This window comes from Archocentrus centrarchus, chromosome 6, assembly GCF_007364275.1.
Source record: "Archocentrus centrarchus isolate MPI-CPG fArcCen1 chromosome 6, fArcCen1, whole genome shotgun sequence".
Lineage (NCBI taxonomy): Eukaryota > Metazoa > Chordata > Actinopteri > Cichliformes > Cichlidae > Archocentrus > Archocentrus centrarchus.
This window is the reverse complement of record NC_044351.1, coordinates 832,198-1,118,482: the sequence shown is the minus strand read 5'-3', so window position 1 is coordinate 1,118,482 and position 286,285 is coordinate 832,198. Positions and strand designations below refer to the sequence as shown.

The window sequence follows — 286,285 nt, the reverse complement described above, 5'->3', positions numbered from 1 at the left end:
ACCAAATGAGATTTTAAACAAGTTTAAAGAGTGTATACATTACACAACCTCATCATTATTTAAACATAGTTAAAGATCACTGAGGATCAGCAGACCTCAGTGATCTGTGCGTCTTGGCCTCAAAGGCTCAGTCACTGCTCGTCTTCAGACGGATTCACTGAACCAAACACGATTCCCTCCTCCCAGGAGGTGGAGGAGGTTCATTCGGTCTGTAAACAGGATAGCTCGGAAAGTCTGAATGAACTGTGATCACACGTTGCAGGGCTGCAGGCTGGGGTCAGGTTTACAGTCCATTCAAATGTGTCTCACATCCACCAAGGATTTATCGGTCCAAACGCCAAACTATGATTCTTACAAGTGTGCTGTGCATGACCAATGAAAGCAGCATCTAAAGATGTAAAACATCAGGTCACATTTGACCTCTGACCTCTTCTTCAAGGTCAGTAGACTGACCTGAAGGTCAAAGTGTGAATAATTCTCAAGAATTAGTTAGAAATATCTTATCTGTGACCGGCTCCTATATGTTTGTGTAATCAGAGTAAACGTGCTGCCCTGGTCTGAGTTTTACTGCACTACAAACTTCTTAAAGTATGTTTAAAAGAACAAAATACAATATTGTTCCCTTAAAGGGAATACTGCACTCTCAGAGTGCTTCCTGTTTCACATTGTTTGACCTGAGTGAGCGGCACAAAGAGGGGCTGTGCCTGAGCACAAAATGCTCTGTATTTCATCATCCATCCATCCATCCATCCATCCATCATCCATCCATCCATCATCCATCCATCATCCCCATATTAAAATAAACAAACAGGTGACCTGGTAAAAACATGGCTTTGTCTCATAGTTTCCTCAAAGTTACTTTATGACCTCCTGAAGTTTTCTGGTTCTCAGATCATGACAGGTTGGCAGGTCTGCCAACAGTCCTACACTGCCACCTGGAGTTCAACCTCAGATCTGCACATGCAGTGAAATCAATACACCAGCAGATCTTATTATTTGTAATCATTTCACAGTAAGAGATGACTCAAAGTGCTTTCCAGTCAAAGCAAACAGATTCTAAATATACAATAATAAAATCTATAAAAATGTACAGAAACATGATAGGACCATATTTTTAAAAATGATTAAAATGGAGTAACAGCAGTTGCAATAGTAATAATTTAATATCAAACTGAAACACCAGGGTAAGAATATAACAGGAGAATAAAGAATAAAGTCTGCACATGGAAAAGAGCCAGAACAATGAAAATATAAACACACAGCATTAGGATGCACAAAGAGACGTCTGTAGTGTGGACAGTAGCACCGTGTTGCACCTTTTACACATGTGTTTATCGTTTCTATCTGTGGATACTTCCAATAATCCCACTTTGTGTCCGACCTTCTCCTCCCCTCAGCTCTTCACCACCAAGGCTCAGAGTCTGCTGCTCATGACCTCAGTGGCCATGCCGGTGTTCAGCAAGAAGAAGGAGACGGTCAGTGTCAGCTGTAATGATGAAGAACAGCATGCCTGTGCAGTAAATGAATAGATACATGAAGGATTCCTCAGTCAAGCTCAGGAGCAGGAATTTATCAGTAACTGTTGTTTTATTGAAGCACGTTGGCTGGTTATTAATAAGTGTAGTGAACCTCCCAGGACTCATCTGGGCAGTTTAGAAGCATTGTCTAAATAATAACTGAGCTGCACACCCTGACATACTTTGTGCTGAGAGGATGAAAACCTGTGATGCTTTGATTCTTTTTGTAACCTCCTGTAACTCAGAGCAGTTTAAAGCTTTAACAAAGCATTGTGGGAAACAGGGAAACATGCGTTTGTTCCAAAGCAGAAGAAGCCGATGGCCCTGATGCTGCTTTGCACACATAAGGCTCTCTTCCACAGTGTGTCTTCTGTCCTGTCTGTCTCTCCCCCCCCTCAGCAGATGACCCCCCCTCCCTGAGCCTGGTTCTGATGGAGGTTTCTTCCTGTTAAAAGGAGTTTTTCCTTCCCACTGTCACCAAGTGCTGCTCATAGGGGGTCGTTTTGACTGTTGGGTTTTCTCTGTATTATTGTAGGGTCTTTACCCACAATACAAAGCGCCTTGAGGTGACTGTTGTGATTTGGTGCTACATAAATCAAATTGAATTGAATTGAATAAGAATGTGGGTGTCTTGAAGTTTAGGCGTGGCCTTCGGACAGCCTCGGAGACAGAATATTTATAAACTACCACATGAGACCAGTAGGGGGCGTCAGGTCTGTCAGTTTTCTTCCAAGAACCATTTTGAACAGCGACCACTTTACGCTCTGAAAGAAGCAGGACACAAACCACAGTGGCTGGTATAGTTTAATAACTCTGAGGTTTGACCCTGTCTCCAGCTGTCCCATGGGATCCTGCTGGGTGTGGTTGGCTCTGACATCCCACTGATGGAGGTGATGAAGCTGGCACCCCGTTACATGGTGAGCTTCAGCTCCGTCTGTTTGTTTCTGCTTTATTTTAATGTCAAAATGAGGTTTCACAATAAAAGCTTTGAATGTTTCCTCTCAGCTGGGAGCTCACGGCTACGCCTTCCTCCTCAACAACAACGGCTACATCCTGGCTCACCCTGACCTTCGACCTCTGGTGAGTTCTGTTTCCACAGGTTTCAGGAACTACAGAAGACAAATTTAGTCCAAGGGCCCCGTGGCAGCAGCTCTGATTTACCTGAGCTATATTTAAAGTAATAAAAGTTTAGCAAATCTCCTGAAGGGTGCAGTAAGAGGGAAAGGTATTAAATATTTATGAGCAGGTCTGTACAGTATTTCACACACACGCTCAGTAACAGTGCCTCTTTGGTCCTACAGTACAAAGACGGAAAGAAACTGAAGCCAAAGCCCAACTACAACAGTGTGGATCTGTCTGAGGTGGAGTGGGAGGACACGGACGAGCTGGTAAACACAAACAGATGATTTCAGGACCGAATGTTTTTATTCAGAGATCATGTCAGTGTCAAAGTTCCAGAAGCAGCGAAGGGAAACCGAAGCTGTCGCATTCATGGTGCAGAGAGGATCCAGGTTCAGCAGAAACACGTGAAAAGTAACTTAGAGCTTCTTTTCACTGTACTTTCAGCTGAGGACAGCCATGGTGAAAGGAGAAACGGGCACCCTCAGCTTGAATGTCAGAGCATCGGTGGATAAAGGGGTAAGACTGATACAACCCGTCATACACTTTGTTTTAATCTTGAGTTTAAAGGGGCCTGTTTTTAATTTGGACTCTCCTCCTGTTCATTCGACAGAAAAGGCCTCTGTTCCTCACCAACCAATATTACTACACCAACATCGATGACACACCTTTCAGGTAAATCTGCAGGTATCTTTTGGTTCAACAGTAACTCAGCGTTCCTAAAAAGATCCATCAGGGTTCATAACTCTTTATTCTTGGTTGACGTGACCTCGTGACCCGCTGAATCTTCAGTCCCGTTTCAGTCGATTCTGCATTTAATTTACAGGATAACATTTATCAAATGCATCAGACCACCGGCCACGAAACCAAGAAAACAGGAATCGTTAGGAAATCTGTCAGAAACATGTCTAAAGATAAAAATCATATTGTTATTTATGACAAACTGGACTCACGTTTTTATACCCAAATGATCAGAAATGAAACAAATCCAACATTCAGCCTGTTCAGGAACACAAGTACACGACTTCTTAATAAATCACATTTACTATTCTTTCAGTAGATTAGAAGATTTATGGATAACAGCCACTATTTTAGCTTTAAAGCCATCGTGTTGATGAAAGAGCTCGTGCATGCTGGTGGATTAACCATTACAGAAACATGAAACATGATTTTGGTAATTGATAAATAAAACTAATACTCATTTACCTTAAACCTTACATTGGGTGCTGGTCTAATACATTTATTAAGCAGTTAAATGAAAGGATTTCACATTAAACTCAGTTGAATTCAGTTTTATTTATACGGCACCAAATCACAACAACTGTTTCCTCCAGAGGCCGAGGTAACGCCATCCAGAGCAAGTATGTGGTTAGACAGCATGTTTGTAAGGTTTGAGGGCCGAGCACAAGAACTTCAGTTAATCTGAATCTAATCTCATGTTGATGGGAGCAGTGACTGAAACACCAGGGAAATCGTGGGATTCGGTGGCTGCTTTTCTGTGATGCTCTGTAAAAAGTAACTGGACTCCTGTTTTAGTTTGATGAAGATGTTTGAGCTCTGACCTCGGGCCGCCTGCTGGGGAAAGACTTCTAACGGTGAACGGTTTCAATAATGGAGACATCCTGTCACTTTTTCTGTGGGACACTCGGCTGTTCGGGCAGGTCCTCGGTCATGAAAGTCAAACTTTCTAAAATATAATTTAGAACTTCTAAAAATATACAGAAAATAAAAAGTATAAAAATATAAAAATACATACGTTGTAAAAGATAAAACAAGTGTATACATATAATAATGAAGATGTGAGTATTGCAGTTGTTGAATGAATATTGGATATTATATAGGAGTGATAGATATTGTTCAGTATGAATGATATAATATTGCACAGTTAGAGTGTGTGAGTTCAGGAAATAGTGTGTGTGTGCAGATGGTCTGTAAAAGGAAAGAAAACAAAAAATACCAAGGCATGGATCAAAATGTTTCTTTACTGTACATTCGCACGTTGACCTCTAGAGGGCAGCACGACATACGGTACAGTCCAGAAGTGAAACCGGTGTCCACAGAGTCCTTCACCGTCTCCTCTTTTGTGTCTCTGCAGCTTCGGCATGGTGCTGACGAAGGGTCACGGGAAGCTCATGTTTACGGGAAATGTATCTGTGGAAGAAGGTGAGGTTTTCCACGGTCCCCCTCAGCACAGACTTCACGCTGGGAGCTGTGTGGAGACTGTGAACTGCATGCTGTGCATCACTGAAGCAAAGTAAAGTAGACTTCTGTGTTTTCATGTGAACTCACTAAACGTTTTATACATTCCTTGTCAGGGCTGCACGACCTGACCTCGCCGGATCTCACCATCGCCTCTGAGTGGTACGTCTGAATCTTCAAAAACAGAACCTGATGATTTAGGACAGAAGGTTTCAGTCAGTTCATCCTTTCATTCCTAACACCACCCAGTCCATGTCAGTGCAGATACACAGCAGGATGTTTTTCCCACTGAGATTTGATGTGTTTTCAAAGAGTTCTTTAAATTTTTTGAGCTGTGTATATTTGTGTTATTGTCCTGTGGAATATTTTACTTTGACCTCTGCATCTAGAATCAAACTCCCATCTGTTTCCCTCAGGACTTACTGTGAGACGGACATCGACCCCGCTCACCGAAAGTACTCCCAACTGCAGGCCGCCATCCGCTACCTGCTGGGGAAGGAGCCTGACCTCGAGTGTAGGGGAACTCATTTTGTTTGTTCCCTTTTTCTGTTTTCATTTCAAAATGAAATCAAATTTGGTCCATTGTGACCTTGAATGTAGTTTTATTCAAGTGACACTTTCTGTTAACCAGGTGATGAGGTGCTGCTCTCACAGACACTGTTTGACGCCGTGGTCACGGCTCCACTCGAGGCGTACTGGAACGCCCTGATGCTCAACGACAGGTGAGGCGCGTTAAATGATTGGTTACCACACACACACACACACACACACACACACACACACACACACACACACACCTCTTCAGACTGTTTCTGTCTGGGCACCTTTCAGAGATGATGGAGAAAGTGAGGATGTTTCACTGGTGCTGTAAAATCTTTTGGGGCGTTTCTTTGAACGTGTGATGTTTCAGGGTCATTAATCTGCAGCTTGTTGTGCTGTGGGGTGTTGTCGTCATCCAGGAGGCCAATTTTCAACTTCATGAGCAGATAACTCCAGAACCGCGTGACCTAGGATGCTCACATCGATGCATCTACTCAAAATGTGTCCGTTCTTACCATGATGATGCTGTCACAGACAGTGTTTTTATGAACAGCTGATTTCACTGATAAACTTCAAACAGGAAGTAGAAACTGTTGTTCTTTACGTTGTGTTCGTGTTGTCCGTCTGCAGGGTGGAGCCGGGGGTTGAGACGGCTTTCCTCGGTACTCGTTCGGGCCTGATGAGGGTTGTGAGATACACAGGAGTGGAGACCAGAGTGGCAAAGTAAGACTGCAACGAAGTGCAAAACACAACAAAGCTGAAAAAATGACAACAATTCACTTTTTTAATGGCTGAAACTCGAGTGTTATGTTCTGAAGCGTTTGCCTACAATAACGTGACGTCCAACATTTTTGTAGCAGATTGTTCACTGCAGAGATGAGCCTTGCCCGAAACAATCAACAGAAGCTTCCTACCAAAAAGCAAAATAACTGAGAGGTATCCAACCAAAAACACAGGAAAAAGGTGTTTATCAAAAAGGGCTTCTGGCTCCTGCTAACCTGCCACAAAGTGCTCTTATTTACTGTCTACGATCATCAGGTATTTACAGGTATTCACAGCTACAGCACAGATACCTGAGTCAACAAACTTCTAATATCTACACAAACCTCTCAGTTTAGTCGGGCTCAGGCTCATTGATGGGTGGTGGTGGGGGGGGGGGGGGGGGGGGGGGGGGGGGCTGGAGCTACTCCCCAGTTAGTGAACCAGTCCAAAGACAGCAACTTCATCAGTCTCACCATCAAACACTGTGCTAGGAGGAGCCACAAATGTACAGCAACTTTTTCTTCAATCACATTTTTACAGCAGTTTGTTACAGTTTACTGTTACAGAGTTTTTAATTGATTAATATACAGGAAATCCTCTCTCAGCTGATGAGCTCTTCGGCCTGATATTAAATAAGCAGTCTGCAGCTCAGTGCTCTGGCAGGACCTGAGCGTCATCAAACTGATTCTTACTGCAGTGCTGCAGTCAGATGTTCCCGTGCAGGGTAACAGGAACATTTCTCTCCTCGCCATGAAAGCAATAACCCCGGCTGAACAACCACATTATCAGCACCCTGAGGCCACTGTGTGGACTCTTTCCTTCTGTCTGTGTGCCTCTGTTACTGCAGACCTTCCAGTGTTTGTCCTGTTTTCAGCAGCTGTGTTTTTAATATAGTTCAAACTCATATTGCATTTGCATTTTTACAACTGAATGCATCCTTATGGTTGTTCAGATGCTTTATGGCTGTGCTCAAACATGCCTCTAACCTTGTGTGCCATCACTCATTTTAAACTGTCAGTGTAGCTGATCTCAGCTGCTGTCATTACCCTGCATGTTCAATCAGTTTTATCTGCAGTGACTGGAACGATAATGACTGTAATATTGATCAGAGCCTTTTTAAAAGCTGTGATCAGATGTAATGCTTCTAGTTAGCCCTGACAAGAGAAACAAAATGTATAAATAAATCAAAGATCAACACTCTGAAGTGCTGCAGAGGTGATGCCTCTTTGCTGCTGGTGCAGAGCCAGTATTTAGTGCAGCAAAGCAGTGCATGCAGAGATGCAGTCAGTTCATTTCAATAATTACCTGCCAATAGCAGCACAGATTAGCGACTCAGAAACGAGCGCACTGATGAGGGGGTAAGGTTGATGAAGGCGCGACTGATGTCAGAAACAATCCAGCGTAAGCAGGTTTTACATGTGTTTCATCTTCTATAAGAGTGAACTCACCTGAGAAAAACTGTGTGAGGTCCTGAGGACGGAGATTCAGGTGGAGTGCAGGATTTATCAGACGAGAGCTGCGTTATTAACACCAACATCAGCTGCTGTCAGATCCTGAGTTAATGAAGGTGCTGTCACTGTGCCATGTGCATAGATTTTCTGCACTGTTTGAGGCTGTGTGTACTTACTGAAGTCTGACACACTAACACTGTCTGTCTGCACGCTGCTGACACATGCAGAGATGTTTTCATTGTGTGCCGATCTTCATGCAGAAAATCGACTAAAAGCCTGAAACACAGCTTAGTTCAGTTCTGCTCAGATTCAGTAACGTCCTGCTGTTATTACTGAAGAGCAGAAACACTCGGCCTGAGGACTGAGTGCCAAAGTTTCAGCTCTGCGCTCACAGCTGAGAGCCACCCGCCTGTCACGGTTTTTTCCTGCTCTGGTGCTGTGGACGCAGTTATTTTTGCAGCTGCATCATTAAATCTGTATTTGTAGGAGTTTCCCTTTCAGCGTCTGCAGCCACAACGTAAGGCACATGCAGGCAATCCAGATATTTTTACAGTGAGCCAATAGATTTGCAGTGTTGAAGATTTTTTATTCAGTCCATGAACACAAGTGCAGTCATCCAGGTATCCAACACCACAGATCACGGTCTCCCTCTCTCAGATCTGTATTAACACTGAATTATCTGTCAAAATGCTGCAATTAATGTGACTCAGAACGATCAGCAGGATCTTAGATTAAAGTCTGAATCCCATGAAGACTCATGCAGGGAGCAGAGCGCTGTGAGCAGCATGTAAATTGATGAAGATGGTCAGACTTTATGTTCTTAAATTCAGTCAGAATAATGTATGTTAATGTGCGCTCTGCTGCTGAAGTGTCTCCTCTGGGTTTATCCAGTGTTACAGAGCAAACTTCATGCTAAGAAAATCATGGCAGACATGATGATAGAGGTTCAGCTTTCAGACCAGCATTTTTTGGTGCCCTCCCAGCTGCAGCTTTTTAGCACTTTTATTTGATATTTGATAACTAGATAATTCAGCTGCTGTGGACGGGTGAGAGCACTAAGGGCAGAGCCATATCTTCTCCCACCCTCCTATTTTGAATTTCACACTTCAGGGCCGGTTAAAGTCTCGTTGCTGCAGCTGCTTCCTGCTGTGGGCCTCAGAGTTTGTAAGCTCTGAGTTCTGTGAAGTGACTGAGGTCAAAAAATATTCATCAGTAGCATAAAAACAGTTTGGATCCCACCTTTGGCCATTTTTGTGATTTAATAAAAGCTTGGCACAAGGGTACACCATGAAATAATAAAGCATCCAGCTGCCCACTCATCAGTTCAGCCTCTCAGTGGATTCCACAGTAAAATCTTATCTGCTTGTTCACTTTGCAGGAAGTTCCTGACTCCAGCCGATAAAGACAATCTGTTCACCATCGATCACTTCCCTCTGTGGTACCGCCTGGCTGCAGAAAACACTCCTGGAAAATTCTTCTACTACCCGGTCAATGACAAAGGTTTGTCTGTGACCTCTCCTTAACCCTTAACATGCTTTTCTAGGTTATTGAGTCGGCACAACAAAAAGTAGCTCAATGGCGCCACATTCAGGTGATCTTTAGTTAATGCTGCGCTAAATGTTTTGCCCATCAGGAGTGAAGTACATCATAGCGACGACATCAGTGACCGTGTCCTCTGAAGGACAGACGGCCATGGCTGGAGGTGAGTTTCACTGCTGGTGATGTTCACCTCCTTCATCTCCTTCATCGCCTTCATCGCAAACATGCACGGCACACGCTGTCATCATCGAGTTTTCCTCCTGCTCACTGTTTCCGTAATTAACCCAAGATCACAACCAGTAGAGCTTTCTATAGTAAAAATACTTTTTCTTTTGAATAATGTGACAACCAAAGCTGGAGCCACAGCAGCACGCGTAGCATGAACTAAAAGAGGAGAAGATTTGAATAAAGTAAAAATATTTCCACTGAGTTTTTTAGATAATTAAATTTGAGCTTATGTTTTAATTTGTTATTGTCACAGGGTGTGAAGTCAGGTGACTGCATCACGCTTTAACCATGCTGAGCCATAGAGTGTATATGAAGGATGGACATGCTGCAGCTACAGTGACCCACTGGTCTGTGGTCAGATCCAGTTCAGGGACTCCAGTTAGCTGAGGTGAAGCCTAGCAGGCAGCTAGCAGCTACAGCCACCTGTCAGTCAAAGAGGCCACACCCCTAATGTTTTAATTTAATTCTGTTTTATTTATATAGCGCCAAATCACAACAGTCTCCTCAAGGTGCTTTACACTGTAAAGTAAAGACTTGTCAGTAATTACAGAGAAAACCCAGCAGTCAAAACGACCCCCTATGAGGAAGTGCTTGGTGACAGTGGGACAGAAAAACTCTGAGTTACAGAGACTGTTTTTTTTTTGTAGCGGACTGTAAACGTGTTCATTTCTGCTGTAAGGTTTTACATTTTCACATGGGCGTCTGTGGGGACTGAGTCGCTTTTGGAGCCAGCCTCAGTTTGAGACAGTGCAGCGACCAAAGGCTTTTCAGTGGATCGGTTCCAGTTGCTCTAATTTTGGTTTTCAGGTGTAAATAGTGGCCTTTTTTTATGCTTACTTTTCAAGAAAGTTAGGCAAGTACCAAAAGGTGATGTGTCAAACACTGCAGGTCACACAGCGGTCACTAAAATCCCTGTGTGGTATGTGACATGAAGCGTGTCAAAAAGCAACAGCAGCGGGAAAACTCTAATTAACCTGCAGTGGAAACTCGGCTCAAGGGAACGTCTCCTCCTTTGGTCTGAGGAAAAGAGACGGCTTGGAGAAGACTCTGTGAAGAAGTGATCCTCTCACTGGTGTTTGGGAGCAATTATTTGGAGGTTGTGAAATGGACCGAAATCAATCTGGGGCATGCACGAGTAATGCAAGGTTAAACATCATTAGGATGCTTGCCTTAAAGACATACATCATTTTTGTCAGTAGAACCTACACTAGATGGTAAATTTTTAAACCTTTTTAGATGAAACAATTAAGAAAACTGACAGGTAGAAAACATCCAAAGATGCTGATGCTGAGCTGTTTAATAATGAATCTGATGAATGAGAGACGTCCTGACTGATGCTGGTGTTTGTCACTGGCTGAATTGTGGCTGTGATGCATCTAAGAAGGAAAAAAATATCCAGTTTAGATAAATAAATAGTTTATTACCTCCAGCATGATTAACAGTCCTTGAGTTTAATTAGGGTTCAGGTTTTTTTTCATGTGCTTAACCCAGAAAATGAATCCAAACACACACCTTCGTACGTCAGAGCACACGTGAGCTGATATCCTCACACTTCCTTTACTCGACAGTGTTGGAGATAGTAGTAGTCATAGCTGTTACTTGTTGAGCGTTTCTTTGTGCTGGATTAGAAGCTGTTGCAGCTCTAAGCTTGCCCTCTAGGCGGCAGTACAGCTCTAGTATTGTTTGAATGCAGTTAACCTGTGATGAAGCTTAAAGCAGCATTTGCCTGACAGCAGCGGGACTCTGGTGTGGTTTAAAGTGTCTGAGGGGATGCAGCAGGGCCTCCACCGAACAGGCAAGAATCATTCTGCAGAACGGGGAACGTAAAACACGTACAGCTGATCGGGAGAAAAATCATTTTTGCAGCAAACATCAGGAGAAATGTCACACATTCACAGACATTTGTACTTTTTGACTTTGTGCTTCTTGGGCTCAGATGCAAAGACAGAACCTAAATGTTATTTCATGTTTCTAAAAAACAAGAGAAATAAAAACACACATGAAGGGAAGTCAAGGTGCAGAAGTGCCAAACAGCAGCTTGAGAGAAGTTTCAGAGCTGGCTGAGGGATGCAGCGCAGGGAATAACAATTCACAGAGCATCCATACATTAAAAGGCGTGCTGCAGGATCAGACCAGATTTCGTCTGCTCCATTAAGCTGTACAGTCAGTCCCCACCCGGAGAGTTTCACCCTGTGAGCTCTCTGCAGACCTGAGAGCTGAAGAGCAAAAACAGCCATCGGTGTATCAGAAACTGCTGATTCGATAACTGTGCACGAAGCCGCAGGCCTCTTTGGGCGGCGTCTCCTCCAGTGAGGTCGGGGATGACGTCTGCCCGTCCTCCAGGTCGGTGTCGGCTCCAGACTCGGCCATCAGCGGCTGCCCGCGGCTCTTCATCTCTTTCTGGTAGCGAGCTACCAGGGAGGCGTACACGCAGCCGTAAGTCGCTGCCACCACCATCATGACGCACACTGTGCCGCACACCACAGCCGCGACTATCTGCGTGCCCTGTGCCCGGCGAACACTCACGGGTCTGTAGCGTTGGCGGACGCAGTCATCAGCGCTGCCAACCCGGCCGGGCATGCAAAGAGGCCGGGGGGCACCCTCCTTGTTTGGACTCTGGAGGCAGTAGCTGAACATCTCGGCTGGCACGCTGCGGATGTCCCTGCCCTTCAGATCCCCTGGGAGGCTGCACTGCATCGCATCTACCTGCCCATCTATAAGACAGATGGAGAAGGAACACACAAAAGGGGCGAAAGGAGGAGGAAGGGAAAGAAGAAGGGAACCAGGAGAGACAGGGAAGGATTGAAAGACAATGGCAGAGGTCATTATACTCTTAGATGTCTTTGCTCAGCATACATCCATCCTGCAGAATGGAGATTAATTGCTTAGATTATACACCCCAGACGGTCTTAGAGTATTGAGATACGGAGAGGCCTGCTAGCAGCCCTGCTCACCCCTGTAAATCAACCACTCCATCCAGTGCTTGAAGTCTCTCAGCTTGCAATCACACTTCCAGGGGTTTCCCACCAGCAGGAGGTGCTGCAGCCCCACCAGGGGCTCAAATGTGACTCTGTCCAGGGTCACAAGCAGGTTGCTGGCCAGAGACAGCCAGGTGAGTCTCTGAAGCCCATCCAGCAGGCCCTTGGGCAGCCACATGAGACCGTTGGAGGATAGATCAAGCTCCCGCAGCTGCCAGAGCCCCTTGAAAACCTCCTTGCTCAGTCCAACACTCCCCTGACTTCCATTCAAGCCCTGGACTGTCACTGTGCTGCTGTTGAGTTCAAAGCCTGCCAGATGTTTACCGAGGTAGTTGGAGGACAGATTTAACCAGTGCAGGCTGCTCAGGCCTGAGAACGCTCCAGGCTGCAGGGTGGAAAAGTGGTTCTGGGAAAGATCCAGCACCTCCAGGCTGCTGAAATTGGACAGCTCAGCTTTGCTCAGGAAAGAGAGGTTGTTCTGGGGTAGGCGGAGGGCCAGAGAGTCCTGGGCGAGCAGCCCGACGATGGGCGTCAGAGAGAGGAGTCCGACAGCAGTGCAGTCAGTCGTGTTACCATAGCAGGAGCAGACACCGGGACAGCCAGTGACGGAGCCCAGAAGTCCCAGCAGAACCAACACCAGAGTGAACAGAGCCGCGTACACTGAAAGACACGACAAACAGAAGAGCATCCTTTAAAACGAAACACCACACATTTAAGAGACATTTAAGCTGAACTCATTTTAATGTTGTGGACTTTTAAGCCTCAGTTTCAGATTTTTCTCTGATATAAGCAGATCACTCAAAGTGAGCCATGTGGAGAACATCTGTCCGTAAGGACAGGAGCATGAACGAAGGCATCAGGCTGGTGTTATTAAAGTTTTCTGTTTTAATATTAGTTATTTATTATTCTTTTTTCCAGTTTTGACATTCAGCTTTATTTAGTTTCAGTAAGTTTCCAGAGGAGTGTTATAATATAAACACATGAAACTGAGTCACGTTGGTCTCAGTCTCCAGTGCTGCAGCCTCTCAGGCTTTTCATTATATAGGTTATATATATGGACTCACCCAGTCTCTCCAGATGACTTCGTCCATACTGGTACTGGGTCTTCATGTCTGCCACATCAACTCCACTGAGCCCTCAGGCTGCCATCCAGCTGTTTCTTTTCTCTCTGCTGGGTCACGCTAACATCCAGCTGTGAACGTCCTGAAAGATACAAAAATGCACATGCACAGGTCAATATTAATACACTATAGTGCCAAAAGCATTCACTCACCTATCACTTCCACGGCCACAGGTGTATAAACCCAGCACCTAGGCATGCAGACCACTTCTGCAAACATCAGTCAAAGAATGGGGGTGTTTTTCAGGAGTTGGGCTCGGCCCCTTAGTTCCACTGAAAGGAACTCTGAATGCTTCAGCAGACCAAGACATTTGGGACAATTTGATGCTCCAACTGTGTGGGAACAGTTTGGGGATGGCCCCTTCCTGTTCCAACATGACTGCACACCAGTGCACAAAGCAGCTCCATAAAGACATGGATGAGCCAGTTTGGTGTGGAAGAACTTGACTGGCCTGCACAGAGTCCTGACCTCAGCCTGATAGAACACCTTTGGGATGGATTAGAGTGGAGACTGTGAGCCAGGCCTTCTCTCCAACATCAGTGTCTGACCTCACAGATGTGCTTCTGGAAGAATGGTCAGAAATTCCCATAAACACTCCTAAACCTGTGGAAAGACTTCCCAGAAGAGCTGAAGCTGTTATAGCTGCAGAGGGTGGGCCCACATCATATTAAAGCCTCTGGATTAATGATGGATGTTGCTCAGGTTCATGTAAAGCAGATGAGTGAATACTGTTGGCGGTGGGGTGTAGGTTAAGTGGGACTGTGGAGTTTCAAAGTGAAAATGAAACAAATTTTACCCTCTCAGTTACTATTGACATAAAAATAGTTCCAAATATTAGTAATCAGCCTCACATCAGCTGCATAATTAGTTTGATGAAGAATTGTCAGCTCTAAGGTTGCAAAACTCAAACAAGCAAAACTCCACCTTTTAATTTAACAGGTCATCTTTGTGATCCTTTATTCAGAATGATGTTGCTCACTTTGAGCTCCACGTGCACTGACACTGGTTCATCTGGTTCAACACTGAAGCAAATGAAAGATTTCCTCACTCCCTGCATGCTTTGTCCTTCTGGCCTTCAACAAGTCTGTTTTCATTTCAGTGTAACCATAAAGAGCACAGCTCAGTATGTGAGATTAAGTGGAGTATGGTGAGGTTAGAAGATTGCGCTGTAGCGGGCAGCTCTTTGCATGCCCTCAATCCTCTTCATCCTTCCTCTGTACTGCTCAGAGAAAACACACAGCGTGCTTCATGGTGAAGTGGAATAATCCTCCGTGTTTTCATCCACCAACATCAGAGGAAAGTCATTGCCAACTTTTGTCTTCTGAACGCCCACGCGCAGCTCCCGTGCGCTGCAGTTACAGTACAGCATTGTTTCACTCATGCAATCAAGAAAAACGTTTCAATTTTTTGATGATTCTCTCAATCATTCGCTTTCCTTCTTTTGATGTCTCTGGATGTTTGAGGCACTTCGGATATGCAGAGCGAAGTGTGCAGGGGAGATAAAGCTGCAGTGGAAAAATGAAGGTGCTGTCACTCCATCATCCATCTTTAACTGCTATAAAGAGAAATGCTGCCTCAAGGTCTTTCTTTTGTTGCAGGTCTTTCTTTTGTTAAGTTGGCACAAAGACGTCCGTCACTCTGCTGTGGACTGTGTGAGGCAGAAAGGTGCCTTCAGGGCACAACTGACATTAAAAAACAGGAGAAATTACAATGCAGGTATAGAAGGGAGATAATGGCTCACAGAGAGAGGCTGCTGACACTCTCAAAGAGTATTTGACGTCACTTTGCATCATCAAGAGAGCAGAAACTGTAAGTGCAAAGTCAGGACTTTAATCCTGGGATGATATTGACAGGCAGATCCCCTGTGTATGAACAGAGGATAATGTACAGTAAGTACCGGTGCTCAGAGTGTCTGCAGAATTAGACTGTCCTCATCAGAAGCTGTCACCTCAGAGAAACCAAAGCAGAGGAACCCACTATACTGGCTGCACTGTGCTAACACACTGAAGGGGACTGAAGTAAGACTTAGAGGGACAGCTGGCATTTGCATTTAATCTACAGCTGTAGCTGCCTTTAGGAGGATGAGCACGCAGAGGAAATGACCTTCCTGCTTCCTGATGTTGGTAACAACAGACAAAGATGAAACAACAGGAAGTATTTATGAAAAGAACAAAGTCTCACCTTCCATAAATCCTGCAGACAGAGATGAACAATGGAAGTACAAAGTCCATCGTGACGTCTTTATTGTGATCTCTTTACTTTGGGATTAACGTGCACCAGTGTGCACCATCAGCACTCTGCACTCACCCACCGCTGCACACTCACCAGCGTGCGCAGCTGTGAGCCGAGGACCAGAAACAAACGTAGGGGCTGGTCTGTCATCTTCTGTTTATCAGAATGTGAAGTTGCTCCTGGCTGCTTTTCTGCTGGTTCTCTCCTCAGTCGCTCCTTCCTTGTAGCTTGCCCTCCTCTCTGCCCTACTTGGCGTCTCCTTCTTTGGACTTTTAAGGACACCCCCGAGAGCGCCGAGGCTGCTGGGTGTAGGTCGAGGACGTCAGGTCCAAACTCAGATCTTCCCAGCAGGTTTATTCATTAAAAATACAGCCTGTGAGCCGCTCTAAGGAAAGACTCTGATGATTTTTTTTTTGGGGGGGGGGGGGGGGGGGGGGGGGGAGTTGCATTGCAGGTGATGTGATGCTTTTATTTAAGTAGACTTTTGATGCTGGCTCTAGTAAAGGCCTGAGTTAGTCTATTGCATGAATCAACATTTCTGTTTAAAGGGACATAAGCCACTCTTTTTATTGAGGCAGATATTTTAAATATGAATACAATAAAGCTTTAGTTACATGTTATTTAACTAAATGTAAATTATAAATAATACTAACCAGCAGTATATAAAGAGTCATAGTTTTATATATAGCTGTTAAAGCGATGTACACATTAATGAATCAATAATTATGTTCCAGTAAGTCCACCCTCACTGCTTCAACAGCAGGTGCTGCTAATCCAATCCTGATCACCTGATCATCAGCAGGTGTGAGCACCTCTGTGAAAGCTGAACGTTTTGGCAGGTTGCTGCTCTGGAGCGTTCAGGTGTGTATTAACATGATCTTCCAGGAGTGGACGTCCCAGCAAATTCAGCCTGAGCCCAGACCATGCAACGCTCAGAGACACTGCAAAAAACCCCAAGGGCTCCATCTCAGGCTCTGCAGGCCTCAGTTAGTAAGGTAAAGGTTAAAGGTCATGACAGCACAGTTAGAAAGAGACTGAACAGGTCTGGCTGTTTGGAAGGGCTGCAGCAGAAAGCCTCTTCTCTCTGAAAGAACATGGCAGCACAGCTCAGGTCTGCAAAGCTGCATCTGAACAAACACAAAGACTTCTGGAGCAAACAGACCAAAGTGCAGATGTTTGTCCAGAATGCACAGCAGCACGTTTGGAGGAAACATCAGCACCAACACCTCAGAGCAGCTGTCAGCACGGTGGAGGAGGATCTGGGCTCCCTGCAGTCACTGAGTGGACCGTGAACTCCTCTGTAGACCAAAGTATTGTAGAGGCTCACGTGAGGCCGTCTGTCCCACAGCTGAAGCTGGGACCAAACTGGGTCACCAACAGGACGATGATCCAAGAATGAAGGTGCAGCAACGGCCCAGTCAGAGTCCAGACCTCAGCCTGCTGAATGCTGTGGGGGGGCCTCCAGAGAGCTGAGCATGAATGAATGCTGCAAACCTCACTGAGCTGAAGCTACGCTGTGAAGGAGAGTGGACCAAACTCCTCCACAGTGATGAGACAGACTGATGAAGCCACACAGGAAACATCACTGCAGCTTATTGCTGCTGATGGAGGTTCTACAGCTGCTGCAGAGTCCTGTGAAAACTTTCTTTTTCACAGGACTGAATGTGATTATATTACTTTAGGCACTTGAAGTATATCTGGATGCTAAAACTTAATTAATATGACTTTTACTCAAGTAAAGAGTAAATATTTCTTTACCCACTTTGTCAAACGTGCAGTGAGTATCAAACAAAGATTAATCTTGTGTGTAGTGCTACTTTGACACCAGTTTTCTGCACCGTATTTCTACCCGAATATTCAGATCTCCTGTGGGACCTCTCTGCCTTCTCCTTGGTTGTGTTCTCTGTTCCACACCATTTAAAAAATGGTGGAGAAGCCCCTGAGACTGAGACTTGCAGTACCAGGATGGTCTCTGAGGATCTGCAGAGAGAGGATTTGTTCTAGCTTGTGTTTTCCTGTGTTCTGACAGGTTAGAAGTGTGAAAGTGTGCTGTGCATGCTCTCCTGTATGGAGCCTGGAGAAACAAGGTTCACTACAAAGTGGACAGTTTTTGATATGTAGTGTCAGAGATGTATTTTTGGGTGCCATAAAATACTGAAGTTTAATATCCAGCTCTACTAATCACACAACATTGGATTGTAAAATTCTTTGAAATCATTGCTTTCCTGTGGTTTGGGCTCCTCTGCTGTAATTTTCTCTGTGGATTTTGTGCCTCTTCAACGTTCAAACATTTTCCACTTCAGAAGCCCCCATTGCTCCTTATTCTGCAGGAAACAGCAGGGCTCCTCCTGCAGTAGCGTCTCAGTAAAAGCTGTCAAAGTGAAGAGGAATTCCCCTCGGATCCTTCGGTGCTTGAACTTTCCGGAGGTTTTGGGAGCAAACGGCTGTTGAGCTGAAGCAGCTTGTCAAATGCACCATCAACCAGATTAGACGCCACCCACACAGCAGCGAGGGGTCGCAGATTAAAACTCTAGTTTCAATCCCTGAGTGGGACAGATGCCTGCTCAGGAGTCCAGATGTTGTTTGAACGACTGATCCCAGAGAACACCTCCTCCACCACCCGAGCCCCCGCCCGTCCAGCCTCTGACCCGCTCACTCTGTGTTTTACCATCATCACACATCTGCTGTTTTGTTTGGGCTGACAGTTAAGTCGCTTTCACAGGACCAGTGGTAAATAATATACATCCTTCATATGTTAGCCCATAACCTCATAACCACTGAGCTGCTGCGGTCGAGTAACAGATGGCACGATCCAGCCGTCCTGCTGCCTTTATTGGAGGTTAAACAGCAGCTCTGCTTTCAGGCTCACATCTGATGTTCTGTGTGGAGAGTGTCACCTTGTTAACAGTTTCTCCCACATTACCCACACTAAATCAAACTGAATGGATTCAGATCTGTTGGTAAAGTCTGAGTGTCTGTACCTGGTGCTCTTTGGTTTATACACGTTGATGCACAAGCTCAGTTTGATCAAAATCAAGTGGCTCCTGTTTAGTTGGCTTAGTTTGCTCAGAACTAAATCTGATTGATGGCTCTAACACTCCAGTTTGATACCCATGTATTTCAATGAAATTGCTTGCTGTGACCCCAAAATAACAGTTTATTGTCTGATTGTACTTCCTGTTTAACCCACAAACTGTGCAGGAAACCATCCAAAGCTAATGCAAAAAGGCCTCATTTGCAGGTTCCACATATTTAATAGTTTGTGTGAGGCTTGGACAGGTTTTGTTTTCAGTACCTTGGTTAGCTCCTAGCACTGGTGTTTTGTTGTGAATTGCTCTAACATTCAAATAAGTTTGGATTGTTTTCCCTGGTTTGGAAAAACCTGAAAAACAGTGACTGAAAAAGTTCTGCAGGGGCCTAAAACTGACACGAGACTGGCCTACAGGCTTTAACTGGCCAGCATACCTGAACCTGAGTGGTGCTGCTGGCTGAACCTGGTGTTTTATTGCAGTAATTTCATCTTGGCTGTAGCTCAGGAGGTAGAGCAGGTCACCTACTGATCGGAAGGTCAGCGGTTTGATTCCAGGCTACTGCATGCCACTGTATCCTTGGGCAAGATCCCAAGTTGCTCTCCAACGCAAGCGTTGGAGTGTGAATGTGTGAATGTTAGATAATAAAAGCACTTAGCTTAGTTAATCATGGAAGTGCTTGTATGAATGGGTAAATCCATCCATCCATTCACTTCTGCTTATCCTGTTCAGGGTCGTGGGGGGGCTGGAGCCTATCCCAGCTGCCATAGGGCGAGAGGCAGGGTACACCCTGAACAGGTCGCCAGCCTGTCGCAGGGCCAACACAGAGAGACAGACAACATCCACACTCACACCTATGGGCAACTTAGAGTTTCCAGTTAACCTAACCCCAGTTAGTGCATGTGTGCTTGAACTGTGGGAGGAAACCAGAGTACCCAGAGAAAACCCACACAGACACGGGAAGAACATGCACACTCCACACACACAGAGAGAGAGAGGTGGAAAGGTGGAATCGAACCCAGGCCTTCCAGATGGTATGCTAACTGTGAGGCAGCAGTGCTAATCACCGCGGCACCTTGCTGGGTAAATATAAATAAGCGCTTTGAGTGCTCAAACAGAGTAGAAAAGGACTATATTTAATACTAGTCCATTTGCCATCTTCACACAGTTTGTATTTATACACTAACTCTGGAAAGACTCTCTCTGATAGTCCAGTAGCACCGAATCTAAGCTTGTATCAGTTTAATTACACTCAGCTACCAGCATGTCACACTTTAGGGTGTCAAAATAAATATTTCCTCATCATTTGCATTTATTTTTATGTTAGATTCCTTGAATAGCCCCAGTATGTTGTATGGTTGCTGTATACGGTTGTTTTATAAGATATATATATATTTTTGGTTCTCAGCCCCCCAGCCTGGGGAACCTTGTTCTGGCTTGTGGCCGTCAGCCTGTTGGTCTAACAGAGCTGAAAGCCTGCAGCTCTCGGGGTCCTCAAAGCACCCAAACCCTCCCATGATGGAAAGTGACATCTGAACCAGTCTGCTGTCCTCTGACGTTAAATGCATACGTGCATTCATCACTGAACAAAGGAAATGGTGGGCACACTGAAGTGCTGGTTGTGGCCTTGGAACTATGTTTCTATGTTTTGCCATGTCTGAATCAGGCTGATAATTAAACTTTTAGCTATTTATTTATTAGACTTTGACTCTCACCTACAGATTTATGTGTGTGTGCTAAATTACATGTTTCAGTTTTCCTTCATGACATCTGCTGAAGGTCAAAGGCTACAGGACTCTGTAACCATTGTTCATTTATCCCCAGCTAACACCACAGCTCCTCTTATGGACAGTCAGTGCTCCAGAAATCTGTTGTTGAATTGAAGTGAAGTCCCCCCCCCCAGCACCACCTCTCTTTGATCGGATTCGGGTTTTGTCCCCCGTAGCTGCCAGCAGTGGTTCTGATCATCAAATCAGACCTTGAGGCATCAAAACATTTCCTCAGAAACTACTTAACCACTAATGCTGCTCTTATTATTCTAGTCTCATTTTTACTGACTGTGCAGTGATTCAACAGCAGCATTCTCACTTAAAGTTCTCTCTTTAAGCCTTACAGTATCTGCTTAGGCTGAACTAGTGTTGGAGGAATCAGCAAACAGCTTTCCATTTATGTGCAAAAGTGGAGGGTTATTATCTCGATTTAAAACTCCACTGTTCACATTTTGTCATTGAAGTCCTGCCATGTGACGTTCCCGCTTCATCTGCAGAGCATCGCCATGCTTTTCTGGGCTCTAACTTGGCATCCCGCTAGCTGCTTAATGGCCTCTGACAGCCAGCCCCCCCCCCCCCCCCCCCATGGCTGCACTTTTCCTCCAAACAGCCTGAGAACCAGGCAGCCGAGCATTGGGACCAAAAGGCCGAGAGCACAAACACACTGCAGCATCCACACTGAGGCGAGCAGAGAGACAACAGGGAGCAAGCAAAAACACACAGACACGCTGAATATATGCCAAAAGCACACACACACAAGCTCACTCCCACATGCTTTTAGACTCTCTTTCTATTAAAAGCATCAGCTTGTACTTTGCATGGCCTAATGTTTGTGGACAGCCAAAGATTTCAGCCCTGCGTGTTTGCTGGTGACTCCAAACTCTGGGCATTAATGGGCTTCTGTAACAGCCTCAACTCTTCTGGTTTTCCATCAGGCTCATAAAAATGAGTGAAGTCAAACACTGATGCAGGGTGATGAGGTCTGGCTCATCACAGGATTCTGCACAGAGCAATAAAACTGGGAAAATCATTCTTTTATGGCAGTTTCTCTGTACATGTGGGGAGCTGCAGAGCTGCAACAGTTAGTCAGTAGTGTTAAACTGTCTTCAAGATGTGATTTTAATCTCTATGAAACAGGTTTCATAACTGATTAAAATGAGAAATAATCATGATCAGAAATGAAAAGTTGCAGGTCTGGTCAGCTGCAGCTTTAACAAACAAACAGGCTGAAACAAGCACTAAATTAAAGTTACATAAAGTGGGCAGGAGAGTCCACTTATTTCTGCTCACATGTGCACACACACACTTTCAAAGGCATGTTAACATACACACACACACACACACACCCGTGAGCCGCTCACCATCTGCTGCAGTTTCAGCCTCCAAAGCGAGACAGAAGAGAGGACCTGTTCTGCTTCTCCTTCATCTGCAGCATTTGGAGGGAAGCGGCTCTAAAAGCAGCGATTTCGGGGTTTTGGATGAACCAGCTTTCTGTCTTCAAGGGCACAAAGTGGTTTCAGGCTGAAATAACAGAGGCTTGAGTCTTTGTTCAAACTAGGATCTGGAGGCTGGACTGGAGTTTTATTCCAGATCAAACACTGCTCATATTCGTTCTCCTTCTCTTTGTCCACATCTCTCGCTCGCTTCGCCTCCTCTGATGGTTCAGCGCTCTGTCCAGCACACACCCAGCCCTCCGACTGAGGACGGGCGAGCCTCTGCACGTAAAAAAGAGAGAGAGCACGCTAGGGAAGCCAACGCTGCGTGTGTGTATGTGTGTGTGCTGGAGCACCCGTCCTCTCTGTGTTGCATTGAGTGTGTAATGTGCATTAAAGCTGTTTGACAGAAATAGTAACAGCAGAGTGCGTTGCAGCTGCAGGCTGAGCGCTGAATGAAGAGGGGAAGAACCTAATCTGTAGTATTTCTGTGCAGTTCCTGCTGCACGGAGCAGGGCAGCAAATTTACAGCATGCAGAAGAGACTGAAAAAAAACAGTTGTTAAGGAATTAGAGTTTATACATGCATAAGCTGCTAGTGGAGGATCGGTACCCCCTCAGTGAGAGCTACCACTGCAGCTTCCAAAAATATTAACATGCATCCAAATCATAAAACTTAATGACTTCTCTTGTTTGCTGAGGATGCTGTACAAATTAAGGGCTTTTGCTTACAAGAAGAACATAATTAGGGATGCACCGATTCATCTTCACACAGAGCACTGATCCCACACCAGCCTTAAATGAAGAAGTCATAATCCTCAGGAAACGACTGGGAATTATTCTAATTGTTCCTAACTTAGTGATTCAATGTGACAAATAAATACATCCAAGAATATAAATGCACTGAATTGCTGTTTGTTAGTAAGATAAAAAAATGACAAGACAAAAAAGAATTAAGGATGAAACAGTCGCACACAGAGTGGAGCAGACAGAGACGTAATGATGCTTCCACCCACAGACTGTCAAACATGCTGAGACGGAGAGAGAAGCCAACAGGAAACGCATCATATCAAAGCATTTAAGTCGTGTCAAGTCACTTTTACCACAGTTGTGTTTAAGTTTTGCAAACATACAACCTTTGCAGTTAGCATGCTCCCTGTTAGCTCTCCCAGAAGCATTTCATTGATGTCCGGTCCAGCTTCTTGAGTCAGGGTCAGTCTCACGTCTAATCCAGATGTTGAAATTTGCACCCCTAATAATATGACAGATATAAATCTTTTTGGTCAGAGGTACTGTATGCAAACATGGTTGTAATGGGGTGTGATGTCACCCACTCAGCAGCTGAAGTTTCCTGTTTTGAGTGGCACCATTTAAGCTGCTTTAGGCCTCAGTCACACAGGCGTGAAACCAGCAACCTCCAGGCGGCAGGGAAAAATGTGTATGACGCGAGCGGACGGTGAGTGGCAGCTGGCTGTCGCTGGGTGAAATCGGACACAAGGAGGTGCTGCACTCGTTGTGACTGATTTGGTGGCTAGCAGACTGCATGGAGGACTCACACTCACTAACTGACCTCTGAGAATGTTCACCTTCAAAGTAAAAGTTGCTGAAACAAATGCATTTTAAAAGGCAAAACCTTTACTTTAAAGGTGAAAATTCTCCCTTTCCTGTTTCTTCACCTCTGCTCAGTGAGTAGTGAAGAGCGTTTGCAGACAAGTTTTCCAAGCAAACTACAGGTGACCACGGCAACCTGCTACCGACCAAAGAGATCACATGACGTTTTGGTGCAGTGCTGTAACCTCTTTGTAACCAGTTTCACCCAGCAACAGCAAGCAACCTCCCGCAACCACTCATGAGACTACACACTTTTCACCGGTGGCTGGTGGTTCCCAGCAGGTCACCAGTCGGTCTCCATGCCTGCGTGACGGGGCTGTAACCTGCCCACCGTTCCTGGGGCTCCACAACCTGCTTCACAGCCCAGCTCCTCCTCTCTGAGCTGCGTCTGCCTTCATCAGTGGCATATCGGTTGCTATGTGCTGCTTTTCTCCCTGCTTCATGCTTTTCATGGAAGTGCAGGGAGGTCCCAGAACAGACACATGCTGACAAGTATAAATTAGTGAAATGGAAAGCGAAGGAAATAAGCATCCTCTTTTGTACTAAAGCGGTCCTGACTGAACCAAAAATAATGAGTCTTACTGAAGCACTGTGAAAAATGAAGGAGCAGATGCACAGAGACTGAACTGCAGAAGCATCAGCCGGGAAAAAAACATATTTACTAAGTTGTGGTGGCCACATATATGCACATTTCACACCAGAATGCCCCAAGCTCTTATTGCGGAGAGAGAGACCGGAATAGATCGGGAAAAGGCGGGAGAGAGAGGCCTGGGATAAAAGGGCTTGACTCCTCCTTTTGAGGAGTTATATTTTGGAGTTCTAGTTGTTGTGTGTTTTACGAATAAAGCTGAGACTACATACCTGCTCGTGTCTCCTTCCACCGACGCCTACATTGGTGACCCCGACTAAAGAACATGTCTGCTGACGACAGCTCAACGGCCGCGGCCGCTGTTTCCTCACCAGCCGCCGCCGTTTCTCCCGCTATTTTTGCGGCCACGGTCAAGCTCCCGGAGTTCTGGCAGCACGATCCAGAGCCTTGGTTCCAGCATGTGGAGGCCCAGTTTCACCTCCGCGGGATCACCTCAGACGACACCAAGTATTACCATGTCGTCGCGGCGCTGGACTCTGCTTCTACCCGCCGGCTGATGGGACTGCTCCGGGACCCGCCGCCTGCTAACAAGTATGGAGCGCTGAAGGAGAACCTGCTGCGGATTTATCAGCTTTCAGACGAAGAGCGGGCTGATCGCCTGTTGTCCCTGAATGGCTTGGGAGATGGTAAACCCTCCGAGCTGATGGAGCACATGCTGGCTCTGCTCGGCCCGGGCGACGCTTCGTTTCTCTTTACGCATCTGTTCCTGCGCCAGCTCCCCCCTCCCGTGCGCACCGCGCTAGCCAGCTCCGCTCTGATACGGGCCAAGGATTACCGCGGGCTAGCTGAAGAGGCGGACAAGATTTTGCTGGCATCCAGGCATTCCGGTGTGCATGCACTTTTACCGAGTGCGGCTCTACAAGGAGCGGAGACGAGAGAAGCTGGTGCTGTGGCCGCCGTCGCAGAGCGCCGGAGGAAGGAGAGCGTGCTCTGCTTCTATCATCGCCGGTTCGGAGTGAAGGCGAAGCGCTGCATTCCGCCGTGTACCTTCCAGCACCAGGGAAACGAGAGGGCCGGTGCTCACTAGCAGCTGTGTGCGCTGGCAGCTCGGACAAGCTGCTCTTCATTGAGGACACTGCTTCGGGACGCCGTCTGCTTGTGGACTCGGGTGCTCAGCGTAGCATCATGCCGGCTTCAGCTGCGGACGCCTTGGGACAATGTCACGGACCCCTGCTGGACGCGGCGAACGGTACCCCCATTCGCACATATGGAATGAGGTTGGTGACTGTGTGTTTCAAGGGACGTCAGTTTAACTGGGACTTTGTGATAGCGTCTGTGTCAGTACCTATACTCGGCGCTGATTTCTTGTGTGCTTTCAGGTTGTTGGTCGATGTAGCTAATAGGTGCTTGATAGATGCTGTGTCTTTTGATACCTACCCCTGTACACTTCGTAGTCCTGGCCCCCTGCCCCTCGCTAACATGCTTGCCACAGGTGATGAGTACCAGCGTTTGCTTGCCGAGTTTCCCACCCTCACGGTTCCCACCTTCTCTGCAGCCGTAGCTAAACATGGTGTGGAGCATTACATTACCACTGTGGGTCCGCCGGTTTTTGCGCGTGCACGCCGTCTCGATGCCGCGAAGTTAGCGATAGCCAGGGAGGAGTTTGCAAACATGGAGCGCCTTGGTATTGTGCGCCGCTCAAACAGCCCGTGGGCGTCCCCGTTGCACATGGTCCCTAAAGCTGACGGTGGGTGGCGCCCTTGTGGGGATTTTAGGCGCCTTAATAATGCGACGACTAATGACAGGTACCCGGTTCCCCACATTCAAGATTTTTCGGTTCATCTTGCGGGGGCAACTATTTTTTCAAAGGTGGATTTGGTGAGGGGATACCATCAAGTTCCTGTCCATCCGCGTGATGTGCCCAAGACCGCGGTTATCACTCCTTTTGGCCTTTTCGAGTTTTTGCGAATGCCCTTCGGTCTGAAGGGCGCGGCACAGACGTTTCAGCGCCTCATGGACTCCGTTTTGCGTGGTATGCCATTTTTGTTCGTCTATCTGGATGACATACTGGTTGCCAGCCCTTCCGCCGCGGAGCATTCAGTGCACCTCCGCCGGTTGTTTGAGCGTCTCAGTGAGCACGGTTTGATTGTGAATCCAGCTAAATGCCAGTTCGGTCTGCCGGCCATAGAGTTTTTGGGACACCTTGTTTCGCCCCAAGGGGCGTTTCCCCTGCCCGCTAAGGTGGAGGCGGTTTCTGCTTTTCCGCGCCCTTCCTCAGTGAAGCCCCTGCAGGAGTTTTTGGGGATGGTGAACTTTTATAACCGTTTCATCCCCCGGGCTGCTCACCTCATGCACCCTCTGTACAATGCACTTAAGGGCAAGAAAGGCAACCAAGAGATAGAGTGGACACCTGAGCGGGTGCAGGCATTTGACAGTGCCAAAGCTGCTCTTGCCAACGCTGCCCTGCTGGCCCACCCGTCTCCCGAGGCGCCTGTTGCCCTTACTACCGATGCCTCCGATTTTGCAGTCGGGGCCGTGTGCGAACAATGGGTGGGTGGTGCTTGGCAGCCCCTCGCCTTTTTTAGCAGGAAGCTTCGGGATGCGGAGAGAAAGTACAGTACGTTTGACAGGGAGCTCCTTGCCCTTTTTCTCGCGACGCGTCATTTCCGGTTCCTGCTTGAGGGCCGTGACTTTACCGCTTTTGTAGACCACAAACCTCTCACATTTGCCATGGCAAAGGTTTCGGAACCGTGGACTGCGCGGCAGCAACGGCAGCTTTCTGCTATTTCAGAGTTTACCACTGACATTCAGCACGTCGCCGGCAAGTGTAATCGGGTGGCTGACTGTCTGTCCAGGGCGCAGGTTAGTTCTGTGCATTTGGGAGTGGACTACTCTGCCATGGCTGCCGACCAACTTACGGATACGGAGATTCAGGCTTTTAAGGTGGCCGAGTCCAGTTTGCGTTTGGAAGATGTCTCATTTCAGGATAGTGGCGTAACCCTACTTTGCGACGTCTCATTGGGCAGGCCTCGCCCCTTGGTTCCTGCTTGCTGGCGTCGGCGGGTTTTTGAGGCAGTTCATTCTCTTTCGCACCCAGGAGTTAAAGCCTCAGTTAAGTTGGTAGGGGCCAAGTTTGTGTGGCCCGGCCTCCGGAAAGAGGTCAGGGCGTGGGCTTCCTCATGTGTTGCTTGTCAGCGCGCCAAAGTGCAACGACACACCAAATCCCCTCTGGAGCACTTTCCCATACCCCAGAGAAGGTTCGAACATGTCCATGTAGACCTGGTAGGTCCATTTCCCCCTTCCCGGGGTTTCACCCATCTCCTGACAATGGTGGACAGGACGACTCGGTGGCCTGAAGCAGTTCCTTTGGCGTCAACCACCTCAGCAGATGTTGCGCGTGCGTTCGTCTCCTCCTGGGTATCTCGGTTTGGCGTACCGCTTGACTTGACATCTGACAGGGGTCCTCAGTTCACGTCTGAGCTGTGGACTGCTGTGGCGGAGAACCTTGGCGTCAGACTCCATCGCACTACCGCGTACCACCCGCAGGCCAATGGCCTTTGCGAGCGGTTCCACCGTACCATGAAGGCTGCCTTACGGGCTGCGCTGGTGGACAGCAGCTGGGTTGACCGCCTTCCTTGGGTCCTGCTGGGCCTGCGTGCGACACCTAAGGAGGACCTGCAGTCTTCTTCAGCCGAGCTGGTCCTGGGCCAGCCTTTGAGGGTTCCAGGGGAATTCCTTCCTGGTGCATCTGCTTCGGGGGCCGACAAAAGGAGCGGGCCGGTTTTCCCGGGGAATGATAGGTTTTTGGCCCCAGTAGTGGCGCATCACTGCCTTCCACAGTCATATGTGCCAAAGGACCTGATGTCTGCCAAGTACATTTTTATCCGCCATGACGCGCACCGTTCTCCACTTCGACCTCCTTATGATGGTCCATTCCGTGTGCTAGAGGTGGGACCTAAGGATTTTTTGGTTGAGCTGGGAGGTCGTCAGGAGCGGGTTTCGGTGGATCGCCTTAAGCCTGCTCACATGTTTCCGGATGGTCCTATTGAGTTGGCCCAACCTCCGCGCCGCGGTCGTCCTCCCGTTTCTATGCCTCACTCGGAGGACCTGCCCCCAGCTGCTGTTTTTTCCCCTGCGAGGGGGCAGTCTCGCCGTAGTCGGGGCTATGCCCCTCCCTCGTTTTCACCACCTGTGGTCGCCAAGCACAGCCGTGGCGGCCGCCTTGTTAAACCCCCTAGGAGATACTCTTAATGTGGTATTTTATTTTTGCTATGTTGACTTGAAAATGGTTGCTGTTTTTATTATTGTATTGTTTGCCATTCTGTGTGTTCAGGGGGGGCCTGTGTGGTGGCCACATATATGCACATTTCACACCAGAATGCCCCAAGCTCTTATTGCGGAGAGAGAGACCGGAATAGATCGGGAAAAGGCGGGAGAGAGAGGCCTGGGATAAAAGGGCTTGACTCCTCCTTTTGAGGAGTTATATTTTGGAGTTCTAGTTGTTGTGTGTTTTACGAATAAAGCTGAGACTACATACCTGCTCGTGTCTCCTTCCACCGACGCCTACAAAGTAAAGATAAAGAAAGAAAAGAGTGCGGGGCACTCAGGGCCTGCTGCTCTCACTGCACCGTCAGATTTGCATTTCACATTCATAAAAATCGATTTGATAAACACGCATTGATCACCGTAGTGAAGCGGTCTGACTTCAGCAACATTTTAGCAGAATGCAGAAACTACAAATGCAGTTATCAGGAACAAACGAGGAAATTCATCAGATGGCTGCTGCAGATAGAAATTCATACATGAACAAGCCAGTAAAGACACACATGGGGGGATATGGAATATCAAAAGAATGACACAAAAATATAAACAGTACTGGCAGTAAATTGGATTTTTATGCTCAGTGGTGTTCTCACCTTTTCAGCTCGCTCCACATCTGTTAAAATCAAAGCAGAAAGCAGCTACAGATTCGAGGGAAGCATTTGTGAGTTATTTTTACTTCATGACAAGAAGCGTGAATAAATGTGCTGCTTGTTTTGCCCCATTGTGGACTCGTCCTTGCAGACTGCAGCAGAAACAGTTCAGCTGCAGCGCTGAAGGGCGGCGATAAGGACGCCGCTGACAGGAAAGGAGGAAAAACTGAGAAATCAAACAGCAGAGCAAATCCGCAGACCACTGAGTCTGCAGAGAGGCTGTTTTAAAGGAGTGACTGAGACCGATGCCTTAAGAGCTTTAAAGGACCCAGAGGTCAGGACACAAATGCAGTGTCACATTTCCCCCTCCTGCTACAAGCCTGCTACTACACACTGAGCTCAGAGGTGTCCCAGTTCAAAACCCTGAAAGTACAAAGAGAATTTCCCTGCTGTCCTCAGGATCGGGGCCAGCACGGAAGAGCAAGCGTAGAGGTCGTGGCAAAGAGTCAACACACTCACTCTCAGCTTCACACTCTCTACAGAGTCATGAGTTCAAGTCTGCAAAACTGTGCTCTCCTTTAAGTGTTTGACCTTTAAGATGAAGCTCCTCACCAACACATTAATGGGGTAACTGGATGCAGCCAGAAACCTTTGAACTTGTGGTAGCTGATTGTTCTCTGGCACGAGCAGAAACAGATTATGGACACACGCTGATGTGAAATCATCTTTTAATCCCTTAAAATTACAGTTAGGTTTACAGCTGTACATGTGTATTTTTACCTATTTGTCTACCCCAAAGTGAAATCTTAGAAGAACACATGCAAGAAATATGATCTTGTAGTTTCTTCCAGAAACTATGCTTGTTTAGCCTGTGGCTAAATGCGCCCTGACCCGACCCCTATCAGCTCATTATTAGCGCAGGACTTCTTTGAGCTCTGTTTTTGGGCTCCTCCACCTCCTGTGGGGAATATCTAGCCTTTTTTAGCTGCTAAAAACTTTCCTTGTTCCTTTCTGTGTTTCTGTTCTGTCTGCCAGGAGGGTGTGAAGTGACTTTTTCTCTGGAAGCTAATAGCGCAAAAATGAGGGTAAAATGGTGCCTGGACAGCTAATCAATGAGCTGCCTGTGACGTGCCTTAAAACCGAGTGGAGCTATAAAATGAGCTGAAAATCCTTTCAGTGCCACTGCTGACAGAAACAGTTTCCACTTTGGGTTTGCATGGATATTTCTTGGCTTGTCAGGAAGCTCTCAGAGAACTTTATGCTGGGTGTTTGTATCGAACGAGTTGAGAATAGATGAATAAACAATTTCTCCCAGTGAGGGAGGCAAATGCATCTGTTCCAGCGGGATCTCAGGATGGACGAGCATCACTTAAAGACACTGAAAACAGAGTCTCTGCATCACAGACTGCACAGCTCTCACACTGACCAGCAGCACAACAGACCAGGAGCAGCAACGTGGCTCAAAGCAAACAGTTGGAGGTCAGTGTATGAGAGATAATTAATGATGAGCTGCAGTTCTGTTATTAAAGCGCAGCGAGGAGCCTCATTACCTCCACACAGCCAATTAGCACTGAGGACTGTCTGTGGCTGCTCTGTTGTTCATTTAGACTATTACAGGAGGCATGAAGACAAAACGCTCCCAAACTATTGATATTAAAATGATAATCACAGTAACAAAGTGGACATAAGATGAAGAGAAGGCTGCTGCAGCATCAGAGAGGAGTCTGCGTCAGAGAAAGGCTCAATAACTAGAAGCTCAATAACAAGCAATGACCACAAATAAAAGCTTTTACCGCTGCTCTGCTTTTCCAATAACACAGAACACGAGAGGCTCGCCGTGCCTCATCTCTCACCTGTTACTGTGTGTGAGCGACTGCAGACCAGCTGCCTGCATGAACAACAGTTCTCATTATTGAAGTGACAAAAACAGTTGCAGATATTAAGTTTCTCTGAGGTGAAATGACTCCCACCAGTCCCGTAACACAGAGGTTACTGAGTGCCTGGGTCTTCTTATTTTTTGATCTGCATCATAATCCAGTTTTGAATTTGACTGAATTTGAGGTTAATAATAATGATTTGTGTATTGTGACCAAGAAAGTAGGTACTGGATAGCAGCCTAACTGATCCTGATCCAGCCCTAACTATAAGCTTGATCAAAAAGGAAAGTTTTAATCCTAATCTTAAAAATAGAGAGGGTGTCTGTCTCCTGAGTCCAAGCTGGGAGCTGGTTCCACAGAAGAGGGGCCTGAAAGCTGAAGGCACTGCGAGGTGCTCTGTCGGGATGATATGGTACTGATTTGTTCCATAAAGGTTTGCCTCAGTAATACAGGAGCTCCTCCTTCGTTCATCAGCGCTCATTAAAAAAGCGTCGCCTCTCTCTGGCTGGTAACTGCTGATCACCTCTGCTGTGGCACTATCACTGTGTTTGAATTATGTGCACAATAACCTGCCTTCAGTCCACTCAGATCTGTGTAACTCACTTACTGGCTGACAGTAACATGTTGTTACTGCAGTGCATCAGTTATAAAGCACTAAACTGAATATTTGGGGGGGTTGTAGTTAGTTGTTCTGGTCTTTATCAGTTTAATTGTCCTCATTGTCCTTTCTCAGAGCCCTCGCCCCACCTGATGCAGCTGTCGAGCTTTTTGTTCTCACATATTTACCTTTGAAATTGATGGTAGTAATTAAAAACTAGGCGTAGAGTTTGAGACAGTGGGATGGACGACTGTTATAAAACTAAATAACAGCTTTCAGTTAAAGCACTAAAGGAACGAAGGGCAAAACAAGCTGAGATGTCAAGACTCACAAAATAGGACTTTTTTAAAAAGAATGGTTTAAAAGTCCTGGATGTGAACACGGAGAACTTTACGGTGATGCTTGGCGCCTCCTTTGCCTCTTCCACTCATCTTGTTTGAGTCTTCTTTGAACGATCAAAGTCAAACAGCACGGTGGCGCGGTGGTTAGTGCTGTTACCTCACAGCTAGAAGGTCTGGGTTTGAATCCATCTCGGCCCGGGCCTCTGCGTGGCATTTGCATGTTCTCCCTGTGTTTGTGTGGGTTCTCTCTGGGTCCTCGGGTTTCCTCCCACAGTCCAAAGATGTGCAGTTAGTGGGGTTAGGTTAATTGGTGACTCTAAATTGCCCATAGGTGTGAATGGTTGTCTGTCTCTCTGTGTTAGCCCTGTGGCAGGCTGGTCACCTGTACAGGTGTACTCTGCCTCTTGCCCAATGACAGCTGGGATAGGCTCCAGCCCCCCCTTGACTCTGAAAAGGATGGATGGATGGGTTTAAAAACCATTTTAAAGATGGCCCGGTTTGAAGTCCTCATGTCTTCAGGTAGATCACAACAAATCTCAGGATCCACTTCAATCCAGTTTGTCAGTTTGGACATCAAAACAACCAGGAAGGAGTGAACCTGGGGTCTCAGGGAGCTCAGGGCCAGAATTCTCAGAGCCTAATCAGTAATACTTGAAAACAATTGTGAAGGCAACAAACAATGAACAATCAGTGCAGTGACATCAGAAACACATTGATTGCCTGAGAGTTTTAGATCAGCCGGAGGCCTTAGAGCAGGGGTCGGCGACCTGTAATCCGCAAAGAGCCATTTGAACCCGGTTTCCACAGAAAACAAAAGAGAGCCGCAAATACTTACGGAAGCCGGTAGCGGCTACCGCTAAAATAAATAAATAAAATGATTTTATTTTAATATTTCAAGATCACAATAATGTTCCAATTTAAAACTACAACAAAAACCGAACTGACAAAAATAAAATGCACTTCAATTGGATACTTACAATTTACTTCTGCAAGCCGCACAGAGCCGCAGATTAAGCCTGAATGAGACCCCTGCCTTAGAGGGATTTTTTTACTGATGCCAGAGAGCAAGAAATGTCTGTGAGACTAACCTGACAGTTGAGCTGCTTTGCAGACATCAGCCTGGACTCTGCTAAAGTAACACTGAGTCCTGATCGTGAAGGAGTTCATTGAAGAGAGAAGCAAAACAGAACAGTGCAGTGGGCCAGTGGGCAGTGGAGTCTTCACAACCTTGAGCTGTTTTGAAACCATGAGTTGAACATTTTGATCATTAAAATCTTCATGTTGCAGAAAACACTGAGACCAGGGGGCGCTGCACGCTCAGAGCTGTCAATCACAAAGTAAGCCCTACAGCAGGGGTGCCCACACTTTTTCAGCTTGCGAGCTACTTGAAAGATGACCAAGCCAAAAGGATCCACCCACAATAAAAATGCAAAATGCATATTTAGTTAGTATTATTTAAATTATTATTATTGCATATTTTGTGCTTTTAGGATAAAGTATATTTTAATTGAATTTAAATTTCATCTATAACACGTATTAGTTTGTCTTGCATAACTGCATTAACCCACATTGCACAATTCAACTGTGTACATTCATTTTTGTTACCTTAGTCCAATGAGGAAAGTCAATGTCATAGCGTGGTTAAATGCACATGCGTAGGGTGCCATGCGATCTACATTTTTTCCCCAACTTCACTGGGAGCTCCATGCGATCTACCCGCACTCCTCTTGCGATCGAACAGTAGATCACGATCGACCAGTAGATCGCGATCGACCAGTAGATCGCGATCGACCAGTAGATCACGATCGACCAGTAGATCGCGATCGACCAGTAGATCGCGATCGACGTATTGGGCACCCCTGCCCTAAAGGATTCAGCGTGCTTATTGATTCTTAACCATAATTCTCAAAATGATCGTGTTTTTTTCACTGGAGCTTCAAACCGCTGTGACCATCAGGAAAGTGTTTGCAGAGGTCACAGATCACGTCAGCGCTGGTGTTGTTTTCCCATAGAAATCAATACAGTCATGCTTCTGTCACAGCCAGAGGAGTCGCCCCCTGCTGGCTGTTAGTGAGAGTGTAGATTTAAGGCACTTACACATTGGCTGAACTTTTCACACCTGGAAGCTTTTATTTACAGTCTATGGATATAACTGCATTTTTTAAAGAGTAGCAGAGATGACTGCAGCTATCCCGCCATCACACCAAGATCAGTGATTGGCTGTCAGGTTGGCACATTTTAAGCTCGCTCACACTTCTGCTGGGATTCATTCACTGAACACAGTCAATCCCGTATGAGCTAGTGGTGGGCGGAGCAATCCAAATATCGATAATAGCAATACCAATGTTGGTATTGCTATTGATCAATACCAGTAATGAGATCCATACTTTAGCTTCAGTTTCTCTCCTGTACGCAGCGCTATGGTTTCATCAAAGATGTGAGCTGACTGTCTGAGTGTCGCTCCTGTCGCAGCACAGAACAGGCACACTTTGCTCCTCCCCTTCCCGCAGTATTTTGATGTTATACCGTCATGTGACACTAACATATTTTATCTGGGAAAAAAGCTTTAAATGTTTTCTAACGTTGTAGAGTGGTAATTTTGTACAGCTTGTTTATTTAAGAAAAAATCCAGAAAATTAGTGGATGAAGGGATATTTTTTATTACATTTTTGTATTATACTTTCTGAACACTCTACCTGAAAAAACTTGTTCTTGAGTGATCATTTTGTACACTTTATTTAAGAAAAAAAAATCCAGACATCATAATGTATGAGGAAATTGTTTTGTTACTGTTCTAATGTTTCAGAACAAAAACTTTTATTTTGATAAAGTATTTTCTATTTACCTATAAACTTTGCCCAGTTTTTTTCATTTGTATTTTTTTGTTTGTTTTATTTATTTAAAAGGGACAGCGCACATTAATGAACATCACAGTGTAAATATGCCAGAATTAGTCAAAAAGGCTACTTTTCATCTGTAGTTCCTGGTAGGTCAGACAAAAAACATCAAACAGTTAACAACAAATCTAAATATAGACAACAGAAGCATTAACAAAAGCATTAAGTTACACATGGGAAAAAAAGACACATAAAGACCCACAATACAAAAACAGATATAAAACATACACCATTAATTACAGCACATTAAAAGCAAATTAATGATCACAGACCTGATTTCTCTTTAGCCATTGTTTACGATAAGTTTGAAATCTGTCAGAGGTGGTGCATTCTCTTATTACAGCTGGAATATCATTCCAAATCTCACCCCCCCGACTGATAACACCTGTTTGTAAGCCTAAAAGCTATCACACAATCACCTCTAATAGAGGCTCTAGTTAATCTCCCACTAATATTTGATTTTGGCAAGATTAACTCACCCAGTGAAGGTGGAGCAAGCCCATGTAAAATCTTATAAATAGAACAAGCAAACTTGAATTTTTAAAAAATTTCAAAACTTAAAATGTTACATTTCTGAAGTATAGGACAATGATGAAAAGAAAGAGGCTTTCTGTTTAACACTTTTAAAGACTTCTTAAATAAAGATTCTATTGATTTTAAAATCGTACCGCTTGTCAGTGACCAATTAGTAACACAGTATCGCATATGAGAAAAAATCATAGAATAGAGAAACATTTTGGCTGCATTTTCCGGCAGTGATAATCTGATTTGCTTAAAATTGTATAAGTTAAATTTAATGATCTTGGATATATTTTTAACACGATTCTTAAATGATAAAGTAGAATCTATCGTAATAACAAGATATTTGACTTCATTTACAATCTGAAGCTCTTCTTCTTCCAGGAAAACATTTGAAGATATTCTTGATTGTGGTTGTTTTGAGAATTTAATAGTTTTCTTTAAATTAAGCAGTAGACATGGCCTGGTAAGCTACACTTGGATACAATTCATAGCATTTGTCAATTTTTTCAAGACTTCCATATCAGTCCTTGCTTGTGTAAAAATAACAGCATCATCTGCATACAACTGAGTATTGACATCTGAACAAATATTTGGCAAGTCATTAATGTATAGAGAAAATAAAAGTGGTCAAAGTATGGACCCTTGAGGTACTCCAACTTTACAGTCAAGGTACACACTGAATTCTATTTTCCAAATATGACTTCATCCAAAGGATTGCTTGTTCAGAGAAGTTAAATTTGGTTAACCTATGCTGGGTTTTAACTAATTAATGATGCAAAGGAAAAAAATCACAAACACTTAAACGTTATGAAAATTCTTCATACGTATTAAAAAGTATTGTATCAGTATCGGCGATACTGGCCCTGTATTTACTTGGTATCGGATCGATACCAAATCTTGCAGTATCGCACACCACAAGTATGAGCATCATAATCATGAGTGTAATTCCATAAAAATAATAAACTTCCACATTTCCTAATTTCCAGTTGAATACTGTTCCAGTGGAGGATGTTCACATTAACCACGGCCAAAGTTTCAAACTAGGAGGGTCCTCAGCAGAGCGCATACCTCACCCAGCCCAAACGTCCTGTGTGCAGATGTTATGCAGCTAACCAGTGTTGTCATAAATATTATTCTGGATCATTAGATCCTTCGATTATGAACAAGCTTTGCTATGTGACAGAACTTATTGTTGCATCCTGATTCTTTTTAGAGGATTCTGATGCAAATATGTGCAAATATATTTACCTAAATGGTAAATGGACTTATATAGCACCTTTTTACTCAAGCTAAGCACTCAAAGCAGTTTCGACACCTGCTGTTTGTAAGGGGCAACCAATCAGGAAAAAGCTGGCTTAAAGAAATGGTTCTCAGCCTGTGGAAAACTTGAGGAAAATACGTAATAAAACTGAGTTAATAAATCCCCTATGAGCAGCACTTGGTGACAGTGGGAAGGAAAAACTCCCTTTTAACAGGAAGAAACCTCCAGCAGAACCAGGCTCAGGGAGGGGGGGTCATCTGCTGAGGGGGAGAGAGACAGAGATTAATAATAACTAATTACTAAATACAGAGTGAAGTAGAAAGTGGTGAATGAAAAGAAACAGTGCATTATGGGAACCCCCCAGCAGCCTAGGCCTATAGCAGCATAACTAAGGGAGGGTTCAGGGTCACCTGATCCAGCCCTAACTATAAAACTATAAAAACAGAGAGGGTGTCTGTCTCCTGAATCCAAGCTGGGAGCTGGTTCCACAGAAGAGGGGCCTGAAAGCTGAAGGCTCTGCCTCCCATTCTACTCTTCAGTATCCTAGGAACCACAAGTCTTTAAGATAAGATGGGGCCTGATTATTCAAGACCAGCCTGATAATAATCAATTACAATAGTCCAGCCTAGAAGTAATAAATGCATGAATTTTCAGCATCACTCTGAGAAAGAATGTTTCAATTTTAGAAATATTGCACAACTGTAAAAAAGCGGTCCTACATATTTATGCATTGAAAGATCACGAAGGATTATTTTAAACTTTGAGTCATGCAGAGCTTCTCCAGTAGCCTCTAAGATGTAAAAATATGGAGCTGGAAACGAGCAGCTCCAAGTTTCAGTTTCTACGCACTGATTGGAGGAACGTTGTTCAGGAAAAGTTTAGCGAGCGGTCAGCTGGGTTTTAGTAAAGCCTTTAAACACATCAGCCCAGATTTAACTCGACACGGATTTTCAACAGAGTATAAACTGTTCACCGTTCAACTTGCTCCTAAATGCTTGCTGCGTACTACAGTCTGATGCTCGCAGTAATAAAGCTGCTGCAGAGCATTACCAAGAGACGTGTCATTACCCAGCCTGCAGGGAGCACACACACCATCAGGCTCATCAGTGTTTACATCCCTTCATTAGCGTCAGGACACGACAGAGGTGAACTGAGGGTCGAATTGATTTCCTGTCCTCCTCTCTTTCCTCCACAAACACAGCTAAATGTTCAGCGCCGCCTCTGCAGAGTCCATCTCACCGTGCGTCTGTCTTAATGCTGTGTGTCTGTGTGTTTTCTATTTTTAGCTATCGGGCTGCAGATGTCCTTGGATTGGCTGGAAAAGCGGTTCTGGACCATTGCCAAGCAGGTGACTGGAGGACTCTTTCACACAAACACACTTTGGTGTCATTTTGGGGACATTTCATTGACCTGAGTTTATTGTCTAGAGGCTGACACTAAGCTGACCACACAAACACACAAAGCAGTTAAAGGTGTTGATGGAGTTTGTGTTTTTATTCAGAGTGCATCTTTAAGGTCCAACAAATGTGTTGAAGCCATTTGTCTCCTTCTAAAACTCTTGAAATGTGTTTTTTATTTCTTATTTCTGTTGTTCACATGTGCAGATTTCCTGTGGGTTAGTGTATAATCAGGGACTGCCACGTGCATTGGTCACAATAATGAAACATCTGTTCCAATCAGGCTCTTTGAGCCTGTGTTAGAAGCTCGTTTTAAACCACATGAAATGAATCAGTGTTTTCCAGATTTCTGCTCTGTTTAATGTGAGAACTGTGAAAGGCAGACACACTTTTATCCAATCATACAGTCATCAGATACTGTGAGATCATTTTATTTTATCTGGATCACCCCATTTTAAGGGGTCCAAACAAAGTTAAGTTTCTCCTGTTAAGCGCTTTGAGTGCTCAGATAGAGTAGAAAAGTGCTACATAAGAACTAGTCCATTTACAAATATTGTATTTGCCAGTTACTTTGTGACAGATGAATAACTGAGTAATATGTCTCCCATGCTGTGGTTAACTCCAGTGCCACCACATTGAACTGTGCTGCATAACCCAGCTCTCTCTGGTTAGAGAGACCATCCACCATGCAGTGGATCTGCAGAGCCGAACCACAAACTGTTCATGACAGTCTGTGCGTCTGTGGGATGAGACCACAACAGTGACCGTGAGAAGGAAAAGCCAAATACGCCCAAGTTTAGGATTTAGTGTTTAGGAAACACTGAATAAACATCAATTAATTAAACAAAAAAAGTCATTTTTAACATTGGCCATTAGGAACTAAACCAAGAAATCATGAGTTTGGGAGCTTCAGCTACAGCCCCTGCAGATCTTAGTGCCAGTCACACCTTCCACACATCCAACTGGCATATCACATGTCTCCAGAGTTAGGTCACTGCGTTGTTTGTTACACACGTGCAGCCCTCTTTGCAACCCACCTTCTCCATAGTTCTTTTCATGCAGTTTCTGATGCAGCCATGTTGTTGCTGCTCTGAGCTGCTGCACTCACAGCTTATGCTTTCCAGGTATGCCTGTAGAAGAGCACCAAGTTCAGTCTAATGTTGACTTTGCACGAACAGGAACTTCTCTCATCTGTGCAGCTTAATTATTTCTGATGGTGTGGGATTTTAATCGTAGTAGGCTGAAATGTTTAAAGTGGTGCTGTGTCTTTATGTAGCCTGGCTCGTTAGCTGGTGATCTTCGGTGTTTGGAACAGCTTTGCAGGCAGAAAGAGACACCGTTGTTAAAGCTGCAGGAAGTGGGCCTTTAGTTCCTTTATTTAAGGGTCACACTTCATAGTGGGTCCTAGTATGTTCCAATATAACCCGCTTATACACAATAATGCTGTTAGTGAGAATCATCATTAACTTTGTTTTATTTGCAGTCCCAGTTCTGAAAAATTTGAGACACTGCGAAAAAAATGCAAATAAAAGCAAATATTTATTCACAATAGAAAACATGTTTAAACTGAGAAAATGCATCATTGTAAGAAAAATATTCACTCATTTTGAGTTTGATGGCTGCAACACATTGCAAAAAAGTTGTTTCAGGTCCGTGTTTCCAGCTGTGCAGCATCCCCTCTTCCTTTAACATCAGTCCGTAAACATCTGGAACTGAGGAGAGCAGCTGCTGAAGAGGAATGTTGTCCCGTTCTGCCTGATAGAGGATTCCAGCTGCTCTGTCCTGTTTTTGGTTCCTGATGCTCCAGGTGTTCTCAGCTGGTCAAAAGTCTGGACTGCAGGCCGGTCCAGCACCCGGACTCTTCTGCTATGAAGCTGTGATGATTTCTGGAAGTGTTCCTGAGCCCATGCAGTGATTTCAGGACAGAATCGGGCCTGTTTTTACTGCTGCTGGAGGACCTGAAGATCACAGGCATTAGACAGAGATTTCTCCAGATACTTTGATGATATTAATACTGCAGATGATGAGATATTCAAAGTCTTCATAATTTTACGTTGAGGAACATTATTCTGGAATTGTTCTAGAATTTGTAGATTTCCCAGATGGTGAACCTCTGCCCATCTTCACTCTGAGAAGCTCTAAGGCTACATTCACACTGCAGCCTGAAGTGACCCAAATCTGATTTTTTTTTGCCCCTATGTGACCTGTATCTGATCTTTTCATGACAGTCTAAACAACACAGATCCGATTTTTACAAACGCGACCCAGGCCACTTGGATATGTGGTCCTAATTCCGATACGTATCCGATCTTTTCAAATGTGACCTGTGTCTGTACGGCCAGGTCGCGTTCATCCGACCTGCACGTCATCGATACTCGACAAACGTCACGATTCTGCATCCTGATCCATGTTTACTTCCACAAACACTGAGCACGCTCACAACGTGTGACGTTACTGCGTCCTCTACTGCACATGCGGGACACTTTAGGTTGTTTGCAGTTCAAACAGGAGATCACATCGAGGGCTTGGAGCCATAGAGGCGTAACTGACATTTTGGTCAAAATTGAGATATATATATATATATCAAATGAAAGCTCTTGATGTGCTCTATGTACTGTCAAAATTACAGAAGTAATATATTAATAGAAATAGAGTTATTCAACAAAAAACAAGAAGACTTAACTGTGAATGCACACAAGACGTTGGTGCCAAAAGGGTGTAAGTGTATTTATGACAAAGACAAGATTATTGTTCATTAAGCTTTGTGTCATATATTTATAAAAAGAAACATGCTTAAAAAAAACAGTATACAAAGTACGAGCAAACTGTGGTCACTTTTTGTTTTGGCTCTCCTGTAAAGTTGATGAAATATCACTTATGGCTTCAAGCCCTCGACATAAAAGTCGCATATATTTGGAAATGCGAACAACCGCACAGGAAAAAATCGGACTTCGAGCATTAAGGCCTGCAGTGTGAACGTAGCCTAAGATGCTCCTTTTATACTGATCGTGTTCCTGACCTGCTGCCAGTGAACCTCGTTAGCTGCTCCTGCTGCTGTTTCTGTTTAGTGTCACCAACTTTTCAAGCCTTTTGTTGCTCCCTCACAACTTTTTTGAGACGTGTTGCTGCCATCAGTTCAAAATGAGCTCATATTTGTCACGAAATAGTAAAACGTCTCAGTTTAAACATTTGACATTTTCTATTGTGAATAAAATATGGATTCACAAGATTTTCTGTTTTTATTTATGTTTTGCACAGCATCCTCACCTTTTTGCTGTATTTAACTTAATTAACTGTCCCTAATGAGGCTAAAAGAAAGCAACAGTTGGCTGATACTTGCAGTACTCAAGAACAACTTTATTGTCACATACATATGCAGTGAAATGCAGCATTTAACCTATCAAACACACATGCAGTACACACAGCACAACATGCAGAGCAGGGTGCAGCTAGAACGCTGCCTGAGGAGCAGCTGCCCCCCAGTTGCTAAGGGCCTTGCTCAAGGGCCCACAGTGGTGCTAATGAGAGTGGAGACAGGTGGCAGCACTTCACCCCCTCAGTTTTCCATGCCAGCCTGAGGGTTCTCTGAAGCTTTTCCCGGATGGTTTGTCCAGTACATGCCAGTCCAAGGATTCGAACCAGCATCCTCTCAGTCTTAAACCCTCTTCTTCTCCTCGAGAATGAATTGAGGTGTTAGCTGTATAAATCAGTGAAGGTGAAGTACACGTGTTTCCTGCTTTGGTGAAATGAAACGTGCGCAGCGTGTCGCAGAGCTCTCAGTCACGCCCGTATTTCCAGTGCAGGGAGCAGCTGTGATGTCAGAGCGCTCAGACTGACCCTGAACACAGAGACTTCCTCAACATGCACCCGATGGGAGTCTGGCATTGATTGGAGATGGATGTTATAGTGCTGATAACTTCACTGCAGAGGAGAAAAGAAGAATATCTGATCCACCGTTATGTTACTGTTCTGTCCTCTGATACAGGAACTAAAATCCAGCTGAGTGCACAGTACTGGAGGACAGGGGCATGTTTGACTCTGGGCACGACCTGCTGCAGGTCTGAAACCGTGCTGACCTTTGAGGAAACGTAAAGGCAGAGGTGTTAGCATGCACATAAGCTATCATTCCAGCCTGCTCTATACCACCACCCTCTCTGGGATCATAAACTTCTTCATGGTGGAGCTGCAGCTTCTTCTGCAGTTGGACCAGAGTCTTCCAGCGAGTTAACAAGCAGCAGCAAATGTCACCAAGTTTTTAAGGACAAAGATGTGATTTTTGCTCTGTGACTGTTCAGCTGTAATCCTGCAGATTCAGAGGTCATTTCTTCAATTTTCCCTTTGGTTCATTAGGGAGCAGAACCATTAAGTGTAGGCTTTAAGTCTCTCAGACCTTTCATTAAGATTAGAGTGTGCACAGAATAAGAAGCAAGTGGATTTTATCCTTAATAAAGCAAAATAGATATTTATGCTCTGTAGTTTGTCTTCTTGGACTGTTTAGTCTAATAAGGTCCTTTTTTGCTCATTTCCAGCTTCATGTTTGTCTTATTGAACTTCTGAAGGCTGCAAACACAGATGCATGAGATTAAGTTTTAGTGTTGTGAGGCTAGCTGGTGAGCTAACTGGCTTGCTCCTCTCTTACAGATGATTGGAAATCCTGCCACAGAACTCAGTGTTGATTTCTTTCCAAGCATGTCCCTTAATCAAATCATAACAGTGAGATTGATCTGTAATAAATGCTGGTGTGACTGAGCCCTGAGGTAGCTGAACATTAAGCTGAAGGCCCAGTTCCTACACCAAAGCAGCCAGCATTATTCAGTGGAAGTGGGTTAGAAAATCTGCTCCTCCCTAGCCCCGCTCTGAAGCTGCTGCTTTCCTTGATATTGGATCCAATATCACTTCAGTTCTGTGTGATTAGTTCAGGCCTGTCACTGTAACAAGCACTACTTCATGCTACTTTATTATTCCTCTGGCTTCTGTTTTCTTAGAGTTATTCATCCTGTAACTTTGGGAAAATCCCCACAAACATTCCATGAAAGCACCTGGAATGCTTGGGAATTGTGTCTCTGTACTTTCTGCACGGTAACAGGAGCTACATGAGAGAACAGGACCTAACCCCGGGCACGTTAGCGCCCGTTAGCTGCTGTGCGCTCTTGTTAGTGCTGAGCTGGCTCCTGTCACCTTCTTCCCTTCATCACTGCCACACAACAGTTTCTTTGAACTCCTATAACGGGAACTGTGAACCGCTTATTTTCTCCAGAGAGCTGAAAACTGCTAATTAATGACAGCAGGTGAATTGATTCACCTCAGATATCTTCACAAATATTCCAGTTTTAGGGGGAAATGAATGAAGAGGCGTGGGAGCTTTTTAGAAATGTTGCAGGAATGAAAGTGAAACAGAGCAGGCGTGTTTCTAATAGCTCCTGGTTTTGATCCTAATCATCCAGCTGATTAAGAAGATGCTAATTACAAGTTCATGTTTCCATCTGATAAAGGCAAGAGCATCCCAAAGATTGCTGCTGTATTTCGATGTGGAGACACACAGGTGTGACTGCACGTGGAGGTACTGGATTGGAGGGGTGTAGGAGCTGGGTGGGAATCGTGACAGGATATCTTACAGAGCAGCCTTATCATTTGGTAAACAGACCTTTATTTTTCCCCCTGATGTTTAGGATCTAATAAAGCCAAACTCAGCTCTGCACTTTTCTTTCCTGCTGTGTAAGAAGCTGAAAATTGGCTGCAAACATTTGATCCTGCTGAAAAACGTGTCCCCAGAAGACCAGCTGGTTTCCACACTGACTGCAGGTCTTTGACCTTGTGGACGTCCCCCACAGTTCAGTGAGGCAGAGGCAGAGCTGCAGATGTCCCGTGGAGGTTGATGGTGTAGATAATGTTATTAATAGGAGCTGACAGCTGTGGCAGTCTGGATTAATGTATTTACAGGACACTGACTCCACACATTTACATTCTCCTGCAGCTGATTTACACTTTCTGAGCTTCGTGAAGTGTCGTTTCCTTACAGCCTCAGAGGGGTTTAAAGTCTGGGGATTAGAGGTTCTTGCCTTCAAAACAGGAGTAAAAATATGCCGTCTCATATTTTTATAACAGAAAACTGCTGGGCAGAAACTGAAGCTCCTAAAGTCAGTGACTGTGTGGAAGCTGAACTGTAACCACATGCTGTTTGTGACAGTTTAAGATCGTTAGAGGAAGCTCGTCCAGCTTAACTCACCTGTAGACGTCTCTGTTTGTCAGGCACAGCTTCAGTTTTCTGCACGATGCAAAGGCTGTTTTAATGTTTCCTATCATCTATAATTTGCTATAATAATTACTGTTTAATTGTTACACTCGTTATCTCACTCTTTACCTGTTCTGTCTTGCAGCCCAACGACACAGACGTAAGTAAACACCGAGTCTAATAAAGATGTTTCATTCATTTATTATTTTTCATAAAAATGTTTCCTCTCCGCCCGCTCACTTTCTTTCTCTCCCTCCCAGTGCTCGAACATCGAAGGCGTGTGTCCTCTCAGCTGTGAGAGTGTCGTAAGTGCTCATCACCAAAAATCAAGCTTTGTATTAGAAATTCCTGAAGAGACACATTTCTTCCTGCTTCTTCCTGTTCAGGATCTGAACTGTTTCCTGGTCGACAACAACGGCTTCATCCTGCTGTCCAAAGAGAGGAGTGAGGTGAGATGCCGTCACACCTTACCATGATACCTTTGAGCACTTCACCCCAGAATCAAATCTCTGGATTCTTCCTGGGGCCTGCTGGGATATTTATCCATGGAGACATTTTGGTGTGAGCTGCCTGGTTCTGCAGATATCAGCCACAGAGGGCTGATGCATGTGTGAACCTCAGCAGCAGAAACCATGACCCAGACACTCAAACAAATCCACAAACCTTCTTACGGGGAGCTTCGTGTATGGAGCTGTTTTCTGTCTGCATCGTGCACATTTACACAACTGTTGCCATGGATACATGGACGCTTTCTTTCGCACACTGATGCAGTTTGTAGGTTTGCATCAGTACTGCAGATTACTGATAATTGATAGAAATGTATTAACTTTTTTTGCAGTTGCCACAAACATTTGCTTCATCCTGCTCTGCTGGCCTGAGTCTTCATCAGGGGACTGGGACATTTCCCGGTGGCCTAAGAGTGACTTTGGCCCGCTGTGGATTTAAGCAGTGACTTTATAAAAGCAGGAATGAGTTTACAAACCTCTGAGGATGCAGCGGGCGCGACTCTGTCACCCTCTCCTATAGACTGCATGCTTTCACTCAGATGTATGCACCTCTGTCTGTCTCGGGCAGGCCCACAGTCTCAGTGCTACCTGCTTCTCTACACGTAGCATTAGATAAACGGTCTGTAATGAACGGTCAAAGGAAAGGTGGAGAACAGAGAGAGGGGTGCAGCTAAATTCTGAAGTGTCAGTCAGAGACCTGAGGGGTGTTCTACAGAGTGAGATTAATGGTAGTGAGTTTTCAGTGTGGCTCTTTTGTTACCTGGTAGCTCAGCATGGGGCACATAATCTGGCTTGGATCAGTCTGTGTGCCCACTGTCACTGGAATTTATATGTATTCATATTCCTTATAGAACTCTATCATCATTTCCTCTGATAGCGTCTCTGATCGGAGTAGGCGGCACTCACAGGGAGCATTTTGTGCAGACGGAGAGTCATACGGTATAATGCATGAAACGTCCCCTTTTATTTAAGCACACACAGAGCCTGAAGCAGAAAGAAAGTTCATAACCATCATCTTGTAGAGACTGGGACTCTGGGATGGAGTCAAATTCTCAGCCTGAATTATTGTTCCAGTCCCTGCCTGTGCTGCATGAAATACAGAGATGTGCACTAAAGCACATCTCTGCTCTAAAATGACTGTGGCTTCAGAGCATCGCAGACAACATTTCACCCAAGATTTCATTCTCATTTTATCAGGATGTGAAACAAGTACAAACAGCTAATGAATCAAATGCTTTTGCTATAAATCTGTTGTGTGTTTGGTGATGTTATTCTGGCACATTTAAGAGGCTCTGAAATAATTCCCATTAAACGAATTGGATCTTGGCCTGTTTGGTTTAACCTGGTTGGAGTCAGGAAGTTGGGTTTTTTGATAAAAAAAAAAAGTGATGAATTTGGTGCCAGAGTGGTGGCCGTGTCATCCATCTGTCAGACCTGCAGTCAGAGTCAGGAGGTCATTTCTCAGTTTTGTGGCAGCTCTCTGGACCATTTAATATAAACAACATCTGGAAGGCTCGCAGGATTTGAGGACAGTTTGGGTCCTAATCTGTGTGTGTGTGTGTGTGTGTGTGTGTGTGTGTGTGAGAGAGAGAGAGAGAGACGCGCCTGCCTCCTTCGTCTGACCGGCTGTGAAGGAGGATGGATTTGACCCCGACAGGCTGAGTTCACATCAATGTTTGGGTTGTGGCTTTAAGTCAGTCACATGTCCTCTCAGAGAAAAACCCTGCAGGTAGTTTCCCTGCAAGCAAAGATTGCCCTGAGGCATGTTCTTTGCTTTTTCTCCATCCTAAACCTTTAAAACTCAAAGGGGCGCAGACCTCCACCGAGGCCAGTGTTCTTGGATCAAGCCTTTTTGATTGTACCATCAGTGTGGACATGCATCATCAGACTTGCATAATAGGAACAGGAACCCACTGATAACACTTCTTCTTCCACAGGACCAAAAACCTTATAAAAAAGTAGAAAAAATGAGCTTTAAAGCTCACTCTGTAAATGTTCCTCCTCATGAATCACGGGTTGTTACTTGGAAGCAGAACTTTGTGTTTCTCAAATGAGAATGACTGAAATCTTTGGCTTGTGTGATTAATTCAATTCATTTCAATTTTATTTATATAGCACCAAATCACAACAAACAGTTACTTCAAGGTGCTTTATAATGTAACGTAAAGACCCTACAATAATGGTACCCTGATTATGTTGCAGATGTGTGTGTTTTCAGGGTGACCTTAAGGAGAAAGGATTCATTTTTTGAATGTTGACTGTAATCAAAACCCTTCTAGAAGCAAGTCTTGCCAACCATCAAGACGCAGTCATTTTAAAGCCCCTGTCTAAATCAGTGGAGAAAGGCCCTTATGTATGGAATTACCTGTCAAGCCTGATTAAAAAACCTGCTTTAAAGGTTTGGGGACTTTGACCAAAATAAGGTTTAAAAAGCTTTTTTTTAAAAGTTTAAAAGCTTCTTTTGCAGAGAGTTATGGCTTCATTAACGGTACAATCCAGGGTCCTGAATCCAATCAATGTCTCTACTAATCCCACCAGAAAAATTAACAATCACTTTGCTAATTTATGTTCAGCATACAGATCTTAAATATGATCAATCAGTCTTTATTAGTTGGCTATGTACCACAGGCCTTCAAGGTGGCTGTAATTAAACCTCTGCTTAAAAAGCCATCACTTGACCCAGCTGTCTTAGCTAATTATAGGCCAATCTCCAACCTTCCTTTTCTCTCAAAGATTCTTGAAAGAGTAGTTGTAAAACAGCTAACTGATCATCTGCAGAGGAATGGTTTATTTGAAGAGTTTCAGTCAGGTTTCAGAATTCATCACAGTACAGAAACAGCATTAGTGAAGGTTAGAAATGATCTTCTTACAGCCTCTGACAGTGGACTCATCTCTGTTCTTGTCCTGTTGGACCTCAGTGCAGCTTTGTTACTGTTGATCATAACATTTTATTACACAGATTAGAGCATACTATAGGTATTAAAGGTACTGCACTGCAGTGGTTTGAATCATATTTATCTCATAGACTCCAATTTGTTCATGTAAATGGGGAGTCTTCTTCACACACTAAGGTTAATTATGGAGTTCCACAGGGTTCTGTGCTAGGACCAGTTTTATTTACATTATACATGCTTCCCTTAGGCAGTATTATTAGAAAGCACTGCATCAATTTTCATTGTTATGCAGATGATACTCAGCTTTACCTATCAATGAAGCCAGATGACACACATCAATTAGTTAAACTGCAGGAATGTCTTAAAGACATTAAGGCCTGGATGACCTCTAATTTCCTGCTTCTAAATTCAGATCAAACTGAAGTTCTTGTACTCGGCCCCACAAATCTTAGAAACATGGTGTCTAACCAGATACTTACTCTGGATGGCATTACTTTGGCCTCCAGTAACACTGTGAGAAATCTAGGAGTCATTTTTGACCAGGATATGTCCTTCAATGCACATATTAAACAAATATGTAGGACCGCATTTTTGCATTTGTGCAATATTTCTAAAATTAGAAACATCCTTTCTCAGAGTGATGCTGAAAAGCTCATTCATGCATTTATTACTTCTAGGCTGGACTATTGTAATTCATTATTATCAGGCTGTCCTAAAAGCTCCCTGAAAAGCCTTCAGCTGATCCAAAATGCTGCAACTAGAGTACTGACAGGGACTAGAAAGAGAGAGCATATTTCTCCCATATTGGCTTCTCTTCATTGGCTCCCTGTTAAATCTAGAATAGAATTTAAAATTCTTCTCCTCACATACAAGGTCTTGAATAATCAGGCCTCATCTTATCTCAAAGACCTCATAGTACCATATCACCCCAACAGAGCACTTCGCTCTCAGACTGCTGGCTTACTTGTGGTTCCTAGGATACTTAAGAGTAGAATGGGAGGCAGAGCCTTCAGCTTTCAGGCCCCTCTTCTGTGGAACCAGCTCCCAGCTTGGATTCAGGAGACAGACACCCTCTCTATTTTTAAGATTAGGCTTAAAACTTTCCTTTATGATAAAGCTTATAGTTAGGGCTGGATCAGGTGACCCTGAACCATCCCTTAGTTATGCTGCTATAGGCCTAGGCTGCTGGGGGGTTCACATGATGCACTGTTTCATTTCATTCACCTTATTTACTTTGTTTATACTCCACTCTGTATTTAATCATTAGTTATTATTAATCTCTGTCTCTCCCCCCTCAGCAGATGACCCCCCCTCCCTGAGCCTGGTTCTGCTGGAGGTTTCTTCCTGTTAAAGGGAGTTTTTCCTTCCCACTGTCACCAAGTGCTGCTCATAGGGGGTCGTTTGGACTGTTGGGTTTTCTCTGTATTATTGTAGGGTCTTTACCCACAATACAAAGCGCCTTGAGGCGACTGTTCTGATTTGGCGCTATATAAATAAGGTTGAACTGAATTGAATTATCACAAATAAATTGCATCTAACTGTCAGAGTCTGAGCTGATAGCAGACTAATCCCCATTCAATTGTTTAAATACTCTCAGTTCATTTCTGTAAATGTTTCTTTCTGCATAAAACAGTGGGTTCCATTTATTTTCTACTTATGTGGTTTAATTTAAAACTTGTTTGGAACATGAATATAGAATTATTTTTCATAAATATCTATTGGTGGGTTTTTCCCATCAGTGTTTTGTCTTGGTACTGATGGGCTTCCATCCCGCTCATATGTCACTGTAAAATGATGCGTCATCCTGTGAAGAAATGTGAGGACTGTGAGTCTGCTGTCCATCTGACAGCTGCTTGTTAACTCTGGATTAACCCAGCCTGTTAAGAGCCACATTACTGAGGATTAATCCTGAGCCCACCGAGCCTCCGTACATACACACACTCAATGTATACCATCACCCCGAGCTAAGCAGCCGCACCCACATCTGCCCCTCTGCTTAAATGTTAATTTGTGTTTCAGCTTTTTAACCTGTCTTTAATGCAGCTATACGTTAGCAGGCCTGATGTTTGTGTTAGTTGTCTCTGATGTTGTCTTAGTGACCTCAGACCAGCTCTGCAGAGTCCGGATGAACCTTGTTATGTATGCTGACCTTCTAGCTGCCAAAAGGACCTTGAGTTTGAGTTAGAGCTGCCTAAACCTTCTCTGTATGTGCAGTAAGAGGAACACTTTAGGGTTAGCCTTAATGCCATGGCTTGGAGGAAAAAAAAGATCTGTATTTTTGTCTGTACTCCAAACTAGACTCAGCCACCGGAGACCTGCCTTTAGAAACACCACTGCTCAGATTAGTCAGGTTCAATAATTTAAACTGAACTTGCTCAGAAATTCAAGTCATAAATTTCACTAAATATTTCTACATTAAAAGAAAAAGGTTAATCAGCATATAAACTGAAAGGTTACACTTGAAGTACCTGCAAATCTCTGCTGCAAGAAATGGCCAAATTCAGTGTGACGGATAATCTGTGCGTGCTGAAATCTGCACAGATTTAACAAATGTTAAGATGGCGCCGGTGAGGTCAGCAGCCGTCGTACCTGCTCCTACGCTTTGTTTGTATATATTAGGTTTAGCTCTAATTTTGGACTTTATAATTCCGCCTGCTCTGTGTCATATCACGTATGACAGACAGACTCTTTTTAATATCAGAATACAGCACTCTGGCTGTATTCTGCAGAATACAGCACTCTGGCTGTATTCTGACACCTTTTTCTCCCGACCCGACTTGGCCTCGGGAGATACTGCGTTTCCAGTGGGCCAGCTCAAACAAAGGACGGACCAGGTCATGGAAAAGGCCCCGAGGGAAAAGAGCCGGCGTAAGAGAGAGGCTGAGGCGCAGAGCGCACCAAACGCCACTGCCGAGCATCCTGTTGGCTAATGTCCAGTCACTGGATAACAAGCTGGACGAACTCAGGGCCAGGATACAGTTTCAGAGGGACATAAGGGACTGCAACATCATCTGTCTCACGGAGACATGGCTGACTCCCCTCATACCGGACCACGCCGTACAGCCGTCGGAGTTCTTCAGTGTTCATCGCACGGACAGAACGAGTGAGTCTGGAAAATCAAGAGGAGGAGGTGTGTGCCTAATGATTAATAACAACTGGTGTGACAGTAGGAATGTTGTCCTTCTGAAACAATCATGTTCGCCTAACCTGGAGCTCCTAACCCTGAAATGCCGTCCCCACTACCTGCCCCGCGAGTTCACTTCGGTCATCTTCAGCGCCGTCTATATTCCACCTCAGGCGGACACAAACACTGCACTATCCGAGCTACATGAGGCTATTTCCACCTATCAGGCTAACCAGCGTGATGCGGCTCTCATCGTAGCCGGGGACTTTAACAGTGCAAACTTGAAAAAGCTGATACCGGAGTTGATTCAACACATCGACTGCCCCACCAGAGGAGAGAGGACCCTAGACCACTGCTACTCTGCATTCAAAGATGGCTACAAAGCAAAGCCTCTTCCGCCTTTTGGGAAGTCTGACCACACCTCTGTACTTCTCATGCCGAAATACAAACAACGGCTCAGGCAGGAACCCCCTGCTGTGAGAGAAGTGACACGGTGGTCTGATCAAACAGAGGCCGCTCTGCAGGGTGCGTTGGATTCAACCGACTGGGACATGTTTCGCAGCAGCGCGGGCGGAGACATCGAGGAGTTTACGGAAACTGTTGTGGGATTTATTGGGAAAGTTGTTGAAGACACTTCACTTAGGAGGACCATCAGGACTTTTCCCAACCAGAAGCCGTGGGTGGATAAATCTGTCCGCGACGCCCTGAGGTCCCGCACCGTTGCCTACAACTCCGGCCTCGCCTCTGGGAACATGGAGGACTACAAGGTTGCATCATACAACGTCCGCAGAGCGGTGAAAGAGGCTAAACATCGCTACGGCCGCAGACTGGAACAGCAACTACAACAGTCTGACTCCAGGGGACTGTGGCAGGGACTACGCACCATCACGGACTACAAAGCACCACACACACACCCGGTGAGTGCCGACGCTTCTCTGGCTGATGAACTCAACATCTTCTTTGCGCGCTTTGAGTCGGGAAGCCGACAGCCCGCTGCGCTCCCGGCCGGAGGGGCGGAGACACTCACTGTGACGGAGCGCGACGTGAGGAGGGCGTTTAGACGTGTAAACACCAGGAAAGCGGCTGGACCAGACGGTATTAGTGGACGTGTCCTTAAGACCTGCGCTGACCAGCTGGCACCTGTGTTTACACTGATATTCAACCTCTCACTGAAACTGTGTGTGATTCCCACCTGCTTTAAAAAGTCCATCATAGTCCCTGTCCCAAAGAAACCACACCCCAGCAGCCCCAATGACTTCAGGCCCATAGCGCTCACCTCTGTGGTGATGAAGTGTTTTGAGAGACTCATCAAGACATTCATCACCTCCTCACTGCCCACCACCCTCGACCCACTACAGTTTGCATACCGGCCAGACAGATCCACAGATGATGCCATATCCTTCCTCCTCCACAAGACCCTTTCACACATAGACACTGGTAAGGGGAACTATGTGAGAGTGCTGTTTGTAGATTACAGCTCAGCATTCAACACCATAGTTCCCTCCAGGCTGGTCTCTAAGCTGCTGGACCTGGGCCTGGGCCCATCCCTGTGCAGGTGGGTTCACAGCTTCCTGACCAGCAGACCACAGGTGGTACGAGTGGGTCACCTCACCTCATCCTCCCTCACCCTCAACACTGGATCCCCCCAAGGCTGTGTGCTCAGCCCTCTGCTGTACTCACTGTACACCCATGACTGCGAGGCCACGTCAGAGTCCAACGTCATCATCAAGTTTGCTGACGACACTGCTGTTGTGGGACTAATCTCTCACAATGAGGAGACAGCCTACAGGAGAGAGGTCTCCCGCCTGGAGAACTGGTGCCAGGAGAACCACCTCCTGCTCAACGTCAGCAAAACGAAGGAACTGATTGTGGACTTCAGCAGGAAGCAGCAGAGGGACTACCATCCACTTGTCATCAGTGGTGCTGAGGTGGAAAGAGTGGACACTTTCAAATACCTGGGAGTGACCATCTCACAGGACCTGTCCTGGACTCATCACATAAACATCACTGTGAAGAAGGCCAGACAGCGTCTCTACCTCCTCAGGCGGCTGAGAGACTTCAAGCTCCCACTCAAGGTGCTCAGGAACTTTTACACCTGCACCATCGAGAGCATCATGCGTGGGAGCATCACCACCTGGATGGGAAACTGCACCAAGCAGGACTTCATGGCCCTAAAAAGGGTGGTTCGTTCAGCTGAACGGACCATCAGAACCACCCTCCCCAACCTGCAGGACATTTACACCAAGCAGTGCAGGCTGAGGGCCATGAAGATCCTAAAACAGCCCAGCCACCCCGGACACTCTCTCTTCTCCCTGCTCCCATCAGGCCGGCGTTACCGCTGCCTGAGGACTAAGACTGAAAGGTTGAAGAAGAGTTTTTACCCACAAGCCATCCATCTGCTCAACTCTGAGCCCTAACTGGACCATTATTGCACAGTGTAAATATTATAATTTATAAAAGTGTGTATAGTGTATAGTATATAGAGTATAGTGTATAGTGTGAATTACTTTTTTTTATTTTTATTCTTCTTATTTATATGTGTGTGTATATATGGTTGCAGGTACAAAATACATTTCACTGTGCATTGTACTGTGTATAACTGTGCATGTGACAAATAAACACTATCTTAATCTTAATCTTAATCTTAATCTTAATCATTCTGTAGGTGAGGGTTTGCTAGCTGGAAGCTTCTGGTTTCTACTTGAGTTCTAATGACCAATCATGTTTGAGCAGTCTTTAGTTGCATATCTGGGCATTTTTTTAGTTGCTTTATATGTATTTATTATATTTATCTGCATACATAAATGATCTCCGGGGGGACGAGAAACCGGAAGTCTTGACCCGTATACCTGCTGCCTGGGGTGGATGTACCACCGAGAGACCACATTGGTTACTGAAGCCTCGTAATGAAGCCTCGAGCTGATTTGTCTTTGTGATCTTGGTGTTTTGTCCACAGATAGAGGCGGAGAGCTGAAGCCTGTTATCTTATAGCCTTTCTGCAGCCAGAGAAGTCGCCCCCTGCTGGTCATTACAGAGAACGTACATTTAAGGCACTTCCTCCTTGGCTGCACTTTCCACAGCTATAAAACTACGTTCCTCCTTTATGCTATCTTTATAAAGCCAGTATGAAGGAGGTTTGACTCCAACAAATACATTAAAACACCAAAGTCACACAAAGTTAGTGATTCTTTCTCAGCTTTTTGTTTATAGAAGAAAGCTTCGACTGTTGCCACACATGCATTTTTAAAATGCAGTAAAGTATACCTTCAAAGTTGAAGTTATTGATGGTTATTGATGCTTCATGCTGCAGGAGAACTTTGAGAGCAAAATGAAGGTGCAAAGTGAGTGTGAGGGTGGAGGACTGCAGTCAGCCAAGCTTTACTGTCTAGTTCTGTGGAAATGGATATATATGACGTTTATATTCATGGCCCAGCCCTCAGACTGAATGATGGAGAAACTGTCTTATGATATATATTAATTTGTGGGTGTGGCTAGGCTATTAGGCCATTTATGTATGCATAATTACATCATCCTATTTGTATCTAGTACCCTGTGTATGTATTTGTATTATAGAGTACATTTACTGTATACCTGTCCAGGGAGTGCAGATGGAAACTGGGTAGCAGCTGAATCTGGTAAAGCATCTGTTCTCTTATGAGACTGATAATGAGATCAGAAGCTTTCAGGTGTAACTGTGGTAAATCCAGCGCTCTCGATGTTTTGGTTCAACTGGTGAAATATCTGAGGAGTAGCAGTGAGACATTTGCTCCTCAGTTAAAACTAGTTGTTCTCGTGTGGCTTTGTTCAACTCTGATTAACAGGAGATACATCATCTACATGCAGCAGCAAAATATTGTGTAACCCTAAAGCCAGAATCAGCTCATTCTTCATTATTTGCATGCCTCCTGCATTCCCAGTGGTCTTACTAAGCAGATATTATGATGAAGCACTTCCTCGATGTTTTGCTGAGCTCTGGGATTTGCAGGAAGTTTGTGGAAACGCCCTGAATCCTCCCCGATGCTGAAGCCGTGGTGGTGTGAAGGTGCAGCCTGTAGTGCGTTGCAGGGCATGGTAAATATTTAATCAGCAGAAAAATTAAGTCAGTGCTGACTATAAGAAATGGGTCAGCGAGAGAAGGTGTAGCGAGCAGGGTGACAAAGCAAAACAGAAGGCTTGTTTTGGGCGGTGCTGGCTGTGTGCAGACGTGCGAGTGATCAATGATCCTGTCTGAGAACCTGCTGTGAGGCCAGTGTTCAACCTCAGGGCAGGTTAGACTGAAAAATCCAACCCATGAAATTAACTGCAGCCTGCTAGCAACCCTGGAAGCCTCATTACTGGAATCTACTTACAATTAAAACAGTAGAAATAGTTTTTTGTTTTGACTGAATGAAACCATTACACTGTACATACTTTGATACAGAGTTAAACTTTAATGCTCTGCCAAAGACTTCAGGACTCCAAAACAGGTCCTGGATATTTGCAGACTAGCATTAGGTCCTTGAACTCCAGAAAGGGATGAGGCGGTGCTTCCCTGGAATAGTCCTGTTTTTACAGGCCTTCACAGTCTGGATTAGACTGAAATCCAGGATTTTATATCAACGCCTGTTGTTACACTGTGGCAGCTTTTGGCTGGTTCCTGAGTTTCCTCCCTTGGACCATGTTTGGAAGCTTTTCATCCATCCATTTTCTTCCAAATATCCCCATCACAGTGTTGTTGTGTTGTTAAACTTTGTTGCTCTGAGACTGAGCAGACTGGAGACTACACTGCCTCGCTGCACCACCTTTGGTTAAAGTGACGTTAACACAAGAGTACAGTTCAGCCCTGTTTCAACAAAATTCACCTGGAAAACATGAAAAAGAAAAACGTTTCCCCATGCAGTTGCTATGAAAAGACAGCTATCCACAGAGTCCTAAACTGTGGTGTAATGCTGTAAAGTGAGACATTGTATCATGGGAGTCTGTGGGGACTGACTCAGCCTCCAGTGGACATTAGAGGAACTGCAGGTTCCTGTAGGTCTCTGCTTGGTTTTGCTCAGCTGTTTGTTTAGTTTTGTGTTTCTTGACATACTTCCTGCTACTGCAAAATGACCCCCTTGGTTCACATACAGCCGTCCACCATGAAGCATTTCCCTCACATCCTTGATGTTCCATTAGCTGCTAATGATAATTTGATCATTTGTTTTTGGTTCTTCTGGTTTGGCTTCATTCTTCAGCCCCAGAGGTTTCCTTTTGGCATCCATAATCAGCGTTAACCTTTTAGAAGTGGGAGCTTCTGGAGGAAACCACTGCAAGCATGCAGGGAACATGCAGACTTCTCACAGGGTTCACACTGAGGACCCCCTGGCTGTGAGTGGTAACCACTGAGCAGTCGAGCTATTGCTCGTATTATGAAACTTGCTTCGTGTTAATGCCATATTTGCAGCTTTTTTTGCACACGTGGAGGAGGACTGAAGAACTCACAGATTTGCAGTCTTTGTGGTTGGACAACTCTAAAATCTGACAAACATTTCACTTTGCTGTGAATTGAAGTTCCTGCTTGTTTTGTTGAGACGATGAGTTCTGCTGATCAGACTGTTAATGTTAAATGTAAAAAGCCTGTTTGGGTTGAAGCCTTTCAGAGACAGTAAGGAGACTTGAACCTGCCTGGCTGCCTTTGCTGCTGTGTGCCAGCCCAGCCCCTGGCACTCATATTGCTTTTATGTTTATTTCAATGTGTTTACCCTCTGCTATAACTGCTGCTGTTAGGAAAACAGAGGGTCAAGTTTCATGTGTAAGCAGATCCAACTGCTAACACTCAGCAAGCCGTGAATCCTCCGAGGCTGCTGGGAGAATCCGTCCAGACAGAGATGAAGTGTGGGCAGAGAGCAGCTTGTAAACGTGAACAGAGCCGCTGAGACAAAACGCTCTGAATAATTCAGACACTCTGGTCCTGCTGCTGAGGCCGGAGAGAGCCGACTCACTGCAGACTCTCAGCCTGAACACAGCAATGATTTTAAATCTCTCTGAAACCATCCGTGACTTTATCCAAACCTGCTGACTGATCGTGTTGTATTAACATATCTTAGAATAGAGGAGAATTCCAGCAGACAGTATTTCTCCACAGACTGAGTAAAGTGAGTAAAGTAAATTACCGTCATGGTAATTTACTTTGAGCCTTTGGGTGCATTTTTAAGGAGGTGCATGCAGCAACCCTAGATTAGCAGGTAAATGGTTACTGGTCTGCATTTATGTGGAGCACATGATTATGACCCATAATTTTGTTTTATTGCAGTAGCACCCTCTTGTGACCATAGTAATCATAACAGGGATAAATGAGGAGGTTGGGGTGGATGGATGAGTCTGCATGATATTACTTCAAGACAAGGCTGTTATTTCCTCACTTCCTGTTTCAAACCAATGCAGCTCTTTGAGATTCATGATCATTAATCATAATGGAATACTATTTTTCACACAAAAATGAGAGTTTCATTCTGTGAAATACAAATTAAAAAATTACAAAATAATCAAAACAGCATTTTGACAAAGTGTGAAGGATGATTCAGTCGTCTCATGGCCCGAGGAAAGAACCAGCTCTGAAGTCTGGTGATAAAGCAGGAGGCTGCCGCATGGCAGCAGCATGAGCTGTAGTGGACGTTATCTTTTAGCATCCTCTGGGCTCTGCAGACACCTCACCTCACAGGTAACACTGATGCTCAGCAGAGGAGCCGGTTTAATCACCTGCTCCAGGGCCATCCAGTTTTACCCATCCATCCATCCATCCATCAGTCAGTCCATCCATCCATCCATCCATCAGTCAGTCCATCCATCCATCCATCCATCCATCAGTCAGTCCATCCACCCATCCATCCACCCATCCGTCAGTCCATCCATCCACCCATCCGTCAGTCCATCCATCCATCCATCAGTCAGTCCATCCCATCCATCCACCCATCTATCCGTCAGTCAGTCAGTCAGTCCATCCATCCATCAGTCAGTCCATCTCATCCATCCATCCATCCGTCAGTCAGTCCATCCATCCATCCATCAGTCCATCCATCCATCCATCCATCAGTCAGTCCATCTCATCCATCCATCCATCCGTCAGTCAGTCCATCCATCCATCCGTCAGTCCATCCATCCATCCATCCATCCATCAGTCAGTCCATCTCATCCATCCATCCATCCATCAGTCAGTCCATCCATCCATCCATCAGTCCATCCATCCATCCATCCATCAGTCAGTCCATCCATCCATCCATCCATCCATCCATCCATCAGTCAGTCCATCCCATCCATCCATGTATCCAATTCAGGGTTGTGGGGGGGCTGGAGCCTATCCCAGTTTGTTCTTACAACTCTGTAAAAGTTATCAAGTACTCAGCACTGTGACGTTTATGTTGTTAAATTCTAATAACAGAAAGCCTGCTGGCTTTATGTTGTCTTTCACAGATCGGTCGCTTCTTTGGCGAGATAGACGGGTCCATCATGGCGTCGCTGATCAAGATGGGAATGTTTAAAAAGTACGACTAACATTTTCCACTAATTTCTTTTGATTGTAAAACAATATTTTGATAACTATGAAGAACAGAAGCAGCTCTCTTCCTGTCAGAGTTTAACCTGAGCATTTGTCTTCAGAGTGTCACTGTTCGACTACCAGGCGATGTGTAAGACCGGCCACCATCACGCCAGCAGCGCTCGACCTCTGCTCAGCGTGAGTCTCATCATTGTTCTTCACCACATTTAGCTTCTGATGACAGCAGAGGTTTACCTCTTATGTAGATTACCTATTAAATATTTCTTAAATACCAAGGCACAGGTAACATCCAAAGATTAAAGTAATCTCATGACGACTTTTATGATTTATTCTTCATAAAGTATTAATTCCATGTTTTCCCGTTTCCCCTCGTGCAGCCGTTCTACGGCATCGTGGCTTTGATAAGATGGTTCTTCTCCAACGCTCTGATGTAAGTATTAAAAAGAGTAACATGATTAAAACATCCTGCAGTGAAGAGATCTCCCAAATAAAAGTAAAAATATTTTAGTTATATATCAAAAGTATTAAAAAAAGAAAATACACTATAATATATTTATACACTATATTACTGGCTCATTACTGAATGCAGTTTCAGACGGGCTGCATCAGGGCTCAGGATAATGAAGGATTATTGATCACGCAGAGTCCAGGGATAAAATATGGAGCTGGAAATGGGCAGAACATGTACAGTGAATATGCAGGGTTACTTAATCTGTCACAAGAAAGAAGACCATATATTTTGTATATGTAAAATATAACTAATGTAATGTAAATGGATTGGAATTAAATAATACACACTAGTTCCCACTTGAATGTGGTGGTGCAGAGGTATAAAGTAGAATCAAGTAAACACTCAAGTAAAGTGCAAATACTTCAGCTTTCCATCACTTAAAGGTACAGAGGAAAGCTGTATTCCCCTAGGACAGTAAAATATAGAAGTAGTTGCATCAGTGATTATTAATATTGTTCTTTGTTCATTGAACCAACAAACACACTGCAGGCTCAGGTCTGCAGGTCTGCCTTAATGTGCAGTGAGACTTCTGTCTGTTTCATCCCTTAAGGGTGTGAAATCCAACCTGTGGATAATGAGTCAGTGTGCTGTGGGTCATATTTTTAATATGCATAAATCATATGAACAGCACCCCCCCGGCTGGACTAGATCACTGAACCAAAAGACTTTTACTGACTGAAACATGCAGAGTTCATTTTTGCTTTGTGACTCCATCACTTCAGTGTTTCCCCATCGCTGCTGCTGTCAGGAGCTTTTATTGCCTTTAACCAGGTGTCTTTGTGTGTCTGTCAGGTTCCTGCTGGACTTTAACCTCTGTGGTCTCTGGCACTCTGATTATTTTGTGGATGGTAAGATGATCATCGCACTGACCTCTGTTCTGTGTTTCACTGCAAAATCAAATAGAGGTTGATGTGCAGTCACAAAGTTCTCTGAGGTGCACTTCATCGCCTTCACATTTGGCCAGTTTTAGTTTCCCAGGAAGTAAAATCTGATGAGGAGAGCAGGCGGAGGACTCTAGAGGCCATTAGTGAAACTGCACTCTTTAGCATTTCCACAGTGGCTTCATCTTCAGCTCCACAGGTTGATGCTTGCTCAGAATAGTTCAGTAGAGATCTGCATAGAGTGTCTGAGTCTGGTGGAATTAACAAGGCACAATGGCAGTCCATCGGGCTGAGACACTGTGGGTCATGGTGATGATCCTCCACTGAACAAGCTGGGTCATACTGACACGGTCCACTGTGAGATCCAAATAGACATGAACAGGACTTCCGGGAGCAATCTGAAAAAAGCTCCTTCCAGGGAGACTGTCAGTGAGGGGAGCTCAGCCAAAGATCAGCCTCAGTCTTAGAGACAGGGTGAAGAACCCACTCATTCAGGAGGAGCTCAGAGTAGAGCCACTGCTCCTGCACATCCAAAGGAGTCAGTTCAGATGGTTCAGCTGTGACCAGGATTTTCCTCCTAGATTATTTCTCTTGGCTGACTCGGGAACAGCTTAGCATCCACATGGAGGAGCTAGAGAAGGTGGCCGGGGAGAGTGAGGCAAAAACAGTAGAAATTGGATGGATTGATAAGTTTTTGATCATTTTTATAGGCTGAATTGTGTAACTTGCATCTCATATTAGTTAATGGAGAAGTGTTTGTATTTGGCAGCATGCTGCAGCTGTCTGCACTCAGTCTGCTCATTACCGGGATCGAGTTAAATATGTTGATGTCAATTAAAGAACTTCAAGCTCCTCCCAGGATGAACCCTCAAAACTCTGGAGATCCTTTTAACTTTCCATTATTATATCAGTGTTAATGAGCGCAGACCTGTGGAGGTGTCGTCTCTGCAGAAGCTCAAACATCAGCACATCTAAATTATGAATGGACGATTAGAAAAATTATTTCTGTCAGTGAATAAACACTTTTTTTTTATTGCTTCTTTATTAACACATTACACACATCATCATCATCATCTCTCCATCGCCATCCTCACCTTCATCACCTCGGTGTGTTGTCTGTGTCGTCCCCGTGATCCATCTTCATCACTTCAGCCAAAGCTGGCTATCACACATGTGAGTACAGCGTGCCTGCGGACATCATCACAGGCCGTCTCAGGTGCAGTGATGTTGTGTAACGTGTGGGTTTTTTCTCAGCTCATAAGCAGAAGAAGGTGGAGGCGCTGCAGCCCTGTGACACGGCTTACCCCGGCTTCATGTACGACCCGTCTGTCAGAGAGGCCAACAGCCTCATCAAGTGTGGACGCTGCCAGAAGTATGACACACACACACACACACACACACACACTTTAAAAACCAAAGTTACTGTGGTCTTAATTAAAACTATTAGTCACACATGTTAAAACTGAGGAAGGTCTGATGAGAAAGTTGATTACAGTTGAATTAGTCTGATATCAGTTTAATGTGAAGCTTCAGAGATCAGTGTGGTCGGTGTAAATCTGATACTCAGCAGTTACTCTGATGTGAACTCATTTGTGTTTCAGGATGTTTGTGGTGCAGCAGATTCCTGACAGTAACTTGGTTCTGGTGGTCACTCAGGCCTACTGTGACTGCTCCCGTCAGTATGGAGCCATCCTGCTGGAGCCCAAAGAGATTAAATATATCCTTCGTGTTCTCAGCAGCAAAAGGCTGCCCCCTGCTGGATGCACACAGCCACAGTTACTGCAGGGAGACTGTTCAGCCTGGAAAAATCACATTTGTGCTGTAATCTTATTTGCCTCAGATCAGCGATGCATTCAAATGACATTAAACAGCCGGTGATGAGAACGTTAATGGGTTATGTGAGCACTCTGGTAGCATCTGTTTGCTCTGAGCTGGGGCTTCAGATTTATATTTTTATTGCCAGGTCAGGAAATGTCAATCCGCAGTTATTCACAGCAAGCATCCTGTTTCCCTTAACGTCTGTGAACATAACGCCACAGTGAAGTGCAACAGGATGAAGTCCCAGAAGGTGCGGCGGCGCCCACAGTCCTGCCACTCCTACCACCCAAAGGTCAGTGCTGAGCCCCACCAGAGCCAAAAAACACAAACACGAATGTGGTGATTTTACAGGACATCTGCTCAAAGTGTCACATACAGACATACAGCACCAACACACCAACAAGGGGTGTGTGTGTGAGTGACAGTAAAATAAAGAGAGGCTGAGCAGGGCTCAGGGTCAATCGATTATCAAAGTCTTGGGAGACTGATGCGACTCTGCAGATCAGCTCCTTTGTTAAGATTCAAATGGTTCATTTGTAAATAGTTCCACTAATCAATTAACTGAGTAACTGTCGCAGCTTATTTTTATTCTTGAACTCTACTAGAGTAGCTCTGCATGATGGTTGGTAAATGGTAAATGGACTAGCTCTTATATAGCGCTTTTCTACTCAGTCAGAGCACTCAAAGCGCTTATACAACATGTTTACATTCACCCATGCACTCCCATTCATACAAGCACTTCCATGTTTGCTAAGCTAAGTGCTTTTTAGTTACCTATCATTCACACACATTCATACTCCGACGGGACGGTCGGAGAGCAACTTGGGGTTAAGTATCTTGCCCAAGGATATATTGGCATGTAGCCTGGAGTAGCCAGGAATCAAACCGCTGACCTTCTGATCAGTAGGTGACCTGCTCTATCTACTGAGCTACAGCCACCCCAAGCTTATAATGCAGCTTATAATGATCCACATTTTTCTTACACTGGGCCTCGGTGCTTCCTCTGTCTGAAACAAGCTCCGGGCCCTCAGGACCCCCCACCACCACCACCGGGGGTTAAATTCCTGGGACCTTCCATCAGTTGGTTCAGGACTGAAGAAGCCTCTTGGATGAGAAGCCAAAAGTCCTCACAAACCAAAAAATAAGCTGCCTTATTTTCTGGCACTCGAGTCTGAATCAAGATGTGTTTAGCTCCTCCTCCTTTAAGCCACCTGTCTTTTGATTGGCTGCCCTGTGTTAACAGAAAGTTTGGCTCTGAGTGCAGGAGCTGTGCATCTGAGAAAAACTGAAACTGAATGTTACTCACAGGGATCACCTGCACACACACCGAGCTTATTATATGTTATAACTACAGAGGGATAAAGCTGTGAGCTTGAAGCCACAGGAGAGAGCTGCTGAAGCCTGATGAAAGAGAAAGGTGGTGATCAGTGAGCAGAGAAAGCACTACAGATGTGGTGTTTGCTTTGGGTGTGTTGATGAGGGTTGATGGTCTTTGTGCAGACGATCTGCTATCTGTAGTGAGAGTAGAGAGCAAGTGGAAAAGAGGAGAGGTGGAGGAATGATCGAGAGGAAGGAGGGATGAAAGTAGAGGGAAGACATAATACACGTATGTGAGCAGAGGGAGTGAAGGTGGAGGAGTTTAAATACCTGGGGGCAACCATCCAAAGAGAGGTGAAGAAGAGGGTGCAGCATGGTGGAGCGGGTGGAGACGAGTGTCAGGGTCAGATCTGAGACAGAAGGAGTGCGGCCAGAGTGAAAGGGAAGGTTTCCAGGATGGCAGTGAGACCTGCTGGATAGTTTGGAGACGGAGGCTCTGACACACAGACAGAGATGGAGATGCTCAGATCTTCACTGGGAGTGAGCAGGATGGATCAGAAATGAGTCCATCAGAGGGACGGCTCAGAGTCAGAGAGGCTGAGATGGTTTGGAGATACTGGAGAAGGAGCTGGAGGCAGGAGGAACAGAGGAAGACCTCAGAGGAGGTTCATGGATGTAGTGGAGGAGGATAAGCAGAGGGTTGGAGTGACAGGAGGATGCTGGGATAGCGGGAGATGGAGGCAGATGATCCCCTAAAGGAAGCAGCTGAACAGGAGTCCATGTTTAAATGAGCATCCACTAGTTAAACAGGGCATATAGCATGGCAGAGAACACACGAGGCTCACAGAGATTCAGTGTGCAGTTTCATTGTTCTAAGCTCAGTTTTCTGCAGTTGTGCAGCATCTCTTACATGATGAATTTCTAACATTTATTTTAGGATATTTAAGAGTGAGCCTGTGAGAGTGCAGCGCATGCTAACATCTGTCTGTGTCAGCCATCTGTCCAGGATATGAGCTCAGGATAAGGTTCATCAATCTGATGACCATCGAGGGGAGAAAAAAAAAATCGTACATTCATAATCTGTTTTTAAGACTAATTACAGATTAACTTGTTAAATGCTGATGTCCTCAGAGACGCGGATATGAGACGAACGATGTGATGTTCCTGTTTCGCCCTACAGGAGAACGCCAAGGACTGCGGCGGGGCGGCGGCAATCTCCCTCTCACTGTCTCTCTTCTCTGCCTCTCTGCTTGTCTCATTGGTCCTCGAGCGCTAAACCAGGATGATCCCACCAATCAGGATGAACGAGACAGTCAGGCGGGGACTTAAACATCCAGCAGGTAGCCAAAGGATCTTTTTTTTTCTTCTTGAATGAGAGCCAAACTTGGACGGAGAGCATGCTGGGTCAGCTCGGCCTCGCTCTGCAGCAGAAACAAAGGGCTACACACATTTTTGCAAACCTATTATGGACTCTAAACCAGATCAGAGCTTTGCACTGGCTCATCAGCTGCAGGAGAAACAGTAAGACTCTGGGGGGGGTGAGCAGGCACCCCCTGCTGGACAGGTACGAACAGTGCAGCCTGTGCGTGGAGACACATTGCCATTACACTCGAACAAGAATGTAGCACCTTTGTAGCTTTTTGATACAGAACTGATGTGTAATCGTAGAGTTTTACAGCCATGATTTACCAAAACTGACAAATTAGGACAAAAAAAAAAAACAACCAAGGCTGAGCTTTAAACACTGACTTTCTCAGCAGCTTTAGGGGTCAAAGGTCAACAGAAGATACAGCGACTGTATGTGAGGAAACAGGTTCACTGACGCCTGCCTGTTTAAGGTGAAGAGAGGAAACATGAGGTCTTGGCTGAGACAGAAGTGGCGCAGCAGCTTTAGGTGGAAATGAAGCTACAGTATTCAGGGATTAGTTTTTATAGGCTAAAGATGTACTGGAACTGTTCTACACCTGAACACAATAAAACATTTTTCACTTCATACGGCTGAAAGTTTGGATTTCTTTCAGACACACAAAGCAGAAGCAGGGGTCAAGGGTCGACCGAGCCCAAAACGCTGCAGCGACAGATCATCTTATTCTCATGTAATGGACTAGTTCTTATATAGCGCTTTTCTACTCAGATATGAGCACTCAAAGCACTTATACAACACGTTTTACATTTACCCATGCACACGCATTCATACAAGCACTTCCATGATTAATTAATTAAGCTAAGTGCTTTAATTATCTAACATTCACTCACATTCATACTCCGACGGAACGGTCGGAGAGCAGCTTGGGGTTAAGTATCTTGCCCAAGGATACATTGGCATGCAGCCCGCAGTAGCCAGGAATTGAACCACTGACCTTCCGATCAGTAGGTGACCTGCTCTACCTACTGAGCTACAGCCACCCATCATGTAGCATCTCTTCAGTGGCTTCCTGTTAAATTTAGAAAAGTCCTGAATGATCAGACCCCCGTCACCCTGAACTGGCTTCCAGTCTCCTATTAAACCCTCCTCACCTGCCCTGATGTCCTTGTTCTCTGGTGCTTACTGGACACCCCCCACCCCCACACACTGGACTCTGTGCTCCTTAGTTAAAGGCTTACACCAGACCATGGTCCTTCAGGGACAGGGCCTTCACTGCTGCCCCCCCACTCTGGAACAGGCTCCCCACTGAGACCCAGCCTGTGACCTTTGGGGTAAAGTGACCTTGGGTCCCTTGAAATGTACTGTATAAATTTAAGTTATTGTTATAATTATTGCAATAGACTTTCCATGATATACTGAATATTTATGTTCCACTCCCCACGTTTCAATCCAATTTTTTTAATATAGCACCAAATCACAACAGTCGCCTCAAGGTGCTTTATATTATAAAGACCCTAAAATAATACAGAGAAAACCCAACAGTCCAAATGACCCCCTATGAGCAGCACTTGGTGACAGTGGGAAGGAAAAACTCCCTTTAACAGGAAGAAACCTCCATCAGAACCAGGCTCAGGGAGGGGGGGGGTCATCTGCTGGGACCTGGTGGGGGTGAAGGAGGGACAGGGCTGCCCTTCCCTTGGATCTGCCGGAGGTCCCTTCCTCTTAAAAGGGGGTTCTTCCCCCCCCGGTGGCGTTTGATGTCTGGGGTCCTCTATCAGGGGCGTTACCTTCCAATATAAAAACTGGTGCTATACAAACAAAACTGACTTGAAGATCCAGCTTAAATCCAAAATCAGTTTACACAAACCAGGACACGTTGAAGTATCGACCTCCTGCAGTGGGAGACCTTCAGGGGGCACTCAGCACTGCGCCTCTTTTGGATGTTAACAGGCTTCGTTAGTGAGATAAGTTTAATTAGTTTGAGTCCCTTCAGGGATGCTGCTGATGAAAAATTAAAACAGAGTAAGACGAGTGTTTGACTCTGAGGGGAACGGCCTGTGTTAGGGCTGAAATGTGAAGCCTGCAGCTGATGCCCTGTGTTTCAGTATTTTAGGGGGAGTTGCTCCTTTAAATCAGTGAACTGACATGAAATGTTTATTTCTTTTTTTTTATTTTCTATTAATATCTCACAAAATCAATTTAATCAAAGTGTATACAAAATGAATCCAAAGTGGCGGGCGTTGCTGAGGCGATTCAGCCTGAAGAGTAACAAAAACTCTTCAGACCGCTTCTGTTTAAAAATGAGACGATGTTTCAGTCTGTAGCAGAGGAAAAAATCTTCCTCATTATCAGGAAGGCAGACATCAGTCAGCGAGGCGGCCTCCCGAACAATTAAGGGGAGAGTCCGTCTGGAAATGTGCATCATGTACATTCAGGTCAGGAACAGCTGGTCTCCTGCTGGAGTCTTAAAGGCCAAGGATGGGAAAAGCCTCTGGATAAACCCTACAGACAGGATGATCAGAGCCTGGTGGATCTGAGTTCAGCATCTGTAGGTGCTCCTAACGCGTCCTGTTTGCAAACGTCCTCAATTTGGTTCATCTGGAAAACCAAACCTTCTGGAAGATGAAGTCAGATTTTAGCCCCAAATTTAAATCAAATCCACCTGAATGGTGCTTCGTTATTTTGGTTAAACCTGAACATGTTATAACAGTGATTTACTGGATACAATTTTTTTTTCTGAATATGGAGGAAATTACCATATTCCTGTTATTTGTCTTCACACTGGCTACACAGGTTAGCAGCCATTTACATCTCAAAGGGACCGCTCCAAAGGGTGGAGCAGCTGTCTCAGACTGTACAGTAGAGACTGTGCAGGAGGACTGAATATAACTGAGGACTATAGATCTGGCACGTTTACATCTTAGATTGTTAGTCCATGAACATGCACAGTCCCTGATCATTTCCCAAATATGGAATAAAGGACGCCTCATCTCAAACAAGTTGCCGAGCGCCTTCGTACGTCCTCTTGCTGTTAAATTGATTTGGTGTTTGAATAAAACTGAATCTGTGAGGCTCAGACTGGACTCTGAATGTAAGTAAAGGTGAGTGTCTGTATGTAGACGGTAACATTCAGGCAACTGCCGTATTATCTCAAGCTGCATGTGGTTACCAGCTCGACCCCAAACTGATTCTGCCGGGCACAAAGCAACTGAACCCTGTCCATTTAGATAGAGAGACACTTCCCCCAGACCTCCCACACTCTGTCAGGCTGGTTTTTTGCAGCTGGGATGTGGCCGGTCCTTTCGGACTCTACACGGCCTGCTGTTTGTCCTGATTCGGGCTCGCCTCCTCGGCCTCCCCTCCTCTCTCCTGGTTCCAGTCTCGGAGGCCCTCCGGTAGGCTCGTGTCCTCCTCGAAGCTCCCGGTGCCCTCCACAAACTCCTCGTACGTCGACTTCTCCTCAAATGGCCGCGGGCCCAGCAGCTCCAACATGTCAGCCTTGTTCAGCACCTCCCGCTCCAGCAGGCGCTTCCCCACCTGAGGATTCAGCAGGGTTCAACATTTAAATATTTACTAAAAAACTAAAATCAGAAGAAAGTCGACTTAAAGCTGGAGGAATTTCACTGGCTTGTTTCAGACAGAGGATGAATTATTATTATAAATCATTAATACTTTTCTTTCAACAGTCTGAAGTAATGCAGTATTTTTGTATCCAGTTCCCATGATGCATTAGAGAGTCTCACCAGCTCCACCAGGTCCTTCTTTTCCTCGATGAGCTGCAGGGTGCGCTCGTACGCTCGATTTACCAGCCCTCTGACCTCATCGTCGATGAGCTCAGCCGTCGCCTCGCTGTATGGCTTCTCCATGACCACCTCTCCCTGTCGGGGGAGGTCAAAGGACACCTGCCCCACCTTCTCGCTCATCCCAAACTGCACCACCTGCCAGTTCGGATGCAGAACGAGGCGTCACGGCACAAATAACACTCCTCTGTAGGCGCTCGTGTGCGTGCGTGTGCGTACCTGAGCGTAGGCAGACTGCGTGACCTTCTTTAGGTCGTCCTGAGCTCCGGTGGTGATCCGGCTGAAAAACACCTGCTCAGCCACACGGCCTCCCAGCATCATGCACATCCTGTCGAACAGCTGCTCTCTGGTGTACAGGTATTGCTCTCTGGGCAGGTACTGAGCGTAACCAAGACCCTTCCCCCGTGGAATGATTGACACCTGGATACAAACCATGTATGCTTAACCCACAGGTTCCCTTTGCACCTGTCACTGGTGCAGATTTACAATATAAATGACATCACCTGGGCACAGCTGGATTTCCTACCTTGAGCAGAGGATCGGCGTGCTGCAGGAACCAGCCGACGACGGCGTGACCGGCCTCGTGATAGGCGACAGTCTTCTTCTCTGTGGGCTGCAGGACCTGAGTCTTCTTCTCCAGACCTGAAAACCAACAGACTCAGACTGTAAGGAAGCTGAGGTGAGAGGCAAAGGGTGTAAAACACAAAGAAAGTAACAGCAGTTCTATACTGAGCCAGCAGGCGGCACACTGACCTCCAATGACCCGGTCGATCGCCTGCTCGAAGTGTTTGGCGTTGATGGACGGGTTCAGGTGCCTGGCGGCGATCAGAGCAGCCTCGTTGCAGACGTTAGCGATGTCGGCTCCTGATTCATTCACAGGGAGGAAAAACAGAGAATTATTTTTAGATATTTTCTCTTTCTGGGTGGTATCTCTAAAATAAACGCTTAATTAAACCAAATGCATAAACTTCATATATCAAATATATTAAAACAGAGCCACCAATACGAGAAAGCAAGGGACACCTCACACTCATTAGTGGCAACTCGCACTTCGCTCTCAGACTGCTGCCTTACTTGTGGTTCCTAGGATGGGAGGCTGAACCCTCCCTTAGTTATGCTGCAAAAGGCCTAGGCTGCTGGGAGGGTTCCCATGATGCACTCTGTTTATACTCCACTCTGCATTTAATCAGTTATTATTAATCTCTGGCTCTCTTCCACAGTGTGTCTTTTTTCTCCCCCCTCAGCAGATGACCCCCCCCTCCCTGAGCCTGGTTCTGATGGAGGTTTCTTCCTGTTAAAGGGAGTTTTTCCTTCTCACTGTCACCAAGTGCTGCTCATAGGGGGTCGTTTGGACTGTTGGGTTTCCTCTGTAATAGTGCAGGTGCCTTAAAGGAGACTGCTGTTAAGCAGAGCTACATAAAATAGAAATGAATAGTTAAAGGTAGGCCCACCCTAAACTCTATCCTGCTTTATTGCCTCTTTTGGTCAAAATGTGACTGTAAAGGCCCTTTCACACCGGATGCGTTGCGTAAAAACGACACGAAATTCCGAATCTTTCGGATGCGAACCTGTCGTGTAACCTATATACACACCGGACGCGTTGCGTTTTTGCGACTAAATCCTCCTCATATAACGCACGGTGGAAAAAAAAATGCAGTCGACATCAAGTGATGATGTAATGGTCCTGATGTTTCTAAACAAGAGAAGGAAGAAACAGAGTTTATGGTTCATCCAACTCATAAAGCAGCAGCAGGGAGAGGTTCATGGTTTGATCCCGGAGCTGAAGCTGCATCACGGATGCTTTCACTCAAATTTCTGGATGTCAGTGGGACAGTTTGAGCTCTTGTTGGCAGAGTTGGGATCACATGTGAGGAGGCAGAGGATAATATCAGAGAGCCGACTGACCCGGAGCAGCGTGTAGCTGTGTGTGTGAGGAAAAAATATTATGATTTTATTGTTCCCACATCACTGTATATTCAGTACATTGGTGCGTGTTTTGAGCTGTGACCTCACATGCTGCTAAATGCAGCACTCTGATTGGTCAGTCCTGTTTGTTCGCTTGCGAAAGTCAGAAAAATCGAACTTGATCCGAAAAAATAAATGCCGCAAATTCGTCCTGTGAAATGACGCAGTCGGTGTGAACGGCTGCATTAAGAACAGGAGAGTCCGAAATATATTTTTAACGCACGAAACATTCGCACGGAATTTACGCGTCCGGTGTGAAACGGCCTTAACTTACAAAAAGAACTTTGAGGAACGAATGACTGAGACCAGAAGCACTTACTGAGCTCAGATCATGTGAGCAGACTTCAATATAATCTCACTTGTTTTTACAACCACGAAGCTTTGGAAGAATTCAGGTTTAAGAAACTAAACTTGATTTCTTTTACTTGGTTTAAAACAAAGGATTTCCAGTAAGATCAGTAAGGTTTAGTTCTCATTTGGGTCGTGACGTACACTCAGTACCTGTCAACTCATCTAGACTGCTCTAAATGTACTGAACGCTTCAATCGATCAATTAAATTGATCGAGCCGTTTACAAACCAGTGAATCCCGGCGTGGCAGCTGCCATCTTCCTGGCGAGGGCGTCTTTGTCCAGATCAGGGTCCAGTTTGATGGGCTGCAGGTGAACTTTAAAGATGGAGGCTCTACCTTTGATGTCTGGAGGGCCTGAAAGAGGACAGGAGACAATCATTCCTCCACATCCCAGCTGTCAAAGTCATCCTGTGGAGCTTCAGATCACCATTAGCAGTTTGACCCTTAGTTCTCACACAGACAGACACACCAACACAAAAACAAAGATATGCACCAGTTAACAATGCAGACAAAGATATTTGCTAGAACAGACACAGAGCCTGCACACAGTGTTTACAATGACTTTAGTAACTATGTAACAGGGTACAGTTAGCCTTCTCCAGCAGGCCGATCAAAAGAGGAAACCTGGGTATCAAAATCAACAGAGAGAATTAGGGAAGCCCGATTTCCCCAGTAGGTACATTTCACTGCTAAATGAGGTTAATGAGGTTTCACCCTTACTGCTGCCATAGGAATTAAGAGGGTAAGCAGACAAACATGACACCAAAGTGCAGATGTTTGTCCAGAATGCACAGCAGCACGTTTGGAGGAAACATCAGCACCAACACCTCAGAGCAGCTGTCAGCACGGTGGAGGAGGATCTGGGCTCCCTGCAGTCACTGAGTGGACCGTGAACTCCTCTGTAGACCAAAGTATTCTAGAGGCTCACGTGAGGCCGTCTGTCCCACAGCTGAAGCTGGGACCAAACTGGGTCACCAACAGGACGATGATCCAAGAATGAAGGTGCAGCAACGGCCCAGTCAGAGTCCAGACCTCAGCCTGCTGAATGCTGTGGGGGGGCCTTCAGAGAGCTGAGCAGGAATGAATGCTGCAAACCTCAGTGAGCTGAAGCTACACTGTGAAGGAGAGTGGACCAAACTCCTCCACAGTGATGAGACAGACTGATGAAGCCACACAGGAAACATCACTGCAGCTTATTGCTGCTGATGGAGGTTCTATAAGATACTGAATCAGGGGGTTTTCACAGGACTGAGCCTGGAGAAGCTTCTTAAATGTACCTGTGGCAGGAGAAGCCCTGAAGGTTACAGTCACGAACGTGGTGCGAATGCTGTTATTTACATTTCTGATCACTACAGCAGCGATCTGAAAGCGAATCATCAGCAGTTACAATAAAGAGCCGGGGTCATCAGCATCCTGTGATGTTCAACTGCAGGCTCATCATGTGAGGGGTCGGGGGGGGTTCAGTGGGTGGGGGGGGATAGGTGTGGGTGTGTGTGTGCAAAAGAAAGCACACGTGTATTTTCTTCAATTATTAAATAATATCATTTATAAAAGTGCCATTAATAAATATATAGTGAGGAGGGCCACAGTTAGCTGGTTAGCAGCAACTAAACTGTCACGCGAGAGTTGAATGAGCTGAGAAACAAAGCTGGACAGCCCATCACAATAAAGTGTTAGAAACACTGGAATACTCAGCTTCCTGTTAAAGTGCAGATCATAAACTAATATTTTTAACACTTCAGGATGTGGAGACTCCGCCCACCTATGTAGATCTGCCTGTCGAAGCGTCCCGGTCTCAGCAGCGCGGGATCCAGGATGTCAGGTCTGTTGGTCCCGGCCAGGACCACCACGTTAGTAGCCGTGTTAAAACCTGTTGGAAAACACAAAGACCATCAAAACAGAAAAACCACATTTCACTTCCAAAACTCAGACTACGTCTTCTCCGCCTACCATCCATCTCCACCAGCAGCTGGTTCAGGGTGTTCTCCTGCTCACTCTGACCCCCGAAGTTCCCCCCCCCCCTCTTCCTCCCCACAGCGTCGATCTCATCAATGAAGAGGATGCAGGGGGAGTTCTTCCTCGCCATGGCGAACATGTCCCTCACCTTCACGAGGAGAGAGGACAGTCAAACGCTCAGTGTCTGAATAGAGTTCTCTCAGATGGTCCAGGACCTGCCTGGGGTTCACTCACCCGGGCCGGACCGACGCCCACAAACATCTCGAGGAACTCGGAGCCGTTGACGGTGATGAAGGGCACGTTGGCCTCTCCAGCTGTAGCTTTGGCCAGCAGAGTCTTTCCGGTGCCAGGAGGTCCGGACAGCATGGCACCCTGGGATAAAAGCAGCATCAGGTAAAAACCGGTTCACAGCTTCTGGATTAGACACCCAATGCAGTCCAGCACCAACCCTGCCTCAAACATGGCTCTGATTTATCAGTGACTCTTCTTTGAGCCTGTATCTTTCATGAATAACGATGCATTGTGTTGCAGTTTTTTTAACACATTACATTCTGTATCTGAGCCCATCGACATTTAAAAACAGGAATCATATGTCAGCATTTTGGGATCCGACTACAGAATTAAAAGACAGAAACATTTAAAAATCAGCGTGTGGAGAAGTGCTGTTAGATTCCAGCACAGGAAATAACCCCTCTGTTACTCTGTTACAGTAATAATGTGCTGTAAAATGTACTTCATCTGAATAAAAATGGACCGACAGTAAAGGCTTTATGATGCAGCACAGATAAAAATCTTCTGAAGTGTTTCTTCTCAGCTCTGAGCTACAGTATGAAGCAGTGCAGACAGGAAACGAGGCTGAAACAGGAATAAAAGCAGACGAATGAACTAATTCAGCATTTCCTGCATCTGCCACCACAGCAGCTCATCTGCCTCCATCTCCCCCTATCCCAGCATCCTCCTGTCACTCCAAGCCTCCTTCATGTCCTCCTTCACTACATCCATGAACCTCCTCTGAGGTCTTCCTCTGTTCCTCCTGCCTGGCAACTCCATCTTCATCCTCCTTTATCCAGGATCTCCACCCTCCCTCCTCTGCACATGTCCAAACCATCTCAGCCTCTCTGACTCTGAGCTGTCCCTCTGATGGACTCATTTCTAATCCTGTCCCTCCTGCTCACTCCCAGTGAAGATCTCAGCATCCTCAGCTCGGCCTCCTGTCTTTGTGTCAGAGCCTCCGTCTCCAAACCATCCATCAGGTCTCACTGCCATCCTGGAAACCTTCCTTTTCACTCTCGCTGCTCTCTTTCTGCCACAGATCACCCCTGACACTCGTCTCCACCCTGCTGCACCCTCTTCTTTAGCTCTCTTTGGATGGTTGCCCCCAGGTATTTAAACTCCTCCACCTTCACTCCCTCTGCTCCTTGCATACCCACCTTCCCACCTGTCTCCCTCTCATTCACACACATGGATTCTGTCTTGCTTCTACTGACTTTCATACATCCACCTCTGCAGGCTCTCGTCCACCTGCTCCCTACTCTCACTGCAGATCACAGTGTCCTCTGCAAACACTACAGTACAGCGCAATACAGATTTTAATTCATCAAATTGTGAGAAATATCATTAAAAACTCTGAAAATAATGTGATGCAGACTTATTACCTTAACGATGTGAGAAATGATCACGTGAACCATCATGCTGCACCCTAAACAGCCCATTCTGGGCCACTGCACATAAATATACTGTATAAATGTCCACTGGAAAAAAGAAGCTTGATTTCAGTCTGTTCTGAAACTACATATTTAAAGATACTCCAATAAAAGCCAGACTAAAAACATGCAGCAACAGGACCAGTCTTATTCTCTGACTGGTTCCCTCCTGGTATCATCTACAGCAGCTTTAATGCGGGGGGTTCTTTTAAACCTTGGGGATCTTGGCTCCGAGGTCCTGGTACTGCTGCGGGTTCTTCAGGAAGTTTACGAACTCCATTATCTCCAGCTTGGCCTCCTCGCAGCCCGCCACGTCCTTGAACTTCACTTCAATGTTGTCCCTCATCATCTTGGCTGTTGACTCGCTCATGCTGAAGGGGTTCCTCCCGCCGCCCGCGCCTCCTCCCATTGGTCCCCGCCGCAGCGTGAAGAGCAGAAAGCCAATCAGCAGCAGGGTAGGGATCATGCTCATCAGGAAGGAACTAGAGGAAGCAAAAGGAGGATTAGGAAAGCTACTTTTTTGCATCTCAGATGTCATTTATGATTAAAATTGGGCCTTTTCAGTGAGGATTTTATCCCTGATTAAAGTCTCTGGCTGACATAAAGCATGCTGTATGTGTGCGTTAACCTCACCCATCGCTCTCAGAGCTGTAGATGACGGCAGGTCGGCGCGCCGACTCCATTCCAAGCTCCATAACTGCCGTCTCAAGGTTCCTCTCAAACGTGTCCACGCTGCCGATGTTGAACCAGACGTAACTCTGAGGGTCAAAAAACATCACTCAACTTGAGAAAAGCAGCACGATTAAAAGAACTGTAAACCCGACTGGCCACAGCTCAGCCTGCACCTGTGTGAGGGGTCACCCTCTGCAGGAGGTCAAAGCTCTGGTCTGAGGCCGTTTTTTGTTTTAACCTACAGCAAAATGAAGATAGCAACTTTCATGATTTTTAATTAGTAAAAATTCTCATAGTGCAATAATCTAAATATTCAGTTGTATATACCTGCGCCTCACTGACACTGCTCACATCTGACTAGTTTATGTCTGTTTATATTAAGTTTTGTGATGAAGCTGTAGAACATGATTTGTGTCATATCTGGTGTTCCAGTGGTGGATGTTCACACGGAGGTCAGTGAACCCTGTGACTCAGCAGTTTGTAGCTCCACCTTCAGACTGTTCGACCTCAGTCTCTCACATCACTGGGGAGGAATTCTGGCGCACTCGTCTTCACGGGGTTGCTTCAGTTCATCGGTCCGTGTGCATTTATGTATGCGCAGCTCTCTGAAGGTCCCGCCACAGCATTTGGTGCCCAGATCCTCCACCGTGCTGACAGCTGCTCTGAGGTGTTGGTGCTGAGTTTGGTTTCCTCCAAACGTGCTGCTGTGCATTCTGGACAAACATCTGCACTTTGGTCTGTTTGTTACACAAGTCTTTGTGCAGCTTTGCAGACCTGAGCTGTGCTGCCATGTTCTTTCAGAGAGAAGAGGCTTTCTGCTGCAGCCCTTCCAACCCAACCACATTTGTTCTGTGCTGTCATGACCTTTAACCTCTAACATGCTGACTGAGGCCTGCAGAATCTGAGATGGAGCTCTGGGGTTTTGCTGTTTCTCTGAGTGAATTTGCTGGGACGTCCACTCCTGGGAAGACTGTGACTGTCTGATGATCGAGCGTGTTTGATTAGCAGCACCTGCAGCTAACACAGCAGTGAGGCTGTGTTAGCTGCAGGTGCTAACACAGCAGTGAGGCTGCACTTCGTTTCCACAGGACTGCACTTAATCCTGTGGAAACTGCTTCACATGACTGTAAGAGGTAGATGGTGTTAACCTTTTAAGCTATTTTAAAACTATTTTAAAGTTTCCTTTTTCAGGTGAACATTTCAAATAAATTACACAATTAAATATTGCGGGTTTTTTCTCACTGACCACATGCAATCCTTCGACTTTGGGGGGTTTGGCCCACATTTTGGGAATGACTGCATTTGATATTCTGGATGTTTGGAAGGCAGAAAATCACGTTTTTATTTTTTAAGGCTGAATGTTTTTGTTTGTTGACTTGAGATTAAAACATGTTCTGCACCTTTTTATAGTTTATTGACTTTGCGTGTAAATTAAATGTATTTGGCAGAATGTTGACAAAAACAAAAATATGATGCGAAGCTTTCATCTCTGAGACACACTCACCGCATCAGCGTCGGCTCCCGGCACCAGAACCACTCGGACATACTGTTTGTTCACCACTTCCAAGCGATCCACCTGGACAGAGCATGGAAGCGTTAACCTGGAGAAACATTTCTAAGAAAAAATGAGTGTTCTGGCCTGCAGCAGCCAATCCTGCATGCTTCAACCTGGAAGGTCAGCCGCAGCTTTACTTCATCACAGACAGCAACACTTGGAGGTAACGTTTAACTCTCAAAGGCTCGACCCACTGAGAACTGTTAGCCTGAATATGGAGATTAAGACACTGGCTCTGGGGCTTTGGGTTGAAACGTTTTATTAAATTTAATTTCAGAGTTCTGAGTGTTTTCTTGCTGTTTTGGGGATTTGCAAGCATTGTGTGAACAGATGGTTAAAGGGATTTCCTTCCTTCCTTGCCTGGTTATATCTTGTCACACTCTGACTGACGTCCCGGCCCCTGCCAGCGACCACCACAGACTAAATGTCCCTGCGGTCTGGGTGGGAGCATCCTCACCTTGCCTCTGCCCAGGTAGCGGTGGACAAAGTCCTTCCAGCTGATCTCCTTGCCGCTGTCTCTGAAGTAGAAATAAAGCAGAGCCGAGCTCACTCCGGCCACGGTGATCGCCACGTAACGGAAATCCTTCTCATCCCAGGGGAAGTCGCCCTGCAGACCAACACAGGTACAGGTGCAACGTCACCTGCAGCTCATTAGTCGTTAATGTGATGACAGGGGAAACGATGAATGAAGGTGCACAAATGAAGGGTTACACCACATCCTGTCATGTGTCATACCTGATATAACTACATACAGCTGACAGAGGAAGAACCTGATGCTTCCACACAGGTGCTACAACTCAACAGCTGATAGCCAAAGATGCTCTGTATGTTAAACTGCTGAGCCGACACACACACACACACACACACACACACACACACACACACACACACACACACACAGACACAGACACACGCCTGGTTTAACGAGTGGACTCCAGACCTTGGGCTTCCCTGATGAGCATCATTAATAAATACAGATTCTTAGAAACAACTTTACTCCTCGATTCTTTTTTCTGTTGCCAGAAAACAATTTTATTTGTTCTGTGTTGAAACAGGATCCTAAAACAGGACACCGACGCTGTGTATGCAGACTGAGCCTGTGTTTGAACTCTGAAACCCTCAAACAGCAGCAAGTCTGCAGCTGAGAGGATGAAAACGAAAGCTGTCGGGCTGCGTTCAGAGTTCCATCAGCTGCCACGTTCTCACTGAGTCTTTGGTTTACAGCATGTTTTAAAAGCGTTACAGATCCTCTGCTGGAGAATCTGCTTTATGTGCTCAGCTGGTTAAGCCGTAATTTACTGAAACCACCGAACTGTGCGTCTCACTGTCGCTGAGTGTGCGTGTATTCATGTGCTGATGCAGGAAATGTCTAAATGTTGTTCTGCTTGATTCTGACCTGCTGCTCAGCCTCTGCTGGAAACAAACACACACCAACATCACCTGTTCATACCTGTTCAGTCACATTAAGCTCACTGTGATGTGCGACAGACTGAAGTCTCCACATGAGCTGTGAAACCATGTGAACTAAGTTGATAACCAGCTCCATGTGTCCAGTGTTGGGGGAAGAGAGCCCAGATGACAGATACCCGGGGTATGAACTCACTTTGTAGAACAGGGCCCTGAAAGCTTTGCATCCCTCTGCAGTAATCGTGAGTTTTAGAGCACGCCAAATGTGCCACTTTTCCTCCCCACTGAATTCAGATGTATGCATGAGTTATATCTTAATTAATAAAAAGTTGTGGTTTCCATGTTCACGGCATACCTTCTGCATTCGACTCCACCAGTCTTTTCCTCCTCTCTTCCCTCCTCCTCCTCCTGCAGGTCCTTTTTTTCCATCTGAAATTCAGACATTTATTTTATTACTAGTTTTATTATTATTGCAGTTCCTCTCTAGTTTCTCAGTTTTTATCTCAGAAATATCAGGAGTGTTTTCTGCTCTGGATTAATCTAGCAAATTGTAAGCTACTACTATATTCTTATGAACATGATGCCTCCAGATTACTCTTATTTCAGTTTGATGTGTATTTGTGAGGATATGATTCCAGATCAATTCCAAATGTTAGATCCAGCTCCTTCTGCTAAAACTTTCCCCTCATAGCTTCTGAAGTAATCCTGCTCACAGGCTCACCGTGAGCCGGACGCCCATTTCTTTATATATATTTTCAGGATTTTTCCTGCATATAAAAAAATTTGATGGTGACCAAAGAGGTTTAAGCCTTCCAAAGGAAAATGACCAGGAGGGGGCGCTGGAGTCTACCCTAACTATCACAGAGTGAGAGACAGGCTACACCCTGAACGGGTCACCAACCTGTTGCAGCGCTATGGCCAATCACCAATTAGCCCTGACGGAAGCCTCCCACAGGGATTAATAATCTAATCCAATCTAATCTAATGCGTGTGTTTGCACTGTGGGAGGAAGCAGACACTCAGACATGCACACACAGGGAGAACATGCAAATTCAGACTGGATTTGAACTCAGCACCTTCTTGTGTGGAAACAGCGCTCACCACCACACCTGTGCACCAAGACTTCTACAGAACTGTTCTCCTCTGGCTGAGCATTCAAAGCACTTGTTATAGTAAACCACATTCACACTGGACTTCATTCTTTAAGCCCTTTTTCTGTCACACACACTCTGATGGATTGAACCACCGACCTAATTAACAGATGACCTTTCATTACAACCTGAGCTACAGATACTACAACCTAATCTAATCTCATTCTGTGGGAACCAACTCAATCACATCTTTGTAGAGGCAGCTGAAAATCAAGAGTGCAACAACTCTAAAGACATCAACTTTTCATTATACTCATGGAAAAGTTTGCACATCCATTAAAGCTCAGCATCAGTGTTTAACCATTTTTATACCTCCAGTGTCTTTAGCCCTTTAGTTTTCTTACCTCTGTGAATAACTGTTCATCAGTAACCATGTTTTAATAGTTACTGAGGTCTGAGAGATGAAAACCATCTCATCATCACCAACCCCAGCAGCTCTCACCTTTGGGCTCAGACGAGTAGAGTCGTCGCTGAGCTACCTGGAATCTGCGCCGGGACAGGAAGTTCGCTGGAGTCCGAGCGAAGTTCTGGAAAAGGCCACAAAGTCGCCGTTGGTACGCTGAACACCTACAGCAGCAGCCTGACAAACTGCTCACAGGATCCGTGGGGTCACATTTATTTAACTAAAGTCACTAAACAACACTTACATAACTGAAATGAATCCCTACTTCCTGTCATTTATAGTACTGACCACTTCATTGGGTACACCTGCTCACTGATGCAATATTCCAACCAGCCAATCACACGGCAGCAACTCACTGCATTTACAAATGCAGACGACCTGCTGCATTTCAAACCAGAGAAGAAAGGTGATCTGAGTGCTTCAACATAAAGTCAGGCTGGTACTGAGTCACTCTGTGGTTGGGTTAAATCTTTTTAAAAATGCAGCTGACAGCAGAAAACAGCAGCACTCTTCACCACTGTGCATGCCTGCATTTTCCACTGAGTCGTGGGCTCTCATGTAGAGTCTTCCACACTTTGTTTCAAGGTCTCCCCGTCACAGTGGAGTCTGATGCAGCATCTCACCTGTTGCCTGATGGTTTGTAATCTCATGTTACTGCGGTATGTATCTCAGCATGCTGTAGATCAAGCAGCGTACCAGCAGGATGTCCGTGAATCAGCAGCTAAACATCCACCGCCCTGCTTCTGTGCAACAATTCACTGTAAAATTTACCTTTAATATGACGCAAACTTTGGTTCTGGTTTTTACTGTTTAAACTCCCATCTGCACCTGTGTGCACACCTTAATAATAATCATCCACTCCGCAATTACAAACATTTCCATATAACATTTTTTTGCTTAATCAAATTTATGCCAAATTAAAAAGCAGATTAAAATCTGGCAATCTAGCCCTTGCCTTCCGATCGCAGCGTATACTATTTTTGTTTTTAAGCCAACAACCCTTTAACTGAACAATTTCTCAGTTGGGTTTGGCGCAGGGATCCCAGCTAGCAGCTACTTATGTGCCACCTTTACTAACTTTTAAAACGCACAGAGGGGGAACCTGGGATGACTCCGTTTCCGGTGGATTCACATGTTTCTGTAAAAAAATAAAAACTGTTTTTAAAAAAATGTTTTCGCAGACAGCCGCTGTCACTTACCGGGCCAGCGCAGCTCCTGTACCCGGTTCGGAGGAGCTGTCCCGCGGTCACAGCTGAGAGCCGAGCCCGGGCTGCTCCAGCACGACAGAGAGGCAGAGCGGCCGCCGAGAAAAGCCTCAGCAGCTGAGACATCCTCCCTGTGCCGCCTGCCCTCACTTCCAGGCTCCAAACACAACTTTTTATTCAGTTAGCCTTCCTCGTTTCCCTGAGCGACTTCATGCAGCACCTGAAACTGTTATTGAGTAACAGCGTGAAATGTCACCGGGAGGATGATGTAAAGGCCCGTGAGGCTGTCCGTGAATATGCCCGTCAGAAATTGTCGGTGAAGGAAATATATTTATTAACAGCAAAACACATATAGATCATGACTTCCTATTAAATTAAGAAAAATTACTAGTTTAAATGTAATAAACAGAACAACATTTATTTAGCTTAGATATGACTTTATTACACTCAGGCATCACACAGGTCCTCATAGCGCAGGCTGTCTCTTATTGGCTGAGACAGAAAGGCTGCCTCAGGTACTGTTACCAAAACATGCGGTGACTTCGCTTTTTTTCAATGACACTCAGGAAACATTTATAACGCTCAATAATACATGTTTATATTTAATTTTAAATACACTGTTACACCACTTAAAGCAAACGTTATTATTCAATTAAACGGAAATTATTTGTGGGAAAAAAGTTTAAAGTTTCAGCTGAAACTAAGTATTAATTATTCTTATTATGTGTTACCATTTGGTGTACTAAACCTTAGAAAAGGGGACAAATACTTCCGGTGCTGACTGCTAGCTGCTGGTTCTAAGAAAAGCAGCAAATACAGAAAAGAAGCTGAAACCAAATGTTTTGGATCCCTTCTTAGAAAATGACTTAAAATTAATTATTCAATTATAGAAATGGATTTATTTTAGACTACACTAAAGAGCTACACTAAAGAGCTACACTAAAGAGCTACACTAAAGGCAGATTAAAGGAAACGTATCAGTAGCCATGAGAAATAAATAAATCAGGTGTTTGCATGTATGCACTGTTGATTTAAACATTATTAGAGATTTTAAAAGTTTAATGATGAGACCTAATGATGATTAAGATATTTATGCATACATTTATGCACTGATCAACCACAACATTAAAACCACTGACAGCTGAAGTGAATAATACTGATCTTCATGTGACAACACAAAGTGTTGGTTACACAAACTTGTATTACCCACCTAAAAATTGGCCTTCCCACCTCACCACACCACAAAGTGGTGCTTCAAAACTCCCAGGTTCCCTGCCTTCAGTTAGATCCACAGAGGCCTCCACCTGCTCCATGGGGGGCTCAAAATCCTGGTGCCAAACTGCACAGGACACCTGCAGAAGTCCTGAGCTATTCATACTGCCCAGCAAGGAGAACTACAGAGTATAATTGAGGCTATAATGCAGGTTTTAATGTTCTGGTTAATTGGTGTAAATATACTCATGAAGTGGAACTCAACAGTCAACAAACGCAGCACAAAATAACACCTGAGTCAAAGACGAAAGAAGAGAAACCTGACTGGTCTCAGTCTGCATGAGATCAAGCCATAAATCTGTGAAACCGCAGAAATCCGAGCTTTCAGCTTCCTCTGTAGGTGCTGTAGGAGAAGCGGCTCATCAGCAGAGGGAGGTGAAACCTCTGCTCCGGCTCACTGATGGTGAACACAACCTGGAAACACACACACACACACACACACACACACGTCAGTGACACAAACACAAACCTGCTGACATGAACAAAGTTGCCCAATGTTGCCTTTAGTTTTGCCTCTGAGTATGACTCTGTAGGCTCCATTGTCTTTGATGTCACGGTGTATTACTGGTCACAGTGATGTGATTAATGCTGTGATATTATCATAAACCCTTACCTAACGCCATGAGTGAGAATATTTCATTTTCCAGCTCAGAGATGCTTCAGTGTCTGGCTACCAGTGGAGGAGGCCTCATGCGGCTCTGCTTCTTTGCATTCTCTCTCATGTCTTCCTCCAGCAATATCTCCTCTATCTCATACTAACAACATAATTGTCAAGAATTGCCTTAGAATATGGGCTCAAATTATAAAACATGTCGGGAGCCAGAGAATACCTCTCTTGTCACCTCTTGATTCTAACCCCTCATTTCCACCTTCACTCATTGATCAGACGTTTGCAGTGTGGAAAAAGCCATGGACTACTGTCTGTGAAGGATCTATACTTAGATTTAACTTTTGCCTCATTCGCTCAACTGTCTTTAAAATTCAACCTGCCGAGTGCCCATTTTTTTAGATTTCTGCAAGTTAGAGACTTTATTCGTCACCGTCTCTCTGGTTTCCCGATAATCCCCACCTCCACTATGGTTGACAGACTGTTAGAAATTAATCCAACTCCAAAGGGTACAATATCAAAAATATACAATATTTTGATTTCCAACTTGACCCCTGGGTTTAACCATTTTCACACTACCTGGTCTGACGATCTGAACATAGAAATAGAAGACGAAGTGTGGCAAACCGTTCTAATTCACTCTTCATCAGCACGACATAGAAGCATACAGTGTAAAGTAGTCCACAGAGTACACTGGTCCAAAAGTAAGTTAGCTCGAATCTTTCCTGACGTGGATCCAAGCTGTGTGAAGTGTGGTTTGAGTCCAGCCACTCTTGCTCATGTGTTTTGGACCTGTTCCTCTCTATCCTCATTTTGGGAATCTGTCTTTAATTCGCTTTCTGGAATCACCTTAACAACAATACAGCCCTCTCCACTCACTGCTTTATTCGGAGTCCTCCCCAAAAATCAATTACTGTCACCATCTTGCTGACTTTGTGGCCTTCCTCACATTGTTAGCTAGACGTGTTATTCTGATGCACTGGAAAAATCCTCTCCCACCTACACATTCTCACTGGATAAAAGATGCCCTCTTCTTCATGAAACTGGAAAAAATTAGGTACTCTCTTAAAGGCTCTGGAACCACACTCTCAAAAATCTGGTCACTGCTCTTGAATCATGTTATGTCTTTGACACTGGATGTGACTCCATGAGTGGTGCTATCTCCACTCATCCCAGCTGTAGCTGCGCATACCTGGTACATAACTCTTATCAATTATAGTAGCACAGAATACATTAAGCCCTGTATCTGTTTTCTTTTTAGTGTACCCCCCCCCCTTTTTTTTTCTTTTTGTTTCCACTTTTTATTATTTATGAAACTTATGAAATGTTTGTTTATTTACTTCCCTTTTAGTTTTTTTTTGTTTTTTTTCCTCACCTACCAATTTTGGTATGGATATATGTATGTGTATGTATATGTATATATATATATGTATATATGTGTGTATGTATGTATGTGTATTATATATACACATATATATATATATATATATATATATACACATATATATATATATATATATATATATATATATATATATATATATATATATATATATATATATATATATATATATATATATATATATATATATATATATACACATATATATATATATATATATATATATGTGTGTATGTATATATATATATATATATATATATATGTGTATATATATATATATATACACATATATATATATATACACACATATATATATATATATATATATATATATATATATATATTTTTTTTTTTTTTTTTTAATACATATGTTTATTGAATATTTCCATGTATTAACACAAACAAACATAAAAAGTAAAGTACAACGACAACAGCATTAACATCGACATTAACCTTACCCTGGCTCAAAAAAAAAAATTATCACATTATGTAAAGCTCTGTGAAAAAATAACTGAAATATCAAAACCAATATACACCATAAAAGGGTCCCAAATATTGTAAAAAATATTGTGTTTTGTCTATTGTGCAGTTTACTTGTTAGAAAGTCCAACGACACATATTCAAGGACAGTCCGTTCCCATTTATTTTTTGTTTAGTTTTGTTTTTGTGTCATTTACTGGTTCACTGGTTATTGGTTATTATTCCAATTAATGTCTTATGTTATAACTGGAATGTTTGTCTGTTCTGATGTTCACTATTGTGTAAAATCAGAAATAAATCACATTAAAAAAAAGAGATGCTTCAGTGTCGATTCTGACGTTTGTGTGTTTTGTCAGATTTGGTGACCTCTTGTGGTGATCAAACTAACTGCACATTTACTTCAGTTCCTAAACACGTGTCGAACCGTGCACCGACTCACCTCTACATAAGGGTAGAAGGAGGTCTGACCCAGGCTGTCCCAGTAGGCCCCGGTCTCAAAGCGGAGCTTGTACATGCCGGGAGTGAACGTTTCTCTGCTGATGAGTCCGGGGCAGCGGCCATCTTTATTTGTTGTCCTGAAAATCATCAATAAAATGCTGAGTGAAGAAGTTCGTCTTCCCTGTTAACAAAGACAAACTCTTCCCTGGTTTCTTTTAGTTGTTTTTATCCTCCTGCAGCTTTGCACTAATTTCCCATTGATGTGAAATCATTTTTGATCTACAGTGCAGTGGAGTAACTGTTTATCAGGAGGTGCCCTGATGTGACCTGTGGGGTCAGAACTCGTTTACAAAACTGAATTAAAGTGAATGAAAACAACCCAAACTGGACATTAAGCTGAAAACCTACCCAACACTCAGCATGGTCCAGATCATCAGCCTGGAGTCCAGCCGGTGCAGGCTGAGGGCCATCCTGGCGGCCGGGACGCCGTCGGCAGTGTTCAGCACGTGGGTGGTCAGGGGGCCGGACTCTGCTGCAGCCATCATCTGACGGGAGGGAGGGGACGGCTCAGGTTTAAACCTGGGACCTTTGACCACAGCCTGAATGGACATTATGACACCACCGTATGGAAGATTACGCACTCACTGACCACTTCATTAGGTACACCTGCTCATTCACCCAAATATCTAATCGGCCAATCACATGGCAGCAACTAAATGCATTGATTCATATAGACATGATCGAGAGGATCTGCTGAAGGTTGTTTGAAGCAGAGCAGCAGAATAAGGAAGAAAGACATGACTGAATGTGTAACTCAAATAACCACTCGATACAACCGAGGTCTGCAGAAGGGCATCTCTGAGCACTGAAGCTGATGGGCCACAGCAGCAGAAGACCACACCTGCTGCTCCTGTCAGCTGAGAACAGGAAACTGAGCCTACACTCCACACAGACTCACCCAAACTGGACAACAGGAGACTGGAGAAAGGTTGCCTGCTCTGATGAATCTCGATTCCTGCTGCCACATTCAGATGGTACAGTCAGACTTGGTGCATGAAAGCATGGAGCCATCCTGCCCCCACACCATCACACCACCACCAGGCTGCTGGTGGTGGTGTGATGGTGTGGGGGAGGTTTTCTTGGCACACTTTGGGCCCTTTAGTACCAGCTGAGCATCGTTTAAAGACCACAGCCTACCTGAGCGCTGTTGGTTCCCATCATGGATGCAGCTGAGAAATCTGCACCAACTGTGTGATGCTGTCATGTTAATATGGACGGAAATCTCTGAGCACTTTATTGAATCTGTCCAATGAAGAATTAAAGCAGCTCTGCAGGCAAAATGGGGTTGAACCCAGTACCAGCAAGGTGTACCTAATAAAGTGTCTGGTGAGTGCACAGAGACAATGATTTCCCTCTCAGTGACGGTCTATGATGGTCACCTGTTTCTTCACACATGTATGTACAGCCATCACAGCCTCCTTGGGACCACACAGCTAAAGCAGCAATGACCTTAATTTTTTTAACAGTGTCCAAAATGTATTATCAGCAATACAGCAGAAAGAAAAGGGAGAAACCAAAAGGAAACTAACAGGAAATCCTCCTGTGTGACATCCAGTAATCCAGATCCAAAAAGCTTATCTGGGTTTTTGTTCTTTGAAGATTAAAAAAAAGTGCAAGTATAGAAAAAATATTGTGTGTGCATTTAGAAATTATTGCAATTATTTGCAAACCTTTGCCGATCTGTTGGACTGTGACTGTTTTTGAGACGGGTTGCCTCTCACCAGGTAACCTGCACAATCACCCTGCGACTGAAAGCTGTGGCCCACAGGCTGAAGGTGCTGCAGGGTCAGCCTCTGCTTCTGCAGCGATTACACAATTCAGTGCAGTCGCTCAACAACCAGCAGGCTGCCTGTCACGTGACTGAGGCTTCTACTGCAGAGATGCTTTGGCTTCACCTTTGGGAAGCTATGTGACATTGTCCATCTTTGTTTACAGGCAGTGATTCAAAGGCTGTGAGAACATCTGAATCTAGATGATAAAAATCTTTTAACAGTCCAGAGTTTAAATGTTCTTCATGGGGTGAAAATAGGTTTCCCCACATCTTATAAACTTATCAAAATGATCAATGTGCTTCGAAACGCTAAACAAGGATCATGATGAAACGAGCTCTCAGTCATGTGACCCTGTATCTCAGGTTTATTTGCCTCAGGGAACCGCTACTTCACTGTGAATACAAATTACTGATATATAAGTCCATGAAATGTCCTATGACTCCTTCTGTACGTTAAGACAATGAGTCTACACTAACAGGTCTCAACACAAACTATTAATGGAAACTGTCTTCAATGATCAATATGCTATCACTTAGGAATAAAGATCATCATAAACCAGTTCACAGAGCTTAATATCAGTATGAGACAGAGACCCCAGCTGTGAGGAACGACTGAAGGAGACAATGAGAGACGTTCATGAGCAGGTGAAGCAGGAGCACATCACTGCAGTTGGTAATAGGAGAAGCCTTACCTGTGTGTACCTGTGTGAGAACGCTCCCCTCGGTTTGTGCAGTTCTCCAAACTCATCCAACCAGCTGTGGTGTCCCTGCACACACCCACCTACACCTACCCAGCATGCACTGCAACCAGAGCGGGTCTCAAAGGTTGTCCTTATTCTAATAAATCATTAAAACCAGAGAGAGAGAGTCAACAACATGTGATTCACTCAGGCTCTGTGATTGCTTGTAAGGCTAATTTAAATAAAATATAGTGTAATGTCAGACATCCCCTCCTCTGCATTTCTACCTGCTCACTGGAACAGATTGGATCAACCTGCAGAGAAACTCCGACTGACAGCCAGTGTTTCAGTGGCAACACTGCAGAGTAACGCAGGCATGCTGCACACAGTACAGTGGTTCCCAAAGTGTGGGTCACGGTACTGCAGGGGGCCCACGGTACTGCGGGGGGGCTGTGGTAGTAACAGAAATTCAGTCTGAAATTACTCAGACATATGAACAGTTACATATTTATATAAACAGTTTATTTTTTTAATCAAATTTTTAAGGAAATCATCACTTTCTGATATTTGAAGTCAGGCAGTTTTCACAAGCCGGTGCTATCGGAGGACCGCTGGGGGGGGGGCTGCAGCACTCTTGACTTTGGGAATGGCTGCACTGGTACAAATGCTGGCTGCTGTGTCGACCACTTCGCAGGCTCTACACAGATTCAGCACAGAAGCTTTAGGCGCTGTTTTCACTGTGTAGGAACTGCTACCAGGTGAGATATGGGTAAGGTCACAGTTTTGAACGCAGCGTTCACCCACAGGCAGCACGGCTCTGGCTTCTCGGTGTCTTAAACCAGTGAACATAACCTGGATAATTCTCCTTTTTGAGTCTTGGAATGACCCAGATTTACAAAATGAACTTCAACCCTGAACAGGATAAGCAGAGGAGAATGGATGGATGATTTATTCTGTATGAACTGAAACTGGCGACTGAGACCTCAAACAGGGAAGTCTTTACTGAAGTTTTCTTTTGCTAACACCACCACCAGAGTCTCCCCCTGCAGGCCATTAAAAAGAATGCAGGTTTAAATTCTGCTTCCATGTTGGCGTTACCTTTCAGAGCTGGAAGCTTTGCCCACCTTCGTGTTTTATGAAAGCTCCATTTCCTGCGCTGCCTCAGCAACATGTCCCGTATGTCTCGTGGTAAAGACCCTTTCATCCAGCTCTGAATCTTCCTTATGAATAACTGCGAGCTGCTTCCTTTTGATTCTAGTTATTTTTTAATTAGATGCACTTCAAAATGATTGTCTTCTGCTGGAGTTCCTGCAGCTGGCACTTCAGCTTCCTGCCTCTATTTATGCAATTACCCCAATTTTTCCTGAAATTTTCCATCAAGCCCATTTTTAACTTTGACCTCGACACGCTGGCTGTTCATTAGCAGCGTCAGACTCCAAAGCAGCAAAGTCCAACTAAACCTGAGCCCTCGGGGAGACGAGGGAAATATTACCATTTAGGAAGGTTAAAAACGAGAGAACATTCAGCATATCAAATGATACATTTTTTCAGTTACTGCAGATTAAAAATCAAACTCATAAAAAAATCACATTAGGTGCAGCCGTACCTCTTTTATGAAAAAACCTTTAATACACTAATACAGTCACAGTTACAGGATACATTCAGCACTGAACACACACAGAAGCACCAACAGGAGAAACTACAGTGAAGACAAATCAAGTGTTTCCAAAACGAGTCTCTGGCCTCACTTTACAGGATTTCTTATTGAAATAATGTTTCAGTATAAAGAGCCACCACTGTACACTTAACTGTGTTCAAATATCACTTTTTAAACCAACAAATATTTTACATAAATGCTCAGAACATATTTACACTAACAGCCGCTCTTTCTGAAAAATCTTCATAGTTTGGCAACAGTTTGGTGGCTTTTCTCTCCACAAAACCGACAAACCGAACACGATGGAAACAACGAAAACCAGCGATGCTGCGGTGGGAACCACGGTAACACCTTAAATATCCAATTTAGGTGCAGCAGCGTGACTGCAGTAAATCACACTGTTAGAACGGACCATCAGATGCAGCATGTGACACACACATACCCACACGCACACATTGTTATTAGCCAACAATAACACAACATATTACACTGTGCCATTATTTTACAATAACTAAGCAAAAATGCAGAAGCAGTGTGAGAAAAACTAAGTACACACACACACACACACACACACACACACACACACACACACACACACACACACACACACAAAGACACACCTGGATCCACTTTTAGAAGCAATCGTCTCCTGTGTGACTTCATCAGTCTGTCACATCAGTTTGGTCCCAGCTTCAGCTGTGGGACAGACGGCCTCACGTGAGCCTCTACAATACTTTGGTCTACAGAGGAGTTCACGGTCCACTCAGTGACTGCAGAGAGCCCAGATCCTCCTCCACCGTGCTGACAGCTGCTCTGAGGTGTTGGTGCTGATGTTTCCTCCAAACGTGCTGCTGTGCATTCTGGACAAACATCTGCACTTTGGTCTGTTTGTTCCAGAAGTCTTTGTGTTTGTTCAGATGCAGCTTTGCAGACCTGAGCTGTGCTGCCATGTTCTTTCAGAGAGAAGAGGCTTTCTGCTGCAGCCCTTCCAACCAGCCAGACCTGTTCAGTCTCTTTCTAACTGTGCTGTCATGACCTTTAACCTTTAACATGCTGACTGAGGCCTGTAGAGTGATGGAGCTCTTGGTTTGTTCCCTTGTCTGAGCTTAGGGTGAATTTACTGAGACAGTCTTCAGTGTTTCCCACTCGTGAATAATCTTTTTCACTGCAGAATGATGGACTTCAAATGGCCTTGTGACCCTCCCAGACTGATGGGCACCAAAGATCACTGCTGATGTCTTTCCCCATCGGCGCTGTGCTCGCACACCTGAACGCTCCAGAGCAGCAAACTGCAGAAACATCTGCTTTCACAGAGGTGCTCACCCCTGCTGATGGCCACTCCATCAAGCTGCTGCTTAAAGGTGTACTTAGTTTTTCAGACACTGCTTCTGGATTTAATTTCTTAGTTAAATAAATAATGACACTCTGTAATCTGCAGGGCTGACGTATTTCTCTGCTGGGGACCAGATTTGTTTTAATTATGTTCTGATATGTAACACCTTAGAACTGAGAGGGAGTACCTTCTTATTAATATGACTGCAGACTGAACCTTTTTATTCAGCCAGATATCTGAGCAGCAGCCACCTGTACCTGCAGACTGATCCATTAACCTAAACTGAAACAATCTCATGAAACCAGCAATCAGTCATAATGTTAGAAAAATTTAATTTTCCTCTTCATATCTACTACATGCAGTTATTACTCAGAGCTAATGCTCATTTCAGGAAATTGTCCGGGCCCGTATGTGACTTTATAACTGATTTCCTGACTGGACTGAACAATGTGATTTACCCAGAAAGTCATAAAAGTGTGCTCACTGAGCCTCTACCACAGACGCATAATGTGGTCACACAGCTGGTTACACATAATGAAAACAGGCCTGACGAAAATAAACTGTGTGATAAGAGCCGCCAGCTGCTGCGCACAGACTTTAATAACAGTGATGAGTCCAACATGGAGGTAAGATCAGGGCGATGAAGCAGCCCCAAAAGTTCAGGACCAAACCCGATAGGCTCATGACTGTAACCATGCAGCCCAAAAATACTGTGCTTTTTGGTGAGCACTGATATCAAAGCAAAATAATATGCTCACTGTGATGAGGTATTTAGTTAAGTTTTACTGCATAATGAACTGTAGTATACTGTAGTACCATGCAAAACCATCAGTATGTTTTTTTTCTGTGATGTTCAGATAAAGTGTGGAGATGTGAACGTGGTGCACTGGAGTCAGGAGACTGTCGGGAATGTGTCGGAGATTTTATCATCACTGTGTGCTGCAAACCATGAGTGCTGATAGTGAAACATAATTAAAAAAAAAACTGAGACAAAATAGGAAAATTCAGGCATGCAGCGGTCAGTCCAGGTGCAGGTCATGGTGCCAGCATCATCGTGAAGCATCGTCCATCCCAGCTGTTCCAGGTCCGAGCGTCTGTTTCTGAAGGACATGAAAGGGGAACATGAGAGGAATCTGAACATTTAAGGATCTCTTCAGGACACACACAGACACACAAACATGCAACAACTCCCAAACCGGCAGCAAACACACTTTTTTTTTTTTTTTTTAAACTTTATTTTTAAACAGTTTTATAGTCTTACAAAGGTGAACACAACATAAGAATTGAATAACATATAGAACATTGAACAAATGGGTCACCGAGGGAGAGAGACAGTGGTGTATCACAAAAAAAGAAGAAAAAGGGGCAAATAATGTTCCAAATAGCACCGGGTTACAGTAAAACTTATTGAGGTCTCAAGGGGAATGAATGGGGTTGTAGGTTGGACGCACCTGCTAAGAACGTGGAGACCCCTGTGTGAAAATTTCAGTAATGTCTTATTATCTGATATCAAGTCACCTTTATCACAAAGTATAGCAGAGGGAAAATAGAGCGAGAGAGAGAGAGGTGAGAGAAAAAAAAAAAAAAAAAAAAAAAACAAAAAAAACGAAAAATAAATAATTACTTCACAGTATTTTTACATTTGCATATATTAACCATTTTGACCAGTATTTTTCGGCCTTGTTGCTTTGAAGTCTCAGGGAGTAGGTGAGCATCTCCATATCACATATTTCTTTTACAGTGGCAGACCATTCTTTCAGTGTTGGTGGGCTCCCACTAAGCCATTTCCTTGTTATTGCTTTTTTCCCTGCTATCAGTAGTATTTTCAGAAGGTATTTATCTGGAGAGTTGAGTTCAGTTGATAAATTACATAAATATATAGTTTGAAAGTTAAAGTCAATTCCAAATCCAAGAATTATTCTTATCTCTTTGGCTATCTTTGACCAGTAGGAGTGAATCAGTGGGCATCCCCAGAAAACATGAAAATGGTCTGCCATCACATTGTTACATTGTCTCCAACAATGCCCAGAATCAGTTCTGCCAGTCTGAGAGTATGTTATTTTGGGGGTTATAAAAAACCTAATGATATTTTTCCATGAATATTCCCTCCATAGCCCTGAGCTGGTGGTGGTGGAATTAATTTGGCATATGTTTAGCCACTCATTGTCTGTCAATGTTATTTTGGCCTCCTTCTCCCACTTATTTTTAATATGTAGTGTTGATGTTTTATTGTATGCTTCTAGGCATGCATATATTCTGGATAGTCTCTTCTTATTGGATTTACCCTTATAAGCGTCAATAAAAATATTAGCTAAATCCTGATCGTTTCTTTCTAGTATTTTAACATTTTTATTAAAGTGATGCCTGAGCTGTAAGTATCTGAAAAAGTCACACTTGTCAAGGTCAAATTTTTCTTGTAAATGTTGGAAGCTTTCCAAGTCGGTTCCAGAAGAGATCACACAGTATGACGTAATACCTTTTCTGGTCAATTCCTTGAATCTGGAATCAAGCTGTGCGGGTCTAAAGTCCTTATCATATTCAATCCATCTAAATAGCCATGTTCCCCTCTCTGTGAGGGGGTTGCGGAATTCTCTAAACCAGGTGTTGAGAGGGGCTTTTGTAAAAACACACAACTTTTCTGAATATGTATTCTTGAGGTGCTTATCTCCCAGCAGGGCTTGAAGGGGGATGTCTGTTTGATTTACTTCTAGTTCTTTCCATTTTGCATCATACCCCTCTTCACACCAATAAGCAGCATACTGCAGTTGTGCTGCTTTGTAGTAATTTTCCAGACATGGGAGTGACATTCCTCCTTTATCTTTTGGTAACTGTAAAGTTTTGTAGCGTACCCTCGGTTTCTTGTTCTGCCATATAAACCTAGAGATGGATCAGTTCCACTTATTAAACTGCTTGGTAGGGATTTCCACTGATAAGGATTGAAAAAGAAATAATAGTTGGGGTAATACAATCATCTTTATTATTTCTATGCGGTTATATAAGTCAAGTGTCAAAGGGGCCCACCTGTCCAGATCATTTTTAATTTTATTAGTCATGGTACCATAATTTGTTTTATATATTTTGTTTAGATTTTTGGTAATGTTAATGCCTAGGTATTTCAGGATCTTTGTTTTCCATTTAAATTTGAGCATTTTACTTATATCTTCTTGGGGTGAGTAGTTAAAAGAGAGGGTCTGGGTTTTTTCTATATTCAGCTTATAGCCCGAGTGGAGTCCAAATTGGTGGAGGCAGGACATGAGGTTGGGTAAACTAAAATCTGGGTCAGATAAGGTCACCAGAATATCATCGGCATATAGACATGTTTTGTATTCTCTTCCCTTAAATAGGATTCCCTTGATTTCTGGGTCTTCCCTAATTTTTTGAGCAAGTGGTTCTATAAAAAGTGCGAAGAGAATGGGGCTCAGTGGGCATCCCTGCCGGCAGCCTCGTTCCAGAGGGATTGTATTTGTAAGGCTGCCATTTATTTTAATCCGGGCCACCGGCAGATTGTATATTGACTTCAGACAACTTATGATTGTATTACTGAAGCCAAAACGTAGTAAGACCAGATATAAGTATTCCCAGCGTACAGAATCAAAGGCTTTTTCTGCATCGAAACTAATTGCCAGGGATTTCATATTATTCTTATTCACAATGTCAATAAGGTGTAGTGCCCGCCTCACATTGTCCTGTGTACGTCTATTTTTGATGAAGCCTGTCTGGTCTGTATCGATCAGATCAGGGATAATATTTTCCAGTCTGTTAACAATTATTAAAGTGAATATTTTATAATCGGTGTTCAAGACAGAGATGGGCCGATATGAATTACACTCCGTTTTATCTTTTCCCGGTTTTGGTATTATAGAAATTATTGCTTGTTTCCAGGATGGTGGGGTCTCGCCCCCTTTAAGCACGTGGTTAAAAGATTTTAACAGCAAAGGTGTTATAGACTTCCTAAAGGTCTTATACCATTCAGCTGGTAGTCCATCTCCGCCTGGTGTCTTGTTTGCCTTCAGTTTTGAGATGGCTTTATCAATATCCGTTTGTGTTATTTCTGCAGTTATCCCTTTATTTTGATCTAGGCCGATTGAGGGCAGGTCCAAAGAATCTAGATATTGCTTTACCGATGAAAGCTCGGTTAGTTCGGGTTGACTATATAAATTCTTATAATATATTTCAAAAGACTTATTAATTTCATCCGGTGTGAAGCACATCTGATTGGTAACCGGGTTTTTAATTTTATAAATGGATCTGTCTAATTGTTGCTTTTTGAGTCGCCAGGCCAATGTTTTTTTTGCTCTCGGTCCATTTTCGTAGTAGGTTTGTTTAATATATTTGAGTTTAAGTTCCACTTTGTCATCAAGTTTCTTATTTAATTCCTCTTTTATGGTTGCAATTTGCTCTAGTAAGGTAGGGTCTTTGGTCTCAATATGCTTCTGCTCTAATGTGTCTAGTTGTTTAGTCAGGTAATTGAATTGCTCGGATTTTTCCTTTTTCTTCCTTGATGCCCACATTATGCTTTTTCCTCGCAGTACTGCTTTTGCAGCGTCCCATAGGATACTCGGAGACACTTCTGTGTTATCATTAAATTCTACATATTCTGCGAGTTCTTTGTTAATGAATTCCTTAAATTTATTGTCATTTAACAGAGCTGTGTTAAGTCTCCATATTGTTGTCTTAGGTTGAACTTGTAAATGTAGTTTCAGGTATACTCCAGAATGGTCGGATACATCCCTAGTGCCAATATTACAATCTAGGATTCTGTGTCTGTCTGCTCGGAATAAGAAGAAATAGTCGATTCGTGAGTAGACGGCGTGGGGGTGAGAAAAAAAGGTGAACTCCTTGGTTGATGGGTGGCATTCCCTCCATACATCAATTAGGCCTATCTTTTGGATCATTTTTTTAATATACAATGATTCAGAGTTAATTTTTTTAATTGGGTTTGAGGAGTCCAGGGAGGGATGCAGTTGTACGTTCCAATCCCCTCCGCATATCAAAACACCTGAGGTTTCTGCCACTATGAGATCAAATAATCTGTCAATTAGTGTTTTGTCGTGACCTGGTGGCCTGTATACGTTGAGTAGAGTTACTTCCTTTGAGTCTAATGTCCCCCTCACCAAAACAAAACGCCCTTCCTTGTCCGTGATCTGTTTAGATAACCTAAAGTCTATCCTATTTGCAATTAGTATTGCAACACCCCTCGTGTGTCCATTTGTATGAAAAGAGTAAAATGTCTTTTTAAACCCCATTTTTTTAAATTTCTCATGGTCTTCTTTTCTTAGGTGGGTTTCTTGCCAGAAGATAATGTGTTGCTGTTCTCTCTTCATCTTAGCTATGAGCTTTCCTCTTTTGATTGGGTTTTGTAACCCATGCACATTAAGAGTTATTATTTTATATTGTTGGTGAAACATAAATCTTTAAATGAAATAGTTCCCTCTATCTTACACATCCAGGGTGACCTTAACATTTGAACATGGATAAAAAATAAAACCAATGAACTTGTAACTTGTGAATGTCCAAATAAAGATAGTGAAAAAGCGACTTCCAAGACAAAATGACTCATATGAGAGTCTTGGTTGGAGAGAAAAGTCCCCGGAAAATGGGGGGTCTCTCCAGTGCAAACTGGCATTGCTCGGTAATGAGTATAAGCTCAGTGCACAATCAGAGCCTTTAAACAAGCACCCAAAACAACGGTCTAATCTTGTAATCTGTGTGTAACGGTAACTGGCGTCTATCTTGTTAACATTAGCAAAGACAGGGTGAGAGATGGTTAAGGTGAAATCTGACAGTGTCTCTTTATGCAAATATTCCGTTTTTAGTCCATACGCTGGATTAAGGCACTATGATTGCAAATCTTACCACAAGGAAGTTACATGAATGAGTTTATCTTGGCGGAGGGGCTGTGTCCCCGGCATCATGACGAGATCCGCTGAGTTTTTTCCGTGCTCTTTCTCCGTGCGTATCTGGGTTCGGTCGTTTGGCCTCCACCCTCTCCCAGGACAGTCTGCCCAGTCTCTCCATCGGTGGTGTCGTGGGGGGATTGTCATTACTGTTGTAGTCAAGTGTGAGACCCCTCTTCTTTAGATCCTTTATGGCCTCATCTGCGCTGTTATATGTAACCGAACCACTGTCAAAAAACACACGGAGCTTTGCCGGCGGTGGGGTTTGAAAGCGGAGACCTTTTTCTTTCAGAAATTTTCTGATGGGGGCATAAGCTTTCCGCTTCTTTTGGGTCTCTGCCGGGTAGTCATGGTCAAAGTATACACGTTGCTGATTGAGGCGAATCTCTCCTTTCTTCCATGCAGAGCGGAGCACTAAATCCTTAGTTCTGTATGCCAAAAAATAAATCACGACGGAGCGGGGGTTGGCATTCTGCGGTGGTTTCGGGCCCAAAGCACGGTGGCAACGTTGTATAGCCAGATCGTTATCCTGAAGTGACAGCTCAGCCTTGATAAAACTTTCAATAAACTCCAATAAATTCTCACCCTCTGTGTCTTCAGGAATCCCGTATATACGGATGTTATTTCTTCGTGAGCGTGCTTCTAACTCAGTCAGCTTGGCTTGAATTTTATCTTGATTGCTTGTGGTTTGGGACAGCACCTCTTTCGCCACCGCAGTCCATTCCTCCATTTCTGCAACTCGTTTTAACGACTCCTCCGCTTTGTCTCTGGTCTCCTTCATGTCGGTCGCAATTGCGTTTAGCTTTTCGTTAACCTCCTCTTTGAAAATGGTTAGATCTCTCTTCATGTCGCCGGAGAGGTTGTCACGAAAGCAGCTTAGTTCTTCTTTCACGTCTGTGCGAATGGCTACAATCTCTTTGTGGATGGCTTCGATGCTAGCTTGGAGGCCTGCCATAGCCATGTGTTGGTCGTTTACGTCTTCGTCGGCTTTCCCTTTAGAGTCTCTCTCGCCTGTTTCTTGTATCTGGTTTGATTTACAGTTACCTTTTAGTGTCTTTCCCCTTCTCATCATAAATTTATGAATTCAAAAATGTCAATACAGCTTTGGCGTAGGGGAGCTAATCAGCCGTGTTGGGAGCGCTCGTTCAGTGCGTCTGTTCACCTCGGCGCCATCTTGGGAAGTCCAGCAAACACACTTTAAGATCAGCTGCAAAATGCTAATTGGGCCTGATGATTTATAATTCGTTTTATGCGTCCTTCCTATCAGCCAAAAGGACTTTAATCATTATGTACTGATACATGAAGAAATTATGGGCGTGGCTCCCAGGTCTGAAAGTAAAAACAATGCCTTACATCTAAACAGCCAGCAGGTGGCGACTCCTCTGGCTGTAAAAAAAAAAGTCTGCTGCATGGAAGTAAATGAAAAACTGGAAATCTGTTCTCCCAGCTTGTACCTCCATTAAACCCTTTGCTGATCAGTTCACAGCCTCCATATTTTGTTTGAAGTCTTATTGAAAACAAAATGATATTAATTTTGTGAACTATGGTCCCCACTGGAGCCAAAAAAGACCATAAAAGGACACATGCTTTCCCTTAATTTCTCAGCTCTGCCCATCACCTGTGACATCTTGTTTCAAAAAATGAAGATGGTGAGAAAGCTTCTCAAACTGATGGGTGACGTTATGGTGTCTTCATCCATCTTTTATAGTCCATTAACTATGTGCTGTAGGCAGTAATTAAAGGAAAGACCTCAGTGAGAGAGCAGATCTTTCTTACTTCATGGGCAAAAGTCCAGCTGTGCAAACAGGACTTCCCATCACTGCTGACCACTTTCCAGTGTGTTTCCAATGTGTTTCCAGTGTGTTTCCAATGTGTTTCCAGTGTGTTTCCAGTGTGTTTCCAGTGTGTTTCCAATGTGTTTCCAGTGTGTTTACAGTGTGTTTCCAGTGTGTTTCCAATGTGTTTCCAATGTGTTTCCAGTGTGTTTCCAGTGTGTCTCCAATGTGTCAGTGTTCCAGTGTGTTTCCAGTGTGTTTCCACTGTGTTTCCAATGTGTTTCCAGTGTGTTTCCAATGTGTTTCCAATGTGTTTCCAATGTGTTTCCAGTGTGTTTCCAATGTGTTTCCAGTGTGTTTCCAATGTGTTTCCAGTGTGTTTCCAGTGTGTCTCCAATGTGTTTCCAGTGTGTTTCCAGTGTGTTTCCAATGTGTTTCCAATGTGTTTCCAGTGTGTTTCCAATGTGTTTCCAGTGTGTTTCCAGTGTGTTTCCAGTGTGTTTCCAATGTGTTTCCAATGTGTTTCCAATGCTTTGTATTGGTTTCAGTTTGTTTCACTGCTCTGTGAGGAGGAACTTAGAGACGCTCAGAAACACACAGGAAACAGGTCTTTGCATTCTTCGTCGCTTTTAGCAAAGACAGAGTTAGCACGTTAGCATTTGGGATTGAAGTCGGGTGTTGAACAGCAGCCTTTACTGCTTTCACCAGGAGAGTTTTGGAAATGGTCTTAACTACAAAATCAAATGACAATCTGTGGATGGAAGAGGATTTCAAAGTGTACTGAAGGCCAGTGAAACTGGGAGCACTGGAAATGAAGTCTAAAACTAGCAGAGTATGTTCTGTCTTAGAGGAAAGGACACATCCGGATATATGGTTCTCAGTGTCACTAAAGGCCATAAAAGGAAACTGACGTTAGATTCTTTATGTGAAACTTTAGCCCTGCTTAATACAAAGACTGTAAATGAAAGGTGGCAACAATCACCATTGCTTCTGGGCTGAGCACAGTAGTGTAGAGTAGTAGTAGTAGAGCTAGAAGAGGTGGGGCTATATCAGCTAAGGTTAGCAAGCTGCACTGATAAACTGTAACGCACAGACACAGATACCCGTAAACTCTGGATAGGCCACCTGTCTATCACAGGGCTATCAGTACCTCAATAAATGCTCCAAGTGGCACAGATAGCACAGTTATGACTACAGCTGTCAATCAAAGTTGCCACACCCCCTAAACCAAACACTATACAGACAGATGAGTTATGAAAATATGTTACAGTGGTTATGAAGAAGGAAACTATCCAGAGAGGCTGAAAGGCTTTTTGTAGCAGGCTGTAAAGTCTACAGGGACCAACTCACTACTGAAGCCAGGCTCAAGTGGACATTAGAGGAAGTTTCAGCTGTTTCTGACACTTCAGTATTTGGCTTCAGCTTTGTTTAGTGTAAGTATCCCCCTTTAAGAACATATATGAAAGAAAACTGCCACAAACCGAGCAGCACGGCCACGACAAAAAGAGAAATGCACACACAAAAGCCAATTAAAGAGACGATTCTAGATAAAAGCAACAAGGACAGGACTTAGACTGCCTGAGGTGTGTAGTCAGTAGTGTCAGTGAGGGCCTGAGTGAAGAAATGGTGTGTGCGATGTTGTGCAGAAACCAAACAGGAGAGCCACTGAGCTCTGAGCTTACCCCCTTCATACCTGAGCTGCAGCCTCACAGGTCGTCCTCCTGATCAGACTGCTTTATCTGGAACAAGGACAGAAGTAACTGTCAGCAGGACAGAGGCTTCATCAAAACACACTGCAGTTAGCCTTCATTAGGACACCTCCTGAGCCACTGCAGCCCTTCATCCTCACACTCCACACAAATGCTTGTTTCCTGTTCACAGTAACTCACACACACACAGAGACAAATGGTAATTAGCCTGCTAAAACACTCTTTTGTTCGTGTACACTCAGCTTCTTGTTGTCGGAGGAACAATGCGGCAGATTAAGGGCCGGTCTGTTCTCTGCCTCCTCTCAGATTAATGAGGCGGCCTCGCTCTGTCAGGCAGGTATAGGAAGCCTGCAGGCTAATTCTATGTCATTATGTTTCCCTGTAAAGAAACAGAAACACTGAAAGCATCGCTCCTCTGCTCGGCCCATCCGCTCCACGCTGCTGAGATTCTGAATCAAAAAGAGCTGCAAGGCGACCGGTAAACACATCGTCCGCCTGCAGTTCTGCAGCTTGTCTCTGGGCCCATCTCTGCAGTGTGGAGTAAGATTCACTGCTGTCTCTGTGACTGAGTGATTTATGAGGATGGACTGGGGCAGAACTCCAACTGGATATCTAGAAATTATAACAAGCATTTTTTTTTCTACTACTTTATTTCTTTTTTGGCCAAAAATTTCTTGATTGATTATCAAAATAACTTCCTGATTAACTCAGAGTGAAAGTCATTTTTGGAGTTTTGATCTGCAGTGAAGACATCAGTCAGAGTTAATAGATTATCCATAAGAGGGCAGCATTGCTTTAGCTTCTATTGCAGAGCTGAGTGCAGAGGGGGGAGTTATGGAGGTTACCCTGTGGGAGGTTCTTAGCTGGAGGAATTTAATGGAAAGTCTTGTTTGACTAGTTGAAACTGTAGTAAAGATAGTTATGTATTGTGTGGGTGGTAGTAGTAAAACATCTGTACTACCCTGTGATGGTAGTATGACTGTATACTTAACCCATGGGGTAGGTACATTTATCCTGTAACGTAGCTGATGAGGGAAAGGGGATATATGTTTACCCTGTGAGGGTCACAGCATCATGTATTTATCCTGTGTAGTTGAATGGGTCAGGAGGAGCCTGTATATTTAAGTCAGGATCACTGTTTACATTTATAATTGGTGCATGGCTGTGCTGGATAACACAGCATCCATAACAACAGGTACAATAATGATTGACAGCATGAAAGGAGGATCTGGGCTGGAGGCGGGTTGCAAAGCGGCTTGCAGATTTGCCTGAAACAGGAAGAACTGATGGATGTTAAGAGGTTAAATAGTGATGTGGTGAAGGGCATCAGCAGAGCCATCAGCTGGTGTGTGCTGGTGCAGGATCGTTCCATTTGCCAGGATTGTGGCTGAGTTTGACTTTGTGGACAGTCTACACTGAAACTGTGCTCGATATGCTGTATATTTATACTGCAGTGGGAGTAGTAGTGTGTTTAGTGAGTAGAATATGTTTACTCGGCAGTGCTGTGGGAAAGGCCTTAATTTTGTGACAAGCGAGATTCTCCACTGAGACAGGACTGCAGACAGGAAACAGGAAGTTAGGGAACCACTGAGCTAATGTATTACTGTAATTATTTTTGAATAGGCTGACCATCTGTTGTCTTAGTTTTGTTTACTTAAGTGATTATATAAGTTCAATAAATGCAAAGTCACATCATTACTGCAAATATTAGTGAAGAACAATCTCTGTGTGTAAAATAAACACGGCAGAAAAGTGTTAAGCTTGGCTCTGTGTCATCACCATAACTGCTGCCATAACACCTGCTTAAACTGTGATGCCACAGCTGTTTAATATCATTAGAAAAGAAGGCAGCAAACAAATATCTGTTCAGCATGAGGCTGTGTCTGAAAACTGGTTTGGAGAAATCTGGCTGGGTGCGATTTGGACATCAGGAGGCAAAGCTTCATTCAGCTGGATGTGGAATGAATAAGAACAGTTTCAGTGCTATTTGACATTGATTGTAGAAGTCTGTGGAAGCACGGGTGTAGCTGTGGGGGTGGCAGTGGTGTATAGTTACCCTGTGGGTGTAGCTGTGGGGGTGGCAGTGGTGTATAGTTACCGTGTGGGTGTAGCTGTGGGGGTGGCAGTGGTGTATAGTTACCCTGTGGGTGTAGCTGTGGGGGTGGCAGTGGTGTATAGTTACCCTGTGGGTGTAGCTGTGGGGGTGGCAGTGGTGTATAGTTACCCTGTGGGTGTAGCTGTGGGGGTGGCAGTGGTGTATAGTTACCCTGTGGGTGTAGCTGTGGGGGTGGTAGTGCTGGTAGTGCAGCGGCTCGTCCTCACTGGCCTCCCCTGGCTCTGGGCTCTCTCTCTCCAGACTGCTGACTGAACCTCGGCGAGAAGAGTCTGACACACTGGGCTCCCTGCTCTGAGGACACTCTGAGACACACACACACACACACACACACACACACACACACACACACACACACACACACACACACACACACACACACGTGCACGTTCTTATGGTGTGTTCAGTGTTAACCCTTAATAAGCCGTTTCCACCTGTGGGGTTTGAGCTGTTGGTGCCTTTTGGAGCTTTTCTAATGGAACCACATGGACAAACGCATTGTGCCACCTACATGTTACACCCACAGCAGCTTCTGCGACATTCCATAATTCCATGGGCATTCATATAGAGCTGGTCACCCTTTGCAGCTATACCAGCTCCCACTCTTCTGGGAAGGCTTTCTACAAGATTTGAGTGTCTGTGGAATTTTTGTCCGCTCATCCAAAACAGCATTTGTGAGGTCGGCCACTGATGCTCCAGTTCATCCCAACAGTGTTCGACAGGGCTGAAGTCAGGACTCCGTGTGGGCCAGTCAAGTTTTTCCATACCAAACTCATCCAGCCTTTATGGACCTTATGGATCCAGCCTCTCTTTGTGGACAGTCATGCTGGAACAGAAACTGCCTTCCCCAGACTGTTCCCACAAAGCTGGAAGCAGAGGGTTTTCCACACTGTCTGGGTATGCTGAAGCATTAAGATTTCCCTTCAGTGGAACTAAGAGACCCGGGCCAACCCCAGAAAAACAGCCCCACTGCATGATCGCTTCCTCCACCAAACTGTACAGTGGGCACAATGCAGTCAGACAGGTCACACTCTCCATTCACCCAAACCTGGCTTGTCCATCAAACAGTCAGATGGAGAAGTGTTCATCACTCCACAGAAAACGTTTCCACTGCTCCAGAGTTCAGTGTACTTTGCACCAATCACCCGACACTCAGCATTGTGCTTGGTGATGTAAGACCTGCGTGTAGCTGCTCAGCCATGGAAACCCATGCTATCATCTCTGCAAGTACTGAGTCAGCAGAGCGTTGGTGGCTTTTACTCACTATGTGCCTCCACACTCGGAGACCCTGTACTGTAACTTTGTGGCCGAGCTGCTGTGGTTCCAGTGGTACCAGCAGGTAGGAGGGAAGAAATATCACTATTTCACAAGTTTTCGCAATGGTGGCATCCTATGATGATGATGATGATGATGATACTTTATTGATCCCACAATGGGAAATTACAATTAACAGAACACCCATCCAAGAAGACAGACAAACAAACATGGGGAGATAGGTGAACTGTGGCCATGCTGCCCCCCTGGAGCTGCTGCCATTAAAAAGACAGAAACAATAGTGAAAAACATATAGGGATGAGTGCACCATACTCACATTCAGAGATCTCTTCAGAACAGCCCATTCCTTCACAAATGTTTGTAAAGGCAGACTGCGTGGCTATAAGTGCCTGATTTTATACACCTGACTGGAAACACCTGAATTCAAAGACTGAGAGGTGTGGCCAAATACTTTTGTCCATATAGTGTATCTGACAGCTGCTGCTCTTCAGTTATGGTGAGAGAAATTACAGTATTTTATTAAACTATTAAATCAGCAGGTACCTGAGGCTGTGGGTTGCTAACTAAGCTTACTATCATTAGTGGATAACTAAGCACTCCGCCCTCCATTTAATATTGTCACTTAGACCTAAAAAAAACAATGTTGTGGAAGCCAACAGTTTGGGGATGGCCCCTTCCTGTTCCAACATGACTGCACACCAGTGCACAAAGCAGCTCCATAAAGACATGGATGAGCCAGTTTGGTGTGGAAGAACTTGACTGGCCTGCACAGAGTCCTGACCTCAGCCTGATAGAACACCTTTGGGATGGATTAGAGTGGAGACTGTGAGCCAGGCCTTCTCTCCAACATCAGTGTCTGACCTCACAGATGTGCTTCTGGAAGAATGGTCAGAAATTCCCATAAACACTCCTAAACCTGTGGAAAGCCTTCCCAGAAGAGCTGAAGCTGTTATAGCTGCAGAGGGTGGGCCCATATGAGACCCTCTAGATTAATGATGGATGTTGCTCAGGTTCATGTGTGTGTGAAGGCAGATGAGTGAACACTGTTGGCGGTGTGGTGTAAGTGTATTTTGAGGCATGCAGTAATACCTGCCTCTACAACAACTCGCTGCATCTGAGTGAGAGAAGTTCTCATCTGAACATTTTAAAAAATAATCTGAAAAACTGAAGACCATCAACATGTCACATCGGATAATTTCCTCATCTATTTATCAACACCAGGAGATAAAACCAAAACACACACACACACACACACACACACACACACACACACACACACACACACACACACACACACACACACACACACACACACACACATACACACACACACGGGGCTGACGAGATAACTCCTGAGCGTTGAAGGGGAGCTTATGAAAGGTTATGAGGACCGTGTTTATCGCTGTTTACCTCACTGTCATAATCCACGCTCCACTGGTGGCAGTTTTGTCATTGAACCATTACTCACAGATGCAGTATGATAGCCGGCTCACATCTGATGGTAAACACAGCGACTCTCTCTGCATCACCGAATACTCTGACGGATCATTTGCAATAATAAACTCGATTTAGAGTTCAGGAAGGATTAAACCTGTATCCGACTGATGTTTGAGGTTGATATAGGCATTTAATAAAAATGTGTCAGACCTCTAAAGTAATGACTACGACTAAATAGATTAGATGTTCCTCATCGGTTTGTAAATAGAAACGTAGCCCTGAATCATATTACATCCACACTAACAGACCTTTTCATTTAGAGCCAAAGACACAACAAAATCAAGTCAGGACTCGACACTCAGCTAACAACTTTGTGCATGAATGTAAACAGTTTTACCGATGCCACCTTTATTTGGTTATGGTCTGTAATAAACACGTTGTTTAAATTAGGTCACTGACTGCAGACAGCCCGACTTCTTAAAGCTACAGTCTGACCTTGGGGTGAATTTGCTGTGACGTCCACTCTTGGGAAGATTGAGGCATTGCGTTAACACACACCTGAATCCTGCAGACCGGCAAACTGCCAAAGAGGTGCTCACACTTACTGCTGTTCAGTTAATCAAATGCATTTGAGGAGCAGCACTGGGCTGCTGCTTACCCTCTTAAATCCTATGGAAGCAGTCAGGGTGGACCTGTGAAAACATTCTTTCACATGTGACTCTTCACAGATCTATGGAAGTCACGTGCTGCTGAACTCATCACTATATCCAGCCTACAGCTGCTGTGCATCAGTCCTCCAGGGAAACAGAAATGTTCTCACAGCTGCAGGACCTGGACTCATTTTATCGGTCATCTGCACTTTGGATGCCGGTTGATGCATTTCAAAATGAAAGCAATATATGTTGCACTTATGGACAGTCCTGAGTGAAAAGTAAAGGCCTTCACCAGCAGATGACCCGTGCAGAAGGTGAGGAAAGGTTTGGGCTAAAACTAATTAGCCCTGCAATTATATTGCAGTATTACAAGACTATCATATGACACAGAGAACATGTAAATATAGCAGCTATAATTTAAAACAGGGAAATTACTCTCAAAAGAGCCAAACTCTGAAATTAAGGCACCATAATATTACTTATCAAATCATAAAATAAAGGATAAATGCGTGTGTGTGTGTGTGGTCTACCTGAGCAGTCCTTCCTCTGTCTGTCCATCTTGTCTACGCAGTCCAACAGCCCATCGATCTGAACCTTGATCACCGTCAGCTCCCTTTTGATGGCCAGAAGCTCCGCCATTCTCACTGCAGAGAGGGGTGGGGGGGTGAGTCCAGCTCATGTGCTATAACAGGAAACGGAGACTGGCACATGGAACTGTAACTACTGACATGAACACATATTCTTTGTTAAAATCCAGGATAACGTTTACATGAACACGATGAGCAGCAGGACCCTTCAAGCCGGTTCATGCATGGCTATATTTCCATGTTGTCATGTGTGGACAGTGAGAAGTTAAGGCCATGCACCACATAAAGACGTCCGCACTGGTAATACAAGACGAGTGAGTCATCCCTCAGAAGGGTTCCTCCAGGAGCCCAAAGTAAATGAAGACAAAGAGTCTAAATGTTCTGGGAGCGTTAAACCCGGGAGGCTGGGATCAGATCACGACACGATCAAAAAAATAAACAAAAATAGTCTGCAGAACATTGTTGCATGATCCATGTGCTGCATGTAGCCATACATACATGAACATGACAAATCACTGATTGAAAAAATATTGAGTTAAAAAAGGTTAAAACATCTCTGATTGTGCAGCTGTTGAAGCAGTTTCTGTTAAACTGAAGGAACCTGGTTGATAAACTGAATCCACAAATCTGGACCCAGAAACTCCATCCCTGAACTACAGGGGTAAGAACACTAATCTAACAAATAAAGCCATGAAAAATCAGACTACCAGGGCCTTCATGCCAAAAGGAAAGAATATAAATCCCCACAAAGAAGCAGGGATCGATCCGAGGATGCTGAAGAGCTGCTCGGTCTGGGAGAGAGACACAGATCCCTTTCCCAGACATCTGTAAATTGAGGCAGGCCCATTTATCAATTACTCCACCCAGGGCACCTCAGAAGGAAGCTGGAGATCTGTGAGAGGAGGCAGATGAGGAAATAAAGAAGGAAACAAACACAAGAAGAGGACGCAGCTTTTTATTATGTTCATGAAAATCTGCAGCCTACAGATATGGATCGGTGGGTTTGGCTCCTGGCGTTTGAGGTCTGGGACCCAAATCTGGCTCCCTCACATGAAGCTCATGTGACTCTTTTCAGGTCTGAATCCATTCTCAGTATAACACAAGCAGATGTGCGCATAAATCCAGCTGCATAGAGAAATATTTCTTTGCAGCTGGATGCAGAAGAAAATCTGAAATCCCATCACACAGCGGCATTGATGAACCTCGGTAACCCACCTCCCTGCAGCAGGAATCAGCATCTGTTCGATGGTCTGAACCCACGAACAACCGCGTGAGTCAACATGTAGTGTAAAATCACCGTGAGCAGCTCGTTCCTCTCTTTGCTGTGTTGATGTGTTTCAGAGTAATTTTCCTTTCATAAGTCGTTGAAACAAACTTGAAAGTCAGCGCTGACCTCAGTAGGGTTTTACAGCTCCATGCAGATTCGAGTGTCATTCAGTGACCCGTGCAGTCGTCAAGACCGCACTCCTGCACCATCAGTTACTCTGCCGCCTCCTTCGACTGCACGAGCCGGCGCCCTCGCTGTGCTCCGTAATGGACTGACGCCGCCGCACACAGCTCTCCAAATGACCCTGAAAACTACTTCAATCCCCAAAGCTTTTCGACCTCTGAAGCTTGCAAAGGCAATCTAATTTCCTTGTGATGGGGTGCAGTAAAAACTATTAAGGCTTGTAATAAACTAGTATAAACAATTCTTATTTTCCATGCACTATTAACTCAGTCTAATTGTGAGCGCTGATAGGCTCGGATGGGTTATAGCAGGAGAGGAGAGCCCTGCGGTACAGAAGCTTTTAATGAAGAGACCATCTGGAGCACCCCCCCCCACCCGCCTTCTCTCCAGCACCCTGGGGCCATACCACCGAGATGAGCTGTCACACAGGAGGGAGATAACATGAAACAGGGTGTTGGAGAGGAAATATCCTCAGAGTGCAGCAGGTTTCCACAGGAGCCGCACAGTTAAAGGGAAGAAGGCCAAACATCACAGTCACAACTGTGCACAAATGTGAACATCAAGGCCGAGGCGCATGTGTGGGTTTGAAATGTAAAAGCCGTTAATTGGTGAGGGATGTGCTGTTAAACACCCCTGCGTATCAGCGTCTGCCAGCAGCAGGGAGCTGGTGTCTCTGCCCTTTTTCCATAAAAGCTTTTTAACAGCCAAACTTCCTGAACTCAATATTTCCCGTCCTCTACCCTCAGCAGAGCTACGACCGTGACACCACTTTTAATGTTTACTCGTGTTTTCATCAGACTCAACAGGTTCATGGATCTCAGCGGATGGATAAAGTGCACATCTCTCTGGGTCATAAACAGTTTGCAGAAAAATGGAGGAGAACACGATTCAGTGAAGACAGTTCTTGGAAGCTTGGCACAAACATGTGCAGTTAACATGTGTGCTGAACCAACACTGGTGCCTCCTTTTTCATTCATCCAAACGATGAATGAAATCATTAAATTTTCTGCTCATTGAGTTATTTCACCTCTTTGTCCCGTGGACTGGATGTTTCTTATGTTCTGAAAGTGACTGATGGAGGCTGATGTGAGTCTGTCTGTGGTAACTGCAGCCTACAGTGGAAGTGACTTATAAAGCTGATGATTGTCCCTCAGCTCACTGTGTGAAGGTGCAGCACCTGTATAAGCCCAGGATGGAGGAAACTCCACATGTCATCATTTCAGGAGTGTCTCAATACTAATCAAATCAAAAAGGCTTTGTTTGTACGTGATCATTTCAGCTCTAAATGTTAGACGAACTAAAGATAAGCGTGATGGAAATACGTGGGCAGGCATCACAAAAACTATGATGCAAACCAGAAACGGAGACGGTGCTGTTCAGAGTGCAAACTGTGCCCTACCACAGACACAGCACGCTTCAGAAGGAGCAGTGATCTCTGTGTCACACTCCTCACACCCTCTGCTGCTGTGAGTGTTTGCAGACGTCCATGCAAACCACGGGCGACCGCAGCAATCTGCCAGCAAACAAAGCAATTTAAGGAGGCTTTTAGTGCAGCACTGTATTTCACCCACTGACACCAAGCAACCTCCAGCAACCACTCGCCAACCAGTCAGGGAACACTGGTTTTCCCCTGGTGACCGGTGGTTGCCAGGCAGTTGCAGATAGCGTGAGCGGGGCCTGAAAAGAACCTTCTGCTAACATCTGCCCTACTCCCCAGATCTGGCTCCTGAATGAAATCCAAGGTGAAAGATACTGCAGAAGAAATACAGCTTATAACCCAACTGCACATGTGCAAAAATAACACACAGTGCACGACTGCTCAAAAATACACATTCAGACTGGATGCGGTTTTTGTGCTGTTAAACACTAACAAGGAAGTTAAACAGACCTCATGTGACCACAGCTGTCTCTGAGCTGGTGGAGACACGATCACAGATCCTTCAGTTGATCAGGTCATTACTTTGCTCTGTTTTTGCAGGATGTGGAAATGTGCATACATATCTGTACGACTCAGCGATGATGTAAAATGTCGGCGTGTTGTTTAAAGTTTGTTTTACTGCCTGCGAGTGCACAAAAAGTGAAATAAAACTGCTTCATAGAGAAAATTCAGCCTGTCCATTGGCAGGATGGTGTCATCATATGGAGTACAGCTACATCAAGTACGCACATTTAGCACTACATTCACATTTGTGTAACTTTAATATGAACCTTGTAATGTTGGTTATAGAAAACAAAAAGTCCAAAGTCATTTCTCCAGCTCCCTCTTACATTTGCTGCTGCTGCTGGAGGTGGAGGTGTGTGAGTTGTCGCTCCTTCTGGACGGCCTGCTGCTCCTCATTCTCAGAGCGGCTGTGGATGATGAGGAGGAGGAGGAGGAGGAGGATGAAGGACGGGGCTGTTTTACAGGACTGGGATCCGCTGAGACTGATGAGGGGACTCGCTGGTTGTCAAACACGCTGAAAACAAACACACACGTGCGAGCTTTAAATACACACACCCTCACAGACAGAGTCCCATGATGCACCACTGCCCGAGGCAGTAGCAACACGCTGCTCGCTTCCATCCCGACTGCTTTAGTGTTAGAATGAAATGGAGGCAAATCTTCATGAAGAGCAGCATGTTTGAAGTCATCTTTATACACAGAAATCAGAGTTTTTCAAACAGAGCGGAGCCAAGAAGAAACAAAGACTTGATTTCTTTTCTCAGCACTCATTACACTTTTAAAATGCTGAAGCTCTCTGACCTCCCCGACATGTCTCTGGCCTGCAGCTCTAAACACAAATCCTTACCTCATGAACACCTTTATTTAGAAAAAAGCCAGAATAACTATTTTACTTCATCTGGAGGAGTCAGTGGCTTTAAGCAGCAGATTAATCCACGTTTGGTGCTTTAGTGTTGCCTCAGCAGGGCGTCAGAGTGATTTCTGAAGATAGCATCCAAACGCAGGAGGCAGAGGTCAAACACAAGAGCTGAACTTTAAATAACACAACAGAGCAAAGTAACCCAAGACACAGGAACACAGCAGGAGCGCGCGCGCTCACACACACACACACACACACACACACACACACACACACACACACACACACACACACACACAGGCTAATTAGTGCTCGAGTCGAAGGCACCTGGCCTTCTTTCAGGCTTTTGAAGATGTTTCTCGTGCTGCTGATGGGCAGTCACAGGTATTTAACCTGTGAAGTTATTCACTGTGGGCGGGGTCCTGATATGCCAGAGCATGTCAGGGGCACCATTTCAAATAGTTCCCCCACCCTACATTACATGAGTTGATGAGGTCACACAGGTTGAATGGTGGTTAAATAATAAATAAATTGTATGTGGCTGATGGTTCAGTGATGGTTGCTCCAGGTAAACATACCTGGCCTCCTTCACTCCTCTCTCAACCCATTTGTCCAAAATGTGAACATCTCAGTGCTCTAAAGCGTGTCCCTCAGAGGTCCAGCGGAGTCCTGCCCTGAACAGCTCGTTCTCCTATGGTGTACCATCCATCTGTGGAGGGTCATTTGGGCTCTCCTGCATACAAGTCTGAGAACTCTCTCCAAGAAGAATGTGCTCCAGTTTTGGTGAGTGAAAGTCTAGGATTTTATTATCACATCCATAACCAACACTAACAATAACCTCTGGCTCCAAAAACCCAAAACGTTGGCAGCCAGACTGCTGCGCCGAGGCTTCAAAAACCAGTGGCTTATAGTCTACATCCATCTTATATATACTGTCTGGGAGTGTGAGAGGCAAACATAAGGAAAACATAGGAGAAACATGCCAAATAGGTGGACAGAAAGCTGTCTGATGTACCTATGGCTAAGATTTAGCTCTAATAACCATCGTCTTCCTCAATTCAAAGGTTGACTGTGCCAATCAAACTAATGGAGACAGAGGTTTAATATGAGGATGACATGGAACTCGTGGAGCAGCAATATGGATGAGATCCAATTATTGTCGACCCAAAAGGCTGAATACTAAAGAGCAGAGACGACGGGACAGCCTGTGTGAGCGAACAGGTCATCACTCATCCTTCAGGTCCTCTCATTCATCTTCCTGCAAGAATGCTTCACTCCTCATATCTGCAATACATTCATCACACTGTGGGACACTAATCTGCTCTATTAATCTGCATTAGACGCTGTACCAACGGCTTCTTCTTAAACTATTTGTAGAGATTTTTTTTTCATAATTTTGTGAACTTTGAGATTTAAAACAACTAAAAACCAAATTTTCTTGTGATGCTTTCAGACGCAAACAAATCTAAAATGTCAAAGTAGTTCAAGTTCAATCAGGGATAAATACAGTTATTTAACACATGAGGTTGTATAAAAAAAGATTTTTAAAGGTTAACAGTCTTTATTTCTCAGGTGCAAAAGCAAAGCAATCCTGAGTGTATCCGAGTACTGTTTGAGTACATGTCACTGCTCTGTGCCAAAGAGCTAAATAATGGCTCCAAACCATTAAAACCCCATTAATGAGGCATGTTCCATGTTGCTTGATCACCATAAGCACTCACACTGTACTCACACTGTATGCTCATTGTATATAGTGTTATTATTAGTAGTATTAAGGTTAATATTGTTTGTTGATTTTATATATATTTATATTCTTTTCTTAGTGTGAATTATTATATTTTTACTTATATTTATAATAACTGCGGCTGCTGTTACACCCAAATTTCCCCTCTGTGGGACAATAAAGGCTGTTTCTTCTTCTTCTTCTTCTTATTTTAAAGCAGTCCCATCCTGCTTCTCTCATACACTCAGAGGACCAAAATCGGATTAACGTCCTGCTAAAAACAGTCCCTGCACTGTTTCCTGCTGCTTGCTAAAAGCAACGCTGTCCATACGGGACGGCTGTATTTTATAAAACTCACATATTTTCTGATGTGTTCTTCATGCACGTTCAGAAATGCAACAGTGGATCCGACATTAAAGCACCACATCGCAGCTTTTATTGAACTGTATATGAAATACAACTGGAGACCTGACACTGGAGGACTGCTGCCCACTCTGCACAGGGAGCCTTTCACAACAAAAGCCCTGAAAATGAACCCCTGTGACCTGAGCTCTTTGGGTAGCAAAGGGAACTCAGTCTTTTTCTAATGTATAGTTTGTTATTATCTGCCAAGGTCACACTAACTGTGGTGGTGCTGAGTGTTGGACCCAGGGTTTTGAGTTTGGGATTTTTAAAGTGTTCCCTGTTTGGGTCTTAGTTTGGTCTTTGTCTACATCTGGATTTTCATGAACTTCCTTAGTTACAGTTTCTGAGTTTATTCAGGGTTTCTTGTCTCTTCCTCCTGTAACTTTCCCCCCATCTCAAGTGGATTTGTGTGTTTCCCTGTTGTTGTTTCTCACTTCCTGCTTTAGTTTGGTAGTTATTTGGCTCCCCTGTCTCGTGTTTAGTTTACTTCCTCATCTTTCTTGTCTCGTTGTCTTGACTGTCCACAGCTGTGTCTTGTTACCCTCCTATTCCTGCTTTATTGATTACCTCCATGTGTATAAATAGTCCTGTCCTTCACACAATCAAGTGTGTTTATTGTGTTCACATCTGCACAAATGAACTGCACCAAGCAGTGACAGGAAGTTGGCGGTTATGTTCACGTGTAGAACATACACATACATCTACAGAGCAGCACGAAAAGCACTTTTACACAGCAACAAATTGTTGTGTATAATGAAGAAAGCACCACTGATGTCCCACAGTGTGAGTGTGAAGTTATTAAATATTGTTTTCTGATAAATGTGACCCCCCCCAATCATGAGAGAGTCTTTTTTTAATTTCAGAACTGAATTTTAAAATTTGCAGCTCCATATTTTTACTCCTGGACTCTACTTGAGTAGCTTTGCACGATTCACACAAAATGATCCATATTTAGGTCTTGGTGCAACTTTCTCCTGATTGGCTGTCCCTCAGAAACAATTGGTTTGAACAACAGGTGGGTGGGGCTTATGTGCATGTGATGACCATATCAGGGATATCCCTGTGTGAATCAGAGGGTTTGGAGTGTTCAGCTGAGCTTTCGGCTCACAGAGATTACTTGTACACATGCTGACCTCATTATTTGAAACTTTAGATGTATTTGATGTGAACATCAACCACTGGAACAGGATATATATGATAGAAAATGAAGAAAAGCAGAATAGGAGCACTTTAGAGACACAGCAGCATGACAGAGGTGTTTAAAACCTCCTCCTGATGGAAGTTTTCATACAGCCTACTTCTTTCTCCTTACTTGTAATGAAAGTATCAAATTGATTTATAAGGAAATTAAATGAGAATGAAAGCTCTGCCATTTGTATGTAGCTGCAGTTGAAAGTCAATTGAAAGTGAATTTGGTCTTAAATCAGCTGCAGCTGCTCCCTCTGTCGGGCTGAGTTACCTGCTGGAGGTCAGATGAAACTTTCTAAAGGACAGAATGATTTATCTTCTATAAGCGGATAACCAGCACTGATTTCATTTCATCAAATAATCCCAGATGCCCTCCTTTCAGCACTGCACCTTCTCCCTTTTGGTGTTATGTCGCTGCTCGCTGATGCCGTGTTTTTTCCCGCGGTTGTTGCGGTCTGATAGAGTGTGCTGTGCTGCGGGAGAGAGCTGACTGACAGCTCCAATTTGATGCAGGGAGCGATAGAGGAGGCGACGGGGGAGGACGAGGAGCAGCCTTTCCTCTCGCTGCCAACCTCTGCTGCCTATCACAGCAGACATCTACAGCTGGAGGAGCAATGACTGCAGGGGGAACATGAATACACTTCATCTCTTTCACTGTCACACAAATAGAAATGCATAAGCACACACACACACACACACACACACACACACACACACACACACACACACACACACACACACACACACACATCTACTCAGTTCATTTTAAAAAGGCTCTTCTATGACATGGAAAAATTCATTTACACTTTAAAGGCCACAGAGAAAATCTGTGTGCACCTACAGCCATGCAGAAATATTCAGAGGAGCCTCAGAGTGTAACTTCATCTCTCACAGGGCTCTGCCAGTTTTGAGGATTGTGTGCCAGCATATGACTGAGGCCACCGACATCAGCACATTTAGTGTTTGTAACGTGTCTGCTCAGACGATGGTGCTGGTGTTGGGACTGTTGTTGTACTAGTGTTTTAACAGTTAGTGAGGTGGCATTTCTTGGCACCGACTTCAGAAAGGATAGTCTGATGGCTAGAACAGAAGAGCTTAAACTGAAGAGGCATGTCCCTTTGGTCTTTGTCTATGCAGCGCTACCAGAAATGGACTGGAACCAGCCGGCAATGTGGCCCGGAAGTCAAACAGAAGCAGCATCAAGCTGGGGAATCATGATGAAGTGTACTGATGAATAACAGGACAGGTTTGAACTTTTAATGTAATTGATATTTCAGCTGTAACCTCCTGTCACCATGTTCAGTTATCAGTGTGTTGCTGACTGCATCGTGGCAGCTACGACAGGCTCCAGGCCCTGCTTCCTTTTTTTCTTGTTGTGTGACAAATGTTTTAATAGAGGCAAAAATGGGTCTATTATATATACCTACGACCTAACCTCCAACCTAACCTCTGACCTAACCTCCGACCTAACCTACGACCTAACCCGACCTGCACTTTTGGAGAAATGTGACTAAAACAACTGCTCACCACTGCCTAGTCCTCTCGTGCATTTCCGGCTACTTTTCGGTGCAGTTTTTGAATTTATCAGTGAGAGAATATCAGGAATAATAATCAAAGCATCAATATAAGTACTCACAAATTTCATCAAATTCCTGGAGGGAGACTGCTGAAATTATCAGAATGGATGTGAGGGAATGAAGAAAGTGAAAAAAACAGACCGAGGAGGGGAAAGGTCCCAGCAGTTTTTGTTTCTGTCGACCCGCACCGCAGATATAACAACAGCACACGGCCACAAAGTCATTAACACACATAATGCAGCTGCACAATGATAAATACTGGTAGGCTGCGTACCTAGGCCCTGCAAAGACCCAACGCAGAAGTCTAATCAGTGAGTATCTAACCAAGCTAGTGTCTCTGAGCAGCTCTGACAGAGAACCAGCATCACAGCCGTGCAGAAAGGTCACGACCGTAATCGATCGTTTTCACCAGAAAAATAGCTGCTAGCTAGTTAATACACAGGAAGCAGGAGGAGGCACAGATACATTCGTTGTTTCTTGAATCTTGCAACTGACAAAGTACGAAAAACTAAAACTAACAAAAACCATGCATTAAACAAAAAATAAAAATGAGCAAAACCAATCTAAAAACTAATTAAAACTAACTAAAACTAACTGAATTACAAAATAAAACTAAACTATAATGTGAAATCCAAAACTGTTATAGCCTTGGCCAGTATCTGCCAACACTGAGTCCTGATCCGATACCGGTGCTGTTATCCTATCTGTGAGTAACAGACTGAGGGAGCTCTGCTGCTGTCACATACCACAGTAATGAATCAGCTGAACAGATCAACTGCAGGCTGATATCCACAGGTATCAGATCAGTATACGGACCTACAGGAGTCGCTCAGCCATGGAAACCCTGCAACGAAGCTCCTGGTGCACAGTTTAGTGCTGATGTTAATGCCAGAGGAGGTCTGGAGCTCTGCAGTCACTGAGTCAGCAGACTGCATGGCTACGAGCTTGGTTTTATACACCTGTGCCAATGGGGCTGTAAACACCTGAGTTCACAGATTAAGAGGCGTGGCCCATGTAGAGCATTTTCTTTGATCAGCTGAAACAAAGTGCTTCTTTTTTACTCTGATTGGTACATCGAACAGTATTCTAGCTTCATGCTTTAAAATAAAGGTTAATAAATAATAAGATGAATTAAAATGAGCATGTAGATGGTGTTTGTCATTTAAATAGCAGTGGAGTTTGATGACATATGCTGTTTTATTCCTGTGTTTTATGCTCGTGTCTATGTGCAGCCACCTGAGCGTTTGAATTTATTAGAGTTTATTAGAGTTTTGAGAAAAAAGAAAGACAGCAGAGAAGGTAAAAGAAGTGCTCCAAGTATCAAACCCCCCCTCACACAAAGAGGACGGGAGCACCGTCTCGTTAGACACAAACTTTGCTGCCTGCAGGTCTGACAGCACCTGACACACCTGACATCCCCTCACAGACTTTATTTTTATCTCCAAATAAAAGCTCAGCATTTGTTTTTATGTCTGTGTGTCATTCACACAGTTTAGTGTGGTGAAAGAAAAATTCAGGAGCACAGCAGATGTTTCACGCATTATCAGCACCTTTTTGATTTGTGGGTTTGTATGATTGGCACGCACACAGAAACACACTCAGACATCCCGCTGTGTTTGTCCCCGCTGTCGCAACACATCAGGATAGCAGGTGAACGTGTGTGTTTGTGTTGGTTGGGGGGCTACTGTACCTCACTAAGCTGATAATCCACAGGCCAGCAGATAAATGCCTATAAATATTTACAGGGCGGCAGTGTTGACACAGCTTTACATGCTGCCTTGCTTCTTACAGAGTGAGGCGGGTAAACCAGCGCTCACAAACTGAAGTCATTCTTCAGGAGCTGAACATCTGAATAAATGGCTCCTGGTCAGCGTGGGGGATCTTCAGAGACGGCAGCAGGGGTGAAATGTTGATCTTCCACTGACTGAAACAGTCAAACATCCAGATGCTGGATAAACAATCTTATAGAGTTTTGTACAAAATAACATCTGATCCATGGGTTAAGCACAAACACAGGAAAGCTCTGACAACCAGAAACTGCCACTCCATGACATTCATGTGCTTCTTCTTTAGCCCCTGTTGGCTTGATGAGCTATAGTCGTGCTGGAAGACCCATCCACGACCCATCTTCAGTGTTCTGGCTGAAGGACGGAGGTTCTCCTCTGAGATTTTACGGTACACGGCCCCGTCCACTGTTCCCTCAATGCAGTGAAGTCTTCTGCACCCTCAGCAGAGAAACCCAAAGCATCATCTTTCACCTCCTTGACTGTGGGGATGCTGTTCTTTGGGTCATACTCAGCATTTCTCTTCCTCCAAACACGGCGGGTCGAGCTCGATTTTGGTTTCCTCTGACCGCAGCACTTCCTCCCAAACCTTCTCTGAGTCGTTTAGATGTTCACTGGCAAACTTAAGACGGGCCTGTACCTGTGCCTTCTTGAGTGGGGGGACGTTGTGGGTCCTGCAGGTTTTCAGTCCACTTTGGTACAGTGTGTTACCAACTGTGGTCCCAACTGCCTTCAGATCATTAACAAGCTCCTCCCGTGTAGTTCTGGGCTGATCCACCACCTTCCTCGTCCTCACTCCATGAGGCAGGATCTTGCGTGGAGCTCCAGACTGAGGCCGACTGATGGACATTTTATATCTCTTCCATCTCCAAATAATCCCACCAACAGTTCTCACCGAGCTTCTTGCTGATGGTCTCGTCGCCCAGTCCAGCCTCGTGCAGGTCTACAGTCTTGTCCCTGATGTCCTTTGACAGCTCTTTGGTCTTTGCCCGTGGAGGTGGAGAGGAGGAACTGGAAGAAACTGATTCTGTGGACAGGTGTGCTTTATACACATAACGAGCTGAGATCAGGAGGATCAATAATTATTTGATTGATTGAGTATAATCTGTAATCAGCCGTCTGTGGGTGTCAGAATTCTGACTGGTTGTAATGAAATACTTACACTCAGTGACATGAAAATCAATCTATAACTTTTATGTGATGTCTTTTTCTGGATTTTTGGTTGATAGTCTGTCTCCATTCAAATTAAACTACCATAAAAACTAACTGTTCATTTCTTTGTAAGTGAGCAAACTTAGAAGTTCAGGAGAAGATAAAATCATTGTTTCCCCAGTGTATCAAAGTTCTCAGTGGGTCTTCACAGCTCCTCTTCTGATCCTGAAATTGGAGCTGAAAAGACTACAGCACAGATCAAACCTCTGAGAGCTGTAAGTAACTGCGTGAATGAAGCACAAACAGAGCCGCCCCACTCAAACAAATCATGTGACAATGGGGCCGTGAGTGAGGAAAAGACAAAAGGATGATGCAAACTATTGAGCAGCGATAGGATAAGGCGGGGGGGGGGGGTGGATGAGTGGCTGCCAACACATTTGTTTTTCGTGCCACCGGCCTCTCTCCGTCCTCTGCTCCTCCCTCTCATCTCTTATTCTACAGCCTCCATGCTGTTATTCTCCTCCTCCTCCACCTGTCCTTGGCTGCCTGCAGTGATCTGTGTTTTCAGCCCGTGGTGAGGAGGTCAGGTGCTGTCAGTCCACTCCTGCTCAGGGTTTATTTTTTATTTCATTTTTTTATTTTAGTCTTTATTTAACCTTTAACTGGGGAAAGTCAAGACAGGAAAGGAGGCTGCTGTGTTTCACCAAAGAGGAGAAAACAGCATCAGAACAAATGCAATTTATGAAGCTCTTAATGTAATGCTACTGTATATGCTAACAGGTAAACACAACCTGAGCTTCAATTCAAGTCAATTTTATTTATATCGCACCAAATCACAAGAACAGTAGCCTCAAGGAGCTTCATGTTGTAAGGTAAAGTGCATACAACAACAGATGAACAACAACATGTGACATATCACACTGTGTCACTATTTTTGAACAAAAACAAAGCCAAAATGCAGAAGCAGTGTTTGAAAAACTAAGTGCACCGTGTGATGTGGTAGCTTGTGGAAGCACCCACAGCGGTGTAACTGCCATTGCAGCACACGGGTTCATTTCTGTGTTGCTGCTGTGAGTGGGATCCCTGTCCTGCTGCAGGACCCAGTCTGAACCCAGCTTCAGCTGCAGACAGATGGCCTCCAGAATAGTCTGTTACACAGAGGAGTTCATGTATTGGCCTTGAAGAGGCAAACACACATTCAAACAGCTGATTCCTTAAGCAGAGGCCATTCATGCTTCCTGCCTCCTTCGCTTTTGTTCAGGTTGCATTGATTTCCTCGTATGAAGTATCGGTGAGGAAATCTAGTGTTTGAGCTGCACTGCCTCTCGCTGTGTGATCTGGGTTATTTGTACCCTTGTGTTGATTTGAGCTGCACATAGCCGGCAGCTCAGGTGAGTTCACAGCAGGTGATGGAGGGAGGATGAATAACAGGCTGAGTGAGGGGAGATGATTTATAAGCAGCCCGACTGCTGCTTTGCACTAAATTGTTGACTCTGTCATGCTGAATTGCTGTAGTTGCATTTTTTCCACCAAACACAGATACAGTATTTGTTAGTTTCTCTCTGTTGTCCAGAATTTGCTGTGCACACACAAATAAGTCACCTTCAGCACTGCCAGGCTTTAACAGGCTGCAGATATCCTGTAAAATGTATTTGGAGCAAAGCAAATTAACTTGTGTCACTCCTGTGTTTGCCGATTTGTGAGCTGCTGGTACTGAGAATAACACAATGAACTGTGGCATAAACTGAGCCTGACAAAGAAGCACCTTAATAAAGAGAGGTACAACTCAGAATTTAATTTTCTGCAGGCAAAGCACCACTTGAGCTTGTCTGTTCTGCACTTTGTACTGAATAAATAACATCATTTCTTTTAAATTGAATTTTCTACAGTCAGTCTGACAATAACAAGAGCTCAGACATCTCATTTGTTTTAGGATCAATTTTGTTCTTGAAGAGCTAAAAACAAAAAAGTCAGTGGAGTAGGCTGGTGTCCAAGCAGCAACGTCCAGGGCTAGAAAATGAAGTCAGCATTTTGATTTAGCCTTAAACTCAGTGAGGAGGAAGTGCTCTGCATCTTTAATGTCGATGTAAACATGCGGTGATCAGCCACAGCATTAAAACCTCATGCCTGTTGTGGTATCCAGGCCCGGATTAAGGTGGGTCTGGGCCCCGGGGCAAGGAGATTGCAAGGGCCCCCCCTCCCCCCCTCCCGCTCCGAGCCCATACCAACCCACCCCCCCCCCCCGACACACACTCCCCTACAAAAGTCTCTTTCTGCTCTTCCTTCGTGCAAAATCATCTACCAACTCATCAAAGTTCAGCTGTTGCACAAACTGTGATTCAATTGCAAGAAGTGAGAGGGAGTTCAGACGATTTTGGGTCATTTTCATCCTGAGCTCATTTTTTATTCGAGCCATTCTGGAGAATCACCGTTCCCCTTCACAGTTCGTAATTGGCAGAGTCAAGAACAGTCGAAGTTGCCATATCCTGTAGCCCAGGGGCCCTTTGATTGCTGTCCCCCTAGGCGCTCTAGTCGCTGTACCGCATAGCCCAGGGGCCCTTTGATTGCCGTTTCCTGTGGCACAGGGGCCCTATGGTTGCCATATCCCGTGGCTCAGGGGCCCTTTGATAGCCGTCCCCCGTGGCCCAGGGGCCCTCTGATTGCCGTCCCCCGTGGCCCAGGGGCCCTCTGGTTGCCATATCCCGTGGTTCAGGGGCCCTTTGCCATCCCCCGTGGCCCAGGGGCCCTCTGATTGCCATCCTCCGTGGCCTAGGGGCCCTCTGGTTGCTGTACGACATGGCCCAGGGGCCCTCTGGTTCCTATGTCCTGTGGCCGAGGGCCCTCTGACTGCTGTCACTCCCCCCAGCCCATTTCAGTTAACCCTTATAGTCTAAAGAAGTACAACTAAAGAAGATCCTAGAATAGAGGGCTCTATCGCAATCAGCATCGACATCGGTATCTGGATTGTTGTTGGGCCCCCCCCTGGGCCCCCTGGATCCATGGGCCCCGGGGCGCCAGCCCCACTCGCCCGGTCGGTAATACGGCCCTGGTGGTATCCCCCTCTCTGAAGGGAGATCCTCCTGTGGTGACTGCAAACAAAGATCCTCGGGATCCTGTGGGTTTGTTCATGGCTCAGTCACACCAGAGCAAAATTAGAATAGTGGCCTTCTTGCAACTCGTAAAGATTTGCGGTTTCCTCGTGCTTTCATCGATTTTTGTTGTTGTTGTTTTTTTTAATGCTGTTGAGTGAGCAACACTCTCAACCTCTGAGCACAACTTTCATTCACAAGGGAACTGTCTCCAAACAATCACTGTCCAACTCAGACCGACTTCAACCACTCAGAGTCAGTCACTCAGAGTCAGTCGGCCGAAAAACAGGTTCAACTCAGGCCTGCAAGCTAGCTGGGCTCGAACCAAGAACGCGTGACAAAAGCGGCAGAAGGGCGTGACTCTGAATGTAAAGGTTTCTACCACTATTTCACTGCATGGTGTGTATTACAGGAGAAAAGCGAAGCGATTTTCACGGCTGTGAATTAGGTTGGGCTCTAAGGCTGAACTTGCTGCTTTGTATCAGTTCATATCGCAGATAAAAGGACACAAAGTGCGTACTTGCTGCCTTGCTCTAATCGCTGTCTGTGTTTCCCTCTGTGCTGCACACAGATGCTGCAGTAGTTTGGTTTGGACCCTAAAACGTGTTCACAGCACAGAAAGGGGAGCGTGTTCTCCCACGTTTGTGCGCTTCGACTTCCCTGTCCAGACGAGGCCCCGCCCACACTCATACGTAAAGGAGCAGTTCACAGAACGCGGTGGGAACGCGGGCCCGTTCTTAATCGTTTCACCGGTTCATTGGGAACAGCACGAGCACTGGTACGAGCACCGGCACCTCTGCGGTGGAAACGCAGGATGAGTCATTCACTCTGAGTCACTCAATTAGTCACTCCCATCCATAAATATAACAGCTTCTTGCCACAGAAATGCACTTCATGATATTGCAAATACATAAATATTTGAATACCAGCAGGCTAAATGTTACATTGGTAAATGAGCTGACTAACATTTCTTTAAATGAATATCTACAAGCTAACCACTTTAAGATGGCCTTACCACCTTAACTCAGCCTTATCCGAGTCTTAAAACCACGTCTGCACCATCACATTTAATCATGGATGTTCTGGAGATAGTTGACTCCCAAAAGGAGGTTGGTCCCAAATGACTATAACATAGATTATTATCCCCATAGTGTATTTTTACAAGCACACACACACACGCACACACACACACACACACACACACACACACACACACAAAAAAAAAATAAAAAACTTGTTTGCAAATTCTATTATGTGACGTCTTCCCATCATCCTCAGCTGTAAAGTGTCAGGATGCAGTCCTGAACTTACCTTTTTTAACCTTTTTTTCATCCATTCATTCTTCATTTAATATAAACTACTCAAACAAATTAACGGAACACTTTGAAAACACATCAGATCTCAACGGGAAAAAAAATCCTGCTGGATATCTGCAGTGATGTGGACTGGGTAATGTGTTTGATGGAAGTGAAAATGATCAGCTCACAGAGGCTGAATTCAAAGAAAGTGAAAGTGATGCAGCAGCTGGAACATTTAGCTGAAATTTCATTGCAGGTCCTCAGTGCCGTTGCCTAACCTGTAGAGGTCTTTGTGTCCCTCCATGGATACACCTCCCAGACCATCACTGACCCCCCACCAAACCGGTCATGCTGAACGATGTTACAGGCAGCATCGCGTTCTCCACGGCTTCTCCAGACCCTTTTACATCTGTCACATGTGCTCAGGGTGAACCTGCTCTCATCGCAGGGCTCCAGTGGTGGACCTGCCAGTTCTGGCATTCTGTGGCAAATGCCAATCAGGCTCCACGGTGCCAGGCAGTGAGCACAGCGCCCACTAGAGGATGTTGGGCCCTCAGGCACACAGGAGCAGATCCCGGTCCTGCTGATGGGTTAAGGACCTTCTCCGGCCCTGTCCAGCTCTCCTAGAGTAACTGTCTGTCTCCTGGAATCTCCTCCATGCTCTGAGACTGTGCTGGGATTACAAAGTGTTCCTTTCATTTTCTGGAGCAGTGTACTTCTCCTACCATGTTTTTCTCCCCCCTCTCATTTTTCTTTCTCTGCCTCAGTTTTCTGTCATTGTTAATCGCTCTTTCACCTCTTTCCTTGTTTCTGCTGCCGGGCCAGAGTAAAGAAAACTCTTTAATCCTCTTCTTTTACCCTGCCTTTGTCTTAATACCAAACCATCTTTCTTTCATTGGTCTCCTTTTTTCTTTAAAATCACATCACCTGCTTTTTGTTAAATCACTCCATCACAGCAAAGCCAGTGGGATCTATAATCTCAGTGTTATGAAAAGAATAAATGAAGACTGAATGAAGTTAAATAAAAAGAAAAAAGTAAGTACAGATGAATTGAAGGAGAAACACGCACTTATAGGAAGACGCCTTCATTTTCCCATTTTCTGCATCGCTGCCATTTTAATTGAATATAATTTCATGGGAAAGAAAGGCTTAGCTGTGAATTTATTTTCTGCTTCAGAGTAAAGCAGATCCAATTTAAAGAGTTTTCTTCTTTATTTAAACAGATCCTTTTATTTCCTGGTTTCCTTCACCCAAAGAGAGGTACCTGAATATTAGTGCTAAATATCAGACTAAGAATATACTCATTAAAGCTGTAGTGTACTGGAGTACTTCTTACTAAACAAGTATTATAATCTCAATTACTCACATATTCACATATTTAATTTCAATATGTTTTATACTTGAATGTTATGCATGATTGTGCTTTCATAGTTTGAGAAGTGTGTATGCATGGAGGTGTGGACATCTGGGTCCTTATTAGAGACACGAGATGGTTAAGAGTCATCAGTGGTAATTATGAGACTTTTCAAGGACAGAAGAAAGTGGACATAATCAGGACAACAAACACACTAAACAGCACCGAGTCGATGGGATCTCCTTTTAGGAGCCTGCCTCATGTGGACATTAGAGGAACTGCAGATATGGCACATCAGTCAGCACATACCCTTAGCACGCTGAATCCTGTAGCAAAGCAAAGTTCAGGAAAAATCATTTAATATCTCAAATTTTCACATCTTTCTGAGCTTTGCTTCTGATTGCCTTTGTATTCATTAATAATTCTGTTTCTGTTTTTATTCTCTTTGTTTTCTCCTTTTTTGATATTGACTCGTGTCTGTCTGTCTCGGATTTTTGTCTCTTTTTCTTCACCATCTCCTTCTCACCTTCCTCTGTTTCAATAATCCTGTTTGATTTTAATCTTCCCAGCTTAGCTCTGTCATTTCCCTCCTCTCTGTCTGTTTGGAGCCTGTATTTGGTTCTATCTTCTGTATTTTGTCTCTGCGTGTGCACTCCTTTCTGTTTTTATCACCGTGCAAAACATTGTGAGCTGAGGATGGAGGGTGGACAGGAGGCCAACAGCTGCACTCCTCCTCACAAAACACCTCTTCAACTGGCTGAAATCTGAACACAACAAGGTCAGACTCAGAGTTTTGATCTTTTCCTGGAGCCGTGAAACAGCTTTCTGAAACAGGCTCATCGTCTCCTAACTTCACAGTCTTACATTTGCTGCCAACAACAGGAAATCACTTTGCCACTTTGTGAGAGTCGAGACAATTCATGTGCTCGGTGGGTGACCAATTTTCGCCTCTCAGCTGTAAATGTGCAGTCTGAGTCACTCTGAAAAGAACTTGTAGATGATGCTGAAACTCTGAGAACTTGAGATTTGAGGTGGTTCAGAGCTGATGAGTGAATTTTTTGGGGGGAATCAAAAACAATATGTGCTGAACTGTTGTGTGGAGCATGTCACTTAAGCCTGTTTCCATTCTCAGATAGTGCTGGTCAGAAGCTGCTGGGCTGTCAGACAAAACCCAGTTAGCATTGGCATTGGTGCCTTCATGCACTGGCCACAGCGATACTACACAGAGAGCAAAATAAACTCTTGTTCTGTTGTTGCTTTTTTGGTTCATTCAACAAAAAAAAAGAAAAGAAAAGAAAACAGTGACGAGAGACGTTCTCGTCGGGGCACCAGAGAATGTGTTTGCAGACTATGCAATCGCCGATGAAGGATCTTGGACTGTGTAAGCAATCAAAATAAAGGGAGTGCCACGTACAGACAGTGTCCGCCTGATCTCTGGTTGCAACACAAACATGCAGAAAGAACCCAGACCGGATTCAAACCCAGGACCTTCTTGCTATGAGGCAACAGTGCTAACCACTGTGCCATTGTGTTGCCCAGAAAGGGTTATGTTGGCTTGAATACCCTGCCAGCACTCCTAGGTGGGCCCCATAAGGTTTTGTCCGCGCTTTCCATGGTGGCCCTACATGGGTTTGCCCAGATAGATTTTAACTGGCCCTGAATATGTGTTCATTGGGACCGAGGGCTATGCATGGACCCATGCAGGGTCCGTGCATAGCCCATGCATGCATGGACCGTATGGGTCCGAATGAACACATATTCAGGGCCGGTTAAAATCTATCTGGGCAAACCCATGTAGGGCCACCATGGAACCCGCGGACAAAACCTTATGGGGCCCATAACGTTTGCCCTTGCTTATCCCATATGGGGCCCACCTAGGAATGCTGGCAGGGTAGTAAGACTGCTGACAGCAGACCATGAACTTCTAGTACACTCAAGAACTTCCAGTCTCTGGACTTACTGGTTAATGGGGGCACTCGCACTACAATCCAGAATAAATACGGGTTGTACAGAGCTGTAGGTCACAAATATAAGTTTTGTGGGGTAAGCATGTTGTCAGATGACTATCTCACAAGTGCCCTCTGCTGCACTGCTGAGGGTGACAGGAACCGGTCTCTCAGACGGATTGGTGAAGCTTTGTAAGGTTTGCAACTTTCATCCACCTTTCTATTGATTTTCAGCCATTTAAACGTTACGAATATTGTTTAACAACAAAAGATGACATGATAGGAGTATGGAGGCCAAATTTATATATGTAAATAATAATATCACACCCTGATGGTACTGCAAGTTACTGCAAATTCAGCACGCATGTACATGTCACACCTATGAGAGGCGAAGCTTGAAATAAACACAGTGGATAGGCGGCTGTATGACACGCTTCGCCGTGTTAGGGTTACTCACCATCAATGATGTTTAAAACCTCACTGGGTTAACCTTGAGCAATCATTACTAACACAGCTACCAGGAGCCACACAGAATTTTATTGCAGTAAAGAAAACGATGGAGGTCAGTAAACTAATGCTTCCCTATAAATCATATTACTCAGCTGCAGTACTGCCACATCTCCTCTTTGGATTTGCCCCCATTTAAGAAGCAATTCTGCAAATCATTAACGGCCTTACCGGTTGTAGTGGTCACCAGGGTATCTGTCATACTCCATGTCATAATCAGATCTGAGGAGAGAGCGAGAAAAAGAGGTTAGAAATGACAGCAGGTGCTGTTCTTCCATCCTGATGTTGGCAAACACTATCACACTGTTTGTATAAAATATTAGATACACGAGGACATGTGCAGTCTTCTCAGGACAAACTGCACCATCTGTTGATGTTTTCATTATTCTGATCACAATAAAAGAGAAAGTCAGGTTTGGGTGGAAGGGTCAACAAAACACCAGAAGAAGAAGATTTGTTTCCTGCTTCCAATCACTGAAGGCTTTCTTTGAACCAGAGATCACGTTTACAGTGTCGTCACCACGCAGACCTGTTTTTCAACCTGACAGAGAAATGTACGGTGCTGCTCACGGTGGCATCAGAGCAGAAAACGCTACACACACACACACACACACACACACACACACACACACACACACACACACACACACACACACACACACACACACACACACACACACACCTCACTTGTTTGAGCTTGCAGGTGTCCTAACACTGATTCTGTTAAAGTGTACACACTGTTTAAGACACACAGTCCTTCTCCACTCTGAGCTTCATGAAGCTGCTCAACAGGCTGAGCAGACCAGATGGCATCCAGACCTACTTATCCCAGAGAGCCTCTGGGCAGGGCTGCACAAGGTTCATTACATCAACAAAGCCACAGGCTGCCTGTACACGTTCTCATTTTCATACTTCTACGACACACTTCGGCCCACATAGCATTATGTGGGCCGAAGCCCCCTAACTTACTCTACATGAAGCTGTGTCACATGGAGCAGCTCAGATTTTGGCAGAACATTTCTACAAACAAAGGGCAAATGTTCGCTCACCCTGCCTCATCCTGAAAGTCAGTGCATGCTGTTGCTTTCATAACATTAAACATATGTTCCTGAATCCTCCATCACGATCTTGGATCATCTGTGATCATTACCAGGCCAGAGGTGTAGGTGCTCCTGGGTGCAGGAGTGCATATCACACTGGGAGTCCTCTGATCACAGTCTGAAATAATGCTGCTACCTTCAGTGTCCAGTGCGCAGAGCGGGGTCCACTGTCAGAATACAGACAGGTACCTGTCTGCAGAAAAACAGAAGTATCTGTCACCTCTGCAACAACCACCCTTGATGCATCTGATTGCCCTCAAAGACCTGTTTTAAGTCCATTCAGTTCATATTTGCCTCTTTGGCAGCAGTGACTGCACAGTTGCTCAGTTTGTCATGGTTTAGACAAACGTGATGCACGTCTGTGGTTTTTACCTCATTAATGCGCACTTATCCTCACTGTGATCAAGCTGTTTTTGAAACTGTAGCACTGAACGTACTGACAGTGAGCACGTCTCACTGTCAGTACGTTCAAATAACTGATAGAACTCCATTATGTTGGGGTCCACAAAGTCTAATGCAACTTCTGGTCCATTTGGATTATGAACACTTTGCTTTTGTAATCATTAGTTTGAATAAATACTTTTTTTGTCAACCGCTCAAAATATGTATACATTTTGGGTACAGTAGTTCGTCCCTGGTGTAACTTAGGTGGGCCTTAGGTACCCCTGGTAAGTGTACAGAAAAGAAAATCTCCCACCTGCACCTGCAGCCATTTTAAAGTCACCGTGTAACCCAACACTGGGAGGAAACCAGAGCACCCAGAGTAAACCCACCAGGCACCACTGTGTCACCAATATACTCAGAATCATGTAATGAGCAGTGAGGCGACGACACTGAGACAGCCTTTCCCAGAAAAACCAAAAGTCCAGATATACAAAAATCCTAGAACATAAGCAGAAACTCCAGCATCAATATATGAAGTGATAATACTCAGAGATACATCAGGATGAGACAAAGGGAGAGCGGGGGCTATACTGCGTTTAGTAACTAAGCCCTTCCAGGTTACAGTAAGATTATGTGAAGAAACCTGTTTTAATGCATAAACTTCAGACTAGCCTACCCTAGTGCCACAACTGGACCCTTGACAGCAACCGTAAGAAGGACCCCAGATTGTAGAACTATTCATCCATCCAGCCGAAGGATCAATGACCATCTAACAGAGAGAGAAACAGCAGAGGTGAACGTCTGTAACCGAGGACCGAGTGTAATGAAGACGGGACAGGAGCAGACGGAGCGAGGTGGCCGGAGCACCACACAGGGACGAGCAGATGAAGTCAGACAGACAGAAAGGGGAAGGCTAAAAGGAAAAGCTTTGGAGCAACGTTCATGTCCTTCCACCCTTCTGTTAGCATGGCTGCTGCCATCATTCATCTTCATCAGCAGCGATGGGTATTAATCAGTGTTTAACAGCTGTATCGATCAGGCGCCACCTTAAAGCTCCGGCTCAGTCATGTGTCTCCTATTGAGCTATGTAAGAGCAAAGCTTTAAACATGAGTATTGATCTGCGGGCAGCTCCGCTCCTCTGAGCCGGGATCACACTAAACAACTCTTTTATGGTGCACGCTGCTGCTTTATCTGTGCAATTAGGTTTGATATTACGGCACCTCCTCAGAGGACGCCCTCTGCTTTGATTATGAGCACATAACAGGCCAAATAACTAGCTACAAACTCCTCTTAATCCTGTAAAAAATATCCTTCAGGCTGTTCTGCGTTTTATATGTGCTCAGGACAACTGGTGCACGTTTGCAAAAATGAATGCAGCTTTATTCTTTTTTTTTTTTAGTCCTGAAGGTGCCAGAGCACTTTTCACCCGACTGATTTCACAGCAGCTTCATGAGCATTTAAACAGCTCCTGTAAAAGGATTCCAGGGAAGATGTTGTTTAACTGGGATCTACTTTGAGTGGGCACATTTAAACTTAATGTGTTTCCAAAACCCATTTCTACTGGCACTTCTGATGGAGTTCACTTGTTTTATGATTATCTGGTATAATATTTACCATCAATTCCCAGTTGAAGTCATTCAAAATTCTACCTTCAAACTATGAACATCTCAGGCCCTCCAAGCACGTAGGAGTGGGTCAGGATTCAGGTTCTTATTCACTTTATTTTTTAAACATTAGTTTGACACATCATAACTTCATAAGCATGAAAATATCCAAACAGTTTCCAGGCTGAGAAACACATTTGAGCACTCCAGTGTTACTGAGGCCCATAAGAGACATGATGATGATGATGACGATGATGACGATGATGACTCAGGTTATCACACTGCTTCTGCATTTCTGTAAAATAAATACTGATGTGGTGGAATATGTCACCTCAGGTTGTATTTACCTCATTTTAAGACCTCCTAATTGTTTTATTGTGTCCTGATATTTAAAGCTATTTCACATTTAAATGCGCACACACCTTCTCACAGGAATTAAAGGTCACTTTGTTCACCTCTTAAATGCTCATAATTAGCATGTGGACAGACTGTGTTAAAAATGAAAGCGTATCCACAGTACAGCGATGCCCTTCTCGATGACAGAAGACTCGATGAGTGTTTCAGTGTGCACACTCTTCAAAAATACTTCTTAAATCAAACTGCTCACAAGACTCTGACTAACCAGGTCATAAATTCTCCCAGAAATGGCTGCTGAGTTTTCAGATGTATTTTTTGAGCCATTTAGCTAAATTATATTCAAGGGGAGACAGACATCGACATATAGCCAATATATTCCAAACTGTGCAACACACACCAAAATAACCGAGATGGATAAACAACACTGTGAGCCACAGAAACAATTTAAATTCAGACTCTGCGCTCGTACAGCACATTCGAACCTCAGTGGTTCTGCAGTGCAGAACACACATGCACACCTGATGTGCAGCAGGGGAAGGCGAGGATGCTTCATCACAACATTTATAAATGTGTGTGCACTGTGATCATCAGCACTCGTATTTTAATTCAATATTTGATGCTCTAATCGAGATCAACAGGAATTCATAGACTGAAGACTGGAATTTGGTTCGTTCTGGACTTTTTGCAGTTCATGGCAGATTAAGACAACCTCTGCAGGAGGCTCCGAGGAAATCCCACACTCCACGACAAACATCACAGCTGGCCGTGGTCCTGAATCCACCTCATCAGTGTGCAGTATTTAAACAATGAAAGCCTTTATTCAGCAGTTTTACCACTTATATTCTGGAGGATTTCGCTCCTTTCGGGGGCATTTCATCACCTCTGCCACAGAGGGTTAAGCTGCAGTCTGTCCGTCAGCAGCTTTCATTGAGGTTCAGCCTCAGGCTACGATGAGCTAATTAGATCGGGAAGATCCAGATTTTGGTCCTGAGGGGGTAAATGTGGGGTCAGGCGCTGAATTCAAATTAATTTAAAAGTGCCAAAACACTTTCCAGAGCCCCCCAGGCTCAACCATAAAATATTCATTCCCCACTCTCCACAAATAAAAGCATCTAATTTGAGGAACTAATTACTTTTTTAAACCAGGAAGCTCAGGAGTGCAGCACTCACACGTGACTCCATGAATTCATAAACATAATGATCAAATCAGTATATGCTTAAAATGTCCTTTCCTATTAAATCATATAATTAACTGGCTGTTTCCAGTGGGAACAACTTTATCCACAGTTTTCGGTAATTAAATCATGGTTGAGTCACACCACATACATCCATACATACACACATGGGTGAATCCAAGATCCTTCATGTTTGCCACTGTCAGAGAGGACAAAGTTAAACTCATTTGTGTCACAGCTTGACTGAAACTAGGATACATTACTCTGACGTTCTCAGAAAAAGTGATGTAGATCCAGCTGCCACCACATGCTATCAAATGAACAGGCTGCCGGTAACCTGTGAGCTGTGGTGTAACGACACGCAGCAGGAAAATGGGAACTTCTTCACTGCTGCTTTATTCTGCTGTACCAGTGCCAGGTCTTCACCACATTCCCGGCAGCGTCGCTCCAAATACAACGAGATCAGCCTGAAAACAGTCCCACCTGACCCTTAGGATATTAATCACCTACTGTAATATCATAAAGATTTGTGGAGGAACAAAAACCTGCTTTCTCATAATCCTCCAGAGAAAGCTTCAAAAAGTGCATTATGGGTAAACTTTAATGTGTCGTATCACCATGCAGGATAGATGGCTACTCAAACAAGCATATGAAGGGTCTCCTCCTCCTGGGTCAACATCATTTTTTAATATAGTCCTTTTTTAAACACTGAATACTTGTTCCTGTTCCTCTGCATCATAGACATGAAGTTGGTGCAGTTTTGCTACTGATGCTCAAAGTCGGTTTTAGAAACAGAAGATTTTGGCTTGAGATTGTTTGGAGTTGCTGCAAAATTGATTTGTTTGCAGGTTTTAACAGCGTGTAAATTTGAATTTCTGCTGCATTTGTGAAATTATGAAGGCTTGAAAATGCTGTGTTAAAAAAAACAAGGTGGCTTGAAAAATGTGCCACTCCTGTGATGACACTGAACGCTTTCATAGTTTGAAGATAGAAGTTTCCGTAGCTTCATTACTTATGCTAAAGTTATTGTACAAAAGAAACCAGCTGTCACTCAGAGGGTCAGGGGGGAGGCGGGAATCACTGATTCAGCATCATGTCTGTAAACCTCTGCACTCCAGCACAGCACAACTAAAAGCAATTTTAGTTGTGTAACTTTCTCTTTCTACAAGTTAATTCATTCAATTCAATTTAATTCAATTTTATCACAAGAGTCGCCTCAAGGTGACCCTACAATAACACAGAGAAATCCCAGCAGTCAGAACGACCCCCTATGAGCAGCACTTGGTGACAGTGGGAAGGAAAAACTCCCTTTAACAGGAAGAAACCAACTTATTAACTTATTCTCCAGGAGGCAGACCACTAGGTTAGCAAAATAAACCAAAACCACACCCATCACTGGCTCAGCCTGCTCAGCGCTGCAGGACCGAGTCAGGAAACCTGAAATGAGTCAGCATTTTGTACCGTTGGTTTCGTGGTCAGTGGGTGATGTGAATAGATTTATGGTTAGATGCCTGAGACGTGACTGAGAGGAGCTTTAAACATAACAGAGTTTATCTTCTGCAAAAATCAAGCCTGTGGAAATCCCACATGTTGAGGGCCAGCTTCCCGGTTTACCTTTTCCCAGCTCTCTGACTGATGGCCGATGGATTCCCTGAATATCCCGTCCCAGGTTATCGTTTCCCACCAGCTGACACAAGAAGCTCAAACACTTTCAGATGTGATAATATTTAACTGTCAGTGGTAAATTATTATTTAACAAAACTCTCTTTATTTCATCTCATTTTAATTTGTGTGTAAATGTTTCCTTGATAGTGCGTCAGCACACGTGTTGGTGCTGTTGCATAAAATCCTTTGAAAGTGTAGTGCGGAGCTCCTAATCGCAGAGAAAAAGTCCTTTCAGGTGTTAATAAGGGCTTTAATTTGCTCTGCGCTGCACTGCTGTAGACCCTAATGGTGTTATTATCGAGCTCTGCGGCTTTTCTCCTGATGGGAATAATTACACAGCAGCGAGGAACGTCGATGAACATCGTGGACAAACACAGCGAGAGAGCGCGGGAGAAATCAATGATGTGTTCAAACATCCTTCCCGCTCTCTGCAGAGGAAGGTGAGACTCTGCTCGCTGGTCTGCACAGAAGGAAAACGCATTTGTGTGTTTACAAAGTGAGCAAACATGGCAGGACTAAAGTGAACAGTGCGAGGTGACGCGCTAAGGAAACGCTGACAAATTTGCATTTATACAACCACCACTTAATGCTAACCCTCCTCCAACACTAATGATAGCATTCAGCATCAGTGACCCTCCGCCGCCTGCACCCTCACACGCTAAGCATCAAATCAGTGCATGTGTGTGCACGCTCATAAATATTCATGTGCTCCTGGGTGAGCGTCAGACGGCAGGTGAGACCATGCTGTGCACTTCCAACGCTTCCATTTATTCTGATTTACCGCTCACCGCTCAGCAGCCCGCTGCAGTGTCATCAATCAGGCGGCGTACCATAGCGTGGCGAGGAGGAGGTTAATGGGCCATTCAGACGTGCTCGGTCCGAGCAGAAAGCCGGGGCAGGGTGAGACGAGGCTCGGCCGGTAACTGCTGTGAGCTCTGAGGTCATCGTGAGGCACAGTCAGTGTGGTGGTGTTGCCCTCTTAAAAAGACAGGATTCCATCTTCAGTTCAGCAACTTTTTTTTATTCCCGATTCTCTGAATGACTCCACAAAGCAGGCACAAACATGAGCACAGATGAACGAGAGAAAGTAACAAAAAAAAAACATTCACCAGAGGTCGCACCGCTCACCAACCTCGCGATAGTTGATGACATCACATCCTGAACTCTGACCCCATAGTAGCAACATTAATCACAGTAATATTTGGCATAACATCAAAATAAAATAGAAACGTAAAATATTTACCTATTGTTTAAATCTGTTACTGCCAACTAAATAATTGAAAATACAAATAAGATTAAAAGGGATATTTCAAGGTCGCAACACCCTCCCCCACTAAAAAAAATGTTGCAGAACATTTTCTTAATTTCTTAACTGAACATTTGATGCAAAGGTACATAAACAGGTGAGTATCATACACATCACATTTTTCTCTTTTACAGGATGATGAGGCTGTGCTATCTTAACAGTCCATTCTTCATTTTTTTTTCTTTCTAATGGTCTCTCATGGCCACAATACAGGATCAAATGTCTACAGTCCGTAAGTATTGTAAGGTGCATAGTCCACAGAAACATTGGTGGGCCCCCCAAATCTTCACAAATGGGACAAGGAAATTACCATTTACACCCAGAACTGTGTATTCACACATTTCATAGCCATGTGTTCTGCATGCCTATCAGTAAGTGTACACATTACTAGTTCTCACTTTACAGTATGTACCACACTACTGCCTTAACTCCAACATGTTAGCTTAGTTCCCCATTTTCTGTACTTATTATTGAAATAAATGTTCAGAAAACCTGTTTTTATATTCTGTGATGCATTTGAATTACCACATCCCCGTGAACTATAACTGTATAACAAATCACAAATAAACTAACTTGTAGTTGTCTTGTATATGTGTGTGTGAGCCTCTATTCAATGTAAAAAGGATACATGGATTATGGACTGGTTAGCAGGCCATGGCTGGTTCTGGAGGACTCCCTCATACTAACAGGGCAGGTTTCCAGCGGCTGAAAGGTCGGCTGCCCCAGCTGGTCATAGGTGTAGACACGCCTGGGCTGTCGGACTCTTTTAGGCCTTTCTCTCCCTGTTTCAGCATCACTCTGTTCATCCTCAAGTTCCATAGATGGCACTTCATGTTGTTCCTCCTCATGTTCCTCTTCAGAGTGCTCCTCAGGTATGAACACCTCCTCAGGTTCACCTCTGAGCATTTCACTCCGGGGGCAAAACTCTTTTGCTTCTATATTGAGGGGTGGATTTGCCCGCCTCACTGCTGCCCACATGTGATTTTCCTCATCACTGGAACTGCTTGCATCAGTGGGGTAAGTGTGCTTGGCTTTATGCCGTCTCCTTGTTCTCTGCTTTGTTTTGTCTCCATTGCTTTTCTCTTTCAGGCTGGGCTCCTCTTGCACCTCAACCAGGTAAGGACACGGCAGGAGTAGGTTTCGGTGTAACACCCGTTGTCTCCCTGTTCCTTGCAATGGCTCAACTACATACACAGGGCTATCAGGTCCTTTCCTTCCCTTGACAACATAAATCAGATCTTCCCAGTAGCTGCGTAATTTTCCAGTGCCACCTCTAGGCGTCAGGTTTCTCACCAGGACATGGTCACCTGACCCCAGGGTAGAACTCCATGCGTTCTGATTGTAGGTTTTCTGTCCTTTTCGTGCATTTTTTTTCATATTCTGCATCGCAATCGCATAGGCCTCCTGCATGGCTTCTCTCCACTTCTCTGCATAGCCAGTCTGTGACTGGTTTCTTTCCCTTCCCTTCCTGGGGAACATCAGGTCCACTGGTAGTGTTGGTTCACGACCAAAGAGAAGAAAGAATGGAGAAAACCCTGTTGCCTCATGCACAGTTGAGTTATAAGCATGAACCACTTTGTTCAGGTGCTCCTTCCACCTTCCCTTCTGAGGCTCTTCCAGTGTGCGCAGCATTCCTAGCAGCGTCCTATTGAAGCGCTCTGCAGGATTAGCCTGGGGGTGATATGGAGAAGTGCGGGAGTGGCGGATACCACAGTAGCTTTGGAGTTTGTGAAAGAGAGTGTTTTCAAACTCTTTTCCCTGGTCGTGGTGTATCTTGGATGGGAAACCAAAACGCATGATAAAGTCATCAAAAAGCTTTTTGGCTGCAGTCTTCCCAGACTTGTCTCTCGTTGCATATGCCTGTGCATATTTTGTAAAATGATCAACAACGACCAGTATGTATTCTTCACCTCCCTTACACCTGTCCAGATGTAAGTAGTCAATGCAGATCATCTCAAACGGTGCGGAGGTCTCTATACTCTGTATAGCTGTTCTGGTTATTCTGTGAGGCTTCTTTCTCTTTATGCAGCAACACACATTTGTGACATAGTGCTCCATCTCCTGTCTCATCTTAGGCCAGAAGAAGCGTTCTCTTGCCAGTGCTACCATTTTATCTGCACCTAAGTGTCCCATCTCCTCATGCAGGAGTTTGTACACAACTGGCTTCAGACAATCAGGAACAACTAGCTGTTTTCGTGTCGCCGTCTCCCTTCTGAGGATACCATCACCATCCATGTGTAGGCGGGGCCACTCTCTGAGAAGCTGTCTGACACCTTCATTCTCTGCCAGTTTGTCTTTATGTTTCATGTGGGCATGTGTCCTTTTTAAGGCCACCACTCTGTTTATGATGAGGTCTGTGTTTTGAGCTGTCCTCATGTCCTCTGCTGCAAGAGGCTGAAGTGGCTCAGTGATGCTGCACCCTTCTGACAGCACATCTTCGTTACAGGTAACAGCTGATATCCAATTCACCTCACCTATTTTGTCCAGGTGCGGAGCTTTCGTGATGCATTCAGCAGCTTCCTGTGGGCATTCCTCCGTACATTCTTGGATGAGCTCCTCGATGGGCTTTGGTCTGCGTGACAAGAAGTCTGCATCTCTATTTGCTGTTCCAGGCCTGTATTTCAATGTGAACCTATAGTCTGCCAACTCTGCAACCCAGCGATGTCCTGCTGCATTGAGTTTTGCTGACTTGGTGACATAGGTCAGAGGGTTATTGTCACTGTAGACTGTAAAGTGAGGTGCGTGGAAGAGGTAGTCACGGAACCGTTCTGTGATAGCCCATTTCAGCGCGAGGAATTCCAGTTTACCAGAATGTAGCTTGTAATTTCTTTCTGCTGCTGTTAAGGTTCTTGATCCATATGCTATCACTCTGAGTACCCCCTCTTGCCGTTGGTACAAAACCGCACCTAAGCCATCTTCAGAAGCATCTACGTGAAGCACAAAGGGCTTCTCCAAATCTGGGTATGCCATAACAGGTGGGTTGGTCAGCTGATCCACAATTTGGTTCAGTATCTCTTTGTGGGAGGAGGTCCACTGAACTGGATGGGAAGGTGGTAACTGGGCTGATTTGCAGCTACACCCCTTTTTCTTTTGGTTTTGCTTCACCTCAGATTTTGGCTTGGCTAACAGTTCATAAAGGGGCTTGGCTGTCCTGGAGAAATCTGGGATCTAGGATCTATAATAGCTAAGGAAACCCATTAGTTTTCTCACCTCTCGCACAGTGGTTGGTGTCTCGTGCTTCAGTGCTTGAACTGCTTCTGTTTCTTTAGGATTCATCCTGTATCCCTCTGCAGAAATCACACGACCCACATAACAGACCTCACTTTTGAAAAAGTCACATTTTTTTGGTCTCAGCTTTATGCCACACTCTCGCTGCCTCCTGAGCACCTGTCTTACATTTTGGATGTGTTGATCGAAGTCAGGACTAAAGACCAATACATCATCCAAATACGGGACACACACTTCATCTCTGAGGTCTCCCAAGCATCCTTCCATATAGCGTTGGAAACAGGCAGGGGCATTCGTAAGCCCGAATGGGATCCTCACCCACTCGTAGAGTCCCCATGGCGTTATGAATGCAGTGCAGGGTCTGCTTTTCTCACTCATGAAGCCCTGATGGTATGCTTTTCCCTGGTCCAGCACCGTGAACCAGGAGTTGCCTCCCAGGTTTTCCAGAATCTCTTGTATCCTCGGGATGGGATGACGGTCAGGCAGTGTTTTCCCATTCAGTAGCCTGTAGTCTATACATAGCCGCAGACTCCCATCCTTCTTCCTGACACATACCACAGGTGAAGAGTATGAAGAACAGGATTTCTGGATCCAGCCTCGGTGGAGTAGGTCCTGTATGTGCGCTTTAACTTCCTGATAGAGATGTCTGGGGATCGCATTATATGTTCTTTGAACAGGCACATTGTCTTTTAGCTGTATCTCCATCTCCAAATCTTTAATGCACCCTGTATCCCAGTCATCCTTAGCAAAAACATCACACTCTTCCCTGAGCATCTGCTGTACCTGCTGTCGTTGGTCCTCAGATAGATGGCTCAGGTCCACGGGTGGGTCCCATGGCTCACCTCGTAGCTCTCCACTTGACTGCTGTGTGGGTGGAGCAGCACAGCTGTGTGGTGTCTGCGAAGTCTGTTCGTCAGCCAGTTTTGTCTGCAATGGGTAGATGGCATCCACACTGTACAACAGCCCAAGTGTGGTGCGACTGTGTAGCACAATGTCATTATCAGTCACATTCTCAACAGTCACTTCAATGTTTTCATGATCTCCTGGAGGGAGCTTAATCAGCTGTGCTCTAATGGCAAGACCAGATGGCCAGGGTGCTTCAAGGTTTGGCTCTAGCACTACGTGTGATGCACCCACCATACTCTTGTTTAGTCGGCCACACTGCACCCCCATCGCTTTGTTACGGGGGATGGTCACTGGTTGTCTACCCACTCTGGCTACATGGGGCTGATTTTCAAGCTTTGGCTTTTTCAAAACAGATAAAACAGCCTTTGCAGTTCTGTGACCTACCTCCAGTGCTGAGCAAAGTCTCTTAACCATATGACCGGATCGCATGCAGTCTTCATGTGTGTCATTGGTCAGGGCTAATTCCTCAATCACATTAAAGCCGATTATTGGGCGTTCCATATCGTGGCTTGCCACCAGGATGGGGACCAGGACAGGTTTGTCGCTCATTCCAGCTACAGCATCTTTAGCTAAAGTCACTTCAATCCCCATCCATCCCTGATATGGGATGTTAGTTCCATTTGCCGCTGAAAGCTCTAACGATCCATCTTCAAGCAGTTCAGTCACCGGTCTGACTTCCACATCTGGCAAATGTTTTCTTTTCCAGCCCATTCCCACTACTGATACCTGTGAGCCCGTGTCCCACAATATTGTAGTGTCCACTCCTCCTAGGGAGGCTCGAACTAGACACCTCCTCCCCACCAGTTTTGCAGTTTGCAATTGTTTACCAGTGAGAGGTGCTCCTAGACTGAGAAGATCTGCTTTCTCTGCGCTTGCAGTGGGACAGTGCAGGATTTCAATTTTGCTTGTGCTGGCTCTTACGTTTTTCATTCGGCAACCTGCTGCCCAGTGCTCAGTACTGCCGCACTTGTAGCAATGAGCACACCTTCCATCAGGATTGGACTCTTGACATTTTTGACATTTTCGGCTGTTCCCAGTCTTAGGTTGGGTTCTGTATTTTCCGTTTGGCTCTCCATTCGCTCTTTGTTGAGACTGCGGGCTCTGCTGAAGGGTTGTAATGTGTGTTGTGAGGTTCTGAATAGCTTCACATATGGCTCTGTTACCTTGATCCACTTTGTCCATGAGTGTATCACGTCTATTTGCTTCCCCACCTTTGTTCTTGTTGGGTTTAGACACATGTTCGCATTCAGCTCCTTCATTTTCCTCATTAATTGCTGCCACACTGATCATTTTGGTTTTCGGTGTGGTTAACAGCTTGTTTCTCCTTTCCATTTCCAGACTGTATGCAGCAGTCATTTTCTCCAGAAGAGCTTCATCAGTCACTTTGGGGGTTTGTAAGTGTGGTTTCATGTCTGTTCGAATGGTGTCATCACGAAGACCAGTCATCACTGTTTGAAGGAACTGGTTTTGAATTAGTTCTGCACTGTACTTCAGACCAGACTTGACTCTTTCTGAGGCAAGGACAGTTTGTTGTCTCATGTCCATGGCTCGCATCAGAAACTGTATGGGCGTCTCTTTAGGTTCCTGAACTGCACGTGTGAGAGAATGATACAGCTCAGTGGAATCTTTTTCAATGTAGTGGGTCCGCAGGATTTGTCTGAGGGCTTGCAGCGTCACGTCTATCCTACTCTCTAAATAACTTTTTAGTTTTGTTCCAGGAGCTATTGCTTGAATAACAGCTTCGACAACTTCTCCCTCATCATATCCTTTTTTCAGTGCCTTTTGAATCTGTCTTTCCAGACTTGAGTATGTTAATTTGTCCCTTTGATTTGGTTCCCCAATCTGTCCAGTTATTTTTAACTCTCTTCTATACAGCGGGTGGACAAAGGAGACATTTTGGCTAGCTATAGCAGCTGTTGCATTCATGGTCAAGTCACTCTCCCTTTGTCCCTCTACATCACTGGGTGCAATTTCATTTTCGGCCACAGGGTGGCGCTTCTGGATGACATTTTGAGGCAAGGGTACTTCACTGTACTCACATTTCTCTTTTAATTCGTCGATTTGGTCATTGAGTTTCAGCAAAACAGACATTCCTTCATCTTCTCTTGAGGTAATATCTTCTCCCTCTATATACTGAAGAATACACCTTCTCAACTTACGTGCTACGTCGCTGTCACGTTCATCTACAGTTAGGCTGAGGGCTGTACACACATCCTTCAGGTCCTGTGCTTTCAGACTCAACAACTTTTCTTCTATCTCAGCCACCAGGCTTTCCCAGTCAGATGACATCTGTTGCACTTCGGCCATGATCAAAACGTTTTACCTTCTTCCTCGGGGCTCTTGGAGTCTGTAGCCTTGGTTAGCAGCTAGTGCTAGCTCGCACCGAGTCCGCATCTGTCGCTCTCTCTCGTCTTGCTTCGCGGTGAAGAAAACACTTCAACCGGGCGGAAACACCAAGTTTATGTTGCCCTCTTAAAAAGACAGGATTCCATCTTCAGTTCAGCAACTTTTTTTTATTCCCGATTCTCTGAATGACTCCACAAAGCAGGCACAAACATGAGCACAGATGAACGAGAGAAAGTAACAAAAAAAAAACATTCACCAGAGGTCGCACCGCTCACCAACCTCGCGATAGTTGATGACATCACATCCTGAACTCTGACCCCATAGTAGCAACATTAATCACAGTAATATTTGGCATAACATCAAAATAAAATAGAAACGTAAAATATTTACCTATTGTTTAAATCTGTTACTGCCAACTAAATAATTGAAAATACAAATAAGATTAAAAGGGATATTTCAAGGTCGCAACAGTGGCAGCGGCTGCACTAATGCCGCTTTATAAATACTGCTAATGTCAACATCCAAGTTACTGCTGAGAACTTGGATGTTGTACACACAACTTAAAAAGAAATACCTCAAAAAGTAAAACACATCAGCTGTGAAATGGGAGAAGCTCTCCTGAAAGGAAAAACTCTGAGTCCCTGGATTTCTATGGAGCTCTAACCCAGTGCTAACCCAGAGCTAACGCTAACCCAGAGCTAGAGGCAAACCTGACCTTTGGGCCAAATCTGCCTCTCCAACACAAATATTTGGTCACATAATGAACAGTTTACACTTTAACAATTGCAGGATTTCTATGAAAGTGTGAAACTCTGATCTTTTCCAGCTCCATATTCTTATTATTGGTCACTAATAGAGCTCCTTTGAACGGTTCACATCTTACACTGGGTGGGGGTGCAGCCCCTTCAGTTCATCCAAACACTGGTTGGACCAGCATGGGCGGTGCCTCTGGTCCCACCACCACAGTTAGGTGTCTGTAATGATCATATTAGTGACATCCACCCTCTGTGACCTCTGAAGCCTGTAGATACACCGACCTCATTACTGACCTCCACTCTGGCCATTTTTAATATGAACATCCACCCTCTGACAGGAAAAAAGGAAACGAATAATCCATTATAGATAACAATAATGCTTTAAGTAGATTCCAGTAAGAGTGGAATGACTGCACATCTAATTACATACAATAATGTGCACCGCACCTCTAAACCTACGTTCATCACATGAGCTGTGAAAACCCAAAATCTGCTCTGAAGGGACAAAATGAAGCTCTCTGGTTTCTATTGGTAGGCTGACTTCTACTGACCAATCACATCTGAGCAGGCTTTGACTGACGCAGGTAAACAGGAACACAGCAAACTGCTGATGATGTAGGCCGGCACAGAGACGGAGGCTCTGCTGTGACACCCTTTTACATGTTCTGCAATGACTGCTTTTTACACAAGACAGTGTGGTAAAACGGATCCATCATTTAAACGTCATGCTGAACCATCCTCACTCTGCTGTGTGTAACCTGTGTGTGTCGGTATCCTGATTACTGTAAACTACAAACACACTGCGCAGCTCGATGCTGTTTGGACACTGACACAAGTTTCCTGACTGCCCCTGAACGAGCACCACAGTGCAGATCAGTGAAGATGTGACTGAGGGTCATACTGTATGAGGTTTAACAAAGGTGCTGCATTGACTGTTGTTTGTGTATATGTGGTTGCTGTTCACTGGACCTCTCAGTGGGGGTGCCAGTGAAGGAGGCCATGATTAGGCTGAAAAACCTAAATAAACTTATCAGAGAGACGATCTGATGCAGTCCTAAAAAGAACGAACGCACCAACCAAAAGGCCTGAAAGACAAATAAGCAGGTGGTCAGCGAGTTATTTCCACTCAGGAGGCCGGTGTATCTGTCAGTGTCTGCAGTACAGATGGTTTACAACAACATGAACATCACAGCTCTGAAAAAACATCTTTGCACTGATGAAAAGTATGGAGGAGGAGAGAAAGGTGGTGGGGCGGTGTTATGGTGTGGGCATGTAAGGCTGACACTGGTGTTCATGATGGTGTGACTGCTGATGGAAGCAGCAGGATGAACTGTGGATCAGTCACCTGATGGCAGCAGAGCAGCTTCTCTCTGAAGGCAGAGAGCCACAAACCAGCAGGAACCTGAAGGTGCTGAAAGCCTCAATCTGGACTTCATTCAAGGAATCAAAACAGTTCTTATATTTGAAACTGTTAAATAGTCCAGTTACTTTGACAACAATAGCACAGAGGCTCAGCAGGCTCACAGTCCATCACAATTTACAGCTTATTGCCCAAATGTGATCTTTAGCACGATTTGGCTGAAGAGCAGATAGCTGATCATTGTGTGTAAGTTTGAATAAATAATCAATACTTGGTCCTTCAGCTAATGATGTTTAAATCCTCAGTTAATAAAAGTGAATTAGAGCTGAAAGCCCTTCGGTCACATCCTGATCTAAAACCAGACTACAAAAAATCTCTCATGGTCCAAAATCTTATGGATCTGTCTGCATATTAACACTCAGCTGCCTGATGCTCAGCCCAGTGTTTGCACCAGAACCAGACAACCACTCACACTCACACCTATCACCATTTAAGCTAACCTCACTGACCGCATGTCTTTGGACTGTGGGAGGAACCCGGAGAACCCACGCAGACATGGGGAGAACGTCAGACTCCACACAGAAAGGCCCGATGATCCGAGCTCGCTGCTCAGTGGGGAACGTGTGCTCGGAGGTGAGAGAAAGGAAAGACACCAAAACACTAGTGAAAGGCTCAAGAAATTAGAAATGAGTTTGAGGCAACCTGAGGTAACACAGGACGATGGAAGAGCCGCACTTAAACCCTGGAGGTGCAGATCCCACCTTTGGGAAATCTTTAAGGTGGGAATTCCTGCTGTAATTCTGAAATGTGACATATAGGACTGCACTGTGTTTTCTTTGGCTGCTTCACAATGGCAGACACCCTGCAGCGCGTCAGGGAAATGATTTCATATCAAAGGAATGAAAACATTTTTTAGAGTGAGAAATAAATTGTTTCACTGCACAGAAATGACCGCAGTAGGGATTATCATTTTAAAGACATTTTCTCCCATTTGATCAAAGATAGTAAACAGGTTGAGTCGGTCCCACCTGTGTCCACAGTCTTATCTTAATTATATTTAAACTGCGTGTCTTGTTTGCATGTAAACACACTCGGCCATTTCAGAGCTGATGAGGTGAAACCAGCAGCCGGCAGCACCGCTCCATCAAAGGAGACATTTAAATTTAAACAAGGAGGCTGTTTAGTTTCCTCTCTTTATCTTCCTGTGTGTGTGTGTGTGTGTGTGTGTGTGTGTGTGTGTGTGTGTGTGTGTGTGTGTGTGTGTGTGTGTGTGTGTGTGTGTGTGTGTGTGTGTGTTAAATGGTTTTTGTTTTCTGGGGAGTTTTTCGTGCCGCCTCTTTATCGAGCTGTTATTTTTCTGCTCAAAGGAAATGCTGATTCATCTCTTTACGCTAAACGCTCATCTCAGCAGGGCGATGGAGGGACAAGAAGACATAATTACAGAGTTCTGCTCGGTGCCCTCGCTCTCTGTCTCTCCCATCATCGCCATCTCTCTCTCCATCTCACCCTCACCCTCCGTCTCTCCTCTCATTTCTTTTTTCCCCACTCGGTTGATGTGACGTTAATCAGGAGGTAGGAAAACAGTCTTTGTGCCGTGTGCAGGTCTGCCTCGAACAGAAACGCAGATCAATGCGAGGACTGTACACACCCCGGCCTGCTGGGAGCCTGAGAAGCCTCCCAAATGGTTAATTAAACACTGATTCACATGGATTCAGAGGGCAGCGACCCGCGGGCGTCCCAGCACGCCCATGTGGGGGGGTTCCACTGAAGTCAAAAGTTTCTGAGACTGTTGCAGCTGATAGAAACACAGACACTAAATAAGATCATGATAAGAATATGAGACAAACAATTATGGAGCTGAAATGGCAGCTGGGATGCACAGAACTCCCTGCACACGTCAGGGACACACTCAGAAACTGCTCGTAGTTTGTTTTCAGTAACAAACACTAAACATTTGAGCTTATTTATGAAAGTTGGACACGTTATAAAATGGGCCTACTATGTAGATCATATTTATTCTTGGACTGTAACAGAGCAGCTTTGCATCATTCACAGTTCAACACATACGTGCAGTAGTATGTGCAGTGCAGTAGTGTTTGCAGTATAAAATACTCTTCTGTGAGTATTAAGGAGCCATTTTGTGTCATGCACCATTTTGATTTGAGGCAGCAGCCGGAGCTGAGTCCAACAACCGACTGCTTCTTCTGGAAGTTTCTGCTGGGATTTCTTCACATTTCCAGGTAAGAGGGCACCATCGAGGGCTCTGATGTGTAAACTGGCTCCTCTGAGCTCAGACACAGTCATGAAGCACTGAGTCCATCCTGGTGCAGCAGCTGTCTGTCACATCACTGTGGGGGAGCAGCCCTTCCTGTCCTGACCTTTAACCTTTGCCATGCTGAGGCCTGCAGAGGCTGAGATGGAGCTCTCGGGCTTGTTGCAGTTTCTCTGAGTGTTGCACCGTCTGAGCTCCGCCTGAATTTGCTGGGAAGAAGATTGTGGCACACCTGAAGCTCCAGACCAGCAAAGGTCCAAAACTTCTGCCTTTATGGAAGTGCTCACACCTGCTGGTGGTTAGCAGCACCTGGCTGCACCTTACCCTCTTAATTCTTATGGAAGCAGTAAGGGTGGACTCAGGGCAGAGGGCCAAACATGATACCTAGCATTTTTTTACACTGTATTAATTTCTGATCAAATATTCTTATTTCCTGTGGGCCGTCCTCCCCTCAGGAGAGAGCTCATGGAAATCATGGAAACAGCACTGAGCTGATTTGGCACGTCGCACGAGTGTGAGTCCCTCGTTGTGCGTTTGGATCCTGAGCGGTCGACTGGACGCAGCCTCGGAGACTAAAACGCTCATATTGCTCCATCGCTGAGGAGCTTTTTGGGATTTGCACCATAACAGATGATGCTTTTAGAAAGCGACGCCTTCTGTGGGACTTGAAACCTTTTGGGAGGGGTGGTTTGAGAAAAATGAGTTTTAGCATTTCACCAAAGTTTGAACGGACAGAACAGAAAAATCAAACTGAGAAAAGAGAGAACTTTAAAAAGATCAGCTCCCAACGTTTTCAGAACTGAAGAGCAGCGCTGAGAGCGCACTCAGCATTAAAATAACTAACATGGATTTAAAGGTTTATTTTACTACATCCAGAAACAGTGGAACATTTTACTGTTTTATTTTTCATGCTCTTTGTAGGTTTGTGTCATCATTTTATCATCATCATCTAACATGTCTGACTGGAGTGCGCAGCATTGATGTGTGGAAGAAGAGTCACATGACATGTGAACCGCCCCTTTTTTCAGCTTAATGGAAACAGCTGATAGCCCCCATCATGCCCGTCATCTCAGAGTGGGGTTTTAGGTTTTATGGAACCACATGATGGCCGGCTGTGCTGAACGTGCTCAGGAGCACTCGCCCCGGGCACTGAACCACAGAGCAAGCTCGGCTCAGTTATTTAGAAAAACGTGAAAACAAGAGTGATTTAAAGTGTTCCTGACCCCAAACCTGACCGCCTCACCCCCTGAAAATTTCTTCTTAACAATTCAGGGATGAATAAAATAAAGTGGCACACATAACAAATTAATATATTTTGTCCCAAAAATCCTTGTATTTATCTGACGAGAATAGGATTAGGGATGCTGCTCATCACTGCAGAGTTTAAAAAAATAAAAAGTATCTTTGAGTTTGAATCAAATCTCTGCTCATTGTTTTCTGGGTGTGTAGGGACGGTACACAGAGTGATTAAGTTACAATTCCAATATCACCTATTAGAGAGAAATGCACGAGTTCTCCAGGAGACATCAGCTCTGGTTTATATCACATGTAACAGCTGTGCTTCCTGGAGAAAAGTTACAAAAGCTGGAATTTAGAAAAACAGTCCGAGTCCTCGGACAGACGCACAAATGTGTTTGTGTGTCTGCATGAGTAACAAACACAGCCATCAATCATACCAAGAGATTCAGTGAAGCCTCTGTGAGAAGCTGCATGATCGCACAACAATCACTCTGTGTGTGTGTGTGTGTGTGTGTGTGTGTGTGTGTGTGTGTGTGTGTGTGTGTGTGTGTGTGTGTGTGTGTGTGTGTGTGTGTGTGTGTGTGTGTAGTCATTAGGTCATGTAAGCCAGCAGCTGCTGGACTTTGTGGCACAGTTGGTCCATCTGATGACAAACAGAGGCCCCTCACTGCACACTGACATGAGCTCAAAATAAACAGACCAGGAGCAACAATAAAAAAATAGAGTCATTAAAGTGAATTAGAGTTTTTCTACTGCTGAGGTAGTTCATTTTAATTTCTAGTTTCTCTGCTGCTTTTATCCAAAAATCCAGAAGTGCAACAGAAACAGACTTAGTGAAGAAAAAGATGACAGAGGAGGAGCAGAGAGGAGGAGCAGAGAGGAGGAGCAAAGAGGAGGAGCAGAGTGGAGGAGCAGAGTGGAGGAGCAGAGAGGAGGAGCAGAGTGGAGGAGCAAAGAGGAGGAGCAGAGAGGAGGAGCAGAGTGGAGGAGCAAAGAGGAGGAGCAGAGAGGAGGAGCAGAGTGGAGGAGCAGAGTGGAGGAGCAGAGTGGAGGAGCAAAGAGGAGGAGCAGAGTGGAGGAGCAGAGAGGAGGAGCAGAGAGGAGGAGCAAAGAGGAGGAGCAGAGAGGAGGAGCAGAGTGGAGGAGCAGAGAGGAGGAGCAGAGGAGAGAAGCAGAGAGGAGGAGCAGAGTGGAGGAGAGGAGTGAAGGAGCAGAGGAGAGTAGAAGAATGGAGGAGAGGAGTGGGGTGGAGGAGCAGAGGGGAAGAGGAGCAGAGTGGAGGAGCAGAGGAGAGGAGCAGCGAGGAGGAGCAAAGAGGAAGAGCAGAGTGGAGGAGTGGGGTGGGGTGGAGGAGCAGAGTGGAGGAGCAGAGGAGAGAAGCAGAGAGGAGGAGCAGAGAGGAGGAGCAGAGAGGTGGAGCAGATTGGAGGAGCAAAGAGGAGGAGAGGAGTGAAGGAGCAGAGGAGAGTAGAAGAATGGAGGAGAGGAGTGGGGTGGAGGAGCAGAGTGGAGGAGCAGAGGAGAGGAGCAGCGAGGAGGAGCAAAGAGGAAGAGCAGAGTGGAGGAGTGGGGTGGAGGAGCAGAGGGGAAGAGGAGCAGAGTGGAGGAGCAGAGGAGAGAAGCACAGTGGAGGAGCAGAGAGGAGGAGCAGAGAGGAGGAGCAAAGAGGAGGCAGTCAATCAAACACATCAGCACATTTTCCACCTGTTTTCCAATCAGACGCCTTCAGTTACAGAAACTTTCTGGTTCTTCTTCTTCCAGCATGGAAGAGCCAAAAACTGCAGTTCCTCTCCTGTCCACTGGAGGGTTCACCACAACAATTGCAGCAGAAATAAACATGCTCACAGCCTGATACAGAAACGCTTGTGACTAATTTTGCTATCAAAGACAGCCTCACACTTTTATTTAAGTCATGCATTTAAAGTGTATTAATGCTGCGATAGGAAACAAAAAAACACTTTCAGGTCGTTAGCACCTGCATCTTAAGCCTGCTCCCACTTACAGTCGCAGTGAATTAGGGACTCACCTTCTTAACCCAGCCAATCAGCTCCAGTGCTACAATTAGCTGATGACTCTCCAGCTGAGCCTGCACTAAGCCTACCAGTCCGGCCCTCCACTCCACACCCTGCCTCACCCCGCCATCCTCTCAGCCTCGTTTTCCACCCCCATCAACAGTTACAGCTTTTTTCCAGCCAGTCATCTCAACACTCTCCAACCATTCACCTACACCAGCCAATTTCCACAAGCCTGGATCCAAACAGCAGCCAGCTGTGGCAGAATCGCAGTAACCCGTGTTTGCTGCAGCCAAAGCAGTCAGTGCACCTCTCATGTAAAATGATCAAGTTAGGATACAACAGAACAAAGCATTTAACTTCATATTTCGAAGCTAAATCTTTGGTTCTTTTACTTAACCATGACGCTGACTGCAAACTACTGTATTTGTTAGTTACTGTATGTAACAGTCTTTTTACAGTGCAGTAAAATATTGGATCAGCTGTTCGATACTAATCCAGCTTCAAGTTCTTCTGCAGCTTTTCATTTAATACCACCTTCACCAAGTCAGAACGCACAGCATTAACATTTAAGTTTCTGATTTCACATGCTGGCTAATCTGATAAAATATACAGCAGAAGGTCATCTTACTAACAAAGCTTTACTAGGAAACTACAGTAACATTAGTAACTGAGTCCGTGCTGCTGCTGCTGCGCCTGCACAGGAGACCTCATTTGTTCCAAGCACGTTAACATGAGCCTTTTTCTGGCCTCTGTCAAACTAAAATGACCGTCACCTGTCACCTGTCTGCTGCACTGTGACACAGAAATGTTCAAACTAAATGAGTGAAGACTTCCGTCACTCAGGAGGGACTCAGAGTGGACCCACATTTGAATAAATGAAGAAATTCATGTTTTCTTGTTTTAGTAAAGAATGTATGTTATGGCACAAATTAAACAGAAAAATAATTTTTTATCAAATGAAGTGTTTTTGTTTATGAAGCTCATTTTGAGGCTCATGAACAAAAACATGTTAAAAAATGGCCTAATCTGTATAATCGTAATAAAATGAACCAAATCTGTGTAATTATTCCTTAAATGTGAAAAACACCTTTATTATTATTTCAGAGGTACAGTTTTATCCAGGCCAAAAGAGGCAAACAATTATTATTCAAACTTTCATTTATAAATTTCTGCATTTAAGAAAAACAGCAGAGAGAAGAGTGTTCATGCAGAAGAAAAACTTTAACAGATGATGAAGGAGGGAGGGTGGAAGAAGATGGAGCTGCAGGCAGGAGGAGAAGAGGAGGACCTCAGAGGAGGTTCATGGATGGAGGACATGCAGAGGGACAGAGGAGGATGATGCTGGGATGGGGGTGATGGAGGCAGATGATCTGCTGTGACCTCATGGTAGGAACAAGCAAGAATACATACAGTGGCGTACACTTCATGAAACACTGATATTAAACATAATGTAGAGAACAGTTGGATAATTTTAATCCAGCAAGCATTAACAGGAGGTTCATGAACACAAATCAAGAAATAACAGCCTGTTCCCCCCAGCAGACGCCCCAGCGCAGAGCGAACAGTGAGTTTTGTCGTCCCACAGTTGGGCGATCAGGAAAACTTTGACCACCACTTGGCAAAATCAGGATGTGCTCTGTGCTACAGCGAGCTTTCTGATGCAGGTCAAAGAAGAGCTGCATTTGGATCAATGACCTGTTATTGATATGAGAGCAAACTGTGTTTCACTGTACAGTAGAGCCATGTGAGCAGCTGATTAAAATCATTAAAAACAATGAACAGCACAGTGCTCAGCTGTCAGAGCCCCAGAGAGAGCAGAGCTTTTCTCTGCGCTGTTTAACATCAGCGGTGCAGTGAAGTATCGATAATGTAAAGTCACGCCACACAGCCCTGCTTCCTTCACCTCAGACTGCAGCTCACAGCCTTCCCCCAGAGTCTCAGTCTCTGAAGCTCAGAGATGCATAGGCTGCTTTTAAAAAGTCTTTCTTGCTAACATGAAAGGACGTCTGCAGGGAGGGAAGAGATTTAAAATGCAGGACGGGGCAACCAGGACCTCTCTGTCAGCTTCACACTGGGAGACAAACCTTTAGAGGATCAGGGACAGAGAATCAAAGGGGAAATAATCATTCAATCCCACTCAGATATGTAACAGTGATTGGAAGGATTTTCTGATGTATGTGATCTTCATCATCACGTTTGAGTTGGAATGTTTGTCAAAGGGAAAACCACAAAGCAACGAAAAGCTTTGTGAAAAGGATCGTGATTGATTGAGCCAAACGGGACCAAAGCGTTCAGACTTTACCTCACAGCCAGACCGACCACAGGAACTGTGGGCCAAACTGAAACATCTCTGCACGCGCTCAGTACGGGTCTCCTGCTGTCTGAGAAAGATTTCCAGGTATAAAAGTTACATCTGAAGTGCAGAAAGTTGAAGTCACTTCAGCTTTTGAGTGAAAATCAGCATTTCTGCCACAGCTAAAGCAGAAATGTGATTTTGACTTTCTGCACACTCACACACTTTCCTGTGTAAAACAGGAGCATTTCTCAGGGTTTTTACCTTTTCTTACTTACAGCCTGAAGGCTGCATGTTTTATTTTGAATCTAACTCAGCATTGTAAGCTTTTTTAAACACATGCAGGACCTGCATTACTTTAGTCTTACAGGTCTGCATTTTTACAGAGCATCACTGAACTCTGTGCTAACACTGACCCAGTTTCACTCTGAAACAACCTGAGCAACTTCACAACTAAACACGGATTAACTCAACATGAAATATGCTCTAATATCTAATAAGCCAATCACATGGCAGCAACTCATGGTGACGACGACCTGCTGAAGTTCAAACTGAGCGTCAGGATGAAGAAAGATGATTTAAGTGACTTTGAACGCAGCGTGGTTGCCGGTGCCGGCCGGGCTGGGCCGAGTGTTTCAGAATCTGTTGATCTGCTGGGATTTTCCCACATTCAAGAAGAGATTCAAGAGATTTTAATGTCATTATACGTCAAGACGTACAATGAAATTACGTTCCAGAACACCCATCCAAGAACACAGAGACAAACACAAACAGGGGAGACAGGCGTCTGAGGTCATGCAGCCGTTTTACCGGCGCTACCTTTGGCAGGAAAACAGAAAGAGATACACTGGGATAGGTAGGTTCAAAAAAATCATCTGGTACTGTGTTCATTATGAACACCTTACGAGGTTCCAAAAAACACCTCAGCAAAGCAGCAGCACATTTAACAGCATGGGAGCACTAGGGTGGGGAGGGATGGAAAGGGGAGCCAGCGGAGGCTAACAGCTCTGATAAGATGTAGAGTTCATCAGCAGCTAGGTCAGGGAGATCAGTCCAGCACAGGTCAGAAGAAGACAGGACAGCGGGGGGGTAGAGCATCTGTTTACAAACAAGACAATTTGATAAGCAGCAGTCCAAGAACGCCAGGGAGCCAAATTCCTGATTCTAGGACTTGTTTTGGTACAGACTGTACTGATTAAATTGTTGACAGCCTTCAGTCTTTCTGGCACCTCTCTGTGGAGAAAAAAATCCAATTCATCCGAATCTTCTTGGTTCGTTCCTTCTCCGTGCAGAAACAGATACATACATCTCCAAGATCTTACCCCTCAGAATCAGCTCCAGATACACAGAGTCTGAGTTTGAGTCTGTACCTTCCCACGTTCCCGTCATAAGCAGCCTTACCAAGGCCAGACAGCTGCCCAGACTTCCTGAATTGCAACGACAAGCCAGGTATCTCCAGGTCCAATTCAGAGAAATCCCAGTGTCAATAAGCCAAATGTGTGTGTCCTCCATTGACAATATGGCCAGGCACGTCATCTTCCACACCACACAGGAATCCATAACGTAGCCAGCTGGAATGTCAATAAGAGGGAATAGGGTTCTCCTTCCCCCAATCTCCTCATGGTGAAAATTTGATCAAAACAATGGCGTTGAGAGACCAGCTGACCAGATCCATAATTATAAATTCCAGTTCAGAAGTTGTGTGAAGAGAGGCTGTAAATCAGCAAGCAGGGGGAAAAGGAAGAGCTGGGAGAGAAGAAAAGTGCGACCGTCTCCGCTGAGAGCTGAAGAGAAAAAAAAAAAACGACCATCTCCAGGGTTTACAGACAAATATGCAGTGAGCAGCAGCTCTCAGAGAAAATGACAGAGGTCAGAGGTCAGAGGAGAATGACCAGACTGCTTCACGCTGATAGGAAGGCAACAGTAACTCCAATAATCACTTGTTACAACCGAGGTGTGCAGCAGAGCATCTCTGAGCAGACGGCCTGCAGCAGCAGAAGAGCTGAGAACAGGAAGCTGAGGCTACACTTCCCACAGGCTCTCCAAAGATGGGCGGGGGGGGGGGGGGGGGGATCATTTGGTGTAAACAGCATGGATCCATCCTGCCACATTCAGGCTGCTGGTGTGATGCTGTGGGGGACATTTCCATGGCACACTCTGGGCCCCTTAGTACCAGCTGATCATTCGAACCCCACAGCCTACCTGAGTGTTGTTGCTGACCACGTCCATCCCTGTATGACCTCAGTGTACCATCATCTGATGTCTGCTTCCAGCAGGATAACTCACCGTGTCACAGAGCTCTGGTTTCTGGAACATGATGATGAGGTCACTGTACTCAGCAGAGCACCTCTGTGATGTGATGGAACGGGAGTAAAGCAGACTGTGGGGCACGTGTGGAGGTGAGGACCACCTCCACACGTGCCAAAACCAGGCAGGTTACTAAACTAAAGAAAACCTAAACTGGGAAAACTAACTCGGGAATGTGAGGAGCACAGGGAACACAGGCCCGAGACAGTAAGTCACAATAATCAGGGATAATCAGGGAGCAGGTGGGACGCACAGCTGAAGGTAATCAGAGAACGAGACACAGACACAGACTGACAAAGTAAAACAGGAAACCACTGAACACGGAGACGCAGACCTGACAGCACTGGGAGGCAGGCGCATGAATAAACTTACAGAAGGAGAACACGTGAAACAATACGAGTGAACACAAAGGCAAACTGACTCAAAGTCCATTAACACAAAAACAGCAGCCGTGTGTTAGCGTGGACCAGAATCTGTGCAGCTCCTTCATGAATCTCAGCAAGCAGCTACTAGCAAGGTGTACCTAATAAAGTGTCCAGGGAGTGTACATGTTCTTTAAAAAAAGATTTGTGTATTTTCAGTAGTCTGTGAAGGAGAGTGTTGCAGGTGGTCTCCCTGCAGCACACTTTTTTAGGCACTGCAAACTAATGAGACAGCTGTGCGCGTGGCTCAGTGAAGACTTCCTGTGAAGGTTCTCGAGCCCCTGAAATTACACTCCATTTTGATTTTGGTGTCACATCGATGATTCTCAGGCTCCCGCAGCAGCCAAACCTCTTACTCTGCTGAGTAAACATTATTGAACCGGGGTCGACGCGCTGCTGGCTTTTGCCTCGTCACCTGAAGTTTCTTGGCGTGCTACCTGTGAACACTTCTGTCAGTGATGAATGTTGTAGCCGCAGCGAGCTGCTGTGTGTTTGTACCTCAGGCGGAGGCTCTGCTGCTCAAAGCAGGTTTGGTGTCGTTAGTTTTGATTAGGACACGGAGAAGGAGGCCGAACCCATCTGGAAGACAAGCTGGGCTGTTCAGATGGAGAATGCTGCAGAAAACACGGTGATGAAAAGTGTGTGTGCAGGGAAAGGAAATGCCTCTGACTCACAGCAGGCTCACTGTGGGGCCAAAGGGCTGAAACAATATCAACATTTTGCACGTTGAACAAAAATCAAACTAAATTTCTGAGGTGACAGAAAAGCTGAAATAACAGAGCAGACGTGGGCCGAGCTCTCTCCACCGTCTCTAACCTCTGAGCTAACGTTCCCAGGTCACACGCTGAACTCGTCCCCTCACTTCCTCCTGATGGAGGTGACTCGAGACGTAAAGCTTATTAAAGCCCGCCGTCTTTCGCAGCTGTGGTAAGTGACTGATGTGAAATCCTGAGCAGTGAGGGTTCACACACAGTGAACTGTTCCCACTGGCTCCCCCCACAGATCCTCGCAGCCTCTCTGGGGGTTGGCTGTGCGGCTGCCTGGCTGTAAATCCCAGCTCTGGCTGGCGCTGAGTCGTGTTCGTCCCAGCTTTAATCCGTGCAGCGGCGTGCGGCGGTGGGATTTGGAGGACAGTTTGGCTTTAGCTTCCATGTAAACAGAAAATGAGGTTAAAGCTGGGGACAGCTGGACCATCACTCACTGTCAGCGTCACACAGAGTGCCAACAGCAGAACCAACAAGCACTAAAAACTGCTGTGGACAGAGCCGCTGTTCTGGTGGCACTACGGCCAGTTCAGCGTGCAGTTGGTGTCAGCAACATCACTGCAAAGCATTTCAGGGAGGGATCGTAAACGCCTGCAGCGCCAAATACAGGCCATGTGACGGATGCTGTCTCTGCACATGCAGCTCTTTTCCTTCACATGGATCTGCTGTGATTGCTGCTGAAGTCATGTGGTTACAGTGAGGGTTCAATTTAAACAGCCCTGAACAAAAACTCCTCCAAAAAATAAAATAAAAACTGTCTTTAATCCGACTTTGAGAAATTAATTTATGATCTCACATCAGCAGAATGACTGGATCTGATGATCACGTGACAGTCCTGTGGCTCAAATTTGGATCCATTCAGGTGTCACAGGTGTTATGACTGAATTAAAGAATAACACTTATAAAAGGGCCTCTGCAAAGACTCAAACACAACATAAGACACCGTTACTGGCAGAGGAGGTACTGAACAGAAATCTGCATTTGTACTGAGACCTTAGGTTTTCATCCAAATAGACTTTTCAGGTGTCATGTTTCAGCAGCCAGGTGTGCAGCGTGTGTGAGCATCGCTCTGATTTCTCATGCTTTCTCTGTCAAACGTGGCTGACATCTCCCAGCTCAAACTGATGGTGGCGTGATGGTAAAAATGCAGACAGGCAGATGTTGATGTTTCCATGTATGATAAAGGTTCAGTCACACAAAGTAATCAATATCCATCAGATTACTGCAATCAAGGGATTGAGAAAGGAAGTAAAGTGCATTTATTTAGCACCTTCCTAAATAAGGATCTTGAAGAGCAAATAAAATACAAATAAAGATCGACGCTGGAAAGATCGACCAAGAATGATTGAAGAGATGATAACGAGCCAAGATTGTTGATCACAGTGGGAACAAAACTGTCAGCGGCACCACTTCAGTTTTCCCAGTGTTGAGTAAAAAAACCTGAAAATTATCAGCCATCCAGTTCTTTATGGCATCAATAAAGTCCTGAAGGATAGTTACTTTAGGACATTCTGTGGAGAAAAAGTACAATTCAATATCGTTTTGGTAACAATGATATGAAGGTATCCAAGATGTGTCCAAGTGGCAGTAAATACAGTGCAAACAGAACAGGTCCCAGAACAGATCCTTGGGGCACTCAGCAGGACAAAGTGTTGAGTGTTTCAGATGATGAAACCCAGAAACATTTAATGTCATTTAATTCCTGTCACTTAGTTACTAAACTGCTGTGAATGAAGCAGTATTATCAGAGCTTGTTATTTTCTAATCTAAAAGTTTTAAGTCACTTACATTTATCTACAAGTGGCAAATTTAACGAGCCTTTACTGTCACAGTCATCGCTTCTCTGCTGCCTGATGACATCATTATAAATCTGTGACGCAAGCTAACCTTTCTGTGGTCAGCTAAGACGAGAAAACGGTCCCAAACAGGGAGGTCTGGTGTTCAGGTTACCATTGGGGCGCAGCATTTTGGACATTTTTCTCCTCTCTCAATTAAGAATATTTAGTTTCTTAAAATTTTGATCTAACCATTAAAAGGAAAATATGATGCCGTTCTTGAACATGAGCTTCCTTTGGCCGAGAAGTCGAAGGAGGACATCGAGGTGATGTTGAAGAAGCACACAGAGTCAACGATAAGCTCAGCACAGCCTTCCTCTTCAGCAGACATTAAGAAAAGACCGCCAGCCGACGGTTATTCAACATCAAAATATTTGCTGGGTTATTCTTTTTCAGGCATTTTCAACATTTCCAAAATGCTCCCACTAATTCATTTCTTCTTTCCTGTTCTTTAAGATTGGCATTTGCAGCAATAAAAATATTAAAATAGATACAAAGTAACCTAAAACTGATGCTGCCTTTGTTCTGCCTTGATGATGTACTTTGATCACTTCCACCTGCGCTGAGATGAAGCTCCTGCTTCTCTCCATGCTCATGTCTCTGAGGCAGAGGGCACACCGCTCCAAATCATCATCACTGCACAGTGACGACGGCAGAGCTGCTTTCCAAGCAATCCCCAAACTTCATGCTGGAAGTTTCCTCCAACACAGCAACACAGCCATAAAACAATTCCCAGCACAGCGTAGAGAACAAAATTCCCCTTTAGGGAACTTCATGGTCAAATTTCTATTATTTCAGGCTTATTTAAATTACATTTTATGGTGCTGCAATTCTGCAAATCATTACCTTTTTCTTTTAAATTCAGGTTTCTACACCCGACAGCTCAGGTGGGTTTGAATGAGCAGCAGGTATGCAGACTCACCTGTCAATGGCACCGTTTCCTCTCTTGGTTGTGGCGGCACGACCAGCTCTCAGCTCACCGTTCATCCTGGTGTCTGAAAAACAAACCATCAAATTAGGTTCAGCACTGAGGCCCAAAGGCCTACACACACACACACACACACACACACACACACACACACACACACACAAATTCCTGCACTGTCCGTCACTTTACTTGACATCACACTCACATTCATTTCCTCTAGACTCCGTCTCATCTTAGCCTCAAAGCAAGTCTATAAATAAACACACACTAAAAATATGTACAACACAACACTCACACAGCTCTTTCACAACTCACAGAACTAAATGAAGCTGCACACACACACACACACACACACACACACACACACACACACACACACAGCCCCGGCGGGCTCAGCCGGCCACCTTAACGAGTGGCCAGAGAGTCTAATTGGCTTCCATCTGTCAGACTGGAGTTAATTTTCTCTCACGCTCTCCTATCAACAACAAACATATCTGTCAGCCAGAGCGAGCAAAAATAGGGTCTGTCCTAACTCAAAGGAAAAGGAAACCATTGGAAACTCTTGTGCTGGACTGTGACTTCATGCTGCTGTAATAAAGTTAAAGAAACTGAGCTGCAGAAAAACTCTGAACAAGTCCATAAAACTGAAAGTCCTCTGCTGGCCCACAACTTCATGATGTCATGTCATGATGATGTCATGTGTGCTTAGTAGAAATAAATGTGCAAGGGAAAACAATAGCCTTTTAAAACCTTATCCTGGGGCAAAGTCATCAAACTTTTTAGGTGTTTTTAGATTTGACTGGCAGCTCTATCTGCTTCATACAGGACACCGTTTTATGTCCCAGTGAAGTTAGGTAGGAGCTGCCCAAATAACCACCCAGACTCATCACCAAGATGGCCAGAAGGAAAGTTAGAAAGTTGCATCCTTATCTTCTCAACATCCAACAGGTCACCTGTAACCTGTTTGGAGGGAAGGTGGGGTTTACATCCACCTCTTTATATATTTTCACCTATTTAACAGAAAAACCATCAGCTGACTGTCTTTTCTCGATGTCTAACCTTGGTGCAAAAAACATTCTTAAATGAAAGTTGTACTGAAGTCGGCGATGCAGCCATCCTCTAGACACTCCTTCCTGGGAGCCTTCATAAATGTGCTAGTAAAGTTTTGTTGTATCCTTTTTTGGATTAGACAGAGATTAATAATAACTGATGATTAAATACAGAGTGGGGTATAAACAGAGTAAAAAGAGGTGAATGAAAAGAAACAGTGCATTATAGGAACCCCCCCCCAGGAGCCTAGGCAAATAGCAGCATAACTAAGGGATGGTTTAGGGTCACCTGATCCAGCCCTAACTATAAGCTTGATCATAAAGGAAAGTTTTAAGCCTAATCTTAAAAATAGAGAGGGTGTCTGTCTCCTGAATCCAAGCTGGGAGCTGGTTCCACAGAAGAGGGGCCTGAAAGCTGAAGGCTCTGCCTCCCATTCTACTCTTAAGTATCCGAGGAACCACAAGTCTTTAAGATAAGATGGGGCCTGATTATTCAAGACCGGCCTGATAATAATGAATTACAATAGTCCAGCCTAGAAGTAATAAATGCATGAATTAGCTTTTCAGCATCACTCTGAGAAAGGATGTTTCTAATTTTAGAAATACTGAGCAAATGCAAAAAAGCGGTCCTACATATTTGTTTAATATGTGCATTGAAGGACATATCCTGGTCAAAAATGACTCCTAGATTTCTCACAGTGTTACTGGAGGCCAAAGTAATGCCATCCAGAGTAAGTATCTGGTTAGACACCATGTTTCTAAGATTTGTGGGGCCGAGAACAAGAATTTCAGTTTGATCTGAATTTAGAAGCAGGAAATTAGAGGTCATCCAGGCCTTTAGGTCTTTAAGACATTCCTGCAGTTTAACTAATTGATGTGTGTCATCTGGCTTCATTGATAGGTAAAGCTGAGTATCATCTGCATAACAATGAAAATGTATGCAATGCTTTCATATAATACTGCCTAAGGGAAGCATGTATAATGTAAATAACCCAGCACAGAACCCTGTGGAACTCCATAATTAACTTTAGAAGACTCCCCATTTAATTGTTTGCAGACAAACAATGGGCAACTACAGCAATTTGCTAGTGACCAAAGCAATCACAAGGAGGTTTTTAGTGCAGCACCCTCTCTGCAATCGGTGTGACCCAGCAGCAATCATCACCCTCTGTCAAGGACTCACTAGCTGGTTAGGCAATACACATTTTGCCTAGCAACCAGAGGTTACTGTGGGTCACTGACCAGTCTCTAGGCCTGTGTGACTGAGGCTTTCTTGCTTTTTAAGAGATGGTTTGACTGGACCTCTGTTGTCCACAGGGCTAACCCTAAACCTGAGGTAGGACTCACATGGAGACCTTTCAGGATTCAGTGCTCTCATTAACTCTGACGTCAGAATTTGTTAGAACGTGGAATCCTGGAGCTGTTGCTTCGTGCTGCTTATGCCGAAAAGTTGAGAGTAGTTCAGTTTTTAATGCGAGTGCAGGTGTCAGCCAATCCCATCCCATTCATGCTGAAGCTTCAGAGTGACTGCTAGCCTCATGTTATGTGCCAGTAGAGTGAGGTGATTGCTGGTAAATGCAGGAGAAGCTGTGTTAAGTAATCCGACTGTTGAACAAAGTCAGCAACACGCAGGCAGCTCGGCTCGTGCTAATGGTTGATCGAAGCTGGGTTTTCTTTCCATGTGAGCGATTGGTTGCTGTTGCTGTGACAGCTGCACCAGTATAAATATCCTCCTGTACACTATTAAAAGTTAGAAGCAACATTTAAGTGTGAATCCTGCCTAAGTGGTTGGTGGATGCTGAGTTGGTCCTTGAGATTTTTCCGACTAAACTGAAGTGGTGACTCGCTCGACCAACATTAGCATACATGGAGCTTCAGAAAAAGTGTCTGTGTAGATTCTCAGTTATCCAGGTCATAGTAGTCTCTGGAGCTTGAAAAAAGGCGACTGGACTTCTTTTTTGTTTCTTGAAGACGTTTCACCTCTCATCCGAAAGGCTTCTTCAGTTCTCAACCAAATGGTGGAGAGACCCAGGTATTTAAACCCCTGTGGGCGTAGTCCCCTGGAGGTGGTTATGACCCTCTATTGATCATGTGCTTGAACACATGTGCCCAGGTGTGAAGGGGGCGTGGGTCATATTTAATCAGTGGTTTCAGTTGAAACCAACTTAGGACTCCGCTCCATTGTTTCCTGTGGCCTATTGAGGTCACTGGAACAAAGGTGTGAATGGGGGTTGAGACGTCTGGGAAGGGAGCTCAGGACAGCCCTGTAAGCGGGGGAAAGTTGGTGACGTAATCCACCTCCTCTGTTCAATGATGGTTGTTCACAGTGGACATAGATGGCTTCTTTCACTCCTCTTTCAAACCATCTGTTTTCCCTGTCCAAAATGTGGACATTGGCATCCTCAAAAGAGTGCCCTTTTTCCTTCAGATGCAGATGTACTGCTGAATCTTGTCCTGTCGAAGTGGCTCTTCTATGTTGTGCCATTCGTTTGTGAAGAGGCTGTTTGGTTTCACCAATGTAGAGGTCCGAGCACTCTTCACTGCACTGAACAGCATACACTACATCGCTGATCTTGTGTTTGGCGGGTTTGTCCTTGGGATGAACCAGTTTTTGTCTTAGGGTGTGACTTGGTTTGAAGTATACTGAGATGTCATGCTTGGAGAAAATTCTTCTGAGTTTCTCTGACAAGCCTGCCACATATGGGATGACAATGTTGTTCCTCTTGTCCTTCCCATTCTCTGTAGTTTGTGTTTGGCCTTCATTCCTGTGCATCTTAGCTGATTTGATGAAGGCCCAGTTGGGGTAACCGCATGTTTTGAGGGCTTTCTTAATGTGTGTGTGTTCCTTATGCTTCCCTTCTGCCTTAGAGGGAACACTTTCCGCACGGTGTTGTAGGGTCCTGATCACCCCAAGTTTGTGTTCCAGAGGGTGGTGGGAGTCAAAGAGGAGATACTGGTCTGTGTGTGTGGGCTTCCGGTAAACTTCAATGTTGAGGCTTCCATCTTCCTCGATAAGCACCGCACAGTCCAGGAATGGTAACTTGTTATCTCTGGTGTCCTCCCTGGTAAAACGTATGTATTTATCCACTGAGTTAATGTGACGAGTGAAGGCTTCTACTTCTCGGGTTTTGATTTTGACCCAGGTGTCATCTACATATCTGTACCAGTGGCTAGGTGCCGTCCCTTTGAAAGAACCAAGAGCTTTACTTTCCACTTCCTCCATGTAAAGGTTGGCTACAATGGGAGACACTGGGGAGCCCATGGCACATCCATGCTTCTGTCTGTAGAATCCATCATTGTATTTAAAATATGTTGTGGTAAGGCAGAGATCTAAAAGTGCACAAATCTGATCTGGGGTGAAGCTGGTTCTGTTCAGTAAGGAATCGTCTTCCTGTAGTCGTCTTCTGACGGTCTCCACTGCCTCAGTTGTAGGTATGCAAGTGAAAAGTGAAACCACATCAAAGGACACCATGGTTTCATCTGGATCCAGTACAAGATTCTGGACCTTGTTAGTAAAATCTGTAGAGTTTTCAATGTGGTGGGGTGTGATGCCAACAAGCGGTGATAAGATGGTGGCGAGGTGTTTGGAAATGTTGTAGGTGACCGAGTTTATACTGCTGATAATGGGTCGAAGTGGGACTCCTTCTTTGTGGATCTTTGGGAGTCCATAAATGCATGGAGTGGCTTCTCCAGGGTACAGGCGGTAGTAAGTGGGGCGGTCAATGGCTTTTTCCTTTTCAAGTTGTTGCAGGCAGCAAACAACTTTTTTCTTGTAGTTGCTTGTGGGATCACGTCTCAAGACCTCATAAGTATTGTTGTCACTGAGGAGTGTAGTAATTTTGTTGTGGTAATCCGATGAATTCAGCACAACCGTGCACCTCCCCTTGTCGGCTGGCAGTATGGTGATGTTTTGATCCTTGCTTAGGGCTGTGATGGCCTTCTTCTCCTGAATGGTGAGGTTGGATGGAGGAAGTCTTGCACTGGCGAGAGTGGCTGAAACTTTCATCCTGATCTGTTCTGCTACAGGATGAGAAAGTTTGTTATTTCTTATAGCGGTTTCTGTTGCTGTGATGAGGTCTACTATAGGAAGCTGTTGTGGGGCTATGGCAAAGTTGAGTCCTTTGGCTAGCACATTTTCCTCTGGTTTGGTGAGGACCCTGTCTGATAGGTTCTTCACCCACTTTCCTTGGTTTCCATTGCTTATCGTGTCGTCCTGTTTGTTAACAGATGAATGGTATGCCTTGGTTTGCAGCGTTTGAAATTTACGTAGTTGTCTTTCCTTACCTTTGATGTGTTGTGCGAGCTGGGCTTTGTCCACAAATGTAGAAACTTCTTCTGCGATGGTGTGAGTAAAAGTGTTCCAGTGACCTCAATAGGCCACAGGAAACAATGGAGCGGAGTCCTAAGTTGGTTTCAACTGAAACCACTGATTAAATATGACCCACGCCCCCTTCACACCTGGGCACATGTGTTCAAGCACATGATCAATAGAGGGTCATAACCACCTCCAGGGGACTACGCCCACAGGGGTTTAAATACCTGGGTCTCTCCACCATTTGGTTGAGAACTGAAGAAGCCTTTCGGATGAGAGGTGAAACGTCTTCAAGAAACAAAAAAGAAGTCCAGTCGCCTTTTTCAAGCTTCAGAAAAAGTGTTTTCATGCCATTACAAAACTGCTGTTTTTATTTCTATATGTTTGTAAAGTATTTTCCTTCCACAGCAGCATCCTCTCTGGGTTTCTTTCTGTCTCCTCTTTCCTTCAGATTTGAACCATTCAGGCACCATTTGGGTTTTATAATTGAAAGCTGAGAGCAGGCTGTCTCCCCACGACCTCCATCAGCGCTCCATACTCTGCTCCGAGGACCCCCCGCATGTCAAACCATGTTCGGTGAGACAGCAGGTGGCCCGTCGCCTCCCATCATCCCTCTCTCCCCGCTCGTAGCGCTGACAGTCTGTGGCAGGGTTGTTTATTGCTGGCACGCAGGATGCAGCTTGTAGGACATTAGTCTTTTAGTGCGAGGTTTATGAGTGCCGTCACTCACCATCTGTTAACTGCCGGGGTGCCTTTAATCGTTCCCGCCACCAGAGATCGATAAGGCTGCCAGGTCGCCACAGTGCCTGCAGCACGCTGAGCGGGAGACTGAGTGATTACAGCTATTTCATAGCTTATATTGCTTTGCATTGTTTGGCCGACACATGAGCTTTATAGGGAGGAGATGGAGAAAGAGAGGAGAAATGAGAGAGGAGGGAAAGAAGAGAGTGATGACAGGATAATTTCACACCCTCGTGGTTATTGGTTTTCAGAGTTTGGCAGGAACGCCGGAGCAGAGCAGAGGGCGCTGCTGGGATTCGATGAGGCCAGGACGAATACTTCTGTCTAAGTTTGATTTTAAAGAACTGAGCGGGATGATGATGGTGTGTCCACCTCCATCAGATTTATGAAGAAAAAAACAGCAAAACTGTCAAAAATGTAACCAAGGCTTTCTGTAGATTTCAGACTGGATCAGCAGGTCAAACCATTCCTGATTCTTCATCAGTGGAATATATTCATCAGAATACTGACCCTGAATCAGCTGGCTGATGGGATTGTACTCAACATTAATAAGAAGCACATGAGTGACATTTAAAACATTTGATTTATCATTTTACACAGACTTTTATACCAAAGTTAATAATAAGTGGCTTTGGTAAAATTACAGTCATAAATTTATAAGAAAGAAATCAAAGAAAGAAATTCACATAATTAAACTCCCAGAATCAGAAACTCAGAAACGTTATTAGAACACATTAAGTTTAACTTACTTTTAACTGGTAACAATTTTGTCTATTATGACTTTAGCCATAATTTTACCTCAAATATTTATCATTATCTATATTCTTTTAATCATTTATGCATTTGTTTGATCATCTGTTTCTGCTTAGCCATAACTTTACTCATCAGGTCCATTCAGATCTTTAAAGGCGACCTACTCTGCTTCTGGTTATTTCCTGTCACATATCTCCTCTTCCAGTGGTCCTCTTCTCCTTCTTCATCTTCTCCTTCTTCATCATCTTCTTCTTCTCCTTCTTCCAGCTGCTCCCTTTAGGGGGCGCCACAGCAGATCATCTTCCTCCATCTCCCCCTATCCCAGCATCCTCCTGTCACTCCAACCCTCCTTCATGTCCTCCTTCACTACATCCATGAATCTTCTCTGAGGTCTCCTTCTGTTCCTCTTGCCTGGCAGCTCCATCTTCTCTCCCTCCTCTTCACATGTCCAAACCATCTCAGCCTCTCTGACTCTGAGCTGTCCCTCTGATGGACTTATTTCTAGTCCTGTCCATCCAGCTCACTCCCAGTGAAGATCTGAGCATCTCCAGCTCAGCCTCCTATCTTTGTGTCAGTGCCGCCTTCTCCAAACCATCCATCAGGTCTCACTGCCATCCTGGAAACCTGTTCCTGTTCCAGTGGCTGATTTTCATATCAAATATTACCAGAGCTTTCAACAGTAGGGTCAGTGTATGTACAGTAATCCATGTGAGCCAAATACAGTCTGTGTGATGTCATAGAGGGTGGATGTCCCTAATATGGTCATCTCAGGCACACAGCTCTGGCTGTGAGCAGATAAATCACTACCACTAACTGTCCTAGCCTTCTGTTTGCAAGGGTCAGCCAATCAGAGGAAAGCTGGATTAAAGAGGGGGTGGTACCCAGGATACAAAGGCTGCAGATCTTTTTTCTTTAACTCACACCAGGAGCTTCAGAAGTGGAGCGTTACATGGGGTCTTTTATTTTGAAAACTGACTTCCTGCTCTATGTAACCAGAAGGAAGACGAAGTGTGAATCAAGCAGAGCAGCTCGCGCTCTGGAATCCAAAAACTGAGCAGAGCAGCTCCATTAAATTCAGGTTAGCTGACCTCATCTTCCCACATCCCCTTAGCTACTGTGAAAGTATCACTCGGGGGATCCGTACCAGTGGGTGGAAATATCTGCTTGACAAACTTCAGATGTTTTTATGTTTTTGAGTATCTGCACAACTTTCAGGCCACTAGAAAAAGATATGCTGGTTTTAAATGGAAGTAAATCAATTTATGCACCATAATCCTTAAAAAATAATCTGTATCCTTCATAAAGGTGGAAATTTATGAGAGATTTGGGGTGGGAGAAACTGACAAATTTCAAGCTGCCTTTGCTGTTTAGTGTAATCTGTGTGATCATATATGGTGTTGAATTGCTGACTGTATATGCTGTATATTGCTATCATAGTGCCACGTAAGTTATCTTAAAGTGACAATCTGCATACATTACTGTCTACATACATCAGTAAAGCTTCTTCATTCTGCACATGACAGACAGACGCAGCCCATCAGCAGCCATCTGTCTGCTCCTTAATGTCTTACAGGAAGAAATAAAGCAGGAGCTTCTCATCCAGGGCGTCAGTCTGGATGATCGGTGTGCAGATTACTGAACCATTCAGTTTCCTGTTGCAGCGCTCTCCTCATCTCCTCCTCGTCCTGCTTTCATCAGTTTCTGACTTTGTCATCAAACTGAGCATCGGCTCAGGGTTTCGGGGGGTGGCAGACTTCTTAAATTCATTTATTAAAACCAAAAAAGTCACAGCGCCATTCTGTTTTCCACCGTGTGTTAACCGTACAAGCTTTACAGAAAAAAGGTTACTTGGTCTTCCCTAATGCTGCAGAGCTTCATGGTCACTTCTTCCTTCCAAGATGCTTCTTCAGCCACTTTTACAAAGTGTAACGCTGATGCTGAGAGTGTGGGTGGTTTTTCAGGGATGAATAAACACAGCCGTGAACTTAGCTCACAGTAATGAGCTTCGAGTCCTAAAAGAAGGCAGCCTGATCGGCTCGATTATGATTAGACCTCAGAGTCGTCGTCCCTGCACAGCTGCATCAAGATCTCCGTTCAAAAATCACTGCAAAGGGGCACAAAAGCACCGCCGAGAGGGCGACACAACCAGACTGAGTGTGTGGTTTTAGACCATTCTCGCTCTCAGGGCGTCAGACACCTCTAATGTCAAATAAAACACAGGGTGTTTGGGTGACAGTGTGAAGGTCCAAACCACGACCGTGCCCTGAACCTAACCAGGTAGTCTTCAGTGGCTGAACCTAACCAAAGGTCAGAGTAAGAAGCAAAGTTAAAATCGATCCCAGAGCTCCTTAAAACGAGTCTCTGCGTCAGAGCAGAAACACCAAAGGACAGCTCGGCCGTGACACCAGCGGGATCCGACAGAACGCCTCAGTGTGAGGCCCCGAGAACACAAGGGTCAGATTTAGTTTCTTCATGACTCTTCTCAGGTCTACACTAACAGCATTTCACATATTTTACACTCACACACACACACTCTGAGCCACCATCAGGAGGAATTCAGGTTCATTTTCTTGCTTCAGGACACTTTGACACATGGAAATAAAGAGACTCAGACGACCCCTCCGTCCCCGCCGTCCACCACCTTCAGTCCTCAAAGATTATGAAGCTTACATGAAAAATGAGAAATCCTGTTATTAATTTCCATGTACGTGTTATTTTAGCATGATGAATAAGTTCACATGGGCACAAACATCACATGACTTTAGAAACCTGTACATGACCTAAACCTGTGTGTGCAGGTTTCTGAATGCTGTGTGACACCTGCACACACACCGACTCACACACAAGGCATGACAGCAGCTCATGTTAGGATGAAGAGGCACAGTTTAGTCTTTCAGTGAACAATGAGCTCAAGCACGCGTGTCCACACACACACACACAGCGATAATGAAGCACATGCTGAGACACTTTTCATCAGAGTAAAGGGCAGATCTGCGTCGTTTCAGCCCTGCTCTTACTCCACGAGTTCTCTCCTCACCCGAACCACATCTTTGTTCAGTCTCTCAAACACACTCATGTAACTCTGTGTGTGTGTGTGTGCGTATGTTTATAATACCTTGTGGGGACAATTTTCCTGACATATACTACGTTGTGGGGACCAATTGCTCCTTGTGGGGACTGGAACCTTGTCCCCACAAGGGGAAACCCTGTTTTTGGGTCAGGGGTCAGAGTTAGGGCTAAGGTATGAATTGAGTTTAGGTTAGGGTTAGGGTTAGGTATGTGATGGTTAGGGTTAGGAAAAGGGTAAAGGTAAGGTTTAGGCTGTAGAAATGAATGGAAGTCAATGGAAATTCCCCACAAAGATAGCAAAACACACTTGAGTGTGTGTGTGTGTGTGTGTGTGTGTGTGTGTGTGTGTGTGTGTGTGTGTGTGTGTGTGTGTGTGTGTGTGTGTGTGTGTGTGTTACTCACATCGGTCTTGGTGGCGTCCACTTCTCGAATGGGTCATAACAAGAGGAGAAGAAGAGGAGGAGAGAGGAACACCTGACGACTCGGAGTGTGAGTGACTGAATCCTCCTCAGAGAGAGGGGTGAGTGCTGAGCGTGGCAGCGGGCTGTACCATCTAACAGCAGAGGGATGGAGGAGGCAGGACCAAATTATTTATCTGCAGGAAAGCGGGGAGGAAGAGTGAGTGTGCATGCAAGAGGGAGAGATGTGAAATCACTGCTTCGAGTGCTGTAAAGGAGGACGAGCAGAATCAGGAAGTGCCGTTTAAAGGCACATTTCACTGAACTTACACTGTAAAGTTTGAGATGTATTTCCATCTATTCTGTACCTTTAGGTGTAACGGCAGGAAGGTGATCCTCAGTATTTAGCCTGTGGAGATGCCACGCCACCTAGTGGTGTTGAAGTGTAACTGAAATGTAAGCACATGTTTTTGGCTGATAAAGGCAAACCTTGTGCGTTCTGTGAGAAGCTGATCACAAACAAAAAAGTTATTTTAGTTTTGCAGTTATTCTTCCACATATATGGAGAATAAAGGTTATAGGCAGAGTGGATGTGGTCACACTGGTTACACTGGATTACTCCATACTTTGGGGACCATGGTAACTGCAGTTTAAGCGTAAAGTGACATCAGGGATCTCAGCATCAGCGTTCTGGCTCACATCGTGGTGGGTTTTCTGTTTGTTGTTTTAGCTGAAAGTCACCATTTTAGAATTTGATCAAAATTGGAGCAACAGTCTGTTCAAATAACCGCACACCTGTATTACCTACACACCTGACATTAAAATGCTCCCAAAGGCTCCAACAGCACAAACACAGTCCAGGGGTCCCGTTCAGGGACTCCAGTTACCTGAGGGGGAGCCTAGCAGACAGCTAGCAGCTACAGCCGCCTCTGTCACCATCCACCTGTCAGTCAGAGAGGCCACGCCCCCAATAATGCAAATTTTAACCCTTAACAAATCCAAAGAGGTGAGTTCTGAAACAAATTCACCCCCATGCAGCTGTTATGAAGGAGGAAATGAGCTACAGAGACCAAAGCTGTTCTTTGTATCAGGCTGTAAACGTGTTCATTTCCGCTGTAAATTTGGACGTTTTAACACTGGAGTCTATGAGGACTGACTCACTGCTGGTGCCTCTAGTGGATCATCAGAGGAACTGCATCTTTGGGCATTTCCATGTTCTTCTGGATTCATCTTTCAAACCATAATCCATCTCAGAGCTGGTTCAGTTCAGCACTGTAAACTCCTAACAGCACGATTTTATCAACAGAGAGAAATTTAATTGATGTTTCTCTAATATGTTGATGAAATCCAAGTCTTATAATCAGTGTTTCAGAGGCACTGCTGGCCTAACCCAGCGGTCTCCATCTAACTCAGTAATTACAAAATCCATTAAATGGTTTCATTTTAATTAAAGCTGTCCTTTCCAATTAAGATATGATGATGAGGAGAGCAGGGCCATCTCCTGGGCTGCTTTATTTATCTTGGAGTCAACCTCATGTCAGCAGCTGGCTAACAGCCCCCCCACCACCACCACCACCACCACACACACGCATTTCCATGAGCAATGAGCAATTACCCATCAGACCACAAAAGGTGCGGGCAGCACAGGAGAAGTGTTTACAAGCTAATTTTAAAAATCAATTCACATTTATCTTTATTAATGTTTTCTGTTTGCAGGCATTAGAGAAGCTGCAGATTAAAACACTCAGTCAGAGCAGTTTTGTTCATTTTGCAGGCCGTGGCTGTTGTACAGGACACTGAGATTTGATTTAATCCTGTGTAATAACGGCGTTTACCTCAGTTTACCTCAGCATGGACAGAAAACCCTCATCGCAGGAGCTGAACCATCAGCACTGCTGCAGTGACAGCTATAACGAAGGTCTAATTATTATTTATTTTTTCACTCCAGCCAGAGATGCAGTTCATTTTAATCCAGCTGTCACTCTCCCTGCTGCTAATCTCTGCTGAGTGGAGCCAAATAGGAAATATGCAGAATCATACCTGAAGTAAAGCTTTCTCTCACACAGTCAGTGTACAGGAGGGACGTCTGCAGCACAAGATAACGTATCCATAAAATACTGAATCCATCAATTATGTGATTCTACTTGGAGAGTTTATGGATGTGTTTACAAATCTGAAAGGCTACGTAAAGACAGCCAAACGCATGCAGAGAATCTCTGCAGATCTGAACATGTGAAGGGTGTGAAGGTCCATCAGATCAGAGCAGAGACACGCTGGAGGCACGTTACTCCAGTATTTGTATTTCCTGATACTTTACATGAATACTCCACGAAAACCTTAGCCGGCCTTAGTGTTAGTTTTATTCTAATTTAATACAAGTTTCAGTAAAAACATGAACAGGATGTAGGTGGGGCGTAATGTCTGGTTTAGGGTCGGCTTAACGCCCGACTCTGTTGTGCCAAAGTTGATCTGTGAGATCTGCTCGTGCACAGACTGCAGCTTCCGTTCGGTCTTCATGCAGTGGGGAAAAAAGTGGTGGTGCTGCTTAGAAAGGCTGTGTTTCCTTTCAGAGAACAATCTGTGTGCTTTCAGTGTTTAACTACAAAGATGGCAAAAAGACACTGTGTTTAATTCCTCCCTCAGGCTACAACACAAACACATCTGCAGGTCATTAACTGCTGTCACTGTGACTGTGTGTAGGTCACTGTGTGGCCAACATTTCCTTATCTTATGTGCTAATAAGCAAATTTAGATTTAGATTTTTATGGGTCAAAACATGCTGCCCTCCTCTGTAAATATGGGTTATAATGTACTCGTGTTTGGTGCCATTTCCCCTTCACAAAACCCTGCAAACAGCCCTGTTTGTATCTCCCACGGTTTTCAGAACAGTCTGAATGATTTGGGGCGTCTGAGGAAGAACAGAGAGCAGAGCGGAGTTCACCCTGTGCTGCTCTGGAGCTTCTCACTCATCCAGGTCATGGTAGTCTCATGCACTTGATGGCAACTGGATAATAATAATAATAATACTTCAGACCCACCAACACCCTCAGACAAAAACCCAAAGATGAAACATCCAAACACAAGCTGAACAACAGCAGCTTCACTCCAAACAGCCACTCCACAAACACACGGACCTCAGCAGCACTCCTCTGTTCACCTGCAGCTGACGGAAGCTCTGAGGATGCCAATGTTCACGCTCTTGAAGAAGACAGATGACTGGGGGAGTAAAGGAGGCCATCTACGTCCACTGTGAACGGCCACTGTTGAACACAGGTGATGATCTGGGACGTCAGCCTGCTGTCCTGAGATCCATTCCCAGGTGATTCAACACCCACACACATCCTGACCCACGTATGTAAGACTTCACACCTGTGACCCCAGGCAGACAACCCCCTCCACGCTTGGCAGAGGTGAAATGGCTTCATGAACCAAAAGAAGTCTGAGGTCCTTCAGTTCAAGCACACAAGACGGTCTGCAGCCTAAAAAACAGAGTTACACTTTCTGATGTTTGTCCTGTCATTTCTTTAATGAATGTTATACTGCACATCACTGATGTGTTTCCATTTTGGGTTTTTGTATTTTACACTTTATTTCATGTACATGTGTTAACTTATTTTCATGTAAGCTTCTGTGTGTATTTATGGGTGTATTATCCACCACAAGGAGTTCTCAAAACTCATATAATCCTGGTTAAATAAATATAATTTATTTAAATTTAATTTATTTAAAAATCTTTCCATGGAGCCCCTCAGGCTGAAAAATGCAGAACAAAAAGGGAACGATTATGATATTTCTCCAGGAAACAGCCCCAAACAAACACCAGGAACACGGAAAAGCGTCCGTCTGTAAAGACAAACATCAGTAAATCATGGTTGTTTGCAGAGCTCTCAGTTCTCCTGTGGTTTGAATCAAAGCTTCAAACTGTAATCAACGACTCTGCCAAAGTAAATGATCGTTTTCCAAAGTGTGGTGGAGCCACATGTTTGTGAGCAGACCGGAATTCTCTGGATTTCTGACCCATTTCTATAAAGACTGAAACTCCACCTGCTGGACAATCTTTTATTAATATTCCTGTATTATTTATCACTCATACACAGACACAAGTGTATTAATATTACTGTTTATGGGCTATCTCTAATCCCTTTGTTTGTGATGTACACACAGATATCACATTCATGTTTGTCTCCCTCTTCTGCCAAAGGTGGGTCCTCATAAGAAGATAAAGAAGGATTATTGGGATCGTTGTGAATCACGCTGAGAATAAAAACATGGAGAGCAGGTCCTCGCTGTCATTTCCTGTGGTATCAAAACTCTAATCAAATTTTGAAGGTGTGGTGTGATGGCAGCAGGAGTGTGAGGACTAGTTCCAGTCAGGAACGCTCATCTTTAGTTTTTAATCTTTAAGATTAGAAGGACTTTAATCTGATCTGAAGTCACCACAAAACACACTCCAGGAAACACGTTAAACATGAGAGATATAATAATAATAATAATAATATTAATAATAATACATTTTACTTACAAGCATCTTTCATGACACCCAAGGACACTTCATGAGGTGAAAAAAGACAAACCACAAAAAGCACAAACAAGAAACTAAAATGAGCAAAGGAGCTAAAGTGAGTATGCAGTCTTGAACAGGTAAGTTTTGAGTCCTGATTTGAAGATATGAAGGGAGTCAATATTGTGAATGTCAGCTGGGGAGCAGAGTGGGAGAAAGCTCTGTTCCCTGTGGTGCTGAGGCGGGCAGGGGGAACAGTAAGGCGGATAGAGGAGGAAGAGCGGAGGGTGCGGGAGGAGGAGGTGATGTGAAGAAGATTGGCTGGATAAGGAGGGGCGAGGTTATGGATGGCTTTGAATGCGAACAGGAGGATTTTGAACTGAATTGTGAACTTAACTGGGAGCCGGTGGAGCTGCTGTAAGACTGGGTGATGTGGTCAGTAAGCCAGTGAGGCACCTGTGAGGAGGGGGTGGGCCGGTGATCATGTGGCTTTGGGCCAATCACTGTCCCTGTGGGTGTGGGACCACCCACGCTTTCTACTGGATGCTCCCTTTTGTGGAAACCAGATTCCAATAAAATAAATTTTGTATTTAAAAAAAATCTGTTAAAACCCAGAAGAAAGGTGCAAGTATGAGTTTGACTGCTCAGGGAGAGATTTGCACCTGTCTGACACTCAGAAAGGTTCCTGTAGGTACCTTGATGAAGCCTTAGGTGGTGCATTCTGGTACCCGTAGGAACAGGAGCGGACTTTTCCTGTGCCCCAGTCCTGATGGTGCCATCCAACCGTCTTCCAGGGGGTCCAGGTTATCCTCAGCGATAACTGCCCGACAGGGGAGAGTGGTCAGCTGATGCAGCTCACCTGGGCCTTCCAGGCTGTAAACGCTGGCCCAGGTGAGCTGCTCGGCCAGCATCAACACTCTTTGGTTTTTGTGTTCTGTCAGTTTATTTGTGATCACTTGTCTGTTACTGAAGCAGCCGTGTCCTGTGGCCTCCGTTCCTGAAGCCTTTCATAATCACGGTGAAGGCTGCACATGAAAGAGTGTGTGTGTCCTTCTGCACTAACTGCACATGAAATTCAAGGACATTCAAGGACATTCAAGGCCTTGTTTGATGGAACCTGGTTCAATCATCTTTTTACCCACTTCCAGTTAAACTTTATGCTTCCACATCCAGCACATGTGTGTTTCCTTTTTGGGGATTTTCATGTGTTTCGAGTGCTGCAGCCTTCATATAGGAGATTATAGTGTGTATGCACACTCTGCCATTATCATACTTTATATATGACTCTGAGTTTAAGTTGAAGTTTGGACTTGTCACAGCTGCAGGGTCTTTTCTAACATTTCTTCCAGGATCTCTGCCCCTCTTTTTTTTTTTCCTTCGAGGTGGGGGATAACCGAGGCGGGGGCTTCTGCCTCAGAGATCGCTGCCTTGTCATTTAGGAGCCACATGAACTCCTGCAGCAGAGCACGGTTAGGGTTTCAAAAAAAAAAAAAAGTGGGGCTTTCTAGTCACTGTAATTGTAGCGGGAGCCACATTCCTGAGCCGGGGAGCGAATCTGAAATAGTCCCCAACAACGGGGATGATTAAAAGACGCTGCTGCCAGCTGACTTTCCTTATAATTTAAGAGTCTATTTCAGGATTTGCTGATGGATCAAAAAAGAAAAACAGGGGAAAGCATGTTCCAGATGTGGGCCCTCCTCCTCCTCCTGCTGCTTCCACCTCCAACATGTCTGACAGGGAGGTGGGTGGAGGTGGAGGTGGAGGGAGGGTTGTGAGGGAGCGGAGGAGAAATTTGGCAAGTGCCCTCGAAAAGAAAGAGCAGGAGAGGAGATGGTTCATTTCTGAGGACGCGGCGGAGGAGCTGAGGACGCTTCATCGGGTTTCTGAGGATGAGGATGGAGCTTTTGTCCAGGATGAAGGCTGCTGAGGTCGTTATGATGATGATGATGATGATGATGAGTCTTCATCAGGTTTATTTTTCTTCTGCTCAGGTGAGTACAGCTGTCTGACTTAAACATCTATATTTGGACTCAGTTAATCTAAAGACTGCTGTTTTTGTGGTCACATAAAATAAATAGGAGCAATCCTCATCTTGTTTGCATTTTACTTTTATAAATTTTAGGGTATAATTCTTTAATGTAGCCTACCTTGGAGAGGATATTCCTTAAAAAGACATTTTTAATCCCTTCAAGCTCAAATGACCCATTAGCATCCTGTTTAAGAGGTCAGCTGACCTCTGACTTGTAGGATGTGCTGACAGCAGAATTATTTTATAAAGAAAGGTTAGAATATGATGTGTTATATGACAGCTTCAAACAGCACACATGATGGAGAGGAAGAGTGAAGGACACAAAGGTCCTTCTGTGATGATTTTTAAATATATTTGAGTTTATTTATGGAAACATAATGCAGCACCATATATATGATTTTATATATACCAAACTCTATTTAGCTAGCTCAAAAAAAAAAAAAAACCCTTATATGATTACATTTGGACATCTCGTGTTCACCATCATCTTCTCGGGCAGCTTCAGCACGGCTGATGTTTCAGTGCTGAGAGCAGGTCTCTGGCAGGTTTCAGCCGGTGAACAGTCCTCGGTTTGGAAGCTGACGACAGCGCGTCAGGTGAAGAGCAGCAGGGAGCGCGCTCACCATTTTTGTCAGGTTGATGTTTCTGAACCTGAACTGTGCTGCAGGCCGTCTGACACCAACACAATCCTCTCTGTGTGCGTCGTCTTTGTGACTCACTGCAGGAGTCACTGAATGTGAGATCAGCCAAATGTCAATCAGAGCTTCATGGACCTGTTCCTTTTTATTATAAAATAATCAGCAATAAACTCAGATGAAAACAGAACTCAGCGACTGACACCAGTGCACAAATCTATCTATCATTATTGTCATTGGTAGTGAATTACTGTGAGCTCTGAGGCATAACAGTGTTCCTGATGCCCTGTTACCACAGCAGCCTTATCTGTTTGTGCTCTGATGGAAGTGGCGGTAGCTGCAGCCCGTGGAGCTCCTGCTCACCCTCCTTTCTCTTTGCTGCCTGTGAGAAACCAGAGAAACTCCCCCAAACAGCAGCAGCACAAACCGCAGGTTCTCGGTGTGGCAGCAGCAGCAGTTCAGCTGTGCTTCAGTTACTGTGAGGTCAGCGGCTGCTTCTGGGTCAGTTTTCACCCAGGCGTCACTGCAACCTTGAAAACCCTCACCTCCATGTGCAGACCTCACAGCTGCCAACACAATAAGATGGAAGAGGGATGCTCTGCTACCAGCCAAATAATGATTACAACCTTAGAAAATCTTCAAGTCTTCATGATTATTTTTTAAGCCATCCATCCATTTTTTTCTGCTTATCCTTTCGAGGGTGACAGGAGTCATTTAGATAGTTAAACCCACAGAACTTTGAGCTTCTTTCAGCTCACGGTTTTGGTGTTCTCGAAACATGCTCAGCTTCAGGAAGGGCCCTCTAACCTCCTCCTCCCACCCACAGGAGTGCCCCTCCACTCACGACCTGCTGAACTCGCTGCGGCAGGTGGAGAAGATGCTGGCGGTCCATGAGACGTCCTACCAGCAGGGCCTGCGCTCCCTGAAGAAGAAGATTAGTGCCCTGCACAACAGCACCATGGCAGTCTTTAGAATTGGCAAAAATGGTAAGGGTGGTCAGTTTAACCTGCTGTAGCGCCCCCAACAGGTAAAGATGGAGACTGTCAATAATGGCAATGTTAGAGGAGATTCTGAGGTCCCAGACCATGCAGGGCTTAGACTGGGTTCAGCAGGGGGGGAGATGATCTCACGGTGTACATGTTTTGCCTCCAGCATCCTGCCCCAAACTGGACCCCCCCGATCACGGCCGCAGACTGGGCAGAGTGTTTGGCATCGGACACGAGGTCCACTTCCTGTGCAAGTCCGGCTACGAGCTGATTGGTCCGCGGACCCGCGTGTGTCTGGAGTCCCTGAAGTGGAGCGGCCAGCAGCCCATGTGCAGGCGTGAGTGTGGGGAATAAGCGGAGGACAGTCTGAGCTCTGCTTTGGCATTTTGGGGTTTTTATTCCGCCTTTTTTCTTTTCAGGCCTCAACAGCACCGCCAACTCCCTCCCCTCCTTCTCCCCTGCTTCTCCTTCATCATCATTTCCTGCCTCTGCGGCTCTGTCAGCATCCTCCTCAGCAGCTTCATCTTCTCACCAATCACCCACGCCATCCTCTCCCTCCTCCTCAGTACGACCCTCTCACTGCACACACTTCCTCGGCTCCACCCGCTGCACCTGCGACGTGGGCTTCACCATATCGGGCCGTGACAACATCTGCACAGGTGATTATTCCTGACCAATAACTGGTTTTTACATAATGAAAGCTGAGAAAAAAGAACATTTTTGATATTTTTGCTTGAAAACAGAAATTGTTGCTCATCGGTTCTAATTTTGGTTGCGTCTGTTTCAGACATCGATGAGTGCCACCTGTTTCCTCTCGGTCAGCCCGGCCGCCTCTGCGTCCACGAGTGCGTGAACACGCCCGGCAGCTTCCACTGCGTGTGCCCGTCCGGCTACGACCTGACCAGAGACGGCCGCGGCTGCACAGGTCAGAGGTCATTCTGGGGAATGCTTAAGATGTGTGTTCCCTTGTAGTTGCACCTCTCACCTCTGACCTTTCACATTCAGACATCGACGAGTGTGAAAACCGAATGCACAACTGCACAGCCGAGCAGCTGTGTGTGAACACCTACGGGGGTTTCCAGTGTGTGACGGTGGAGTGTCCACGCGTGGAAAACGCCACGTACATGAAGACATCATCCATGTAAGGGCAGTTACATCCTTTCCCTCCTCTCTGACCTTCTGCCTCCACATGAACTCAGGCTGAAAGGGTTCAAATCTCAGGACTTCAGGGAGTTCCTTGCAAGTCCTGCACAGCTCCACAAAGAGGTCTGCATCCAGATCAGTTTGGGATGTTTCTTAGAGAAAATTAAGACAATGCCTCCCAATTTGTACTTTTTTCAGTCTGATATGTATTTGTGAAGATATGATGTGAAATGTCCAATTTTGTCTCACATCTTTATCTCACAATGACAAGGAATCCTTCCAAAATATTCCAGGATAGAGATCAGGATCAACTCCAAAACTTCTAAGTTAGACGAGGTTTAGACCTGTTTCTGCTAAAAACGTATGGTTTGTTTGTTAGTTTGTCTGAGTGCATGGAGATGGTCCCTTTATGGAATCAGTGAGATGAGATTTGTAATGTTTCAGTTTTCAGCATGCAGGCTTCCTGTGGTGGAGGGGCATGTTTTCCATAACCTGAGCAGTGGGTAAAATCCATGCAAGTGATAAACAGCAACATGGACTCTGTGGGTCTCTAAAGCAGGACTGTTACAGTTACAGGATGTTACAGTTACAGGATGTTACACTTACAGGATGTTAAATGGTAAATGGACTAGTTCTTATATAGCGCTTTTCTACTCAGTCTGGCACACCCATTCATACAAGCACTTCCATGATTAATTAAGCTAAGTGCTTTAATTATCTAACATTCATACACATTCATACTCCAGCGGTTGTGTCAGAGAGCAACTTGGGGTTAAGTATCTTGCCCAAGGATACATTGGCATGTAGCCTGGAGTAGCCAGGAATCGAACCGCTGAACGGTTTCTTGAAAAACACACTACATAAAAGTAATAAACTGTATGTCTCGACAGCCAATACTGACTCATCTGCTGATATTAGTAACCTCCTTATCCTAATTTGATACCTCACTGCTGAGGTTGAGCAAAGTCAGAATGGTTTTTCAGTTGACTGTCTTATTTTATGTGTTACTTTGGGAAATGTAAGGAAACTAGGAACACAGCGATAACCTTCTATGTTGGTACCAAATGTCAAAGCAAACCATCAAACATTTGTAGAGATTTTAAAGTTTAGATGAGACCAGCTGACAGATCGTTGGCACCACTGAGCACAACTGAAATCTACAAACAGCCACATGTAATCAGATCTTTAGTATATTCCAAACACTTTGTCTCCTCCAGGGTCCACAGACTTCATCTCTTTGTCCAACAACTGTGGAGGGATACAAAACTCTGAGTCTGAATTTGAAACACAGACTAGTGAGCAAGCAGTTAAAGAAGCACCGCCGTAAATGACACTAGAACTAAATCACACATCGAGAGAACAATTAAACAGGAACTGAGCAGAAGATCCAAACGAAACCATAAACCTGTCACCTCAGAAGACAAAGACTCAGACATAAAGTCAATGACAGGGACAGTGATAAAAACATATTTGAAAGACAATGACTTTGACCTCAAAGCTAACCACTTTCCTCCTCCACCCATCTTTTAGCTCCAGCAAAAACTGGGCTGAGAGTCGGGCTGAGGTTTGGCCTCAGATGACCTGCTCGAGAACCAAGAAGGCATCGGATGTGTTTACCAAAGCAGATTCTTCAGATAGTTTAAATGTATCTGCAGTCACGGTCGTACATCAGCTCATGCAGGAAAGTCAGTGCTGTGGTGCACAGCAGGGGATCCCAAATGGCGTGCCTCAGGGCAAACCCAGGTGTGCTCTGGGAATTTGTGTCAACCTGGCCTAAAGCACTGAATGTATTATTGCACATGAAAGACCCTGACTGACTGGGAGGAGAATCATATTTATGAGGAGGTTAACCTGATCAATTTATAAAATCAGCCATCAGCTGCCCGTCTTCCATCTTCAGTTTGACAGAGCATGTGAACGGCCTCCAGTCTGAGTGAGCCTTTGGCTGGCCGAGCAGGGACTTGGACGATGCAGCTGATGCAGTGGCTGCTTTCTGCAAATACAAATACAGGTTAGTCCTGAAATTTTGACTTTTGGCCACAAAAAGGTTGAAAACCGCAGGCACACGGGATCCCCGGGTGTTTGCTCAGTTCAAATCAAAGTGTTCAGAGAAGAAACTTCACAACAGAATCATTAAAAAAAATTCAAACTAAGAATCCTTTTTAAGACCTGAACAAACAGCAGCAGGGCAGGAAGAAAGCCTGTGGAGGGAAAGTCTGATACCAATCCTTATAAATATCAACATTTTATACCATTCAAGCTTCACAGTTCAGAATAATCCTGCTTCATCTCACACTGCTGTTGCGTCTCATTCATCCTCTGTCTGAAACAAGCTGTTCTAGCTCCTCCCACTCCAAGCCAACTTTTTTTCTGATTGGCTGCCCCTCATAGCAAAGCTTTGAACTGCATGTATTGGTTCAGAGGGATTTCCTGTCTTGGTGACCTCACACAGAGGAAAAGTCTGCAGCCTGAGCTGTTGGCTCACACAGATTACTTCTATACACACACACACACACACACACACACACACACACACACACACACACACTGGCCTCATTATCAGAAACTTTAATATGACCATCCATCACTGAGACAGGAGCCAGGCTTTAAAAACACTGATGAACATTCAGACAGGAAATGCAGTATTTTCAGCCGTCACCAGTCCGAAAAACAGCATCCCAAACCTGTTTGTTGGGGTGGAGAGCACGTCTGCACACGTGCATCATCTCTGCAGGGTAACACAAACACAATCACGTGCGTGTTTTCAGTGTTTGTGTCAGTTTCTGTACGAGAGCAGGGTATCATTCATGGGATTTTGACAGATCACTCGGGATGACTAAATATAACCGGAGTCTCAGGAGGACTATAAACAGAGGAGACAGGAAGCTGATGAGGACGACGAATACATGAATACATTCCAGACCACAACCGCACTTTGTTGGAGGCTTTGTGACCCCACATTGACCTCAGATGTTGTTTTGCTAACTATGACTGTAGCTTTAAATGGTCAGAGATGCTGAAGCCGACCACATGAAACTGGATTCAACAAAAATCTGTGACAGACTGCAGGATTCATCTAAAAAGATATTCTACAGGTAGTGAAAAGAGTCAACTTTAAACCCAGGAGGCACCACAAAGACAACAATGAGTTTAATAATTAATGTTGTCTAACTAAAAATTTGCTCTTCCTTGCTCTCACTCTTGCACTGCCAAACCTGCCAAACAAACTCAGGACACGTGGTCTGATTCATTTCACATTTACTGACACAATCTGACTAAACTACACACAAATGGCTTTTTCAGGTCATGGTGTAGCATCCAAACTGGGTTTATTTTATATATAATATTTTTATAATTCTACTCTTGCTTTGTGTGTGTGTCATGTTTCTCCTGGGCTCGTGTTATTTATACAGTTTGGAGTTACATCACATCCTGCCCCTCCAGCATGCTTCACAGCCGGGGGGGTGTTTTCATTTTTGGGGAAAATGCTGAGAAACATCATCTTTCCTTTGTTGGATCCAGAGAACATGTGGAGATGTGGTGTAGCAGCAAGAAGCCTAAATAAAGAAATCCTCTTTAAGCTGATCTCCTGCTCAGGATCATCTTCTCGTGCACCTCTGGACATTTTTTCCTGTTTGATGTGTGTGTCTGTCAGAGGTCCTGTTACATCCTATTGTACTTGTATCTTAGCGATGGGCACTCCAGTGTCCCAAAGAGCTGATCTTCTGACTTGATTTTAATTTTCAAAAAGTGGACAAAGTCACAGGGAGGCAAAAGTGGTGCAGGTGGTGAGTGAAAAATCTCCTTCAGAGGCCTCAGTTACAGTAAAACATCATGTTTACATGATGTGTGTTAAAAACTGTGTACTCTGGGAAACTGTGGACTCTTCATCTCTTCAGCCTCATGAACTGCGGTAACCCTGCAGGTCTGTGGTGTCATCACAGGCTGCAGGCAGCTGAGATTTTTTTTATAGCCCTATTCCTGCATCTTTTTCACCACACCTTAGTTTTCCTCTTGTGATTATGTTGGAATCTTCTTTATCCATCCACATGGGGGGGCTGGAGCCTATCCCAGCAGTCATAGGTTGCCAGTCTGTGGAAGGGCTTGCTCTGCTGTTTGAGGACAGAAAGCAGGCCAGGTGCAGCCTAATAATGTTTAAGACCATAATAACGAGTAAAACCAAGTGATCTTTACCCTCTCTGTGTTCCTTCAGGCGCTGTGAGAGGAACCCGTGTATGCTGGAAGACAAAGCATGCAGCCAAGCACCAAACTCCATCTCCTTCCACTTCCTCTCTGTGGTGTCCAACATGTCTGCCCCGCGCATCCTCTTCCGGGTGTCTGCCGCCCGCGTGCTGGGCGACACGCTGCGATTCGGCCTGGCCGGCGGTCGCGGCCGGGATCGCTTCAGCGTGCAGCGCTCGGGCAGACAGACGGGCACCCTCCTCCTGGTGACACCCATCAAGGGCCCGGCCACGCTGGAGGCCGAGGTGGAGATGAGCGAGCTGGAGCGCAACACCCTGCTGGGCCGCTACCTCACCAAGGTCACCCTGTTCGTCTCTGCGTACGAGTTTTAGAGCAGAGGAGTCAAAGCGGGCGGGCGTGCAGGTGCAGTCGGGGTCAGATCAGCTGAACTCTGACTGATGATGAGGGCTGGGGGTGATGGCTGGGAGGGGTGTCGAACCACTGAGCGTTTTTGGCCTCTTTGTAGGTGACTCACTGTATTTCTGAACTGCTTTTTAAAACTATGAATTTTGTATATTCAGTATAACGTAGCCGGCTTCAAGCGGATCAGATATTTAGTGTTTAGGGTGTAAAGTGGAGCTGCTCTAACTGTCCAGGTTCACACAGTTTTTTTCTACTGTTGGATCTATGATGTCATAGGATCTCCCTAATATGGTCATCGTAAGCACAGAAGTTAACCCTAACTAATGCTAAACAGTCTGTCCTCTTCTAGCTACCACAATAAGTATGTCAGTAACACGAGTGATGGGATTGGATGCTGCACTGAGCCCGGTTCTGTTTCAGTCTCTGCAGCACAATAAATGTTGCTTCTTCTCTTTATGGATTAAAGTGCAGCTTAGACTCGTTCATTTTAATTAAAGCTTGTTCCACAAATTCATACAGATGTCCTTCGCACTGTGGCGTTAATGTGATTTTTAGGTTTGAAACGATGGCTTATGTTTTCCAGTTTGTTCACTGGAACTATAAAACCATAAACAGGCATCCATCCCACCATCCAGCCTCCTGCTGCTCGTCCATGTCAGGATCGAACCCAGCTGTGACAGAGCGACAGGCTACTGTTGTAATTCTGGGAAAAATGTTAGCAGCTGATCTGCTGGTAACATTTGATCAAATATAGACGAGTAAACGTGTTGCAGCCTGGGGTGACGCTCTGCATCTGTGACTTCACTCAGAACAGAGCATCTGATCCGTGTGCAGACCAGCTTTTCTCACCATCTGATCCACTTAGATAACATTTGGAAGATGTTACTGTCATTTGGGAACAATGTAATTACTTAGTGGGAGCACACAGTGGACACAAGATAACAACTTTTCCACTCATGAGACTTTTGGGGCTCTGAGATTAGGCTCCAGCCCCTCCACGGCTCTGAAAAGGATGAGTGAAAGAAGGAAGGATGGATGGATGGATGGATGATGAGAATGTGGCCAACATAATCTGAACCTTTCTGTCTGTTTTTCTTCTTTTTAAACAGGAAATAATCACCAGTTTGCAGTTGGAAAAGAAAATAATCTTATGTTTGATTTCAGATTTTTTTCAGTTATTCTAAGAGTGAGAAAAGTATTTAACGATTCTGGAAAAACTTTGTATTATGATTTTATTCCCCAACGTACAGAATAAACGTATTTACCTCGACACGGTGTCAGCGCTGACTTTAATGTGTGATCTGTTGGAAATGATGCTGGAAGTTTCAGAGGGAAACTGGAGCTTTCCTGGGACTGTGACGGGGCTGAAGAATTTAACAGGGCTCTGCGAGACGGCCGAAGCCTCCGCGGGTCAGACAGCACACATGTGTGTTTACCCTGCACGCCTGCAGGGTAAACACACAAGTGCAGGCAGAGAACACACAACAGACATGTCTGAGGAGGTGGATGCGCACTGTGAGATCAGCTCCATTCACAGGAAGAATACAACATTTGCTCTATTGAACCTTTTTTCTCTGTGGTTTCACTGGAATCACCAAATGTTAGTTTGAGCTCAGCGCTCATGTTTTCCTATGTAAATATCTCAGGAACAGGCCGGCGTTGTTAAAGGTCTCAGTTAAAAGCAGCTCATTGTTGCAGTTTTAGCAAATGTGACTCAAAGATGAGGAAGTGCTCGTGCTGGAAATGCAGCCAGCAGTGGACGAACCCACACAGTCAGGAAGTGGTCACATTTTTTGTCCTTTTGGGAATTCTATTTGTCTTTGTGTAAATAAACCCAACACAACACGTCACAGATGTTACACACACCGAGCAGCAGCATCGCACACCTCACATCAGCCGGATATCAGAGATACCAGGCAGTGAAGCCGGTTTGATAAGCTGCAGGTTTATCAGCCCAGAAACTCTTACTCATGTCCCACATGGACCTTCATGCTTTTTGATTCCAGTTTCATCTGCAGTGTGATAGTCCCATATCACCCCAACAGAGCACTTCACTCTCAGACTGCTGGCTTACTTGTGGTTCCTAGGATACTTAAGAGTAGAATGGGAGGCAGAGCCTTCAGCTTTCAGGCCCCTCTTCTGTGGAACCAGCTCCCAGCTTGGATTCAGGAGACAGACACCCTCTCTATTTTTAAGATTAGGCTTAAAACTTTCCTTTATGATAAAGCTTATAGTTAGGGCTGGATCAGGTGACCCTGAACCCTCCCTTAGTTATGCTGCTATAGGTCTAGGCAGGGGGGGGGGGGGGGGGGGGGGGGGGGGGGGGGGGGTTCCCATGATGCACTGTTTCATTTCATTCACCTTATTTACTTTGTTTATACTCCACTCTGCATTTAATCATTAGTTATTATTAATCTCTGGCTCTCTTCCACAGCATGTCTTTAAGCTTTTAACCAAGTCACATCAAAATCCCTGAGCTGCAATATGAAAGTCTCATGTCCATCAAAGCTGATTATGAGTCAGAAATGTTTTTAGTGGAGGTTCAAAGTTCAGCTGTGCGCTGCACACACAGGTGACGTCCTCCAGGTGTTAGCCTCTGGAGCTTGAAAAAGGGCGACTGGACTTGTTTCTTGTAGACCTTTCACCTCTCATCCCAAAGGCTCCTTCAGTTCCCCAGTTATCTCAACCCCCACATTCACACCTTTGTTCAGGTGACCTCAAGAGGTCACATGAAACAATGGAGCAAAGTCCCAAAATAGTTTCACCTGAAACCACTGACTGTAATGACCCACGCCTCCTTTCACACCTTGGCGAATGTGATCATGCACATGATCAATAGAGGGTCACAACCACCTCCAGGGGACTACACCCACTGGGTCTCTCCACCTTTGGGCTGAAGAAGCCTACTATGACCTGGATGACTGAGCACCTACACAGACACATCCAGGGGTTAGCACTCACAAGGATGCTGGATGGGATGGTGGAGCATTTTCCACGGTTTGAAGGGAAAGCAGGCGTATTCATGATGGCCGCCCTCGCGGTCGGGAGCTCCTGCTTCCGTACGCATCGACTCACACCCTGAATTGAGGTCTATTGTTCTGAATAATGCAGCCAGTGCTGTTCACAAATAGAAGCAGGAAAGACATCCACTCATTTTTACAGCAGAGTGGAAATACTGGAGGCTGCAGAGGGGAAGCCAGAGCACAGTGAAAAGCCTGGAACAATGGTGGGCTGTAACGCACATGTGATTTAAACTGCACAACCACACGTGTCCTTTAATTCAGAAGAGGCGGCACTGCATTCACTCACATTTCAGGGTTAAATTTGTGTTGCATTGTGCAGAGAGCGAGGCCGAGTTTCTATAGTCGGAGACGAGAGTGAAGCCACAACAGTGCGACTGTCTGCATGTCGTGTTTTATGGCCTCTGACAAGATGTTCGTGATAATCAAGATCAGCATCACTTGATTTACGTGGAATTTGTCATTTGAAAACTCTTCTTGTAATCTGATGTGGAAGCTGAGAATTTTACTTATAAAATTAAAGCTGTTTTCAGCCTAATTTCTTCCCATTTCTGCCACATAAACAAAACAACCTGTTACCCATGATGCTGATGGGATGTTGCACATTAATCCCTGAGGTGTCTCAATGGTTTAGATGGATTTGAAATAAAGAGACGGCACAGTGGAATAGAAACCTTGCAGACTTTATTATTATTAACAAACTGTCCAATTTTTCATCTGTACAACAACAAAAACAAGAAAAAAAGCAGACAGTGAACAAAATCAACCAATCAGGAGCTCGATGGATTCAGACAGAGAGTTTACAAAAAGATCGTTATCATCACAGCACAGCGAGGAACCGACCGGAGACCGCACGGCTTCCTGCTGAGTCTGAACAAACACAGAGACGCGTCATCCATCACACAGTCAAACACGCCCACGTCACCCTGTGCTGGGTGCAGCACGGGCTTCTGGGATGTTCTGTACAGCGGGATCCCTCGGCGGGACGGTGATTAGGCACGCTTTGATTTAAAAAAAAAAAAACAGATGGAAAAAAGAAAAAAGGCATTTCAATGAAGCAGAACGTCTCATTTACAAGCAGGGAGGGCAGCGTTCACCACGCCAAGCTTCAACGGTTAGAAAGGAGGGGAACGGGACACGCGGTTTACATCACTATCGTACACACGTACATGTGATCGGCTCAACCTGGGAGAGGAGAGGCCCTCCGTTAGGGTTTCACTCAGACAACATCTCAGGAGACCAAACTCGTCCTCTGGCATCAAACCTGCAGGCCGAGCATCACCAGACCAGACTCTGACAGCTCAGAGGGCACACGTCCTGTCTTGACCTATGCCCCCCCTATGAAACCACCACCTGTATACAGCAACACCACAAATGGATGCAGCCACCGTGACATCACCCTTTCTGGCATTTTGAAGCCCGAACATTAGCTTCTTTTTGGAGCCCGAAGTGACCACATTTCCATGAGAGGCAGAGTGCACTGTGTGGGTGCACAAACCTGCGAGTTAAAGGTGCCCTCTGTAATTACCCTACTTCCACCACCAGGGGGCAGCATTTCAGCAGTGGGTGTGTTGAAATGTTTCTGCATTGCCTCAAGAGGCCACGCCTTTTCTCAGGCAGCCATTAGGAATAACGACTCGCTGCACCGCCTCGTGGTAAAAACTGGTATTACACAAAAATACAGCCTTGGGTTTGCTCCTCTTCAGTTAATATTTCTCATTTTAATGCTTTGGAGGTACAGCAATTTACAAAAAGCACTTTAAAGTAACAGGTTAATTAGTGGAACATGTAACAGCAAAATAAAGAAAGAAAATACCACAATTACTGCAGCGTCGTATTCATCAGAAACAGCAGGACAAACACGGTCCAGAGGTCCAGTTCAGTGACTCCAATAAACTGCCAGTGTCCGCACCCCCTCAGTCAAAGCACCCACGTCTAACATGAAGTCAGAACAGGTGAGTTACAACAGATGTGAGTGGGTTATTTAAGACATTTTAACATGGGAGTCTACCAGGACGCACTCACTGCTGGAGCCAGCCTCAAGTGGACATCCGAGGAACTGCAGTCTGCTGCTCATTTACTGTGTCCAAAAACCACCAGACAGAAACCCGACACCAGTGGCCGTCCCCACATCCTAATGCAGTGACTCACATAAGCAAAGCACCTGATCCTGAACAGGTAACCAACAGAAGAGGTTTCACACCTCCTGATGTGAGCCTGTTCACGCTCTGCTCCCCTGGTGGAGGCTCACATTCAACACGCCCAAACTTTCCAAAAGCTCAGGCTTCAGGCTGCTGTCCTCTCAGATCTGAATGATGTCATAGAGAGCAGACATCCTCAATATCGTCATCTCAGGCACAGAAACCCCACCCACCTGCTGTTCACACCTTTAGCTTATGAGAAGCAGCCAGTTGGTAGAAAGTTGTCTCTAAGAGGGCGTGTTTCTTTATTTGGGCTGCTCCCGGATAAGATACCCAACGATCATGCACAGCTACTCTGGTCGAGTCTGAAAACGAGCGTCCAACGTCAAACGCCCACCAGCTCACCTGGAGCTCACCTGGAGGAGTTCCAACCTCAGCTACCCCACCCCACCCCTCCCTCGCCTCTCCTCTCCCTCCTCCCACCCCCACTGCAGGAAGCAGTGTCGCTGAAGAAAAGGCAACCAGAGAACATTCAAATCATAGAAAAAAAAACACATTAGTAAACAAATAAATAAGGCTATGACAAAACAATATATATATATTTATAGATATAAAAAGAACGAAAAATGTGCAATGATTCCAGTATCATCTTTACACAAAAATGTTCACATCTCTATAGTAATCTAGAATTTTTTATGTCTTTATTTTTTTCCTGCATTGATTTTTCGTCCCAACCAGCACAAAACCGACAGCCACTCTGCGAGTTCACGGGGACAGAGATATATATTTATATAAAAACTGTCTGCTCAGGTGGAAAAATAAGCCCACCCAAGATGGGAATGATGGGAGCGCTGACCTGGGAGCAGCAGGTGGACACACGGTGCGTTTATGGCACAGGCTGAGCTGTGGGAAAATAAAACTTCAGACTGCATCAGAGGGAAAAAAGGATTCCTGTTGAAATGAGCGAGACGTGTGTGTGTGTGTGTGTGTGTGTGTGTGTGTGTGTGTGTGTGTGTGTGTGTGTGTGTGTGTGTGTGTGTGTGTCCACCCTTCCCTCTGTATCTGTGGCTCGGTGGAGGGCTGGCTGGCACCGCCCGCCTGGCAGTCTCTTGGCGATAAAATCTAACATGTATCAGCAAAAAAAGAAAAACCGTGTAACAACCCCCAAAAACCTTTTAGCAGAAGGACAAACGAAGAAACTGCGGCAGAAAGACAGTTTGCATTACACTCACTCACACACACACACACACACACACACACACACACACACACACACACACACACACACACACACACACACACACACACACACCTTCACACACTATGATCATTAAAATACTGGAGTCATTAAACTGCTCTATTATACATGAGCATCTCCCCACCCCACTTTCTACACATTTACACCTACACATCTCAATTTTCACACCACCCTGACCCCTAACCTTTAACCTCTGCCCCAAAATCTTCAAAACACTCCCAACCCCACCCACCCAGCCCCCTCCCTATCCTCACCCCTAAACCGACAGCAAAAAGGGAGGGGTGTAAAAAAACTGCATGTACATCACGTGTGAACACGGTAAAATCTCTGAATGAAAGCCCAGGATGAGAAGGAAAACAAAAACGCTCAGGTGGAGGCAATTACTGATCATGCCCAGTTCCACTGTGGGATTGTGGGTAATGTCACTCCCACGTGGACACCCCCCGCAGTGATGTGAGGGAGGATGAACGAGCCCGTAGAGGGGAAGTAAAGACGATCTGGTGGACTTTCAGGGGCATTGGGGGGTAAACAGTGGGGAGGTCCTTCTCACTTGTAGTCGTTTCTCCCGTGGGCATGTCCTGACCCCGGGGGGGCGGAGTCTACCTGTCCTTCAGCTCCTGAGTGACTCGCTTGGTGAACCTGCCGCAGAGCAGCCCCATCATGAAGAGCAGCGCCACGCCGGCGCCGATCACGGTCAGAATGTAGTTCTTGGACGGCGATGTCATCACCTGCATGGCCAAGTCCGAGAAGCCCTCAGCAGGCGCCACCTGGTGGATGGCAGTGACAATAATCATTTGTGCCTTCAAATTAAAAGCTTCTGTTATTTCAGATTCAAAATAAAAGCACAAGCATTTGTGTGAGATATTTGAATAAAAACAAATATTTCTGCGCAGTTCAATCATCCAATTACAAAGTAAAAGCCCATTTGTATTTAAGTACTTAATTTCAAAATAAAAGCCACTTAAAACTGATTGAAATGTTTTTATTTGAAACAAAAAGTGGCAAAGACAGTTTCACAACAACTGAAAGCACCGCCATTCCTTACAGCGAGCTACCTTCAGGTTTAACCCCGTGTTTTCAGCTACTAGTGCCTACACTGGAGATAAGACAGGTACAAAAATCACTGCCAATCAGATCTATGGAAAATAGCGTTCCCACTCCCGGAGGATCCTGCGGACCCTCAAACTGACTCCAGTGTTAGGTTAAGTGAAGCCAGATTATGTCCTGTGTATGCTGAACTCGATTCACAGCAGAGCGCAGGTCTGCATTCACACGTGTCTCATACTGTCCACAGCTCTCACTGGTTGGCGTACCTTGGCGGCGTAGCTCCACATCTCGATGCGATCCTGAAGTCTCTTCTTGCACTCGGGCTGCAGACGGACACGTCTGTCCTGCAGCGCCTCCATCAGGCACGACATCTCTGAGGGAAAACATTAGAAACGAATAAACTGAAAGGTGTTTCCCTCTGTGTGGTTAAAAAACTCCAGTGCAAAGTTTGTTCTGAAGGCTTTTCAATAGCAGCGAATCACAGAAACACAAACAGGGATGTTTTTGTGTCTGAGTCACATGGTTTCTGACTGAGTCTGACTCACGGCGTCCTTTGCCGGGTGGGATGGCAGCACAGTGGTGTTTGATGTCCAGAGCGCAGGCCGTGTGAAGGACGGGGTCGACAAAGATGTCCGCCTTACTCTCCTTCAGCATGTTCAACACCTCCTGCGGGGTCAGCGTGGGAGGGCGAGGAGCAGCAGAGTGGAGGAAGGGTGTGATTAGAAAAGTTTCTCATGAACAGTGAAAGCTGACATTCCCTCCGTTCCTTTATAAACTACTCATGTAAAGGCAGTGACGATGACGAAGAAGACCAACTGCTACTTTTAAAGAGCGGCAGAAGTCCATCACCGTAACACAAAGCAGTGCGCTTGATTTCTAACAACATGACGAGAGTGTGGAAAGCAAAAAAGCAGCTGTTTAACCTGTTAACTGGCAGTGTCCCGCCCGCGGGCCCTCTGTAGCGATTTCCAACTTTGAAGTCTCATAGCGTCACAGTTACGCTGCAGTTCGCCCTTACGATGCTTTTATATGACAGATTAGACCCTCAGAATTGGATTGACACCTCATTTGTCCAATCATGTTATGAAATGGGTTTTCCAGAGCCAATAATAAGCAGACAGCATCATGTGACTTTTCTGGACATGCCCCAAATCTTCTCCAATCGGTGTGATTGGTCGACTCTGACCCAAAATCCAAAACCACAGATGTATAGCCAATAAAATACCTGACACGTGGGTATATGGCGTTATGGGGTAGGTTTTCACATGAATCCATAAACTCCCTGCGTCCTCCGTGCGTGAAACTGAGCAGGAAGTAAGAGTGTGTGTACCGTCGTGCGTAAACAGTGTTTACAATACTTTTTCTCGCCAATGGATTATCAGAATGCATCAAAAACAGACTATATTTATTCAACGAAGTGACTAATTGACTCACGAGAGTGGATTATTGTTTTTAGAGGATTTTGTCGCTAATTCGACCGGTTTTATGGAATCTCACGAACGAACAGCTGTACTCCGACGGCGATTTATGGTACGTGTTACGTTTTATTCTCAGCTCGTCCTCGTATTATATGCCGTTTAGAAGTAAATATGTATGTAATGGTGAGCTTGACATGCACCATTACACAGAAAATATCACCGTACGCTGTTGTTGTGCCACTTATATTGTGTGTGTGCTTTACATATGGAAATTTACAAGAGCAGCGTTGGGGGCAGGGAAGGTTGTTACAGGTCTCGATGAGGCTTTCACGGAGGTCTTTATTATGTTTATTATGGCAGGATGAGGAGGACAAAGGCTCAGAGCTTTTTTTGACCAGTAAGTGTCTAAAGTTTTACAAAAAGCTTTATGCTTTGTGTACGTTGTTTTGTTTGTGGGGGTGCAGGTATTTGTTTGGGAGGGGGCTGTAAGTTGTGTATCAGAGAAGGACTATTGGGAGGATTGTTTTTATTATTTTATGTGTATATGTAGTGTTTACATTTACTGTAACTGTTGATCAATATATAATTTATTTATTGTGTGTGTGAAGGAATCACTGAAAATAGATGGGGGGGGGGGGGGGTTGTGAATGAAGGCCTAACATTTTCCTTCTTTTACAAATTAGGGCAACCTCTGATTTATAATGTCTATAATTATAATTAATTTGTACTATCAGTAACGTTATAGCAGAGGATTCCTCAGGGTCGTATCTTTGATTAGAGCCTCATTGATGACTGTATGTTGAAGCATTGAGGAGTTACAGATATTTGTGAGACCACGCCTGAGATCAACACACAAAAACCTTTACAAAACAGTAGGTTTTTCTGCTATCTTGATAACATTTGAAAGACTTCATTCTACAGCTTCATTATATTTTCCAGTCCATACCTTCTACACTCAGTGTGTAGTTACATGAAAACAAACAGGAAAAATCCAGGCGAGGCAAAAACTGTCTAATTTTTCTACTTAATAGCTACATACTCATTACAGTTACAGCATTTTTGACTGCAGAAATGAAAAATATAGCTTGTCTTCTTCACAAAGAGACCAAGCTTTTGCATTTACTCCAAAGAGCTCAGGAACAGCAGCTGATTTAATGTGGGTATGCTTTTTTTGGTGATTTTGGAGCAGCCAGTTAACAGGTTAATGTGGACTGCTGCGTTTACACATCTGGGAGCAGAAATTAAAAGCTGACTGATTGTTCCTCCTCTCTGAGAGGTCAGTGAAGGCAGCAGCAGCTCGTTTACCTTCTTACATCCTTCCTGTTTGATCTTCAGCAGGTTGACCTTCAGACACTCCTCCACCTGTCCTGTCTGCTCCTGAGCTGCTGCCTCCTCTGGACACAGCCTGGAGATCTACACACACACACACACACACACACACACACACACACACACACACACACGGTCATACAATAAGACCCCCTCATTGTTATCAGTGCACCTCTGAGCTCTCTGCATTCATTTTAGCCAATCCCAGCAGGTGTAACCTAAATTATCACTGATATCTGTGCAGGAGCTGGCGCCTCCTGCTGGACAGAAAACCACATCACAATGAACTCAAAGCGACTCCAGCTGTTCTGTTTCTAAAAACCTGCTGTTCAGAAAGTCCACTGCTGACATAACAGAAACATCACACCTGAGTCAGCGTGAAGAATAATCCAGCCATCAGTGACGCGCGTGCGTGTGTGTGTGTGTGTGTGTGTGTGTGTGTGTGTGTGTGTGTGTCAGAGTGGAGAGTTGCAAACCTCGTCTACACAGTGAATCTGCAGCTGAGGGTCCAGTCTGTAATCCAGCGCCGACTCCTGCAGGATGACCCGGATCTGATCCTCACAGTCTGAAGACAAACGCTGCCACAACACACACACACACACACACACACACACACACACACACACACACACACACACACACACACACACACACACACACACACATCAATAACCTCCTTCACTATCTACAGGCTGACTGTGAGACTTCTTGCATGATTAATGTAAAATTATGTACAGTATACAGAATAATACTCCACAGCTGATGGCTTTTGTCCAGTTTATGTAAATGAAGTTAAAGTGTACTCCTGTCTCAAACACTAGTTATCTGTGTGTTCCAGCAGATCAGAGGATGCTCACATCTACATCCTCATGAAATAACAGCTTAAGCCATTTTTTCAGGTACTGAAAACTGAAGATGATGATTTAGACCATTGGCTTGGCTGCAGATTCAAACAGTAGTAGAGCCCAAGAATAAAAATACAAATGTGGAAATGAGCATAATAATAATAAAGTAATAACAACTACTCTCAGCTGTGAATGACCAACAGCTGACAGGTGATACTGTTTCATGTGTGGAAATAAAATCAGTTTGAATGTTTTTGCTCAGTGAAGCAGCACCCCGACAGCCGGGAGAGAAAGCCGGGGTGAGGCGCGACTCTGGGAACTAATGCGCTGTCATGCAGTCAGCCGTGTTTCTCACCTGGTCGGCGTATTTAAGTTTAAGGCAGGAGATGACCTGACCCTCCAGCTCGGTTTCAGGCGTCGCCTTGTTCAGGATGGACTGACAGAACTTTGGGATGTCGGCTTTGCAGGCTTTCTTCAGCACCGGGTTCAACCTGTAGTCTGAAACAAGCACACACATGTGTTAGATGAAACTGTGAGCTACAGTGCTGGTCTGGCTGTAGAGAGTAAATGAAGAGAATGCAATGAGTTACAATTATATCTTTAAGACTGTGTGAGCTCATTTTGAATTTAAAGCCAGTAACAAGTTTAAAGAGCACTGAGGAGCATCGCTGTAAATGTTCAGGATGTGAGGAGGCCAGCGAGTCCTGTGTGAGTCGGAGCTGCTGCGCCACAGCTCAGGCCTCCGTTTGGCCTGTTGGTTTCAGTGGGTGGACTGCAGGGTTCTGGCCTCTCACTACAGACACACACCGCTGCAGTAGGTGCAGAGTGCCATTTGCTGAAACAGGCAATTCAGCTCATCGACTCAACTCACTCAGATGTGTATTTATCGAGCTGCTTTATTTTACTTTTTAATCTTGTTTGGTCCCGTTTTCCTGAACAGCTCTGCTTTCTCCTGTTCTAAGCTGTGGTTGATGTTTTCACTGCTGTGATGCAGGACTTTCTCCAGCTAACACGATTCTGCCGCCTTCATGTGTGTGTGTGTGTGTGTGCGCGCGTACCTGTGTGTGCGTGTGTGTATATACCTGTGTGATTGTGTGTGTGTACCTGTGTGTGCGTGTGTGTACCTGTGTGATGCGCGTGTGTACCTGTGTGATGTGCGTGTGTACCTGTGTGATGTGCGTGTAAACCTGTGTGTGTGTGTGTGTGTATATACCTGTGTGATTGTGCGTGTGTACCTGTGTGTGCGTACCTGTGTGCGCATGTGTACCTGTGTGATGTGCGTGTACACCTGTGTGCGTGCGTGTACACCTGTGTGTGTGTGTGTGTACACCTGTGTGTGCGTGTGTGTATATACCTGTGTGTGTGTACCTGTGTGATGTGCGTGTGTGTACATACCTGTGTGTGTGTACCTGTGTGATGCGCGTGTGTACGTGTGTTATGCGCGTGTGTACCCATGTGATTGTGTGTACCCGTGTGATTGTGTGTACCCGTGTGATTGTGTGTACCTGTGTTCTGGGTGATCTGTCTCTTGGTGATCATCTGCTTGCATTTGGGATCCATCATCTCGCTGTTCTTGTTCTGTTTCAGACACTGAAGGATGCTCTTCCCCTCTGAGTCAGCACAGAAACGCTGAACACATCAAACAGGCCGTTACATTCAGCTCCATCATAATCACAGACATCACACACTGACAGACCCACAATTAAACACAAACACCCACTCTGAGGGTTTTTCTTGGCTCGGGCCTTTGAGGGGTGACTACACACCAGAGGATAAAGCAATGAGTCTGTGTTAGCTTATTATCAGAAATCTGTTCATTGCTGGTCATCTGATAAAAAAAGTGTTTCATTCGTCAGTAAAGTAGTAAATAGCAGAGGGGAGATGGAGGGTGAGGGTTAAGTTGTTCTTGACAGAAGGTCATATTGAGGCTCCGTGATGGGCAACGCCATCATGTGACAGGAAACAGTCCAAATTTCAGCCAAGAGAACGTCTGAGATGATGCTGAGCCTCATGTCCACACTCCACGATCTCCGTCTCCCTGAGTGATCGTTTTCTGACGCTGAGCTTAAAGATGTGCCACATAAACCATAAACAGGGTCGATCCATCATCTGAGTCAGGAAACTACACGTACCTCTGCAGCACTGCTTCTACTGCAGCTGCTTATGAAAATGTGCTCTCTGCACTCTTAAACACACAAAATCATTAGGTTGGAGGAAGCCCTTCCTGACCACGTGATGCCGTCTGTTACCCACCCTGATCATGTTCTTGCAGACTCTCATCAGCTGGTAGTCCAGTTCAGGATCGACCATCTCCACCTCCTGCAGCTTGAACACCTTCTGGTGGCACCGCTGAGTCAGCCGGCGCTTGTTCTCCTTCAGACACTCAATAACCTGCAGACAAACCCAGAGATCCAGAACAGACGGGTTTTACACTCTGATTCCTCCATGCTGCCAATAACAGCAACATCTTACAGACTTACAGTTCAGACAGTTCTTACACTCCTAAGTTTGATTCATATCCCAAAAGAGAGAACAAAAAAACAAAGATTTATTGGCAGCAGAATTATTTCTGCTATTCAAATTTCTTTGAGTAACAATAATCATGTTTACATTTTCAGTTTCAGAGCTCCTGGCTGTTTCCTCGTTCTGTGAGTGGTAAGGAAACATGATCAGGGGCACTGTGGGGGGTCCTAATGGGGTTCTAATGTGGTCCACAGAGGGGTTTCCAGGTACTGTGAATCTTCACAAGCTTGAGAAGATGTTCAAGTTTCACCTCAGGAGGATCCGAGGTAACAAACAAACAATGGGGGGACTGTGTGTGCGTGTGCGTGCAGGTGTGTGTGTTGACCTGTGCATTTCCAAAGGCCACGTTCTGACACAGCTTGTTGATGTCCTGCTTGCAGGAGTCGTACAGCTCCGGCTCCAGGCGGATGTCCTCCGACTGCAGAGGTTGGAGGTGGATTTAGAGAATTCACATAAAACAACAGACACAACAAGAAGTTTAAAGCCACGAAGGATCTCTGCCCACTGTAACCAGACACGCCAGGAAAGAAGAGCAGAGGCTCTCGGGGAGAAACGATGCTGTTTGCTGCCACTTTTTACTGCAGGTTCATGAAAGTGAAAAATCCCCCAAACTGCTGATGACTGATGTGTATTTGCTTCTCTCACTGAAGCCTCGTTTTGCTCCAAGTTTTTCTATGATTATATTTTGAGGTTTTAGCCCTTTTTTAAGCATTACTTTATATTTCATTATTTTTTAACTGCCCTTCATTTGATTAATAGTGAGCTTACAGGCTATTTTAATTCTGTTTGCATGATATTGGAATTTAACATTATCAGGTTGTCAGTCATGTGTGAAGCTCTGCATTAAAATGTGCTATAAAAATACAGCTGGTGTTCCTGTGAACCAGAAAAATCTGCATATGCATCCTGATAAAGCTTCTTCAGTCGTTTTCAGACAGGAAAACATCGAGATATTTTCCTTGGAGACCTCATCAGTCTGATAACTGAAAGTTTGGTTTTTTTTAGGCAGCCCAGTGATTTTATAAATAAATGTTTTTTGTGAGACAGGTGCTGAAGCCTGAGACTAGAGCAAAGGTTCGACTATCACGCAGAGCTGCAGTGTTCGGGTGTCTCCTTACTGCCTTTTAGCACCATGCTGGCCTGTTTCACATGCTTCTGGGTGGCGTCTCTGACAGCGAAGCTCAAGACACTACACTGTCTGACTGTGACAGAGTGTCAGTGAACGTACCATCTCCACCTCCTCCACCCGCAGCTGTTTACGACACTTGACGGACACGCGCTGCTCCTTGGCGTCCTGCAGGGTGTCGTTCCTCACCGTGGTGCTGAGGCAGATCACGACGTCCACCCTGACAATGACAGGAAGTCACGGGGGTCACTCAGCTAGTCGGATTCAGTGTGAACACAGGATGACGCAGCTTTGTGAGTCCTTTCAGGGGTTTGTGTTTGAAATCAGAGTCAAGAACAAAAACAGTGTTCAGAGCAGTCTGAGGCTTCTGGCTTTCAGGGATTTAACATGTCTGTTTAATATGAACGCCCACCAGCAGGAGATAAGGCAGGACATGAGGAAAGCAGAACAGCAGATCGAGCTTTGTCTTAGAATAAACTGCAGAGTCAAAGAGCTGCTCAATTATGACAAATTACACCAAATACGTTTTGGATTTAAAAAGAAGAGCTGAGATGGAGCGAGCAGACTTTTGTGTCTGACATGAATTTTTTTCAACCCAGAGCTGCGTCTGTGTGTTGTAGCTGTGTACCGTCACCGGGGGGCAGTGTCACAGTAAACAGCGTGCTCCTTTTGTTTGTGCTGTAGCCTTTAGCTCAGCCCTGCTGCTGGAGAGAAGCCAGACTGCATGACACACAAAGAGCTTCAGAGTGAGAAACAATAAAAAGTTTCCACTGCAGCTGCCGTCTGTGGCTTTCACTCTTTCCTGTTCAAGCCCACTTTTCAGCCTTCACTGCCTGTAGACAAAGACCTATGCAACAAACACCAAAGTGGGTCTACAAATCCTACATTAGGCCCAGTGTTTTAAGCCCATCTCACAGATCAGCTGCAGCTCTCTGCTGGCCTCCAGCCTCACTGTGCTGTCTGCAGAGGAGAAGAGGCCCCAGCAGCAGCAGCAGACTGCATGAGAGACCCTCGGTGACCATCCTGTGGGAGGATGTGGAAGGACAGGCTCTCGTTCCATCATTGTGGATTAAGTATGGACTAAACTGCTTGACTCAGAGCGGGTCAAAACAAAGAGCTTTGTTGGGATTAAACCCAGATAACGACCCAGCTCTAACACGCATCGCTTTATCTGTCACACAGACCAATAAAAGTAAAGCTATCAAAGTAACGTTGATGCTCACGGAGACGAGCGTGGACGTGTCATCACTGTGACCTGACCAACATCGCTGACCATCCAGTGTGTGGATGCAGGTTTAAGGAGCTCTGAGCGGTCAGCATCACGGGAAAAATATACAACAGTTTCTACAACATTTCTAAGTTTCTAAGGCTCCACAGTCCACATCATTAAAAACATCCTCCATGCTGCTGACAGCTCACATCAGCATTCAGTCCCACTCTGAGACAGACAGCTGGACACCTCAGCAGGAGCTATGGGACCGACTGGACACCACGAGCACAGCTGGATCACACTGTCACAATAAACCGCTGGACGTGTTGGTGACTGCTTTGGTGTTTGTGACATCTGCTCGTGTGCGTCTTACTTCTTCTTGATGTTGGGACACAGTTTGAGGACGTCCTCCTTGCAGGCCGTCTTGAACTTGTAGGAGAAACGGAAATCTTTAATCTGAATCTGTGGACGGGCAGAAAGGCAGACAGAGCAGATGGTTATTAATAAACTCAGCAGATGGCGACATATTACTGCAAAATGAACACGGATACGTCTCCACAATGATTCTGGATTTGTGTAACAAAGCGTTCGGAGCTGCCGCCAACAGCGCCGACACATTTCCATCAGTCTGCTCACCAGCTGGAAGTGTGTCACTCCCACCGCACACTTCTCATTCATCTCCTTCTGGTGTTTGTTCTGAACCAAACACTCCATCAGATCACCCGAGTCGATCTGGTTATCGGCCACCTCCTGTCAGCCGGACGCAGAGAAGGAAGGTCATTAATAAAGACTGAAAGCCGGGACGTTTCCTGTGAAATCTGTCGAAACTGACAAAAGTAATCAGCATCCAGTATTTGGCTTCATATTTCATAGAGCACACACACACACACACACACACACACACACACACACACACACACACACACACACACACACACACACACACACACACACAGAGGGAAATGTGAGCTGGGAAGGGCCGGTGCCAACTGGTTAACAGAAAGTTTTCAAAATAAGAGCGTCACTGTTTCAAACAAAGATAAAAAATAAATGGATATCCTCCTCGTTCGGTTCTTGAGCATTCGGCCTTTTGTTACCGTTTCTAAGACTGTCTGACCCTCTAAGGGTCAGGGGGTCGGGGTCACAGAGGAACATCAGCCTGCTTCGAGACTGTGCCGCAGATCCTCAACCAAACTTGACATTATAGTCAATCAAAAACCATCATAGAAAAAGTCCAAGAACGGGTCTGATCCAAATACGTCTGAATGAAGCTTTAAGGAGAATTAATGAGAGTCTAAATGAGGCTCATCAGTTGGTACTTACGTGGCAGTGGGCCTGAATGACGGGATCACAAGCTCTCATCAGCAGCGCCTCGATCTGAATATCCTGCAGACAGAAACCACTCGTTAAATACTCAATAAAATGATTTTAGTCAGTTCTGGTCATCCCTTTAACACAGAATGTGTCATCAGTGACAACGTATTTCAAATATGATGCTGTTCACGGCCTGCGGGCAACAATTACCGTACTAACCCTATGTTGGGTGTAGAGCGTAATTTCTCAGCTTTCAGAAACTGAATTTTCCCGACGGGACAAACGGTCGCCTAATTACGGTAATTCAAAGTACGTTTGAGCCAACATCTCAGCGGCTCGGTGCTAACCAGCTGTTCGCAGCAGGTGTTAAAGGGTTACCCTGCTTTGATCTGAGCAGCTCCAAGTGTTACAGTCACTGTTTCAGTCACCATTCCACACCATGGAAGTTTGTACCTTTGTTGTGTTTGTTATTATAGGTCCTTTTATATTTAGTAACATTATAACTGGTTGAGTTCTCCTGTGCATAATCAGGATTTGTTGCCTGTGTGCTGTGAGGCTGCTGACTGAGGCCGACGCCCCCTGCTGTCTGCCAGGCTAAAGTAAGAGGACTTTCAGAGTGTGACGGCTTTAACAACAGAAACCTCACTGGCTACATTTTTGTAATATATTTTTAAGCCTGTACTTCCTTTTAATGAGTCAAAGGAGCCCTGGAAACATCACATCTCATATTTGTGTCTAATCGCTGGGTGTTTAATACTGTTTGTGAGGAACTGCTCAGCGCGCTGAGACGGGCTAACCTCCGACTCCAGCTCGGTCAGGTTTCCCACCACATCCCTGCAGTCGGCAACCAGATCCTCCAGGTGATCCTGCAGGCACTCCAGCTCCTGCCCGGCCTCCGTTTTCTCGCTGCACCACTTCCCCAGGTCGGTCATGCAGCGCCTCTGCAGCTCAGGGTCCAGCTTCACATCCAGGGCCCTCTGGTGGAGAATCCTCTGCACCTCCACCTTACAGTCCCGGGAGAGCTGCGGGAGGACGACGATGACGACATCAAATTAACCACCAAATTAAAGTGTCAGCTTCTATTAGTCACAGATACAGTAAAATGATGTCAGTGAATCTATCCGTCACAGTTCATCCTCAAAGGCTTTTAGATTTCTACGTTTATTCAGATATTTACAGACAGAATCAAAAAGCAGGACATTAAAAGATAACGAGAGATACTTTTCATCTCCAAACTGATAAAGTTTCTGTTCCCACTCTGTGTGCGGTGCTTGTTTTTTGCTGTTTCACAGTAACAAAGAGGACGTGGGCATTATCACCACTTCATTATCGGCCTGCTGTGTGTTGCAGGCTTGTTTTTAAAGATATCGATCGTGTCACGCTGTCCTCCGGTACATCTTTGTAACGCAGCTGCACACACTCTGAATGATTGTTTGGCTGCTGAACTGATAACTCAGACTGACAGATAAATAAAATGTTGTTATATGGAGACAGCCTGGAGCTGAGATATGAGAGTATGAAACACGTGGTTCTACAAACATGGTGGCGACTACTTTACAAGGTGAAGCACTTCAGTCAGCCTGGTTCTGCTGAATGGCTCTTCCTGTTCGAAGGGCATTCTTCCTCCCCCCCGTCGCCAGGTGCTGCTCATAGGGGTCCGATTGGTGAGGTTCTCTCTAATACTGTAGGGTGTTTAACTTCATTTTGACTGTTGGGTTTTCTCTGTATTATTGTAGGGTCTTTACAATATAAAGCACCCTCGGGCGACTGTTTGTGATTTGGTGCTATATAAATAAAACTGAACAGAACGTTGTTTTAGACATATTATAAGCCTCAGAGGGACCAGAACAATAGATTTCAGGTGCAGTATCACTTTAAAGACAGCCAGCGTTTGCTATGACACTTATTTTAATCAAACACTTAATTTTACTGCAGTTGATTCATCAGCATCACCGTGTTTTCAGTAACCGGATCTGCGTATTGATTCTTCACTTCAGGGTTCAGCAGCTCACTGAAGCCATTAAAAGCCAGCCCCACATGCACTGAGAGTAGGTGGGAATTATCAAACACTCCCCTCTCCCCTGCAAACCACCGGCAGTCATCCTAGATGGGATTTCTGTGAGCATCATCCTGACATCAGCAGCATTAAGACAAACTCACCATCGAACTGCGGTTTTCTGTTTCAGACTCACTTCTGAGGAACTGCGAGAGCATTCTGTGGTCAGTGACACAGACTTCCTGTATATTCACCTCTGCACACAGACAGTCGGGCCAGACTCTTAGCTTAGAGCATCGCTTACATTTAATCAGGGTTAAATCACTCCACCTACATTCATCACCACTCCAGTTTGAAGGAGGTGAAGGTCAGCAGACTGAACAATGGTCTGTGGATGAACTTGGGTGACCCTGAAATGCAGTTTTTAGGCTCAGCCTACAGACACGTCCGAACGTTGGGAATAACAGCAAGAACAGCTTAAAGCCAGGAAAATGTCTGCCCCTGAAATGACCTTTTCTTTAAAGGGCCAATGCAAACTGCAGAAAAATGCACTTTCAATCTTTTGCTGTGGGAAACCGCAGTCTGGAAGACCCAAAGTCCAAGCTCAACTTTCAGAGCCACAGAGAACAACCAAACCTCTCCCCTGTGAACCACCCGGCACATAAACTTCCAAATACGTCCAAAAAACTGCTGTGATGATATGAAAACAAAATCAGCACTGTGTTAATTGTAGTGCAGCCACACAGTTATTAAGGCAACACTTCACTCAGTCACAGTGCAGAGCCTATTAATAAAACAGGTCTATTTTACTAATATAACGAGAAGACCTCTGAGAGCACAAACTGCCACCGAGGCAGCTTCCTCTCTGGGCAGCATTTCCTTTAAGGGAATAGTACTGTACTCTGTGAATATTCATTTTGTTTTCTTTGCTCTTTTTAAATGTACTTTAAGAAGTTTGCAGTGCAGTAAAAACAAGTGCAGAGAGCAGGCTTTGGTATTTACCCTGCTGAAACCCATTTTATTACACACTGCTCAGAGATGTTACAGGAACTCTTTGACCTCCGTGGATACGCCTCCCAGACCATCATTGTAGCTCTGCAGGGCTCATCCTGTTCCTCCTGCACAAAGTTGCAGATCCTGGTCCTGCTGATGGGTTAAGGACCTTCTCCTGTCCAGCTCTCCTAGAGTTCCTGTCTGTCTCCTGGAGTCTCCTCCATGCTCTGAGACTGTGCTGGGAGACACAGCAAACCTTCTGGCAATGGCACGTATTGATGTGCCATCCTGGAGGAGCTGGACTACCTGTGCAGCCTCTGTAGAGTCCAGGTATGACCTCGTGCTACCAGCACTGACTCTGACCCTAGCCAAATGCAGAACTAATGAAAACCTGTCAGATGAGGAGGGGAAAATGTGAGTGTCCTCCACCTGTAAACATTCCTGTTTGTGGGGGTGTCTCATTGTTGCCCCTCTAGTGCACCTGATGGTAATTTGATGAACACCAAAGCAGCTGAAACTGATGAACACCCCCCCGATACTGACTGACCTCATCAGTATCTCAGAGGTTCACTGACTGATGCTGAACTCTGATTAAAAAGAGTTACTTTCATTTTTTTTGAGCAGTGGACTTTTTCTTATTATTATTTATGTGGGTTCATTTTATCTACAACGATTTCTTTAAAGAAAACACATTTTGTCAACTTGAAAGAAAAGCAGGTGTGAAATGAAAAAGTGAGGTCAGAGGTCAAATGTGACATGATATTTAGAACGCCCATCTATTAGTATCAAGCCAGTTTTGTCAATTTTCGACCAATAAATCATTAAGCTGACCTTGAAGACCTTGGTGGGTTGTTATCATGACCCCAGTCTACACTCTCACTGTCGTGTTTAGAGACAGGATGACACGCACACACGCACATGCTACCAAAAGCATAACCTCCTCGGTGGAGGTACATACAGGGCTCCTGTGGCTGTACGAATACGCTACAGCCCGGTTCTTGCTGCTTGGCAGTCAGAGAAAAACAAGCCAGAATATCTCCCCCACAACAAAAGGATGCATTTATGACTCTAAAACTGCCTCTGGGGATGTCACATTTATTAGTCAGCGTGAACGGATCCTTTAAAGGTCAGAGAGACTCACCCTCCGACCCTGCTCCACGGAGCGGTATGCGTGGCGATACAAGCAGGAGAAAATGGCGCCAGGCGGCATCAACTCGCTGGTCTCGTTCCAGCCGTGAGTGTGGCAGAGTCGGGATGCGTCGGCCTGACATTTCTTATACAGGATCGGATCCAGCCTGAGCAACGACACAGGGAGTGACATGCAGATTAATACTGTCGCTGCAGGGTGCGACCACAGCTGGTGTAAAACATGGGCAAAGCTTCTAGGTCTGAAATATGAAGCCAACATGGAACTGCTGTAAACCTGCAATCTTTTTAATGGCCACTAGGGGCTGCTACCTGTGGTTGTAAAAGTCTACAGGAAAACTGCTCTGTAAACACGGTTGTGCTCAGTTTATGGGCTCAGTCAGTAGTTTCAGATCACACTGAATACAACAATAAGTCATTAGCCAATAAACTGTGAGTGATCAGCTCGGCCCCTAACAGCCAAAACGCTCACAAATCGCCGTGCCTACATCCACCTTTTACACCATCTGCAGTCACCACAAATATTAAAGGATACAAAGTAACCAGGAATATTTCACATATTTATTCAGCCTTCTTACAAATGTAATGAAAGTCAATAAAGTTGATGGGTTAAACTGAAATAAATTAAACTGAAGATTATCATCTAAACCTCATTAGTGTTAAATGCATGTTTTCTTCATGCTGATAAATCAGCCTGTGAGTAAATGAAGTGTTAGCTGGACCTACTTCCAGTCTCTGGCGATGAAGTACTGCAGCTCCAGCAGTCTGTGCTCACAGCCCTCCACCATCTTCTCAGTGTACAGATGTTCCATGAGACACGACAGGATCCTGCAGGACCAGGAAGACACACACTCACATCTAACCCACTTTGCACGCCATAAAACCTGTAACCCTGTAAGGCCTGAATCATGAGAACTGACAGAATATTATGATTTTTTTTTTTTTTTTTTTTAATGGAGCGGTTATTGAACCTTCTGACAATAAAAAAAATTGAAATTAAATATGAATTTTCATATATGAGTTTTAATATGTATCATTTTTGTTAGAGGTCTCAAACCCTCATATCAAATATGATACAGTTGGCATTACAAGGTTAAAGGTTGGTTCTTCTTTAGACTTGTCACATGTTCACTACAGTCAGCAGGTCATTTTACAGGAAGTTACAGTTTCTTTCAATTTGCCTGCATCAGATTTTATGATTTCATCCGTTTGCTGGATCCCTCTCCCTCCATCAAGGACTCACATAGGGTCCCCGCTGCGGATGTGTTTGCAGGCGGTCTGGATGACGGACTCGCAGGCCTCGTTAAGCGCCCGATCGATGCGATAGTCGGCTCCGGGGTCGGCTTCTTGGATCAATGTTTGCAGCTGTGGGCAGAAAGCGGAATCACTGACAAAAAAATCCAACGGTGCGAGCAAAACGCAACTCCACAGAGGGGCAAGGAATTCTGGGACATGTAGGAGCGTGGCTGAGGGAACGTGTAGCAGCTTTGTAAAAAGAGGTGGTGATCTCTGATATCGTCTCTGTTGTAGTTTTTTTTTTTTTACGGCCTTCTTAAAAACATAGAGGGGATATTATAATTCCCAACTCACCGCCTTCTGACAGATGGGATCGATGGAGCCCATGTCTCCTCGGCCGACCCTCATCAGGCAGTGCAGCGTTCGTCCTTTGCGGTGCAGACCGGAGCAGTGATTCTCAATCTCACTGCGACAGTGCAGCACGATCTCAGGACTCAGAGAGAAGTCCTCCATCAGCATCCGCCTGTAATCCATCATCTCACCCTGACACTCACCGCTGACCACACGCCCTGACACACACACACACACACACACACACACACACACACACACACACACACACACACACACACTAAGCTGTGGCAGCTTGATTGAACATGAAATATTCAAACACACATTTTACAAAAACAACTCTCAGAAGCAAAATTAATTTCCAACCAGCACCACTGGAACTCTGAGCTCCAACATCCGCCTCCAAAGGTGAAAGGAACCCAAACTAGCCTTTTTCAATAAAAAGCCCGTTTCACATTGAATCAAGTCTGCTGAATGAACAGGAGGAGGTTCACAGTGGCCTCTCCTGCCACACAGACACACAGTCATCTGCTCACCTCGATGGACGGCAGACTCCAGACACAGCAGCAGGTAGGACAGGCGAGCTTCCCTCGCCCGGGGCATGCTGGTGTCCGCGCTGCAGCGGTACTTCCTCAGGTCCGACTTGCAGGCTTTGGCCAGCGAGTAGCTGACCTTGTAATCCTGAGCGATCAGCTTCTGCCTGGTGGTGAGCGCCTCGCGGCACTGAGGACACACAGCCAAGTTTATTACATCACTTTGTTTTACAGTCGCACAAACATCTGTGTGTCAGTATAAGATTGCTTCCACCTGTGGGTGGAAAATGTTAGTTTACAGTATTTCTTAGAGCAACCCGGGGAAAATTAAAAGGTCCTTTCTCTGGAAATAACGGACAAAGTGAACGGCACTCACCCTCTCAGACATGGAGTCCTCAAACTTGTGATTGAAGAGGCATTTATAAACCCGTCCCTCCCCGGCCAGAGTCTGAAAATTAAAAAAGTCCAACTTTCAGTTCAACTCAGTCATTTTAAGGTGCTTCATGATGTAAGGGAACAACCCGTTCTCTGCATGCTATGTGAGACAGGAGGCTAAATCTAAGGCAGAGACAGTGCTACAGTACCAGCAGCCTGAGCTCAACTCTTTAGGGCTGAACTAGCAGAACTATAACTGCTCAAAGTCTTTCCTGCTCAGTTCAGACACAGGAAAGTTCGTTTGGTCAGGCTCGTGTTAATGTCACGTAATCCCAGCAAATCTGCAGGTTCTGGAAAACGTTTCACTTCAAATTATAAACTTTAAAAGATAAAGATCACGCCTCTCAATGCAGACAAAAAGTAAAATGAGCAGAGAAAGCAAAAAGACAGCAGGGCTGAACTGTGGGGCAGGGTGGTGCAGTGGGCGGCATCAGGAAAGGCTGGCCGGCAGGTTTTAATTATGTCCTCTCTACAGTGTATATGTGCAGCAGCATGCTGCCTCTTTATTTTATGTCCTCTTTTTAAGAGGACATAAAATAAAACCACATCAGGAAGTATTTCAGGAACGTGACATTCGTGAGTCGGAGCTCTGGTTGAAGATCCCTCACGTTTTCACAGAAGTGTTCTCGGTCGTCTCTGCAGGCGAAGTAAAGGTAGCGGTCCAGGTGGAAGTCGTCAGAGGACAGCTCGGCGATTCTCATGATGGCTTTTTTACAGCTGTCCTTGATGACGTGGGCCCCCAGCTGCTCCTCGGCCTCACGAACCAAACCTTTTTCCAGGCAGGCGATCACCTCGCCCTGCGAGTGGATGTCCTGTGGGGAGGGCAAAGGTAAGTTACTGCTGCCACCTCTTCAGACCACAGCTAAAGAAACACTCCACTCATAATGCTGACTAATACAGGAGACCTTCCACAGTGGGACAGGTGGGATAGGTGACCACTGTGAAAGGTCTCCTACATGTGATACCAGGCTCAGCACGTAGCCTCGATTCCTTCTGTGTCCACATGATTTCCTACTACATCCATTTTGGAGTTTCCTCCGGTGACCAATCAGAGTCTGTCTGCAGGAGCTGTGATGTATCCCAGAAATATCTCAGTGTTGGTTATGATTGTGACACAACAAGGTGAATTAAACAGTTTATTTATTCCGTTTTAAATGGAACAACAAGGAGAACACGCAGTTCTTAATCACACACAGAAACCTCGTCCTCTGTCAGCTCTGCAGACAAGCAAAGAAACGATGTCAGTGAAGTATCGACATGAAGCCGGGCTGTCCGTGTGGTGCACTGAGAACCAAACATCCAGCACCATCACTGAGCACAGTGAGTGCAGCGATGTCACCAAATACAGGCCAGCTCCAAAAACCTTCATTACATCCAGTCTCAGCAGCGATTTATGCTCCAGCTCCTGACAGCGTTTATTCTCTGTGTGGCTCTCAGGAGGCTCAGGCTTCCCCGTCCACACCCACAGAAACACCTCCTCCATAAAACAATAGCTCGCTACCACGTGCCCCCCCCCCTTTCCTTTGCCTTCCCTCTTTGTCCTTTAAGCCTGGGAGATCAGGGCCATGATAAGACTCCACAGAAGCTTTGTCTCTTTATATTTAGGGATCCAGAAGGAAGCAAACAGCTGTTTTATGTCAGGGTCTTATTTCAATAAGAGGTGGAAGCCAAATTTTACCTGAAATTAAGTTTTGATGAATGTCACATCCCTGCAACAATGTCAGGCTTTTTAAAGACTTTTTAGTTTGTTGGCATTTTATGAATTTACAACTGAAGATTAACCGCTGACCTAACGAGCAGAAAGAAATGCTCTTATTTTGAAAATCGCTTCATAAATAATCCTGCCTTGTGTTGTTTCAGTGTGTGAGGAGTTAAATATAGAGTGAACGCGGTCAGTCTGAGCTCCACACTGTGACAAATTCCTGATAATGAAAGCGAGTGTGCTCCCACTGACAGATGAATCATCTGCTCTGAGCTCTAATTGTGCCAAAGCGATAACCCGTAATAACTGTCTGAGGGGCTTATGGAGCTCTGCAGCGGGCGAACACGTTCAGCAGAAGATCGATTCGCTCTGCTCGCTGACAGGCTGCTATAAACTCGTCTCCGAGCTCGGGTCGCTCTATTCTACCCGCTTTCAGACACACTAATAAATAAGCATACGCACTATAAACGGGGTCGGACCTCCGTAAGGACACTGGGTGGGACGACCGCCTCACCTCATCGATCAAACAGCAGCTCAGACCTGGCTGCACCGCCTTTAAATTTGGTTGATCTCACATTCAAGATCATCTCCTCTGGCACGTCCAGACTTCAGAGTGGCTGCTATCTTTAGATTTCTGTATGCCCATCTACACCAGCAGAGTGCTCATCATTTTCCCCACATTCATCATGCTGTCCCCCCCCCAGCTTCAGACTGTCAGCTCAGAAATACATCCTGAGGCATCTGAGAGCTCATTCAGCAGGAACCATCTGAACTGCAGCGTGTGCCAGCAGTCCATTTGGTGCTGGGTGTTTAAGATTCACTCACCCCCCCAGACAACCAGCCAGATTCTCCTCCCCAGGATCCTGTCTACTTCCTGATGCTGAAACTAAAGTTCAGGGGGGGGCCCCCACACATCGCAGAAGCAGAAGGACCTCAGAGATGTGAAACTGGCCCATCTTCAAGTTACATGAACCTGCGAGAGCTGCAAATCTGTCAGGTCAACATAAAGAACCTCAGAAAAAGTCTCCTGTGACCTAAAAAGCAGACTGACCTCTGACCCAATCAAAAGTGTTAACAATAAACACGAGCCAAAAAACATCAAGTTCATCACACTGACGTTTCATCCCCACCAAAAAAAACCCTTCATCCATTTTCCTCGTACTAATCAAACAGGCCCAGCTGCTCTGCGGTCCATCACGTCCCTCACCTTCCCTCCAGTGCTGATGCTGCCACATTTCAGTGTGTTGATGTCATCGTGACACTCGTCCATGAAGCCGCAGATCAGCCGGTAGTCGCTGAAAACGATGGTGGTCATCTTGGTGATGTACTGGTTGCACTGGTAGTCGGTGATGTTGCCACGGTGGTCCACCAGGCAGGACACCAGGTAGCCTTTGCCCTGCTCCTCGGCGGCGCATTCTTTAATCTGAGCAGAGAAAAGCGACACTTCAACCTCACATCACCTGTGCATGAAACCAACAGCATCATGTCTCACCTGAAGGTCTGAACACATCTGGGTAACTAAGGCTCAGGCTTCATTAGTCTGACTCAAATGAACTGAGGTCTCCTTTGGTTTGTTCCACCGTTTGTTCTGGTGCTGCAGTCACTACATTTTTGTTCATTTTAGCACGAATGTATGAACACATTCATGCTAAAGAATCACATTTCAGGGGCCTAATATGCTTGAAAAGGAACATATTTTATAGGTCTTGCATGTGGAAGGGTAAGAAAGTGTCTCCATATCACCCACCATAACCACACCAACATGCTAACATCCCAAACAAACCAACAGTAAGAAGCTTTCAAATGCAGAAAACTCTGCAGCCACTCATCCAAACACACTGCATCATTACAAAAACAGCTGTTTCAGCACAGATCTGATGAAATGTAAAGACCTTGAGCCACAGCTAATTTGTTCTCATTTAGCACTTTAATATTACTGCCACGTTTTTACAGTCACACAGTTAAAGGTACTGTTTGTAGTTCTCTGCTGCAACTTTTTCTCTGCTCTTTTACTGTTAGACTAATGTCAGCTGTTCCTCCTCATTGTAAACAAGAATGATGTAAATAAAGTTACACTGACTCCCCGCACCATCTTACATTATTACACAGAGGAGCAGCCCAGCCCCAGCAGGAAGTCCCGGCAGCAGTTTCTTCACATTCTGCTTTAGTTCCTGTTTTTAAACCCTCGAAAACGAGCGCCAGGTGATTTTCACCCAGGCAAAAGTGAGAGTGTTACAACGTTAGGGTTAAAAGTACTTCTGAGTAGGGCTGTGCAATAGATCGAATTTCAGCTCCAAACAATCACAAAAAGCAGCACGGTGGTGCAGTGGTTAGCACTGCTGCCTCACAGTTAGAATAACATCTGAAAGGCCTGGGTTCGATTCCACCTTGGCCCAGGCCTCTCCCTCTCTGTGTGGAGTTTGCATGTTCTCCCCGTGCTTGCGTGGGTTTCCTCCAGGTACTCCGGTTTCCTCCCACATTCCAAAGACAGGGTTAGGTTAATTGGCTACTCTAAATTGCCCATAGGTGTGAGTGTGAAAGGTCGTCTGTCTCTCTGTGGCCCTGCGACAGGCTGGCGACCTGTTCAGGGTGTACTCCGCCTCTCACCCTATGACAGCTGGGATAGGGTCCAGCCCCCCCGCAACCCTGAACAGGAGCGGAAGCGAATGGATGGATGGATGGATAATCACAAAAACTGTGTAATCAACAAAAAACTATTATAATTCAAGTTATTTTGTTACATTACGCTCTGCCAGTAAACTGTGAGGCCTGATTTATGCTGCAGTGCTGAGACCAACGACGCTGCCGTCAGGCATTAATCGCCGAAACCTGACCTGTAACTACAGCTCGCTTTACCTTTTTATTTTTGTTTCATTTATAATGTATTTAATATATATTCTTATTTCAGGTATTAACTGTTCTTTAAGTGAAATAAATGCAGCGTGTTTACAAAGTGATTTCAATACTGACCAAAAAAATCTGATTAGAATTTTTCCCCATAAATCGAGCAGCCTCTGAGTCATCAAATACTTAAACTCAAGCCCAAATCCTGTCCTCCAAAATCATAACCGCCCACCAGCGGCTAAAATCGGATGTTTCTGTAACTGTTTGGAAGCTGGAATAAACCCGGAGAAGCTGTCAGATCCGTTTGCAGCGACTGACCTCAGAGATGGTCGTCTTGCAGACCTCCATCGCCACAGACTCGAACTTGGGGTCTGTGGTCAGGTTCAGCTTATAGTTCCACAGCAGCTGCGGGGCAGAAGAAGCATGAAAATTACACCAGTAAGGACGGTCTAAATAAACTATCAACAACACATTTTCACATGTCAGTCACTTTATATCATAAACTTTTCTTTTTCTGTCAAAAACCACAGAAACACTGGGCCAGACTTTTATGTCAAAGGTTGGAAAAAAGAAGAGAAGTGCTGTACAGCTCACACAGCTACTGGCTGTCCAGGTGAATGCAGGTAAATTCATGCACACTGTGTGGAAAATCACCGCTGACAGCACGGTGCATGCTGGAAGGTGGCGGGTTAGGGTAGAAATAAAGAAACACTTACATGGTTGCATTCAGTGGCGATTTCAGAGTCCTGAAAGAGGAAGAGAAAAAAGAAGCTTAACTTAATTATAAGGTCTGAATATTTGAGACTAAACACAGAGGACACCTAATTGCTTAAGTTTTGCAACCTATAACATCCCATAATCCACTGCAATCTTGTGTGCTGTGGGATGGTGCGTTCAGGCACTGAGATTATGGTTTTCAGAGACCTCCTGACTCAGGAGCTCACAGCTTCTCGCTCCACTGTGGTCAGAGTCATTTTCCTGCAGCGCTGCTTTGACCCGAGATGACCCGTCTGACTTCCTGCCCGCCCGCCCGCCCTCCCTACCTCCCTCCCTCCCGCCTGCCCGCCCTCCCTCCCTCCCTCCTGCCTGCCTGCCTGCCCTCCCCCCCTCCCTCCCTCCCTCCCTCCCTCCCTCCAACCAGAGGGAGACTCACTGTGTGGGTCTGTGAAATAACAGCTCTGCAGATGGCCAGAGTTTCTGACTGTTTTCCACACAGCAGCCACAGTCAGGCTGGGAATAGACTGTGTGTGTGTATTTACAGTGTGTTTTACACATTAGTGTGACAATGCTGCTCACACAAACAGTGCAGTGTGAAGAGGGGGAGGGTGTGACGGTCCAGGACAGTGGGATGAGGGTAAACAGACGTTTTAAACAGCACTGAGATGACTCCGTTTGGTGAAACAGTAAATAAGTAAAACTGTGAAGCAGACGATGCAGAACAGCAGAGCACGAATTTAAATCAAGGCAAAACAAGCAGATCTGCAAACGGACCCGATTAAAGCAAAGTGAGCGCTACCGCCTCAGAGGGGATGAAAGATGGACGATGCTACGGCGACATCACCCACTGGGTGCTGCTGGGACGAGCTTCATCGCCATCGCGGCGTTTTGAAACGGGACGTCTGACTGTGAAACCGCACACTCATCAACTACTGGCTCATCAGGCCAAGCAGTTCGCCATTTATCATATCTCATTTATCATATCTCATTTATCATAGTAACCATGACCTTTGACCTTTACCGTCAGGTCAAGGTCGCCGAGATTCAAACTCACCCAAGATTTTTAGTAGCTGCATCTACAGTGTGAATTTGAACATCCTGGGTCACATCGTTCGAGTCACAGCCAACGTTAAAGCTTCTGTGGAACAGACGCCGCCGAGGCCACAGCAACATTAACTTTGACCTTTTCAATATAAAGCCCCGTTTTTATCTGATTAGGCATTTTCATGACATTTGCTCATAATTACTTTATGATTTTTTTTTTTTACTTCTATCAATGAAGATGTTTTGTTTGGACACGCGAGGGCGACCTGAGATTTAAGAGGAGCCGATACCGGGGCCGATACCACTTTATGTTTAAGACGTACATCTTACCAAACCAGAGAGGACACAAAGGCCTGTGTGATTCAACATTTTTCCCACTTCCTCACCATCAGTGCTTTACTGGAAAGTTGAGAGTGTCAACATACAGCAGCACAAACGTGGGTGGAGAAACCTGGAGAGAGTTGGAGCGAGTTGGACAGCCTGACGCCACATCAAATACTGCTGGACTTCTGTTTTTTCTAGCCTGCAGGAAAAACCCCACCTTTGCACGCGCTCGCTCCAGAGTTGGGCCGGCCAGCCAAACATCACATCACAGCAAAGGGTGACTCATCTGACGTGGGCATCTGCACAGCTTCGTCTCTGGATCTGCTTCAGAAAGCAGCCCTTCTCATGTGTTCCTCAACATTTTCTGGTCATTTGCAGCTGAACTGACTCCAGATTGCTGCATGAATCCATCTCCGAGTTTGCAGATTCACTGGACACACATTACAGCTGTGCTCTAACACCAGAGTAAATAAACCCTCCCCACTCCTCGCAGACACGCCCGTTCACATACTTGAGATGTTTGGCTTCTTTCTGTTTGCCGATGTTCAGGCTCTGCTCGGCGAATGTGAGCAATCTGCTACAGCAGCCATCCATCTAACAGCTGCAGCTAAATTAAACTTAATCAGCTCCCCTCCTTTTGTCTTGGGAACGCTGGAGTGGGGCTGAGCTATAATTGGAAATGGGTGAGCAGAAGAGATCGAGGAAGAGAAAATGACATGATGTGAGATCAAGGAGGAGAATCCAGAGGGAGGAAGGCCGCCATCTCTGACACCTTCCCAGTTATTTTGCTTCAGCCTGGGCTTTCAAATTTATGACAAGAGGAAGAAATGTCAGGTGTTCAGAACATGACAACATTTAAATGTTTAACTAAAGCTCACATTTACATGCACTCCTGAGAGAAAACAAAAGTTTCTGTGCGTGAAGGAAGCCCAGCAGGAGAGAGCGGGACTGACGAGTCCCTTCAGAGGACGGCAGACGACCAGGAGGAAACAAACCGACCAGATCGGCAAACAAGGAACTTGATGCAACTGCGTCAAGTTGCCTGTAAGGAGTGTGACAGATGTGTGTGTGTGTGTGTATCACCACCACTGACTTCACACAAAACACTGATGTCTCATCAAACTGAAGCGATACAGAGAGCTTCAAAACCAGGAAACACCAAATCACACCTATTATACTTTCCTCTGTCCTGCTTCAGCTGTAACTGCTGAAGCATCCGTATGAAATTATGCTGTAAATGCCACAATTACACTACACTAGTTACACGAAACTGGCAAGAAAATTGGGACTTTTGTATTTTTGCTGACTCTAAATGTCACTGTGACACCAGAGAAAATGTCACTCTCTCCACCAGCAAAGCTGTCAATAATAAAAATGATCACCATCATTAAAAGAAACAGACATAAGACCTCGCAGACAGACGGACATATGAATATCTGCTCTCCTTCACGGCTCTGCTGCTGCTGGTTTTGGAGTCTGTCTACTGGAAAGGTAAAAACCTCAGGGACAGACAGACGGCAGGACGACGGCATCGAGGATAAAAAAAAAAAAACTATGTCAAAACGGGTTTTCTGGGTCAGAATGAGCCTTCGATGTGTGTCAGTCGGCTCACAGTGAGTCTGTGTCTCAAAGCTCAACACAAACCTGTGCGTTCCCGTGTTATTTGTGACCATTAAGAAACGGATTACAGACAAATCCTACGAGATAAAACAGTAAGCTGAGGTCCATCTTTGGCACAAACCTTTAAAACATGAGTTACAGTGTAAAAATAAACTGCACGACTTTATCTGAAAAACAGGAAGTTTGACTCGTCCTTTTCATCTGAAACATTTCTAACGTTCTGCTGAACTGTCTCCTTAAAAGCTCATAATTTTATCTGACATTTTTCATAGATTCAACTAAACTAACTCAGTTTGACAGCATAAAATAGGATTTTTGCACCAAAGAGGTGATTCCCAAAGAGCTGTTAGCTGAAAACTTTTCATCTGTCAGTATGGTGTTCAGTGTGTCCGTAAAAATGAGGAAATGGGACACGTGGAGGACAGAAGAAGAAGTGTGAGGCCTAAAACTATCTGCAGCATCTGAACGTCACGTCCTTAAGAAACAGGAACAACTCCAGCAAAGACCTGAACCAGGACCTGAGAGATGCTTCAGCACCTTCAGTAAAAGCTTCCCTGGAAGCACACAGGTGAACACCGTCAGTCATGGATCAGCCTGGACCTCAGCATCACTGCAGCAGTGTGGGATCACCCTGACAGAGAACCAAAGGCAGAAACATCCACAGAAGAGCTTCAGGAAGCCTGGAGAACCGTTCCTGCAGACTGCTGAAAGCACTGACAGGAAGCTCCTCAGAGACTTCAGAATAAAGGAGGTCACAGCAGACACTGACTTTCAAGCTCATTAGACTCATACAAAGTCTGTTTCTGCCTCATATGCTGGATTAACATGGATGTTTGCACATGTTTCAATAAACTGCTGCATTAGTTCCCATTTTACCAGCAACATATTTTTTAAAAACGTGAGGCGTCTCTGGCACAGTGCTGTAGATGCTAACAAGAAACTTTAGCCTCATATGACTTCAAATTTTCCCCGAGTCAAAAATCCCAAAGTGAACGAGGAGGTAATCAGATTACTTCGTCAGCAGGTTAGAACGAGGTTTGAAAGGAAAGGCTGGTTTACATCAGTCTCAGTGGGAGACGTCTGTCATCCTTTCATGCTCACACAGTTGTTGGATGAGAAAAATAGAGAGTATGTAAATGAGAACAGGCTTATTAAATGTCATTCATGTGATCACAGAAACAGATGTTATTATTAACAGCTGCTTACAGTACACACATAATGGTGTAGCAACCATCGAGCTGAGCTACACCTGCCACAGCTCAAAATAATCAATCCTGATTATTTTGTTTCCATCATTTTAGCTTATTTCAAAGGTGGATTAACTGCACGGCCCCACTGCTGCATTATTTTTGTCACAAAGTTCTTCTTTCCAAACACCATCATTTACAAAGTCTGTTCAAATGTGACACCTTAATGCAGGCAGCAGGAGGAAACCACAAGCACCTGATAATAAACACACTGCCTACACTTTAACATGCAGATGTGTGTTCACATCTGCTGTTGGTGTGAACACAACAGCAGGAAGGACCACTTTCAGACAAATGAATGGATCGGCACAGAAACAATGGATGATGTTTCTTAGCAACCTTCTTCTTATTCTTCCCGGCCGAGGAGCAGAGCCCAGAGAAAGTCAAAGCTGCTGCCTTTGTCCTCACAGCCACTAATTCAGTCTGAGACATGCTGAGGTACCACTGCTTTATTTACCACTCTAATTACAGACCAGCTTAAAGTACTTCAGTGAACTTGACTCCATTACACTGAAAGTAAATCTAAATGTGATACAGCCAAAGGCAGGGTCAGGCCGATTACTGAGGCCACTATTCAGTGTTTTCTGAATACTGGCATTGGTAACTTTCCCAATGCAATCATCCATCCACCTTTAGCTGCTTATTCAGGTCCATGCAGAGACACAGACCTTCCTCTCCCCAGCCATGTCCTCCAGCTATTCCAATGGGGCATCAAGGTCCCCAAACCAGCCAAGACATGTAATCTCACCAGTGTGCCCGGGGTCTGCCCTGGAGCCTCCTCCCCGTAGAATATGCCTGAAACTCCTCTCTTAGGAGGCACCGAGGAGGATCCTTGTCAGACGCCTGAACCAGCACCTGGCTCCTTTTGATGTGGAGGAGCAGCAGCTCCACTCTGAATGACCGAACTCCACGACCTGTCTGTAAGGGAGAGCCCGGCCGCCCTTTGGAGGAACCTCATTTCCTCCACTTGTATGTGTGATCTCATTCTTTACCTCACGGGTCGTGGTTATAGGTGAGGGCAGGAACAGCAAAGCTGTCGATTACCTGGTAAATCGACAGCTTTGCTTTCACAGCCAGCTCTGATCTGCGTCCTCACTCATCGAACACACTGATCCAGCTGAAAACCTGTTTCTGAATAAAGACGTCCCGCAGCCTTAATGTGCTAATTAGTAATTATGGAGCTGGGAGGAGGAACGAGACGAGGCTTAGCGGACAGGCCGGAGCAGAGCCTTCACTCTCCAGGGCCTCCACCCTCTGGCCTCCCTCTGCACCACGTACACAAAACCACAACCACCAGCAGCAGCCCCGACAGCGGGCAGGATGGAGACACACAAAAATGCGTAGTCTAAAAGCAGCTCTCGGTCTCTCTCTCCCACCTGCAGATCTAGCTGGGCCCTTCACACATGAGGTGGAGAGGCTACACGGTGTGCACGGTGGGCGTAGAGAGGACGTCAGCCCCAAAAAGCCCGTTCTCACTGCACTGACCCGGCGTGAAAACAGCAGAGCCGAGACTCATCGAGGGCTCGGTCTGCTGACTTTCCTTCATCCTCTCACCAGAGTGAGAAAATATGGGACGAAAATATCCCTGCAGGAAAGGACCGGGAAGCCTAAACTGTCTCACAGTATCGGAGTACGGAAAACAAGAAGCAGGAGACACAACGGAGCGATTTTAACCTGATGAGCAAATGATCAAGTCTAATTTAATTAGGTGCCACAAACAGCTCAATGTGAGCCCAAATTATGGAAAAGAATTTGAAAACCACCAAATTTCAGTCCCATCTACTTCGAGGGCCTTTAACTCTGAAAATATTCAGTGTGAAGGTAAAACTTTGCACGGCTTCACAAAAAAAACACTAAAAGGTTCTAATAAATACATGTTTTTAAAAATCAGCTGATTCTAAGAGGGCCAGAGGCACTGCAGATTTTTAAACAACTCGCTCACTCCTGAGCAGAAATCTGCACAAAAACAGCTGCACTAATTCTGACAGTCGATTAGTCATCGACTATTGAAACGATTAGTCGACTAATCGGATTATGAATCACATAATTATGAAATGGCGCTTATTTACCCATCAGCTTTTACATTTAGCATAAGGTTATTTAAAATGTGCTAGTAAACACATGGAAGATGGATACTTCGTTCAAAAATTTTAATCAGGTGTGCTGCTGATATAAATTTAACGGTCCGTTTTTCCAACCATAAAAAATATATATTAGTACTTTTTCTTCCCTGTAAAACAAAGTTGGCACAGTTTCACCAGGATGACTGAACACGCCGCTGAATGAAGCTAGCCAGAGATAGATGGACAGGAAGATGTCTCACTCCGTTAAAAAAAAAAATTATCAGTAATAAAAAACGACTATTAGTGAAGTGAAGAACCAATCAGAAGGTCCTGCAGCACCCGGAAACCACTCGGACCAGAGGAGGATTAAAGTCGACGGGTTTTCGACGCTTATTCGAGGTCAGCTGAGGTTTTTTTTTGGTTTACGTCGACTTCCTCTGTGTGTTTTTGGCTTTCCTGTTAACCTGAGTCACGGCCTTAATGTTGTTCTCAGTGACGTTAAAAGGAACTGAAAGGTTTCGATGAAAATAATAAATAAAATCGGCCGGAAATCACGGCAGAGGGAAATATCACCGAGCCGCCTCGTTTTTATCCTGTCCTCGTTCTCATCATTTACTCTGGTTTTAATCATTTCTGATAGTTTTTTTTATATACTTTTAATTTCTTCCTCTGAAAACTTTGTTAAAAAAGTGCAATACATAAATATATAAAGTTTATTATTATTTCTAAACAAGGACCATCACGTCATGAACCCGCAGCTTTTAACTTCAGGCTGCCATTTCCCATCTTTATGAAGGAAGCCGACTGATCTGGACTGGGTGATCTTCCAGTTATTCCTGATTAATCTGCCAATAAAGTTTTAGGTCAGGAAATTAAAACATTAAACATTACAGCTTTTCAAATTAAGAAAAATGTCAAAGATAAATAGAATAAAGGATATAAAAGCAGTAAGTACCCTGGTAATGGGACAATATATGAGTTTAAAAACAGCCCATCACAGAAACTACAACCAGAACATTTTGCATATAAAGGTCTTAAATTAACTGTTAGAAGTGATGCTGGTTATCTCTCACTGTGAGCCTCATATCAAATGAGAAAGCTGAGCAGGAGCTACAACAGGAAAACAGTAACAACCTTTTTTTAAACTGCTTCATTGTTACCATCTCCCACAGACCGTCCACTTATGATCTACCTGTAAGCAGCTCCCTGCCCTACTCCTTCCATGAGCAGACTTTTGCCCGCCGAGACGACGCAGTCTTGTGATTATGAGAAAGCAGATAATGGGCACGGTAAGAGGACCCGTCAGCTGCTCTAAGCTGCTGTGGTGGCGTATAGACAGAGGCCTCTGTCTGCTGCAGATCTGCTGAAGACAAACAGCTAATGAGCTTAAACGAGACAGCGAGCAGTCACACGCCAACAGAGCTCTCACCAGGAGCCACCAAATGAGCTTAAAGCAAAATCAGCAGGAGCTGAAGTAATCCCCACTTTCCTTCAAACATCTATCTGCGGTCCAGAGTTGGATAAAGACGCATGAAAACAGCCACGAATGGGACTCTCAGTTAATCTGTCCAATCAGCCCGAACCCTTCAACCAGCCACATCAACCTGGTTAAGTTAGCACTGGCAGCAACAAGTTTTCAATTTTCATACTTCAGCATCAGCAGTAAGATTTAAAAAATATTGATATAACACATTGAAGAATCAGTTTTAAAGGTTTTACAACTCATCAAAGTTAAATATATGATCCAATCCACACATGAACGATTCAACACGTCTACACTCGTGTTCACATGCTTCTGTACTTTTGTAGATGGAGGATTATGAACAACAATAATTCCTAAAGAGCTGATGCAGACGCTCAGATTAAAGCTGAAAGGCTGCACATCAGTCAGTGTCCAAAGCTCCTGGACCTGACTCTAAATAATTTCATTACTCCAGAAGACAAGAATCAGGAAACATTTAAATACACGGTCAGGTTTAAAATGAACCCAACTCTGACCCCCAACTGAGCCCAGCTCCCACAGCTGGACTCATGACTGCAGGCCTGCTGTTCTCTTATCACAGTTTTAGATTATCTAGTAATAAAAAAAACATTTGTGAGGCGAGTGTCTCTGCATTTATGAGATCATAGTGATGGTTATTGGTAAATAAACAGTGATGCTTAGACTCGGGCACTTCCCCAAAGATAAACACACATGCACACGTCAGCGCCAGAAGCTCGAAACCCACACACTTTATCATGGAGCTGTTTTACATGTAAATTTCTCAATGTTCATGCAGCTAAAAACTGTTATGTACTGCACCATATACAGTCACATGGTACTTTTCCAGCACAACCATAAAAATGTGATCACGCGCTGATCAATGCACGAAGACGCGCCATCAACACTCCCAAAGAAAGGAAACGAGGGACAGACTGCTGATGTATTCCCGCACTGAAAAGAGACCAGCTGTGTTATTTATTATTTTACTAATAAAGCTGAAGACAGTAAAATTATCTTCTTGGGTGCATTTGTTTGTTACAGTGGAGTGCACACTCAGGCTCCAAGTGCAGGAAGTCAAGTGTCTTTGTGAAAGCAAAGCTGCCGATTTACTGCTGCTGTTCCAGCCCTCTGTGACCGCGAGCTGTGGGTAGTGACCAGAAGAATGCGACACAAGCAGCTGAAACGAATGACTGGGACTCAGAAGGCACACAAAGCCAAGCTACCAATATTTTACTGGAACTGAGAAAAGCTGGATTCGTAGATCTCTGGTTAAGTTCATTTCATAGGTGAACAGGTTGGCACCAAATTGGGGCCATCTAGCCCTCCTCTCAAAATGAAAATAATATCTGCAGGAAATAAAGAGGCCCACGCTTTGTTACTGACCAAAGATGGGCAGATTTATTTTCCAGTTAAAGTACTTTTTTAAGTTCCTGTGTTTAAAAGTAGTTATAAACCTTCCAAATTAAAACTTGCAATGTTTAATATTTTAATTTCCTTAACTAAAAAGAAATATCACAAGCTAAAAGAACAATAGTGCACCTCTGCGAACACCCCGGCACGCCTACGGGTAAAACACTGCCCCCTGTGGTCGAAGCTGAGCTCACAGCTCCAAGGAGCAGTTACAAAGGGTCCCTTTAAACGGGCCGAGTGAACACTCACGACCCCAAACCCTGCCGGGCTGCCCCGGGAGGCCCCCCAGCAGCACACAAAACGGCTTTAAACGCTTCGGTCTGCCTCACATCGATCTGGGTCAGACAACAGCGGCAAACAGGGTGGACATCACCCCCAATCCACCCCCCAATCTACCCCCATCAGGGCCCGAAATTAAAAGACTCGCTAAAAGAAAAAAAAAGAAAAAAATCACAACAGCAGGTAACGTTATCTGGGTTAGCATCTCGCCAAGGCTACAACGACAGCTGCTACAGAGTCGTTACCAGCCTCAATGTAAACTAACCCGGTTTAAAAAAAGTTACCTGGTTACTCACCTATCCACGTCACACTGTGTGGATGGCTTCTGTGGACTGTTGTGCGTGCAAGGCGGCAATTTTCTTTGTCAATTTTGCATTTTAGCGATAGCTAATCTTAGACCTGCGTGGTGTTTTAACTGCTCCGAACAATACCTACAATCCAGCACTTTTAGCCCAATATTAAATCCCTGTCGACACCCTGATCTAAACTTAGAGTGAATCGGTGTCAGCGACGTACTCTGGTAAATTCGGCCCACCGGTATTCCTCCAAACAACTTTTATTTCCATGCTATGCAGTTCTTTTTTCTTGATCCACGTCTCACTTTTCCAAAGTGATGCATTCAGGTGAGACACAGATCCTTTCGCTCCTGGCACCGCACCAAGCCGAACTGAAGACTAAACTTCAGCGACTCTGAAAGTGTTTTGACTGCTCTCGGGCACTGGGTGTTACATTAAAAATGATGCCATAATCGCTAAATTGGTGGGATTTTGCCCGGAGTTTGGCGTGACGTTCTCAGTGCTAGCAGCTAGCTTTAGCTCGTGCAGCAGGCACACCCTGCTTCTTTGCCCGGGATTAAAACTCCCACTCCCGCTAATTTACCTCTTTCTTGTCCTGGACACACTCCAGCAGCGCCAGGTTGTTGCTCCAGGAGTTTTTGGGGCAAAGGCGGGTGAGGTCGTCCCTGCACACCGCCTCCTCAGACAACTTCCAGCCGGTAGAGCGCCTCCGAGACAGCGAGGCCCCGGCGCCCTGGTTCCTCTCATCGGCTCCAGGGTTCCCCGCAGCGGGCCCCGGACCTCCGGCTGGGTTCTGCAGTTTATCGGCGTTACCAACAAATTTGGCAACAAGATTATTCTGAGCTCGAATCGGATGCACAAACAACAAGATGCACATCAAAAGCAGGAGCAGAGGAACACGTATGCAGTCCGCCATCTTCACAGAGCCAGTCAGCCTGCTGCTGCCTTCACGAGCTGTCGGAAATATGGGAACCAAGAGTAAGGTTCCAGATAGTTTTTTTTTCTTTTCCGGTCGACTGCTCATAAATAAGTGTAATAAGTCCCTATGGATTCATGCTGTGAGTCATCCAACCACGGAAATGTCTTTTCCCGACACTCCTTATCATATTAAAGTTTAACATCTTCTAACGTTAAAAAAAAGACCTGTCAACAAAACGTGAAGAAACAGCTATGACTTCACAGCCAGTACATCTACACAATGTGGAGGGTTCTCTGTTTTATTCATTTGCATCTCCAGATTCGATCTGCCTGGAAATATATATGTCGCAATTAAAGACACAAAGTTGCTGGATATATTAAGCTTACAACAGCTGTTTTGATGTCAAATTCATGTGTGTGTCTTCCAGTGATGTCAGTAACGCGTGACTCTAATGTGACTTTTTTTCCGGTAACGAGTAATCTAACGCGTTACTATTTAGGCACTACTGTGAGTTAGTGTCAGCTAAAGATGAGAACATCAAGGTTAGCTGTGCTCTCTGTGCTGGCGACAAATGCTATCTAGCTTCAAAAACACTACGTCAGATTTGAAGAAACATCTGGAGTCACGGCGCAGTCACTCTTACAGAGGAGTCCCACCAGGTGGTGAAGCAGAGCCGCGGCTAATGCAGGAGGCCGGTGTTGTGCCACAAAATGATTGCTCGTCTTTAAACGGCTGTAAATGACTTGCTGACCTATAATCTGTGAAGCATGTGTCAAACATATCTCTCATGAATGATATCAGGTCACTGTGAGTGAGAAACAGCATTTCTATCACAAGGTAGAAGCTGTGATCACTTTTTGTGACTTTTATACATTTGTTTTTTTTCATGAAGGTAAAAACTGTCTGACATTAAAAATGTCTTTTTAAACATAAATCTGTCTCAGAGAGCTGCAGAAATCACAACAACTATAACATCACAGATCTATAAAGATATTTGAAGAGGCCAAAAAGCTCTGGATTGATTATAATGTAGGTACAATAACACAGACTCCTAAAGATTGTTGAAAAACAGGTTATTTCTGCATTTTATATATAAGCCCTTCATAAAGCATGCTGACTGCACTCTGTTTACCAATATAAGCAAAGACATAAAAACACACAGAAACATCAGGATCACTTTATGGCAGACGATCACTTTTTGGCTCACCGGCAGCTGTGGAAAGGAACTAATAAATTAACTTTTAATCTAACTTAGTTACTTCTAAAATTAAGTAATCAGTAACGTAACTAAGTTACTTTTTAAAGGGCTAATCAGTAATCAGATTACTTTTTCAAGGTAACTATACCATCACTGTGACTTCCAAGCAGGAGACAGATGATGTTGTGATGAGCTGAGTATCAGTCTGAGAGCAGAGGCAGGCTGTTAATCTCAGGACATCACGAGTCAGTCTGGTGTGTGAACACAAAACACGTGTGATGGTAAGTTTGGAGCACCGGTCATAAACTGAGCTACGAAGCCAGTGTCGTGGATCTTATGGAAATAACTCATTTTAATGGTACTGGAGTGGTTTACATGTTTGACAGACACATCCCATATTTCTTACATAACATCAGTCTGACCTTTTCAGCCCTACCTGTCAGTCATGGTCTGCTGGATATCTCTTAATGTACAGAAGATAAGATAAGATAAAACTTTAATGATCCCACGATGGGGAAATTTGCGCATTACAGCAGCTCAGTACAGAGAAAAAATGAAAAGGATGAGTAAGAACAAATAACTAAAACTAAAATAGAATAAAATAAAATAAAATAGCAAAACAAAACTATACACATATACATAAGCACTATATACATAAAATATATATATCAATGTCAATACACACATTTACATATACACACACATCAAAACACTATATACAGATATCAAAATATTATATACATTTGTAGCCGGTAAGGTACACAGCATACACAGTATACATTATATGGGTGAGTGTAATAAATAAAATGTATCTGACTGTAAGGATAAAGTGATGGCAGAGGAGGTAAAGTGTCCAAGTGACTCAAGACATCATGATGTGTCGTACAGTCTAACTGCTGTTGGGATGAATGACCTGCGAAAGCGCTCCTTCCTGCAGCGAGGATGTTTCAGTCTCTGACTGAAGGAGTTGCTCAGCTCACCCACGGTCTCATGCAGAGGGTGATGGGGGTTGTCCATGATGGATGTCAGCTTTGCTAACATCCTCCTCTCACCCACCACCATCACAGACTCCAGAGGACATCCCAGCACAGAGCTAGACTGATGACCCCCCTGTATTCCTCGTTGTTCCCATCTGATACACATCCGATGATGGCCGTATCATCTGAGAACTTCTGTAGGTGGCAGTGGTCTGAATTGTACCTGAAGTCTGAGGTGTACAGACTGAACAGAAAGGGTGAGAGGACCGTGCCCTGCTGCAGACTACCACATCAGACACACAGTCATGGCACCTCACATACTGTGGTCTGTTGGTGAGGTAGTTGGTGATCCATGCCGTTAGCTGACTGTCCACTCCGGCTCCCTCCATCTTCCCTCTCAACAGTGCAGGCTGGATGGTGTTGAAAGCACTGGAGAAGTCAAAGAACAGCCTGACATCCTCATGTAGTACCACAGTTCCTCTCAGCAGCCACTTCAGAGGCTGTGATGTGACTGCAGGAGACCTGAGAGTGTCACTAGCAGAGGAACTCAACTGTTTCTTTGCTCGCTTTGAGACACCTCAGGACCACCCTTCTGCTCCAATCAGTCGAGTGCTAGCTCAACATTTATACAGAATTCATGTTACTATCATGCTTAGTTGACCTATTTCAGCACCTAGAAGAGGAGACTGTGCAGCTCCTATAAAAAAACCTAAAACCTATAAAAACATTACATTAGATAGAAGTCATCTTCAACAATACAAAAATAATTACAAAAGCACTCAGAAGGATGTTGGGATGGTTGAGGCGGGCAGCTAGAGGGAGGTTTTCTGCTAAAATACTGATGCAAACTAGTGAAAACACTGGAAACCACCTGAAGTTCAGTGATGCACCAACCAGCATCACTCAAACCAGGATTTTGGGCTGGAATGTTTTTTATGAAAGAAAAGGAATAATGTGAGGACAAACAGGAGTCAGACATGCAGTTTCAGTATAAATTATGCATAGTAGAATAGAATAGAATAGAATAGAATAGAATGCCTTTATTTTCATTATACAGGATGTACAATGAGATTGGAGGGCCACTCCTGTTCAGTGCCATGTAACAGAAAATCAAACTCTCTAAAATAAAAATATTATAATCTAGTATGATCAATATAATCAAGAGATATACAGAAATAAACAATGTGTAAAATATACAAAAAATAGAATGTATAAAAATATATACATACATTGGTGCATCTGTACATTGTAAGAAAAGTAAATATGTGTATACATATAATAATGAAGATGATGAATATTGCACTTGGTGAATGAATATTGCACTAGTGAATGAATACTGGATATTACACAATATAGGAATGTCAGATATTGTTCAGTATGAATAATATAATATTGCACAGTTACAGTGGGTGAGTGTGTGAGTTCAGGGTGGTGATTGCTCTGGCGAAGAAACTGTTCTTTAGTCTGTTTGTTCTGGCTTTGATGCACCTGTAGCGCCTGCCAGAGGGCAGCAGGTCAAACAGGTCAAAGCCAGGGTGTGAGCTGTCCTTGATGATGTTCCTGGCTCTGCTGATGCAGCGGGAGGTGTAGATGTCCATCAGGGAGGGGAGAGGGCAGCCAACGATTCTTTGTGCTGTCTTGACTACCCTCTGAAGCCTGACCCTGTCTGCCTCAGTGCAGACAGGGTATGCATAGTATGCATAATCTCCTCTTGAAAGAGTAGTTGTAAAACAGCTAACTGATCATCTGCAGGGGAACGGTTTATTTGAAGAGTTTCAGTCAGGTTTCAGAATTCATCACAGTACAGAAACAGCAATAGTGAAGGTTACCAATGATCTTCTTAGAGCCTCTGACAGTGGACTCATCTCTGTTCTTGTCCTGTTGGACCTCAGTGCAGCTTTGATACTGTTGACCATAACATTTTATTACAGAGATTTGAGGCAACGGGCAGCACGGTGGCGTAGTGGTTAGCACTGCTGCCTCACAGTTGGAATACCATCTGGAAGGCCTGGGTTCGATTCCACCTTGGCCCAGGCCTCTCCCTCTCTCTGTGTGGAGTTTGCATGTTCTCCCTGTGCTTGCGTGGGTTTCCTCCGGGTACTCCGGTTTCCTCCCACATTCCAAAGACATGCACTTACTGGGGTTAGGTTAATTGGCTAATCTAAATTGCCCATAGGTGTGAATGAGAGCATGAATGTGAGTGTGAAAGGTCGTCTGTCCCTCTGTGTTGGCCCTGCAACAGGCTGGCGACCTGTTCAGGGTGTACCCTGCCTCTCACCCTATGACAGCTGGGATAGGCTCCAGCCCCCCCGCGACCCTTAACAGGATGTGCATAAGCGAATGGATGGATGGATTTGAGGCGACTGTTGTGATTTGGTGCTATATAACTAAAATTGAATTGAATTGGTTCGTCTGCATAAATGGAGGGAGGTGTAGTTCAGTGTAATACCTTCAAACCCAGGGACAGACTGTCACATGTAACCAGGCCATTGCAAGTGTGGTTATTTAAAAACTGACCTATGTTTTCATAGTTTGTTTAAAATCAGCACAATAAAAGCTTAAATGAGGAGGCGTACACTTTGTCTGCTTATAAGAACTTTTTGCGGCACTTCTGGAATGAGAAGTGGAAATAACGCGCGGCGCCTGAAGGCAGCATTATTTTATCTGCTGGCTCTCCATCCTGTGACCGGTCGTGAGAGATCAGACGAGCCATCAGAGGCGGTTAAAGAGCGCTGGGAAGGTTGTGGGGCTGCTGGAGCGGTAGCAGCAGGTCAGGGAGACACCCACCCTCCTCACAGGGTCATCACTGTATAAGGGTCACGCTCTAAAGATGAACTCAGCTCTGAGCCTCAGTATCATGATGTCATGGTTTCAGTGAAGAGCATCGGTTTAACGTCTCTGACACGGAGGAACCCAAAGTCATCGTCTGAATGTTTGATAACGTTTCTACAGCAGATGATCTGGAACAGAAAACCTAAATAACACGGACGTGTTAAAATCAGATTTTACACAGCAGGATAAACTTTGCCTTTATTTAAAAATAACATGTTTTTATTAACTTTTGAAGGCATACACAAACAGCTGGCAGCAAATATACATATATACATGTTCCTTTAAAAAGACAACCGTTAACTACTTTGGCACTTCATGATCCGCATCAGAGGGAAGAAAATCCAACCGAAGTAACGAATCCGATGGGAACGAGCCGCAGGGATGAACTGTTTGTGAGACATGAAGAACTGAAAGGCTGAAGAGGCCAACAAAAAGCTGCTTTCTGCTGAATTTCTGGAGGATCAGGGAGTCCTGCAGCGATGGATGCTTTGGCTACATTCATGTGTTCTTCACAAAGACATTATTAATCTGATCTTTGGCTCACGAAAACACAATCATATTACTCTGTGTGTGTAATCTGAGCAGCTTAAAAAAGAAGAAGCGATGAGTGAAATGCCTCCTCGGGCCGATCGCTCAGTAATCTGTTCAGCAGTGTAAACGTACAGGTAAGTTTAGCAGCATTACTTTTCCCACAGCTCCACACAGACGTGAGCTCTCCTCGTGGGACTGACCTTTGTGGGTCACTCCATCCTCCCAGGTCACTCCCACTTGTAGACCTTCAACATTTTCTCCGTAAGTGATGCCAGAAAGTGCGTGCCGTTCACAGAGAACGGGCTGATGTCCAGCACCGGCAGGTCGGCCGGAAGTTTCTGGAGCAGGACGCCGCTGCCGGCGTTCCACACCTGAGGCGGGAAAGAAGCAGACAGGCGCACCAGACAACTTTAAAGTCTTCAAACAGAAAAAGAGAGAACTCTGAAGTTTAAAGACAGAAAACTAGAAACTTACTCACCAAAAACATATAAAACTTAAATAATGTTAAAAACAGAAGAAAAAATTATTTATGAGGGAAGAAGAAAACACTGATCCATCAGTTATTGAAAAAAAAAAAACTGCCCCTACAAATAATCAGGAATTTAAAAACTACATTCATTTGTTGGTCCTATTTTAATGCAACAAAAAGTGCTTATGGAAAAAAAAGATAACCTACACCCCACCACCAACAGTATTCACTCTGAACCTGAGTAACATCCATTCTTAATCCAGAGGGTCTCATATGATGTGGGCCCACCCTCTGCAGCTGTAACAGCTTCAGCTCTTCTGGGAAGTCTTTCCACAGGTTTAGGAGTGTTTATGGGAATTTCTGACCATTCTTCCAGAAGCACATCTGTGAGGTCAGACACTGATGTTGGAGAGAAGGCCTGACTCACAGTCTCTGCTCTAATCCATCCCAAAGGTGTTCTATCAGGCTGAGGTCAGGACTCTGTGCAGGCCAGTCAAGTTCTTCCACACCAAACTGGTTCATCCATGTCTTTATGGAGCTGCTTTGTGCACTGGTGTGCAGTCATGTTGGAACAGGAAGGGGCCATCCCCAAACTGTTCCACAGAGTTGGAGCATCAAACTGTCCCAAATGTCTTGGTCTGCTGAAGCATTAAGAGTTCCTTTCACTGGAACTAAGGGGCCGAGCCCAAGTCCTGAAAAACACCTCTACACCATAACCCCCCCTCCACCAAACTTTACATAGTCAGACAGGTACCGTTCCCCTGGCAACCACCAAACCCAGACTCCTCCATCTGATTGGCAGATGGAGAAGTGTGATTCATCCCTCCAGAGAACACGTCTGCACTGCTCTAGAGTTCAGTGGCGGCGTGCTTTACACCACTGCATCAACACTTTACACCACTGCATCAACACTTTACACCACTGCATCAACACTTTACACCACTGCATCAACACTCTGCATTGAGCTTGGTGATGGAAGGCTTGGATGCAGCTGCCATGGAAACCCATCCATGAAGCTCTCACTGAAGGCCACATGAAGGTTGGAGGTCTGCAGTGATTGACTCTGCAGAAAGTTGGTGACCTCTGTGCACTATGACCCTCAGCATCCTCTGACCCCACTCTGTGATGTTACGTGGCCTACCACTTCATGGCTGAGCTGCTGTCGTTCCTAATCGCTTCCACTTTGTTATAATACCACTAACAGCTGACTGGAATATTTAGCAGTGACTGGACTTGTTGCACAGGTATCATCCTATCACGGTACCACGCTGGGACTCACTGAGCTCCTGAGAGCGACCCATTCTTTCACTGATGTTTGTAGCAGCAGTCTGCATGCCTAGGTGCTGGTTTATACACCTGTGGAAGTGACTGGAACACCTGAACTCAGTGATCTGGATGGTGAGTGGATACTTTTGGCAGTATAGTGTATGTCGATTTATGCATTAAAAAAATTAATTAAAAAAATAGCATAACAGTTTTTTTAGTAAAAAAATGTCAACTGAACAAAACTGTAAAAAAAAAGAAAAATATAAAAATGCAGAAACACTTTAAAACACCTTTGGGCTCATTTAAATCATCATTTATATATTTTTACTTTTAAAAACGCAAAAATAGTTTAATATTTTAAATAAAAACTAATTTGAATACAAAAATGATCAATGAACCTAATAAAAAATGATCAGTTCTTTAAAGTATCTGCTCTTTTAAATAAACTCTAAATCTAAACTGACCATGGTGGAGTTGGAGGCTTCGTCCCCAGCACAGACCAGCGTCCCGCCTCCGTCTGGACTCCTGAAGACGGCGTTCTTGGTGAGCAGTTTGCAGGACGAGCCGACACTGAATGTCTGCACCGGCGAGCAGGAGCAGCTGGGCAGCTGACTCGAGTCCTGCTGGGGGGTCCGGGACAGCGCCATCAGGACACAGCGCAGAGACGGATTCGAGCGTCCTGCAGGACAGATGACCATTACAAAGGTGAAGGGTGACCAGTAAGTGTGAAAAGTCAAGATCATGTGACACCACAGTGGTTATGTCCATCTTTCACCTACAGTCTGTGGTGTCCCGTGGGGTCGGGGTCTTACCGGGCCTGTACGTGACCAGGCAGTGTCGGCTCTCCGCCTCCACCTGGATGTCCGTGCAGCCGGAGGTCTCCAGGGGGAGGACGTGTGGCCTGTAGGTGGTCTCGTTCACCTGCTCCCAGAAACACCCGCCCTCCAGAGAGCCGGCGATCAGCCCGCCACAGGGGAACGAGCTGGAGGCCGCCCGCGGGACGTAGCACAGAGACGCTACGGGACACCTGGAAATTAATTAACCCATAAATTAAGCAGTTCACGACTTTCTTCCAAACTGGTTTTAAAAGTGCCGTCTCATTGTGTGTGTGTGTTGTAAGCTTTTGGGCAAATCCTTCGGTCTTATTCGGGTACCTGGAGCGCAGCGGCTCGAGCTCCTGCACGTGCGTGCTGGTGTCTCTGACGTCGTAGATGAGCACCGAGCCATTGCTCAGGCCGGCGTAGATGTAGCTGGTGTTGTCCAAACACCAGCAGCAGCTCCACACTGGTTTACCTGTATTATAGGTCTGAACCACCGCGTTGGTCTGCAGGCTGGAAAAAGGACAACAAAAAAAATCATCAACACACATTAAACTCACGGGTAACTAAACGCTGAGGCAGCAGGTGCAGGCGTGCTCGTACCAGGTCAGTCTGATGGTGTTGTCCAGCGCAGCAGACAATAGCACGTTGTTGTTGTGGCTGTTGAAGGACAGACCTCGGATCTGTTTGCTGTGGATGGGAATGTACTGATTCGCCTTCATGTTCACCACACTCACCTTCTTCACCCCGAAGCCTGAACGGAGGGAACGAGGAAGGTTAATGTGAGGAAACCTGGCACCGGCTCCAGGAGGTGATTTGTTCCACTATTAATGTCATGACTGGAATGCATTACTGATAATTAACATTAAGCAAGTGATGTCATTGACTCCGTGTGGTCTGAGGTTTTGTGTCATGTGATACGAGTCCAAATTATTTCAGCTCAGGCTTCAAGGTGCTGGAGCTCAGCAGTTTCCCAGCTCGCTGTCGCTGTTTTTTTTTTTTTTTTTTTTTTTTTAGCCTGTCATGTCTGGCATCTTTCACAATCGGAATGATGATCCGAATGCACTGATGTACCAAACATATTTGCTTTGACAAGAACAGCTCTATATGTTTCCTATAGGCTCTTCTTGTTAATTTTATTTTTATTTATTTATCTTTTTATTTAGTTATTCATGCCAAGTCTGACAGGCAACAAGGAAGGGGCAAGAACAAGAGGTGGGGGGGAGAAAAGGGGGGGGGGGGGGGGGGGGAGAGAAAAGGAAGAAAGGAGATAGAAAAAAAATAAAAAAATAAAAGGGGTTGATATACTCACACACACACACACACACACACACACACACACACACACACACACACACACATCCATACACACACCCATATGCACCTACATATACACACACACACACACACACACACATACACACAAGTTTATTGTTTGTAGTGATGTGTGTGTATGCGCCTTTCTCATGCAATGTATTCGATAATGAGGGCGAGAAACTGCAACCATGCCCCCCGCGATCCAGAGGCAGAAAGGGAAGGACCCAGGGGACCCAGGCCATCCACAGCACAGGAGCTCAGAAGACTTGGGGCCACACATCCCGATGGCAACCGCGTACACTCCCCAGAAGAGGAAGGAGGGAGGCTACAGACGGAACCCCCACAATCCAGGGGCTAGAGTCCAGAGAGCCAGAGACGACGGGCAGCCCACCCCCCCCGGCAGGCCGGCACCCCCAGCACGAGCCAGGCATGCGGCCCCCGAGGCCCCAAGCGCCCGAGAGCAGCCCGACACCCGGCAGAGCCCCCCCACGCGCCAAAGAGGCCCAAGCCACCCCCAGGTCACGGCCGCCAAGGGAGCAGGCCAAAAACCATCCCGAGACATCCGGCCACACATCCCGGGACCCACGGGCACCCACACCCCAGGGGCGGCAGTGACGACCAGTGGGGAGCAGCGTGGAGCGGTAGGGAGGGGTAACTCCCACCCTCCGTGTCCCACAGGTGCCAAGGCTTGGCAAGCCACCTACCCAGGCCCAGCTGTCCACACACACACACTCTCACAAGCACGTACGTACACACACACACACACGTACCAGTCATTCCCTCATGTACACACACGCACATACACACGCACGCACATTCGCATGCACCAGTCACACACTCATGCATACACACTCACACTCACACGCACATACACACACACACACGTACCAGTCATTCCCTCATGTACACACACGCACATACACACACACGCACATTCGCATGCACCAGTCACACACTCATGCATACGCACATGTAACAAACATGGACACCTAATGTGGGAGAGCGGGTACCAGCACCAAGCCAGCGGCAACCCAGGGAAGCAGCCAACCCAGCCCCGAACAATGAGCCAGTCCCCATCCCAGGCGGGGTGCACGGAACTGGGGTGTGAGAAGGCCCGCCCTCCCCCTCCTCCCACTCAGCGTGTTGGGGGGGGTGATGTGAATGTATGTACTGAGAAGAATGTGTATGGCTGTGTGAAAACTACAGTGCTTTTAAAATTGGAGGGACAGATGTAATATGAGCACTGAATAACAGCGCCCATCCACACTGTCCCCCCAAGGCCCTCAATGTCTAAAATGTAAATAAAATTGAGGTGCAGGCAGCAGTGAACAGACAAGTGGGGCCACCTCAGCAGTGCCACCCACTAACCACTGTGTGACACACCTGCCCCCCAAGGCCCTATATGTACTATGATGTGTTGTGAGCTGTATAATGCAATTAAAAAAGGAGGAGTGGGACATCACGCAGCACAGCGAGCAGAGCCGAGGTGATGGCCCTACTCACTGCAGTACGAGCCCCCCACCCCCGAGAACCTATGTGTGCATAATGTGATGTTAAACTGAGAGAGAGCTGTCGCTGTTAGAATCACGCAGAGACGGGAAAATAACTAACGGCTAACTTGACTCGAGCCATCAGCACTCTTCTTCCTCCCGTTAGCTGTCACACACACACACGTCACATTTCCAACACGACTAGATTTACTAACAAGAAGGTGAAACTGTCGTTTGCGGTTTGAGTGATGAAGGTCTCACCGGGCACCAGTGTGGCGTGAGGCGACGGCTGTGAGGCCAGCAGGCAGCTCATAGATTCACAGTAGGATAAAACTCTGCAGCCTCCGGCCTGAGACACCAGCACCGCCTTGAAGAAGCTGTACGGAGCCGACCTGGAGCCGTCCGCCCTCTGAGACGCGCTGAGGAAATGGGAGGCAGACGAGGACGCGGAGGGGGAAGAACAGGGATTCAGGCTCCTGCCGTTCTGAGCTATGAGGGCTCTCAGCTCCTGTGTGAGGAAGAGGGGACAGATTACAGGGCAGGTCCTCACTTCACTCACTGAAGCAGAGGAAAAAAATCCACTGTGAAGCACCTGCAGCTCCTTCTGTGCTTGCCCGTATTGGCTGGTGACTGCTTGCAGTTTGATTTTGTAATTAGCCGACTCCACTTCAGCCTTCTTCCTGCGATCCTGCTCCTGCTGCAGAGATCTACAAACACAAATCAAATGGGTACGTTCAGAGCTGACCTCATGGGCTGGCACATTATCACATCAGACATGTTGACAGCCATCGAGGGTCTCCTGCAGGTCAACAAGTCAATGTCATGCTTTCACCAAGGCGGAAGATTACAGGTCACCATAAAGTCTCAATCAGTGCAGATTTTGGGGGAATAAGATGAAAGATGCTGCAAATAAAAAAAATAAATACAGTGACAACACAGTTATTAAAAGGGCATCTTCTAATAACTGGAGCTGGTTTCCTGTGTTTTTAGCTGCTCTGTCCAGCATGACTGGAGTCACCTTCCTGCTGTGATTTCCACTGCACAGCTGACTTTAATATGAAAACGAGCTGCTGACGGCAAGAAAAAAGTTTGTGTTAGTGAAGAGGCTGACATATGTGAATATTTAAGAGTATAAAAAACAGGATTTGCTCAGGATTCCTCCCGCTGAAAGGAAACCGCCTCCCTCGTTAGCTCAGCAGAAGCAGAGAAGACGATCACTCACTTCTTTAAGCTCTCCTGCTCAGAGTTGTCCAGCGCTCTCAGTTTCGGTGCATACAGGAGCACGATGTCTGAGCGCTTTGCTTTCTTGTTGCACTAAAATTACAGAAAAAAAACAAAAAAACACAGGTTACCCTTCAGTCTTCTACCTGTGGGCCACAAGACCTCGCCTTCCTTCTCACCTGTGGGCATTTAGCAGCTGGGCTCTGAGCTTTCAGCCAGCGCTGGATACAGGTGTAACCGAACAGGTGACCGCACCGCAGGGCGGCGAGCCTGTGCTCCCCGGCCGTCGTCCACACTTCAAAGCAGATGGTGCAGGTGTCGCCTTCGCTCTCCTCGCTGGGAGGCACCTGGACCGGTGGCACAGCTGCCGGGGGTGCCTGCGAGCAGGGAGGAGCCACATGTAAAGGCAGCTTTGCTTTCAGCCTCACAGCCTTCAAAGGCTCAAAGAAAGGTTACATTAACTTGCTGCGCCATCTTGTGGTAGACAGGGGTATTACACAGGAGTGCAGCAGAGCCTCAGACCTGAGTTGATGCATTTCAACATAATGCATCGACTCAAGTGCTGTTACAGTAAAGCCAGTGAGCGAGTGTGTGAAGTTTGATGGTCCTAGCTCAAACAGTCTGCATCTATGGTGGCCCTTTTCTTTGAAACAGAGCAGCTAGAAACAATGAAGAAAAGGACGAGGACAGGTGAGACTATGTTACTGGTAACTGGAAGCTCACATTTATACCCTCCACCTGATTTGGAGTGGATTAGGACATCGGGGTCAGTGCCGTTTAACTTTTGCTGCCTCCATGTAACTGGCAGCCCCCCCTGCCAGTTTCTGTTGCCCCCCCCTTCCTTGTAGTCTTCTGTACAGACCATCTTTGTGGATGGCTCTGGGCTGGTTTACCTCCTCTGTGGTTAACCCAGCGTATGCTGCAATACTTAATGATCACACCACCACAGCAAAGTAAAGGAAGACTTGGAATCTTCTTCAGCAGTACACTGATGCTGACTGATCGTTGTATAAATAATTTTTGACTAAAAACTATTTTTTTAATCTGTAAAACATGAAGAGTTGTCCAAGTGCAAAGAGCAGAACAGGAAAGCAGAAAGGACAAAAGGTCTGAGAGTTACCTGAACAGCCTGAATTTGAGCTTCTGCCCTCTCAGCGTCTGCAGCTGCGCTGGAGTCTGAACAGAGATAAAAATCACTCTGGATGCTCACGAGTTACCATAAAGTATAAGCCCAGGTGCAGCTTAATAACAAAGTCCTAATTAGGGTGCTTTAGATGATCCAAAGTGAATTGAGGCCAGACTCACTGGTCGTGCTGGCTTCCTGCGGTTGAGAGGTTTGGACAGCAGCGCTGAGGTCAGAGCCCGCCGGGGGGGCGGGGTCGACGGCCTCTGCAGCAGCAGCCGTGCTTTCTTCATCCGCCTCTGCCTCATCCTCAGACTCACTGACCTCTGTGGTGCTGCCAGACTCCGGCTCTGCCACGCTGGCAGCCGGCGCTCGCAGCAGGAAGTCTGGAAAGCCTCTGGAGGGCGCTGCGGTCTGGCTCGGATAGTGTACTCTGAGACCCTGTCTGCAGCACAGCCACAGTTTTTTCACCTTTATGAAAGACAAAGTATATATGAAGTCTATTCCGTGCCGTCCAGCTTACCTGACTCTCCTCCGGATGGGTGGTGTAGATGTAGCCCCACCCACCGCCCTCTGACTAAATGCCCAAGTGGCAGGAAGCCTTGGAGGAGCTTGAGCCGCCGCCTGTCCCTCTGTGCTGTCATCATCATCATCATCTTCATCCACTTCGGTGCTGCTGCCAGAGTCTGCGATGATGAGTGGAGCGTTGGCGTTCTCAGCCACACCTGCAGCAGCTGCAGCGCCACCCTCTGGTTGCAGCTCCACAGGAGCATCTACCTCCATGGCCTCCATCTGCAGGGCAGCAGCATGTTTATCAAACGGCCAAAAAATGTCAGGAAAATGCATAAACTTCTGTTTAGTCAGGATCTACATGCAGACTGATCAGGGTCGCGTGCACGAACACATCCATAAGCCTGATTAAGCCAGAAAACAAGCGTGTATATTTCAGGATCGTACGGCGCACAGCAACTGAAGGTGACCAGAAATACAGAACCTTGAAGTTACTCAGGACACAGTGGCCAAAAGTCAAGTCAAGTCAAGTTTATTTATAAAGCACATTTAAAACAACGACGTTGACCAAAGTGCTGTACAAGATCTGTAACCCCAAGGACTATACTAAATAAAAATAAAAATATATAAATAAATAAATAAAATAATAAAATAAAAATAAATAAATAAAAACATTAAGAACAATAAATAACATAAGAAAATTAAAAATTAAAACATTTAAAACAAGTACCATAAAATACCATAAAACAATCATCTAAAAGGAGGTAGCACTGCAGCCAAATGCCAAGGAAAAGAAATGTGTTTTTAATAGAGATTTAAATGTGTGTATCGTCTGAGCTGTGCGGATATGGAGAGGTAGATCGTTCCATAGCTTTGGTGCTGCTGCTGCTGCAAAAGCTCGATCACCTCTGTTTTAGTCTGGTTTTAGGCCTCTGTAAGAGCAGCTGGTTCGATGACCTCAGAGCTCTTACAGGGGTGTGACAGTGAAGCAGCTCAGACAGATACAAAGGTGCCAGTCCGTTTAAGGCTTTAAAAGTAAGCAATAAAATCTTAAAATCGATTCTAAAACGGACAGGGAGCCAGTGAAGGGATGACAGGACTGGGGTAATGTGTTCATGCTTTTTTAAACCGGTTAAAAGACGAGCTGCCGCATTCTGGACTACCTGCCAAAAACGCAGATAAGAACAGAACAACACTGACCTCAATGATGACAGACAGACAGTCTGCAATACTGCTCTCGCTTCACCGTTCAGCACATCATTTTTATTTACTTTTGCCCCTCCATAAAAGTCTGAATTCACTCCCCAACAGGTTTTAAAATTAAGCTCACATCATATTTATTTATCCGTGTAGTTTATTCATTAAACTACCCAAGTTCAAGGAAAACTGCTTAAAATACAGACACGATTATTCTTCTTTTAAAATCTTAATAAATCCACTATTTTATTCCAAAGGCTGTAAGAAATTATGATCCCAAATTTTAACAAAATAATTCTGATTATAATTTGTGGCCTGTGAGTCACGCAGCTTTGCCTTAGAGAAGCTAATATTGTCAGGTGCAGGTTTATTTGAAATGCCTGTTTGCAGTTTGGGAGTCAGAGAGAGGAACCTTTGTGGCGCTGCAGAGCGGTGAGGACAGCACACTGACAGGCTCACAGAATTCACAGGAGACTATGAAGTGTTACCCATACAACAAGAGTGGGTAACAAAGGACAACAAGGCCTTGTTTAACATAAAGCTAACAGCCTCCAGGCAACAAGGAGGAAGTGAGAACAAGTCAAAGGGATGTGAAGACATCAATCAAGACATGCCGGGGGGGTTGGGGGACAGGAGTGGGGAGATCAAGCAGCAGAAGGGGAGCTGAAAGCAGCGTGGACCTGGCCAGCCTCCCTCTTTCACACCTCCTCCCCCATTGACTCCCACACTAACTGTAGTCTCCACGGGCCCCTGTGGCTTTGCCCAATGCATCCTGTCCCAGTGGCCCCACTACAGACCCGTGGCACTGACATCACATGGATGCTGTGGGCCTCACCCTGGACCAGCTCCAGCCCAGTATCAGCCCACTGATGGACCTACTTCAGTATTCCATTCTCCACCTGCTCAACCATGTCTACACCCACCTGGACAAGCCAGCGAGTGCTGCCAAAGCCACATGTTTTTTTTTTTGTTTTTTTTTAATTTCTCCAGTGCCTACAATGCCATCAGGCCAACTCTACTGTGTAATAGGCTTAACTGCCTATAAGATAAGATAAGGGAGGTGGACACCTCCCTGTTGACCTGGATAGTTCACCTGAGGCACTGTGTGTCAGACACTGTGGTCAGTAAGGCAGGACCCCCGCAGAGACCTTCATCTCCCTGTTTGTTCACCCTCTACACCGCAGACTTCAGCTACTGCATAGAGACCTGCTACCTCCAGAGGTTTTCTGAGGACTCTGCAGGAGTGAGGGTGATGAGGAGGAAGTACAGGGCTGTGCTGGACCACTTTGTTACGGAGTGTGAGCAGAACCATCTGCAGCTTAAAGTGGCAAAGACAAACGGAGCTGGTTGTGGACACGAGGAAGGCCAGAACACCTGTTTCCATTCGTGGGGTCTGCATGGAGACAGTGGAGTTGTTATTATTAATATCTGGCTCTCTTCCACAGTGTGTCTATTGACCCGTCTCTCTCCCCTCACCCCCAAACAGCAGATGACCCCCCCTCCCTGAGCCTGGTTCTGCCAGAGGTTTCTTCCTGTTAAAAGGGAGTTTTGTTTTATTTTTATTTTTTTAACTCCCACTGTCACCAAGTGATTGCTCATAGGGGTCGTTTGATTGTTGGGTTTTCTCTGTATCATTGTGGTATTTACCTTACCATACAAAGCATCCTGAGGCGACTGTTATGGTTTGGAGCTATAATTTAATTTGGTCACCTCCTGTTGTTTTGAATGTGCTATATAAATTAAAGTGAACTGATTTTACTCCGTAGCGCAAAGCTAAAATGTGCACATCCTGCAAGTAAAGCAGCCAAATACTAACCAGCAGCTGGTCATTGAACAGCCGCTGCTTGTCGCCGCGTTCCCGGGGGCGCAGGCGCGTTTTTCGGCTGAGCCCCGAACTACAGCCCGAGGTCACCGCGGCCTCCGAGCAAGAACGCTGCTAACAGTCGCTGCAGTTCAAACTTTGGCCAGCTTCACTTTTAATGTTGCTTATCGGCCCAACAGCAGTGTTATCCAAGGACCGCCGGAGAGGACACTTGTTGTTTTTACTGTTTTACCTCCTGATAACCACGAGGCTAAAGTTAGCTAGCCTTTAAAAGGAAAGAAACAACAAAAACGCTTTGATGCATTTCTTTACCCCTCTGTAGAGTCTATGCACATCACTACAGTTAATGCTGACTATGATGTTACAAGTATAAAAACCGCAAAAACGAATGGAAACGTTGGTAGGCTCGTTCTTAGCGCTGCTAGCCAGCTTGGCTGCGCTGTGCCCGGGTTAGTGAGCTACAGCGGCGCGGTGAGGAGCGAACACCTACCTGTGAGGGTTTACCAGCTGCTGATCTCCTCACGAGCTAACGGCATGGCAGCAGCAAGTCAAAGAAGTAAATCCAAACGGTCCAGCTGCCGTGTGTTCACGGGTTACTTCCACTTCACGGAGCTGTTAATACAGTGTAGCAGATCCGCCGTCGGGCTCGAATCTCCCGGCGCCAGTCCGCTCCGCCCGCTCCATCCTGCCGCGACGTCACTGCCCAAGATCGTTTGTAGCGAAGATGATTCTCTGCCGGACAGCAGACGATCGTCAGCTGTGAGCCGCTCTACGGGAAAACTGTCCTCAGCTGTCAGCACTTTCGAGATAACTTTACTCTGAGTCAAATTTTAGGCCTTATGGAATACATGTTGGTTCTGTAAATTATAGCTGTTATTAGACCCAGAAAGGAGGTTTATCCAGAGCACGCCCCAGGCTAACAGCTGGAGAGGTAATGGAAAACAAAATTCCGCACACCACAACGCTCCTTGAAAAATATTTAATCTAAACAGACCTTACAAAGAAGTGACGTTTCGGGCCAACATGCCCGAAAGGCCAACATCAAACCTGAAGAAGGGCATGTTGGCCCGAAACGTCACTTCTTTGTAAGGTCTGTTTAGATTAAATATTTTTCAAGGAGCGTTGTGGTGTGCGGAATTTAGTTTTCCATTGATTCTTCGGTTTTTTCCTGCACCCTTTAATTTGGATGTGCGTGTTCTATTGAGACTTTAACAGCTGGAGAGGACCTTTGTGCTGTTTCTGTGCTGCTGTGCCTTGGAGATTTTTTTTTTAATGAATTATCTGACAAATAATTTGGTTTACATGAATTACTGATGCCTTTTCGTGCCTGTCCCGGATTACTATTAAACACTATTTCACAATATCACAGTTTCTGTGATATTGTGAAATAGGGTTAGCCCCCCTAACCCTAAATCAGGGGTGTGGCTACATTGTAGCTACTGTTCAGGTCAGAGACCTTACCAAACTGACTGGATGTTTTTGCAGTGTCGGTGCCTTTTGAAGCTTTTTATTGAATTGTTTGATAAATAATAAGGCTTTCTGTGTGCCGCAGCCCATCCAAGAAGCGTGAAATTCTAACAGCAACACGTTATTAACCAAAATGCAAAGTCCAGAAACCAGTGGGTGGCCTCATGGTGGTCAAAGCCAGCTTTTATTCACAGGCATTATAAATCTGATGAAAACAATGCTTTTGCACATTTCTGCCTTTGTATTTTAAGTTTTAATCTTGAGCCTACAGATCTGCCTCTGCTGACCACGACCACCTAATCTAAACCCGAATGAAACAGTTATATATAGACTGTGTAAATGCAACCTATGATACTGTACATATGTAGTCTGAAGTTTAGCAGCAGTAAGTGTTCAGTATGGGAACTCCTTCAAGGGGATGGAAACCCTCCAACTGATAAACTCATGAAGCTAAGTGAGAATGAAGTGGATGTGAAGCTGTTATCAAAACACAAAGAATCAAACATTTTGCCTTGTTTTCACTTTTTTAATTTGTCACACAAATTAAACTGTGCAATTCTGAGTTTGTTTTTTCAGGACTGGGACTGTGTTTCAATTAAAAGCCAGTTTTATGCAGAGTTGTGTTTCCTCTCCCGAGGATGAGTTTCATTGGTCCTCTAATTGTGCCACCACACTGCGCAATCTATCCACCAGCACTGCAGAAAAGAAAACAATGTTAAGATGTAGTTATGAGCTGAAACCTCACAGAAAGGTAACTGTAGTGATTGTAACTTACCTCCTCCTGAGGGTCTCTGGAAGCTGTCGAAGTCCCTGCACTCATTGATCAGCTGTCCCAGTTCTGCATGACAGTCATCAGGAAGAGGCTCTTGATACTTCTCTTCGCACACTTTCTTACGAAAGTCTACATCTGAGAAACCTAGAAGACATGTGAGGACACCTCAGGCGCAGCAGTAGATGGAGAGGACTCCAAAGCTTAGTTTAGTTGTATTTTTGGCTGTGATGGTGGTCTTTTTCTCACAGCTAACTGATGAATTAGCATAATATTTGATATGCACGTTAATGTCTCCCATAAAGCTAACTGTTCTGATTTCTGTGACCCATTGATTTATTTTGTCCAAGACTTCAGTTAATGTCTGAGTACCTGCAGAGTTAAAGAGTTTCCCAGGAGCATTAACTGCACTGTTTATGGTGCAATAGCTAAGAAGATAGCAGAATTATCCTAGTGAAGACAAACTAATCAGTATGCTGTTTTTGTTTTACTGCCTGTTCAGCTTTAAAAATCACCAGAATCACTGATGTCCACTTTAAAGTTTGCTCTGTGATCTGAGTTTTGTTCTGCTTTGTATCATGTGCTCAGTGCCCGTCTCTAAATCAGATACAAACCTTCAAAAGGTTTCTGACGGGTTGCAACTTCCCACAGGACGATTCCAAAGCTGAAAGACAATTCAAACAGGAAGGATTTTATTCCTTAAGTGGCAGTCTTAAATTTCTTTTCAGTTTCTATAACTCCCCGTCATTGCCTTTTTATTTTGCAGGATAGAGTTTCCATAGTCATGCTTTTCAGCTATCTGCAGAAACCTGCAGAAATACTTGGAGCTACCATGGAAACCAAAATGCTGTCCTGCTCCTGTCAGGTCCACGGGTTGGAGATAAGCAGGCTACTGGAATAAAGATAACATGCAAGTGGATACGGGATGAGAATTGGGAACTGTTGAAATGCTACTACACATGTAACTCCAGTGAAACGAACTTCATGAAGAAGACATGGATTCTTTGAAACCCAGACTAACATTGAAACAAATGGTAGCTCAGTGTTCCAACATCTGCAAGAAGCAACTAGAGACTGATGAGGTTATGGCCAGGCTGGAAGCCTGCACCCTCCATGGACGATTACCAAGACTACACGAAGGACCCTCTGAAGGTCCACCAGAAGATGTGAATGCAGCACAACAGCCAATCCCTACTTTGACCATCACTGAAACCAACCAGCTGATCTGGACCACAGCAGCAGTGATCCTTGAAATGCTCGGCTATGAGATGACCAACAGCCACAAGGAGCAGTACCCTCCATGGAAACGGAGACTAGAGGCCTTAGAAACTGCCTTAATCAGGAACTCAATGGGGATGTGGAAGGACAATCAGGCGTGTCATCATTGGAGGCAATCTCAATGCAGAGAGATATCAAGATAAGATTCTGCAACCAGTGGCAATCCCATATCCCCACAATCTGTGACACTGCCTGCCCCCAGAGAGCTTCAAGCTTCAGAGCATGAATTTCAGCTCACTCGGGTTATGCAGCAGGACGATGATCAGACACACAGCAGCAGGTCCACCTCTGAATGGCTCAAACTAAATGAAGGTTTTGGAGGGGCCGAGTCAAAGTGTGGACTTAAATCAGACTGAGGTGCTTTGACCTTAAACAGGCCGTTCATGCTGGAAAACCCTCCAATGAGGCTGAATTCAAACAATCCTGCAAAGAAGAGTGGGCCAGAGTTCCTCCACAGTGATGAGAAACACTCACTGACAGGTATCACCAACACCTGACTGCTGCTGAGGGTGGAACAGCCAGGTATCAGGTTTAGGGGTGATGACTTCCTCACAGGCAGGTTTGGATAGCTTAGTTCTCTTAATGAATGAAATCATCATTTAAAAATGGTATTCTGTATTTACTTGGGTTAACTTTGTCTGATATTAAAATTGCTTTGATGATGACAAATGTGCAAAAAACAAAAAACCCAACTTGTGTGTTAGTGTGAGCGGCCACAGAGCCCAGGTTGGTGTTTACCTGTAAATCTCACACTCCTTGCTGTAGGGATGGTTGATGTCTTTGAGACTCTCAGGGGAGAAGTAGCACAGGGACCTGACTGCGTTGTCCTTTGTTTTTTTCACCTTTTTCAGCGACGTATCTGTTTGTGCCAACTCAAAACCCCCCAGCTGAAAAGAAGAAGAACAACGTCAGCTGTTCAGTCTGGGCTGGAAGGATTCCCAGCATGCACTGTATCCATACCTTGACGGTGTAGCCTTCAGCCACCAGGAACTTGCTGCTGTTGATGCACCCGTGAACCTTATATTTTTCTTCCGTATTGTGCAGTCTGAGATACAACAGTTAAAAACATTAGTACATAAACCACACATTCACAAAGCGCCCTGTTGTCAAACATACAGTGGTTGATGTTGAAATTCAACTTGGTCATCCAGCTGCAGTTCACTTTGCTTTTTTGTAACTTGTTTTCTGAATGTTTTTTTTTTTAAATCTTTGCATTTGTATAATTTGCCAGTGAAGCAGGCAAACTGACCGATAGAGTCCCTGCGCTGCATCCAAACACATACGAGCTTTCCTGATCCAGGACAGCCTGCAGTCAGAGTCCAGAACCTGGCGAAGACTTCCTTTTTCGCAATACTCCATGATGATGAAGAACTGAGAGCTGGGTCCTGCAGGCAGTTACAGGACACGTTACTACAAGTTCATAACTGCCTGTGTGTTTATCTGTGACTTCTGCTGTAATAGCTAGTTTTCACTTCCTCTGTGATTTTTAGTATTGCTTCATTTTACTTCCTGTTTCATTTTTACAGGTACTTTCCGGAAAGTTTTCCCAGGACTGTATAGAGTCCCAGGAAAATTTGTCCTTGTCAAGGTGGGGCTGTGTGACAGACAGAGTGTAGATCCAAAATGCAGGACTAGGAAGACAAGATGTAGAGCAACTTGTTGTTGCTCTACATCTTGTTGAACACTTACTAAATACAAACTCAAGCAGATCGGAACCAAATATTTCCAAACTAAGACTTCTAGGAAAACCCACTATGAGGAAGGACACAGCCATCAAGGAGCACGTAACAAAGCACAAGGGAAGACTGAACCCATATATACACGAGGGGAGCTGGAATGAATCACAGAGGACGAGACAAGGGAAGTTAAACTAGATACAAAATCAAGAGACAAAAGACCACCAAAGTAAAACAGGAAGTAACGGTTGAAGGACTCACACATGTGAACTGGATCAGGTGACCCTGACCCCTCCCTTAGTTATGCTGAAATAGGCCTAGGCTGCTGGGGGGTTCCCATCATGCACTCTGTTTATACCCCACTCTGTATTTGTATGTCTTTTGTCCTGTTTCTCTCCCCCCTCAGCAGATGACCCCCCCTCCCTGAGCCTGGTTCTGCTGGAGGTTTCTTCCTGTTAAAGGGAGTTTTTCCTTCTCACTGTCACCAAGTGCTGCTCATTGGGGGTCGTTTGACTGTTGGGTTTTCTCTGTATTATTGTTGGGTCTTTACTTACAATACAAAGCGCCTTGAGGCGACAGTTGTGATTTGGTGCTCTGCAAATAAAACTGAATTGAACTGAACTGAACTTGACAGAGACAAGACTGAAGGAAAAGGAAAGGAAAACAAAAGGGAACAAACTTAGCTATAATCAACAAAAGCTAAGCCAGGTACTAAGGCACAACAATAAAAAGGTGCAAAGCTGAAGAAACCCTAAATATCCCACAAACTCAAAAATCCTGGGTCCAACCTCCAGGAACCATGACAGTCTTTTCACATGGCTGTAGCTCCTCATGTGGCTTTCCCTGTTCTTACTTCTCTCCTTTGTTCTCTGATGCACCTTCATCATCTGCCTATTAATGTCTCCTATGCTGGATGAGGCTCTCAACTTTTTATCACGCTGCAGTTCCTTGTGTGTGTGTGTGTGTGTTAACAGATAATGGGCCAACAAAAACTATTCAGTCTTCATCATATACTTTGTCAAACAAGCACATTACCTTGCTTGAGCTCACCCATCCCATATTATCCCTGCTGCCGTATACAGTCTGTGTCTTTGTCAGATAGTTGTTGCTTCCCGCTCAGATTCCCTGCTTTTGCCTTTTACTTGTTGCTTTGGAGTGTTGCTAGTTTCTGAAGACCAAGTTCCACCAGCCTGCCTCCATTATGTTCCTTTCAGCCATCTATGCTGGTGAAGGCCAGAAGGCGTCAGCGAGTATCAGCAGGAATCTTTCAGCAGAGGTGCTGAATTCTCAGATTCTCAAAGAAGCGCAAACTTCGTACCACTGTCGCCTGCAGAAGACTCCAGCTGCCCGCCACATCCATCATGTGGTGAACCATCGACTCTCACAGACAGCAATGGCCTGAGTACCTACAGACACCAAATGACTAAGTGGATGCCCCTGAAATATTTGGATGGGAACATTTGTACAAGACTTCATGGCACTGAACATCAGCTGGGGCTAAGTCAAGACCTTCCCTGAAGACCAGAAACATTGGAGACCAGCTGGTTGCCTGATATGCACTGCAGCATGGGACAATGTAAGTAGTTTATTACCACCTCTGGGTTACCAGGTTCCTGACCTGCTACGTTCCACTCACCGCTCTCACCCTGGATACAGATACCAAACATTCGCAGGATGTTGGGCGACTCAAAGCGCTTCATGGTGTCAACTTCCTTGTTGAAAATAGACTGCACCTTTCTGCATATGGAAAATAATCTTTAGGTTGATAATGAATATAGCAGGTCGAGTACATACGCATGTTAATACACAACAGCATCCTCACATTTGAGCTCAAATTTAAGTTTAGCATCACTGGTACAGTGGCAGCTTCTGACAATAAAGAACTGCTTATCTAATGTGAAGTATCGCAGTATGGAGCTGAACGCTGGCACCGACCCCGGGCTGGTGTTGTTAGGGTCGATGTATCTCTTGATGGCCACTGTGAATCCATGATATTCTCCTTTGTACACCTCTGAGGTCGCTGTTTTCATGAAGGGCTTTTTTGGATGTTCATACTTCAGCTCCTCTGGTCTAATCATTCGGATGCCCACACTGGTGATGCTGGGCTTATTCACTGTAACAATACACACATTACAAACAACGTCTTTCCAAAAACAGCCACAGTGCATTTTTGTCACACTTACACATCATAAAACAAATGTTAATATCAGACACAGATAACCTGAGTAAACACAAAGTGCAGTTTCATTTCATTCATTAAGGGAACAAAGCTCTCCAAACCTACCTGCCCTGTGTGAGAAAGTAACCCCCCCAGTCATGAATTAACTCTGATTAAACACATTGTTTGGAAAGCTGAGTTCAGCCTCACTGCCAGAAACTAACACAGGGTTTCATAAAGAACACCAACAGTCAGACATGGTGGTGGGAGTGTGATGGTCTGGGGCTGCTTTGCTGTCACTGATGGAACCATGAACTCTGCTACCAGAACATCCCGGAGGAGAACGTCCGCCCATCAGTTGGAGCCCTGAAGCTCACTCGGGTTATGCAGCAGGACGATGATCAGACACACAGCAGCAGGTCCACCTCTGAATGGCTCAAACTAAATGAAGGTTTTGGAGCGGCCGAGTCAAAGTGTGGACTTAAATCAGACTGAGGTGCTTTGACCTTAAACAGGCCGTTCATGCTGGAAAACCCTCCAATGAGGCTGAATTCAAACAATCCTGCAAAGAAGTGGGCCAGAGTTCCTCCACAGTGATGAGAAACACTCACTGACAGGTATCACCAACACCTGACTGCTGCTGAGGGTGGAACAGCCAGGTATCAGGTTTAGGGGGCAGGTAGGCCTTGTGTCATTTTTTTCTCCCTCAATAAATGAAATCATCATTTAAAAACTGCATTTTGTATTTACTTGGGTTAACTTTGATATTAAAATTGCTTTGATGATGACAAATGTGCAAATTTATGCAAAATATGCAACAAAATAAAGAAATCAGGAGCACTTTTCACAGCACTGTCCACTTCGACCCTCTACAAATATGCTGTACTCACACAAGTCCAGGACTTTTTCCACATTGACTTTAACATGTTCAAACTGTCTCAGCATGGCATTGGTTTTCTCTTGCTGATCCTTCATGTAGTCCAGGAGCACTGAGGAACAAACAGAGAGAACGCCGGACTCTGATCTGAGTTCTAGATGCCAGAATTTAGTCATTTTTTTCATCCTGAGGGGAACTGAATAAACTCTGGTGAGTGTGTGGACCTTATTACTTTGTAGTCTTAAAGGCATGCAGATGTTAAGGTTTTAGATTTTATACACTGCAGTGCTTCATTTTTAACTCTCACACAAATAAGTATCCAGGGATCTGGACCGATGATTCTCATTATTTGTATTCCCAGACTCTACTAAATTATCTTTACACAGTGGGGTGGCTGTAGCTCAGTAGGTAGAGCAGGTCACCTACTGATCGGAAGGTCAGCGGTTCGATTCCTGGCTACTCCAGGCTACATGCCAATGTATCCTTGGGCAAGATACTTAACCCCAAGTTGCTCTCCGACCGTCCTGTCGGAGTATGAATGTGTGTGAATGTTAGTTAATTAAAAAGCACTTAGCTTAGTAAACACGTGCTTGTATGAATGGGAGTGCATGGGTAAATGTAAAACGTGTTGTATAAGTGCTTTGAGTGCTCAGACTGAGTAGAAAAGCGCTATATAAGAACTAGTCCATTCAAAATAATCCAGCTTTACCTCATATGTCTCCTTCACTGGCTGCCTGTTACAGCCAGAATTTAATGTAAAATCTTTAGTTTCCTATTATTTTGCACCATTATAGATCAAGCTACCAATATAGAAAATAAACTTGTCAACAGCTGCAATGTTAAAGTGATATTCTCATAAGAACAGTTACTTTAGGCAGCTTAAATATAAACTGCTCAAAAAAATGAAAGGAACTCTTTTTAACCAGAGTTCAGCATCAGTGAGTGAAACCTCTGTGATACTGATGGTCAGTGAGTGTCAGAGGGGGGTGTGTACATGAAATTAATAACAGGTGCAGTAGAGGGGCAACAATGAGACAACCCCAAACAGGAATGGTTTTATAGGTGGAGGTTTGCTGTGTCTCCCAGCACAGTCTCAGAGCATGGAGGAGACTCCAGGAGAGCTGGACAGGAGAAGGTCCTTAACCCATCAGCAGGACCGGGATCTGCTCCTCTGTGCAAAGAGGAACAGGATGAGCACTGCAGAGGGACAGAATGACCTCCAGCAGCCACTGGTGTGGATGTCTCTGACCAAACAATCAGACTTCATGAGGGGGGGTCTGAGGGCCTGCTCTAGTGGGCGCTGTGGGCACTGCCCGTGTTGTGATTTATTTACAGTTGTATGTTGTTAAGTATAATTTACTTGATTATTAATATTCACTGAATTTAACATGATTGTACATAATTACACAGGGTAAAGTGAAATGTATTGAAGTATCAAGTACGATTTATTTTGGAAAAAGGAAGAGTTTTATTTTGAAGAGTTCCCAACAGGATCGGGTTTTGTGTCTGTCGCTATCTTGTCATCTATTGTTTGGTGTTGCTAGGATACGATCGATGGTTCCTTTTGACAGCGGTTGCCTTGGTTGTTCAATAAAATCTGATCATTAACCGTTCAGGAAAAGACATCGGAGCCTCCGTCATGATTGCAGAAGCCTTCACTACGTTATAGCCCGGCACCGTGGAGCCTGATTGGCATTTACCACAGAATACCAGAACTGGCAGGTCCACCACTGGAGCCCTGTGAGAGCAGGTTCACCCTGAGCACACGTGACAGAGCTGAAAGGGTCTGCAGAAGCCGTGGAGAACACGATGCTGCCTGTAACATCATACAGTATGACCGGTTTGGTGGGGGGTCAGTGATGGTCTGGGGAGGCGTATCCATGGAGGGACACACAGACCTCTACAGGCTAGGCTACGGCACCCTGACTGCCATCAGGCATCAGGATGAAGTCCTTGGACCTGTCAGACCCTACGCTGCTGCAGTGGGTCCTGGTTCCTCCTGGAGCAGGACAATGCCCGGCCTCATGCTAAATGTTCCAGCCTGCAGCATCATTTTTTCCCTCTTTGAGTGCCTTTGAGCTCAGCCTCTGTAGGTTCATGATTTTCATTTCCATCAAACAATATGGCTCCTTTCTTTCCTAACACATGACCCAGTCCATATGTGTGCAGATATCAGCAGGATTTTTATTCCCATTGAGATCTGATGTGATTTCAAAGTGTGCACTACTACAGTCACCAAACGCTTGTAGGGGAGAATCTCTACCTTACAGTATCATGTGGTATGTTGACTGTTGCAGTGTTCTGGTGCTATTTAAATGATGCTGAATTAAACTTAACCCTATTCTGGGCTGTTTTAGCTCCACGCCCTTTACGGCTGCCCTCTCTTTTAAGCCAACTTGCTTCTCATTGGCTGCCTCTAATAACTGCAAGGTTTCAACAGTGACATCATATATAGATCAGAGAGCACAGCTGAGGTCAGAAGTTTCCATCCACTCATCATGGGCATGACTGCTGTGGTAATTTGGGAGTTTTAATGATTTTCAGTGGCAGGAAAGAAGAGATAACAGAAAAAAGGAAATGCCTAATCCTTCCCCTTTAACTTACTGGATGACCCGGACACTTGCTAGCTTTAAACTAAGTAAACTACATTTCTACCTCCTGATCTCCTGGTCCACTCCTGCCCTGTCCTGCAGTAGACGAGGATCATATCTAAGATGTCTCCACCACAAACACTCAGTAATCAGTTTCCCCTCACATCTCTTCAGCTCTGCGTCGTCCTCCCTCCCGTCCAGCTCGTCTTCTTTCTCTCTGACTGTCTGCTTAAACACTTCGTGCAGCATGTTGCCCTGCTCCACCTGCAGAGCTCCAGACAGGACCTGGAAGGCGTCATTGAGCCGTTCGTTCACACTGCTGAACTCCTCTCCGTGGTTGCTGGAGTTCAGGATGCGCTCCACCAAATTGGCCAAGGCGTATTTCCTGATGAGCTCCTGCGCCGATTGCAGAGTGAGAGACAGTTCCCTGAGGGCTTTTTCTACCTCTGGGGAAGGCTGCTTGATGGACTTCACCAGCTCCTCCAAAGCTTTGACTCGGCCAGAAACACGCCGGCAGCGCTTCTTGTTGGCCTTCACATTCTCAACCAGAGTGTAGATCTGTGAGGCGATGGACAGGATGGGCTCTACAATGTCCATGACAGCTACAGACACAGAGAGCATGCAGTTTAGAACAGAATAATCTGCAATCAAAGCAGAAAATAAAATGATTCATTTTTAATGAGCCAAAATCTGAGTCTGACTTAAATCTCTTTCATAAGGTATTTCCTTGTATAGGAGCCTGACGCATCAGTTTCTGAGATGTTTGTAAGGAGGCCGTCAGCTTCAGAGCTAACAGAAGTGAAGCTAACAGCTGCTTTCACTGACAGGTGAGCTGCAGCCCTGCTGGGCCTCACATCTGTGTTTGGAGTATTTTCATGCAATTATCTCTAAAGATGGGCATAAGTGTATTTCGAGGGCTTGGAGCCGTAGGGGTGTAAGTGACATTTTGGTCAATATATATATATATATATATATATATATATATATATATATATATATATATATATCAAATGAAAGCTCTTGATGTGCTCTATCTACTGTCAAAATTACAGAAGTTAAATATTAATAAAAATAAAGTTATTCAACAAAAACCAAAAGGATTAAATCTGAATGCACAGAAGAAGTTGGTGCCAAAAGGGCTTAAGTGCATTTATGACAGACAGTATTGCTCATTAAGCATTGTGTCATCAATTTGTAAAAAGAAACATGCTTAAAAAACTAAAATCAGTATACAAATTAAGAGCAAACTGGTCATTTTTTTTGTTTTGGCTCTCCTGTAAAGTTGGCGAAATGTCACTTACGCCCCTTTGGCTCCAAGCCCTCAATTTATTGTTTTTTCTTGGTTTACTGTCTCCATAATGTGAATTAGCACGGCGTCCTTTCAGTGCTCAGGTGGGAGGAGCCAAAGGTCGATCGTGTCAGAGGTCGAGCCCCCGATGAAGCTGTGAGACCGAGCAGCTTTTATCAGATTTTCCAGGCGATTAGGGTTATTCAGTCTCCTGTCCTGATGAGCACTGAAATAAAGCACATGTCCCAGTATTGGTGAAGCATGTCTGCCTCTGAGGCAGCCGGTGGTGCTCAGAGACCTCCGTTTGATTCCCACATGGACCTTTTACACTTTCTGAATAAAAGTCGTTGATTTGAGACAAAGGTCAAGGTTTGGGTTAAATTATGACCGCTGTCACTTTTTCAAAGTTTCCTGGCTGCCATGGTGGTGATGATGACCTCTGAAGAACTGGCCAGAAGACAGAGGAGCGAATCAGAGCAGTAATAACAGTAATATGTTATCGTGAATCCTTCTCACACATTTGCTGGATTTCAGTTTCTTAAGTGACAGGAAGTATTGTTTCAAATCCTTAATGAACCCCGTGAAGGATGCGTTACTGTTTCTCACTTACTCCAGTGTACGCGCTATTTATGAATTTAATTGAAACCTTTATTTAACCAGGCAGACAGATTAAGAACATGTTCTTATTTACATCTGTGGGAAAGGCGAAGCCTTTCAGGGGAGAAAAGGAAAGTTCCAATACATATAAGAAAACATGCACACCAAAAAATAAAAAAAAAACATATTACAGTGTTAAATAGAAAACATACACAAGGTTACAGAGAAATATAAGGCAAATGTGATTGTAAAAATAATTTGACGCATTAAGTGATACACCTACAGGTATCTCTGAGAGCATTTTTTAAGCATCTCTTAAAGATGGGGACAGAGACTAATGTGGTCATTTTCAGTGTTTTCTGTAACAGATTCCAATCATTTGGAGCTGCAAACACCAAAGACATCAGGCCATAGCGAGACTTGGTTCTTTTGGTCTGCAACAACAGGTACTGTGATGAACGTGTATTTTATTTTGTGATTGCATTTGGGTGCAGTAACTGGCACAGGTATGAGGGTGAGAGCCCTAGAATGGTTTTGTAAACAAGAGTGAACCAATGAATATTACGACGAGTGCACAGGGAAGACCAATTAACTAGGCAGTATTAGTGACAATGGTGAAAACATTCTTCCTTTATTTGATTATGTCACCATAATAATGGCACGTTTGGTGGCCACGGTGAAAGAAACGCGATTTCGATATAGAGAAAACCAAGTCTCACTTTAACCTTGGATTGTAAATTCTTAATAAGAGAAGGATAAAGTAGGGTCAAGCCAGATTCCAAGATATTTGTAAACTGCCACTAGTTTTATGGAGTCCCTGTTGCAGTGATGAAGTCCTTTTTAGGAAAACAAGCCCCATCCTCGTATCCAAACCACATAAATTTTGTTTTCTTAATATTTAATATCAGATTTAGCTCACCAAAAGCCAAATGTAATTTGTGATAGGCTTGGGGAAGAGAACTGATGACCTCGTCAGGCGAAGGCCCGGAAGCACAAAGAACAGTGCCGTCTGCATAAAGGTGGACCAATGCTCCATCAACTACAAGAATAAAGATTGAGAAGAAAGCTGGGCCTAGTACTGAGCCCCAGGGTACCCCAGTAAGAACCAGACGCGACTGAGAGACATGACAGTTAATTTTTACTTTTTGGGACCTGTTAGATAAATAATTGGAGAACCAGTCAAGTGATCGGCCAGAAATTCCAATGCAGTTTAGTCTTTGTAGTAAGAGTGCGTGGTCAACAGAATTAAAAGCTTTAGCTAAGTCGATAAAAATAGCACCACAGTGTTCCTTGTGATCTAAAGATGAAGTTATATCGTTAAGGACTTCTAGAATGGCAGTGATACAGCCGTGACCTGTGCGGAAGCCAGACTGATCATTGGAGAGGATTTTATGCTCTTCCAAATAATCAGTTAGTTGCTTGTTTATTAGTTTTTCAAAAAGCTTGGAAGTGCACGGAAGCGATGGATATCAGTCTATAGCAATTTAAATCAGATTGGTCGCCACCCTTAAATAGAGGGTGGACAATAGAAGCTTTCCACTCCACGGGGATATCTGCAGATAAAAGGGAGACAATAAAAATGCCTGTCAATGGGCCTGCAATAACCGGGGCACCATATTTAAAAAATAATGGGGCAAGACCGTCAGGGTCTGCTGAATTTCTGGGATTTAAGGATAATAATTCTTTCTTGACCTCAGCTACTTTTAGGGGCTGAAAAGAAAATTTTGAAATTGAATTTGGAAGTTGAAAATTAGCATTTAAACAAGCGGATGAGGAAACGGGAGCAGAGCAAACTTTGGTAAAACACTCGTTAAACAAGCTGGCCAAGCGCTCCTTACCTATTACAATGGTATTGTCCACTGAGAGAGGCTTTGGTGAAACTGAGGGCTTGTTCTCCAGTTGTTTAGCAATTTTCCAGAACAGCTGAGGATTGGAAGCACTTTGAGTAAATTGGTTTTTGAAGTAGTTTGACTTAGATTGATGGACTGTTTGCGTTGCCTTATTGTGAACTTGGCGGTTAGCGAGACAATCACACTTACGGCCGGATTGACGAGCTTTGTGCCATGCAGTATTCTTTTGCTGCAATAGCATTACCAGCTCGCGAGAAAGCCAGAGGCTACTTTGGGCTTTTACTTGGAGACGTTTTTGAGGAGCATGTCGGTCAATCACTGATTCAAAGTAATGCTTGAACAAAGACCATGCCTCATTCACTGTAGGGATGAGTTCAATTCTGTCCCAGCAGAATCTAGTACACCGATGATTGCGAATACAGGCAGTGAAGCAGTGATCGCTAATACCACTACAAAAAATGCCTGATTGATACTTAAGAGGATAATTTGTGTAAATTACATTGATTAAAGAGGCTTTACCAGCATTTGCTGTATTGTAATGGGTTGGTTTGGATATGAGTTGAAACAGGTTTAAAGAGTCAAATTGATCAGTCACTGTCAGGTGGATTTAGCATATCCCAGTTTTAGTCACCCAATAAAAGAAATTCCGATCTTAAAAAGGGGGCTATGAGGCTACTTAGAGACTGAAGAGCACAGGCAGGGGCTGAGGGGGGACAGTAACAGCCTGCTACTTTTAACGATAAATTTTATGACATTTGCACTCCTAAAATCAATAAGTCGAGCTGCTTTGCAATAGATCTTTGCAGGACTATAGAGCAATGAAAGCGGTCCTTAACAAAGATAGCAACACCACCACCCTTAGTCTTTCTCTTTTGTCAGTAGAGAGAATAGCAAGACAAGTACAGATCTGGGTAATTGTTGGAACTGCGTAACCTGTGATAACCACAATTTCAGGTCTAGCACAATCAACTCACACCCTACGTTGGTCCATTTTAGACAGTAAACTCCTTGCTTTGAGGTGTAGAAAGCCCAAACTGCTGCGGGAGCAAAAATCCTCATAAGAGAATTCCCCAGATGACAAGAAATTATTTACAATGTACAAATATGTTTTGCTTTTCCTGAACTGTGATCTTTTCCCTCGAACTAACCCAGGACGTTTTAGGAGCTACAACAAAAGTCTCTGTGATGCTGTCTCCCATCATCCCCCACAAGAGTCACGATGCTGCTGCTGCTGTCACTCAAAGAGAAGATTTCCCTCAAAGCCTCACTGAGAACTCAGTTTAAACTCACAGTAAAGAAGAAAAAACACTCACATCCTGACATACACAAAAAATCACTACAGAGCAGGAAGTGAAACTTTCCTGAAACCAAACTCAGTTCTTCACAGAGTCACTGGATGAGAAAAGACCAGCTGTGAGCAAAGGTGAGAAAAAGCAGAAATCCAGTTTACCTGTGAGATGAAGTCCGACCGTCTTTATGCAGGTGTGTGCAGAGTTCTAATGCTTCGAGAAAATGAAACCACCTCTGCAGTCTTGAGCTCTGCTGCTGCTTCCTGTTTCTGTCTGACAGTTAAAACCTCTTCCCCCACTCCTCTGCTCTGACACGCCTGGATCAGTCCAGTTTATCTTGGAAGCAGAAGCAGAACTCAGTGCGGGGGGGGGCTTCTTGACTAATATCTGCTTTGTTAACGGTCTGTCAACAAGCGCAAAGCAGTGGACAGTTGCATTTTAGCCACACATTACAAAAAGGCCAGTGCTTGTACAGGTCATCCCTGTGAGCCAAAGACTCAGGTTCACACGGTTTTTTCTACTCTTGAATCTCTATGACATCCTAGAGCAGTGGTTCTCAAATCCAGGCCTCGTGGCCCGGTGTCCTGCAGGTTTTAGATGTGTCTCTGCTTCAACACACCTGAGTCAAATATAGAAGTCATTAGCAGGACTCTGGAGAACTTGACTGCATACTGAGGAGGTCATTCAGCCATTTGATTCAGGTCTGATGACTACTGCCGACCGCCCCCTACAGGTTAGAGAACGTAAGCAGATGTCATGTACAAAACCGTCTACAAACAGTTTGGAAAACTGTAATCTAAAAGTTTTAGACATTTGTAACGCGCGGATCTATTTCTGTACGTAATTTCAGAATAACAAGCCTTTAGAACACTAGTTACTGTTAGCACTACCTCCAGTGAGCAGTAGAACGGTTATAAGTGTTTATTATTATAATTTTTAATAAAAATCATTAGCAGTAACACACATGTGTAGTCTTTTACATTGTGTGTGTCAGTTACTGCACTGACACTGATACTGAAGTAAGAGAATAATTTGCTTACAAAGTGATAGTGCTGCCACCATTGTTCATCTGTCTCCCAGCTGGACGCCAGCCATGTACCACATGACTGAAGAAGCGTTGCGTGATTGGCTGAAAATTGGTTCGACTTCACACGGCATCGATTGCTCTTCCCTGGGGGTGGCGGATGTTTCTTGCGCAGTTTTTGATGGCGAATTTTAGACGCTGAATTTGGCCTATCGAATTTGAGTACTCGAAAATATCTGCATCGATTTTTTAAATGGTGAATTTCTTATCCTGAAATTTGAACCATCGAAAAATAATATGAAAATGAGACAGTGAAATTTCAGAGACTTAATTTCAGAGGCAAAAAAATTCAGATACTTTTTTTTCCGGCATTAAAAAAATTCAGTGCTAGAAATTCAGTGCATTTAAAATTCAGATCCTGATGACACAAGTTTGCTTCTATACATGTAATCCTTTGTTTTTGCATCACTGCAACATGCTTTAAAAGAGGATGCTGGGATAACTCTGTAAAAGCACCACCGAGTCTTTACGTCATTTCATTATGTTTATTCATTCAAGGAGAAAGAACCATCACTGCTTTAGCTCATGTGTGCCTGCCCTTCCTCCTCACATACCCACATTTTTATTGTTTTTCTCGTAGCTTTAGTCTGTCAGCATCGGGGCTTCTCGCCCTCTGCGCCTGTACTGCTGACAAAGAGGCTTTTGAGGAAGAGGAGCTGCAGGTATCCAGAGGTGACAATGAGGACGCTGAGGGCCATCGACCACCAGGTGATGTACTTTGAGTTGGACTGTAGCAGGAAGTAGTCGACGCTCTTTCTCACCCGGCTGAAGCCGTAGTAGCGGAACATGTGGAAGACGTGGTTCTCCACTTTGTGGGTCGCAGCCTAACACAGCAGAACACACAGATTAACAGTTATTTGTTGTTTTGTTCCAACAATACTGCCAATACCAGTACTACCTGTTACTGCTTTCAGTTCATATTTAAATACATCTTTCTTGTTTTGCCATCACCACTACAACTACAATGTTACTGCAGTATTAGCAGGAAGCTGTGTGTACCTCAATGATGCTCAGTGTGTTGTTCAGCTCTCTGCTGACTTCCTCCTTTTTCTTCTCCTCGTCCTCCTCACTCTTGGAGGGGTCTTGGTAGGTGTCATAGTAAACACCGAAGCTGAGGAAGATCTGCATCGTGCCAAAGCGGTTGTGCAAGTTACTGAAGCACATCTGATAGAAACCTGGGAAATAAAGCACATTTAAAAACAACAGAGTAAACCCAAAATGTTTTCCAGTCAACATATTAATGTTCCAAGTATGTAATAAACAGTCACATGAAAAAGAAGGTTTTCACAACGCTGCATCCTGAAGGAGCGCATCAGCTGCTGTGAGAACCTCTGTAAACAGTTTGCTGGACGTCAGCTCCAACCCTGCAGAGAAACCAAAAGCCCAGAGCTCCATCTGAGACTCTGCAGGCCTCAGTGTTACAGGTTAAAGGTCATCACAGTTAAATTAGAAACAGACTGAACAAGTAGGACAGGTTTGGAGGGGCTGCAGGAGAAAAACGACTTCACTCTAAAAAGAACGTAATATCCTGTGTGCCATACTGTACCACACCAAAGTATTCTAGAGGCACATGTGAGGCCGTCTGTCCTGAAGCTTGGACCAAACCCAAGCACAGCAGCAAGAATGAAGGTGCTGCAACGGCCCAGTCAGAGTCCAGACCTGTGAGCTGTGCAGAAACTAAATGAAGCTACACCCCGAAGAGCAGTGGGCCAAAAATGCTCCATAACCATGTGAGAGATACAGGAAACCATCACTGCATGTCACTGCTGCTGCAGCAGCTTCTACAGGCTGCTGAATGAGGGGGAGGGCTGCAGAGACCTGAGAAAACCTTTTTCACATGATGTACATATAAATACAAAAACAGAAAACAAGCATGAACAGAAAAACGTGACTAAAATGAGAAATTACTACAATAATAAAAATGTTGTTAAAAACTCCCTGCAGGCTGGAGTGCTGAGGGACGGCGTGGTACGAGAATGAAAGAGGACCTAAAATGGATCCTTGCTGCTCTTATTAGAAAGAGACAGACTCGAGTGCTGAGTCATCAGCAAACACTGAAGCTGCTCACCTGTATTTCACCTGTATTAAAAGGGAATCACAAGTCATAACTTCCTGTTCACTGCATGCAGGTGATGTGAAGTGGAAGAGCTCCATCAGGCAGCTACCTGTTTCTGCAGCCTCAAAGCTGATCTGGGCCTTTGCGTCATCGACAGCAGACACTAGCAGACCGCTCGGGGCGTTGACGGTGACAGACAGCTGTCTGCCGTGGCCCATTCCTGTCACCCACTGGACCTACAAGACCGATATGGAGTTAAATACCAGACAGAGCATCCACACACTGCAGGAGTTATGAGGAGCTCTGTTAGCTCTGCCACTTTGATCATCTATAGATGTTACATCGTTTCCACAGATGGTACCAGTCATGGAAAAACAAGCAGTACCAGTACCCACAAAGTCTCTGAGCCCAGAGTTGGAACCACTGATATCAGAGGTGATGTGAGGAGAAACTCAGTGATGATCTGTAGGGGCCCCTACCCCAGCAAATCAAATGGACCCTTTATGGTCCTAATGCCACTGAAATGTGGGCTGGTGCTGGTTGAAAACAGGCCAAACCAGTACTGGCATTGCTCATTGGTGGAGAAGAGGTTTGTGGAAGCAGCTTCATAACGTGCTAATCAGAGAGGCTCTGAAAATGAGGAGACTCCATGTGGCTTTGTCTAACAGTTTATGCACATCACATTCTTCTTGCTTTGAAAAATACAGTTTTTTCTTCTTACCATGAAGTTCAGGTAAAATTTCTCTCCACGGTGGGCAAAGTGCCAGAAACACTCCAGCCCAGCTGCAGGCAGCACTATAGCAAAGTCGTACTGGTCGGAGCCCCAGAACAGCTCCTGGTCTGTGACGTCGGGCCGAGTGTTCGTCTGGGGGACCCCGTGAGCTGAGCCCCAAATCAAACAGCCAAGAAACAAGCAGGAAGTCCCGTACAGCATGTCTGAAGAAGGGGAAACCTGCAGTGAACGGTGAGAGTCTGCGTGGCAGCGTGGGCAGATCAGAAATGATCAGCCAATCCTGAAATGTTGCCTCCTTTGGTGGGAAAACTGGGCTGCCTGCACAGGTGGAGTCACCACTGATACAGGAAAAGCCTGCAGGAGAAACTCTCCACGTGACCCCGAACACCAGCTCAGCAAAGTCCGACCACGTGCTGGGTGTACATTTAGGCCACTCTCAGGCCCATTGTCCACAGCAGCATTGGAGGTGGAGCATGAACAGCTCGTACTTGTGACGGTCCTCCACCTGCAGAGTGGCTGTAGTTTAATAGAAAGAAAATAGTTCCTACATGAAACGTTCACTGCAGAGTTTGGGCGAGTGTCGTTTCTTCAGGAGGAGGCAGACGTCTCTGCAGCTGATATCTCAAAGCTCACAGCAAAACAGTGTAAATCACTGGATGATGAAGCAGTCTAAGTGCAGAGTGTTAGAGCCAGCATTCAGGAGTCTCATCCTCTCAAAGCTGAAAGGATCCACAGAAAATGTCATTCTCTGCTCAGTTTGGTAACTTTTTAGCTGCAGAGGATTCAGCTTCAATGAGGTGGAGCTGATCTTGTTTTATTAAGCACTTGATTTATTAAAAGACTCTGATCTCAGTCTGAGACGGGCTCACCGACACGGCAGACTCATCATCATATTTCATCTAAAACCAAAGGAGCTATAACACTCAGATCAGCCTGATACAATCCCTCAGGTCAGGTGGGTGTGGCTCCTGCACAGAAACGCTCTCTGCACTGTGACAGGCTCCGCCTTCCTCCCCGTCACAGCTGAACAAACAGCAGTGTGGCAGATTGTTCTGTGGTTTATACTCGTTTTTTCAGTGTTTTTACACTATTGATGGTTTTTATACTGTTATTGATGACTCTCAATCAAGAAGGTTATCACTAATAATGATAGTGGTAATATAATGGCACTTTTTATGATTGACAGCTAACAGGTGGGTGACAGGTGGGGGTCAAAGGTCATGCGCGTACATGAGCGTCCTCGTGCGCGTGCGTGTGATCGTGCGTGTTCGAATGATTTATGACTATCAGCTGCATGTGTGTGTGAGTGGATGTGGTGTCTGGAAAAAAGGGCTATCCCATTCATACTGTTGTGAAGATGCTTAAATAAACTCTTTCTTTAACAGCTGATACCTGAGCATCAAAGGCAATTGTATCATCTGTTTTAACTATAAGACAATGCACACTTTAGCAGACTGGCATAAAATCAGACCAACACCTGTTGAAACCCTGCTGAAATCATGGTTCCCACACTCTCTCCCCCACTATCTCTCATTACAAGAAGAGTTCATCAAAAAGGACAATCCCCTTCATACTGTTTGGGGGCTATGCTTTAAATAAACTCTTTCTTAACAGGTGCTATGAGCATCAAAGGCTGTAATTCTCCACACATGCAACTGTACAATCTGTTTTAACTATAAGACAATGCACACTTTAGCTGACTGGCATAAAATCAGACCACCTGTTGAAACCCTGCTGGATTTGTGCTTTTATTTCCACACGCAAATAATTACAGCAACGTTTTTTACTTAAAACGCAAAAATAAATTAAAAAATACGGATATCACTACATTTCCCATCAGGCAATGTGGCGCTTTTTTTACTACGTCACAAAAAGCGACAGCGACCGGTCTTTGTTTACAGCAGGGAGGGCTGATGCTTTCACGTTTCAACGAGCTCGTCAGTTTCTTTAAAAGAAAAGTTATTTTTAATTTGATTTAACATTCAGGATATAATGATAATAGACAGGTCAGGACGCAGTACTTTTCCAGAGAGAACAGGTGGTGGTTAAAAAAGGAGTGAGGGGAGGGTTTCCAACAAACAAACAGGACACAGTCATAAAAAAAAAAGGGTTGTGGTTTATAAAGCAAGCATAGCGAAGACCGTAACATTCACTAACACTCTGTGAAGACGATCGCAGCGCACTTTTCCTCGTTTTTCCACACAGACTCCGGAGCAAAGGTTACTCTCTCTGTCTTTTTAAATGGCTTCAGGTAAGCATATTCTTTTTTTTTTTTAAACAATAGTATGTGAACCAAAACTGTATTCTGTATATCAACTCATTTCTTTTTTAAAAAAAAAAATAATGGTGTGTTTGTGTATTACATGAATGATGGCTACATAACTAACAATTTTTCTGTTTTTGTTTTTCCAGACGTTAAAACTTCAACTGTTACAACTTCACAACCATCACAGATGCTGACCGTTCCTCCTCCTCCTCCTCCTGATTCCTCATCTTCTTCACTTTCACCATCTCACCAATTACATGAAGAGCAACTGACGAAGTACGGCGTCGCGGGCGTTAAGCTCGTCACACTACGCCTTCTGTGTACGGCGGTGGAGAGGTATCATGAAGAGATATGTTACGAATGTCAAGTCAAACGCCCTATCGATAAGAACCACGGTTGTATGCAGCATGTTCCTGAGTTCTTCTACGGTCGTCATTACGACGAAGTGATGAAAAGATTCTGGTCGGATCGTCTCATTCCCGCTATCAGGCTGTTCTTATGGGCCAACAGTCTGGACGAGGCACGTAAGGATTTCACACATATTGTGGTTGCCCAAGCGTCTGAATTGAAAGATACAATAAACATCATAGAAGCCATAGAGAGTGTGCGATATGAACTGAAGGAGGAGTATTTATTTGAGGACGTAGCAGTAGAACTTCTCATGGTGGAAAACTACTGGTTAGGCAAACACAGGATGTGTATGTAATACATTCTCTGTATTTTTGGTTTATGGGTTGAAATAAAAATCAATGTTAAAAACTGTACAGGCTGCTCATTTTAACTCTGCATTTCTCACGGAAAACACAGTGCAATATATGTTTAAACATCACATACTATGACCCAAACTATGGTTAAAGCAATAGCTGTGTATTTTCCTATCTAAGGTGGGGGAAAAAAGAGTTTTTACAGGATTCTTGTTTTCTATTTGTTATCACATCTGCATTTTGTTAAAAACACTAACTGACTAATTTTCAGATACAATGAGGTCGACACTCATTAGGTGAACTCTCATTCATGTACACTTTAACTATTCATTCCCAATTACCAGTGTGTGTGTGTGTGTGTGTGTGTGTGTGTGTTCAGTTTTTTTTAAAAATCCACAGTTAAAACTTTCTGAATAGTCTGTTTTTATTCAATAATAATAAACCCGTCATCAGTGTGAAAGGGATCATAGCATTAGTTTCTCATCATCCATCATTATAAATTTGACTCGATAAAAGTCAGAACATAAAGTAAAACATCACAGGTTTAGATTAGTATTACCCCCACTCCACTTTGTGATTTGTGAAGCTGGATCTGGTGTACCACGGCCGCTGATGAAATTCCATCACTATCAGTGAACTGTTTTGGGTAGGAGCTGGCATCTGACTTCACATTGCCCCCATCCTCTCGTCTCCGTCTGTATCCTCTCCTGACCTTACCCACCATATTGCTATCCTGGCTTTAAATGTGCAAATATGTTTCTGCTCTGTCGCAGAGGTTTTTGTAACCTTATACTGTGTATGTGCATATGTATACAAAGTATGAGATGATTTTTTTCCTCACTCATCCCTATATGTTTTCACTATTGTTTCTGTCTTTTTTAATGGCAGCGCCTCCAGAAGGGGGGCAGCATGGCCACAGTTCACCTATCTCCCCATGTTTGTTCTGTTTGTCTTCTTGGATGGTGTTGTGTTAACTGTAATTTCCCCATTGTGGGATCAATAAAGTATCATCAAATAGATGTACGTCCCTAAAAAAGCCCCAAAGTCTCAGTCATGCGAGGCCTAAATTGTTTTTATTCATAAAGAATCAAAAAAAACTTCACATGCACAGTTGTTTTGATCAAATGTAAGCTCGACAAGATCCCCTGACAGGAGGAGCTGAATAACATCAGGAGCTATTTCCCTAAAACACTAACGAGTGTAGAAGATCATTTAATCATTAAAGATATGCGTTTTTTCACACACTTTAACCACAGTGTGCATTGAATGATACCATAATCTTCTGTATCATCCCTCCTATGACCACTCCCCACTCCTATGTACGATTTAAAATCCACAACTTGATGGTTAAGCCTGTCTTTTGACCTGGATAAATAAACTTAATCTACTTTTTTATTTTACCCAAAAGCATCTATATCAGCTTTCAGCACCATAGGGCATATCCTCTAACCGCTTGCCTGCACAAAGAGTCTAAAATCAGCACAGAAATATGCTGTGGAAACAGCACAACTTAAAATACGTTTGGTTTTTTCCTGTATCGTAGCCTGCACACTGGGTTTAGCGTCAGAGCAAAGGATCATGGGAGTTCTCATGGCGGTGTTTATGTGTTTAGTTATAGAGTTATCAGCTATGTTTTGCTGCTCTCTCTCATTATTATTAGTTTGAGATGTGAATTACGCACGTTGTGTGGTATGAGGTTAGTTAGTTAATGGAACACCGTGACTGTGACGGGCATAGCCGCTAAAGGCCTAGGGTCAGCGTGACTGCTTCAGCGCACGTCCTGTGCGAGTAAAACAACAGTACCTGCATATGACCAGTAGGATGAGGTCAGGACTTAGGTTATAAGCGTGTCTCTGCAGCGCTTGCACAGTGCGAAGGTTTTACAATGTCACAGAAGTACGATCTGGTGGAACTGCGCAACTTCCCTGTGGAGACGTGTCAGCTGCACGCGGTTGTGCTAGACTTTGTGAAACTTACCGTCAAGGCCGTTCTAAACGTGATTATTCAAAAACACAGAAGAGAGATTTGCGCAGGTTGTGAAACCTCACAAAGAAGGCACACCTGTGGGGCTCCGTTACAGAGGCACTACTTTTTCAAGTATTATGATCACCTATCGAAAAAGTTTTGGAATGGATATTTCATCCCTATATTAATGGAAATTCTCCGTTTGGAAGGTTTCACTCCGGACACACACAGGCTCATGGGCGCTACGGAGGCTTATCTCCACGAGTTAAGAGAGGTCAAAGATATTGAACGGGCGCTTTTTGAATTGGAGGACAGCGTTATCGGTGTCAAACGAACATCTGTTGACCATGTTTTAAATCAAAAGTATCATCTGTGGGTTTAACTTCATTGTATGCATTTAAATCGAAACTGCATACTTTTTGGCTGGTTCCATCGTTTGTACTTGATTTACTTATGTTATAAAATTTTAATTATTTTATGTCTATGAACATGTAGCTATGTGACGTTTGTATCTCTGTTTTACATGATTATATTCTACTGATGCTTATCTTAATGCTTTTCTCTCTCTCTTGTACAGCTGCTTTAAATTAAAACCACAACAGAAGAGACATACAAACTGTGGAGATAAACAAAATACTTTGTGTGGCTACACGTCCTGCGTGTCCAACATGGAGTTTGTGAACTGTTTGGTGTGATATATGATCATATAAAGTCTTTATGGATCAAACAGGAGATGAATAGACGGGTAATTATCTTTAAGAATAATGTTGATAACAGCGATGCTGAAGTACAAAGATGCTTTAACACCTTTAGGGTTTATGAGCAGAGTTGTGTGGACTTTTTTTTTCCTTTTAACCTCAATAACCCGTCTGTAGCACACGCTTGAAGCACAAAAATATATAAATGCATTAAGTTTAGGTCTTTTGTAGCATGGATCATGCCTATACGACCCCATCGAGTGTCTGCTCAATACTTAGGCATGAGAAAGTGTGCAGATTTGTGTATAAAAACGCTGCTGTGTCTCACCAGTACTACATTACAGACTTTTATTTTTAAAAAATCATCTTGTCGCACACTTTGTGCATCAACAAACAGTGATATGAAAAAAATACTTAAGTGAAATCAAACTAAGATGATATTTTAGCAAGGAAATTGCCATTGAGATTAAAAAAATCTCTTATTTTCATGGGTGTTCAGACTAAGATAAGCATCAGTAGAATATAATCATGTAAAACAGAGATACAAACGTCACATAGCTACATGTTCATAGACATAAAATTAAAATTTTATAACATAAGTAAATCAAGTACAAACGATGGAACCAGCCAAAAAGTATGCAGTTTCGATTTAAATGCATACAATGAAGTTAAACCCACAGATGATACTTTTGATTTAAAACATGGTCGACAGATGTTCGTTTGACACCGATAACGCTGTCCTCCAATTCAAAAAGCGCCCGTTCAATATCTTTGACCTCTCTTAACTCGTGGAGATAAGCTTCCGTAGCGCCCATGAGCCTGTGTGTGTCCGGAGTGAAACCTTCCAAACGGAGAATTTCCATTAATATAGGGATGAAATATCCATTCCAAAACTTTTTCGATAGGTGATCATAATACTTGAAAAAGTAGTGCCTCTCTAACGGAGCCCCACAGGTGTGCCTTCTTTGTGAGGTTTCACAACCTGCGCAAATCTCTCTTCTGTGTTTTTGAATAATCACGTTTAGAACGGCCTTGACGGTAAGTTTCACAAAGTCTAGCACGACCGCGTGCAGCTGACACGTCTCCACAGGGAAGTTGCGCAGTTCCACCAGATCGTACTTCTGTGACATTGTAAAACCTTCGCACTGTGCAAACGCTGCAGAGACACGCTTATAACCTAAGTCCTGACCTCATCCTACTGGTCATATGCAGGTACTGTTGTTTTACTCGCACAGGACGTGCGCTGAAGCAGTCACGGTGACCCTAGGCCTTTAGCGGCTATGCCCGTCACAGTCACGGTGTTCCATTAACTAACTAACCTCATACTCTCTTGGTGGCGCTGTCACTGGTGTTGGCTCTCACTGCGGTATTGTATCACTTCCTGTTCCTGTTTCGGAGCACAGTGTTTTGCTGTCTGTTAGCTGTTATATCTGTATAACTAGATTTATCTGGATAATAACATATTTTAGTGTAATCTTCACCTACTTTAAATAGCATACTCTTTGCTGAATCACCTGTATTCACATTACTCACTTTATTTGTTTTTAGAAATTCGCTAGCTTAGCTCAGCTAGTAGCTTAGCCCTTAGCCGACTCACTACCAGCATGGCTTCTTCTCCTGTCTCTCCTGCACTTTCCTGCTCTGGGTGTCACATGTTTAGTTACTCCTCGGCCTCCTTTAGCAGTAACGGTACTTGTAATAAATGTAGTCTGTTTGTAGCTCTGGAGGCCAGGCTTTCTGAACTGGAGACTCGGCTCCGCACCTTGGAAAATCCTACATCTAGCCAGGCCCCTGTAGCGGGTGCGGACCATGGTAGCTTAGCCGCCGTTAGCTCCCCCCCAGCAGATCCCGAGCAGCAGGGAAAACAGGCCAGCTGGGTGACGGTGAGGAGGAAGCGTAGTCCTAAGCAGAAGCCCCGGGTACACCACCAACCTGTTCACGTCTCTAACCGTTTTTCTCCACTCGGCGACACACCCGCCGAGGAACAAACTCTGGTTATTGGTGACTCTGTTTTGAGAAACGTGAAGCTAGAGACACCGGCGACCATAGTCAAATGTCTTCCAGGGGCCAGAGCAGGCGACATTCATGGAAATTTGAAACTGCTGGCTAAGGCTAATCGTAGATTTGGTAAGATCGTTATTCACGTCGGCAGTAATGACACCCGGTTACGCCAATCGGAGGTCACTAAAATTAATATTGACTCGGTGTGTAACTTTGCAAAAACGATGTCGGACTCTGTAGTTTTCTCTGGGCCCCTCCCCAATCAGACCAGGAGCGACATGTTTAGCCGCATGTTCTCCTTGAATCGCTGGATGTCTGAGTGGTGTCCAAAAAACGATGTGGGCTTCATAGATAATTGGCAAAGTTTCTGGGGAAAACCTGGTCTTGTTAGGAGAGACGGCATCCATCCCACTTTGGATGGAGCAGCTCTCATTTCTAGAAATCTGGCCAAATTTATTAACCCTCCTAAAACCTGACTACCCAGGGTTGAGACCAGGAAGCAGAGTTGCAGTCTTACACGCCTCTCTGCAGCTTCTCTCCTCCTGCCATCCCCCCAAAACCCCATCCCCATAGAGTCGGTGCTGCTCCCAGACCACCAAAAACCAAAGCTAAAATCAGCAAAAAACTATTTAAGCATAAAAATTCAAAAACAATAAATAATACAGCTTCATCAACTGCACCAAAGAATAAAACAATTAAATGTGGATTGTTAAACATTAGGTCTCTCTCTTCCAAGTCCCTATTAGTAAATGATTTAATAATTGATCAACGTATTGATTTATTCTGCCTTACAGAAACCTGGTTACAGCAGGATGAATATGTTAGTTTAAATGAATCAACACCCCCGAGTCACAGTAACTGTCAGAATGCTCGAAGCACAGGTCGAGGAGGAGGATTAGCTGCAATCTTCAATTCCAGCTTATTAATTAATCAAAGACCCAGACAAAGTTTTCATTCTTTTGAAAGCCTGACTCTTAGTCTTGTCCATCCTAATTGGGAAAATCAAAAACATGTTTTATTTGTTATTATCTATCGTCCACCTGGTCCTTACTCAGAGTTTCTGTCTGATTTCTCAGACTTTTTATCTGATTTAGTGCTCAGTTCAGATAAAATAATTATAGTGGGTGATTTTAACATCCATGTAGATGCTGAGAATGACAGCCTCAACATTGCATTTAATCTATTGTTAGATTCAATTGGCTTCTCTCAAAATGTAAAGGAGCCCACCCACCACTTTAATCATACTCTGGATCTTGTCCTAACATATGGCATAGAAACTGAAGACTTAACAGTATTCCCTGAAAGCCCCCTCCTGTCTGATCATTTCTTAGTAACATTTACATTTACTTTAATGGATTACACAGCAGTGGGGAATAAGTTTAATTACAGTAGAAGTCTTTCTGAAAGTGCTGTAATAAGTTTAAGGATCTAATTCCTTCATTGTTATGCTCTTCAGTGCCATGTGCCAACACAGTACAGAGCAGCTACCTAAACTCTGCTCCCAGTGAGGTTGATTATCTCGTCAATAGTTTTACATCCTCACTGCGTATAACTTTGGATACTGTGGCTCCTCTGAAAAGGAAAGCTTCAAATCAGAAGTGCCTGACTCCGTGGTATAATTCACAAACGCACAGCTTAAAGCAGATAACCCGAAAGCTTGAGAGGGAATGGCGTCTCACTAAATTAGAAGATGCTCATTTAGCCTGGAAAAAGAGTTTGTTGCTCTATAAAAAAGCCCTCCGTAAAGCTAGGACATCTTACTATTCATCATTAATTGAAGAAAATAAGAACAACCCCAGGTTTGTTTTCAGCACTGTAGCCAGGCTGACAAAGAGTCAGAGCTCTGTAGAGCCGAGTATTCCTTTCACGTTAACTAGTAGTGACTTCATGGATTTCTTTACAAATAAAATTTTAGACATTAGAGAAAAAATTATTCATAACCATCTCAAAGATTGATCTTCATGTTCGGCTGCTTTCAGCACTGCTGGTATTTGTTTAGACTCTTTTGCTCTAGTTGATCTTTCAGAGTTAACTTCAATAGTTACTTCCTCCAAACCAGCAACATGTTTGTTAGATCCCATTCCTACTAGACTGTTCAAAGAAGTCTTTCCAATTATTGATGCTTCAATCTTAAAAATGATCAATCAGTCTTTATTAGTTGGCTATGTACCACAGACCTTCAAGGTGGCTGTAATTAAACCTCTACTTAAAAAGCCATCACTTGACCCAGCTGTCTTAGCTAATTATAGGCCAATCTCCAACCTTCCTTTTCTCTCAAAGATTCTTGAAAGAGTAGTTGTAAAACAGCTAACTGATCATCTGCAGAGGAACGGTTTATTTGAAGAGTTTCAGTCAGGTTTCAGAATTCATCACAGTACAGAAACAGCATTAGTGAAGGTTACAAATGATCTTCTTACAGTCTCTGACAGTGGACTCATCTCTGTTCTTGTCCTGTTGGACCTCAGTGCAGCTTTTGATACTGTTGACCATAACATTTTATTACAGAGATTAGAGCTTGCTATAGGTATTAAAGGTACTGCACTGCAGTGGTTTGAATCATATTTATCTCATAGACTCCAATTTGTTCATGTAAATGGGGAGTCTTCTTCACACACTAAGGTTAATTATGGAGTTCCACAGGGTTCTGTGCTAGGACCAATTTTATTTACATTATACATGCTTCCCTTAGGCAGTATTATTAGAAAGCACTGCATCAATTTTCATTGTTATGCAGATGATACTCAGCTTTATCTATCAATGAAGCCAGATGACACACATCAATTAGTTAAACTGCAGGAATGTCTTAAAGACATTAAGGCCTGGATGACCTCTAATTTCCTGCTTCTAAATTCAGATAAAACTGAAATTGTTGTTCTCGGCCCCACAAATCTTAGAAACATGGTGTCTAACCAGATACTTACTCTGGATGGCATTACTTTGGCCTCCAGTAACACTGTGAGAAATCTTGGAGTCATTTTTGACCAGGATATGTCCTTCAATGCACATATTAAACAAATATGTAGGACCGCTTTTTTGCATTTGCGCAATATTTCTAAAATTAGAAACATCCTTTCTCAGAGTGATGCTGAAAAGCTCATTCATGCATTTATTACTTCTAGGCTGGACTATTGTAATTCATTATTATCAGGCTGTCCTAAAAGCTCCCTGAAAAGCCTTCAGCTGATCCAAAATGCTGCAGCTAGAGTACTGACAGGGACTAGAAAGAGAGAGCAGATTTCTCCCATATTGGCTTCTCTTCATTGGCTCCCTGTTAAATCTAGAATAGAATTTAAAATTCTTCTCTTCACATACAAGGTCTTGAATAATCAGGCACCATCTTATCTCAAAGACCTCATAGTACCATATCACCCCAACAGAGCACTTCTCTCTCAGACTGCTGGCTTACTTGTGGTTCCTAGGATACTTAAGAGTAGAATGGGAGGCAGAGCCTTCAGCTTTCAGGCGCCTCTTCTGTGGAACCAGCTTCCAGCTTGGATTCAGGAGACAGACACCCTCTCTATTTTTAAGATTAGGCTTAAAACTTTCCTTTATGATAAAGCTTATAGTTAGGGCTGGATCAGGTGACCCTGAACCCTCCCTTAGTTATGCTGCTATAGGCCTAGTCTGCTGGGGGGTTCACATAATGCACTGTTTCTCATTCACCTTATTTACTTTGTTTATACTCCACTCTGCATTTAATCATTAATTGATATTAATCTCTGGCTCTCTTCCACAGCATGTCTTTCTCTCCCCTCAGCCCAACCGGTCGCGGCAGATGACCCCCCCTCCCTGAGCCTGGTTCTGATGGAGGTTTCTTCCTGTTAAAAGGGAGTTTTTCCTTTCCACTGTCGCCAAGTGCTTGCTCATAGGGGGTCGTTTTGACTGTTGGGTTTTCTCTGTATTATTGTAGGGTCTTTACCCACAATACAAAGCGCCTTGAGGCGACAGTTTGTTGTGATTTGGCACTATATAAATAAAATTGAATTGAATTGAATTGAATACCACACAACGTGCGTAATTCACATCTCAAACTAATAATAATGAGAGAGCGCAGCAAAACATAGCTGATAACTCTATAACTAAACACATAAACACCGCCATGAGAACTCCCATGATCCTTTGCTCTGACGCTAACCCTGTGTGCAGGCTACGATACAGGAAAAAAACCAAACGTATTTTAAGTTGTGATGTTTCCACAGCGTGTTTCTGTGCTGACTTTAGACTCTTTGTGCAGGCAAGCGGTTAGAGGATATGCCCTATGGTGCTGAAAGCTGATATAGATGCTTTTGGGTAAAATAAAAAAGTAGATTAAGTTTATTTATCCAGGTCAAAAGACAGGCTTAACCATCAAGTTGTGGATTTTAAATCGTACATAGGAGTGGGGAGTGGTCATAGGAGGGATGATACAGAAGATTATGGTATCATTCAATGCACACTGTGGTTAAAGTGTGTGAAAAAACGCATATCTTTAATGATTAAATGATCTTCTACACTCGTTAGTGTTTTAGGGAAATAGCTCCTGATGTTATTCAGCTCCTCCTGTCAGGGGATCTTGTCGAGCTTACATTTGATCAAAACAACTGTGCATGTGAAGTTTTTTTTGATTCTTTATGAATAAAAACAATTTAGGCCTCGCATGACTGAGACTTTGGGGCTTTTTTAGGGACGTACATCTATTTGATGATACTTTATTGATCCCACAATGGGGAAATTACAGTTAACACAACACCATCCAAGAAGACAAACAGAACAAACATGGGGAGATAGGTGAACTGTGGCCATGCTGCCCCCCTTCTGGAGGCGCTGCCATTAAAAAAGACAGAAACAATAGTGAAAACATATAGGGATGAGTGAGGAAAAAAAATCATCTCATACTTTGTATACATATGCACATACACAGTATAAGGTTACAAAAACCTCTGCGACAGAGCAGAAACATATTTGCACATTTAAAGCCAGGATAGCAATATGGTGGGTAAGGTCAGGAGAGGATACAGACGGAGACGAGAGGATGGGGGCAATGTGAAGTCAGATGCCAGCTCCTACCCAAAACAGTTCACTGATAGTGATGGAATTTCATCAGCGGCCGTGGTACACCAGATCCAGCTTCACAAATCACAAAGTGGAGTGGGGGTAATACTAATCTAAACCTGTGATGTTTTACTTTATGTTCTGACTTTTATCGAGTCAAATTTATAATGATGGATGATGAGAAACTAATGCTATGATCCCTTTCACACTGATGACGGGTTTATTATTATTGAATAAAAACAGACTATTCAGAAAGTTTTAACTGTGGATTTTTAAAAAACTGAACACACACACACACACACACACACACTGAATGCCATCAGAGAGAAATCTGAGGGGACCTTCTGACCCTGCGACTCACTGCAGGTCTGAATCTAACACTTCATTTATTAGCCCATTTATAACATTTTCAATGATTTAACTAAATTTTACAGTGTAAATCAAAGCTGCCAGACACAAAATTTTAAGTCAAAAACTCAAATATTTGGGTGCCAATAATAACAATCTGATCATTAACCTGTATAACTAACCAAAAGCATTTTATCTGCAGACTAATCCAGTGGTTTCAAACTGAAACCAGCGGCTCTTCTTTAGCATTACTGTAAAGTTTTATGTAGGATGACATGCAGGATGAACGAAGCACTGCAGCCAGGATGTGACACAGAGCGCGTGAGCGGCTGACGTACGTCCTCGTGTCCGTACATGCAGGCGAGGTGCAGCGGCGTGTTGCCGTTGTTGTCCTGAGCCTCCGTGTTGGCCTTGTAGTGCAGCAGCAGGAGCTAAAGGAAGGACACATATCCAAGTTACCAAAGATTTTGGAAATGCAAACCAAGAAAGTGTAAATCTGTCTATGCAACAAGTCTAGGGGCAAACTGGGCCCCACTTTCTCCCTCATATCTGGTCTGTGTAAGTGTGGGCAGCTGTAAATCCTTCTTAAGGAGTACCATAGGATGGCCACAAGGAGGTTGTTTCTGACAAATTATTGTGATGAATTTTTCTTACTGTCTTGTTGATGTATTGAAGATGCCCCGGGATGTTTGTGCCTTTTCAGATAATGTCAGTAGAATTAATGACAGTTTCTAATGCATGCTTACAAAGTGCAGACTGAGCACAAATCTTAGACAAAGAAAGAGAAAGAGTATAAATACCACGGTTAGAAGAGGAGAAGAAAGGAGAGAAGATGTAGCCACAGTCTTTGTTCGTGTTGTCCGTTTTTCCAGCAACTACTAAGGCACAACCTCCCGGGAGGGCTTCTTGCTTTTACTTTTTGTCCTTTGTTTTTTGTGTTTGTATATTTCTAAGTACTAGTAACTTTTTGCAACAGAGCTTGCTCATCACCATGGATCATTTGGACAGTTTGATTTTATTTGGACTCATACTTAACCTCAGCACGGGCTCTCCTCGGTCGGAGGGAGTGATGAGGAAGCCGGGGCATGATCAATAGGTTCTTTCTTCTATTCTGTTACTCTGTGTGTATTTCAGTCTTCACTATGCTACTGTCTATGTCTTTATAACTATTTGTGTGCTACTAAGATGTCTAATAAACAGCCTGCATCAGAGCCTGCTCAACACTGTGATTTGTTGGTAACTATGGTTTTAATTTGCAATCAAAAAGGAACATGGAGACCCCTAAAATGTATCCTACAATACCCCACTCTGTGTTTAATCATTGGTTATTATTAATCTCTGTCTCCCCTCAGCCCCCCCCCCCCCCCCCCCCCCTCAGCAGATGACCCCCCCTCCCTGAGCCTGGTTCTGCTGGAGGTTTCTTCCTGTTAAAGTTTTATTTCCCACTGTCACCAAGTGCTGCTCATAGGGGGTCGTTCTGTTGAGTTTTCTCTGTATTGTTGTAGGGTCTTTACCCACAATACAAAGCGCCTTGAGGCGACTGCTGTTGCAGTTTGGTGCTATACACTGAAAAAGACTGAAAAGTAAAAACTCTGGGCTCCATAATTCTATTCTTTGACTCTACCAGAGTCGCTCTGACTGATATGCTATCATTCGACCTCTGTTGTCTGACTGGATGCAGAGACTCTTTAGTTCAGGGTTCACTGCAGGTTTGACCTGGATTTTAGGCTCAGGTGGTAGAGCAGGTTACCCTCAGCTTAACTCGAGTTACTCCTCATGGCAGGCTGTAGGTTTGTGTAAAAATGAAAGAGCTGTTTGTCACCGAGGTTAAAAAGATGATCAGTGTGTGCCTGTAGACACACCCTGCTGTTAAATGCTTTTATAGGATTGTGGGAGACTTAGAGTGGGTGAACAACCTGAACCAGTTCTTTAACAGGTTTGACCAGCCACCCACCCCTCCCCCAGCCCAGTCCCCCCTGCTGTCAGCCCCACCATCTTTAATGACTGCCAACCTTTCTTCTTCTTGGGACCTCACACCTCTCAGCTCTCAGCCATCACCCACCCCCTTCACTTCTGAGGACTCCATCTCACAACCCCCACCCCCCACCTCCATCTTGTCCCTCTCAACTCATCATGTGAGGAAGGAGCTACGTAAGATCAAGGTGCGAAAGGCTGCTGGTCCAGACGGCATCAGCTCCAGGCTCCTGAGGTGCTGCGCAGATCAGCTGTGTGGCATCATGGGATACATGTTCAACCTGAGCTTGAAGCTGGGGAAAGTACCACAACTGTGGAAGACCTCCTGTGTGGTACCGGTACCAAAGACCAAACATCCAAAGGATCTTAGCAGCTACAGGCCGGTAGCCCTGACATCGCATCTAATGAAGACCCTCGAGAGGCTGGTCCTCAACCATCTACGCCTCATGGTGTCGTCTTCGTTGGACCCGCTGCAGTTCGCCTACCGGCCTGGCATCGGGGTGGATGACGCCATCATCTACCTCCTGCACCGAGCTCTGACCCACCTGGAGAAGCCTGGAAGCACTGTGAGGATCATGTTCTTTGATTTCTCCAGTGCTTTTAACACCATCCAGCCAGTACGGGGGCCCCACAGGGAACTGTGCTGGCACCGTTCCTCTTCACCCTCTACACTGCAGACTTCTCCATCAACTCCCCACGCTGCCATCTGCAGAAGTTCTCTGACGACTCTGCCATAGTTGGCCTCATCACAGGTGAGGATGACTCAGAGTACAGACAGTGGACTCAGGACTTTGTGGACTGGTGCCAGCGGAACCACCTCCTGATCAACGCCGCTAAAACCAAGGAGCTGGTGGTGGATTTCCGCAGGCGCAGACCCACCACACGGACACCGGTGAACATCCAGGGAGTGGACATTGAGATAGTGGACTCTTATAAGTACCTGGGTGTTCACCTAAACAATAAACTGGACTGGACTCATAACACTGATGCGCTCTACAGGAAGGGTCAGAGCAGACTCTACCTGCTGAGAAGGCTGAGGTCTTTTGGAGTGCAGGGGACACTCCTGAAGACCTTCTATGACTCTGTGGTGGCATCAGCCATCTTCTATGCAGCAGTATGTTGGAGCAGCAGCTTGTCTACAGCTGAGAGGAAGAGGATAGACAAGCTCATCAGGAAAGCCAGCTCTGTCCTAGGATGTCCTCTCGACTCAGTGCAGGTGGTGGGAGACAGAAGGACTCTGACCAAAATAACATCACTGATGGACAAGGTCTCCCATCCCATGCATGAAACTGTTGCTGAGCTGGAGAGCTCCTTCAGTGACAGACTGCTGCATCCTAAATGCACAAAGGAGCGTTACCGCAGATCCTTCCTCCCAGCAGCTGTAAGACTGTATAACCATCACTGCTCCCAACAAAAACCACAATAGCCTACACAATGTAGGATAATATATAATATACTGTAAATAGTCCGGCCTGTTAAGGTTCAACACACAGGCACATCATGTACATTGTATATAGTGTTATTATTAGTAGTATTAAGGTTAATCTTGTTTGTTGATTTTATATATATTTATATTCTTTTCTTAATAGTGTGAATTATTATATTTTTACTTATATTTATAATAACTGCGGCTGCTGTTACACCCAAATTTCCCCTCTGTGGGACAATAAAGGCTGTTTCTTCTTCTTCTATATTGATTTACATTTGCATTATAATAGAGTGAAACAGTTCTGTTGTTAATGTCTGCCTCTATCATTCTTTCCTTTCTCTGAGTCTGTGGTTTAATAGTCTAAAAACTTCCCTCCTGCATTTTTTTATATTCCTTGCTGGAAATATGAGGACGTGTCTGCTAAAGCGTAGCTGAAGTGACTAATGCAGACATGATAAACAGAGAGGGAGTGGCTTTTAACAGTCAAGCATTAAAAAAAAAAAGAAAAGATTGTCTTCGTTGTGTTGGAGCAGCCAGACTGTACACTGCTGAGAGCAGCTCACGCTCACAGGTACGCTGTCCTGCTTTTTCTCCTGCTCTGTTTTCACTGGACGACTCTGTGAAGAAACACTTTAAAAACGTAACAGGAAACTTTTATTTCCTGATCTCGCTCTGTGTGTGTGTGTGTGTGCGTGTGTGTGTGTGTGTGTGTGTGTGTGTGTGTGTGTGTGTGTGTGTGTGTGTGCGTGTGTGTGTGCGTGTGTGTGTATTTCATTATTATGGTAGGGTGAGTTTAAGCTGTGCTGATTTAGAGTTTAACCTAATTGCTGTTCCTATTCTGAGCTTTATTTGCCTTTGATTTGTTGTGATCGTTGCGTAATCGTCTTCCTGTTCCTGTCTGTGTTTCTGGTCTCTTTGTGTGTCCTTGTCTTGTTCCTATTAGTAACTGTTAGTGTTTCTTTCACATCCTGTCCTCGAGTTTTGCTTCCACGCTGAATGACTTTCTCATCATGTGTTTGCCAGATGTGCTGAAGCTCCTGTCTGAGTGAATGAGGAGAGAGCCGTGATTTCAGTGAGCCAGAAAACTGAACGAGTAGAATCAAAAACTGATTAAAAAGTCTTTTAATGCTGTTTTTAATATTTTTTATGCACACAGTTTTCCAATGTTATGGCCTCATTAAAGTCTCGGTTCAGACTGCTGATGTGTCTGATGTGTGTGTTTGGCTCCTCCCACCAGAGCCCTGAGCAGTGAGGTCACTGAGATCTTGTACTGATGATGGGAAAGTCTGTGTAAAGCCTTTTCCAGCATGTCCCTCCCTGTGGTGGCTGCAGCTAGAGTACTGACAGGGACTAGAAAGAGAGAGCAGATTTCTCCCATATTGGCTTCTCTTCATTGGCTCCCTGTTAAATCTAGAATAGAATTTAAAATCCTTCTCCTCACCTACAAGGTCTTGAATAATCAGGCCCCATCTTATCTCAAAGACCTCATAGTACCATATCACCCCAACAGAGCACTTCTCTCTCAGACTGCTGGCTTACTTGTGGTTCCTAGGATACTTAAGAGTAGAATGGGAGGCAGAGCCTTCAGCTTTCAGGCCCCTCTTCTGTGGAACCAGCTCCCAGCTTGGATTCAGGAGACAGACACCCTCTCTATTTTTAAGATTAGGCTTAAAACTTTCCTTTATGATCAAGCTTATAGTTAGGGCTGGATCAGGTGACCCTGAACCATCCCTTAGTTATGCTGCTATAGGCCTAGTCTGCTGGGGGGTTCCCATAATGCACTGTTTCTTCTAATTCACCTTATTTACTTTGTTTATACTCCACTTTGTATTTAATCATTAGTTATTATTAATCTCTGTCTCTACCCCCTCAGCAGATGACCCCCCCTCCCTGAGCCTGGTTCTGCTGGAGGTTTCTTCCTGTTAAAAGGAGTTTTTCCTTCCCACTGTCACCAAGTGCTGCTCATAGGGGGTCATTTTGACTGTTGGGTTTTCTCTGTATTGTTGCAGGGTCTTTACCTACAATACAAAGCGCCTTGAGGCGACAGTTTGTTATGACTGAATTGAATTGAATTGAATTGAACTGAATTCTTTACTTGCTTGTCGCAGGCAAATAATTTGAACTCTTTTCCAGAATCACATGATTTCCAAGAAACAGGAAGCTACTTACTGCCATGGCTAGGGTTGAATAGCCTGTTGCTAACCAATCACTGCAGTGAGCATCTAGTGGATAGCTCTTACTTGTTTGCTTAAGTAAATCCAGATGATGACTGCAGTGAGTGTCTGCAACTGCTATGAAGCTGGCATTTTAGTGGGAAAACTGCCATCTTTAACATGTCAGAATTCTCCCAAAGATTTCATTCAGGAATCTAAGTGCCATGTCTCCTCCTCACATCTGTATTGTGGGTTTTGGCTGGTCCCGTGTTGGTTTTTCTGTAGGCAGATGTGACCATAATTAGAGTAGAGCTCGGAGTGCTGAGTTATTAGCTAAGGCTAGCTAGTTGTTTGTGAGTGAGGGCAGAGTGGAGCAGGAGATGGACTGATGGACTGAAATGTCAGCAGAAGTGAGGACACACTGAGAGACCGAGTGTAAAAGCAGGGCTGCCACCAGCTACTGGTCAATCTACGTTCCCACTCTCACCTACAGCCACAAGCTCTGGGTAACGACTCCACAGGGTGTCTGGGCTCTCCCTTAGAAACAAGGTGAGGAGCTCTGTCACTGGGAGGGGCTCAGTGTACAGCCACCATTCTTCCATATTGACAGAAGCCAGTTGAGGTGATTAGGACCCCTCCTGATGGATGGATGGATGGATGGATCTTGATTTTTGCATTTTTTCTGTATTAACTGCTCTCTCTGTCTCTTTAGCTGATCATGGACACTGTAAAGTCCATCCTGTCCACTGCCTCATCAATCTACAAGCTGGCTGAGAAGGTGAAGGCCAACAGGAAGCGCTGCAAGCGGATTTCTGATCGAGTCAAAGCCTTGGAGGATATAGTGAAGTCTATCACAAATTGTTCTCCAGAGTTAGAGACAGCTCTCAGGGAGCTGTCTCTAACTCTGGATTCAGCACAGAAGCTTATTGAAAAATACACTGCAGCCAACTTGGTGGAGCGCATCCTGAAGTCCGGGAACCACGGAGATGAGTTTGACACTGTGAGCGAGCGGCTCAACGACGGCTACCAGGTCCTGTGTTTAGCTCTGCATTTGGAGCAGAGGAAGAGGCTGTGCGAGGTGTTTAAACAGAGAGAGAAAGAAGATGAGGTGGATGGGAAGGAGGACAACATGGAGATGACCAAATGTGAGAGGAAACAGAATCTGATCTTTATGGTTTTAACCTTTGTCTACTAAAGGAGTTTTTCCTGAAACAGAGATGGAAAAGTTTTCCATGTTTAATGTGTCATCTAGCAAGTTAAAGTGAAACTACTACACAGCACTGAGCAATCCTGAATGGAGGTCCTACTTAGTGAGACAGTAGTTCAGTCTGAAGAGGCTTTCATTCATGCAATAGAACATTTTCAGGAAGCTTTTATTTATAAATGCATTAAAAAAATGCTTCTGTCGTTTTTGAATTATTGAAGCAAACACGAACACAGATGAGGCAGAGGAACTTCTGTTGTTCCACATTCAACCAAAACACTGATGCTGATTGTGTTCCTCTCGCTGTGACACAGTAAAGAGTCAGAGCTTTACTCACAGCAGATTCAGAGTTCTGCTCTCTTTCTGTTCTTCAGTGCTAATGGACTACATGCAAGAGCAGCAGGAGAAAACCAATTCCATACTGAGACAGCTGGAAAAAGTTGTGCAGATGTGTGAGTACATCATCATATCGATATCACTGAATGACCCTGCACAGAGAACGGTGAACGATGTCGTTTGTAATTTGTGCTCGTTTTTATTTTTTTTTACAGTGAATAAGCCCAGTTTCACTAACGTGGCGATCCAACAGATTCAACCCGATAAACTCAAATATGAACATCCCAAAAAGCCCTTCAAGACAACAGCGAGCTCAGAGATCTATAAAGGAGAATACCGGGGATTCCCAGTGGCCATCAAGAGATACCTCAACCCTGCAAACACCAACGCGGGGTCTGTGCCACAGTTCAGCTCCACACTGAGATAAAACACAGGAAATACACACACACACACACACACTTATAAACTCAGTATAAATAATTTACTGCTTCTTGGCAGTAAATCGGATCCTGTTGGAAAGCCTGTTTATTCCCCTTAAATGGACCCACGTTAGGAAGGAAAATGCACGTGTGTGTTACGCCCATGAACAACTTGCCAAAAATTCAGCTGCTGACAGTCAGGCTTGTCACCATTGGAGGCAATCTCAGTGCAGTGGCAATCCCATATCTCCACAGTCTGAAGTTGGCCACACTCGCCCCCACAGAGTGGGTTTATCAGAGACTATCTCCAGAATTTGGGAGCTGAGAGGGTGGATGGCCTGCCCGCAGTCGTGACCTCAACCCTTGTGGGGTCAGATTGGGCATGTGGTTCGTGCCAGAATGACGAACACAACCACACTGGCTGACCTGGAACAAGTGCTGGTTGAAGACTGGGGTATCATCCCACAGCAGTGTGACCAAACTGGTGAGCAGCATGAGGAGGAGGAGGAGGAGCCGGGCTGCTGTGGCTTTGTGTGGTTCTTCCACATGCTGCTGAGGCTCCCGTTTGTTAAACTGCCAATATTATTTCTTAAGACGTCAACCATCCAATCCACCAACCAGAGTCAACAGACAACCCACAAATCTCACCTCTGCTGCTCAACCCACAAATGCATGTTCCTCACAAATGTGGCTCATTTAAGGGGGAGAAACAGGCTTTCCAACAGGATCCGATTTACTGCCAAGAAGCAACAAAGAATAATCCACCAAACAAACTTCCTGATAAGTTAACATTTTGATCACTGCCTGGGTTGTGTTTCAGTGTCCTGCTGTATTCAGTGACATTTTCTCCACACACAGAGAGGTGAAGTCTATTTTCAATAAGGAAGTCGACACCATGAAGCAGTTCGAGTCGCCCAACATCCTGAGAATGTTCGGGATCTGCATCCAGGATGATGAAGGTGAGTGGGCTGAAGCTGGAATAACACAGAGTCAGATGTTTCTTTGTAGTAAGCATGTGTAGTTCAACCAAATGTAGAAATAAAACGAGCCTCATCCAACACAGGAAATGCTGCTTTACAAGCAGATCATGAGGGTCCAACAAAGTAAAACCAGAAATCAGGACCTGAAGCTGCATTCAAAAACTAAAAGGGATTCAAATAAAAGTCACAGATGAACACGCACAGTGACACAATTTGTAATAACGAGTCCTGTGACTGCCTGTAGGACCCAGCCCTCAGTTCTTCATCATCATGGAGTACTGCGAGAAAGGAAGTCTTCGCCAGGTTCTGGACTCTGACTACACACTGTCCTGGATCAGGAGAGCTCGTATGTGTTTGGATGCAGCGCAGGGACTCTATCGGTCGGTTTGCTTCACTGGCAAATTATAACACCAATTCCACAAAAGTTACCACCCTGTGTAAAATGTAAATAAAGACAAATCTCCAGAAACACATTTTATTCACAGTAGAACACAGAAAGTTGGGACAGGGGCACCGAACAGAAACAGCTGGAGGAACATTTAATAACTAATCAGGTTCATTGGCAGCAGGTCTGTAACATGATCAGCTATAAAAAAGAACTGAGTTTCACTAAGCTGCAGAAAACTGACGACAGATTGTGGAATAATTTCAGAATAATGTTCCTTAATGTAAAATTATGAAGACTCTGAGTGTCTAATCATCTGCAGCGTGAAGTATATCGTCAGGGGCGAGGCTGATAATCAGTATCAGACGTCTGCGGTCTTCAGACCTTCAGGCAGTAACAACAGGCCTGATTCTGGAGATCACTGCATGTGCTCAGGAATCACTGAGCACAGCTCCCCATGCCATCCACTGATGCAGGTTACAGCTCCATCATGCAGAGAAGAAGCCCGATGATCCATCGTCCTGTCTCCTTGGAGCCAAAGCTTCAAGGAGACAGGATGATGGACCGAGGCAAAGTGGGAAACTGATCTGAGGTCAGACGGATCCAAATTTTGGGGGAACACATGGACATCTTGGATTAAAGAGGAGAGGGGCCTTCCAGCTTGTTTTCAGTGCTCAGTTCAAAGCCTGCATCTCTGATGGTATGGGGGTGCTGGCAGCTGGCACATCTGGAACGCTCCATCAGAGCTGAAAGGTATATCCAGGTTTCAGAGCAGCACCTTCATGTTTCAGCAGGATGACGCTAAACTGCATCCTGCAGCTATTCCAGCAGCGCAGCTTCACAGCAGGACAGCCTGAGTGCTGATCCTGCAGTTCAGACCTTTGACCAGCTGAGAACATCTGGAGCATCAGGCACCCAAAAATTATTTACATTTTACACAGCGTGTTTTTTGGAATTGGGCACCTTTCCAACAAATGTGTATAGATTCATGTTTCTGATGAGTTTAATTGTTGTATCTCAGACTGCACAATACAGAGGACAAGTGCAAGGTTCATGGGTGCATCAAGAGCAGCAAGTTCCTGGTGACTAAAGACTACACCGTCAAGGTACTGAAGGCAGTGCAAGCTGGGATTCCTACCAGCCCAACTGAACAGCAGCATTGATGGTGGTGTTGTTTTCAGCTAGGAGGTTTCAGGCTGGCCAAAACAGTGACGTCACTGAAAAGGCAGACGAAGGACACGACGAACAGGTCGCTGTGGTACTACTGTCCCGAGAAGCTCAACGATGCCAACTTCAGCTACTGCAAGGAGTGGGAGATGTACAGGTGAGGCCCAGCTCTGTCAGCACTCTCACCAGCAGGGGAGCTTTTATGTTCAGCTACTTTCTTTGAAGTCAGTCTTTCAGCAGAGGTTTGCTCAGAGGCACTCAGTCATAAAAAAGATGGGGTGGGTCTGAAACGAAGAGCTGATGTTGAAGTGTCTTAAATGTGCCTAGAGGCCAACAGAGGGTGATGCATCTAGGTGGGATGTTTATTTGAAAACAGCCCTTGGCTACCTTGACCTCTAACCTCAGAACACCTTACAGGTGAGTTTATGGTCTCAGGTGCTAGTTTGAAGTCTGCCCGTTCTCCAGCTTCAGCACAACCAAAACGATTTCAGTCTCACTGCCTTTGAAATGCTTGCTTCAAAGATGGGAACCAGGTCTGCAACCACTCTCAGCCGTGACTGTGGTGAGACGTCAGTCTGCTACCAGTTTGGGACTGAACGGGCCAGCTGGCATTACATGGAATAAACTATCAAGTCTGTTGCTGTTTACATACACATAAATTCACACTAACTACTTCAAAACACAAATTCCTCCACAAACAGTAACATAGTTGCTGCTGGAGGGCAACTGAACTGCAAAATGACAGAGGCACCCAGCAACTTTGCTTTTATAAAGGAATATAATCAGAAGCAACAACCAGTTAGCAACCAACTGAGTTGAGTCCCCTGCTGCAAAGAGATGTTGTGCAGATGAGTTGTGTTCATCAGTGCAGTGTGTAACACCCTCATCCTCTGGGCAATCAGTTTTTTGCAGCAACTAGTCACAATTGGTCACCAATTGCAAAAGTTCAAAGCAACCCTCAGGCAACCACCAATTTTTCAGAGCCACAACAAGGTTGCATTCTACTTTTAGCTCTAGTGTGAGTGATCATGTGATGATGAGGTCTGAAACGCTCGAGGCTTCAAAAACAGGACGTTACAAACGGTCACAAGTCCATCATAATCACACACACACACACACGGCCGTCCTGCTCCACAGCGTGCCCTCCTTCATTCTGACTGACCACAGGTATGAACTCATCTGTAAAGTTTTTACTGGGGTCATAAGTAAAGTATATGAAGTATGTGTAACTCATGTCACAGTCATGAGCGTGTATGTGCATTAACATTTCAAATGCACAGATTTGTCTAAACACGTTTCAGGTTGTTCATCTGTTGTTGTTTTTACTGCTACAAAGAGTCTGTAACGCATCACTGATTATCTCACACAGTGGTCACAGAATAATAACACCAGGTTACAAAATCATGTGAGAAAATTAAACCAACTAAAACGGTAAAAGGACAGCACTTTGTTTCCATGGCGACAGTATTACTGCAGGTTAAAGCATTCAATTCAGTTTTATTCATACAGCCCCAAATCACAACAAACAGTCGCCTCCAGGTGCTGTTTTAATATGAGACAAAGATAACCCGAGTAAAGACAAAATGCAGTTTTTTTTAAATGATTCATTAAGCTATTCAGACCAACCTGATAAACCTGATACCTGGCTGTTCCTCCCTCAGCAGGGTTTCTCCTCACTGTGGGGGAACGTTGAGCCACTCTTCTTTGCAGGATTCATGCAGGCCATTCATGCTGCGGGGCTTTCCTTTATATGCCATGTTTTGTGCAGGAGACCCAAATGCAGAGTTAAAGACAGATTACACAAACTGAGCTAACAGTCACCCACACCTGAACACGAGGCCTTAAATACACACACAAGGGAGAGGACAGGAGACAGGGGGAAGGCAACACACAACGCACATGAGACAAGAGACTAAACAGGAAGTAACTAAACAAGGCACTATCTAATACAACAAAAGGGACCTAACAACTAAATACAGGGAACATGGAAGGGCAGGAAAACTACAAAATACCAAATACAGAAGAACCTCAGCAAAGCAGCCCCAGACCATCACACTCCCACCTCCATGTCTGACTGTTGGTGTTCTTTATGAAACCCTGTGTTAGTTTCTGCAGATGTAACGGGACTCAAACCTTCCAGAAAGTTCAGCTTCTCTCGTCGGTCCACAGAATATTTTCCCAGAAGTCTCGGGGATCATCCAGATGTTTGTTGGCAGATGTGAGACGAGCCTTTGTGTTCTTGTTGGTCAGCAGTGGGTTTCTCCTTGGAGCTCTCCCATGGAGGCCATTTTTGCCCAGTCTCTTTCTGATTGTTGAATCATGAACTTTGACCTTAGCTGAGCCAAGTGAGGCCTGCAGTTCTTTAGATGTTCTGGGTTCTTCTGTGACCTCCTGGATGAGTCCTCGATGCTCTTGGAGTAATTTTGGTAGGTTGGTCGCTCCTGGGAAGGTTCCCACTGCTCCAAGTTTTCTCCATGTGTGGATAACGGCTCTCACCGTGGTTCTCTGGAGTCCCAAAGCCTCAGAAATGTCTCTGTGACCCTTTCAGACTGATAGATGTCAGCGACTTTGTTCCTCAGTTGCTGCTTCTTCAGATCGTGGATTATGTGCTGCTTTCTGAGATCTTTCAGCTTCACTTTGTCAGACAGCTTCTATTGAAGGGATTTCTTCATTCAGCAGGTCTGCAGTGATCAGGTCTGAGTGTGGCAGCGAGGCTGAACTCAGCTTTCCAAACAATGTGTTTAATCAGAGTTAATTCATGATTAATGGGGGGGCGGGGGGGGGCAGGTAGGTTTGGAGATCTTTGTTCCCTTAATGAATGAAATGATTAGGGCGGAGCAGCTGGAGTGAATTGGAAGCTCGATCCTGCAAAATTAAAGCTTACTGAAGGTTTTAGAACCTGAATTTTAACGACTTTATAAAACAAACTTTTAACTTGTCTTTCAGCTTTGGAATCGTCCTTTGGGAAATTGCAACCAGTCAGAAACCTTTTGAAGGTTTGTATCTGCAGACTGCTGCAAACTCCTGGAAATCCTCGATGCTGCAAGAACAATAATCTGTGACCATTAATTTGTGATTATTAGCAGAACAGTCTGCTTCACTGCTTCCTCTCATTTTGATGAGCACCACACAAAAGGAAGTAAATGCTCTCATTTATTCTTCATTCAATTTATTCAACTGCAAAGTGATTCCTGAGGTGTTCTCATGTCTTCTAGGTTTCTCAACTAAAGACATTTATAATAAAGTGTGTGAGGAGAAGTATCAAGAGCCGCTTCCTGTTGACTGTCCTGCAGAACTGGGAGAGCTGATCAACGCGTGCCGAGCCTACGACAGCTTCCAGAGACCCTCAGCAGGAGGTAAATTCAGTTCCCCGTCTGCGAGCACACCTCGTAGACTGAGGTTTGGGTTCATGATGACAACTTCTAACATCTTCTCATCTCCAGTGCTGGTGGACAAACTGCGCAGCATGGTGACACAACTGGAAGAACAAGAAGCTTATTAGGATCATCCTGAAGAGAAACACAACTTTGAACAACAAATGAATCAACACCAACGTCAGAAATCAGAGGAAGTGAGCTAAATCAGCACTTCCTGTATGTAACAGTGCTGCTTCTAAGGCCGGTTCTTTCATGATTTAGGCTGGATATTGTCAAACAGCCATCTGCATTTTAATAAACTCTTTCAAACACAAATATGAATATGTTGGCTTGTTATCACTGCATAAAAGCTGGAATACACCAACTGCACCATCAGGTTCTGGACACAGTGCAGTCTTTTATGATCCTTTTTCTCTCCCAGAACGTCTTCAGGCAGAACCGCACAAACACATCAGAACAGCTTTACCTGCTCACAGACAAGCAGCCAAAATAATAGCAACACCCAGCAGTCCTCACACACTGTCAGAAATATGTATGGCCAATTATATATATATATATATATATATTAGGGCTGGGACTTTAACGCGTTAATTTCGATTAATTAATTAAGGGGAAATTAACGAGTTAAAAATTTTAACGCATATTAATCGCACTTTGCACCGTGGAACGTTTCTCAGTGCACGAGCTCCCGGCATACAGATTATATTGACGCACAATGTCTAAATTAGGGGCCGCATCCTGCGAAGGACCCGGCCCACGTCTTTCGCAGCCCACGAACACCACAAAGGCCGGAAGTGAGCAGCTAGCCTTCATATCAGCTGCCGTCACCTCTGCGTAGATCATGTCGCCTAGCAACCGTGAGTGTGAAGCACAGCTGTGTAAAAGCAGCTGTTAAACGGAGAACGAACTTTTTCTCCTTTTTGTGGTTTAATTTTAAGTCTTTAATTCAAAATAAGCTGTTAAAACAAGCATAACACATTTCAACATCAAGGAATACAGCTGAGAGAATGATTAATTTACAACTATAACAAGTGAGACATTAATGTAGAATAAAACTATCCAGTTATGATGCTTAACTTTAATTTCAGGTGTTTGCTTATCACAGGAGCACTTCCACCCTTCGTTGGTCTGTGTAGTAGACTGGTGGGAAAATAAAATTTTGAAGTTTAGGCTTATGTATATTGATTCATTCATCAACTAAACTTAAATTAATATTTCTCATGTCAAATATTGAAATGCGATTAAAATGCAATTAATTTCGATTAATTAATTACAAAGCTTGTAATTAATTAGATTAATTTTTTTAATCGAGTCCCACCCCTAATATATATATATATATATATATATATATATATATATATATATATATATATATATATATATATATATATATATATATATATATATATATATATATATATATATATATATATATATATATATATATATATATATATATATATATAAAATGTCCTCCAAGCTCTCCATAGTGTATCCATTCGCATCTTCTAGTAGACTTTGAGAGGGTACTTCACGTAGTCTTGGCAGTCGGCTTCGAGGAGTCCAGGTTTCCAGCTTAGCCATGATCTAGTACTAGTTGTTATTGGGGCTTGGTACCCAACCTCAGAATGTGGGGATAGTGAAATCTCCTCCCTGGCCTGTGGTCCTGGCTCCCCCTTGCCGTAGCATTTGTGTTGTACCTCGTTAATCTCTAGTTGCGACAGCAGTGTTGGAACACTGAGCTTTGAGCTGTTTCGATGTCAGTTTGGATGTTGAAGAATCCATATGTCCCACATCCTCTTCATGTAACCCCTTTCACTGGGATTACATGTGTAGTATGTGTAGCATTAAAATAGTTCCCAGTTCTCATCCTGTGTCCATTTATGCCGTAACCTTCTAGTTCCAGTAGCCTGATGTGATATTGTCGGGTTTTATTTGCGGCTCTCTCCCCCTGTTGCTCTTACCAGGCGGAGGGGAGACCAAATGGAAGCAAATGCACCTTGAGAAAAACTCCACACTACACAGAAACTCACTGGAGATGAGCAGGTTTCGTTTCCAGGATTTATTGAAGCACAAAGTTAAACAAAGTACAAGATAGCAAAAAGTTAAACAAAATGCAAGAAAGCAAAAAGCCTCCCGAGAGTGAGTGCCTTGGTGCTGTTGCAAGGGTGGTAGAAAAGCAAAGAAGTAGACGTCCAGAGTTTAACAGAGTATAAAAAACAGAAGCCCTCTCGGGAGTGAGAGCCTGCAGCCGCTGCAAACACAGGAGAGGAAGAGCAAAGAAGAGCGCTCCCTCCCAACTTTGCCTCTGCCTTTTATAGACCAACCTCACACCTCCTCCAGCTGTTATCAGGAGTAGAGGGCATAGTAAGATGCTCCTTAGGCAACAGTTCTATGAATTGATCTCGGGGGCTAGCAAGACACCCAGCTTTCCCACGGAAAACACCTCCCGCAGTCCAGGTGCGCCTCTACCCCTCCCTTCCAGGACACACTCCTCGCTACTCGCCCTCCCCTCGGGAGAAGCTCAAAAGTGCACTGTGTAAAAGGTGAAGCTCCTCACAAAGGTGGGGGCTAGCATTACTCCAATGGAAAAATCCCAGGCCTAGGGCAGGGCAGGCCTCACCCACCTACAGCATGCAGTGCTCCAGTGTGTGAGTGACAATATAAGTGACAAATAATATATAATGTGACCATTAATTAGAGTGTGTGATTAATATATATAACAATACATGATATAAAAATGTTGATAGAAAATACTGATGCCAACAAGATAAAAATACACGACAATATCTTCTGTTCATTTCCACCTTCAGACTTATTCTGCAGCTTTACATGATCCACAGTTCAAAATAATATTTTGTGCTCCTTTATCTGTAGCGGTCCACTGATTGGCTGACCCTTGTAAACAAAAGATTTGGACAGCAGGTGGGTGGGGCTTCTGTGCTGAGATGTGTTCAGAGCAGCTTGAGCCTTTGACTTACTGTACATACACAGAGCTCATTAGAAACTTTGGTTGTGTTTAATAATATCTGCCCCCCATTAATCATGAATTAACTCTGATTAAACACATTGTTTGGAAAGCTGAGTTCAGCCTCGCTGCCACACTCAGACCTGATCACTGCAGACCTGCTGAATGAAGAAATCCCTTCAATAGAAGCTGTCTGACAAAGTGAAGCTGAAAGATCTCAGAAAGCAGCACATCATCCACGATCTGAAGAAGCAGCAACTGAGGAACAAAGTCTCTGACATCTATCAGTCTGAAAGGGTCACAGAGACATTTCTGAGGCTTTGGGACTCCAGAGAACCACGGTGAGAGCCGTTATCCACACATGGAGAAAAC

At 44.8% G+C, this 286,285-nt stretch overlaps 11 protein-coding genes across 18 annotated transcripts in view; 3 read left to right on the top strand and 8 right to left on the bottom strand.

The window, feature by feature from the left end:
• Positions 1–64,711, top strand: part of LOC115781206 (voltage-dependent calcium channel subunit alpha-2/delta-4-like) — a 93,142-nt gene extending 28,431 nt beyond the window's left edge. For 2 of the 4 annotated variants that reach the window (XM_030730725.1, XM_030730724.1), the window contains 26 exons: positions 1,398–1,475; positions 2,354–2,434; positions 2,523–2,597; positions 2,819–2,905; positions 3,084–3,155; positions 3,250–3,311; positions 4,732–4,799; positions 4,952–4,997; positions 5,252–5,349; positions 5,467–5,557; positions 6,006–6,098; positions 8,967–9,088; positions 9,222–9,290; positions 37,812–37,873; positions 44,300–44,314; positions 44,415–44,459; positions 44,541–44,603; positions 58,107–58,177; positions 58,293–58,368; positions 58,569–58,621; positions 59,495–59,550; positions 60,736–60,756; positions 60,838–60,955; positions 61,185–61,300; positions 61,611–61,693; positions 63,899–64,711. In XM_030730725.1, the coding sequence (XP_030586585.1) occupies positions 1,398–1,475; positions 2,354–2,434; positions 2,523–2,597; positions 2,819–2,905; positions 3,084–3,155; positions 3,250–3,311; positions 4,732–4,799; positions 4,952–4,997; positions 5,252–5,349; positions 5,467–5,557; positions 6,006–6,098; positions 8,967–9,088; positions 9,222–9,290; positions 37,812–37,873; positions 44,300–44,314; positions 44,415–44,459; positions 44,541–44,603; positions 58,107–58,177; positions 58,293–58,368; positions 58,569–58,621; positions 59,495–59,550; positions 60,736–60,756; positions 60,838–60,955; positions 61,185–61,300; positions 61,611–61,693; positions 63,899–63,994 (1,917 nt within the window). In that variant the 3' untranslated portion in view covers positions 63,995–64,711. The remainder of the gene's footprint in view (positions 1–1,397; positions 1,476–2,353; positions 2,435–2,522; positions 2,598–2,818; positions 2,906–3,083; positions 3,156–3,249; positions 3,312–4,731; positions 4,800–4,951; positions 4,998–5,251; positions 5,350–5,466; positions 5,558–6,005; positions 6,099–8,966; positions 9,089–9,221; positions 9,291–37,811; positions 37,874–44,299; positions 44,315–44,414; positions 44,460–44,540; positions 44,604–58,106; positions 58,178–58,292; positions 58,369–58,568; positions 58,622–59,494; positions 59,551–60,735; positions 60,757–60,837; positions 60,956–61,184; positions 61,301–61,610; positions 61,694–63,898) is intronic. The other 2 variants (XM_030730727.1, XM_030730726.1) reach the window with 1 other exon arrangement.
• LOC115781208 (leucine-rich repeat and transmembrane domain-containing protein 2-like) lies at positions 10,787–22,169 on the bottom strand. The gene is made up of 4 exons (XM_030730728.1): positions 21,846–22,169; positions 13,398–13,536; positions 12,310–12,993; positions 10,787–12,069 (listed from the first exon to the last, which is right to left on the bottom strand). The coding sequence occupies exons 2-4, from the start codon at positions 13,441–13,443 to the stop codon at positions 11,600–11,602; spliced, it is 1,200 nt and encodes a 399-aa protein (XP_030586588.1). The 5' UTR covers positions 13,444–13,536; positions 21,846–22,169; the 3' UTR covers positions 10,787–11,599.
• A 1,018-nt stretch (positions 64,712–65,729) lies between the features above and the next one.
• On the bottom strand, positions 65,730–80,477 carry afg3l1 (AFG3-like AAA ATPase 1). Of its 2 annotated transcripts, none has more exons than XM_030731221.1 (16): positions 80,247–80,477; positions 79,087–79,171; positions 77,849–77,922; positions 76,544–76,693; positions 76,036–76,107; positions 74,493–74,617; positions 74,074–74,341; positions 72,391–72,528; positions 72,151–72,304; positions 71,963–72,070; positions 70,429–70,554; positions 68,638–68,748; positions 68,411–68,526; positions 68,104–68,304; positions 67,828–68,022; positions 65,730–67,621 (listed from the first exon to the last, which is right to left on the bottom strand). In XM_030731221.1, exons 1-16 carry the CDS (start codon positions 80,376–80,378, stop codon positions 67,394–67,396), a joined length of 2,283 nt encoding a protein of 760 aa, XP_030587081.1. In that variant the 5' UTR covers positions 80,379–80,477; the 3' UTR covers positions 65,730–67,393. The 2 variants fall into 2 exon arrangements, with proteins under 2 accessions (XP_030587081.1, XP_030587082.1); XM_030731222.1 differs by lacking the exon at positions 80,247–80,477 and adding an exon at positions 79,336–80,047 and having other exon boundaries at positions 65,732–67,621.
• Positions 80,478–80,683: 206 nt separating this feature from the next.
• Positions 80,684–87,063, bottom strand: LOC115781532 (5-hydroxyisourate hydrolase-like). Of its 2 annotated transcripts, none has more exons than XM_030731225.1 (4): positions 86,975–87,063; positions 84,860–85,050; positions 84,453–84,588; positions 80,684–81,938 (listed from the first exon to the last, which is right to left on the bottom strand). In XM_030731225.1, the coding sequence occupies exons 2-4, from the start codon at positions 84,994–84,996 to the stop codon at positions 81,849–81,851; spliced, it is 363 nt and encodes a 120-aa protein (XP_030587085.1). In that variant the 5' UTR covers positions 84,997–85,050; positions 86,975–87,063; the 3' UTR covers positions 80,684–81,848. The 2 variants fall into 2 exon arrangements, with proteins under 2 accessions (XP_030587085.1, XP_030587086.1); XM_030731226.1 differs by having other exon boundaries at positions 84,860–84,996.
• A 2,438-nt stretch (positions 87,064–89,501) lies between these two features.
• On the bottom strand, positions 89,502–166,339 carry LOC115781531 (RNA-binding Raly-like protein). Its single transcript, XM_030731224.1, has 8 exons — positions 166,261–166,339; positions 155,929–156,001; positions 125,844–125,894; positions 109,117–109,304; positions 105,342–105,455; positions 101,600–101,751; positions 99,307–99,363; positions 89,502–91,052 (listed from the first exon to the last, which is right to left on the bottom strand). The coding sequence occupies exons 1-7, from the start codon at positions 166,295–166,297 to the stop codon at positions 99,331–99,333; spliced, it is 648 nt and encodes a 215-aa protein (XP_030587084.1). The 5' UTR covers positions 166,298–166,339; the 3' UTR covers positions 89,502–91,052; positions 99,307–99,330.
• A 6,271-nt stretch (positions 166,340–172,610) lies between these two features.
• Positions 172,611–180,156, top strand: LOC115781530 (fibulin-7). Its single transcript, XM_030731223.1, has 7 exons — positions 172,611–172,748; positions 174,248–174,407; positions 174,574–174,744; positions 174,827–175,066; positions 175,195–175,332; positions 175,413–175,548; positions 179,764–180,156. The coding sequence occupies exons 1-7, from the start codon at positions 172,647–172,649 to the stop codon at positions 180,122–180,124; spliced, it is 1,308 nt and encodes a 435-aa protein (XP_030587083.1). The 5' UTR covers positions 172,611–172,646; the 3' UTR covers positions 180,125–180,156.
• A 6,467-nt stretch (positions 180,157–186,623) lies between these two features.
• Positions 186,624–220,021, bottom strand: glg1a (golgi glycoprotein 1a). 3 transcript variants are annotated; one of them, XM_030731217.1, is made up of 25 exons: positions 219,689–220,021; positions 209,339–209,368; positions 208,941–209,027; positions 206,986–207,201; positions 204,685–204,888; positions 204,018–204,089; positions 203,645–203,831; positions 203,112–203,326; positions 202,765–202,886; positions 202,248–202,349; positions 201,517–201,670; positions 198,184–198,408; positions 197,396–197,458; positions 196,709–196,822; positions 196,446–196,534; positions 194,965–195,082; positions 194,062–194,154; positions 193,467–193,604; positions 192,719–192,842; positions 191,569–191,711; positions 190,845–190,946; positions 190,345–190,452; positions 188,167–188,287; positions 187,888–187,994; positions 186,624–187,341 (listed from the first exon to the last, which is right to left on the bottom strand). In XM_030731217.1, exons 1-25 carry the CDS (start codon positions 220,019–220,021, stop codon positions 187,174–187,176), a joined length of 3,435 nt encoding a protein of 1,144 aa, XP_030587077.1. In that variant the 3' UTR covers positions 186,624–187,173. The 3 variants fall into 3 exon arrangements, with proteins under 3 accessions (XP_030587077.1, XP_030587078.1, XP_030587080.1); XM_030731218.1 differs by having other exon boundaries at positions 194,062–194,148; XM_030731220.1 differs by lacking the exon at positions 194,062–194,154.
• Positions 220,022–224,995: 4,974 nt separating this feature from the next.
• Positions 224,996–237,472, bottom strand: rfwd3 (ring finger and WD repeat domain 3). Its single transcript, XM_030731676.1, has 13 exons — positions 237,286–237,472; positions 233,790–234,058; positions 233,449–233,711; positions 233,264–233,319; positions 232,323–232,520; positions 232,145–232,236; positions 231,515–231,629; positions 231,184–231,430; positions 228,719–228,869; positions 228,452–228,628; positions 228,110–228,324; positions 227,762–227,976; positions 224,996–225,933 (listed from the first exon to the last, which is right to left on the bottom strand). Exons 2-13 carry the CDS (start codon positions 234,056–234,058, stop codon positions 225,790–225,792), a joined length of 2,142 nt encoding a protein of 713 aa, XP_030587536.1. The 5' UTR covers positions 237,286–237,472; the 3' UTR covers positions 224,996–225,789.
• A 1,310-nt stretch (positions 237,473–238,782) lies between these two features.
• On the bottom strand, positions 238,783–252,934 carry LOC115781884 (mixed lineage kinase domain-like protein). Its single transcript, XM_030731798.1, has 11 exons — positions 252,797–252,934; positions 247,776–248,213; positions 245,034–245,132; positions 243,921–244,098; positions 243,622–243,722; positions 241,559–241,694; positions 241,270–241,354; positions 241,048–241,196; positions 239,646–239,695; positions 239,038–239,178; positions 238,783–238,957 (listed from the first exon to the last, which is right to left on the bottom strand). Exons 2-11 carry the CDS (start codon positions 248,206–248,208, stop codon positions 238,908–238,910), a joined length of 1,422 nt encoding a protein of 473 aa, XP_030587658.1. The 5' UTR covers positions 248,209–248,213; positions 252,797–252,934; the 3' UTR covers positions 238,783–238,907.
• Positions 252,935–254,211: 1,277 nt separating this feature from the next.
• tmed6 (transmembrane p24 trafficking protein 6) lies at positions 254,212–256,818 on the bottom strand. The gene is made up of 4 exons (XM_030731799.1): positions 256,497–256,818; positions 255,885–256,011; positions 254,719–254,894; positions 254,212–254,543 (listed from the first exon to the last, which is right to left on the bottom strand). Exons 1-4 carry the CDS (start codon positions 256,707–256,709, stop codon positions 254,310–254,312), a joined length of 750 nt encoding a protein of 249 aa, XP_030587659.1. The 5' UTR covers positions 256,710–256,818; the 3' UTR covers positions 254,212–254,309.
• Positions 256,819–273,402: 16,584 nt separating this feature from the next.
• On the top strand, positions 273,403–283,269 carry LOC115781815 (mixed lineage kinase domain-like protein). Its single transcript, XM_030731682.1, has 11 exons — positions 273,403–273,495; positions 275,790–276,222; positions 276,656–276,733; positions 276,833–277,010; positions 277,895–277,995; positions 278,261–278,396; positions 279,423–279,507; positions 279,583–279,725; positions 282,515–282,564; positions 282,784–282,924; positions 283,012–283,269. The coding sequence occupies exons 2-11, from the start codon at positions 275,796–275,798 to the stop codon at positions 283,068–283,070; spliced, it is 1,398 nt and encodes a 465-aa protein (XP_030587542.1). The 5' UTR covers positions 273,403–273,495; positions 275,790–275,795; the 3' UTR covers positions 283,071–283,269.
• The last annotated feature ends 3,016 nt before the right edge of the window (positions 283,270–286,285 follow it).

Coding starts and splice junctions, on each gene's coding strand:
- LOC115781531 (XM_030731224.1), bottom strand. CDS start 166,297: ATGACCCATTCGAGAAGTGGACGCCACCAAGACCGAT. Junction 156,002..166,260: donor TGGACGCCACCAAGACCGAT/GTGAGTAACACA, acceptor TTTGTTTTTCAG/ACACCAGGATGAACGGTGAG. Junction 109,305..125,843: donor CCTGGTGACCACTACAACCG/GTAAGGCCGTTA, acceptor GTTTGTTTTCAG/CGTGTTTGACAACCAGCGAG.
- LOC115781208 (XM_030730728.1), bottom strand. CDS start 13,443: ATGAAGACCCAGTACCAGTATGGACGAAGTCATCTGGAGAGACTGG. Junction 12,994..13,397: donor AAGTCATCTGGAGAGACTGG/GTGAGTCCATAT, acceptor CGTGTCTTTCAG/TGTACGCGGCTCTGTTCACT. Junction 12,070..12,309: donor GGAGTGGTTGATTTACAGGG/GTGAGCAGGGCT, acceptor TCTGTCTTATAG/ATGGGCAGGTAGATGCGATG.
- glg1a (XM_030731217.1), bottom strand. CDS start 220,021: ATGGCGGACTGCATACGTGTTCCTCTGCTCCTGCTTTTGATGTGCATC. Junction 198,409..201,516: donor CCGTGGAGCAGGGTCGGAGG/GTGAGTCTCTCT, acceptor GTCCTCCCGCAG/CTCTCCCGGGACTGTAAGGT. Junction 187,342..187,887: donor TGTGGAGCTACGCCGCCAAG/GTACGCCAACCA, acceptor GCCATCCACCAG/GTGGCGCCTGCTGAGGGCTT.
- LOC115781815 (XM_030731682.1), top strand. CDS start 275,796: ATGGACACTGTAAAGTCCATCCTGTCCACTGCCTCATCAATCTACAAG. Junction 276,223..276,655: donor CAACATGGAGATGACCAAAT/GTGAGAGGAAAC, acceptor TCTGTTCTTCAG/TGCTAATGGACTACATGCAA. Junction 278,397..279,422: donor GCAGCGCAGGGACTCTATCG/GTCGGTTTGCTT, acceptor GTTGTATCTCAG/ACTGCACAATACAGAGGACA.
- LOC115781884 (XM_030731798.1), bottom strand. CDS start 248,208: ATGGACATTGTAGAGCCCATCCTGTCCATCGCCTCACAGATCTACACT. Junction 244,099..245,033: donor GGAAAAAGTCCTGGACTTGT/GTGAGTACAGCA, acceptor GTATTGTTACAG/TGAATAAGCCCAGCATCACC. Junction 239,696..241,047: donor AAGGAGTGTGAGATTTACAG/GTAAACACCAAC, acceptor ATTGTCTTTCAG/CTTTGGAATCGTCCTGTGGG.
- tmed6 (XM_030731799.1), bottom strand. CDS start 256,709: ATGCTGTACGGGACTTCCTGCTTGTTTCTTGGCTGTTTGATTTGGGGC. Junction 256,012..256,496: donor AATTTTACCTGAACTTCATG/GTAAGAAGAAAA, acceptor TCGGTCTTGTAG/GTCCAGTGGGTGACAGGAAT. Junction 254,895..255,884: donor CTTTGAGGCTGCAGAAACAG/GTAGCTGCCTGA, acceptor TTTATTTCCCAG/GTTTCTATCAGATGTGCTTC.
- LOC115781530 (XM_030731223.1), top strand. CDS start 172,647: ATGAGGATGGAGCTTTTGTCCAGGATGAAGGCTGCTGAGGTCGTTATG. Junction 174,408..174,573: donor CTTTAGAATTGGCAAAAATG/GTAAGGGTGGTC, acceptor TTTTGCCTCCAG/CATCCTGCCCCAAACTGGAC. Junction 174,745..174,826: donor CCAGCAGCCCATGTGCAGGC/GTGAGTGTGGGG, acceptor TTTTCTTTTCAG/GCCTCAACAGCACCGCCAAC.
- LOC115781532 (XM_030731225.1), bottom strand. CDS start 84,996: ATGATGGCTGCAGCAGAGTCCGGCCCCCTGACCACCCACGTGCTGAAC. Junction 84,589..84,859: donor TGGACCATGCTGAGTGTTGG/GTAGGTTTTCAG, acceptor GATGATTTTCAG/GACAACAAATAAAGATGGCC. Junction 81,939..84,452: donor CCTTCTACCCTTATGTAGAG/GTGAGTCGGTGC, acceptor GTGTGTTTCCAG/GTTGTGTTCACCATCAGTGA.
- rfwd3 (XM_030731676.1), bottom strand. CDS start 234,058: ATGGAGGCCATGGAGGTAGATGCTCCTGTGGAGCTGCAACCAGAGGGT. Junction 233,712..233,789: donor CCCATCCGGAGGAGAGTCAG/GTAAGCTGGACG, acceptor GCTGTGCTGCAG/ACAGGGTCTCAGAGTACACT. Junction 228,629..228,718: donor AACACCATCAGACTGACCTG/GTACGAGCACGC, acceptor TCCTTTTTCCAG/CCTGCAGACCAACGCGGTGG.
- afg3l1 (XM_030731221.1), bottom strand. CDS start 80,378: ATGTCTCAGCTGCTGAGGCTTTTCTCGGCGGCCGCTCTGCCTCTCTGT. Junction 74,618..76,035: donor CGGGAGCCGACGCTGATGCG/GTGAGTGTGTCT, acceptor TTTGACCCTCAG/AGTTACGTCTGGTTCAACAT. Junction 70,555..71,962: donor CGACAGGCAGATCTACATAG/GTGGGCGGAGTC, acceptor GTCCTCTTTCAG/GCCCTCCAGACATCAAAGGT.